At 36.8% G+C, this 288,358-nt stretch overlaps 2 protein-coding genes and 1 long non-coding RNA gene across 5 annotated transcripts in view; 1 reads left to right on the forward strand and 2 right to left on the reverse strand.

Moving 5' to 3' along the window:
• The first annotated feature begins 32,091 nt into the window (after positions 1-32,091).
• tcerg1l (transcription elongation regulator 1 like) lies at positions 32,092-152,524 on the forward strand. Its single transcript, XM_055176072.2, has 14 exons — positions 32,092-32,737; positions 33,333-33,626; positions 38,971-39,117; positions 41,282-41,462; positions 60,628-60,792; positions 129,758-129,883; positions 132,758-132,840; positions 137,023-137,111; positions 139,290-139,441; positions 140,300-140,378; positions 140,898-141,009; positions 145,680-145,769; positions 147,304-147,422; positions 151,803-152,524. The coding sequence occupies exons 2-14, from the start codon at positions 33,387-33,389 to the stop codon at positions 151,957-151,959; spliced, it is 1,740 nt and encodes a 579-aa protein (XP_055032047.2). The 5' UTR covers positions 32,092-32,737; positions 33,333-33,386; the 3' UTR covers positions 151,960-152,524.
• Positions 152,525-196,008: 43,484 nt separating this feature from the next.
• Positions 196,009-278,762, reverse strand: LOC129421139 (uncharacterized). Of its 2 annotated transcripts, none has more exons than XR_012369136.1 (3): positions 278,655-278,762; positions 249,237-249,301; positions 196,009-196,787 (listed from the first exon to the last, which is right to left on the reverse strand). It is a non-coding gene; the product is annotated as an uncharacterized lncRNA (long non-coding RNA). The 2 variants fall into 2 exon arrangements; XR_008636989.2 differs by lacking the exon at positions 196,009-196,787 and adding an exon at positions 248,231-249,152.
• Positions 278,763-284,589: 5,827 nt separating this feature from the next.
• The window catches only part of LOC129420786 (uncharacterized), a 4,696-nt gene continuing 927 nt past the window's right edge, over positions 284,590-288,358 (reverse strand). Inside the window, exons 3-4 of one of the 2 annotated variants that reach the window (XM_073867182.1) lie at positions 285,835-288,358; positions 284,590-285,750 (exon numbers count right to left, since the gene is read on the reverse strand). The exon at positions 285,835-288,358 is cut by the window's right edge and continues 599 nt beyond it. In XM_073867182.1, the coding sequence (XP_073723283.1) occupies positions 284,660-285,750; positions 285,835-288,358 (3,615 nt within the window). In that variant the 3' untranslated portion in view covers positions 284,590-284,659. The other variant, XM_055175853.2, reaches the window with a different exon arrangement.

Here is a 288,358-nt window from a genome sequence, read left to right on the forward strand (position 1 = left end):
GGTTCAAGCAGATGAAGGAAAGGTCTGTTCCCTCTGGAGACACCACACTAGATGTTAACAAGAGTTGGCACGTTTTCATTGAGCCGAGAAAGGCATTGCACAGACTGTACCGTACTGTAAATGTGATTTCAGCACTTTTATGACCCAGAATTATAACATTCTCTTCCAAATTATATCTGAAACTTGTCTGCATGATATTGCTGTATTGATTGTCTCCAAACATTCCAGTTAGCAATTGTTAATTTGTTAATAAGTTATTTTTGGGGCATTTTAAATGGTTAGACAGAATTGTAAGGAGATGACAGAAAAGTAGGGGTGGAGAGAGGGGAATGGGACGGGCAAGCGGCGCTGATTTGGGACTCGAACTCGGGTCACGGAAAATGTGTCAGCACTACGAGTCGGAGCCGCTGGTGTAGTGGGCAATGCTCAGACATGTAGTGCTGACACGCTTTCAGTGACCTGAGTCATGGATCGGCGTCCTTTGTCTATTTCTGCACTCTGTATGAAACTTAAGATGAAATATTGAGAATCTCATACTGACTTGAATGTTAACTAGAAAGTTCATAATCCAATTACTTTAACACAGTTTACTTTAATGCTGACTTAAAAGGGGAAATTTCACAAGACTTTTTTAAGATGTCAAATAAATCGTTGGTGTCCTCAGTGTACGTATGTGAAGTTTTAGCTCAAAATACCCCACAGATAATATATTTTCAGAATGCATGTTAAAATTGCCACTTATAGGTGTGAGCAAAAAAAGGTGTACGTGTCCTTTAAAATGCAAATGAGTTGATCTCTGCACTAAATGGCAGTGCCGCGGTTGGATAGTGCAGATTAAGGGGCAGTATTATCCCCTTCTGACATCACAAGGGGAGCCAAATTTCAATGACCTATTTTCAACATGCTTACGAAGAATGGTTTACCAAAACTAAGTTACAGGGTTGTTGTTTTTCACATTTTCTAGGTTGATAGAAGCACTGGAGGCCCAATTATAGCACTTAAATATGAAAAAAGTCAGATTTGCATGATATATCCCCTTTAAAATATTTTACATACAGCTATATACTTGAGAATGCCAGATGCAGACCAATCCAGTCAAGCTTTAAAATATACTAAATACATGTTGATAACTACAGTACAGTGAATCACAGGTTCGCTAAAACAATATAAATATTATAATTAGTGCTGGGCAAAGATTAATCGCGATTAATCGCATACAAAATAAAAGTGATTATTGGTATGATATATGAGTGTGTGCTGTGTCTAATTATTATGTATAAATATATACACACACATTCATGTATGTATTTAAGAAACATTTACATGTTTATATATATTTATTTATATTTTTATATAATCTATATTAAATATACATAATAATTAGACACAGTACACGCACATATCTTATGCAAAAAATCAGTTTTATTTGTATGCGATTAATTGCGATTAATCTTTGCCCAGCACTAATTATAATATTTGTATAATAAAATGCCTTACATAAAATATGCCCATTTTACTTTTCATTACTTCTAATCAGCAGTTTGTGCTCTTGTCAACTACATCAGATATTAATGTCAATATTTATTATTATCATTAAATCAAAATCAACATGTTGGTCCTGAAGGTTCAAGTTTTTTTTTAATAAGTAATCACTCTTATATTTTCTGTCACATCTATAAAACATCTAATTGTGAAGATTTGAGATGCTACTTTGAAACAAATTTTCTCATTTTGACTAAAGCCTAACACAGAATCGCTTCACCAGACAAAGAAAATTGCCACTATGTTTAATACATGATATGCAAAATATTCCCACTTTGTAATCAGATCAACACTATCTTTCCGTAAAATAGATTAGATGTAGATGGCAATCAGTTTCTAAACTGAAAAGTTGTATTTTGGATGCAAAAATTGTCTAGATATTTACAATAAATATTACAATATTTTGTATCTGGTTTGGTCATTTGTCCAATATCTACAGTGTAAGTTATCTAAGTTTAAGTTATGGGTCAGATAATCCCAATATATCATCAACAATCCAATTTAATGATGGGAAAAAGATAAAAAAAAAATCATTTTAAATTGCTTATACTGTATATAATGTATGCAGATATTGTGACTAATATACTAAAATTAATGATGGGCATTCATTGCATGGCCATAAATTAGTCAGTTAAGGTCAATAAAAATATTATCTACCTATGAACAGATGTATTTTAGTTAACCTGAAGAAATGAAGCTTGTCCATGTTGTACATGTAATGAGAGTGAAGTGACCGTGTACGTGTTGCTCAGGTACATCATTTTCTCCCAGAATCTGCCAGGAAAGTCAAATCGTTTTCAGCTTATGTTATATGATGTTTTTTTTTTCCTCAGAATTGACCATGTGGGTTTGCCGGTGTGAGTCACGTCAAACATCCTTTTGATGTGGGTTTCATCAGAAATGTCAGCTCTCAGAGTTAATTCCAGCATTTGAAGGGGGCATGTACTTTAGAGAGAAGGAAATGAAACAGGAAGTGCAAGGAAAGGCTTTTGTTAGGCAGCAGGTCGATAACATGTCGACTGTTCTGTACTTCAATGGTTGTCAAAAATATGGTGTCAGCATTAGAAAAGCTGTCTGGGAATGGTTGACAGCGCAATTAGGTGGATAAGGTGGCGGTTGCCAGGGTGTTGTAGGTGGTTGCTATGTGTCATCCATGATCATAGTCTTGTAACAAGAAGCTGCTGACCATCACTGCTGACTAAACCCCTTTCACACAGAAATTCCAGAAAATACATTTTGTCTCAGGATCATTTGATTTTAGTTTTGATTTTTTGAAATCTGTGCGTGCGTTCACACAAACCCTGTAAAGATCTCATGAAGACACGTGTAATTGTAATCGTGCACTTTGTGAAATATTTTCCACAGCATCTTTCTCTGATCTGCGATTTCTCTCGAGACACGCTCATGCTTTTTTCTGCTTCGATCAGAAACTTGCGCATCACATTCCGTTCCATCTCAGCTTCAATGCGACTAGTATAAGGATCTCTCTGCTTCATTCCAGAGTTGCACAATAACTATGTCATTGCAACAACAGATGCTTCATCACTATGACACACCCCTCAGGCCATTGTCCCCATCTTTTGTTTACACAGGGCTCGTTCCTGGCAATGTTACCACAGTAGGTCCCCATCCCGGGATCGGTCTTGGGATCAATTCTGAGATGTGCCTGCAGGTGTTTTTGTATGTATGTATGGGATCAACATGCTATATGAAAGGGGTTGAAGGTCTTAAGCGCTTTGGTCTTCAAAATCATTCTGACCAAAGTCCCCTTACCCAGGTCTGGTGAGAAGAGGCTTTTTATTTTGATTTGGCAGGGTTTTTTATATGTTTTGGCATCAGACAACTTTTGGAAAGAGCTGCTATGGGGACGGAGAAATGTAAGTTCCCCTCTTTATACATCCCTGTGGTCTGGTCTCCAATTAATGATATTGCACATGAAGTAGCCACTACATAAAATACCATCAAAGAGCTTACATTCAGTGGCGGCCGGTGACTTCTTTTTTCGAGGGCGCTCGATGCGAAGTTCGTCACACCATGTATGTCGCCCGTCATGTGTGTGGTTCGTAATTTCAAAGTATGTGTTCTGCGCGTCTAATGGGTTTATGATAAAGGAGACGCTCACGTTTGCCAGATACTCGCATAATCTCATGCGTAATCAGAGTTTACTGTTAAGGGAGTGTCTTGTGAGTTTTTTATGAAAGTGAGCGTCTCTTTTATCATAAATGGTTTTCAATCTTAATTCAATTTAATTTTATTTATATAGCGCTTTTCACAATTGGTAATTGTTTTAAAGCAGCTTTACATTAATAGAAGCAGTGAAAAGCACAGAAAATCGACAGATAGCATAACATAATACACGATAGCATAAGCAGCTAAATTTGCTGCGAATATGAATCAACATTATAAGTGAGCATATTACTAATGTAACGTATAGAATAGGGTGCAAAGTTAAGCCAAAGATGGCTGCCTCCCTGGGTTGAAAAACCCCCTAGGAGAAAAAAAACAGACTTTTTTGCCGGGAAAAAAGTCCTAGGAGGGAAAAACCCTTGGGAGATAATATACACACACATGTAAACGGATAAGGAGATTAAGCGGGTTCTGCCGGTGGTCGTTGGTCAGGCATCAGCTGGCCATCACGTTGAAGGACGGCCAGTAGATCAGAGGTGTGCCGACCTTCACATTTACCGGAACTGGGTCTGTTTGTCTCATTGTCCTCGGGGTCAAGGACTAGACAGGGAGAGAGAAACAAAATCCTATTAGCGTAGCGGCCATTCACATGTAATGCAAGTTTCACACGGTGATGTGGTTTTAATCAGCTTGGTTCCAGACAGGCTAACTATTGCGGCATAAGTATGTTATCAACAGATGAGGATTTAGAAAATTGGAGGCCCAATGCAAAGGTATCTATGGGCCCCCATCCGATCTTTAAAAGAAAATGAAACATGCCGACCCGTTTGACTAAGGTTCAGTGGCAAACAGGTCTGCATGGCATACTTTTCACAAAACCACAAGAAAGCGCCAAAATCGCAACCCGACCATATGTCCCAACCCATTTGACTAAGGCCAGAGGCCCCACTGTCGTTGTTAATGCAGGTTCAGTGGCAAACAGTGGCAAACTATTTACCGCAATTCATTTTGGAGTGTTCATGCTGATAAGGTTTTTATTTATTTATTTATTAGGTTAGTCTATGTTAAGACCGAAAGTGCTTTGTTCCATAAAAAATAACTTTGGCGAGATAAGAACTTTTGACGTGTGTGCCACAGGCACTTATTTTGATAAAACACATGATGCACATGCTTCACATGACACAACAAACACATATTTTGAAAACACAGGCAACACACGACACTCCGAACACATATATTGAATTTGTGCCCCTCGGAAGAGCAGTCACGAGCCGCCACTACTTACATTCCCAGCCACCTATTAAAAAGAAATACAATTAAAATGCATCATCGCATACTCTCCCTTATTTTTCTATCACACGTTACTTTTTCTTTCAAGACAAAATGTCAGTTTTGGGTTGGTTTGTGTAGTAAAGAGTTTCTAAATGCTTCTCCTGGGATTTTCCACATTCTGGGTGTATTCGACATCTAATATTTAACAAACCAGTTTCATCTGTCCAAGCGCCGTACCCTGAACTGTGTTTGTCGGAGGAGTTAGACAGCTAAAATGTGAAGTGCTCAGGACTGCTCGGCACAGAATGGAGAAACGCTGTCTTGGAGACTTCATATTTTAAATAGCTGCTTATTCACAAATGTGTCATCTCCTCATCTACTGTATGAAATACAGCATTTCTGTTATTGCTTTTCAAAAGGCTTTGTTTAAAAGGGCTAGTTAAGTTAAGAGCAGTTTTTTTCTAAAGAGGCAGAATGAATTAAATACTTACATTGTGCATTTATTGTGCTTTTAATGTATGGAACAATTATATACTTATATAAAATCTCCTTTTGTGCTACACAGGTACTGGAACAACATGACCGAATTGTCATTTTAGATTGAAATGTAACTCAAATCATATGCAAATGTACTTCATCAAGTGATATCAGCTTCACAAATGTGGTTCTTCTTATAATAATGTATAAAGCTAATATGTTCACCCCCTTTGAAATCTGAGCTCTTGATAAAGACTGATTTAGCATAATGTTACTACACAGCACATTTTCCATTAAGAGTCTATCATATTATGTGCTAAACTGTGACCCAGTATCTGAAAAGTAGGACAGTGTTCCCAGAGTTTTAAGGTTGTTGAATGACTCACACATGCATGCATACACATTGAGTCTGATATTAGTTTGAAAACTAATGAAACTAAATGGAATATTAAAGGAACAGTATGTAAGAAATGTATATCAATTAATCATAAAATGGCCCTGATATGTCACTAAACATTAAGAAATCATTTTCATTTCAAATACTTATATCACTGACAACAATGGTCCGGCCAGGATATTGTCATTTAAAAAGTGGAGTTGCAGCCCTCAAATGATGTTTATGTTGTCATTTTGTGTATTGGCCACCAGTTGTGTGATTGCAGTACCAGTTTTAGCCACAAGTTTTTTTTATTGCAATACCAGTTTTGGCCACAATCCTACATACTGTTCCTTAAATAGCTTATTTCATCATGTACAAATGTTTCAACTTGAATAAATAAAAAATAAAAATAGCTTTCTATTGTCTACAGTGAAGTGGTAAATAAAGTCATGCATTATACTTAACTCTTTCCCCGCAAGCTTTTTATAAAAAATGTTGCCAGCGCCAGCATTTTTTATGATTTTGACAAAAGTTTAATGCATTTCAGAAAATGTTCTTCTTTAAATATATAAACATGCAATATATTAAATGAAAGAATAAACCCTCAGCTTCATCCTATCTTCATTTGTTCTCTTTTTATCACCTCTCAAATATGGGTAGGTTTCTTAAAAAACACCCAATTTTGACTTTTATTAGAGATCAGATTTAGAGTCATGATCAAACCATACATTTGCATAGTATTTGCTTTTGAAACCAAAGACGCTTTAGTGTTTTATAATTTGGGTAAGTGCACAAGTGGATAATAGCAGAAATATGGATTGCGGTAAAAATTCGTCATTGGCAGGGAAGCATTTTCTCTTAATTGACGAGATAACTAATCAAAGGCGGGGAAATATTAAATATTAAAGCTCACATAACACAAGCTGTTTCTGCATTTCTGATGTTAATCTGGAATAACTATAGAGTAGTATTGTCACAAGGTGACGATCTTTTCAGGGGCGGAACCAAAGCTAGGGAAGTTTGGTTCCGCCCGGAAGGTTTCCCACCGGCCTGCATTTGAGGACGGACCTTCTCACTTCCTGGTTTCCAGGACAACGAAATTAGGGCTTTACGAGCCACAGGTGAAAGACATTATGAAGCGGATGGTGATTGGAGGCTGTGGGGAATAAATAGCTCTGTTGTAACACAAAGAGAGGCGCTTGACACGAGAAGGGATGGACACGAGTAGCGATTGACACGGGGAAAGCTCCCTTGCCGAAGGCAGGAAGAAACACGCACCCTTTGAAGAGCCCGAAGGCTCTGTTGATCCGGGCTGCGCGAGGAGCGCGCGGAAAGAAGACGGAGCCACAGGAGGTGAAAGAAGGGCGAGCTGTGGATCTCGTAGAGGAGCACCCCGTGTACTTCTTGGGGAAGTCGATAGTGTGTGCTGAGGAACGGAGCTGTGCTCATTGTTAGACGTGGTGACTGGCTATATTTCTCTCTCTCCCCCCCCCCTCTCTCGTTGCAGTTACGGTGGACCGGCTGGATTTATTGAATAACCCTTCGGGTAGAAAAGGAACTCGGGTCCAACTAGTATTTTGGAAGGAGTAAAGCGAGAAGGAATTTGACCTCGTTGCACAACGTAAACAAAGGCTATCCGCTGTGAGTATGTCCGTTGGTGTAGCATAACTGGCAGAAACTTACATGGTGTGATCGTTGGAGTCCTCCAGGATTAGGAAGGCGGCCCTACCCCTATAATTAGCGTGGTGGGCGAGCCGCTAGAAGCATACGTCCATACAGCCACAGCAACGCGACTTTGGTCTGGTCGGTTTGCCATCGCCTCTACGTTAGCCCCAAGCACAGTGGAGGATATCGGGCATTTCCCTTGTGGTGTTGCACTTACAGTGTGGTGAGTGAGACTTTACAAATCATAAGCTTTTTCACGTTAGAGTGGTGCTGTGTATTTGCTGTGGGTTGTGGTGTGTCTTGTCAGAGAAGCCCCACACCATCCATTCTCTTCCCTGGGCGGAGGACGGAGGGGCCAACGACCTCAGACCTCATTGCCACCATACGCTGTGTGCTGTTTTAAGAGTACGAAGAGACGCAGACCAAGAGCTGTGAAGGACTGTGAGTAAAATACTAGAAGCATTTGTGGTGTAAGCTTACCTGTGTTTGTATTATCGCAGAGTCGGAGGCGAAAGGGTCCGCCGCCCCCGTGGTCTCCACGAAAGGGCGCCCCTATCCGGGATTCGATCGGCCTACGGACAGTGGGGATAGGGCAGCGCTCGACCCGGCGAGGTGGTGTGTGACCTTCGCCCCCCTGCTGACCTACAGAAAGAGCCGACTGTGAACGTGATACTTACCCAGAAAGCTGTAAGCAGCGGAGCCGGTAAGAAGCATTCAAAGTCCAGTAACAGTGTTTCTGTGTCCTAGCGATCACCTGTGGAGAGAGAGAGGAAAACGAGAGTGAATCAGTAAAGAGCCGACTGTGAACGTGATACTTACCCAGAAAGCTGTAAGCAGCGGAGCCGGTGAGAAACCTTCGAAGTTCAGTAACAGTGTCTTGTGTCCTAGCGACCACCTGTGGAGAGAGACAGGAAAACGAGAGTGAACCATTGAAGAACAGAATGTGAACGTGATACCTACCCAGAAAGCTGTAAGCAGCGGAGCCGGTGAGAAACATTCAAAGTTCAGTAACAGTGTTTTTGTGTCCTAGCGACCACCTGTGGAGAGAAAGGAGAATGAGAAGGAACATTAGGAGCATGGACTGTGTGAAGATCCAGTGGGTGCTGAAGGAGGAGAGCCTAGAGTGGCCATTATTTTAAGACCCCCCTTTTCCCCTCCCTATTTATCATTTTTAAGTAATTAAATAAAGTACATTTTAATTTATGCTTACCTTGTGTGTCTGGTCATTGGGGTGGCTTTGGGAATCTCCTCGAGGTGGAGAAAGGGGCGTGACCTTATTTACATCTGGGTCCACCCCGACTTGTGACAGTATTACATCCTATATATCTCAGAAGAGTCTTTAGTTTAATCAGATTCATAAAAGAAAGATTAGCTTTACCGATTCTTTCAGATAACATACGAAAAAAAGGAGGATTTACTACCGCAGGAGGAGCCATGCAACACTATACAACACTGTTTAACTTATGATTCAATACATGTTCGTGTCATTTATATAATATGTACGCACCTATTTCCAACATAAGACAGAAGTCTTACTTACCTCATGACACAGTAGGGACTTTTCAATATAATCCAGCGCATCAAATAAACACACAAATCCCGGAAAATAAACTAAATCCATTGTTTCTATAAGGCTGACTTTCTTCTCCTTACATCCAAAAACACAAACAAAGCTGTAGCTGTCACATGATGTGATCTAGCGTCTCCCGCTGTTTGACAGCTGGACCCGTTATGGAAAAAAAATTCCGAAACTTGTACAAAACCTGGCGAAGTGCATTCGGCACAGAAATACTCTGTAACACGCCCACCTGCTTTTTTGACACTTTGCCTACGTTTAGCATGAGGAAACAACTCTATAACTGTGTTAATAAGTCAGAAAGCATGAAATACCATTAAACCCCCCCTTTAAGAATGCACCGATATATCAGCCTTTAATCTGTACTGGCTGATAAAGAAGCAACTTTTCCCACTATCGGAGATCGAGCGGTTGTTTAAAAACAGCTGATGATTGGGGCAGATTATATCCTGACAATCAAATGTAGCAGAAAAACACATCAGAACCAGAAAAGTTAAAGAAAAAAAATATTGGTACTGTATCTATCAGTGTCGTTAACAGAATATCGGCACAGAAATAGTTTATCGGTGGATCCGTAAATATCTTTAGCCTTAATATCCAAGTACCTTTTTTAAACAAGTCACACTTTTTATCACATCAGGTGATTCAGAGGGTGAACCTGAAAATGCATCAGCTCTTCAACCACTGAGCAGTTTAAGTATAAATGGTTCAGTGGTCAAATCATCACGAGTGTAAATTTTCGCATCCCTTCGGCTCTAACTCATCTACTTCCTTCGTCTTTTTACAGAGTCTTTTAAACATACGGCAGGGATTTAGATCAAAGTCCATGTTATCACAGTCACACAGAACCAGTGCTGTCCATATGGATGTGTGGCCAGACGGGGCACAACTTTGAGTTTCACTTCTTCTGAGGTCAGTCAGATGTGTCACAGCCGGCATGGAAGGGTACTGATTTTAATGCTACAGTATAATCTGTTACGGCAAGTTCTGCTTAGCACAACCTTAAGGGCTATTTAAAGGTTAAAATGCTTTGGTTTCTCTTGGCTGTATGTAAAATGTTAGAGAAAGCTTTTGAATGACTTCACGTTTGTTCTTTATCATACTGTAAATAACGAGTGTGTTAATAATAACCCAGCAGTTGGGTTAAAACAACCCAGCATTGGGTCAATTTTAACCCAGCGGTGTTTTGTCCAATAGCAGTGGTTAAAAATAACCCAGCCATTTTTAAAGTGTGTATATTAATCCCAGGAAATGTTATTTGACGCAACAGTGGGTTAAAATAACCCAGCATTATGGGTTGGAACAACCAAACAGGTTTGGTTGGTCCCTTTTCGACCCAACAATGGGTTGAAAATTATCCTGCATTTTCTAGTGTGCATCTTTTAACTCATTCCCTGCCAGCCTTTTTTTTAAAGTTTACCGCAGCATTTTTTGTGATTTTCACAAAATGCCTTCAAGAAAAAAATTCTTCTAAAAATATATAAACATACAAATATATCAAATGAAAGAACAGAGCCTGTGCTTTCAAACAAACAATAAACAAACAAACAAAATGGGAAAAAAAGTTTCATCCTATCTATATATTTTTTCTATGTATAAACTCTTAAATATTTCTTCAAAAATATTTTTTTAGCAAAAAGCTGAAATAATTGCATTTTTGTGAAGGAATTTTGTTAGAGATCAGATTCAGAATGATTATCAAAAACAAACACGAACTGTAAAAGTAATAATATTTTTTATTACCATTTTTTATTAAATTGGGTAAGTGCGCCATCTGTAGTGGATAATCACGGTACTACACATAAAAATAAAAACCCATCAGCAACACGTTTTTTTTTCATGCAAATGTTTTCTCTTAATTGATGAGATAACTCATCATTGGTGGGAAAAGAGTTAAAGAAGTAAGCATGTGACCTGTTTCTGTAGTACAGCTGAACTGTAAAAGAAATTGCTGTAGTTATGCAACTTTTGCCAGTAACTTACTGTAGATTTAAATTAATGTTATTTACTGGCAAGAGTTTGTTCAAAGTCAAATAAACACTAAACATTAATGCAGAGTTCACACCAGCTGCGGTTGAGCGGGTAAAAACACGCAATTCACGCGTAGTTGGACGCTTGAACATTTGAGTTCACTCGCTTCATTCTCGCGTGAAAGCCATGCGTGAAATTGTAGTCATTTGAGAAATTCACGCGGAAATTCGCGTCATGGGAGGGGTTTTTGCCACTCCGCCACTCCTCTGGCTTCCTGTAATCACGTCACTACTACAGCAAGGTCCTGATTGGTTAACGCGGCGTGGAAATCTTCCGAAGTTCAGATTTCTGAACTCACCCGTTTCCAGCGGCAACACTCAATTCGTGCGGACCTCGCTGCGCCTTCCGCGCGTTCCGCACTATCCGCACCCGCAGGATGCCTAATGGCGTCTTTGCATTGACTTAACATGTAAATCCTCCGCGCTTTCCGCCTCTACCGTGGCTGGTGTAAACGCAGCATAACAAGTCTTTATCTTTACAGAATAAAACTTTAAAATAACAGCCTCATGCAAAGCATTCTGGGGACCAGAAATCCTTATAAATCTTTTTCTGTTTTTTTCCCTTTAGATTTTTGCTTTCCATGAGGCTGTTATTTTATAGTTTTATTCTGTAAAGATAAAGTTAAAGACTTAATGTTCATTTAACTTTTAACAAACTGTTGCCAGTAAATAACAAATTTAAATCATTTTAATTCATTTTTTGTTCACTCAGCTATTCAATGTTTCATGATAAGTTGTGGTTTAAAAGTTTTTTATTACAATGTATGTTCAAGAGTAAGCGCTTTTGACTTGAGCCAGAAAACAGTCTGAAGTAAAAGATCAAGTTTGACATTGTGATAAAGCTATATATTAATTCTGATAAAGTTCCTTTAGTGTTGATGAAGAACATGCAGTGAAGCAGGAAGGAAATTGCTATTCATTTAGCCAATTAAACCAATAAACTGGTGTGACAAAACTAAATTTTCTGTTATTTACCATGTTCACATGAATGCTAAAATATATACAATAGATGAATCATCAATTACCAGTACAGAACATTCAAAGGTAACTATTTCTGTCAGTTGATGTAGACTTCAGGTCATGACTTTGCTGTACATGCATCAGACTCTACCAGCTGAGCTACAGTAAAAAAGATGCTTGAGATTTTTGACTTATATAAGTTTGGGATGTCACATATCAGTGTCTAACAAGACATTTTTCTTACTAGTAATTGGAAGCGCATTGGCACAGTGGAGTGCAAGTACGGGTACTATATGTGACATCTCACACTCATGTTACTTGCGAAGCATCTGAGTTAATTGTCTGCAAGGAGAGGACAAGACACACAAACACAAATAACAAGCTAACACGCTGCCAAAAAGAGATACTGTATTGTTCATAACTCTGTTTAAAACAATGCAACATTGGACATGTTTACATGTACACCAAATATGCTATTATTTCCAATAATATGAGTAAGGACTTAATGGCAGTAAGATGTTAACATGACTGGAGCTATTAAATTATTCACTTCTGTTTACATGCAGTTTTTATTTTCTGATTATTCACACATAGTCAAATGCAGAACACAAATGATGAACTCACATTTGCTGTCCACTGTTTATGTGTTAAATGACAAACCTGTTGTTATAGACGTATTCGCTGAAATATTATGACAGTGCCTGTAATGGTTTTATACACTGCTGTCACATTATTTAAGATGTTTCTGCAGATTGCCCACACTGAATCGTGTTGACAGAGTTCAGGAAAAACGTCCTAATGTCAAGTTTAAAACGAATTTGCGCTTAAGGTGCGTGAGAAAAACACGCACTTCAGTTAGTGTGGTATAGATGTTAAGTGTTTACATGGCCACATACTGCGATTAAATCGTTGTGCACCACCTGTTTAAAATGAATGCGCATTATTTGTAAGTATTGTGTTTAGGTGAGGTAAAGTCTAATCGCAATATTGCCAATATCCCAATATATTCCCATTTTGAGGGTGTATGTAAACGTGGTCATTGTTATTAGGGGTGTACATCGGACATCTCGTCACAATATGATATGATATATGATATGATATATGATATTGAGTCTCTCAGCCAGCGATACAATGTTTGGTGACATCTCTAAAAAATTATGTGATGTGATTTCGATTAATCAATATTTAGTTAGCATCCGACAATGGACACAAAGTTTTCTTTGTGCTGCTATTAACGCATTGTTGTTGCTGGCAGTTTTGTCAGTAAACATAGCTGCACGCTTTGGTGGAAATGCGTAGAAAGACATTACATGTACATGTTGAGAGTGTTAAAATAAAAATACCTCATATCAATATAAAAAAAATAAAAAATAATGAGGTCTGCTGGAGACTTGCCATTGGTTGTTCCATTTGAATAAATAATGAGGTCTTTAAAAGTATTATGTACTGTTTTGGGGATGTTTTATGTCATTTATACATACTATTCTTTGATATTATTATGTTTCATTTTTTATGTTTGGTGTAATAATGCATTTAATTTTTCATTTAATTTTAAAGATGTGTTGTATGAAGTTACATTTGTAAAGATTAGTTATGAATGAATGAATGAATGAATGAATGAATGAATGAATGAATGGATGAATGAATAATTTATTTTAGACTGACTGACAGACAACACAGTTGAGCTAACAACAGCAACAACATATATACTTTAGTCTAAAACAGGTGTAGGCTGAAGCCCTTGCTTATAAGTCTACCCTTTAAAAAAAAAACAACAAAAAAAAAACATCTCATATTTTAACAGCATAAAATAAAAATAAAAAGTTAATGTAGGAGTGTTCCTGTGAGCTAAACACAGCAGAAAAGAACTTGTAACACTTATCAGGTGAATGACCCAATTAACATAATGAAATGATTTTGTCATAAATAATAAGTTCACCCAACGCCCATATGATAAGTGGGGCATGTTGTGTCATCTGGAGGGGGCAATGCCCCCCAATGCCCCCCATTTGCAATGGGGCTGCCATAAAATTAAATATGTAGATTTATTAAATATGTAGACATATCATGAAAATCTGTCCCCAGTGCTTCTATCAACCTAGAAAATGTGAAAAAGATTAACCCAAATACTCTGCAAGCATTTAAAAATAGGTCATTGAAATTTGGCTCCCCTTGTGATGTCAGAAGGGGACAATACGGCCCCTTAATCTGTCCTATCCAACCACAATACTGACATTTAGTGCAGAGATCAGCTCATTTGCATGTTTAAGGACACACCCAAAAACGCAAATTTTTGCTCACATCTACAAAGTGGCAATTTTAACATGTTATAATAAATTATCTATATGGTTTTTAAGCTAAAACTTCACACTCTGGGGATACCAAAGATTTATTTTACATTTAAAAAAAGTCCCATTTAAAGATCTAACTAGAATAATATCTGGCAACATTAGGAAAGTTCTGCTTTGAAAGACTTCAGAAAACTATCAAGAGTGTTGTGGCCATGAAAACAAAATAAGGTGCGCAATTACAGATATGGGCCTTCTTTAAGATGAAATTAATGTTTTGCCAACTTCAACAAAAACAACAGCAGCGACATATTCTTGTTCTGACTTGAGCTTTACTTGATTGAATAAAGTACAAATGAGTGTTGGCTGTTAAAAAATGTACCTGTGCGACGTCTGCCGTTTCTTTCCAACTGCACTCAAGAGGTTCACTGCCACGACTGTGCAGAAGTAAATAAAGATTATTATTTTCCCGCTTGGAGAGTTAAACGGCTACGTAAACTTTTATCTGGAAGTCTTAAACTGAATTCCACCCAAGTTTTACTGGGTAAACATTTGCTATAAATCTCACGCACAGTCCAGTGGGTTTAGAAGTTAGCCTGAACCAAAATACATTTCTGATATTGGATTTTTACCTACAAAACTGCCCACTGTCATTATTAAATGCCAGATTTGTACTTTCAGCAAGACATGACTGTCTTCTAAAGATAGGACAAGATCAATGACCTTATACTGTACTGTACCTATCTACTGTAACAGTACACATAAGCTTTAGAAAGTTAGCAGATTATTTTGCTACCAAAAGGATTACTTTTTGTGTATAGGTTTATAGGTCTCCATGGAGTATCTAGTTGCAATGCAGTATAATTCATCAGCATTGACATGAATTACGTGGACCCTAAAAATATCCCCCTATCTGTTTCCTGTAAACATCTCTATATACTAAAACCAGCATATTATGCTCCCTAGAGTCCTGAATATTTGAAAGCCAATGTACACTGTACACAACAGTAACATAAATGACTTTTTTTCAGTAAGCGCAGTATATTTCAGTATGTGAATGTGGGCCGGGTGACTCCCACTGTGACCCACTATAACCCGTGAATTGGCCATCGTCTCTTTTTCTTGCTGTGACAGATTTTCTTTCAGTATTCTGAAACTGTAAGACCTGCAGCATGAGATGTTTCAGAGTTTTCCACACTTCAGATAATAAGAATAAAATGTTTTGGTTTTTAATTAATGACACCATTTAACTTTACAACATAACAAAGAGTCTATTAAAATATCAATAATGTTTGTACTTTCATCTAATACCGTTTCTCTTAACTATAAATCCATATGTATGTCGTACAATTTATGGCCATATTTTTCTTTCAAAATTTTAATTGGGCATTCCGGGAATTTCTCAGCTGATTCTTCTTCATTTTGTTCAATATGTTGGTCGATATTTACTGTATAATGACATCACATCGTACCAATGCCCTTAAGCTGTACTATATTCACAAGTGTAACACAGCCTCATGTACATTAAACTTAAATATGGTTCATATATCATATTCAGCATATATGCTTTATTAAAGTTACAGTATGCAATATGTCCAATATGATCGCTGTTATACACTGGTGGATGAATAGAAAATTTGAATCATTAGCATGTAAATGATCAATACGCCCTAAAGCTGAAATCCATAACTTTGCTCCTGAAAATAAATCAGTTATTGACCAAGTACATAAACAAACAAAGCTCTTCTTACCTTACCAAGATTCACAACAGTAAGCATGCAATAGTGAATTACAATTTGAGCTGTCTGGTTAGATTAGAAATTTATCAACAAACGTAAAGATATGTAAAGTAACCTGCATTTGTATGTTTTAAACAGAGATGGCGATAAAGAGGCAAATGTTAATTTTTTTTTGCGTTTTAAAAACTATACTTTGAACGAGTATTTTAACTGAGATGTTTTTATGTAGGCTATTCTCATTTGCGAATGTTAGACACTTTCTTAGACATTTTATAAGGTAGCATTTGCATCTGGAAGCTCATGAAGCTTAAACATTACTAGGTAGCCAGCAAACCTGAGTGGGGAAGCAATCAATTCAATTATATTGGCAATTATAGACTATACGCAATAATAAAGACTTTGGCTTTTAACTCTTTTCCCGGCCTGATAAGTTATCTCGTCAATTAAGAGAAAACATTTGCATTAAAAAAAAACACGTTCCTGATGACGTTTTATGTTAATCAGTAATACTGCGATTATCTACTAGATGGCACATTTACCCAATTTATTAAAAAAATTAAGCAAAAAAATTTTTTTTACTAATTTGAAACTCTGTGTATGTTTTGATGATCAATCGGAATCTGCTTTTTATTAAAAAAATATTTTTGAAGAAATATACCCATATTTTAGAGTCTATAAGCAGAGAAAAAATATAGATACGAAGAAATGTATGTTTCCCGTTTTGTTTATTTGTCTATTGTTTGTTTGAAAGCAGAGGGTCTGTTCTTTCATTTGATATACTTGTATGTTTATATGTTTTTGAAAGAAAATTGGTCCACAGAACAATTAATGGACAACATAAGTAGGAGAATACAGCGGCTAAGATTAAACCGTACTAGCGAGCATCAGGAACGGATTGGCAATCTGTGTGTTCTGGAAAAGTCCAGAACGGCCATTCAACGGAGGGCCGTCGCCCGGCCTTCGGCAAAAAAGTCTAATAACGCAATATGAACAGCCAACAGCAGAGGCACTAATACAATCACTTATATGCTGCGACGTGTAAAAAAAAACGAGGAAGAAAAGTCTGCCTATTAGCTGTGATTGGTCCACGGATTCCTGGAATTCGCAAACCTGAATTCGTGAGCCTGAGCATCCACAGCCTGGTCATGATGAGGGACAGACAGAGTTAACTTCACATCAGCAAGAGGTCCTGTAAGTGCCAGTAGTAGCAGTGGTAGCGTGACATTATAATATAATATACACAATATAAAAATAAATTAAACTTGATTAAATTAAATTAAATTAAATTAAATTAAATTAAATTAAATTAAATTAAATTAAATTAAATTAAATTAAATTAAATTAAATTAAATTAAATTAAATTAAATTAAATTAAATTAAATTAAATTAAATTAAACGTGAAAATTGACGTAATGCGCAACTAGTGTCAGAGAGAGATGTGATGTGAGTGTGAGAGAGGGAGAGAGGCGCGGGCGCGATTAAACAGGGAAAGCGTAAAAACAGTACATACTCCGTCATTTTGTTCATATGAAATGGGACATAATTCAAACTGCAAAGTCTTTGCTTATATTTGTGTACAGTCGCAATGAAACAAAACATTGTGCTTTTGTCAAACTGTAACCTAACTGTCATCTAACCAAAATCACACACACAAACACCAAAGCAAAAAATATTTACCCAACCCTAAAAACAGTCTGTGGGTGGACATTCATCGTATTGCATTGGTTTTCATTTCTTTCACTGACTTTATTGTATATGAGAGGTTGTAGTGAGCTCACATTTTCTGCTACAATGAAGACTAAGGTATTAATTTAAACAGGAAAATATCAAGTATGCATTGCTACAACTCTAACTGTGCTAACATACAAAAAAGGGGGTTAAATAATTGACCAAATTTTAGTTTAATCCAAAAAATCCTAGCTTGTACTTTCTGTCGGTCTTCCATCAGAGTCCAGTTTTCCTTGTTTTTGATATTTGTGTTTAGTATTGTGGAGTTGACAAAGATCTGGTGGTTGTTTGTGAAAGTTTTACAGACAAAATTAATAGGGCCTATATCATTATATCACAGCATTATTATATATCAAAGTGTAATATGACATTGACAAAATATTAAATAACCTTGTCTGATAGTCTGACAGTATTCTGGCATAGTATCAGGACATCCTTGTGTCTGTTGCGCACTGCTAGGGGGGAATGGCCGGATGATGGGCCTATTTGGGAGAAAGTCCAGGGCTGCATGTACTGCAAGTGTCATACAGTATTGTGGTTTAATATTTGCTCGGTTCCATACAGGCTTACTATTTTGGAACTACATAAGTATATTACCCAGAGTTATGTGAATGCTTTGTTCCGAACAAGCTAACTATTGCAGGATAGGTATATTTACTAGACAAATTATGTGAATGCTTTGTTAAAGAGAAATGTCTTTAAAGACATAGATCAGGTTCATTTAACTCAAATTGCAACAAATGTCAATGTCTATTTACCATCTATTTACCTGATCTTCTCAAATCATGCACAACAAGCTTCTTCATTTGTGTGTTTACTGGCCAAGCTGCTTCTTCTTTGGCTTGCACTGCTACTGTGGGTTTCATGCGTGGAGACTGCCTACTAGCGGTCTGCATGTGTAATTGCACGTTGACAACAACGCAGAAGTATATATGAAAACCAACCTGTAGCCAACTGCATCAACTATAATAAGCCCAAGTTGACGCGTATCAACATGCATGACTGCCCACTCCCTGTTGACGTTATTTTTGCCATGAACACCAACGCGGATGCCTCGAGTATAAACAAGGCTTTCGGTCTCCTTGTTTATCTTTTTTTTAAATAATTTTATCACCACTTTGCAGTGTAGACATTATGACAATGTTGTGGTTGAGCAATGACAGTGGGTGTTGTCATGGTTACAGGTGATGTGTCAAAATACAGCGTAATATATACAGATAGAATGAATGGTCCTGTCATCGTATGAATGAAAGCTTTAAATGTAATAGATTTGTTTACAGTTGATGACCTTTTGTCATCATTTCATCGCATGCCTTTACGTTGCTGCTCAGACATATAAAGTATGTCACACAAATTGAAAGTAATGTGCATCATTTGTTGGAAAGCCATCCAACGAAGCAAAGCTTCATAATACTGAATACTAATAGAAGATAGAATGACACATTATCGTTTTCCCAAAAGATTAAAGCAGTGTCTCTTTAGAAAGCGGGCCACAGGATCTCCAAGAGAACATTATTGATCTTCACAGCTTATAGCTCCAGATCTTAGCTCCGTCGTCTCGATGCCGATTGCATAGCACACTAGAGGAACAATAAATAGCCCCCATTTTGTATTCAGCATCAGCAGCGTTTGTCTGAAAGAGCAGGCAGTGAAGAGATGATCTGGAATGGGATCGGATTATTTCAGAAGCATTTTTATGGCACATAAATTGAATTTGCCTTGCCCAAGAGCTCATGAGACATGAGACGGAGGCAGTCATCTGCTGAATATATTGCCGATATTATACATTTAGAGCAGATGTGGCTAATGGGATGCTAGTTGCTCCCGCACTGCTAAAGGTAGCCAATTATCTCATTGAATTAGCCTGCGCATTAAAGCGGCGTACATATGCCCATGCACTGATCACCTGTGTGCTTTCTGGGTTTATTTAGAGCTGGGATGCTCTCCAAAAGCTTCTTGTTTGTCTCTGAAAATAAGTACGGTGAGACATGTTGTTCCAGGTGGATTTTTTCATGTATAACAAGCCTTGAATTCAATCAGTTGAATAGACAAAACCCTCGTCTGCTGCATGACAGAGAACAGGTCTGACCTTATGGACATGAGCTGTAGACATTGTGGCACATTTAAGTAAGATTAGAAAACAAGACAGGGAAATGTAAAGGATGTCTGTTGATAATATAATGTTGGAAAAAGGTGTTGACATTCAGATCACATTTAAAATTGTATAAATATATATTTTTTGCTACATGGGAAAAGTTTCCTGAACTGTGTCCATTTATATATTTTTTAAATATATTTCTAAAATCTACAAAAAATGGCCCAAAAATATATTTGCTGAAATATATTTTGGAATATGTTTACAAAAATATTTTTACAGCAATTTTATGTTTATTTAAAATATTTATTTAAAAAATAAATAGATTTAAAGCATTAAAAAATATATTTAGCTCTCCATATATTTCAATCTAAGAAATATATTCATGTTGCATTGTAAGAAAAGCTTTATTTTATATGTATATATAAATATATATTTTTTCAACTTCGAAATATACTTTATAATATTAACTTGAATTTAGCATATATTTAAATATTTTTTTGGGGCAAAGAATACACTTTTTGCCATATGGAATGTAAAATTAGAAATGTATTTGCTTGTCCTTAAAATACATTTTTACATTTATGTTGATGAAGGTCAAAACAATTTTTTTAAAATTTATCATTACTTTTTTTACTTCAGCACAAATTTAACTCATTTCGCCGCCAGCCTTTTTTTGAAAACTTGCACGCCAGCATTTTTTGTAATTTTTACAAAAGTTTTACAAAATGCATTCCAGAAAAAAATTATTCTAAAAATATATAAACATATAAGAACAGACCCTCTGCTTTCAAACAAACAATAAACAAACAAACAAAATGGGAAAAAACTTTTCATCCTATCTATATTTTTTTCTCTGCTTATAAACTCTTATTATGGGTATTTTTCTTAAATATATATATTTTTTTAAATTAACATAAAGCTGAAATAATTGCATTTTTGTGAAGTAATTTTGTTAGGGATCAGATACAGAACGATTATCAAAACATACACAGAGTTTAAAATAATTAGTGAAAAAATTGCTTTAGTTTTTTTTTTTTATTGTGGTGAGTAAAAAACAAGTTTTTTTAATGCAGATATTTTCTCTTAATTGACGAGATAACTCCTGTATGGGTTGTTTCACCACGATGTCAATTCTGTTGTTACTTTAAACCATTTTGAAAAGTCACCAAATGTTGCATGCCGCTTATTTTTTTGGCTTTGGTTTAAGTGTGTAGTTAAGATTATATGGTGGAAGCATGCAATGAAGCATCAAACGACTTTTGATTATGATTTAGAAATCTAGGTCATTTTTGCAATCCCACTGTTGTTATTGAGTCATATATTTAGTTATACCTAACACATGCATTAGTTAAATCTCTTTGGTTCCAGTATTTCAGGTTGAGCAGATGCCCAGATGAAGTGTGACAGAACCTGGACTGAGGCAGAAGATTTGATCTGAGCATTTATGAGACTCATGGGGTCTGAATCCACTCTGCCAATGCCAGAAACAGATATCCCATAGGACCACTATCACAGATGCAGCGGTGTCCACGGGGTATCATGGGTAATTGTGAGTGAAATAGACCACATTGGCTTTATGATAGAGTAGCCTTTGACTGCACTGTGTGAGGCAGAATGAAGAGATGGAGTGCGAAAGGGAGAAGGGAACGGCTCTCTTGCTTAAGTTATCATTATTAACCGGCATGAGGGACGTTGGGCCTTGATGCAAAAATTGGGTGATAATATTGTGGCCTGTCCTGATTGTGTTAGAATAAAGCTTATTTTTATTAAAAAATATAGCAAACTCTCAAAAAATATGCTTTGGCCAAATTCAGACACTTGGGAGATGATTTAAAATAATTAAATCATGCAAAATATTTAGGACATGCCGGTTTATTTCTAATATTCCCATGAAACATGCTGTGTTTGAAACAGTTTGATTACAGAAATGAGAAAATAAAGACTTCAAATAACTCTTTAAATAATAAAGGCATGCACACATTTAATTTCCTACAGTCACAACTCTGTAGAGCTGGAGAACAGGCGGTAATTTGTGATTTGGGAAAATATTGTTTTCTACTCACTGCAAAATAATGACTTTGGTTAGTATTAATGTATTCAATTAAATGACAGTTTATCTTTAATGGAAACCTGGCTGCATTTCATGTTTTGCAAAAAAAAAAAAAAGTCAGAAATGATTTTAGTGATTGGCATCAAAATAGCTGTGCCTTCAAAGGAAGAAAATGTGTTTTGGATTCAGATACTGTTTTTAGGATCCAGGTATTAAGGATACGAGTGTGAATGTTCAGGATCCTTGTGTTTAGTTTGCAGGTATTTAGGTTGCCAGTGTCTAGGATGTTTAGGATGCTGGTGTTTAGGATGTCAGTGTTTAGGATGATATGTTTAGGCTGTTGGTGTTTAGGATCCAAATGCTTTGGATGTCTGTATTTAGGATGCTAGTGTTTAGGCTCTTTAGTATGCTGTTGTTCAGGGCATTAGTATTTAGGATGCCAGTGTTTAGTATGCAGGTGTTCAGTATGCAGGTTTTTACAGTAGTATGTCAGTGTTGATGGCTGCGTCCAAATACCCACACTTGCGGTCTTGGCACTGAAGAGCGTGTGCATGCGACAAGAAGTAAGTGCGCAAGACTGTCCCATGTCTTAAAACTGGCAAAGGGCAGTGCCCTTAACGCACACTAAACCCACACTATCTCGAATACCACTTCAAAGCGGTATTCAAGGCTAAGCGTATCCCGTCATGCATCATGTTCAGGATGTAAATCATGAGATTTCTGCCCAAACCTTGCGAGAAACTTTTAATTGTAAGTTAATAAATGGATTTTACGTATTTTGGTAGTATAACGGAAAGTGTTCCACATTTCATTGGTGCAAACATTGTATCTTGTAAAACATCTATAACAGCTTTTATAACATTAAAACAACATTAATGGTGTCATTTATTTAGGTTACTACTACATAAACAAAATTATTTAATAAAGCTACATGCACAAAATTAAACGTTTTTTATAGGTGCAAAGAATTCTGCTTCTGAAAGTAGCTTAAATAATAAACAAATAGGTTTTGGTGCAAATTGCTGCCACTACTTCGATTGACATTTTAACACTTGCTAAGTGGGTCCCATCGGGTGAATAATTCTTACATGCCTACCCAGTCTCACAAGGTTTCGTGATATCGTCACATATTTTTTTTATTCTTTTTCGTGATATTATCACGAATTTCCGCGTTTTGGTGATCGCATAACAAATTCCTGTTTTCGTGTGATTATCGTATTGGTTACTCACCTGCTTTTTCCTATTTTTAAATCATTGTTGCTTCGGTTTAGGGTTAGATTTGGTGCTTGCATTAGAATGTCACTTTATGTATTGGTTTACACTATTTTTTCTGATTTATTTTTTATATGTCGCGTGGCATTAGGGTTAGAGTTGGGTTTGGGTAGGGATGTCATTTTATGTAAATCTAACCCTAAACCAAAGCGACAATGGTAAGAAAATACGACAAAACAGTTGAGTAACCAATAAGTGATAATCACACGAAAACAGGAATTCGTTATACGATCATGAAAAAACGCAAAAATTTGTGATAATATCACGAAAAAACTTTCATTCCTTTTTCGTGATATTATCACTAAATTTTCGTGTTTTTTCGTGATCATGATTATCACGTATTGGTTACTCAACTGTTTTGTCCTATGTTCGTGACTATATAATGAAATTTTGTGAGACTGGGCTGTACATGCATGCTTGGGATCTTCACACCCACCAGAACACTTACAGGAAATACAGGAAATACGTCATGTAAGTAGTCAAGTGGTCAAGTGCAAAGACCGCAAGTGTGGTTATTTGGACGCACCCTATAATGCTGGCGTTCAGGATGTTAGTATTTAGGATGCAAGTGTTTACTATGTATGTGTTTAGGATGACCATGTCTGGGATGCTGGTGGTTATGTTTAGGATGAGGATATTTGCTTTGCAGCTATGTTGGATGATGGTGTCTATGATGCCAATGTTTAGTATGCAGATGTTTAAGATGCTGGTGATCTGACATATCCAGCATGCTTACTAATTGCTAAGCAAGCCAGATTTTGGTTGAGCAGCTCTACAAAAATGACATCCCTGTTTGTCCCGTCATGTTTTAGTTGTACATGTTTTTAACTAGTCCTTTTGCTAGACTAGCTACCACAAACCAGCATACAAACACAGACTTTCAGTCTGGTCCACGCTAATGCACATATAATCACGTGATTGTCCGTGTGTGTTCTTTTCACCCTTTGATTTTAATAATTTCACTCAATTATAATTTCTCACTTTTCATTATTACGTGGATGAAAATTTGCTTTCCCCTCAAATCTGTTTTCCACATCATTGATAATGGTCTCACCTTCATTTCAGAGTCAAGAAGCACTCAAACACAAACTGGTTATATACAGTCACCTGCCTTTACCAAACAGAGCCGTTCAAGGTGGCAAGGCCAACACACAATTGTTAATTATCAGAAAAACAAACCCTTACTGTTACAGACAGACTTCTGTAAAATTTTATTAGATACATCTGCAAATCTCACACACGTGAAGATTTCAAAGTATGTCAAAGTCAAAGTATACACAACCCACATTAAAATTGTTGTCCTTAAGCTTGGCTTAGGAAAAAGTCGAGATAATCTAAACTATGATTGACATTTGGTGAGACACACACACAGATACACATCACCCTTCATTCTATTTTGGTGAGGTGTTTTAAGGTGTCACATGGGGTGTCATAAGCGTTCCCTAAAGAGAACACTTCCTGTCTGTATGTCATACCACACTGCTGTTCACCCACCTGTACTTCACGCTAAATAAATTTGAAGAAAAGCCAACCTAATTTTCTGCTGCTTACCGTCTGATGCAGTCAAACACAGTATATATTTAACAGGATGTTTTTCCGTATTTTGAATGATTTTCAAAGTAATGCAAAACTCATTTTTAGAGTTAATTCCTCTGAAATAAATGTTTATGGTGTGATTATGGTGTGTGGTTGTTTTTCAGGGTCCCTAAGTTCCAGTAAAAGAAACTTTTAATGCTTTATCATACCAAGACATTTTAGACAATTTTATGTTCCCAACTTTGTTGGAACAGTTTGGGGATGGCCTCTTCCTGTTCCAACATGACTGTGTGTTCACCAGTGCACAAAGCAAGGTCCATAAAGACATGGATGAGCGAGTTTGGTGTTGAGGAACTGCACAGAGTCCTGACCTCAACCCAATTAAACATCTTTGGGATGAATTAGAGCGGAGACTATGAGCAACATCATTGTCTGACCTTACAAATGTGCTTTTAGAAGAATGGTCAAAAATTCCCATGAACACACTCCTAAAGGTACATTCACATTATAAGCGATTTTGTCGCTGTGTGTCGCTCGCCTCTTTCAAAAGAGTCGCCAACAATCATTGTCACTCGTGTCGCCGGAAGTCGCCAAGCTTCTATTGGAATTAATGAGATTGCATTTCTCTGCTAGTCGCTGCTAATGTGAATGTGGCATAAACCTCGTAGAAAGTCTTCCAAAAAGAGTTAAAGCTGTTATAGCTGCAAAGGGCGGGTCAACTCCATATTAAAGGCGGGGTGCGTGATTTTTGAAAAACACTTTGGAAGAGGGAGTCGGGTTACTACCAAAACACACTTTTAGCCAATCAGCAGTAGCATGTCTACAAACCGACATCGTTGCCTGGATTGCGTATGTGTGGGGCGGGTCTATCAAAAGAAGGTCCAGATTCTATTGGGGTAGGGGTGTGTTTGTTTAGGTGATTTCAAATGTCAGCATTGGCTTTCTGAGACCATGCACCCTCCTTTAAAGGATAAGTTCTGTATTTTACACTTAAAACCCTGTTTTCAGATCGTTTATGATGAAATAGAACGGTTTTGACTGAAATTTGGACATATGAAGCTGGCCTGAGAATTTTCGGTTTTATGTTGTATCACCTCCCACCTCTACAATGGCTGCATAGGTGCACTGGAACTATCCTTCCTAAAATGCATTAAACTTTCGTTTACACAGACGTGAAACTCACCGAGTGTTCACTGATATATTCATACAAAAATCGCTGCAAAAGAAGCTTTCCAACAGGTGTTTTAGCATTCGTTGTAAACTTGTGGACCTATTTTTCCAAACGCCTCACACCCGTACATTCTTCCGCTGAGAGCTTAAATAATAGACACTCCAGCCCAGTTGGTGGTGGTAATCCGCCTTTGCCAATTGCAAGAATACGAACAACGTTCCCTGCGGCGGAGTAATACCGTACCTCACAGCACATCTAATACAAGTCAATGGAGTCAATGGAGTTGCCTTGCCTTGCCCTGACCACTCGGTGAGTTTCAACTCTTTGTGGATGTCAAAATGGGATGTCATTCAGGTTCATGTGCATATAAAGGCAAGTATCCAAAAACTTTTGGGAATATAGTGTATCAATGCATAGGTTAATTTGCTTGAAAAAACTTGAGTTCTCAATGATCCAAACCGATGTGATTTTCTTCCTTGAAACAAAAATAAACAATTTAGCAGAATACTCACATTGCTTTTTCATACAGAAAAACTGACCAATTCTCTCCAGTTTCTTAAAGCACACAAAGGCAGTAGTTCTCAAAAGTTCATTTTACTCAATATAAAAGCACACGAGGCTCAGTAAATAATGACGTGCACTTTTCAAAAGAAAAATAAAGGTGCTACACTCTCAGAAAAAAAGGTCAAAATATGTACCCCACCTGTGGTTGGGTCAGCCCCCCTTAAAAAGGTGCTAATATCAATAGGTACAGTTATGTATACACTGTAAAAACAAGTCCGTAAAAAATTCAATGTTATTGCAGCTGGGTTGCCGGTAATTCACCGTAGATCTACATCTATGTTATTTACTGGCAAGAGTTTGTTCAAAGTTAAAAATTTTTTAAATATTAACAAGTCTTTATCTTTACAGAATAAAACTATACAATAACAGCCTCATGCAAAGCATTCTGGGAACCAGAAATCATCATCAACCTTTTTCTGTTTTTTGCTTCAGATTTTGTTTCCCAGAATGTTTTGCTTGATGCTGTTTTTTAGTTTTACTCTGTAAAGACAAAGACTTGTAAATGTTTAATGTTCATTTAACTTTGAACAAAATGTTGTCCGTAAATAACATAAATTTAAATCTACGGTAAATTACCGGCAACTCAGCTGCAATTTCTACGGATTTTTTTACAGTGTACATTTGGTACCAATATGTACCTTTGAGGTACTAAAATGAACTATTAAGTTGCAAAACTTAAGGTACCACCCCAGTGACAGCTAAGGTACATATTTTGACTTTTTTGCTGACAGTGTACAAAAGGTTATTCACAGCGATGCCATAGAAGAACCATTTTTGGTTCCTAAAAGAACCATTCAGTCAAAGGTTCACATGCTGCATTTACACAAGCCGCGGTAGAGGTGGCAAACGTGGGTGATTTACATGTTAAGTCAATGCAAAGACGCATTTAGTCAACCTGCGGAGCGGGAAACACAGTAAGCGCGGTTCGAATGTCGCCAAGGCGCCAGACGGCAGGTACCGTGCAAATTGAGCGTTGGTGCGGGAAACGCGCGAGTTGAAAAATCTGAACTTTGGCGATTTCCGCGCCGTGTTTACCAATCAGGACCTTGCTGTAACGTGATTACAGGAAGCGAGCGGAGTGGCGGAGTCTCAGTGGAGACGTAGAAGCCTCTCCCATGACGCAAATTTCCGCGGCTTTCACGCGCGAATAAAGCGATTGAATTCAAATGTTCAAGCGTCCAACTAAAAGCGTTTTTGCCGCCTCTACCGCGGCTGGCGGGAATGCACCATTATCACTACTTTTGATCACTACAAAGAACCTTTTGTGAAATAGAAAGTTTCAAGGTTCATTATGTAATCATTTAGCCAAAAATGGTTCTTCTGTGGCATCATAAGGCACCTTTATTTTTTAAGTGTGTAATTGTTAATCTTTTGTCAACTGTTGCGTTAACCACAACACAATATTCTCATCCCACCCTTTCTCTGTTTTTATCCTAGAATCAGAGGATCACAGCTACAACATCAACATGGTACTGGTAAAAAGTTTTATAAATTTTCTGCTGCCTGAGGCATGCGTCTATGAACAAGCATTTTTGTGGCATACTGTAACACCAGTTGTGGGAATATTCTGGTCCCAGAATCTGCTCTGACAACAAACAAGCAAAGCAGAGTGAGTGTTTCATGTCACGCTCCCAGTGAGCTTTATCAAATGCTTATTAATGTTGCCAGTTTGACAACGGCAGACAGAGTGTTTGGGAAATCTGATTTATAACACTCATTACTTTATTAGTTTAGATTAATGCTAGTTTTGTATAGTATCCAATTAAAACATAACCATTTTCACAACTCAGTTCTGTTTATAACAGAGTCTTGAATCATACATTTAACTGAGTATTGGTCCATAAAAGAAACATCAGCTTGAGCCTGTAATTAACCTCACCATGTGCTAACTGTAAGAATAATCACACGTCCAGCTGTGAGAACCGTTTAACATTCATGTTGTCTTTGGAACAAATAGCCCAAAGCCTTTTAATGTCAACGTGTTTCAAAGCTATTGTGGGCACTTGTCAGCTCCGATACGCTGTGTGAGACTCGATGTTTCAATAGATCATTTCTCTTTATTAAAGCAACATTTCTAAGAAAAACTGCTCATATTAGCCACTGTAGCAATAGCTAGATATTTTCATTAATTTCTCCCCTTATTTATTTACATGATTTTGCAATTTAACACTTTTATGGGTGGTTTCCCGGACAGGGATTAGCTTAAGTCAGGACTAGGCCTTGGTTTAATTATTAAATATAACAAACATGTCTTACTAAAAATATATTTTTTGTGCCTTTTGAGAGAGCACTGATATATTTTATGTATGTCAGTGAAACTTGTTTTCAGTTTGGACATCTCTACATTTATTTTAGTCTAGGACTAGTCTAATCCCTGTCTGGAAAACCGCTCTATTGTGTATTGGTCTCCTGAACAGGGCTTATCCTAGTTCCAAACTACAATACATGTTTGAGGTGTCTTAATAAAAAAAAAATTGTACTTACATATCGTATATCAGGGCCACTGCTTTGTCTCAAAATGCACACCAGTATTGTTTTTTGTAAGGTTTGTTTGTAAAAACTACTTAAAGGTGCCAAAGAATGCATTGAAGGAATATGTTAAATTGTTTTCTGATATCTATAATGCATGTGGCTTTATTAAAGGATTAGTCCATAAAAAAAAAATCCAGATAATTTACTCAAAAATGTTGATGTCTTTCTTTGTTCAGTCAAGAAGAAATTATGTTTTTTTTTTAGGAAAACATTCCAGGATTTTTGTTCCAGGAAGTGTCATTTTTGACAAGAAAAATAAAAAATATGCACTTTTAAACCCCAATTCTTGTCGCCAGCGCGACCTCACGTAATACATCTTCACGTCAAGAGGTCACGGATGTACAGTGTGTGAAACTACGCCCCAATGTTTACAAGTGTGGAGAAAGAGGACCGTTCCGACATTGTTGTATGTGGAATGATACTAATTGATGTATTTGTGTCAGTTTATTGTTTTAAATGGTCCGCAAATGTGCGTTTCATATGTAACACGTGACCTTTCTACGTGATTACAAAATTATGTGAGGTCACGCTGGTGCATCACAGGACCGGAGATAGATAAGAAGTTGTGGTTTAAAAGTGCATATTTTTTATTTTTCTTGTCAAAAATGACAATCGTTTCGTCAGATAAGACCCTTGTGTCTCGTTTGGGATCGTTAAGAGTCCTTTGAAACTCAGTTGAAACTGCAATTTTAAACTGACTGCATTAAAACTGTTAAGTGTTGGGGTCCATTAAAGTCCATTAAAATGAGAAAAATCCTGGAATGTTTTCCTCAAAAAACATATTTTTTTTCTCTCGAATGAACAAAGAAAGACATCAACATATTGGATGACATGGTGGTGAGTAAATTATCTGGATTTTTTTTAAGAAAATGGACTAATCCTTTAAATGCAAACATTATCCAGAAATGGTTTTACATGTCCTTTTACAACCCTAGGATTTGCCTTTAAAAATGAAATTATTACCTTATTTGAAAGAGTCATGAATAATAATGTTGAACTCTGCTCTGATTGGCTGTTTCTCAGAGTAGATAGATCCTTCAGTAGCTCTGTGTGTGTGTAAACAGACCTTATGTTTGAGTCTGTATCAGATGGAGAAACATAATTTGAGAAATAATAAATTATTTGGAGATTGTTAATAGACATTTCTAAGTGGTAAGTTTGTGTTTTTTTCTCAGTATGGACCTGCAAAACATAACTGTAATGTCAATAGTAAAACTTCAGCCTAAATGTTAGCATATAGCATTAACTAGCATATAGCGCTAACTCAGCAGTCACAACTTTGTTTTTAGCATTGCAATGACATTGTAATTAATTTAATGTTGGGTGGCGTACATCTCGACTGTAACATCACAGTTGGTGTTATGTTGAGGTTGCCAGAGATTGATTTTGCATGCATAAGGTATACATAAAAAGGTGGAAAGAATCATGTTTAAGGCTCTCGATATGTCATTTCCATGTACATAACTCTTATTATTCATCTTTGCCTACACTGTAAAAAATACTTTGCTGCCTTAAATTTTTTTGTTGAATCAACTTAGATTTACAAGTCATGTCAACAGAGATGTCACAACTTATAAAATTATATTTTATAATTTATAACAACTCACCAGTAGTTATAACAACTCATCTTTAGTCAAGATAAATAATAGTCAGTCCAAATTACTTGTAAATCCGAGTTGATTTGTATTTTTTACAGTGTAGGTAAATACAGTTTTACATTCTACGGCAGCTTTAAATGTCATAATATAACTAAGGCCTAGTCCTAAACCCTGTCTGGGAAACCGCCCCCATTAAGTCTTATTTGTTTCAATGTTTTTTTTTGTTCTTCATTGTTAATAAAGAATTCTGAAACATCATTCAGAAAAGTAATTTGGTCCTAAAAGTGCTTTGCTGTTGCTCTAGTAACCAAGATGGCAATCGTTGCAGCTATAGTCTTAATATTGTAGTAATGCTCTAAATATTCTGACATGCTTTTCTGATGCTCACCGAATCTAAAGTGAGACCGGCCTCGGGCATTAGACAGATTGAGTGTCTGATTGAGGTTAAGATTGTAACCACTCAAAAATAGCCATTTCATCTAGATTTTTGCTCTCACGGCAAACCTGAAAACTTGAATATCACCACAGACCCATAAAAAAATCTCTGTTGCCAAAGGACTTGCAAAGCCATACTTTGTCACAAGGACAGCCTAGGGTATTCCATCTTTATCCAGCCGTTCCAGGCCGATGAATGAATAGGGAAATGCTCCCTAATTACGGCAATAGGTCCATTTTTAAAGGACACAAAACAGAACAGAGGAAGAGCCTGGGGTGTGAAACCAAACAGCTTTGAAAATCACGATTTTTGTTGGAAAAAGTCATGTTTTATTCATGTTTTCCGGGTTCTCTCTTTTATAAGGGATGCAGAAAGCTGTGTGGACATATAGTACCCTGATGTAGTTATATATTGATTTAAGCATGCTCAACATTATCATAAATTATAAATAATTGACAAAACCCGTAACGAACCAGTCAGTCGACAGAAGACAGATAGTGTTAAATGATTTATGAAACTAGTGAAATATATAGACTACAAGAAATATAAATTTGATACCCAGGGAATGCATGTAACTCATAAAATGTACAATGGTATATGCATAAATAGTATAAATGAATGATATGATATATGATATGATGTGTGTTGGATTTCTGAGTCAGCACTTTTTTTCTGCACTGTCATTTACCAAGTATACAGAATTGCATTACATACCAATATCCACATCTGAGGTACTAATGCTTTAGCTGCAAATGTGCAAACATACCATCCCAGTGACAGCTATTAGGGACCATTTTTGGTCAGTACAAAATGCTTATTTGAGAAATATATTTGAAACATATTTAGCACATTCCTTATCCGAGAATCATCTGTGGGCCACATGTTGGAAAAGTAAAAGAAATAAAGTCTAAGTTGTTTTTGAAGGATTCCTGAAATCTTAACTAAAAGTACAAAATTGATATTTTGTTTATAGTCTATTCTCATAATGTTAAGAAGCCATTAAGTCCCAACATTTTATACTTCAATTAGAAATAACATTGCTATTAAATGAGATGCTGTCAAAATAATCGCCCATGTACTGTAGGTTTCATAGTCAATTTTCAAAAGGGTAACGTATGTCGCTGTTAATAAATTAAAACAGACAACACACAACGGGGCCATAAAGTAATTATCTCATTAGATCATATGAGTGAGAGTCGTGCGCCTTGCGCGCCCTGACGCACTGGAGTGGGCTGCCCACAGCGCCATCAGATCCACGCAGGATCCGGACTGGCAGGACGCGCAGCTTCAGGCTGCAAAACACAGTCGTTTTTCACGCACAAGTTCTCCAAAACCGCACGAGAACAGAGAGGATTTTAATGTGACAAGTGATGAATCTGACATGTTTGATGAGGGGCGGTGCAACACTACGGGGATACTGGATGATCATCGTCTTGACAGTGAACGTATTTGAACGTGAACGTATTGCGAGACACGTGAAGGATCCACAAGCGTGATCGTGCACATGGGGAGCGCGATTCATCGTGCGGAGATCCGCGTATTCGCGGACACTTTGGACACGTTTTTACTGATTCTCTGCGGGCTATACTTTGACTGTTAATGCATCTGTTTGTTGTATTGCATTATTCAGTTTTTCCAGCACAACAGGACTGACTCGAATGATGTTAAACTAACGGGATTTTTAAAGCACCTTATAGGTGAGTTTGCATACAGTGTTTGGCGTGTCTTTAAAAAAATAAGAATAACTTTTGCTTTTAAGTTATAGAAGAGGACTCTTTATAATTCATGCACCTGTTTAATATCCTGTTGTTATTGCATGTGCTGCAGAATTTGGGAGTGGAGCCTTTTGTCAATATGACCTCATTATATTGAAATATGTCGTTTAAACTACGGTTTTACGCTTTACTTCTTTGTTTTACTTATGTTTTGAATTAATTTCTATACACTCTTAATAATAAAGGATTAAAAGGTTATTCGCAGTGATGCTATAGGAGAATCATTTTTGGTTACCTCTAAAAACCTAAAAAAATAGATTCATATTTCTTTCTTACCTTTCCCCTTCTTACCATTTACCTGTAGAACATTTTTCAATGCAAAACAGAAAGGTTTTGTTGATGTTCAAACCACAAAGTCCGACAAGAACCCTTTGGGAACCTTTATTTTTAAGAGTGCTGTATGTAACTTTCAATGACTTTTGGGGAGCGTATCGGTCCAATGTCCAAACGAAAGCGTATATGATTTGTGATATCTGAAGCTGGTATTCGGATAAATACGCAATATCTGTTTCACCAGTGTCCACTACACGGACATCTCCATATTCTCAGTCCGATAAAGGATGCGGCAGGGATGATCCCGGTCCAGCGCGTCAAAGCTCAGCCTCAGCTGTGGCACATGAGCGCGGATGCTCCTCCGTGGCTCTGGATGATCCCGACCACCTCCGGACTGTGTCGGGTGACCGCGACTCCTCCGGTTCTCCTTTCCTCTCGCCCTCCTCCGGTGATGCACGCGGTCCCGTTTCTGCCGGTGATGCGCGCCGCCGCCGCGGAACCCGCGAGCATCAGTCAGTTCACCTTGCCTGGTGTTCAGGTACGGCGGATCTTTTATAGCTTCTAAGAGTTCTGTTTCTATAAAACCTATAAAAGCTTTGCAAAGCAAATTAGTTTGTGCTATCATAAATAACTAGTTTTCATGTTTTTCAAAATTGACTTATATTCTGCTGTGGAACACAAAAGATTTTTATGCAGGCAGCCATGTATGGATAAAGAGCAGTGACAACATCTTGTGTTTTACAGAAGAAATGTTGAAAGGTTTGAAATGTCATAAAGATAAATTATGGACATAATTTTTCTATTTAGGGTAATAACTATCCCTTTAATTTACATTCAGATCACAAAGTTTGTCTCTGGTAAGAAGTTGCTGTGAAAATATAGCATGCTGTCTGATTAAAGATGAAATGAAAATATATTTTCTATTAAAACTGGAAGTTCATGCTCATCCTAGTTGTAAAACAGCTTTTTGGATTATTTTTGGATAATCAAAATTTAAGCCACTTGCTGAATTTCTTCGGTTTTACTTTACCACAACTAAAGGCGCTGGATGACCCATCAGTAGTCGCATCCTTCTCAAACTCAGCATGACATTTAATCTGTGTGCCGAGCAGCAGGGTCACAACGCGGATGTGGACCTTGTGCTTTTCACATCATTACAGTGATGTATAGAGTAAGCTGCAAGTTCAGTTTTTGGACTGGAAACAATAGTGGTACTGAGAAGAGTGGAATATAATACTCAAACAGAAACTTTAAGTTTCAGACAGCCTTCAGAAAAGCCTTTGATTGACTGCCACTGCAGAGAGGCATTGACGCTGAGACGTGCGAGTTGGAATGGGATATTATACAGATGAAAAAAAACTTTATACTGTATGCAAAAAAAACTTTCTATTCCAGCTTGAAAGTCAACAAGACACTGTGTTCTCAAGTAGTGTATAAATGTTTCAGTGTCCTTCAGGGAAATTAACTTTTTAAAGACATTTTGGTTTGTAATATGCAAAGGCTGACAAATTATGGAGGTTCATCTCACTTGATGGGTTAGGTCGAGCTGTATTATGAGGGTCAGACCTTGTTAGCAACCAATTTTAGTGCATTAATGTGCGGTTATAAAAAAATATCATCAGCATGATAAACCAGGGCTTTGAACCTGATTTTTTCTCCAATTGGTTCTTTCCGAACAGAAAGGGTATTTTAACGTTTCCGGTTTTCAGAAAATTGACGTTCCTGAACCGGTTAGAACAAAAAAATAAAGTTCCCGAACCGGTTCATAACGTTCCATGTCAGCTTTGAGACATACAAATAAGTAGGCTGATCATTAGGACATTAAACTTAAATTATTAGTCTACATAATTTTCCTTAAGTCTCTATCTTGTTAGCAAACATTAAAAAACGCTACATTATGTAAGCGGTATAACTGTAATTCTGACCTGCCTACATTTGTTTCAGCATTATACATGAATTAAGACAAGGACAATTTCTGCCATGTCGTTTATTGGCAAACAACTTAAACAAATGTTTTATTAGAAAAATAATACTGTGGTATGTCAAGATCATTTTGTTTGTCCTGTCAAGAACAGAAAGATTGTTCTCTTGCTTTTTGAAACGCGTCTCTCCGTGTGTGCACTTTTAGTGCACTTAAACACGCGCACACACACAGACGGAGGACGAATTCAAAATGGTGCTTCAGAAAGAAGATGCAGCATAAGCAGTCGCTCGACAGTCGACATAAAGTAAAAATTACGTTGTTTTTTGCTTTATTCGCCAAATGTATTTTAATGTATTACAGTATGAGACACAGTAGTGCAACTCTCTCTGTCAAGTTTATACATCAAATGTTCTGATCTTTGAAGGGCATATGGATAATCACGTTTGATTAGAGTTGGACCAATTCAATTCAATTTTATTTATATAGTGCTTTTCACAATACTTCATTGTTTCAAAGCAGCTTTACATTAATAGAAGCAGTAAAAGCACAGAAAAACGACAGATAGCACAACATAATACAAAATAGCATAAGCAGTCAAATTTGCTGCGGCTATGACTCGACATTATGAGCGAGCGTATTGCTAATGTAACGTCTAGAAGAAGAAGCTAAGTTAAGCCAGGGCAGGCTACCTCCCCGGGTTAAAAAACCCCCTAGGAGAAAAAAAACAAAAACCCCGGGTTGTTTAGCCGAGGAAATAATAAAAAAAGTCCTAGGAGGGAAAAACCCTTGGGAGATATATATGTATATACACATATATAAACGGATAAGGAGATTAAGCGGAGATTTAGTGGGTCCTGCCGGTGATCGTTGGTCAGGCATCAGCTGGGCATCACGTTGAAGGACGACCAGTAGATTAGAGCAGACACATTCAACCGCATGTGTATCTGTGTGTACAGAAAATTGCTCACTTTAGCGCCTTTTTGCGGTCAAATCGTTTAAAATCACTTAAGTGTTAACATTTGCAAGCCTTTGAAACTCACGCAAATGATCAACTTTCACCCTATTTAAATTTGCGTATTAATCCGCGAAACGTGTACGTATTACGGATCAACTGCGATCCGTTACACCACTAATTAGTATAAAAAAAAAAATAAAAAAAAAACAATATGAGATACTTGGTAGCCTACAATATTTACTTCTTTTGATTGAGTATTAGAGATTTGGGCTTGAGTAGGCTACTTGCTAGTGGCAAGCTTCTCATTTCTCAGATGAGTCAACGACGACCGGAAGTGAACTTCACAGAGTCATATTGCACAGAAATCTTGTCAAAGAACGAAAAAAATAACAGTATTAACTAGGGGTGGAACAATACATGTATTCGTTTCGAACCGAATCGGTACGGGGGTCACGGTTCGGTGCATGAATTTAAACGGAGAATACACGGTATGAAAATAAAAAAACTCGCGTGCAAAATAATTAATGTAATGCGGAACTACTGTTAGATAGGCGGGTTCTTTATGGACAGCTAATCTGTTGCCCCGCTTTAGCTCTGAAGCTCTGATTGGCGCCGATGCATCCGAGCTCCTGCGCTCTATCAGAGCCCGTCTACATTCTGGCACTCTGCATTTTTTTGTCACGTCGACGCCGGTCCAGTCAGTTAGTGAGCAGCGATAGCGAGGATGGCAAGTGGTGTTCCACAAGAGTTAAACTCCGCCAGCCTCTTTAAGATCGCAAGTTTGGCAAAACTTCAGTTTTCCAGTCAGTTACAGTAGTACAGGCGAGAGAGTGGTGGAAAAGATGAGGACCTTGCATCGGCGTTGTTCAGCAGTTGTTAGGTATGTGAGTGGAAATACATCTAATCAGGGCTCTCAAGTCTCACGCATTCACCTTGACAAACACGCATTTCAGTCAGTTCAAACGCCACACTTTGTATTTCTCACGCTGAGAAGTAGGAGATAAATTGTCCTGCTATATACAACAGGCATATGCAGGGCAGTTCTGTCGAGTTCAGCTGCTTTCAGTTTTTTAAGCGTGCTAAACTTTACGCAGCGCCATCAGCGTCAGAGTACCGCAAGAAATCTTGCAGAGGAGGCGGATTTCAAATCGCTCTCGCGTTACTCTGACGTCATCCACTTGTCGTTTCTTGCAGCGCCTCGTGAAGTCGTACACCCCTATTAATTCATCCTACAAGCCTATTTTTTGTTCTTTAGTACATTAATATGAAATAAGGTCAAAATGTAATTTTAAAATGTATTTAGGTAACACTTGTAATACATGTGAACCCATATTTGTATGAAAGATGAGTACAAGATTACTTAAAGTGGTATACATTTTTGAAATACGAGATAGTATGTTAAATGCATTTCAGTTCATATTCATGACATCTCAAAATAACACTGATAAGGACACCTATGTTTTTAAGATTAGCTTAAGTACTAAAAAAAAATGCCTTCTTCATTTTTGTTTTGCTTTTCCCTCCATTGTACCGAAAGTGAATCGAACCGTGGCGCCTGAACCGAGGTACGAACCGAACCGGGACTTCTGTGTACCGTTCCACCCCTAGTATTAACCGGTTACCATTATTTTAAATAAACGATTCTGTTCCGGGAAAGTTTCTATTTTTTTAAAGTTTCTGGTTTCGTTTCTGTTCCTTGCAAAACATTAAAAGTTTCTGGGTTTCGTTTTCGTTCTGTTAACTGGTTCAAAACCTTGTGATAAACTGATTTGATCATGAGAGATGGAATCTATATGACAGGTTGGGGTTAAAAAGATAAGAGGGCTTGGTGACATCAGCCGAAAAATAAAAGGTGTTACCTATTCTTTGAAATAATGTTTACTTATGAATCATTTGCAATAAAAAATGGAATGTGAATCAAAAAAGTAAATGAGATCACAAAGGTAGAGGTGTAGCTCATCCAAAACAACAGCTGCATTGCAACAAAAAATCACAATAAAAGATAAGCAATTTAACATCCGCAAAGAAGCGTTTCATGTAGTTATATAGAGGCCAGAACCTAATATGCTGAATGTACCATCAAGACAACTTCTTCGATCTCCCAATAACCATAAAGCAAACTCAAGGACCCTACACAGCAAAAATTGTTCTTCATAACAAGAGGGTTTTTTGCTGAGTGTGCTACTAAGAGCCATTGAAGATCCTTTAGCTTTAATAGTGTGCATATGAGTTTGACTTGGATATAAATCTGTTCGCCAACTGGAAATTGACTATAGGGTTCAGTGTGTATGATTGCCACAGCTTTCATCCCATCACTGAATAATCGATACAATGTTTTAGTTCGTTTCACCAGCTGTTGAAAATAGAGTAACAAAACCAAAGTCAATTTCCAAATCTTCCCACAGCTGACGACTTGCTAACAAGATGTGTTGTTTATTGATTATAAAAACAACAGGGCACAGCAATGGGTCTTACTACGGTCGCAGTGTTGTAATTAATCCTTTACAGGGAAATCTGATGCCGTCCAGGTTGTTAGAAAAGTTTTGTTGATGTATGTGTTAAAGGCTGGGTGCATGATTAAAAAAACACTTTGGAAAAGGGAGTCAGGCCGAGTACCAAAACACAGTTGTATCCAATCAGCAGTAAGGGGCGTGTCTACTTACCAACATCATTGCCTGGGGTGCGTATGTGTGGGGCGGGTGCTATCAAAAGAAGGTCCAGATTTTATTGGGTTAGGGGAATGTTTGTTGAGGTGATATCAAATGTCAACAATGGCTTTCAGAAATCATGCACCCCGCCTTTAAACAAAACCCCAAATGTAGAATTTCACAGCGTTATTTAAATGTTCGTTTTTTTTTACTTTTGAATGAATGTACCTGGTAAAGACATGCAGTGAAACTTAGCCAAAATGAGTATCAGTATATTTTCCACCTAGAACATCTGACAGTAGATCCCACTCGATCTCATGGTCTAATATGAAACTATTCCATTCAACTTTTCCAGTGGGATTTGCCGTCCAGACCTTACATGTTGGGTTTCCAGCCCCCCACGGGTGTGGATCTCCTTCCAGTGTTCCCTCAAGTGTACCGAACAGTCCTGCCTCCACACTATGGCAAGAGATGGGTGGAAAAACGTGTGCCTGACTACAAGGTAAATCACAACTGATCATTAAAGGGGAAATCTGACTTCTTTTTCATGTTTAAGTGCTATAATTGGGTCCTAGTGCTTCTTTCAACATAGAAAAGGTGAAAAACATCAACCCAGTAACTTAGTTTTGGTAAACTATTCACTGCAAGCATGTGAAAAAATAAGTAATCGAAATTTGGCTCCCCTTGTGATGTCAGAAGGGGATAATTTCACCCCTTAATCTCCACTATCCATCCAAGGCACTGACATTTAGTGCAGAGATCAGCTCATTTGCTTTTAAAAAGAAACACCCCAAAATACACACCTACAAAGTGGAAATTTTAACATGCTATAATAAATTATTTATATGGTATTTTGAGCTACAAATTCACATACACTGCAAAAAATGACTTTCTTACTTAGTATTTTTGTGTTTTCAGCACAAATATCTAAAAATTCTTAAATCAAAATGTATTTTTCTTTAGACAAAAACTATACAATTTAAGTGAATTTGTGCTTAAAACAAGCAAAATTATCTACCAATGGGGTGAGAAAAAATGGATTAAATTAAGTGTTAAAGAAAAAAGAAAACTTATTTTTAGATTTTTTTTGTCATGCCATTGCCAGATATTTTTTGCTTGTTTTAAGCACAAATTCACTTAAATTTGATATTTTATGTCTATAAACTAGACTTATTTTTTTAGGTCATTTTTCTCATCAAGAAAAAGCATCTTAATTTAAGAATGTTTAGATATTTCTATTGAAAACATGACAAAATACTAAGTAAGAAAGTCATTTTTTGCAGTTTTTGCAGTGTATGCAAAAAATGATTTTTACGAAAAAAATTTAATTCAAGAAAAAAATCTAGAAAAATTTGCTCACCCCATTGGCAGATTATTATGTAAGGAATAATTGACGACGGGCCATTGAATTATAAGAAAATAATGCACACCAAGGTGGTAATTCGCGGAGTGCCGTTACACCGCAGGTGTGCATTATTTTCAAATAATTCAAAGGACCGGAGTCAATTATTCCGCTTATACCACGGTTACCACAAACATTGCTCTGGTGATTATTTTTAAGACATTTGAAAAGTTAGGTGTGCGGTTTACAGAAAAATAATCAACACCCATAGAACATTTCTCAGCCAATCAGAATGCAGAATTCAACAGACCCGTGGTATAATATTATTATTATTATCTTGCTTGTTTTATGCACAAAATCACTTAAATTTGATATTTTTGGTCTAAAAACTACACTTTTTTTCTTGGGTTGTTTTGCTCATCAATTCAATTCAAATTTATCAAGAAAACGCATCTTAATTTAACATCATTTTTTCGTAGTGCACCAAATCTTAAAAAAGTCTTGTACATTGTCCTCTTTAAAGTATTCACAGTTTTTCTCAAAATGAAGCTTTCGGAGTAAATGCAATGCAGAAAAAGATTTTCAAAATAAAGTTTTCTTAGTATTTTTGTCTTGGGACAGCCAAATATCGTGCAGTGTATCCCAGGCTTTAGGTATTCTTAAGATGTCATGTAATGGGAGACTGGGGCTAGTTGTCACACACAGAAGGTATGTACCCAGAAAGCAATTTTGGGTGTAAAAGACATCTAATAGTCATCCAATCACAGCCCACAGCCTCATAGCCAGACTATATCGGGTTTATAGTTAACCTAAACGGTGAAAGATGGCTATTGCTTGCTGGGTATGTAAGTTTTGGGTTTTGCTGGGTATGTAAGTCAAAAGTCCAGTTAAACATTTTTTAGCTGTGATTTTATGTTTCAGACTGCTAAAAGCTGACATTAAAGCGATTTCTGTTGTCCAAAACATCATTTTCCTTTTAGTTATGTTACCGATTACATTTCTGTTATTTTTGTGTGTACAGTAATCGCTTTGCTGTTCAAACGACATCAGGGTTTGTTATTACAAAAGGTCAAAATGTGTTCAACAAATGTTTGTTTTTTGAGCAATAATGGTGAAATTGTTCAACGGAGCTAATGTTTGTAAAAGCTTTATTGGTACCTATTAACCTCACGTACACCGCAGATGCCGTTCTGCCATGTATTTAATGTGATTCAGAGCATAAAAAAACCCATTCGCTCGTGGGCATTTAATAACCGTTTTATGTTCTGGGGATTTTTTTTCAAGCGTTCTCTGACTCTACAGGAATTTCTTCTTTCACTTGCAGTTTTATCTAAACAACACTTTAGCCCTGGAGACCAACTGGCTTAATCCAGAGGAAATAGGAATTTTCCAACGTCAAGAAAAGCCGGTGCTGCGGACAAATCAAACAGCGTTGAGGATATGTAGGCCAGCCGCTGCCTCCAGGAATATCCACACACTGCTTTTGACACCCAGGCGCATTTCAGGTAGGTGGGACAATTTATGATCCCAACGCCCATTTCCCAAACCTCTGTGATTTCCGTCCTGCTGTTTGGCTACCATCCATCCGGCAAAATGTTTTTGTCTCATTTTCTCCCAAGACTCTTTAGATGTCCTGGTTGCATTTTCACTAACTCTAATCTTATTTAAGCCGATGCAATTTTGTGTACAAAGCGAAGCAACATTGCAGATTTTTTTGTGTGTTTGTGCGTGGGACCGAGAGGCGGTTTGATTTGCGGTGCTTATGAAATGAAGATGAAGTGACTTTAAATTTCAGCTCATTTTCAATCATGACATGCTTTAGTCAGCTCGAGTGAGCAGTGTAGACAGCTTAAGAGAGTATAATGAAGACCCGTAATGAGGATGCTGTACAAACTGATTATGCCATTCTAGCAACCTGACAGTTTGACAAATACCACACACTGTACTGGCCTTTTGAGGGTCATTTGTACGCATTTCGTCAAGTGCACAGACACTTCTGCGTTTTAAATGGTTAATTATAACTTAAGCCTTTTCCATTGAATAAACATCAGGACAGATATAAATATTGCTAGTGCTTAAGGCAATGGTTCTTAAACTTTTCAGCATGCGCTTCCCTTTGTGTGGGATGCATCTCTTTGCGGCCCTTCCAAAGAAAATTCATGACATAAAACAAACTTAGAATTTTGATAAAACATATTAACTCTTTCCTCGCCACGAGAAAACGCCTTCCTACCAATGACGAGTATTTCCGGCTTTCCGCAATACCGCTATTATCCACCAGGTGGCTTATTATCTTCCGCAACTTACAGTATGCAAATCGAAAGTAACGCCTCATGTGTAAGAATAAGAACTCACTGCATGTTTTGAGGATCACACTGAATCTGATCTCAATCCAAAGTCCTTCACGAAAAGGCAATTATCTTAGCTTTTTGCTCAAAATTTTGTGTTTTTGAAGAAACCTACCCATATTTGAGAGGTGATTACAAGAGAACTAATAAAGGTAGGATGAAACTTTTTATAAAACAAAACATATTAACTCTTTCGCCGCCATTAACGAGTTAACTCGCCATTGGCAGGGAGAAGTTAACTCGTCAATTATGAGAAAACGCCTTCGTGCCAATGGCGAGTATTTCCGGCCTTCCACAATACCGCTATTATCCACCAGGTGGCTTATTATCTTCCGCAACTTATGCAACTCAAAAGTAACGCCTCACGTGTAAGAATAAGAAGTTACTGTATGTTTTGAAGATCACTCTGAATCTGATCTCTATCAAAAGTCCATCACCAAAATGCAATTACCTCAGCTTTTTGCTCAAAATTCTGTGTTTCTGAAGAAACCTACCCATATTTGAGAGGTGATTACAAGAGAACTAATAAAGGTAGGATGATACAGGTTTTTTTTTTAAAGCAGAGGGTCTGCTCTTTCATTTGATATATTGTATGTTTATATATTTAAAGAAGAACATTTTCCGGAAGGCGTTACACTTTTGTGAAAATCATGAAAAATGATGGTGCTGGCTGGCAACTTAAAAAAAAATGCTGGCAGCGAAAGAGTTAAATGATACAATGTAGTGCTGTTGGATAGTAGCCTTATTTTCCTGAGATTTAATTACATAGAATTTATGATAAAGTAATGCACTTTAAAAATGTCATAAAACTAGAGCCCCCCAACGGCGGCGCATCCCAGAGTTTGAGAACCACTGGCTTAAAGTATTGCAGGGGGTTAGTGGTAGCCCCTGTTATAACCTAAATATCTCTGTTTAATCTGTTCTGAGTCCATTTCAACCATAAACACAAAGATGTCATACACTTTTAACATTGTTAGAAATTTAGACGTTCAAGGTTGGCTAGTATTATTCCCTATAGTTGTTTAGAGTTGCAGACTGTCCGTGAACTGTCTAAATGCCTTACATTATTTGTATTCTTTCTCTTTATCTCCCTGTTGTTTGTCCTGTTTTTGCACTGTAAATAAATGACCAGAGAAAACTAAAAAAACAAGTTTAGGTTTAAGTCTTTGCCTTTTCTGTTGGGAAGTTTGCAACCTGCTGGTTGATGGCATAACTATATCTGTGCAAGACCCTACTGGATGTGATACAGGGTTTGTATACTTTGAACCAGTATAGATGTGATAGCATTTCAGAGTCAGGTGAATTATATATCTAATTAATTCAAAGTGTTATTTTCAACCCAGTGTTGGGTCAAAAAGAGCCACTGGGTTAAATTACCCTACAAACCCAACATTTTCAGTTAAAACAACCCAGCATAACTTTAACAACCCAGTGGGTTGGGTTCATCCCTGAGAGTTGTAGCCTTCACCTTCACTGTCGATAGGAATCGATCCAATGTTCATGGATGATGTTCATGGATGATGTAATGAGTTTAAAATGTGTTACAATATGATGTAAGCCCTCAGTGTGGCTTGTTAGAAGCAACAACATATTGGCTTGCCAGACGTTTCAAGCACTACTTTTGCATGCAGCATGTTGCAGATTGATTAACGTGACATCAAAGTTCACATGACCGACTCGATTGTACTACACTGCAAAAAATGATTTTCAAGAAAAAAAATTCTTATTCTTGTCTTGTTTTTAGTTAAAATATCTAAAAATTCTTAAATTAAGATGCTTTTTCTTAATGAGCAAAAACGACCCAAGAAAATAAGTCTAGTTTTTAGAACAAAAATATCAAATTTAATTGATTTTGTGCATAAAACAAGCATAAAAATCTGCCAATGGGGTAAGCACATTTCTTGAATTCTTCTCGAATTTAGTGTTTAAAAAATGTTTTTGCTTACCCCATTGGCAGATTTTTTGCTTGTTTTAGGCACAAAACACTTTTTTTGATATTTTTGGTCTAAAAACTAGACTTATTTTCTTGGGTCGTTTTGCTCATCAAGAAAAAGCATCTTAATTTAAGAATTTATAGATATTTTTACTGAAAACAAGACAAAAATACTAAGATTTTTTTCTTGAAAATCATTTTTGCAGTGTACTTTCAAAATGACCTTGCAATAATTTGATGTTATAGGCCGATCGGTCTGCATAGTGCCATGTGAAGTCAAACACACCTATGGCACCAAAAGCAGAAAACAAAGATAATCTGGACATGACACCATTAAACGAATATATAATGTGCTCGTAGTTTTTGCATATTTGAATACAAAAGTCTTACATATTGTGCCTTTAACTTTTTTTTTTATATTAAATGAAGCATGATATTAAATGTTTATAATTTTACTAAGCTTGTCGCAGTGCATTCTGGGATTGCCATTTGTGATCCTACATACTGGAAGGTGTCTTAAAAGGAAGTGTAATCATCTTGAGCAGTCTTTGCAACAGTAGGCAGCTCACTAGGTTTTGAAACCGAGTTATTGAGTGCGTCTGCATGTGTGTTCAGTGCATCCAGCTATGTCCGAAATCCGTTTCAGGCAGTTCTTTTTAATACTGAGTTCAAACCGAGGCAAAATTGTCAGGAACAGAGTTAATGTGTGTGGAGAGAGGGCAAGTTGTGGTTGCTACAGCGGACATACTAGTGGGCTTTGACTGGTAATTGGCTTGAAAAATCTTTTCTCTTCTCTGCTTATGACAGATATTGCAGATATACCACCCTGCAGGTAGTCTGTCTGTGAAGTTCCTACACTACCAAAACAAAGCACTAACCCAGTTTGGGTATCACCCTCCTGAAATATATATGTGTGCCGCTGCTGTATAATGGACATAGGGCTGTTCTATTATTATAATGTGCTGTTCTGCTGTAAAAGACATTCACTCACCATTAGATTTACACTGAAGCTTTAGATTTATTTTTTCAAGCAAAAATATCTGCCAAAGGGGTGAGAAAAAAAATCTTAAAATAGGTTTTCTTTTTTCTCAAACACTTAATTCAAGCAAAATTTTCTCACCCCATTGCCAGAGTTTTTTTTTTTTTTTTTTTTGCTTGTTTTAAGCACAAATTAACTTAAATGTTATGTTTTTTCTATAAACTAGACTTATTCTCTTAAGTCATTTTGCTCACCAAGAAAAAGCATCTTAATTTAAGAATTTTTTTATTTTTGTACTGGAAACAAAACAAAAATACACTGCAAAAAAATTATTTTCAAGAAAAAAAAATCTTAGTATTTTTGTCTTGTTTTGAGTAAAAATATCTAAAAATTCTTAAATTGGCTTTATGCCCAGCTGCACTACTTCCTGAACTTCAGACAGCTCCTTGTTTCCTGTCTGCCATTGTTGGACAAACTGATTAAGTTTAAATTAGTAGTCACAACAACAATAATCAGACACACCTGGATTTAATCAGTTTGTCCAATAATGGCAGACAGGAAACAAGGAGCTGGCTGAAGTTCAGGAAGTAGTGCAGCTGGGCATAAAGCCTATTAAGATGCTTTTTCTTGATGAGCCAACCGATCCAAGAAAATAAGTCTAGTTTTTAGACCAAAAATATCAAATTTAAGTAATTTTGTGCATAAAACAAGCAAAATAATCTGCCAATGGGGTAAACAAAAAAAAACTTGAAAATTTTTTTAAACACTAAATTCAAGAAAAAAATAAAGAAACATTAGCTTACCCCATTGGCAGATTTTTTTGCTTGTTTTATGCTTAAAATTCTTAAATTTGATATTTTTGGTCTAAAAACTAGACTTATTTTCTTGGGTCGTTTTGCTCATCAAGAAAAAGCATCTTAATCTAAGAATTTTTAGATATTTTTACCGAAAACAAGACAAAAATACTAAGAACTTTTTTTGCATTGTACTAAGAAAGTCATTTTTTTGCAGTGCAACGTTTAGGTGCTACCATCATAGAAATTGTCACAAATGTTTTACGGTGGCTATCTTTCATCAGGGACAGCCGAAAATTGTGCGGTGTAAACCCAGATTTAGAATAAGAAAGTTGATCTTTGTCTTTATCTTTAATGAGCTTAGCATGACATCAGTTTCAAGCGGCTCTAACATTTTGTAACAGCTCAGTGTTAAATATCCTCAACACAGCAAAGCGTTCAGGAATGACTGAACTTAAAAAGCAGACTTCAGTGTCCAGGAATCAGCGCTTGAGTGGTATTGAAAGGCTGAAAAGTTATTTAAACAAAGTCATTCTCACGGGTGCGAGCTGTTGATGAGCGTTTGCAGAGGCAGTAATTGGTGCCAGAGGGTGTGCGGTAGACTCAGAATCGAAGACTGTACGGAAGTCCAATTTGCGTCCGCGCCTTCTTCCCGCAGGAAAATTCTTGGCATCTGCAAATGCACCGGCAGCACAGGTCAACAGCAGTTTAAGAGCCTTTCTCCCAAGTAACAGCTTACTTTATTAGAAGCGCTAGACTTTCTTCTGATAAAATTGGTGTGGCGCTCACAGCAATTGCTTGTGAAAAAACAAGATAGAGTGTTGCTGAAGTCACATGAGTTTTTTTCTTGTTCGCAAGGCTGTTGACACGTGTCGTACCTACTGTGGTGTTTCATTCAATTTTGTTTGATATTAAGAAGGACTCACTCTCAGATGAAATGAACCCATCATTGTTCATTTACGGTCTAATGCATGCTCGCACACAAAAATGGCAAACATTATCTGACAATCTGAATTTTTGATTGACGGATAAACATACTTAAATTTTAACATACTAAAATGTTAACGTACAAAACGTTTATGATGTATTTATAAATTTATTTAAAACATCATGTCAGTCTACATAAAGTATGCAAACTAGTAGCAAACCCCGTTTTAATTCAAAAGGGGACATATCATGAAAATCTGACTTTTTCCATGTTTAAGTGCTATAATTGGGTACCCTAACCCTAACACTGCTTCTGTCAACCTAGAATATGTGAAAAAGATCAACCCAGTAACTTAGTTTTGGTAAACCATTCTCTGCAAGCATGTAAAAAATAGATGATTGAAATTTGGCTCCCCCTGTGATGTCATAAGGGGATAATACCGCCCTTTAATCTGCACTATCCAACCACAACAGCTCATTTGCATTTACAAGGACACACCCAAAAAGGCAAATTTTTGCTCACACCTACAAAGTATAAATTTTAATATGCTATAAATAATCTATATGATATTTTGAGCTAAAACTTCACATATGTACTCTGGAGACACCAAAGATTTATTTTACATCTTGAAAAGTCTGAAATGTCCCCTTTTAAGTGTAGGGTTTGTATGTGACCCGTCTAATACTAAAATATTTTAAATTTTATGTTTAAGGGACTTATTAGCAGGTATTAGTAATATATGTTGATATGAACTGTTTCTGTGTTTTTATCTCAGATCGTACGATGTAAGTCATAACTGTGATAATAACTAAGGGCTCCTATTAGCATTTTAAGTGCTAGTTATAATAATTAAGAAAGATTTCACCATTTTATTTTATGTTGCCATGTACATTTTTCTTCCTGGGTCTAGTATGAATCAGCCACTTGAGTTGCTTCTCTTCTGAATTCAAAATTGTGATCAAAGGTGTCAGGTTTATTCGGAAAGATCGGCAAAGCTAATCTGTAGTTTATAAATCTGATAAACCTAGACTCTTTGAATATATGAAGGATGTGATAGGTACTCATGATTAACATCAGATAAGCAGAAACAGCATGTGAGCTTTAATTAAAATGTGTGGCACAGTGGGTAGCATTGTTGCCTCACGGCAAAGAAGGTGGGGGGTTTAAATAATGCACATTTACAATAAACAGCATTTCTTTTTAAAGCATATATTAATTTAATTTATAAATACTTTCAAAATGTGTATCTTAAAATATTTAAAGATAAGGACATAAAGTAACCTGCAGTTTTATGTTCCAAAGAGAGATGGGGATAGAGATGGGCAAATATTATAGACACAATTCGTACATATTTTAAGAGGTGGGATTTATATTTAATTAAAGGTATAGTGGAAGATTTTCTTTTTCCGAGTGGATCACGGTTTTAACATTCATTGAAGCTCGCGTTCTCACCGTGTTTTTTTTTTCAAAATATCTAAGAGTCGCAATAGAAAAAGTGTCTACGAATTGTATGACAAGAAGAGAAAGGCTTCTAAAGAAAGAAACAAGACCAGAGTGTTTTTGGGAGACTATTTCACATGCTGACGTGCACTAGGTAAAGTTTGTCATGCTAATTGGAGAAATCCATTTAAAATCACTGCTTGTAAAAGTTGATGTACGCTATGATTAGCGATGCTAGCCCTGGCACAAGTCACGAACCGCGCAGACACGGTAAACATGCCGACAGCAACTTGTAAACAGAGCGAAGGGAAGAACTAGGCTCCTGCATACTCTCTTTCTCTCTTTTGTGCATGCGTTTAATAGGCATTCCCTCTCTGAAGCAGGTAGAGTGTTGTGCATGTGCATTTTTTTTTTAAAAGTGAAGGGGCGGTGTTTTTCAAAAATTTGGGAAAATCTTCCGCTTTACCTTTAAATTAGATTTTCTTTCAAATTGCTTTTGCCCCTGACGGGAAGAGTTTGGATCTTTTTTTTAACAATCGCACATCGGGAAGGGTTTGGATCTTTTTTTAACAATCGCACATTTTTGTATAATTCACTTTCTACGAATTCATATAATTTAGCCAACTGGTAAAACATGTACACATACCAATGAGATCAGAATGGGATTGCAGCTTTAGCCAAGCTACATCAAAACTACATAAAAGTTCATGTTTTTGTTTTAATTTTTCATTATCCTGTTGCAAACTGATGTTAACATGTAGAAACTTTTTAATATCTTTACTTCCATAAAAACATTGGGTCTCACTCACTAAGCATGCGTACGCAAAAATTTGTGCGTGAGACGTGCGTATGGATGTTTTCAAGAACAAATCGTGATTCAACAAAAACGTTTGTGTCAAAATGTCTTCTAAATGTACGCAAAAATTCAAGAAAATTTAAAACCACTCGTACGCAATAATCACGTACGCTATAATCAAATACTAGGCTATAATTATAATGTGTATGATAATGTTGATATATATGATTATATTTTATATTATAATATTTTCTGTATTATATATTATAATACATGATCTATATTATTATTATATACATTATATTATATATTATTATTGCCTACTTATTTTTTCTACACATATAAAGTAAATGCCCATAATGACAAATCTTCACACTTTCCTTCCTCACTTTTTAAATCTCTATATCTCTAAGTCCAAACGTCAATCACTTGATCTCATGTGTGTTTTATTTTAGATACAGATGCGCGTCTCTGTCATATTAATAAATGTTATATTTGTTAATGCATCCAATACTTATTTGAAGTTACTCCGGTCGGTGGACAGCTCTGGCTACCTCCAGTGACAGCAAAACCTCCCAAATAAAAAATGCAAAGCAAAACCAAAAACTTTACCAATAATAAATATCATCATGGATTTCTTTTCGAGCTCGTTTGGTTCTATGACAAACTGCTCTAAATTTTTCGGTCAACTAGCGCTGCGCAAAACTCTTATATGGAGCTGGTTTGGGCGTGTTTTATGCAAATGACCAACCTTGTGCACGCGGACGCTCATGTAGAACACTCCAAATTCATTAATGTAAGAACAAGTATAAGAACAAACTCATGTGCATATGTGTTGTGAATTATGCAGAAAGTTTTTCGTGAGAAGTTCAAGTTTGTGTATAAATACAAAAAACGTACGCAATTATTAGTGACACATTGTGCCAACAAGCCAGAAAGTACAACATGCATCTGTGATATCATGAAAACAGAGCAAATCGATAACTAAAGCCAACAATTTCCTGAGATTCAGGCATACACAGCACAAAATCTGCTTCTGGCCATAAGTTTTCAGGTCCAACATGAACAGTGTGTTCTCTTCGTCCAAGGAAGGACATAGGAAAAATGTCCAACGGGAAATGGGAGTTGTAATAGTCCAGATGTTTCCACCTTCTGTGCAATTTTGTCCCTCATGATCATTAAACTTCATCTTAACAAGGGACGCATCCTTGTGTGAGCTACTTATCGATCCAAAAGACAACTTTTGCCTTGTCATGTCCAGATAAACCGATATTCTATGCGGTTTTATTTTGTCATGTGTTCGTCTTTTTGATTCACGTCATTGCAGGAATCAATAAGTGTTGGGCCGAGTTCAATCGCGTGCTGTCTCTGCGGGACATTCTAGCCTCTGTGTCGAGAAAAGGTTATAACACACAGAGAAAATTGATAAAACTGTCAAGAAGAAAACAATGGGGCTGTAGTAACTTAGGAACAGAGCTTGAAGTTCAGTATTAGATTTCATGTTATTAAATTTGTAGTCGATAGTAAATGAAAGAGAAATTAACACAGCTTTAAGCAACATGCACATTTAGCTAAAATACCCTAAATAAAAGATCAATTGTAACCATGTGTCAATTAGTTGCTGTGCTTTACCCAACAGGGTAAACAGACTGGTTGAGTTATTTTCCAACACTAGCATTCACAACCATACTGTCGGTCGTGATTTCTTTCTGAGGCCATGTTTACACCCCAAGGTTAGCAGTAAGGATGAAAATAACAAGAAACGTAGTTTGTGATGCTTAATACAAGTCTGTTTTATCCCAGCAAGCAATTTTGGGTTTAAAAGACGCCTAATAGCTTTTAAATTTTATAGATGTCTAGCCATAGCCCAAAAATAAATAAAATAAATAAATAAATGAAACCTTGTAATAACTCCTGACTTTGCATACAAGATGGAATCTCATACATCTCACAACTTATTTTGGCAAACTCACATTTAACCAAATTCAATTCAATGTGTTACCCAGTGCTGTACTATTTTGGGCCTATAGCTAACCTAGATGGTTATTGTTTGCTTGTCCTTCTTTCTCTAGATACTGAAATATACTGTAAGCTTACCAAAAGTGTATTTTAATAATGTTTTGTTTGCACCGCTGGTCAAATGCAAGAACAATTTCGAAACCATTAATAAAACAAAATGTCATGAAAGCAATTATTGTAAGGAGTTAAGGTCTCCTTCACTCTCCATTTAATCTCATTGCCGTCTGAGAACCAATTAAGATATCAAAACGTTCTTATTCATAAGTTGTTTTTCTTATGGGAACGCCAAAAAAATAATAATCGCAAATAAAAACACCGGAACCGATTTTGAATAAGAAACAGTTCTGGATTCCCATCCCTAATCAGCAGTACCTGTACGTCCAAACATCGGATAGAAGTGTTGTGTTGTTTTAGGCTGAACTAGTCCAAGTTTTATTTTAGCCCACTTATCGCTGTTCATTTATCATCTAATAGGTGGAAACACTTTGAGATGCTACCTGAGGGCTTTCTGGAGACCGTCTCATTCTGTTGAGTGCATTTTGAGTTTCTGTAGTGCAGTTTCTAGGCCAAAAGGCAAGCTACCATTCGTCTGCTTCACAGACCTAGCTGCTGCAAAATCAAATTTTTCATCTTCATGAATTTTAGCCCGGTATTATTGACAGGACCTAATGGGACGTGAAAAGTCACTGCGGTTGCCTTGTCAAGATTTACGCAGCTTCTGGAAAATTGAGTTTAAAAGTTGAGCAGGCGATTTAGACGTGAGCACTGAAGTGTTTGCTGGGAACGTGGTCTGCCTTGACTGGATTCCACTAAAGCTCCCGTGAGAACTTTAATGGGACCTTAAACACCTCCACATTGAAGATTTTTATGAATGCTTTGTCTGCCACATCAATTTATAACCAAGACAAAAAATATTAAATTACAATACATTATATAAAATATGAATTCTTATTTTGAGTCATAAATCATAACTGGCACTGGTCTGAGGGGGGCAATGCCCCCCTGACCCCCAAACTCCACCTATGTCTAAACTCTTCATGTATTTTTAAACCAATCCAACCATCCCTTGTAGCACATTTTGTAATAAGAAAGGCAGTAGACTTTTGTTCGAAATATTAATAAAATAAATGAAATTCTGGATTTTCTATATTTATTATACATACATTTTCTATATGTATTATACCATTTATTTGGTATAATACAATGTGTTGCTGTTGTTTATGGTTTAAAAAGCACATTATTTTTGCTCCTTTATGCCCTGCCCCCCTGAAACGCGTTGACTTTGTACAAAGATCATTGTTCGGAAAAGTGCAGTGGCTTCCGGTACCAGTAAGTTGTGATTGGCCTGAATACCTCTGACGTCAGCCTTAAATGTGATGCTCCTCACAATGTTTTCAAGATACACTCACAATGCAATACTGACAGGAGTTGCACTGCTTAAAAATTGCGTTTGAATCATGGTTTAGTCAGTAGTAAATTCTTTAAATATGAAAACACGTACAGGCTGTATGTCAGAAGCGGGAGGAATTATGATAATGACCGCCGTGTCCACTTCAACAGGCCGAGGAAGAAAACTTTTGCACACAATCCTTGTTTATTCTGGGATTTGAATTATTTTGGCAGTTGAATGTAGCGTTGTCATACTTGGTACGGCATCTTTACATGTAACCCTATTATGGCCAGTGTAACGATATAATCCACATTTGACCAAAATTGAGTTTAAATGGACATACGTGCATATTTTACTGTAAAGGTGGTCGATACGCGCTCTTCCGACCATTAATTAGAATGGCCAAGTCGTGTTTCATATTGACAGATGAATACGCTCAGATAACCTACTTCTTAGTTTATTAAATACGCTTAGTTTATTTAATATTAATTATGCATTTATTAAATGTCTCTTGCAAACTATGAAGGGACAATGAATCAATACACAGACATGGTAATGCTAGACAGATAATTTGTTTGCACAGACCTACCATAATTTTGTCACTCCTAGACGTACGTCTGGCGTCAGGTGGGAAACGTTTACCTCCATGAAGGAAAGTAATTCTGTCACCAGGCTATGTTTATTCGCTACCCAGTGCTGAGCTCCATGAAACTTCACGAGACCGGCGAGATGCTTCCACAGGGCAGGAGATACGCGACGTGATTGACAGCTTTGACACCTGATGGATATACGTAAAAATCAGATGACATTATTTCACAACTTTTCATTGGCCATTTAGATATGTGAAGCATACTGTATACGGAAATGAACCTGGAAATTCAATCTGTCGAAAAATCTCAAAATCGTCAAAATGGACATACATGGTTTTCATCGGACAGCGGCGATATCGTTAACATGTACTAATACACACTTACACACCAAAGGAAATGTAAAATGGGTAATCGGATAATATGTGCTCTTTAATACATTTAAAGCTTTTAAATGTGTTTAAACTGCTAACTTGATAAAAATTAACTTTGATTGAGATATCAGAACTTATTCATTGTGAGAACGACAACTATTTCTAATATGTAAGGAATAATTGATGACAGGCTGTTGAATTATTTGAAAATAATGCACACCAAAGGTGATAATGCAGCACACTGTGGGTGTGCATTATTTTCAAATAATTCAAAGGATCGAAGTCAATTATTCCTCTTATACCACGATTACCACAAACATTTTACAGGTCAGGTGTGCGTTTTCAGAAAAATAATCAAAACCCGTGGAATATTTCTCAACCAATCAGAATAAAGCATTCAAAAATATTTGATAAATTTAAATAAATCCATGTGAGACATTTTGTGTTGTAAGTAAATCTATAATGAAGTGATACATAATATCACCGTCTTTTCCCACAGGGCTAGTTTTCAGCTCAATCATTGAATACTTTTTGAAAGCCTCTGTTTAAAGCTGATTCTGTGAAACCACTTTTACAAACAAAGGCATTTAGCATTATAATCCAGCCTTTGTGTTAGAGGAGGAGCCCTGAAGAGAGATACCATAATTTAGCACAACAAGAACTTTCCAAGGAGAAGAAATTAAGTAGGAAGTTTATTAGCCAAATAAGTGCAAGGCGAGGGCAGTGGGCGTACGACAGAGAGAGGACATTGACACAGAGCCTCTTTGTGAATCAAAATGATGGCGGTGTAGTTTGAAGGACACATAAGTGGCCGAAAGTTTCATAAGTGCTCCGCACTTGCCATTTTAGCATCACAGCAGGATGGACAGTTTCTACATTTAGTCTAACCTTACCCTGAATCCTTTCTACACAATTACCCTAAAACACAACCCCCTGAGTGAGGAGGAGACCTACTGATACACACATACACACTTAAAGATCAACACACACATATAAAGAGAAGTGTTTTTTACCCTGATTAAACTCCCATAAAACACACTTTCACACTATTAGTATTTATTTTAGATGAGGTATCATTTATGATACTTTTGTCTCCATGGTCACTATATACACTTCTTTAAAACTATAGATGCGTCTCGTTTCAGTAGGCTGCATACATCATAAGGCTGTGTCATTTCAGAAAGGCAAGTAGGATACTCTGAATGCGACCTTCGAATGCGACCTTCTTTCAAGGGAATTCGGAGAATGCACTAGATGTATCCCAACCCACAATTCCTTGCACCGCCGCAAACAACCTAATTTCTCAACGTCATTCTTCACACAGACAGCTGTTAATAGCTTACTAGCATAAAAAAAACAACAACAAAAAATAGCTTACTTGCGAAGATGTGGTGTTTGATTGTAAAGTAGTTTAACACTGTTAATTATTTCCCTGTTAAATATTAATTCATGTAATGTTTTTTTACAGTGCACTCCCCATAATGTTTTTTTAACAGGAATTTACTGTAAATCACAGAAAAAAACAGGAAACAACCGGCAACAGTTACCATTATTTTCATGTTATTTTAACAGTTAATTCCATTTAAATAAATACATTTAAATAATTTATTTATTCAATTTATTTAAATAAGTACATTTAAATTACCTTACACACATAAATGTTTTTCTATATAAAGCATACAACTATTAAAAACTTTTTAGACCAGGGGTCTCCAACCTTTTTTTTTTTGAGCAAGGGCTACCACAATGGATAAAATCTGGAGGGCTACTTTTTTATATAATCTGCTCAAAACATTTTTTGTTTTACTTATTTTATTTTACTTGTTGATATGTTTTAAATTTTTTAATTTATTGTTTTAAATTTTAGCATAAACATAAGAAGCCAAGCTAATATAAAAAATATGTAATAAATAAATATTACAATTGAGACTTCTAATAGAATGTGCTTTGGCGGGCACCTCACAGACTCTGTGCGGGCAACCTGGTGCCCACGGGCACCATGTTGGAGACCACTGGTTTAGACTATTAATGAAGTAAAGCAAGTTTTAATTATTTACAATTTAACAATTTAAATTATGATACTGTAACATATGTCATTTTTATAGTAGGATCAACTGTAATAATAAAATAATATTGTAGTCTATATAATCTACAGTAGGTATAGTGATATTATGTAGCTAGTTATTGAAATTGAGTTAATTATATAATTATTGTTTCATTACCCTAACTCACATCAAATCTCTGGTAAAAACAGGTTTTCTTCTTAAAAGAATAGTCAATTTTCCTAAAAGAAAAATCCAGATAATTTACTCACCACCATGTCATCCAAAATGTTGATGTCTTTCTTTGTTCAGTCGAGAAGAAATTATGTTTTTTTTCTCTCATTTTAATGGACTTTAATGGACACCAACACTTAACTCAACACGTACCAGTTTTTTTTCAAAGGAGCCTCAAAGGACCATAAACAATCCCAAACGAGGCACAAGGGTCCCATCTAGCGAAACGACTGTCATTTTTGACAAGAAAAAAAAATGCACTTTTAAGCCACAACTTTTCGTCTAGGTCCAGTCCAGCGCGACCTAACGTAAATGCGTAGTGACGTAGGGAGGTCACGTGTTACATATATAAAACCACATTTGCGGACCATTGTAAACAATAAACTGACACAAAGACATTAATTAGTATCATTCCACATACAACAACGTCGGAACGGTCCTCTTTCAAAACACTTGTAAACACTGGGGCGGAGTTTCGCGTTCGTCCTCTGTGACCTCTTGACGTCATGACGTATTGCGTGAGGTCACGCTGACGCTTTCAGGACCGGAGGAATACGAGAAGTCGTAGCTCAAAAGTGCATATTTTTTATTTTTCTTGTCAAAAATGACAATCGTTTCGCTAGATATGACCCTTATGCCTCGTTTGGGATCGTTTGTAGTCCTTTGAAACTCCATTGAAAAAAACTGTTATGTGTTAAGTGTTGGTGTCCATTAAAGTCCATTAAAATTAGAAAAATCCTGCAATGTTTTCTTCAAAAAACATAATTTCTTCTCGACTGAACAAAGAAAGACATCAACATTTTGGATGACATGGTGGTGAGTAAATTATCTGTATTTTTCTTTTAAGAAAATGGACTATTCCTTTAATATCTTCTTAACAACTTTATTCTTCTTAATATCTCTCTCCAACAGATATATTTTGTATGTACGCCACAGCTCCTCAAAAATTGCACATATTAAACAACACATAAACACATATTATTTTTAAATCAGTCCAAATTTAGAAATAACTTTCCTTTATTTTACTAGTGTGACGCTGTAAACAAGTGATATAATGTGATGCTTCCTATTTCCTTTTCTGTCCATATGTCCTACAAAAGACGTCTTGTTTATATCTAGATAAAGGACCCTTCGTATACTCGTCAGCAGATGCAACCTCCACAGGACATGAAGGACGCAGCCTTCTGAAATGAGAAAAAACTTATATTAGAGGATAAAATGTTTGGTTGTAAAAACCATTTTGAAATAGAAGGCGTTGTATGAACGTTTGTATTTATATCACTATTTGTCTAAAAATGCTGTTTGAATTCCCAGTAGCTCAGTTGGTGGATCATTTTGTTAGCAATGCAAAGGTTGTGGATTTGATACCATACTGATAAAAATGAATAGCTTGAATGCTTTGGATAAAAGTCGCTTTGGATAAAAGTGTCTGCTAAATGCAAAAATGCACAAAGTAGATATAAAATATTTTTCAATAGTAGCAATGTGACCTTCATTTTTGAAATCACATTACATTTTTATTGTAAAAACAAACATCAAGTCAACAAAACATACAAGTGCCTGCATTTGAGAAAACCTCCATAGATGTACTATATTTGGGTATATGGCTGAGATGTCTCATTTAAAAACAAACAGTGGCTCAAGTAACTTGTGAAGGCATGAATTGTAAGGCCTTGTTTTGGACAGGTTTGGAGGACACTCTTAGGAGCACAGCAATAATTGCTTCCCTAGAGACTCGAGCAATGGCCTCTTTGTTGCAGACGTTGACTGCTGTTGTATTTATAGTGTTTCTCTCTGTTTGTCAAACCTGTCAACAAGCAACACCCGGCTATGAGAAAAACAAAGGATGTTATTTTTTTACATATCACAACCGTGTTTCTTTTGAGGACTTACCTCTGTTGAAGTCACATGACGCGCTTGCTCTCAGGAGAAGCCCTCGGCGGATGTATAATTCAAGGTTTCTATTTCATGTCATGTCCGCGGAGAGCGTCTCCTGATGAAAGATGCATTGTTTATGCGATCTACGCCCCTGTCACTTCATCTCCGGCGGCTAGGTGTTTAAGTGGATCTGTTAGACCAACATTTATCTTCACTATCAAGCTAAAGGTTGGTAAAGTGTAACCAATAGTCCCCTATACCCTTTGGTTTCCCCGTCAGATGATGAAGCGTGTCCCCCGACCCTCTGTTTTGTATTCGGTGCTGTGACAGTATCGGTAAGACACTGAGCTGGATCGGCTCCATATGATATATACCCAGGTGGCCTGATTTTTAGTGCAGTTTGTGTGCATACTAGCTGCTCTGGTTCTCTCTGATTCGCCCACTCAGTATCATTAGATAAGTATTTGAGCTGCTCAGCGTGTAGGAAACACCCCGTCTGTTCACTCCAAAGATCCCTTTAAGGTTTAGCTAAATAGCATTTCCTTCGCTCAGAGGCAGCGGGCTCTCAAAACAGTGGAGATAATATAAACATATGCGTGTTGGCTCACCCAGATCTCAATAGAGGTTAATAATGAGCGGTTTTGTTGACACAGGAAAGTTTAACGCATTCACATTTAACAGTTGAGTGATTCTCACGAAACCATTGAAACACCACGGCACTAATGATTTTAGCTTTAAAATGTGTAATATAGTAACATTAAAAAGCATCAGAATTAACACAATAATGTGTTCTACCTTGCACAATGTGTGATTTCAACATAAGAATTTATAATTGTAAATTTTATCCCATTTTCTGCTGAAATTCTCATTACCGCAATGTGTCCGGCTGTGTTTGAACATGCGTTATGTTGTAATTTAATCAAATTAACACAAAAATATTAAGAGAAAAAAAAATAAATGGATGTTTTGCTAGACTACTTTAGATGACAGAAAAAATATTTACTGAATATTCATGTATAATAATAATGAAGAAAAATTAGGAAAATGATGTGTACATGCCTGATGTTCTCATCCTCCGCAACACTTTTTGAGAACAGTTTAAGCACACATACAGAATTTTAATAAAGTTTGATTTTGAGTGACCAAGCACATGGACTAGTTACTTCAAGATGGCTACCAGGTAAGATCATTTTTTACAGTTAATTTGAAATATTGTCTTGTCAGAATGCTTACACGACATTTTGATTATCATTACCGCAAAAGATGCTTATTAAATGTTAATTTAATTAATAGAAGCATAATACTTTGATTTTAAATGCATGTGCAGAATCTCCAAATTATGTTCTTTCAGGTTTGTCATGTCATTTTGAAAATATGTCAGTGTTGATGTTTTCTGACTGTTGCGGTAATGAGATTTTTTAGGACTAATTTTTTAAATTATGTTAAATGATAAGTAAAAGTTTTTAAATTAATGTTCCCATTTACTCCAGACTTTGTTTTTCAATGTCTGGTGGGAAAAAAGTAAATTTAAGCAATTTTTACATTTTCATGCTTGACATTTTTAAAACCAAGTTTTCTTGAGAATCACCCAGTTATGCATTTTGATTTTATTCAAAGTAACATGTATGGATAGTGCACCCAAAAATTCTCTCATAATTTACTCATCCTTGTGTTGGTTAAAACTTGGTATCAATTTCTTTCCACACAGTCGACAGCACCCATTGACTTCCTTAGTATTTTTCCTACTATGGCAGTCAATGGGTGCTGTCAACTGCACTGTAAAAATCCCTTTAATGTTTTCTCCCATGTTTCCATTTAAAAACATCCTTAAATAGAGAATACCTTTTCAAGTAGGTCAGTTTGGGAACCACTGCCTTGCGTGTGAAGTGTGAATACAGGTGAGATTGTACTTATGTTAATTACTACATCTAATATATGAAAGAAATGTAGCAGATGTAGTTAAATCCCTACAAAACATTAGTACTCAACATGTTGGCATACATACAGTATAGTAGATATCGTGTGTCTGTTGTGCAGGTTTACAAACTAACAAAACAACATAGGAAAGGCAAAAGCCCATGAAAACATATTTGGCAGCCAATTTAAGCCAATAAGAAAGAATGCCTACGCTTGGAATCCGCTGGGAAGAATGCACATATGTTCAAATCTCTGGATGCATGAGATGGCATCATAAGAATTTGTTTTTAATCGCTTCTTGGGCATATTAGGATGCTAATTGTTTTCCATAAACATGTGATATAATTTTAGCATTTTATATGTCGATTATGTTGCAGTTTTCTTCCATAAACGAGAAGAAAATTGCCAGGAGAAAATGCTTGGTTTTTAAAACATCGGGGTGGTAATTTCATTCCTATCCAAATAATTATCTCTGGAGTTTATGTAGAGGAATAAAGGTTGTTTTGACCGCTGCTAGGTGCAGTAGGGCTGCTATTGAATTGGTTTGCTGGTAATGAGCATTTAGATATTTGGCACAAGGATGGACTGAAATTACAGTAACTATCGCCATGTACGGTACAGGTTTTGTAAATGACAACACCCTGTAATTGCCATCTGAATGCATGTGTTGTACCGCATTGTGTATATTTATGCAAAGTCTCTACATTCACATTTACAGATTTTGCATTGTTTATTATGTTGATATGGAGTATTGTAGCATGCGCTAATGTTTAACAATATCTCAACCACAAGGGTTTCAATTCTTTCCTTGTACTTTAGCAGTAACTTGCTTGCCATGAAGAGAATTCCTCAAAGAAATTATCAGGACCATTTTCTTGCCCACGTTTAAGTACAACCTTCAAAATAGACATTTATGAGCACATTTTGGCAGCAGTTAGAATTATGTTGAAGGTTTGACTCTGAAAGTACTGAGTCTTTGACAGTAATGTTTTCTCCGTCTCTCTAATCCAGGTTGTCCTGTGGCCATCAAACGAGGAAGGTCTAAAGGAATTACACTTGCAGCCATGATGGCGATGGATTCTGACTTGGCTCAGGGACCACGTGCGTCTTCTGCCCATCCCCTCCGCCTGCTCTCAATACCGATCAAACTTCCCTTCCTGACAGCACCTCACGCAGGTAAAATGCTTCATTACTGTCCTTGTGCTCAAAGAAAAACACGGATGGTTCATCAAAAGCCACCTACGTCCCAAAGGATTCAATTCTGCCTGTTTGTCTATCGTCACACTGGTTTTGATGAGAACTTAATTTGAGTACAATATCTCCCGGCCTGGGTTAGAACCAGCCTGTTTTCGTGGGGATTTTTTGTCTGACCCACTTGATGCGATTGTGTTTGGCTTTGTAATGAGGAACTGCTTTCTCTGAAAGCTTCTGATGTTGTAATTGGTGAATTGTAATTGCAGATTTCTTTGGTTATGCAAATGCCACAGTAAACCTGGCAGGGTGTACATTGCTTTCTTTCGCTTTCAATGCAAGCATGTTTTAAAAGAGAGGTTGTACAGGAAATAAACCAGCTAGCACAATTTTGTTTTTAATAGGTGAAACGGTTGATTTGATTTTACTTTACAGCCCAAATATGAAAGAAGTTTGAGACCCACCGTGGTTGACATAATATGCACTGCAGCTATATTTGGTGTTTAATCCTGTTCTGTGCACACAGAGTTGATTAATTTGCAGGGGTGACAACCGGATTCAACTACTGGATTATCTCCTGCAAAATGCAGGACATTTACAGAAATGCAATAGTTTAATAACAATTAGTTTGATGATATATGGATCATGTACTTTACAGGTCTATCTTCTGTATCTGTTGTTGGTACAAGCATTTACTTACTAGTGTTGCCAGATCTTGCATGAATAACCAGCAACCATAAACATGCCCATAATAAACACCTAAAATAAATCTAAGCTTTACTTTAAAATTAACTCTTTCGCCGCCAGCATTTTTAAAAAAGTTGCCAGCCAGCGCCAACGTTTTTCATGATTTTCACAAAAATGTAATGCCTTTCAGAAAATGTTCTTCTTTAAATATATAAACATACCAAATGAAAGAACAGACCCTCTGCTTTCAAAAAAAAAAAATGTTTCATCCTACCTTCAGTAGTTCTTTTGTAATCAGCGTTTGAATATGGGTAGGTTTCTGCAAAAACACCACATTTCGAGCAAAAAGCTGAGATAATTCCATTTTTGTGACGGACTTTTCATAGAGATCCCATTCAGAGCGATCTTTAAAACAGACACGGACATGCAGCTGCTTGCCATAGGGCAGGGGTCGGCAAGTAACTTTGGCCGCGGGCCAATATTTTTTTTAGCCAGTAGATGGCGGGCCAACTGTTGTTGGCACACTTACGTCTTATTTTGAATTAGCCTAGTATAGGCTATCTGATCTTTTGTCAAGAAACATTGTCTTTATTTCCTATTTAAAAGACGAAAGACGGCATTAAAAATTGTTAAAAACATGGTAATGGGTCTGTGTATCATTCGTTCAATCGTTTTTTTTTTCAAATTAAAAACAAAAATGAAAAAATTAACCACCACGGGTTTTCTGATTGTGTGCTCAGATAAAAAAATTAATTACTGGATAAGACATTTTTTTTTATTTAACTCCTTTATAGGCATAATATATCAATGAAATCATTTTAAACAGATCAAGTACTAGTGGTAATATTACAGGCATTTATGCTCTCATGAAATACTCTTACAGTCCGACTTTTGAACTATTCCTTTTTTATTAATATTTAACCGGGACACACACATACACACCTAAGGTTTAAGGAGGTCTCCGCTGGACTGTTTTTTGTCCAGCTCCGACAAGGTTCTATTCATACATTCATACACTTTGTGTTCACCCGCTTTATTTCCCGACCTGACGGGTCCGCAAAACTTAACGTCACGTTTCGTTTCCAGAATCTCACATTCAAATGTCTCTAACGAAAAGAGACAGATAATTTTAAATGTTATACAAAAATTGTGTTCGTGCCAATAAAAATATTATTTTAACATTGTATTCATTGTATTTATAATGAAATATAAATAATAAATTAAATAGGACAAAGCCTCTCACTCAAATTTCTCACCATCATAAACCGAGTTGGTTGCGGAGTTGCTGTTCAAATTGCTGAACATCCTCCTTTGCCAAATGTATTTTTAAAAGGAGGTAAAGATCAAAGAACTATGCGTTAGGAAAATTAATAATGGCTTTATTTTAATAGACATGTAAAACCATATTTTGGCGGATTACTTTCATTTTTTTAACGAATTTACCTGCCCATTTAGTCTTAATAATTAACGGTAAACGAACTTGACTTGCTGTTTTCGAAGGCAGGTCGAACCTTAGGTCGGGCTCGAGCCCCAAGTTCAAGTAGCAGAAAACAACAGTATTCCTTTCAAATCTACTTTAAAAGTGTATTAGTTAAAATATTATTGCAGTAAAAGAGTTTATTGTTATCATATTTTGTAGTGGTTTCTAAAAGCCAGCAATTACTTTTCAGTAATTTGCAATGTCACGGAGTTTAACGTCTTCACGCGTGATGAATTGACATGATTTACGAGGTAAATTTGCAAATGATTCATGAAGTTATACCTCTGCAATTATTTGATCGATTGTGTTTTAGAAGTATGCTCAAACTCTAATGACAGCTATGATCGCGGATGCGCTGGTAGAGAAAGAGAACGAGAAAAAGCGGCCCGTTAAGATAGCTATTATACGCATTTTTTTCAGGACATTCTTGCTATTTGTCAGTGTAGCAATAAATAATAATAATAATAATAATATACGCGAATAAATAATAATGAAAAAAGTTCAAAAGTCGGACTGTAAGCGAATGAGACTTACAGGAAAGCATGGTTGCTATTCAAACCCTTATTAAAACCCTTATTAAAATGTAATCTGTTAGTACCTGATCTGTTTAGATTTATTTCGTTGGTATATGTCTGCTGGGGTGTTCAATTAAAATTTGTCCGAACCCGTTTTCATTCATTTTTTTATTTTTGATCTGAGCGCACATTCAGAAAACGAGTCGTGTGTTTTTATTTAAGGATATAAATAATAGAAAAACAAGTCGTTTTTCTTTATTTTCTTTTTGGTTTTGATTTGAAAAAACGAATGAAGGAATGATACACGGGGACATTTTTGTAAACTTTTATTGTAAAATAAAAAAGTCTGATTAAAAAAAAATTAAAAAACGGACTTCAAATTAATCCTGCGGGCCAGAAAATATTGCTGGCGGGCCACTTTTGGCCCGCGGGCCGCCAGTTGCCGACCCCTGCCATAGGGCAATACTTCCGGGTTTAAAAAGTTGCGGAAGGGCGCCACCTGGTGGATAATAGCGGTATTGCGGAAAGACGGAAATACTCGTCATTGGCAGGGAAGCTTTTTCTCTTGATTGACGAGATATCTCGTCAATGGCGGCGAAAGAGTTAAAAGACCAAAGTACCGTGACGCTCACCTTCCCACTCGAAAAATGTAATGGCTTTCAGTGGTGGCAAAACTTCTTTTTCGTGGGCACACGATGCGAAGCTCGTCACAACATGTATTTAGCCCGTAATGCGTAAGGCTCGTCATGTCCAATGCTCATCCGAGGGGCGCAAATTCAAAATAAGTGTTTGGAGTGTCGTGTGTTACTTCTGTTTTCAAAATATGTGTTTGTTGCGTCATGTGAACCACGTGCATCACGTGTTTTGTCAAAATAAGTGCCTTCTGCACACGCGTCAGAACTGTTTATGATAAAAAAGACGCTTGCGTTTGCCAGATACTCTCATAATCTCATGTGTAATCAGAGTTTACTGTTAAGGAAGTGTCTTGCATGTATTTTGTGAACGTGAGCGTCTTTTTATCATAAACGGTTTTGACGTGTGTGCAGCAGGCACTTATTTTGACAAAACACGTGATGCACATTGTTCACATGATGCAACAAACACATATTTTGAAAACACAAGCAACACACATGACACTCCAAATACATATTTTGAATTTGCGCCCCTCGGATGAGCAGTCACAAGCAGCCACTGAGGGGTACGCAAACCCCTGGTGGTTTGTGGGAGAATTGCAGGGGGTTCGTGAGTTGATAAAATACATGTTTTTGAAGTTAAACATGCAAATGTGCCATTAAATTATTGAAATATTTACTTAAAATCTCAGGGGGTACTTTAAGTAAATAACTTAGGTCAAAGGTGTTCAGCTGACACAACAGTTTGAAAACCCCTGATTTAGAGGATTAACTCTCGAATTTAAATAAGGTGTCAATCCTGAATCTCTGCAGTGTTTATGTGGGCCATTGCTCATTGCAGCATTTACATATTGTGTGGATGAAGAAATATTGCCAATCGTAAATAAATAAATATTACTGACTGGAGAAAAAATATTCTTATGGTGTGTTGAAATGTTTTGTTTGCACATACAAAACATGTTAATTTAATAGGCAAACTGCTTTATAAATATTGCCGTTTCATGTGCATTTGTTTGCCTAGTAAAAATATTGACACTAATACCTAAAGAGTCTTATATAATGTATTTAGTTTGACTGTACAGTTTTAATAAATTAGCTGTGTCTGGTACTTGTGTAACAGTCCAAAAAGAAAGTTACTTTGCACAGCGTACAGTTCTTTAAAGCAGACACATGAGGAAATTCGAGACCGTTATGGTTGATGGTTTGGACTTCCCCAAGCAATTACAAGCAGTGTTGGTGTATTGAGTACCTGTTTGTTTCTGCACTTTCTGTTGCTCTCGGCCTGATGCTCACGTTTCTCTTAATGGTGTAAGAGTTTTACTTTGCTATATCAAGGGTCAGTGCATTATGACTGAGTTTAAAATATGGTCATTCATTTGGGAAAGCGAATAAAACATCCTTTTATTTCCCTTCTTCCTCTGTCTTTTTCTGTCTCATGCATATTGATTAACCATTTCCTTCCTTTGGTGCCCGGTGAACATTTGAAGTCAGGCAGGTTGATCGCCCGAGGTAAAGAACAGGCTATGTGTACGTGTGAGTTTGTGTGCAAATCTATATACTTTATCAGAAAATGTAAGTTTTGACTGCCGGTCGTGTATGTGGTATGTAGGCGTGAGGGATGAATTCCCTCCTGTGAATCAATAGAGATGCTGCTGTGGTTGTCAAACATATAGCTGGCAGGATCCCTGGATTTATTTTCTTTTAGGCAGACTTCAAAAAACAACATTAAAGCCAGCGGGCCGGCAAATCATAAAGGGGTTTTAATTTAGCTGAAACGATGTATGTGCATTTGCCTGATGGAAACTGGATCTCTCATCATCTCGGGAACACAAAGAATCAGCTCGCTGTGTTTGATGCATGTTATTTATTTAGATTGTAATCTTATTGTAGAAGCGGGGAACAACTGTTTTGTGTTGCGGTGTTCTGTAAGGGAAGAGTACAGAAGAGTTTTCAATTATTCAATATTAAAAGGTTTGTGGCTTTTATTTCTATATTATTTATGTACTTTATTGAAAGATAATTTACAGTTTTTATTTGTTTTTCCTGCTCCTGTCCGTTTAAAATAGTGAAAGTACGGCAGATGGAAAGATTAGAAACTACGTTCTTATGGTAATTGTTGGACCTTCAAGTTGCCATAGCAGCTCTGATAAATATACAAGTCTTTCCAGCAGTTGTACGAAATATTCACAGCTAGTATTACTGATCAGAGAAGACGCATTAATTACCTCCATCAAATTGTTGACGCGCCAATTCGTCGGAAGCAAACCAGACGGCTTTGAACGAGACCTGGGAGAACAAGGAATAAGGTTGTACGCAGTTGCGTGGACTTGGTGTTGCTGTGTGTCATCTAGCCATCTGGAGTGCATACTACATCGAAAATCACACACTTTTGCGTCACCATATGCACGCAGATTTTCCCCTCAAAACGCTCGTATAAACGCAGAAAAGTAATAACGCCATGCCCCTTTTGCGTTTTCTTTTCAGATCGTTTCCATGTAAATGTAGCCTTAGTTAACTACATTATAGTTGACATGTTTGTATATATATTGTATTTAGCATTTGTAAAACTTTACAATAAAGTTGCATTGAATGAAATCAGTTAACACATTAGCTACATTAACTAACAATGAGCAATATAGTTTTACAGCATTTACTAATTTTTGTTAATATTTGTTAATACTATTAACAAAAATATACGTATATATATTATTGTTAGAATTAACCCGGGGGGGGGGTCCCGTACCTCCTATAAGGATTAAGGAACCCCCTACTATATAAAGCACAAAAATATAAATAAGGGTGTCCCCTGGTTTTGATTCAAATTAAAATACCACGTGAATAAAAAAAATTATGCTGCGCTGCCACAAAGTGATATATTATTTGTCCAAATTTTGCAATAATCTAATAAAAAATGTATAACTCTCAAGTGCCCCTCATGCTAATTTCTCAAGGAATTGACAGATTTTTCGATTTAGATTCAGGATTAGGAGCTTTTACAAAAATTCCCAAACTATTATTTCACACTAATTTGATGGTTAAAAATGTTTAGGGTTTGAATTTATTAGTCGGATTAGTCGATTTTCTTAAAATAAAAATCCAGATAATTTACTCACCACCATGTCATCCAAAATGTTGATGTCTTTGTTCAGTGGAGAAGAAATTATGTTTTTTGAGGAAAACATTCCAGGATTGTTCTTATTTTAATGGACTTTAATGGACCCCAACACTTAACAGTTTTAATGCAGTTTAAAGTTGCAGTTTCAAAGGACTCTAAACGATTTAAAAAGAGGCATAAGTGTCTTATCTAGCGAAACGAGAAAAATAAGCACTTTTAAACCATAACTTCTCTTCTTCCTCCGGCTGTGTGGCGAGCCAATGCGACCTCACGTAATTGCGTAGTGACGTGGAAAGGTCACGTGTTACATTTATGAAACGCACATTTGCGGACCATTTTAAACAATAAACTGACACAAAGACATTAATTAGTATCATTCCACATACAACAACGTCAGAACGGTCCTCTTTCAACACACTTGTAAACACTGGGGCGTACTTTTGATACGTCATCAGGTCACTTGACGTAATGACATATTACGTGAGGTTGCACTGGCACGTCATAGGACTAAAGGAAGGCGAGATGTTGTGGTTTAAAAGTGCATATTTTTTATTTTTTATGCCAAAAATGACAATTGTTTCGCTAGATAAAACCCTTATGCCTCGTTTGAGATCATTTAGAGTCCTTTGAAACTGCAATTTTAAACTGCATTAAAACTGTGAAGTATTGGGGTCTATTAAAGTTCAATAAAATGAGAAAAATCCTGGAATGTTTTCCTCAAAAAACATAATTTCTTCTCGACTGAACAAAGAAAGACATCAATATTTTGGATGACATAGTGGTGAGTAAATTATCTGGATTTTTTTTTTTATGGACTAATCCTTTAAGGGTTTTGCGGGTTTCTTTCATTAAAACGTTAATGTAGGTCCAGGATCACATTTTACTTCTTTGTGAAATTACGATAACCCTATAATGACTGGGGGGAGGCTTAGCTAGGGGACCCCCATAATCTTTGACAATTCGAACACTGATTATTCGTATACAACAGGTCAGTAATATTTTGACAATAATACAGTATATTTTTTACATTTTGCCTCTTTACTAAAACAGCCTTCAAGCTAAGTGCATGGCTATGAAGCATTCAAATGTTGCCTACATAGGCAGCTCACTAGATTTTTAAAACCGAGCCAATTAAAAGTCAGTCAGGATTGTTTTCATTTTTCAGGAGCAGATGTTTACATTATATTAGTGTCATGGTATCTAAGCTCTCTCTGGCTTTGGGTTTATCATGCTCTCTGTGAGGTGCCAACACTGTGGGAAGCCCCTTTAATGTCAATAGTGGAGGCTCTGAGCTCCCTTCAAACGCCTGAATTATGTGCTACATGTGTGTTGAGAGATTAGCTTTTAAAGGAATGCCCTGAATGTGTTTGGAAGATGACATTGTTGAAAAACTGGTTTCTTCCTGCAAATAAATGATAAAGAAATACTATTGTACTTAGCCACCATATGGTAAATATATCTGACATTCAGCAGCACACTTGGCTGCATTTGTGTGTTTGTGTATGTTTGTGTGTGTAGTGACATTTCAAAACAGCATGTGTTTTGTAATGCTGAAGTTGATAATTTAATTGTAACGAATCACAAAACAACACAAACAGCGTCAAAGAAATCCAAAAGTAGGCTATAATAATGTCCCTAATGTATTTTTGTTTTAATCCGTGAATTATCAAACATTAACATTGTGAAAGAGAGGCATATTTTGATTTCCAATATTTTGCTATTTGAAGAATGTGTGTAAATAGAAATGTACGCTGAATTGTGTCTTTAAAATGAGCAAATGCTGAAATTTTGTGTAGTTATGATATCTTAATCTATACAATAACAACTGCACTGTGAAGAAAAAATGCAGCATGACGTTAAAACAACTTGGTTTTGCGAGTCAATTCAACCTAGTATTTTAAGTTTCGACTTAAAAAAGTTGACATTACTTATAAAAACAATTTGAAATTGTTAAACTTAATTTGTTACGTTAAAGTTACATAAAATATATGTTGATTTGACACAAATGCTGCATTTGTTTACAGTTTGCATTAAGGGTAATGTTTAGCTAGCCTTACAGAATAATGTTGTGTTTAATGAAGGTTTAATTAACTCTTTTCCCGCCAGACTGGTTGCCTGCTACCATTTTTTTGTAATTTTCACAAAATGCCTTAAAATGTTCTTCTACAAATATATAAACAAACAAATATACCAAGTGAAAGAACAAACCCTCTGCTTTCAAACAAACAATAACCAAACAAACAAACAAAATGGGAAAAAAATGTTTCATCCTATCTATATTTTTTCTCTGCTTATAAACTAAAATTTTTTTTTATTTTTCTTCAAAAATATTTATTTGAGGAAAAAGCTGAAATAATTGCATTTTTGTGAAGGAATTTTGTTAGAGATCAGATTCAGAATGATTATCAAAACATACACGGAGTGCAAAATTAATTAACATTAAAGTTTTTTTTATAAATTGGGTAAGTGCCATCTAGTGGATAATCCCGGTATTACAGATAACCATAAAAACTCATCAAGAACACATTTTTTCCCTCTTAATTGACAAGAGATGTTTTCTCTTAATTGACGATATAACTCGTCAATGGCGGGGAGAGAGTTAAAAAAGTGTTACATTTTTGGTACTGCCTATATGTGACTCTGCTTGTAAAAACCCTTTTAAAGTAATTTTGTTAGATATTTTGTTTTCTACGTAAATTATCCTACATAATGTAAAGAACATTTTGTGAAATATTAAAGCAATGCTTATTGGTTAACCTCATCAGTTGCATAAAGCAGAGTCCATAAGATTAAGTGTTCTGCTTTACAATTCCAAACTAAACTTAAAAATCTGGAGGTGATATTTAATGCCAATTTAACATTTGACCATCATGTCCGTAACGCAGTCAGAAACGTTGTTATATTTGGTCCCATGTTGACTTTCTCTGTGGGTGAAAAGTTAATCAAGACTTTAGTTTTTTTCACGTATTGATTACTGTAGTGCTTTGCTGGCTGGAGTCTCTAAAGCTTTCCTAAGTAAATTACAGTTAGTACAAAATTCAGCTGCTAGAATTCTGACTAGGACCAGTACAAGGGAGCACATCACACCTATCCTGGAAAAATTGCACTGGCTTCCTGTTCGTTTTCGTATTGATTATTAAAATTCTCATGCTCACTTATAAGGCCTTGAATAATTTGGCCCCTTAAATAATTTGGTTAACAGCTCACAATATTTGTGTGAATTCTTTGCCTTCTGAGATAAGTAATGCAGAATCCCTTAGTCTATTTAATTCGTACCTTAAAGGGGACATGTCACAAAGCCTTTTTAGGATGAAAAATAAATCTTTGGTGTCCCCAGAGTACATCTGTGAAGTTTTAGCTCAAAATACCATATAGATAATTTATTTTTAAAATTGCCACTTGTGGATGTGAGCAAAAATGTGCCATTTTTGGGTGTGTCTTTTATATGCAAATGAGCTGATCTCTGCACTAAATGGCAGTGCCGTGGTTGGAAAGTGCAGATTAAGGGGCGGTATTATTCCCTTCTGACATCAAAAGTGGAGCCAAATTTCAATTACCTATTTTTTCACATGCTTGCAGAAAATGGTTTACCAAAACTAAGTTACTGTGTTGATCTTTTTCACATTTTCTAGGTTAATGCAAGCACTGGGGACCCAATTATAGCACTTAAACATGGAAAAAGTCAGATTTTCATGATATGTCCCCTTTAATGCTTACTTTTTTAGGGTAGCTTTTATGTGATTCATGTGATTACTTTGTTATTTATTGGCTTTTTATTGTATTGGTCGTTTTTTTTACTGCTTGCAATGTTATGTGCATCTTTAAATTTCATATTTTTATGTAAAGCGCTTTGAGATGCTTAAAGGCGCTATACTAAATAAAGTTTATTATTATTTAACTAGACTTGATATAGTCTAAGTAACACACTTAGCCAAAATAAACATGTAACTTGCAAGATGTATTATATTCCATCATGTAAGCAAAGTTCACAGTGATTACAAAGTGTTTGGTTTCATTTATTTAATTTAAATATGGGCTTTGATTAGACGTCCATTGTTTTAGCCTAGACGTCTAGGCTGTGTTTGGCATCTTCTTTAAAACTTAAAATACTTATATAATTTTTGTCTCAATTCTGGTTTATTTTTTATTGCAAAGCTATTATAAAACAATGCTAAATACTCATTCATAAAGTGATACTTTACATTGTATGATCATACTGTCTCTCTCTGTACTGAACACAGATGACTGACATCATGTAAAAAAGATGATCAGAGTTGCGTTGCACATTAAAGTGTTTATACATGTTTGTGTCAGATAGTGGTGTCTATTTATGTCGAAATGTTGTGCGTGGAGACAAACTAGTGTGATTTCAGTACATGTCGCTGCCAGCTTCTCAAAGCTCATGGTGTCTTAATGTCTCATTGATGTAGGAGGCGAGGTTTTCTGGCTCACACTTAAACGTGTTTCCTTCCATTTGCCACAAAAAAAATGACATGCTTGGTACTCATGTAAGTGTGAATATTATACTCCCCGAGTGTAGGTGACTTGTTTTACAGTGGCCTAAATGTGTGCACTGAATTTACAAAAACAAAATAAATATAGAAAAATTAAACCTGACAGCTGTTAGATTGTGACATTTTACAGCAACATTAAATAAGCATTAAAGGGGACATATCATGAAAATCTCACTTTTTCATGTTTAAGTGCTATAATTGGGTCCCCAGTGCTTGTATCAAACTAGAAAATGTGAAAATAAACAACCCATAACTTAGCATGTGAGAAAATAGGTGAAATTTGGCTCCCCTTGTGATGTCAGAAGGGGATAATACCGCCCCTTAACCTGCACTGTCCAACCACGGCACTGCCATTTAGTGCAGAAATCAGCTCATTTGCATTTAAAAAGACACATCCAAAAAACCCTACAAAGTGGCAATTTTAGCATCCTATTATAAATGATCTATATGAGATAAAACATTCTTGTGAAATATCCCCTTGAAATACTTTTATAATAAATGCTAGAGTCTACGTGCATACAATTGTGAGTCTGTCATTATGGAAATGCCACCCATGTAGTGCGCATGACCTACAAGATCTGACCCACCAGAGGCCAAGTGTCCAAATTTAACCAAGCTGGGCTGCCAAATGAGGAGGAAAGTTATGAAAATGACATCATGTTAGATAAGAGCAGTATTAGTGGGTCCTGATGTGCAGTGCAAACTCTTCCTTGCTTGGAAATAAAGATAACACTTTAGGGATTAACTTGGAATTCGTGAAACGCTGATAAACACCTTCGCTGATAATTCACAAATCCTCGCTATGAAAGACAGATATATAGGAGAGACATTTCTCCTGAGAAATCCTGATAATGTTACTAATCAGAAACTTATAGAAAAGAGTGAAGAAGTTAAATTGTGCCAGGGACAAGGTTTGGCTGGTTGGTATGGTCAGGTTAGGCCCTGCTGATAGATGCCATTAATGCAATTAACCATTTTTACTATTGATGGCAATGTATTTTAATGAAATAACTATTTGCAAAAAGCATAATGTATATAAAGCAGTAAAGTACAGTATGGTGTATTATTTGTTGGTAGCTAAAAGCTTTCCTGACTATTTCTTAATCACATTGTGTTTACAATTTAAGAAATAAATAGCTGAGCATTTAATTCTGATACATTTAATACAGCATGTATTGGTTTGTATTCTAGGGGGCAGGACACACCAAAGCTTTTAAACGCAGCTGAAAACGCCTCGAGGACGGCGAACGCCAGCTGTCTTTTTCAGCTGAGCGCCAGCTTTCTTCAGCTGAGCACATTGGTAGCCGTGATACTTAAGCTGTGAGCCGGTTGGTTGTTGTGATACTTGTCCCGCCCCTCCTTCACTGTGATTGGATGGCCGTCTGAGAACTGACATTGACGAGCGGAGATTTTCACCCAAATTTGAATCTCTTTTTACTCTTGGCGCTCAACGCTGAGCAGCGGGCTTTTATGAAAAACGTTGCGCTTCCATTGGAAACAATTGAAAACATGCGCTGGCCGTGTGCACGCCCCCTAAGCTTTTTGAATCAATGTGGATGTTTTAAAGCTTCAGATTGGACAGTGAATAGGTGCAGATCATGGATAACATGTACTTGAAGGTCCATCTGTGTTATGGAGAGAGAGAGAGAGAGAGAGAGAAAGAAAGAAATGGTGATTGGGAGAGTTCTCCTCACACCTTTCAATAATTTTACAGGTTGGACGAACAGAGATGATCATTTGGGGAGTCATTTACCGTGGGTTCACACCATCCGTATTTGAGGCATCAAAAACGCGTCTACTGCATCTAGTTTGCCGCTTGAACATTTTGAGTTTACTCGCTTCATTCGCGCTTAAAATTCATCAGTCATCGGGACATTCACGTGGAAATTCGCGTCATGGGAGGGCCTTCCATAGGTTTCTGCGATTCTGTAATCTCTGCTTCCTGTAATCATGTTACTACTAGAGCAAGCTTCTGATTGGTTAATGTGGTGCATTTTTACACCAAACTTCAAAATTTTCAACTTGCACGTTTGTCGCGGCAACGCTCAATTTTGCGCAATTTGTGCGAATGAGGCGGAATTGCGTCTACAGCGCCGCGCTAAATGCCTCATTCGCCCCGCGAGACCTCCAGACACGCGTCAACCCGTCTTCACATTGACTTAACGTTGAAATCACTCGCGCTTGATGCCTCCACTGCGGCTGGTGTGAATGCAGCATTAGTACCCATTTTCTGACAGTGTAGTAACCATCTATTTTATTTTATATTTATTAAAACCCTGGCTAATTTTCATTAGGGGTTGACTACATTGCAATAATAGGAATGACCCATTTTTGCTATCGAATCATATAGCTCACCTAACAGTTAAACGCCTAGTGTGTGAATCTTAAGATTGACAGTGATTTGTTTTGATTCATGATTCATTGCTTTTTAATTTGATTCAAAAGCATTTCGTATATTTAAAACAATTAGATTTGACAGTGTTAAAAATATACCCGTATTAACATTTTAAAATGCGTTTCCAGCACTATTTAAAGATGTGTGCTATGATGTATCAAGGGCAAGAAAAGGAGGAACGACAAGTGATGTGAGCATGTGTGACTCGAGACCAAAAGCTATTTGACAGAGAGCAGTTTGTCATTTGCAGAAATGATAGTCAGCAAGATCAGGTACCCTTTGAAAATGTTTCCCACAATTCATTTTTATCGTCAGTGGCAGACACCTGAATATAGGTGAAATGGACATCATGACAGCATTATTTCGCCAGAATACATGGCTGCTATTGCAGTCGATGGAGAAATATGTTTTTGACAGCATAATGGTGTAGTTAGAGAAGGTTTAACAGTCATGTTAATCTGCCAAACCTTAATCCCTTGGTTACCGCAAACGCTCCCTAAATATCAAGTTATACTGCTCATATGGGAGAAAAAAGGGTTATGTCTGTCTTATTTTCCTCTCTCTCTCTTTGTCCAATAATTTCATGTCCCCTTTTTCTTGGCTAACAATAAAACAGGCTTTTATATAAGAGAGCATTTAATACGAGGTTGATTAAAAACCCGAGACATGTATTATTGCCTTTGAAACCACTGAAACAACCATAACCGTATACAAATAAGAATCATAATACTGTAATTGCCAGACGAGTTATTTATTTATTTATTTAGTTTGTTATTGACAGGAGAAATTATTACCAGACTAAAATGAGTTGAGCCGTAAATTGCAAATTTGATTTCTTGCCAATGTCGCACTGCGAGTAACAGATCTGTCGTAATTTTTGTGTCTGGCTTTGCAGATGCATGGCGACATTACCTGTAATTTGTCTTTGAGCAAGCGCGTGTTAAAATCATCGGTGGCCGTACTAACACGACGTCTGACTCATTTCAAAGCCTTTCATATGTAATAAATAATTGAAGGCCGAATAGCATCGCTAATTCCACTGCTAATATGATTGAAATGACAACAGCACAGGAACTGACAGGAAGATTGGTTAGAAAACGCTACACTCATTATGGAAACTATGGTTTGCCGTTTTTCGATATGCTGTTAAAAGCCGATGTATGATGTATTCGTAGACGTCTTTTAGGAGTATAAGCAGAATTATGCCGCTAAGCCTTTGATGTTTGAAATATCTATCATTAGCTTCATTCAATGTGCTGAGCCTTGTATGCAACAAGACTGGTTGATATGTTTAGTAACTCGTGCTGTGACAGTGGGATAGTCTGTTTATGCTTTTACCATTCATACAGCAAAAAAAAGAAAAGAAATTTGTGCAAAATATATTTTGGAATGTATTTAAATAAATATATTTTCTACCAATATATATTTTTATTGATTCTTAAAATATAATCTATAACACTTAAAAATACAATTTGCCTTTCATATATTCAATTCAACAAAATATATTCACGTCACATTTCAAGATAAACTTTATTTCTATAACACCTGGAATCCATATGCGCATCTTGACATTTTAGCTGGGGGCCAGACTGGTCTATTATAGTTCCTATATATAGAAACATATATATATATATATATATATACCGAAACATATATAACATATATATACCGAAACATATGCTATTATTTTAACATCAAAATAGATATTTAAAATTAATGAAAAACATTTAAACTACATTAAAATAACAAATTTTTTTTTTTACATATCCTTTGTAGGTTGTTTTTTGACGCATGTTGTTGCATGTGTGTACCAGAGGATACGTAACAATACGGAAGTTGCTTACTTTCAGATTTCCTCTTTTTTAAGGTAAGTCAACTTATAATTTTTACAATGAATGTGCAGTGAACAGTACATAAGGTCATTAATTGATACAATCTTGAGGTAAAATCACAATCTCCACCAAAAGGTTTTAGGCGGCTGAACAGCATTTTTTTTGTGATTTTCACAAATGTTTCACAAAGTGCCTTCCAAAAAAATTTTCTTCTACAAATATATAAACGTACCGATATATCAAATGAAAAAACAGCAAACAAACTAAATTGGGTGAAAAAAGTTTCATCCTATTTATATTTTTTCTCTGTTTATAAACTTTTTAATATGGGTATTTTTCTTCAAAAATTTATCAAAAAGCGGAAATACTTGAATTTTTCTGAAGGAATTTTGCTAGAGATCAGATTCAGAATGATCATCAAAACATACACGTAGTGTAAAATTAATAAAAAAAAAAATAATTGCTTCATTTTTTCTAAATTGGGTAAGATTGTGTTATCACTGTAATCGCTGTATTACAGATTACTATTCTCTTAATTGACAAGATAACTTCTGAAAAACGCATATTGAAAAACGCATAACTTCTGGTAAACTGAATATTCTGGTATAAGAATAAATAACAAAAAAGTCCTTTTAAAGTAGTTTATTTATATAACAAGCAAAATAAACAACATGTAGATTACCCAGGAAACCAAAACATATGTTATTTTTGACGATATATATGTCCAAGAGTTCAGTTTAGCAACTATTCAGACCTTTAAACAAACAGAACCTGGGAATAAAGTTCCATTCAGACGTGTAATCGCATCACAGCACGTTCGTCCGATGAAACCGCCTATAGCAAGCGACAAGCTAAATTAACGTTTATGCTGTTGTTTAGTAGTAGAAAAAGGTCGTTCTGATTGGTCTGTGTTTGTCCCGCCTCTCCTCCTTACAAAGTAACGTTTTAACATTTATAAGAACCCAAAATAATGTGTGTATTTGTTGTGGAATATATTTTTTTATACAAGTCATTTTAAGCAATAGGGGGCCTGGCCCCCCAGCCCTCCTGCAAGCTCTGTCTATGCTGTAATCCTATAGGTTTGAACAGAATGTGTTATATAAAATGTCCTCAAGAACAGAACATAAAAACTAGGGCCGGGACTCGATTAAAAAAATTAATCTAATTAATTAGAGGCTTTGTAATTAATTAATCTAAATTAATCGCATTGTAATCACACATAAATATTTGACCTGAGAACATTAAGAAGTAATTTTTTTACATGGATTTTTATGAATAATGACTGAATACATAAGCTTAAACAACAAAATATTGTTTATTTTTGTTCAACCATGTCGTTGTACTCTGAGTCGGGCTAATGTCCACGCTAGCTGCTGTATGTTTTGCATTGAGATGATACTTGAGGCTCGATGTGCTGCGGTGATATGTGAATTCCTTGTTGCATAGCTTACACACAACCATGCTCTTATCGACGCTAACCAGTGATGCGCGGGTCAATGTATAAACAACCCGCACCCGAGTCCCGACCGAGGTTTTCATCTAACCCGCCCGCAACTCGGACCGCAAAGAAAAAAATATATATATATTATACCCGACCGCTTCTTGGCCCGCATTTCTTAAAGTAGTCATTTGTTTAATAATTGCAGGGTTCGGGACTTCTCAGGTTTTGACTGTCTGTGTTCCGGTACCTATTTGCGCGGATCCACCACCTCACGTATAAAACAACAAAACATAATATACTATATAGCCTATATTAAAATTAAAATATATAAAAAATATATTATGCAAATTTTTAAGTTGCACATCGTTTATAGTTTTCTTAAGTGGGATTCGGATGTGAAAAGCGCTGCATAATGTACGCTCCTTTAGTCTTTGAAACTTAACTAAATTAAAAAATAAGAGGTGATATATAGCTTTAGCCTACATAAATGCTCATTGCTTTAATGTTGCGAGTTCCTCTTCAGTTTTTCTTGCTGTTATGTTTATAATAGTTCATTGTTCAGAGTTCATATTGATGATCTTATAGTCCATTTAAAATGTTCTTACAAACTGACTCTATTCGGCAGAAAAACACCTTTTCCTTTACCTGCCGTCGCTGTTCTTGTGCGTGTCCTCCGTCAAAGTAGCCTATTAAAATTAATATGAAGTTGATTTTTAAAAGTCGTAAGCACACCGCAAATCAAATGTGCTGCTACATTATGTACTAAATGCGCGTGTAAATTTAATTTCCGGGCACTGCCAGGCTGATTTTAAAAAAAGTAAGTGATATAGGCTACTCACTGCAAGTTTTGGCATTCGGTAGCATATGCATCAATGAGATGCACGGTGTTGCTTTTAATGTTCTTTTTAATTTATATTCACAAAACCTAACAACAAAACATTGTTTATAATTACGAGACAAATTATTTGAAACGAAATTCGTTTTAAAGTAGCAAACAAAACTTAAATTAAACTCGTAATAAGCTAATTAAATTGAAACAAAACAACATTACAACAATATTTAAACCCAACAATACTCAAACATTAACATATAACAGACATTAGGATACATGTTAAAATAGTCTGTAGTTTGTTGGTAGATGTTTATTGGGCAAAACCTCCGTTGCAAACCTCCATTTACCAGAATAAATCATTTTTACTTTGAAATTGATGCGTTGTCACGTTAAAATCAGCTGTTCGTTTAGGTTCCGTCTACTTTTATTTACAGTGCAGCACAACCCCGGAGTTCACGAACTAAAACAGGGTCTGCAGCATTTACGAATGACTCCGTTAATAAGTGCGATTAAAATGCGTTAAAATGTTTAACGCGTTATTTTTTGTGTAATTAATTAATCTTAATTAACGCGTTAAAGTCCCGGCCCTATTAAAAACACAAAATTAAAAAATTACAATAAAAAGCACTATAACATTGTTACATATTTGCTTTTATTAGCATAAATGTATGGCTTTTGTAAGATTAGATAGATATTTGCTTGCCATGAAAATGCATTTATGTTGATATGACGGTTAAAGCGAAATATATTTTCAAGTGCAAAAATGTATTGAATTCAGCTTTGCTTTCTACAAAAAATTTGGACAAAAAATATTATTATTTATTATTCTTTTATTTTATTATTATTTTTTGCCAAATGGACATGCAATGGTTAAACAGCTTACACAATTATAAAAATATTTAGGTGCGAGTCCGGATTCTGTTGTTTAATGTTGATTTTACAATTTTAAGTCTTTCATTTATAACTCAAGTGTTAATGTGCATCTGTTGTTGCACTGATTGTAGATTCATTCATTACCAATAAATAATCGCATTGCGTCTATCAAACAATGGTAGGCTATGCATTACCATATGAATTTCCAAGCATAAATGACTAGCTGTGCTACCATGTCGCAGTAGGAATATTTTATAGCTTATTTAACAATGAAAGCCCCCCTATAGATTTCTGAGACATCGATTCTTACATTATTATACTAAACACTTGCAATCTTTACTGATTTGGTGTCTGCTAACCAGTTTCCCATAGCAGTTAGAATTACTCACCGATCCCCCAAATCAATTAAGCCCATCTAGTTCCCCATATCTCCGAACCGACGAATAAAGCTCTTATTGTTTCTACTGTCTTTCTTATAACGCGAGGTCCTATAATCTAGATAGGTGCTGCCACGATGTCTAAAAGAAGTAGCATCCAATCGTCTGAGTCGTGAAGGAGTTGTGCTTTTAAGACCGATGAAGAGGGTCAGTCTTCAAATATGTACCTCCACTTTAAAATTCCCTTTCAAATTCTTGTTCTAAAAAGGTTTGAGGTAAATCGTCTGAAAACGTCAAGCTGTGCCTCTAGTTGTTTTTCACTTTAGATAAAGGTCTGATCTCGGTGGGCGATGTCCTAATCTTAGTTCTCGAATCCTCAGTAAAAATATATTCCAGTTTGCTTCCGGTGGAGTCTTGACAACATACAGTATAGGATTTCTGTCTTTATTTCTCAGAAGGAATTTAAAAGACGCATCAGACATAGTTGGTACTTGAACAAAACAACCGAGCTATAAGAGCATCTGAGCAAAACTGTATATTTGAAAAATGCATCCTGTCTGTTTGTTCTGCGTGTGTCTTTATTCTAGATTCCAAAGCTAAGAAAACAGGCTGGCAGAGAAAGCGATTGCTTTAATAGCAGGTGTTATATGGAGGAATGGATCTTTATCTTCTCATAATGTGCTTGTCATAGTCTAATGTAGTGAAGCTCATTTCATTCATATATAGCACCATAAAGTAGATGTTGAATAATGCATTAAACGATGCTTTGGGGTAATCTGATATCTGAACTTTCAAAAGGCTTGTGTTTTTGCTGACGGTAAACATGGATTCTCATCCAAGCAGAATGTGCTTTTTAATGCGTCTGTAATAAGATTGTTGTAATTGAAATCGGACTGCTTTTGCCTCACATCATTAGCTTTGACCCTCCAGTTCTCTGCAATTAGGACGAGGAGCTGAAGGCAGACTAATGATATTAATTTTAATTACGTAATATGTTATCATTATTATAATATAATATCTGTTTCGGTTTATTTGATAAGTAGCTCAAGTACACAGACTGATGGACAGGGCAGTTAGTGTGGTGATGAAAGACCACATTACTGTACATCGCCGTACTGATTCAGAAACGCTGTCTGGTTGTCACTCATTAACCTGGTTTCCGTTACAAAACATTTTTTAAACAAAATTCACAACAAAAATTACGGTTATGGATGTTGGTACGTTTATGCATATCACAGTCACATCACTAGCAATATTTTTTTGTTAGAAGGAGATGCAGACGTGTTATCCATGTATTAATGGCAAGGAAAGCTCCTTATACGTTGGAGCAGCAATGATTCTGGGAAGTTATACAGTAGCATGCGATTTTGCATCTTTAAAGGATGATCATGTGACTTTTATGCACATCTGCACTCTAAAAACAAACGGTGCTATATAGCACCAAAAGTGGTTCTTTGCTCGTAATCATAGAAGAACCGTTTTTAGTGCCATATAGCACCGGTGAAGCACCGGTGAAGCACCTGTGTAGAACCATATAGTGCTATGTAGAACCAAATGTGGTGCTATAGTGGTGCTATATGGCACCTATATGGTTCTACACAGGTGCTTCACCGGTGCTTCACCGGTGCTATATGGCACTAAAAACGGTTCTTCTATGGTTACGATTCAAATCAACAGTTTTGGTGCTATATAGCACCGTTTGTTTTTTTAGAGTGTGGTGACATGTAAATGCAAAACAAAATTGCAGTTTCCATTGCAGTTTTGCAATAAAAAACACATGGGCCTCATTTATAAAGCGTGCATATGCACAGATTTGATCTTAAAGGTGCAGTGTGTAATTTTTAGCGGCATCTAGTGGTGAGGTTGCGAACTGCAACCAACGGCTCAGTCCACTGCTCACCTCTTGATTTTGAAAGACATTAGAGAAGCTATGGTAGCCGCCACCAAACAAACATGTCATTGTTGGAGACAACTAAGTAAAAAAGTTTGTCCGTTAAGGGCTTCTGTAGAAACATGGCTGCACAAAATGGGGCTTCCATGTAAGGGGACCCTCTGTGTATGTAGATAAAAACGTCTCATTTTAAGGCAATAAACACATAACGGTTCATTATGAAATGTCTTTATACACCTCTGATAATTTAGTTTTGTATATTATTTTGCATTTCTGTCAAGAGATCCTTCTTAAAATTACACACTGCACCTTTAAAGTGTGCATACACAAAAATCCACGGCAAAGCCCATATTTATAAAAACTGTCATTGACGTAAAAAGCACTTAGCGCCACGTCAAGGTACACACTTTTGCTTGTCTGATTGCTGCAGGGTTTTTTTGGAAATATAAGCCATTCTTGCTTTCAAAAAGTTGTTTTTTTTACACAAAATGACACATAATGATAATGTGTAAGAAGCATAACACAAAAAAATGTGTAAAAAGTTAACACATCCTTTCTTTCATTAAATAGGCATTGTTTAACCTGATAAGGAACACTCTGCCATACACGGCACACCCCCTCTCTTGCACGTGAGGCTGCATTACGTCATTGTAACTTTGAAGCATTAAATCTTCAAAATATACGGTCATGCGGCACATCGTTGTAAAGTTTAGACTTTCGGGATTCCATTAAGCGCACACACAACGCATAATATGATTTTTAGCAGTCATAAAACTGTAATCTTTTAGGATATTTACTTACCTTCAAAATCTTCCCTTTATCCGCTTCGGTGAAATTGTCCAAAACAAATTGTTCATAAATCCCCAAAAGTCCAAGGAAATGGAATATCCAAGCCTTTTAATCCAAAACGATTTGTTCATCTCACAATCTTGACGTTTCTGACCGAATTACGATATAAATACTGTATACAATTAGTTCACTAACGGACATTCGTTCGAATCTCACTTTTCATTCACGATTTATAATGAATATATTCGGATGTCATGTTTATTGTGCAACGTCTGAGGAACAAATGAACCCCCTTGTGGAATTTCAGCCGTTCCATAAGAGGCTACAGGCGGACTGTTTAACTGCGCACAATTTCAATCTAATTTGCCATTTATAGATTTCATGTCTGAAAGTGAGGTGTACACAGATTTTCGATGCCTAAATTATACGATAATTTCTCAAAAGCACGCATGTGTGATGACACATGCGTGCTTTTGAGAAATTATCGTATAATTTAGGACGTTTTCTATGCAGCATTTTATAAATGAGGCACCTCATGCAAGCATACCCAGTAAACAATAGCCATCATTTTACCATCTAGGTTAAGCCTACTCTATATAGTCTGGCGAGTAACCCACTTCTAGCCAAAAGAAACATTTATTGATTTCCTTTTATTTTTGGGCTATGTTTGGGCATCTCTTACATTTTTACTGACAACCCAAATTGTTTTAGCCTTGTTTTAGCCCAGACATCTGGGCTGTGTTTGGAAATGTATTAATCGTCTTTAAAGGGCCTCTAACCTAGGTGTTTGCAGCAATATTAAATAGTCTCTGGTATCCACAGAATGTGTCTGTAAAGTTATAGATCTTTCATAATACGATGTTGAACATGGCCATTTGTGGCAGCAATGAAAAGTGCAGTGTTTTTGTGTGTGTCTCTTTAAAGGACAAGTTTGGTATTTTACACTTAAAGCCCTGTTTTCAGATTGTTTATGATGAAATAGAACGGGTTTGACTGAAATTTGGACATATTGGAGAATTTTCTGGTGTTTGTTCTATCACCTCCCACCTCTACAATGGCTGCAAAGGTGCACAGGATCAATCCTTCCTAAAATGCATTAAACTTTCGTTTACAAAGACGCGAAACCCACCGAGTGGCCAGGGGCGCTCACTGACACGCTCACAGAAAAATCGCTGCAAAAGAATCTTTCCAACAGGTGTTTTAGCATTCGTTGTAAACTTGTGGACCTATTTTTCCAAACGCCTCACACTCGTATATTCTTCCGTTGAGAGCTTGAATAATAGACACTCCAGCAAAGTTGGTGGTGATAATCCATCTTTGCCAATTGCAAGAATACAAACAACGTTCCCGGGGCGGAGTAATACCGTACCTCACAGCACATCTAATACAAGTCAATGGAGTTGGACAAAAACTATGATAAGACCTGTTGGAGGGTATCTTTCGCAGCGATTTTTGTGTGGGCGTGTCGGTGACCGCCCCTGGCCACTCGGTGAGTTTCACGTCTTTGTGGACGAGGGTTTGATGCATTTTGGGAAGGATTGTTCCAGTGCACCTATACAGCCATTGTAGAGGTGGGAGGTGATAGATCAAACAGCCAAAAATTTTGGGGCAGCATCATATGTCCAAATTTAATTCAAAACCGTTCTTTTTCATCATAAACAGGGATTTAAGTGTAAAATACCCAACTTGTCCTTTAAATGGAAAGAAAGTTTCTGTTCCCCTCTCCTTATGCAAAGTAGGGGAACGAGCGCTTACACATGTGCTTTGGACTACATCAAAACATGGCAGAAAGTTGAACTATGTACTCATAAGGCGGAGTCTGTGAGGGGTTATTGTTGGGGCGTAATCAATGTGACATCACATTGATAGGGGATCCCCAACAGCCTATTTTGTGTGACTGTTGTGGTTTAAAGAAGATTACACAAAGAAGAATAGATGGATTTGTATAATAACAGGATGATTATGCTGACAACTCATTTTCTGATAGAAACAGATTTAAAAGTGCATTTTTAGGTTAGGGAGGCTTTAAAACGCGAAATTGTTATTTTTTTTTAAAAAATTGACATGTTTGCCTGTTTTCAATTCGCAATTTGAATTTGCACAATTTGAAGTGTAAAGGAAATGCCGTGGTAAAGATGGATGACCAAGGTAGTTGCCCTGGTTAGGCAGCATGGTGAGCACACCAACATCTGAACTTCGAGTCAAACAGACACTGTGTTTAATTCTCTTTTAACTCTCCTTTTATTACAAAGTCAATATTTCTGCTAGGCCTTTAGTAACTCCCTGAAGAACTTGTGCATACCCTTATAATGGATTAAATTTCAGCTTGTTCCTCACACAAGGCTCTGGTTCAGCTTCAGGAGAGTCGAAATGTAGCCCACCAATCACATTTTAATGGTGCATTCTGGCCTTTATTGGAGGTTGAGATCAGCATTTGAAACCGGCCTGTCACAAAAACCTCTTGAACTTACCAGCATTTTCGAACCGGCACTCGGTTATGCAATGCAATCCATCATTCTTGAGTCTGCTTTGCTATGTTCTTAGGTGACTCCATAAATAGCAACACTCGTTCATACGTCGCTTCATCCCAAGTGTCTGCTTGCCTTTTTATTTAACCTAGAAGCTATTTCATCTCACTTTTCTCAATGGAGAAACCTATGACGATTCACCTGTATCCCACTAATGTTTAATTCACGGGACAGTCGAATATAAAGTGCTGAGATGGGGCTTCTTCCGAAATTTGTTGTAGCTGCCAGATTTATCACAGTGAGTTTGTATCTCTGCCAGGTCTATTGTAGCTCTCTGATGTGCCTGTGAAGACGTACAGCCCTTATGAATGGATATTTACAAGTATGCACATAAATGACTGTATAACATTTCCTTGTATGTTATGTATCAGATTTATCTATCTGATGAAGTCTATCGTAAGCCAGCGCACAGGAACCAAGCGCAGATACTGTAGGTTTTATAATCTTTGACAAACAGCATTGGTTGTGAACCCTGGCTAACCCCAGCACTCGGCTATCACACTGGTTGTCCTGATTTGTATCTTTTCTCTGTGAGTGACTCTTTAGTCAGCCAAATGATTGACAGATTTTCAGGCTTTTGGACTTAGGGCTTGTATTTCCCCAGCTAGAGTAAGAGGGAATAGAAAAAAGACAGAGAAACAGAAGTGGAGACAAAGCAAAACAAAGAGCATTTCTACTGAAAACTCTTGGATGTGCATGAAAAACCGAGTGCATGAAAGAACCATGTCGGGTCACAGCACAAAAATGTTCTCCCAGGTGCATTTGAAAAAGGTCATCTGGAGATCTGTGTCTGTGAAGAGGAAACAACCAGGCTGACCTTTTACTTTGAAAAGAAATGAGGTTAGCATGCCATCTTATAACTGTGCTGGCTTGAATAACTTCACACCTAATGATAGATTTAATTTTGGTCAGTGCACTTTCTGAAGAAGTGAACTAGCATTTGCACACCTGTACACTAAGAAACTATTGACATCTAATTAATGAGTCTATTTTCATTCCAGGTCGAAAATAATATTGCATACTTACCGTGGGTTCACACCAGCCGCGTCAAAATTGCGTCTACCGCGTCTTGTTTGCCGTTTGAATATTTGGAGTTTAGTCACTTCATTCGCGCGTGAAATTCTAGTTATTGAGACATTCACACGGAAATTTGTGTCATGGGAGGGGCTTGTGTGACTCCGCTCGCTTCCTGTAATCACGTCACTACTTTTCCGCCAAAGTTAAAATGTTTCAACTCGCGTGTTTGCTGCGGCTATGCGCTATTCGCACGAACTAGACCCGTGAATGAGGCGGAAACGCTACCGCGTCTTGTTTGCCGCTTGAACATTTGGCATTTACTCGCTTCATTCGCGCGTGAAATTCTAGTTATTGAGACATTCACACGGAAATTTGCATCATGGGAGAGGCTTGTGCGACTCCGCTCGCTTCCTGTAATCACGTCACTACTTTTCCGCCAAAGTTAAAATGTTTCAACTCGTGCGTTTGCTGCGGCTATGCGCTATTCGCACGAACTAGACCCGTGAATGAGGCGGAAATGCTACTGCGTCTTGTTTGCCGCTTGAACATTTGGCATTTGCTCGCTTCATTCGCGCATGAAATTCTAGTTATTGAGACATTCACACGGAAATTTGCGTCATGGGAGGGGCTTGTGTGACTCCGCTCACTTCCTGTAATCAAGTCAATACTTTTCCGACAAAGTTAAAATGTTTCAACTCGCGCGTTTGCTGCGGCTATGCGCTATTCGCACGAACTAGACCCGTGAATGAGGCAGGAACCGTACCGCGTCTTGTTTGCCGCTTGAACATTTGGCGTTTACTCGCTTCATTCGCATGTGAAATTCTAGTTATTGAGACATTCACACGGAAATTCGCGTCATGGGAGGGGTTTGTGCGACTCCGCTCGCTTCCTGTAATCACGTCACTACTTTTCCGCCAAAGTTAAAATGTTTCAACTCGCGCGTTTGCTGCGGCTATGCGCTATTCGCACGAACTAGACCCGTGAATGAGGCGGAAATGCTACTGCGTCTTGTTTGCCGCTTGAACATTTGGCATTTACTCGCTTCATTCGCGCATGAAATTCTAGTTATTGAGACATTCACACGGAAATTTGCGTCATGGGAGGGGCTTGTGTGACTCCGCTCACTTCCTGTAATCAAGTCAATACTTTTCCGACAAAGTAAAAATGTTTCAACTCGCGCGTTTGCTGCGGCTATGCGCTATTCGCACGAACTAGACCCGTGAATGAGGCAGGAACCGTACCGCGTCTTGTTTGCCGCTTGAACATTTGGCGTTTACTCGCTTCATTCGCACGTGAAATTCTAGTTATTGAGACATTCACACGGAAATTCGCGTCATGGGAGGGGTTTGTGCGACTCCGCTCGCTTCCTGTAATCACGTCACTACTTTTCCGCCAAAGTTAAAATGTTTCAACTCGCGCGTTTGCTGCGGCTATGCGCTATTCGCACGAACTAGACCCGTGAATGAGGCGGAAATGCTACTGCGTCTTGTTTGCCGCTTGAACATTTGGCATTTGCTCGCTTCATTCGCGCATGAAATTCTAGTTATTGAGACATTCACACGGAAATTTGCGTCATGGGAGGGGCTTGTGTGACTCCGCTCACTTCCTGTAATCAAGTCAATACTTTTCCGACAAAGTTAAAATGTTTCAACTCGCGCGTTTGCTGCGGCTATGCGCTATTCGCACGAACTAGACCCGTGAATGAGGCAGGAACCGTACCGCGTCTTGTTTGCCGCTTGAACATTTGGCGTTTACTCGCTTCATTCGCACGTGAAATTCTAGTTATTGAGACATTCACACGGAAATTCGCGTCATGGGAGGGGTTTGTGCGACTCCGCTCGCTTCCTGTAATCACGTCACTACTTTTCCGCCAAAGTTAAAATGTTTCAACTCGCGCATTTGCTGAGGCTCTGAGCTATTCGCACGAACTAGACCCGTGAATAAGGCGGAAACGCTACCGCGTCTTGTTTGCCGCTTATACATTTGGCATTTACTCGCTTCATTCGCGCGTGAAATTCTAGTTATTGAGACATTCACACGGAAATTTGCGTCATGGGAGAGGCTTGTGCGACTCCGCTCGCTTCCTGTAATCACGTCACTACTTTTCCGCCAAAGTTAAAATGTTTCAACTCGCGCGTTTGCTGCGGCTATGCGCTATTCGCACGAACTAGACCCGTGAATGAGGCAGAAACGCTACCGCGTCTTGTTTGCCGCTTGAACATTTGGAGTTTACTCGCTTCATTCGCGCGTGAAATTATAGTTATTGAGACATTCACACGGAAATTTGCGTCATGGGAGGGGCTTGTGCGACTCCGCTCGCTTCCTGTAATCACGTCACTACTTTTCCGCCAAAGTTAAAATGTTTCAACTCGTGCGTTTGCTGCGGCTATGCGCTATTCGCACGAACTAGACCCGTGAATGAGGCGGAATTCCCATTGACTTAACATTGAAATCACTCGCGCTTGACGCCTCTACCGCGGCTGGTGTGAAAGCAGCATAAGGGTTGCATACCAAGGCCAAACTATTGCTCCAGTGTCTACAAGTGTGGAGAAAGAGGACCGTTCCTATGTATTTGTATGTGAAATATTACAAATTAATGTTTTTTGTCAATTAATGTTTAAAATGGTGTGCAAGTGTGTGTTTCAAATATGTAACGTGACCTTTTAGCGTGATTACATAATACGTAAGGTCGCGTTGGCGTATCACGCGGCTAGTGCAAAAAGAGAAGTTCTGGTTTAAAAGTACGTATTTATTTTTTTGGTGAAAATGACGATTGTTTTTCTAGATAAGACTCTTATGCCTCGGTTGGGATCGTTTAGAGCCCTTTGAAGCTGTATTCAAACTGCAATTTTAAATTATCATAAACCATCCAAGCTTACTTAAACCATAAAAGTAAAATGATTGTTTTCTTCTATGTCTAACTTATAAGCACACTAGCAAATAAATGCCCTTAAAGTGTTAAACTAAACTTTTAGCATATACACAAGTCTCTGTGGGTGGCTCATTCTGCATGCATGGCAATATGCAAGAAACCAAGGCTTTGTGATGTGACGTGGCTATGACTCCTTTGATATGCACCAACTTGCTGTTTCAATGGAAAACACTTCAGCAGAGGAAAGAAAACTGTGCTTGTCATTCAATTTCAAGGATTCATAGAGAGGCTTAGAAGTTAATATCTCACAGTAAGGTGGCACATTTATGCACTCTTAGAAAAAAATCTCTCACTGGTACACTGTAAAAAAATGCAGCATGTATTTTTATATTACTTTAACTTAAAATTGAAAAGTTTGGTTCCAAAAAAATGATAAATTCCATTTAAAAAAATTAGTTACCGCCAAAATCAGCGTTGTATCTGGTCACCTTTAACCTGATAAGGAACACTGTGCCGTACACGGTACACCCCCTCCCTTGCACATGAGGCTGCATTACGTGATTGTAACTTTGAAGCATTAAATCTTCAAAATATACGGTCATGCGGCACATCGCATTCCATTAAGCGCACACACAGAGCATAATATGATTTTTAGCGGTCATAAAACTGTAATCTAGTTGTTAGTTACCTGAACCGGGCGGCGCCGATATAGGATATTTACTTACCCTCAAAATCTTCCCTTTATCCGCTTCGGTGAAACAGTCCAAAACAAATTGTTCATAAATCCCCAAAAGTCCAAGGAAATGGAATATCCAAGTCTTTTAATCCAAAACGATTTGTTCATCTCACAATCTTGACGTTTCTGACCGAATTACGATATAAATAGTGTCTACAATTAGTTCACTAACGGACATTCGTTCGAATCTCACTTTTCATTCACGATTTATAATGAATATATTTGGATGTCACGTTTATTGTGCAACGTCTGAGGATCAAATACGCCCCCTTGTGGAATTTCAGCCATTCCATAAGAGGCTACAAAGTCAATTCTTCATTTTAAGCAAAATCCGATATACAGCGTGTTATTCTGTCATCTTTTCCCCTTTTTTCAAACCATGACAAACGCCAATCCTCCTTATCTGCAGAATGCAATAAATTTGCTTAACCAATCACAGCGCACAATTCCACACATTATAAACAATAAGGGCGGTGCTTTAAATACACACAGAATCCTAGTTTTCCTCATCTATACTTTGTACTTAATGATCCACAACTAAACAAAAACAAAATTGTAATTTTGATGGCATTGATAAACCTGTTGTGGTTTTCTGTGGCGGGGAAGAAATGTAAGCCATCACAAAATTAAATAATTTACATGAGAGGAAAAAATGCCGGCTGTTGCTTGTTCTCACACGACAGGATCAAGCTTCTGTCATGCTAACACATTGACCCCAGAGGATCTAATGAAAAACTTTCCATTATTTTACACGAAAGCCAACGAAAATCGAGCAAAATTTTACGATGTCCCAAGGATGACAGCAGCAATGACAGTGTTCTTAATATGACAAAGTAAGTGTTTTGAATGATTAATACCATTATTTTTTTTTGTATACCACTAGTCAACTAAATGAATATATCATGGCAAAGATGAATGCACATTTATATATTGATTCAATAGATTTAGATCATTGTCGCCATTTGTCTCCATCCTGTCTGTTCCTGTTTATTTATTCTGCCCGTTGTTTGATTCCCGTGTTTGTTTTCTATGTTATTTATATTAAATGTTATCCTTTTATGTGAACCCTGCATATGTGTCCTGATTCCCGTTTCCCGGCGTGACAAACACATGAATGTTTTGGTGAAGTAACAAAAACAGCTGAAGCTCCGCTAACCACTATACTGTAGAAACAGATCTCCTGTGTCTCACGTCCTTTACGGTAGAGTAGAGTCGTCCAGTCAAATGTGCTGTATGTCAATCACTTGATGAGCCTGCACCTGACAATCGATAACATCATAAATTCAATATTGCAGACACTGTTCTGGGCTAGTCCCGCATGCTGCTGTACAGTATGCTATTGGGCATAATTACAAGTCCGGTCGTAAGATTACGCAGTTAACACCGAAACAATTTTAACAGCCACTATACACAGTGCTAATTCAGACAGGCACATATACTGTATAATAAATACTTGCAAACGCGCTTAATGTTTTTATTGCCATTTGTCAAAATAGTAAAGCCCTTCAGCTGTAGATGATGCAGTTTAAAAATGATTAATGCAGTTTCTTTAATCTGATCATCTGGTTAAAAACAGAGTTTGAAATGCATTTTGTTTAAGGAAAAGCTCCGATGTTTTTTAAGTGACAAAACTTTTGAACATTGCCAGTGCCGAACTGTACCGAAACTGTGGCCATAAAACCCTGATACGAACCGAACTGTGAGCAGTGTGAACGGTTACACCCCCAGTACGCATGCTACAAAGTGAGAAACTTTATAGCTTTGTGGTAATACACATAAACTTTAATTGCAGTTTAGCTTGAACACGGTCTGCATTTTAAATAGTGTTAATTTACTGCAATGCAAAATGTACACATTTTATTACCTCATTTATTACAACCCTATTTAATGAACTAAACCTCACAGTGGTCCCAATCCTCCATGTGGCCTTTTGCCAAACCAGTCTCACAATTTTTTCAAGTTCTTCTAGTAAGATCACATCCTTGGTTATCTGAGGTCAGTCCAAATTTTCAAATCACCTGGGTTTGTTTTGCTCTTGTCTCACGAGAGTCACTGTGCCATGATAGAAATGTGAATAATAAAATGGCTGGTGCAGGTTTAACTGGGCATATAGGCCCCATTGATCCATATAATAATCTATGGCCACTGTAGCATTATATTCTTAAATATTACAAAGTCTTCATTTTGAACCACTGGCAGTCTAGGGTTGGTTTAGCACAGAAGCTATAACTCAGATGAAAACACTCAGGAGTTTAGAGAGAGTTAGTCGTAGCATTCGTTTGTGGAACCGTGCCATGAAGCTTATGGGGCTCATGGAGTGGAGAAGATATGTGCAGAAAGTTCAACGTTACGATGGCGTCTGCATTTATGCATGTTTTAATGTTTGCGAGTACATACATAAATAATACAAAATAAACATAAATGTTTAAAAAGTTTAATGTAGTGATGCACACCGCATCATTTTTTACATAATATTTAAAAAAACACCATATCTGCACAGTACCCAGCATGCAATAGCCATCAGTTTGGTTACATGTAATTTTTGCCAAATTACTTATGATATATCATCATAAGCAAAGTCAACAGTGATTACAAGGTGTTTGGTTTCATTTATTTATTTTTGGGCTATGGTTAGTCGTCTATTAAATTTTTACTGACAGGCCAAATTTTGCCTTGTTTTAGTCTAGACACCTGGGATGTTTTTGGACAGCTATGAGACATCTTATAAAAGCAAAATTGCTTGCTGGGTATGCAGTCAGCAGAACACTTGTACTATACTTTCTTTCAAACATAGCAATGGATAGACTGCGCCACATAAAGAAGACGCCAAGATAGATTTTTAGTCAAGAAAAAAAATGACAAAAAGTGTGCACATCCAGTCGACTCAAAGACATTGTTAATGTTAAAAAGAAAGGTTGGCACACCAGAGCTCCAAAAAAATATAAATAATTTTATTTAAAGGGGCTCCTTATGATGTCATAAGGAGATCTTATTATAATAATACCGCCCCTTAATCTTCACTATCCAATCATGCCACAGCCATTTAGTGCAGAGAGAGAGAGAGAGAGAGAGAAAAAATAATAATAATTAAGTTTCAATTGCAACAAACCAGCATCATTGCGATCAGTGTTTGAATTTCATCAGCTCATTTGCATTTTAAAGGATTCACCCAAAATGGCACATTTTTGCTCACACCTACAAAGTGGCAATTTTAACATGTTATAATAAATTATCTATATGATATTTTGAGCTAAAACTTCACATACTCTGGGGACACCAACGATTTATTTTACATCTTAAAAAAAAAATGTGACATGTTCCCTTTAAAGTTCACAGGTGGCGTTTTAAGCTAAATGGCTTTTCATCAGACAACCAACATAGTGTACACTGCAACTTACACGCATTACAAGGTATACAATTTTATATATCAGCATGTGTGTGTTCCCTGGGTTTGAAACCATGACCTTTTGAGCAACTAATGCACCGAGCTATTCAATATGCCAAAGACGAGCACAATTTTTGTTGTACCTAAATTTGGCCCAAACAATACCTTACAGCATTGCATAATACAATTTTCATGGAGTGCTGCAGAGTTTTTAAGGCAGGGATGTAATCTGCATTATGCAAGATCATTGTATGTAAGTATATATTCATATTTCATACGCCTCGTCCTGTTTATCACAACTGTGTATTATTTACTCTTCCATCAAGCGAGTTGAATATGGCCTAGTTCCCCAAACTTTATTGCACTCTTTTGTAGACCTTTGTTAAATTATTAAACATATTGTATAATGTTTTTTGATGCAGTAAACAGAAGTGCTGGGCTTTAATGGCAAATCCGTCGGCCACATGTGGAAACGAATCTCCCGTGCTCTGCGGCAGCCTCTTGAATCTGATTGGTTATAAAATTTTAATTGCACCGAAGTAAACATCTTCATCACAGCATTGTTTGTTTAGATTGGAAGGTGATTAGCAGCGGAGGTCTGAGTGGGGGGAAATGAGCAGACAACAGAAGCACGGGCACAGATTTCACTCCGTAGATTAAAGATGTGCTGGGAGAATGTTCAGGTTTATCAGTCATTTTTCATGTCATTATTTTCACACAATACAGTGTCAGTTTCTAGACAGAACCTATACTGTGTCATTTCATTCACTGCAAGCTGCAAGTAAATAGCTTCTAAGTACCTCTAGAGATGGAAAAGAGCCAATGAAGGTCAAATGACTTTGTTTTTGGAAGCTTTTGAGATTTGCAGAGGAAATATCAATGTAAATCGATGTCTTTAATATCTCTCTTTATAGAAAATGTATACAGTTTTCAACAGTAGACATATTTTTGAGAAAAAAAAGGATATTGAACGGTAAACTATGGCTGTTATGCATGCAAAAGACATTTTATTGGCAATTACTTGAGATAAATGCATTGTAGCTCACAATACCTCTTTAACATATACAATTCTTTAAAATAAAGGTGCTCCATGATGTCATAGAAGAACCATTTTTGGCTGATTGGTTCCATAAAGAAGAAAAATGGATCATTCATTGTGTCCCACAGTTTATTTCTGGAGACTGAGGTGGGGGGTGAACTAAATGCGGTCAGTCCAGGGTGGTGCACTGTAGTACCGAGTCGCATACCTGTCAACATTGGGATTTGAAAATAAGGGATATTTCCCAAACGCTAACACCACAACCACCCACCCCTGTTTTCATGACTTTCTTACTTAGTATTTTTGTCTTGTTTTCAGTACAAACAGTGCTTTAAGTGGGCCGGTACGTGCGGGTACTCAGTACGGCCACTTCCAAATATAACTCTTGAGCGTACCACCACCTCTCTGTGCGCCCAGAACGTGCTTTTAGCGTACCGATACGCTCATTGCACATCTGTTTAAATCAGAGGTTTAATTTAATCCTTTGGCTGTGCTGCCGCTTTTCAGAGCACCCTTCACAATGCACGCTTCCTAATTCGTCACACCGAGAGCAGAGACTACATTAGCCATACACCCTTGAGTTTACAAGTTAAAAGCGCATGCGTCACTTTTGCTGCTGTCGGTGCCAACAACTCAACGTGGTCTGGAGAGGTGTGTGTTTGTGTGTGAAACGTGCAACCATAGCTGCTTGGTTAAAATGAAAATACAATGAGCGCTTAATATGCCCTTCTGGCTTTAGACTCTGATTAGTAAAAGAACAAGGTCAGAATCAAAGGACTCGCTGGCTGACATCCCACCAAGCCAGAATGATATCGCTGCAGGTCAGACGCAAACTTTTTCCAATACCCTTTTGTAGGTACGAGACAATCTCCACTGTCACGGCTGTTAGTTTGGTTCCCCTCTACGCAACCACAGATTTCCTCAGGCAATGTGCGGAGTAAAAACATTCTTGAAATTGTAATATACATTTAGTTTAATTGCTAAACTACAAGTGAACAAAATTTCAAACATTTGAATGACACGCACGGGAGTTTTACCACCAGCAAAATGGAAAACAATGGGACAAAATAAAGTGATAGTTCAAATGGCCAGTATTTTGTTATTCTTGAAACCATAGACATGATCTTTGTGTCATTTTAACGTTTTTTCAAGCTCTTTCTACCTGAACAACTAGTTTAAGCATTTAACTATGTTGAAAATTTTACTTGCATACCTTTTGCACATTTTATTTATGTTCAATAGCTCTTTCTACAGTAGCTCTTTCTAAGGGTATTTTTTCAAAATCCTTTTGCACATTTTATTTACGTTCAATAGCTCTTTCTACAGTAGCTCTTTCTAAGGGTATTTTTTCAAAATCCTTTTGCACATTTTATTTATGTTCAATAGCTCTTTCTACAGTATCTCTTTCTAAGGGTATTTTTTCAAAATCCTTTTGCACATTTTAATTGTTCAATAGCTCTTTCTACAGTAGCTCTTTCTAAGGGTATTTTTTCAAAATCCTTTTGCACATTTTATTTATGTTCAATAGCTCTTTCTGCAGTAGCTCTTTCTAAGGGTATTTTTTCAAAATCCTTTTGCACATTTTATTTATGTTCAGTAGCTCTTTCTAGCTCAAGCAATTGCACAAATTTATAAAAGGATTTATTGTTTTTTACAAGGTGGTCTGTTGACTGCTGTATATAAAACCCCTTCAATATAGGAGTCATCGAGTCATCGAAATAAATAAATAAATAAATAATGGAGTAACTTAAACCACTGAGTACAAATATCTTACAATTATACCACAGGGGTGTTAAATGCTTTATTCTGATTGGCTGAGAAATGTTCCGTGGGGGTTGATTATGTTTCTGTAAACCGCACACCCAACTTGTCAAATGTCTTAAAATAGGCACCAAAGCAATGTTTTTGGTAACTGTGGTAGAAGCGGAATAATTCTTTACTCTTTACTTTATTCTTTACTTGTTAAATCAGTATGTATTTTCTTGATAAGCAAAATGACCTGAGAAAATAAGTCTACTCTTAAGCCAAATAAATATTACATTTAGGTGAATTTGTGCTTAAAACAAGCATGTAAAAAATCTGCCAATGGGGTAGGAAAAAAGTTTACTTTTTTCTTAAACACTTAATTTAAGAAAAAATGAATGTAACATGTTCTTATCCCGATGACAGATTTGTTTGCTTGTTTAATTCACCTAACTTTGATATTTTTGTCTAAAAACTAGACTTATTTTCTTACTGTAGGTAATTTTTCCCATCAAGAAAATGTATTTTCATATCAGATTTTTAAGAAAATATGGGAAATTGTTTAAACGGGATGATGGTGGGAAAGATTGGTAAAATACAGGAGAATCCCGGGAAAAACTTGAGGGTTGACAGTTATGCCGAGTCGTGATTTTAAGCAGAAGTTGTTGCACTGCGGAGAGACACTGAATAACGTCACGTCTGTGTACACTGTCTATGTGTGGTGGTAATGTTAATATTGTGGGCGCGGCCACCAGAAATAAATCAACGTATGGGAAAAACAGTGTTTTGAAAGAAACAGTCGTTCAACATGCCACTTAGGATGACGTCGATTCAAGTTTTATCTTCCTGGGCGGGTTGCATTTTACCTTGGCGGGTAAGAGCTTATGTAAGGAAAGCACTGTTATATTATAGTCAATGCTTACCAGTGACTTATTATTTATGTCTTTTGGATGGCTCTAACCAGCATGAAATAGATTTGAATGCTTGAAATTAATGTGGAGAAAATATGATTGTGCATCCTATTAATTTCTTTCATTATAAGACAAAACATTTGATTAAAAAAGTTTTTGAAATGGATTGCTTGGACCAAATAATGAAGAAAAAGCAGGCAATTAAAGCCCAAAATAGATTAACTCTTTCAATACTGTTTATTAAGCATCTCAGGGTGAAACCTGAAGAAGCTGCTTAATTAAATGACGAGAACATTTCTGCAATTTCTGTGTAAAGGGTGCCATTTTTGGTTGAATGGTTACATAAAGAACCTTTAACATATGAACAACCTTTAAAAATGGTTCTTTGTAATGGAAAAGTTTTTGTTAGATTATCAAAATGAAATGATTCCTTAAGGAGCTGTTGACTGAAAGGTTATTTGGAACCAATGGTTCTTCTATGGTATCGCTATGATGAACCATTTAGGCACATTTACTTTTAAGAGTATACACTAGGACTGTCTAGGGCTGTCACGTATATAAAATTTGGCTAGTGGTTAATTGTCTATTAAATTGTGACGATTAATTGCCTGTTTTAGGGCCTTGGCGATTATGACGATTAATTGCCTGTTTTATTGGTTTGACATTTAATTCTTATATTTTTCTTTTTCGTTTATGAAATAATTTTCACATATTGTTGTGATTATTTCAATAAAATCTTGTGCAAGGTTTACCTGGCAGTAAATGTAAATACACATAACACATATTTAAAAGTAATCTAATACTGTCTCGTTTATACAGGCGCTGCAGCCCCCCCTTGTGTTTTTTAGTGAGATGTGCAATCATTGCGGTGATCTGAAATCATCGCGAAGAGGTCAAACAATCACAGTGAGACAATTATTTAATCGTTATGACAGCCCTAGCGTACTTATTTCATAGTTTTGATGAGTTTACTGTTATCCTAAAATGTGGGGAAAATATGAATAAAAAGTGGCCTTACACTTTTGTTTTTGCATTTTTGTTCACAAAGAATGCTTTCCGTGTATGATACGGTAATGTTATACGTCCTCTTTTAGAGCGATCTAAGAAAATTTACGACACATTTGTGTTCACACAGAAGCCTTTCTGCCAATTTTACAGACATTTTCTGGGACCAAAGTGCTGTGTGAATGGGGTTGGGGAACGTGATTTCACCAAGTAGGATGTGATCACTGATCAATACCATTGTTGGTCCTGGATCAATATTTTCAGTAACCAATCAAATTGCAGGAATGGGATTATACTGTAATCTCTTGTGGGTCCTGTCAGGTAACAACCCACTCGTTAACCAAAGGTATTTAAAACAGAAGTCGTACATTCGTATCGAGTCTTTCTCTTCATCTCAGATCAGAGTGCTATATAGATTACAGCCCACAGTCACAGGAGTCTGCATGAGAACTGCAGACGTGGGTTTTTTAGACACGTCTTACATTTCTGGAACGGATAAGGATCCTCTGAGTTAAAACTGACTGACAGACTGATGCTCGCTTGAAGCTGATCTTTTCTGCTCAGGACGGTTGCCAGAAACACACGATACTCTTTAAAAAGAGAAACGGGGAGAGATAGAGATGGCAGGAGGCTAAAAGAGGATAGAGTTGAATTTGTTATTGTTAGGGAGATCCAAAAATTTGCTCTCGAGTCATGCAAACGTGACATTGAATCACAAATACTGCCAAGTGCCGAAGCCTTTTCCATTTTTTAAGAGGGAAATTTTAATACGAGTATTAAACAGACCCATACAACAGCTGAGGTGTGTGTTAAAATCTCCTCTATACAGCGGCTCTTTTAACGGGACAAATGAGAGAAGATTAATGAAATGTCGCTGCATAATGTCCTGAATTGATGCAACTGTTTGACACCGGTGTCATGGTTTTATTCAGATCCTCTCAGGGCTTCTTTCAAATGGAAATGCACGGGCTTCTGCGCTGCCTGCTCTCCGTCACCCATAACAATGGACTTCTTTGCACGATAGCAACAGGAATAAGTCTCCTGTTTCAGACATTAATATGACATTTAAACTTACTCAGACAAACAGAGATCTGTGAAACTGTGATGATGATTCTCAAAATACTTATTAGTTTCCATTCCAACAAAACATTTTTGTTTCTAACACCTGAGGAGATTACTTTAGTAATCTACATTTAATCATTTGCAGATGTTTTTTGTCAAAGTGGCTTACAAATGAGAAAGCATTCAATATTTTGTCTTAGGAGCCAACGATAAACATAGAACGTAAAGCTATGTTTAATATCAACAATACAAATGAATGCCATATTCTATTTTAAGATTATATAGAATATATATATTATTTGAAAAATGCTTGTAATGATAAAAAAGTTGGAAATCTGATAAAATTGGAACGATAAAATACCAGTAAATGCATCTTGTTTTAAAATGTATACAGCCTTTCCAAATTTATACAGAAGATGCTACTGAGGCTACGTTTGCACGTGGGCAGCTATTTTCATGAACGGACATTTCAACCTCTCCGGTTTCAAAAATAATATGTCAGTTTTCAGAAAAGTGTTCATTTACACATACCCGTGCATATATGCCGTCAAGAGAAGCTCAAGCCAACGTAAGCCAATCACCGGCGGCGCTGGTGGTGATGCGGACTGGTTTTACATGTTGGAGGGAGGAGTTGGTGTTCGATGACGTTAAAGTACCACGAGAGCGATTTGAAATTAGACCTCTACGTGTGATTTCTCAACTCGCTCTCGCGGTACATTGACATCATCCGCCTGTCGGTTCTTGCAGCGCCGCATGAAGTCGAACATGTGGAAAATTGCTGACCTCCGATCACTCGTCTCTGCTCTTCGACATAATGGATTTTTGGCCGCCTAAACATCCTTTTGTCTCAATTTACATGCAAGCGTGCAAACAAAGGTTTTCAAAATATCCACTTTGGCCGGAGTTTTTAGAAAGAATCGGTTTCAGAGGCGAAATCTACATTTACGTGTAAACGAAGGGCGTAAACGACGGTAAATGTATCAGTTTTTCAAAATAACCATGTACGTGTAATAGTGTTATAGTCAAGACCACCTAAACAGAGACCAAGTCATGACCAAGACAAAGACAGGCTGAGACCGAGACAAGACCAAGACTTTAAAGGGTCGAGACTGAGTCAAGACCAGACAGGCCGAGACCAAGTCAAGACCAAGACTAAGACCAGTGCAAGTCACTGCATTAAAACACTTACGATAAAGTGTGGAATGTACATATGATTAGGCACTTCTTGTCTGTGTGTGTGCGTGTGTGCGTGTGTGTGTGCGTGTGTGTGTGTGTGTGTGTGTGTGTGTGTGTGTGTGTGTGCGTGCGTGCGTGTATGTGCCATCAGAGAAGTTGATAAAATAATCAAAGGCATTGCAGATATATGGGAATTTATCTTTGTCTATAAGCAAATAAAAGTGAACAAACACTAAAGAGCTGAAATCAACTTAACCATTTAATCAACTTAACACAATGCAGGTGTTTTTAGTAATAAAATTAGAAAAACTGTGATTGGGAGAAACTTAAACAATGCTTAAACAATGCCAACATCATATGCCAAACCTGAATAAACTGCATAACATTAATGATAAAAAATAAATTTGTGGTGTGCACTGCAAAAAAATGATTTTCAAGAAAAAAATTTGCTTAGTATTTTTGTCTCGTTTTCAGTAAAAGTATCTAAAAGTTCTTAAATTGAGATGCTTTTTCTTGATGAGCAAATCTACCCAAGAAAATAAGTCTAATTTTTAGATAAAAAATATCAAATTTAAGTGATTTTGTGCATAAAACAAGCAAAAAAATCTGCCAATAGGTTAAGCAAAAAAATCTTGAATCTTTTTCTTAAACAATAAATTCAAGAAAGATTTTGTTGCTTGTTTTATGCACAAAATCACTTTTTGCTCTAAAAACTAGACTTATTTTCTTGGGTCGTTTTGTTCATCAAGACAAAGCATCTTAATTTAAGAATTTTTAGATATTTTTAGTGAAAACAAGACAAAAATACTAAGAATTTTTTTCTTGAAAATCATTTTTTGCAGTGTGCCATCAGTTGTGGTCTTGACCGGTCTTGAAATAAAATTCCGAGTCCTCTTTGTCTGAGAACGAGACAAGAAATGTGGTCGATTCCAAGACGAGACCAAGACCTTTAAAAAGTGGTCTTGAGACCGGCCATGAGACCGAGACCGGTCTCGAGAACTACAACACTAATGTGTAAACATAGCCTGAATGTGATTTGAGTGATTGAATCAAAAAACCTTTTGAAACCCGTCCACACCTTTATTGAGCGCTGTCCACCTGTGATCCGATCACCTGAGATGGATGGTAATACCAGGTGCAAACAAGGCATAAGTGACATCTTGTTCAGGGTCTGTCATTGGTGTAATATGTATTCTGGAGATGAAGCAGGGACATGCTCGGTGATTTTAGACTTTAGCTCATTTTGTTTACTCCTGAAGCTCTGAGCTTTGTTCTTAATCCTAAGGTAGTGATGCAATACTCCGAGAAGCATGCAAAGGACTTGGCGCACACAAATGTTTGGAACAATTATCAATTTTTAATTTGTTTTAAAATCAATTTCGAATAAAATGTTCGCTTTGGATGTTTATCTCACAGAGTGTGATGCAAGGCTTTATGGGATTGCCTTCTCCACAATTTTACCTTAAAATTTTAATTTGGCAAAAGCTTTTATCCAAAGTGACTTCAGGATAGTGCATTACAAGGTATATGTTTTATCGGTATGTACAGTATGTTTCCTGGGGATTGACCTTTGCGATGCTAACGCAAGACTCTTCCGACTGAGGTACAGGAACGCAAAACAAGGATTTTAAATGGCAGTCTTTGCTTATAATTTGAAACAGCCCATGATGCCTTAAAATGCTGTAGGTGGGCAGCACAGCAGGTTTAAGAACAGAGGCGTATTGTGCATTGCTCTCATTCCACCGGTGCCTCTCCTGCAGAATCCAGCCGTGCACCTGCACCTCGGGGAGCAGTAACAGAAAGAGGTTCCTGCTTCATTTTTAATGAACTCTGGCTCATAGTTGAACTCCTGTACTTTCACTCTCTCTCTCTCTCTCTCTCGCTCGTACCTCTTGAGTACTCCCACCTTTATTCCAGTCTCTATTCATGTGTCTGTCTCTCACTATGCTCACACTCACCCTTTCCTTGCCTCATCTGTCCAATATTAGTTTTTATAGATGGCTTTAAAATGTCTTGTGAAACTAAATCGATTATCTACCTTATTTATTTTACAGCTCACAAGACTATGATTTTTTACACTGGTCTGAGATGGACTTCTAAGATCAAGCTTTGAAGTTTCCTCTCGGATTTGTTGTTAGTCCAGTTTAAATGTATGCTCCAGTTTCATTTGATATTTTTCAGGTTAGCATGGATTCAGTGTAAAGTTATTTGTTGCACTGTCGAGTACATGCAGCACAGTACTTCTTTAAAAGAATAAATTCCAGCCTGATCTCACAAGAATTCGTACATATTTTACGAGTTGGGTAATTTGTATGAATTCATACGAAGTTAATCATGCAAAAACGTATGATTCTCATGAAAAAAACAACAATAAAACCTAACCCCACACCTAACCGCAACGTCACAGGGGTCAAGGCAAATGGTACAAAAACTTACGAATGTGATCGTATGAATTAAAAAATTAGCCAACTTGTAATATATGTATGAATTCTCGTGAGATAGCATTGGCTTTTCACAATTTCACAATGTTGCAAAAAAACTTAACCAAAAGTTAAAAAAGCAACAATAAAACAAGCAGTATAGGAATAAGGAAAAACGAGAAGACAAAAACAGAAAAGTTATAAAATACATAAAATGTATGGTATAGATTCACTGTAAAAAGTGAAAAGATGGATCGACTTAAAAAAAATACTTTACCTGGTAACACCTAAAAATATAATATATAATTCAATTTAAGTTATTTCAACCTAAATTTTTCATATAAAGTGTTTTTCATATACAATGTAACTATTTTTTAGGTGAAAGTATTTTTTAAGTTGATCCAACTTTTTTTGTAGTGTTGTAAAAGTCTTTACTCTGTGTTTACTCAAAGTAAATCAATGTGAAACCTTAACCGTCTTCAAGCTGTTTATGAAACCACACATTTTAAAAAGTGAAAAGTTGGATCAACTTAAAAAATACTTTATTTGGTTAACACCTAGAACATTAAGTTCTTTCAACTTGTATACAGTAGCAGCCACCGACTCCTTTTTTGAGTATCCACGATGCGACGCTCGTCACAATGTATGTAGCCGTCATGTGTGGTTCATCATTTCAAAATATGTCTTCACCGTCTCATGTGAACCATGTTCATCATGCGTCTTGTCATAATAAGTGTCTGCTGCACACATGTCTAAAGGGTTTTATGATAAAAGTTTGCCAGATACTTGCTTAACTCTTTCCCCGCCAGCATTGCCAGCCAGCATTTTTCATGATTTTCACAAAAGTTGAATGCCTTCCACAAAATGTTTTTCTTAAAATATATAAACATCCATTATAGCAAATGAAAGAATCATATTAATAATCATTATTTATATATATATATATATATATATCCATCATTTGTTCTCTTGTAATCACCTCTCAAATATGGGTAGGTGTCTTCAAAAACACCAAATTTTAAGCAAAAAGCTGAGATAATTGCATTTTTGTAAAGGACTTTTGATAGAGATCCGATTCAGAGCGATCCTTAAAACATACACAGAGTTTTAACTGTTTCACGTGAGGCGTTACTTGCATAAGTTTGCAACCTGGTGGATAATAGCGGTATTGCGGAAAGCCAGAAATACTCGTCAATGGCAGGGAAGCGTTTTCTCATAATTGACGAGTTAAATCGTCAATGGTTAATCTCGTGTAATCAGAGTTTACTGTTTAGTGAATGTCTTGCAAGTATTTTGTGAACTTAAGCATCTCTTTTATCATAACCATTTTGACGTGTGCAGCAGGCACTTATGGACATGTTGCACATGATGCAACAAACACATATTTTGGAATGACGAACAACACACGACACTTCGAACACATATTTTGAGTTTGCGGTCCTCGAAAGAATAGTCACAAGTCGCCACTGCTCGTATGTTAAAAATACTTTTTTTACCAATTGAAGTATTCTTTTTTAAGTTGATCCAACTTTTCACTTTTTACAGTATTAATAAGGAGTTAGTTTTGCACAGGCATTGTGTATAATGGTTTTAAAATCTGAAAGTCACAATACACCCACACTATTTGAGAGAAAATGGCAATGTGTACAGTTTGCTTGACATTTGCGTAAATTATTTTATATTACAGTTAGTGTCTAAATAGCACCTGTCACCGCACACATTATACACCCACATTTGTTAAATTTTCATAGCAAGCTTTATTTAAAAGCTTCACTGATCCTTAAGCACGTCGCCTTAAGTGTACCCTTACTCACTAAAGAGCTCGCCAGATCTTTTACAAAGTCTGCCATTGCAATATTTTATTTTGTGCATATTGCATTGCGATGTGAGTTGCTTTTACAAAAAGACTTTAATATATCTATATGAGACAAAAAATATTTTTTTATAAAATATCTTTATCTTCATGGTAAATAAAAAAGCTGCATCAACTAGTGCCTTGGATTTCTCATACAGCTCAGGGATGGCAACTTGAGAAAAATAGTTATATTTATTTTTGACATATATGTTTGCACGTTCTGCAATGTAACTTTCGCGTATGCACACATTGTGAAGTCAATGCTAAAGTGATATATTGTGTAGTCCTACATGATGGTGCTTCAGGTTTTGTGTGTAGCATGCATCAGACAGTCAGTGTGCGGACTATAGCCGTGAGACTATTCAGTCCTAATGTTTTGGGTCCATTAACGAGAAGATTTGTTAGATTTCACTAAACTTGGACTCAATGCTCAGTGTATTGTGTTAGTGGTACAAATGATCATAGGATTTCCCAAGCAACAGACATACATGATAAAAAAATATACCTTGTAATGTGCTGTAAGTCAATTTGGAAAAAAGCATCTGCCAAATGCGTACATGTAAATGTTTACTGGTCGATGATGTGCAAACAGACTTTGGTGTCCATAGGTCAAGAAAGCCCTGAAGTATTGAGGGAAGACAGTGAAAGTGGTGGTTAATTTATTGCTCTGTGCTATTGATAAAATATCACTTTCAGTCGGAGTCTTTATGCTAAGTGTCCCGCAAGTGTACTTTAAGTGCCTTTACTTCAAGGGTCTGTTTTGCCCGTAAGCTCCCTCTGAACCATTCTGTTAAATTTCCTTGTTCTCACTGTCTGCGTGAGTTCATGAGTAAGTGCCGAGCATGTTAATGGAAAGCTGCAGGCAAGCTGTACAATAGGGCTGATACTAAGAAATTAGGCTTTCAGAGATGTCAGTTAGACCTTTAGAAAATTCACGATTTCGGTCTTTCACCTGGCCATTGTTTGACAGAAGCTGGATGTAAAGCAGCTTCAAAATGTGTGTGCGTGTACGCGTGTGTAGTAGTCTCATTAAGAGGCATTAATGTTTCTGGCTAAATGGATTTGCCATTACCCCCTTAGACCCTGAAGCAAAAATGTGTAGTTTTCACACATTTAGTTTTTTTTTTTTTTTTGGATTGTCAAACTTTAACACAAGCTAGAATCAAGTGCAAGGTAACTTATTTTAGAAATCAGATTGCTTTCAATTTATTTCAATTGAAGAGTGCAGATGCAAAACCCTCTATTTGCATCTGACATGTTTTCTTGTAAATGAGCATTTTTATCAGGCTCTTATGTTTAGTTTCTACCGAGTGCCTAAGCTGACATTGCAGTAAAAAAAATCTAAAGTTTAGTTTCATGTGCTCACGCGAAATGTGCAGAATTCTTTTTAAATGGACTGTAAGTAGGATTTTAAGTGTTTTTTTAATCAAAATCAATGTCTTTATTCATAAATATGTCCTCGTTGGTGTCAAATGACCTCTGCCGATGATCTGACTTTTCTTTGTAAGCTTAGATTTTCTCCTCGTTACTTACATTGAACGGGTAAGTCCAAGGAGGCATCCATATCGTTCCGCCGTATTGATAAACTCTAAAAGCAGAGAGGGACAAAAAGCACTAGCCTACCAACACGTTTCCACAACGCGTTTTCATTCAGAACATGTGAACCAGCTGCAACGGACAAGGAGATCAGTGATTACATAACGGCTACCGTAGTTGCAACACTCATTTTGAAATGGGAGGCGCTAGAGAGCACTGTTCGTTTGAATGCAAAATACAATTCCACCACTAGATGGGGGTAAATCCTACTTATTGCCCCCTTTAAAGTTTAGTTTCGCATGCTCAAGAAACAATTCACATGGATCTATCACGCGCGCAGATGAAACATTCGCTTTCACATGTGCACGCGATAGTTTCACGTGCGCACACGAAACTAAACTTTATTTAATTTTTGCTCCATGTCCCCTTAGGGGCTCCGTAAGTTTCAGTAATTGAAATGCCTTTTTTCACAAGTGTCACTTTTGTCATTTCATTGTAATTTAACAAATTTGACTGGATTTAGCTGCAAAACCCTCTAAGTGCATGCAAGCTTTTATGGCAAAAGCACTTGTATAAAAATCCACTCCTTTGGACAAGACATAGTAAACAGTTGCAAAATCACAAAAGATGTAACTAGAAACATGGCAAATGATGAAAGTCAAAGTGTAAACTGAACTACACATTAGGTGGCGCTGTAGTCCATGTGACTGCCAAAAATGGTTGTATTCAGGCCCAAGATCTCTCAGGGGACACAAGTTTGTGATTTTAGGTCGTTTTGCACGCCGTAGTTAATCTAATCCATCTTTCATGCACTTAAACCCTATTTGGACGATATTTTTTTCTCGTGGGGACGTAAGGTATTTTTTTCATTATTTACAGGGGTAGTCATGATTTTATTGCCGTCCAAATCCAGAATCCGGTGTTTTTGTAATTATATAAAAAAGTAGCGGATGGGGCGGAGATGCACGTACGTCTTTTGCGCAGTTTCTGGTGTATGCATGGCTTTATATATCTGAAAACATTTGTGCTTACGCAAAATCTGCCTTGCGTACGTACACTTTAAGGATGAAATCTTCGCAAAGCTTTATACACAAGGCCCCAGGTGTTTTGTATTATAAATTCACAAATCCACCACAAATCTTCATCTGAATGCATGAGTTTTATAACGGAGTAGGCATGCAAATGTATTTATAAGAAGTAGCTTTGGATAAAAGTATTTGCTAAATGCCTAAATGTAAACAATTACCTTCCGAATAAGACTTTAGAGGTCAAGTGCACAAAGTCGACGTGATGTTTAGTGCATTCTGACAACAACGTGATCATTTCTGAATCTTATTTTTGACAGAGGTGGTGTTTAGCAGTTTTTGCATCTGAACTCTTCAATTATTAATTACTGTATACGCCCCTCCCGCTCTCCACAAAACAGCAAGCAGTGATTATCTGACGGAAAGCAAGAAATGACCAAAATAAACCATATATTGTTAAAAAGCACAATTTGTCTACTTTGAGAAGCATTTTTTATTTATTTATTGATAGTGCAAATGGTTGAAGAGTCACAGTAAAATGAATGGGCTTGATATTGTGTCAAGCATAGAAATTCAGATCAAACTGTGTTTAAGTTTCATAAGACACTTTTTAGTCAAGCAACCCAATACTTTTGACGGGTAAGAAATTATTAAATGAATCTTTGTATAAAATCCTAGCATTATGACAAGTTTGCCCTTTAAAAATAAGTTTTGTTGTTTTTTAACTACATCACAACAGTCTCCACCACAACATTAAATAATTGTTGTTTGTCTCCTGGGGCTGTTTTGCACCGTAATTGCTAAAATCCTTCAATACTCTTAACATTCCTTCTCCATGGGAGTTCGGTTTAAATTGTTGTTTTCCTTCAAATTAAAGCAAAACTTTTCGAGTTCATGTCAGCATTCCTGCATCCAGCTGCCTACAGGAGGAAATTAATGGACATATTAGAAAAAGCACCGGCGTATTTATGAACGTGACAGTCATGACAGATGGAGGAAAGATAAACGTTCAGGGAGGTTAATGTTGGACGGATTGTGGTTATCCTCCGTGCAAACAGAGAAAGATTTAGGAAAACAGAATCTGGATGGATCAAATATACCGGTATTGTTGTTATGGATCAGTGAGGTTGGTGTGAAACAGACAAATATTTAGAGCTGGGGAATAGAAATATCTGCCAAACATGACATCTTTCAAGTTTTCTTTAATATTTTGTGAATTCTCAATCCAGTCTCATCTACAATGTGATTTTTGCTCTGTTCCTGCACCTAGTGAGCTGCCTATCTAGAAGGCATCACAGGGGCTCCGCTGACGTGTAGGATGTTTTAACGTAGATAACTTTTTGGCCAAAGGCAGAATTTCATTTAGTTTCATGGGCAATTCCAGAATGCACTGCAAAGTCCTGAGTAAAACATTTTGTCTGACGATTTTGTTATTAGCTAACTAACATGCTTTTGGAATCAATTGTGAGCTTATGCAAGTAGTATGTTGTGCATTCTTCAGTAAATTATTCCCTTATTCCCTCATCTCAGGTTAAGATGCTGACTTAAAATGCAGTACCTGTTTAATAAACCCCATTCACACAGCACTTTGGTCCCAGAAAATGTTCGTATAATTGGCAGAGAGGCTTCTGTGTGAACACAAACACATCCCGTAATGTTCTGGGATCGCTCCAGTAAAGAGGACCTAGTAACATTACCGTAACATTTATAGAAACAATGCCGTAAGGCATGGGTCTTCAACCGGGGGTCCGCGACGGAACTGCAGGGGGTCCGCCAAATGATGTTTGACCACAAGCTATTTTTGCTAAAAACGTAAAATTTATGTACAAATAACGTTAAATGTCCCCTTTAAGTTGTGCACGTGCGTGGCTGCGAAGGCGCGCGTTCAGTTTAGCAAGCGGACCAAAATAAAATATCTGAAGATTATAAATGTACACTCAGGAAGCAGCAGTAGCAGCAGAAAAGGCATCATAAAACAGGTAAATCTTATAGGCATGTGTGTCTTTCTTTCAGAAAGTTATTTTAGAATCAGTGCGACATTGTCTCATCTGAGTTATATTTCTGAAATTGGACGGCTGTTTCACGCGGTTCAGATTTAAAGCGCTAACTCAACAGGCAAATGACGCCACACCGCGTCTGCATTATAAACTTTGACAAAAATGTATGAAACGCGCACCGTGATGGTGCTTGGTGCAAGATTCATAGTCAGTTTGAAATCTGCCTCTCAAAAAGTTCCCCCAAAGAGATGCGCGCGGACTCGATGCATGTTTTCTCCTTTCGTCTGATATGAAGCTATGCAAAATAAACCTGCGTTACTCAAACTCGTGACAATGACGATACACGAGAAAGGCAACAAACCTCTGAATTATAAAGTAGCACAACCTCTATCCCCACCAGAATAGAGTCTTTGTGCCATTCACCATGATCAGTCATCTTTATAAACTGAAAGCCCAGGTTCAGGTAAATTCACAGTAAAATGAAAATCTATTACACGGCAAATACCTTAAAATAATATTATATTATTATATTCATATTATTATTATTATTATTATCATTATTATTATATTCATATAAAAACTAAATCTACTTTAACAAAAAAATTATGCATGTACTACAACAACAGCATAATAGTGCCAATGTACTGTCTTAATATAGTATGGCTGTGTGACAATATGGTTTGTTTCTATTTGAAGAGTTTCGTTGCAAAACAAGATAACCACCGGTTTTTTTTACTTGTTCAGAAATCTCGTTTTTTGGTTGTGCATTCCAATTAATATCAATTCAACTGCAGTTGATTTGTTTTGATTTAAACCTTCATAACTTAAAAAATACAGCTAAGTAGCACCATAAAACAAAATAAAAACATGTTAACAATAATAAACATGTTTTGACAAAAAGGTAAAAAATGGATTTATCTCGTTTTGCAACGAAACTCTTCATTTATAAAACAGTTCCAGTCCTTGATTCTGATTGGTCAATAGTTGTACTTTACTCCACTTTGCTTTGTGCCTAATACGAAAAGGCAGCCTCTCGTACCTTACTGTTTACTTAAATATCAGTTTTACACATTTAGTATCAGGGGGTCCCTGCTCCATGCCTCCCTCATCTAAGGGGTCCCCGACCCAAAAAACGTTGAAGACCCCTGCCGTAAGGTGCATGTCATCACAACCAGAAGTGATGGTTCAGGTCTTTGACACAGGGATTCAAATGCAGATGGTTGATTCCCACGAAATCCAGACTTAGAAGGTATCCAACATCAGATTTTTTTTAAAAAGCCCTTGAAGCCATTTTTTTACACATATAAGATTAAGGTCTGAACTTACTATAACCATTATTTTTAGAGGATTTTAAAAATTATTCCTATATAATTATTTAAATTGTTTAGATTATCATTATCAAAAATGTTCTTTACCGCAACATGATATTACATTAAATATATGCATTTACAAACTCATGTTTTGGTAATAAGAACTAAAAAGTTGTCTAGGTACTATGACAAACAAAATTTCAACTTCTGTAGTTGCTAAACTGAACTCTAAACTGAACTGAACTCTTGAACAAATACCTTTGTAACCCAGCATTTGGTCAAAAATGGATGAGCCCAGCCTGCTGGGTTATAATTTTACCCATGCTGGGTTGTTTCAACCCAAAATACTGGGTTGTTTTAACCCATTGTTATGTCAAATATAAACATTTTCTTGGTTAACTCTTTCGCCGCCATTGACGAGATATCTCATCAATCAAGAGAAAACGCTTCCCCGCCAATGACGAGTATTCCCGTCTTTCCGCAATACCACTATTATCCGCAACTTTTTAAACCTGGAACTATTGCCCTAAGGCAGGGGTAGGCAAGTTCGGTCTTAGAGAGCCGCAGTCCTGCATATTTTAGCCTAAGCACTGATAATCTAACCTGATGTCTAAATCCTAAAGACATTGATTAGCTTGTTCAGGTGTGTTTGATTAGGGTTGGAACTAAACTCTGCAGGACTGCGGCTCTGTAGGACCGAACTTGCCTACACCCGCCCTAAGGCAAGCAGCTGCATGTCCGTGTCTGTTTTAAAAATCGCTCTGAATGGGAACTCTATGAAAAGTCCGTCACAAAAATGGAATTATCTCTGCTTTTTGCTCAACATGTGGTGTTTTTGCAGAAACCTACCCATATTCAAAAGCTGATTACAAGTTTTTTTTTTTTGAAAGCAGAGGGTCTGTTCTTTCATCTGATATATTGTATGTTTAAATATTTAAAGAAGAACATTTTCTGGAAGGCATTAAACTTTTGTGAAAATCATAAAAAACACTGGCGCTGGCTGGCAACTTTTATTACAACACTGGCGGTGAAAGAGTTAATTACAATCCAATCTATTTGACCCAATGCTGTGTTGAAAATAACCCACCATTTGTTTATAGTGTAGTGTTACTAATAGGGCCCTATTTTAACAATCTGAAACGCAAGTGCGTAGCGCAAAGCGCAAGTGACTTTGTGGGCGGATCTTGGGCGCTGTTGCTATTTTCCCGGCGGGAGAAATTACTCTTGCACCAGGCGCAAATCAATAAGGGGTTGGTCTGAGGTAGGTTCATTATTCATAGGTGTGGTTTGGGTGTAACGTCAAATAAACCAATCAGAACACTATCCAACATTCCCTTTAAACGCAAGGGCGCAAGTTCCATGGCGGGTTGCTATTATTATGACGGATATACCAGGCGCACGCCAGGAGCGGTTCACAGTTGAGGAGAACCACGTTCTTGTAAGAGCAGTCAAAGACAGAGAAGCTGTTTTGTATGGGGATAGGAGAAACCTGCCCAAACAGTGTAGGTTAAACATGCGTGAGAGGAAATAGCCACAATTGTCTCATCAGCTGGCATCCCCATCGTTGCGCCAAGCGCTACAATGATGTCAGGAGATGGGGGAATCCCAAGCTTGCCAGCATAAATCGGGCACGCCGTGTAACGGGAGGTAGATCTGCCTATACACATGACCTGACGCCAGCAGAGGACATTGCTGCGTCCACCCTCACCGCTGAAAGGGTTTGGGGGCTTTGAAATCGGACCCAAGAAACGCAAGCAAGGTCCAACCCCAAAGTACACTTACAAATCAAGTTCATATACATTAAGGTTTCTTATGAAAACATTTTAATTAGTATTTTCAATAAATAAACGTAATACAGCCACACAACAAACTTATGAAAATATTTTAATCGTTATTTGCATGAGAATTTTTTAACGCAGCCACAAAAAAACTACCACCACAATGTTCACCACAATTATTTCCCTTATCTCATGTGTTAATATTTTTTATTGTAACAACTTATGATTTGCAAAAATAACTGTTGCATCTGTGTAGATTAGATAAGCAAAGTGTGTGCGCATTGTGCACGATACATTATGGTCAAGCATGCGCCCTTAAAATAGCATAATGAACCACGCGCAACGCGCCACTGACTTTAGACTAGTTTTTTATTTGGTCAGTGGCGCAATTGTTTTTTGAAACTGCAAAATAGCATCAGGGATGGTTTGTGCCGGAACACGCCTCCTTTTTTTTGCGCTGAACCGCCCAGGGAGCGCAAGTTCATTCCCTAGTTTGCCGACGTGCGTCTGTGGAGGGAAAAACCCGCTGTGCGCCGGTGCAAAATACGAATGATACATGCGTCACTGACAAAGTCAATTGTGCTGGGTGCAAGATATGACCCAAAGTGTTATTAGTGTTTCTAATTGAAGTAATGTTTTAAAGTTGATCCAACTTTTCACTTTTAACAGTCTAATTCAAATCAATTTGTGCTTTTTTTGTCCATCTCTGGCTTTTTCCTCCTCTGGTAAATAATATTGATGACACTTGCAGGATCTAAATGTTTGTCTATGAATTGCACTTTAGATTGAAAATTTTAGGTAACATCACCTACTTTTGTCAAGCATCATTAGTGGCATATCATAGTTTATGTCTGTGAGGTATAACTAGTCCTGTTATTTCAAAACAAAAGACAAACCTTTAATAAACTCGCATTAAGAATCTTCAAGGTGCTTTAAATTTTTTTGGTATTCTGTTGCTGCAGGTCTCCTTTAGATCTGAGAACATTAGCTGGATTAGATCAAACACAGGTATGCAATGGTATTGCTAGAAGATTGTTTTCCCATCCTGTCAGTCTTTCAAACCGTTTCATCATTAGTGTGCTGATCGCAATGTCTTTGATTTAATTTCCACTCATCTGATAAACAAGTGTCTATCTCAGACATTGTTTCCTCATAATTTCACTTGTGTTTTAAAAGAAGGTCATGGCTTCAGGCATTAACGTCAGCGCTGACTCAGTTACCATCACTAAATTCACAGCCAAGTATTTTTATTTCATTTGAAAGATCTTGAACTAACCTGAAGTATCTCAAGGCGTCAAATGCTGTTGAACGCAGCAAAGACACATTGTGTTCAAAAGTGGCATTTGTGTTGAGTTTTCATGTCACACTGACTTATGTAGTGTTTTCACTTCAGACTTTTTATTCATCTTAAGAGGATCTTTTGAAGATGAAAAACTCTTTCCCTTGAGAATGATAGTTTACATAAAATGCTAATTTTGCTCTTTCCTCCTAGATGTGTTAATAAAAAATAAAAAAACGAGACATATACAATCGATACAGAATGTGATGCATTGTATAGTTTCATATTTGTTGTCTCTCCTGTAAATACCAATAATAATTGACTATAAAGCTGCTTTGCAGCAATGCAAAATTGCAAAAAAGGCACTACAGAAATAAATTTGAATTTGAATGGAGTCTCACTTTCGTATGGAGATTTACCCTACATTTCAAATACTAACTTTGTTCAAAACATCATAAATGAGCTCAAGATGGTCAGTGACTTAATAGGGAGCGTATTTGCATATAGGCACCTTAGGAAACAAAGAAAACCATTCCCATTGTTTTTACCATACTGTACACAAACTTGCTCAAGCTCACGGACCGTAAGCTGAACATCTGATGCATTTGGGACACTTTTCTGTAAACACTTCAGCAGATTTTAAAGTCGTCCTCTGATTGGTTGAATTATACAGGATATTCGGGAGATGTCTGCCCGGAAACAACACAAAGCCGTCTGATTTGAAGAAGAAAGCTGTCATGTTTACATCTATGACAATATGCATCATCAAGATCGAATAAATGCTGCATGTTTAAAGTATGCAAGGTATTTTGACGTGTTGGCTTTTGTTGTTATAAATTTCAGAGACGTTCATGAATGGTGGTTGCATACTGGCCTGTCTGTTATTGTGGTGATATCTCCAAGACCCTAAAAATGACGTGGCACAAAACAAAATGTGATTGGTTGCTTTATGTGTCAGTCATTTGGCCTCTTGGGCGGTCCTTGGCCATTCAAAGCTGCCATGTTTCCCAGACCTTCACTAGGAAGGTCTGGCTACGTGAGACTATGCACAAACTATAAAAAAATCACATCACATCTTTCTGAGAGCTGGCAGAAAAAACAGCAGAAAATGTGCGTGCGGGTCTTTGAGTTCACTTAAAAGTTATGTAGACAGGTGTGTGTGTTGCTGTGCGAACTTGTGTACTTTTGTCCCTCCATGTATTTGTATTACTCAGACTCTGGAGGAACATAGATCTCCAGGAGAAAGATTGAACAGATCTCTCTAAAGATCCTAAGTGACCTTTAAAAACATGAGATGTTCTTCACAGATGGAAAATGGCTGGCATTTAATATAATTGACTCGGTTCACTCTTGTAATCTCTATTAACCCGCTATTTTCAGGGGACCAGAGTACATTCCACGTTCTGTTATCTACATCTCCAATTAAGTCCAAATTCATTAGCAAGACAAACAGAACAATGCACACAAAGCAAACAGCCAGAATAAAAGAAAGGACATTGTACTGTATGCAGCAGGCGTTGTGTGTGGTTTATAACTGGTGATTACATTTGGAATTAAACAAAAGGGAAAATAAAGCGAATTTATGCAAACCCCTCTGAGATTATCGATGTTCAAAATTTTACACACTAGTCAAACTTCTTGGTGAACTGACATGAATTTGTAAAGTTTCTAAAATGCTTGTTTTTTTAACCAAAGATATTTAATATTAAAAAGATGCATCACTGGTATTGATAGATCACAACAGTCAATATGGCCGCTCTAGTCCCGCCTTCTAGTAAAGAGAACCAATCATCAACGGTTATAGAATGACATCATCTGGCAGAAAGACTTTATGCATACACAGTATAATGCTACGTACACACCAAACACAGTGCATCGCGTTACTCGCTCTAGATTACTCGTGGGATTTCGTGTCATGTGAATTTTTTTTCGCGTTTGGGTCGAATAGCACGTGTTTTCGTGGCAAACGCACTGCCCATGAAGCGCCATTCACATCGCCCCACGTGAGGACGCGTCTGATCGCGTCTTTGCATTGACTTTGTATGTAATCTCCTTGCGCAAATCGTTGAACTCGCGTCTGGTGTGGATCCATAGTAAGACAGGTCTTGCTTTACGAAGCATTGCAAACATGGCGGCACAGCGATGCAACATCCTTAACCTCCTAAGACCTGGTGTTTTCACATACGTGGACATCAAATGTTTTGCACTATAATCTTAATTTTGTGTAACTTGAAATTGTTGTACACAAACGTGGACAATTAGACTGCTTCATGTTCAAAGAAAATGTTTATTATATTTATTGGTTCTTTCTAACACCAAATAGCTGGAAGAAATCTAAAATGCAAGCCAAACCAAAGCTCTGGTCTTAGGAGGTTAAAAGACTGTTTCAACCCAGCATTTGATCAAAAAGGGATGAACACAGCTGGTTGGGTTGTAATGTAATCTATTATAGGTTATTTTAACCCAAATCCATGCTGTGATGTTTTATTTGGGTTAAATATAAACATTTTCTGGGTTCATTTAACCCAACAGCTGGGCTGTATAGAGGTACAAACTAAATTACTTTGGGTGAAACTGGCTGCCAAATGTTTCATTTAAAAGCAGACACTTAGAAGTTTATTGAGAAGTCAAAATTAATTAAAAAAATGTTATAAAGAGCTTACATTTTACGTTTTTAATAACTCCACAAAACATAAATGAAATCTTTTTATGAAAAACTAAATGAAACTGGCCTTGGAGTCATCTAGAAATGCACTGCAAATAAAGTCACAGGCCTGACCATGTCCATGTTCTGTTTCCCATCTGAAGATGATAGCGCTAATAGTAAAATTGATACCTCTAAAAATGTATTTTAATTTTTCTAAACATGCCAAGTAAATTTATTTAGAGAAAATAGCTAAATGCTAGCATTAGTTTATTCACAACTCGAACATCCAAGCATCGTTTGAGTAATTTAAGTAAGTTTAATATTAACTAATTAGTCTGCAAGACAATAAACAAATGGTTGGTTATTTTCAACCCAGCTTTGGGTCAAAACGGAACAAAACCAGCAAAACCCAGAAAATACTTACAGTGCCCTCCATGTGTACTGAGCCAGTAAAGACAAAATTGCTCTTTTTGCTGTGGAGACAAGAAATTTGTAAGATGAATATGAGGCAAAAGTAAAGAATATCACATTTTATAAAGATTTGATTGTTTCAACTCATACCGCACATGCAATGGATTAAACTGATACTACACATACTCTGATATGTGCACGATTAATGCACACAGCTCATCACTTAACACTTGTGAGACAATTGTCTTAGTATGCTCACATTACAGAAGTATTCAAATCTGTTGCTCCATTTAGTTGGTCAATTGTTAAAACAGGTGAAAAATAAACTGTGACATTCTGTATATTTGTCTCTTCTTCACCTTTTAATGTTTAAAAATTTCTTGACTCCTTTATCGTCCCAATACTTATGGAGGGCAAGAGTGGCGGCTCGTGACTGCTCATCCGAGGGGCGCAATTTCAAAATATGTGTCGTGTGTTGCTCGTGTTTCAAAATATGTGTTTGTTGGGTCATGTGAATCATGTGCATCACTTGTTTGGTCAAAATAAGTCCCCAAGATAAGATATGCAAAAGGTACAATCCCCATACAATTTCCAACGTAAATCTCTTTTCTTGGACTACAACAAACACACAGATTGTAGGCAACAGTTTACTCCCTGGGCCTGTTGATGTGGACAAGACCGACATTATTATTATTTATCCCGCTTCGGACTCACAGCCTGTAAGTTAACTCCTGTCAGCATTGAATTGTGACCGAATCTTTCAAACATGGTAAGGAGCATCACATTTCCTGCTGACGTCAGAGGTATTCATGCCAATCACAACGTACAGATTAACTGGCCAATCAGGGACACAGCACTTTTCAAATTGATGAGTTTTGTACAAAATCAAAGCATTTAAGGAAAGCCGTACATCTGAAGCTACAAAATTGTACTGTATGTGGAAAATAATGTGTTTTTAACCATAAACCACGTTAACACATCATTTTGTGTTTAGCAATGAAATAGGTGCACTTTAAACAAAGCATTTTCTTTTTTGTGTAGATAGAAAAAGCAGACTTTATGATTATATAGCATTACTCCACCACAAGGTAAAGGTACAAAAGCTGTAACTGGGGCAGTACCATTTTAAAAGATCCTAATATGTACCATCTAGGTACAAATATGTACCTTTGAGGTACTAAAAAGCACTCTTTTGGGTACATATGTGTAATTTTTAAAAGGGTAGCCTACTGTCCCAGTGACTGCTTTTGTATTTAATCATTTCTCTCTTTGTTATTGTCTTATCTGTTCTTACTAAAAACCTTTTTAGGAACCATTATTTTTAAGAGTTTAAGTGATGACCTCCAACTAAGGAATCAGACAGCAGCTATTGATTTGGGTTTTGATGCCCGGTACTCTGCCTTCTTTCCTTCTTTTATTTAAAATGCACAGTCCAAAAAAGTCAATTTGTTCTCTTGTACTTCTTGGGAATTAAGCTTAATTTATCTGACCGTTGAGTTGTTGGAGGTCTGTACTCTTTTGTTTGAAAGAAACCCGGTTAATGTATTTGACTGTTGGGTTGTTGGAGGTTTGTACTCGTTTGTTTGACAGTAACCAAATTGTCAACGGTCTATCTCTAGCAATACATTACTAATCCAGTTGTTAAAACCAAAATGAAAGAGGCCCAACAGCACGAAATGATTTTATTGGTGAATGAAATTAATGGACTGTTAAGTGACCTGTGAGCTTCACTGTAATTAAACCATTTTAGTCTCCAAACGTAAATGTCCAATCTGAGTAAATCCTGTCCCTCACTTTCTTCATCTCTGTGTATGTACGATCCTGCTGCTCCGTGTAATTCCCAAATTAATCTTAGGCTTTCGAGGTCTTTTGTTTACCTGCTCTTTAGATGATCTGTTCGGGGGGATTAGTAAGACCAGGGGTGGTAGCCCTGGCACGGCAAGCCTGATTGGCATCCCACAATGCATCGCTGAGGCGTGACATCTTTTAAGAACCGAGAACGGTAGAGACTTTTCAGAAAGCTGCGTCTGTGTGTTTATGCACTTGCAATTCTCTGTAAGTAAAAGCATTTCAATACATTTTCCCAAACTATAAAATAGGACTGATTAAAGTGCCACTTTTGTAGAAAATTACAGGGAACGATATTGAATGCGGTACAGACCAATGTTTAATTTTATATATTTTTTTACAGTAAGTGGTGCGATGTAGAGGGCAGATGAAATTTCGTTGTCATGTCTATATGACAGGGCAAAATTACAAAGCGAAATCGATCTTCGAATTTTAGGAGAGGACCATCATGGTATGACAGCCTAAAAGGGGGGAAAACTCACTTTGGGTTGCTATTACAAAGCAGATGGCGTCTTTAAAAACCAAAGACAAGATTGGTTGCTTCTTCACAATGCCTTTGGGTCTTGCAAACTTCAGATGCTGAAGTTAAACACGAGCACACATCTAAGAAGCCATTAATGCAAGGAATCTTTCAGAAGCTGCATCTTGATATCGTATATCAATTTCATGGTTATTATAACTGGGATTGGTTTAAGCAACGATAATGGATGCAATAATACTTCACAGTGGGATCCATTATCCAATCAATAGATCACAGACTGATGTTATAAAATATAAAACACGTTTTCCCCTCATTTTGTACGTGGGTCTAAACGCAGATCACTCAAATCTCTTTAAACTCGAACCCACACTGGGTTTTCCTTAATTAATTTTGGGAATAATTATGAAAGAGTTTAAGTACAGCTCTTAACATTCAATTCATCTCTCCCAAAACAGTTTCGCCCTTGGGCCACTTCATTTCGCTCACAAGAGGGAGTTGCACAAAGAAAGCGATGGGGTGAGAGGAAACAAACTGCTTCAAGGGGCCAACGGGAGTCTCTGGAGTTAAAAAGCTTGTGTTTCTTGGCAGATGCGCTGCACGTCTTCGCTCATTGATTCTGATGTGAGTCTGATGTGCCGTGGGACTGAACTAGGTCACTTTTTATTCCTTTATTTCTTTGATACGAGTTTTGGCAGGGTGAGGTTTAAAATGGAAGGCTGAAGCATCATGCGTTCTCACTCGGTGAGTTTGTCAGGAATAAAATGACTCATCATGGATGGATTATCAAGCACATACGTAAAGACGCCGCAGAGAGAGCGTGTGATGTTATTGTGCACTGCTTGTAAATAAAAGCAATCTTATTGTTCCCAAGCGCTTGATTTTAAAAGGCTACAGGCAGGAAGGTGATCCGCACTTTGATGTAAGTACTGTTTATGACTGTGCAACATCAATATTAAAGAGCTCCAATTATCCGATTTACAATTTTACATTTCTTTTGTTGTGTAAGTGTGTATTAGTATGCAAAAGGTACAAATCCCAAAGTAAAGATGACGTGACTCTTTTCTTGGACTGCAACGAACTCAAGGATTGTATGCTACAGTTTACTTGGGCCTGTTGATGTGGACCAAGCGTGCCGCACAAGCCCTGAAAAGTGAAGCCAAAATGTCTCAATCACCCCCCCCCCCAGTGACTGGTCCCAGTATAGGTCACAAACCTCGCCTCCCCATGGTATTCAATGGGACTTGAGACCAACTAAACAATTTAATTACACTTCAATTATCTTTTTTCCGAAGCTGGTTTCTGTCATTTACTGTAGTAATGTTTATCACACTGATGTTAATTCAAATGTTTGTTTTTAAAATAAGTTTGTGTTTAGTTAGTTATTTAATGATATAAAAACGGTGGTGTCACGTCATGATTGACAGCTGTGATATCGTGTGATATGCGCATTCTACGAGAGCGAGGGCGGGGTCTTGATTTCGCGGCTTTACTTCCTGCTCACTAATGCGCAGGACTGGTCCCGAAATCGCTACTGCGCAGACTCAAGACCCGAGATGTCAGCGCCGTATCTGGACACTGGCGGCTTCACTTTTCACCAATGGAAGAGAGTGAGCAGGCTTCGTCTATCTTCTTTTACAGTCTATGACGTGGACACAGCAGTCATTATCATAACTCCTCCCGCTTCTGACTCACAGCCTGTATGTTAAGTTGTTTTCATATTTAAAAAAATTACTACTGACTAAACCATGATTCAAACGCAAGTGCAGTGCAGAGTACCGCTTGTTGTTTGTCATGTCTACAATCACAAATGCAGACATAGTTTTTATGTTTTAGTATCCTTACTAATCTGATACATCCTGCTCAAGCCACGCTGGTAAAGTTGATCGATCAGCTTGGTCATCTGTTTTTTCTGGATCAGATTCGGCTCGTATTGATAAGGTAGTAAAGACGATGTCAACTCCTGTTAATATTGTGTGACGTCAGAGGTATTCAGGCCAATCACAACGTTCTAAAACAACACATAGATTACATAGGAAACTAAAACATTTGTTATTTTCGATGAGGAATTTGTTCAAGAGATCAGTTTAGCAAATAGTCAGACCATAAAAAAAAACGAAACCGAAAGTAAAGTTCTGATCCAGACGTTTATCGCGTCAGCGCACGTGCGTCCGATGAAATCGTCTATAAAATCAGTGCTTTTCAGGGAGGCAGGGCAAAGAGCAACAATAATGGCTGGTGTTTGGAAAATAATGTTTTTAAACCATAAACCATGCAAACACATTGTATTACACCAAATCCCCAAAATAAATCCGATATCCGCTATGTTATTCTGTCATCTTTTCTCCCTTTTTCCCAAAACGCGATAAAAGCCAGTCCTCCTTCTCTGCAGAAACGCAAGCCACTCGGGCACTCGGGAGACGGAAAAATGCCGGCTGTTGCTTGTTCTCATGACAGCATCAAGCTTCTGTCATGCTAACACATTGACCCCAGGGGATCTCATGAAAAACTTTCCATTAATAAAGTCAACGAAAATCGAGCAGGACAAAAACATAATACACCTGATCGCTGTCGAAAAAGTTCAGCGACGACATCTCAAGAATGGCAGCAGCAATGACAGTGTTCTTAATATGACAAAGTAAGTGTTTTGATTAATGCCATTAATGTTTATTCAGTGTATACCACTAGTCAACTAAATGAATATAACATGGCAAAGATGAATGCACATTTATACATTGATTCAATAGATTTATAGCATTTTGTGAAAAAAATATCAGTTTTTATAGTAAATCTTTAAAAATTCAAATCCATAATTTGATTTTCAATCAATTATTATAACCTAAAGATGAGAAGTGAAAGTTTGTAACAGAAAATAGTGGTTTTCATCTCGTCACTTTCTTGGTATAGAAAACACATTTTAACCGAAATTAGTTAAAAGGATTTATTGCGTTTTGGAACCAAACTCTTCATGTGCTCTTTAAAACCCAAATATTGCTGCTGAAGGATCGTACCACTTTTAGTTGGTAGCTTTAGATGTCTGTATTGTACTTTGTTCTGATAAGAGAAGCTGAGATTTAAAGTGTCCCAGCAAGCAATAGCCATCATTGCTGCTGTCTAGGTTAACTATTGACCCAATATAGTCCAGCTACGAGTAACCCACTTTTAGCCAAAATAACCTTGAATTTGGTTCACTGTTGTTTGGCCAAAATAACTTGAGCAAAGTCAACAGTGATGATAAAGGGGTTTAGTCCCAATGGTGGGTCTTTTAAATTTTCACAGACAGTCCAAATGTTGCCTTGTTGTTAGCCTAGACATCTGGGTTGTGTTTGGACAGCTATTAGACGTCTTTAAACGCAAAATTGCTTGCTGAGGTAAAACATCCAAGCCAATGAAGGATTTAGTTTAATTCAGATTGAAAATTAATTTTCTGTTGAGTTCTCATTCATTCAGATTGGATTCTCACCAAGGGGGCTAATTTTCTTCTGTATTAAACCCTTAGCCAATTTTGCTTGGGGTATTTTTGCATAAAACATTCAGTACTAATTCAGATATGCAAAATTGTTTCTTAAATAAAGTTTTTTTTCTTCCAAGAAGGCATTTCTTTGACCGCTAGGTCAAATTTGCTAATCCAAGATTCTTACGTACACTTCATTGTCTTATCAGGGCTGCTAGTCAGAACCTTCATGGTGGTTATCTTTTATAAAGGCCTGGTGATGCGATAAAAGGTCCATGAAAATTGACACGCTATCTGGCTCTCACTGAATATAATCTAAAGCTACCGAAGCATGTCTGATGGAGAAGGCCAGCAGATCGACCCATCCAGCGCACACGATCACGACTGCAGTCATAGCCCACCGTCAACAATACATTCATAATGACAGTTTTGTTTTCCCACATAAATAAACAGTTATTATTTTCTTGGTCACATGGGCATGACAGGGATTGTAAACCGATACAAATTAGTAGGACACACAGTGGATGCGTTGCAAATAATCTCACGCTTTGAGACAAATGCATTAAATAAATGCAAGTAGGGGCTGTTCGCAGCTACAGATTTTTTTTAAGTGCTTTTAAATATAATGTGATGGATATATTCACATGTTGGGAAGCTGTCACTACAAACCCTGCGTGTACAGGTGCTAAGTACAGACAGACTGTGAACGATTGCAGAAATAGCAGCATTTGCGTGAAAAGCATATTTATCATGCGTTTCAGACCAAAGCTACTATTTTGACATTCACAACATGTTTCAGGATAGCGGTACTTGTTCTAGTTTTGAAGAAAACTTAAAGCATAATTCTTATGTTCTTGCACCCGGATAGAGGATATCTTTCATGCAGAAAGAATCTGTCTTGTGAATTTCAGAATCCCGTAGGATGTTTTTTAATCTTTGCCATAGCCAGATTATTAAATTTAACAGATCTGTATAGCCAGGTGTTTTCAAGTGATGAAGAAAAAAAAAGTGGGAAAATACTTTTCAAATACAATTATGAATGGTAGAAAGAATCTAACAGCATTAGAAATAAACTTCATATTGAAAAAATGCAAAACGGATTCTCAAGCTTTCTCAAACAAATCATCCGACTCAGAATAATGGACAGCCAGCAATTGGATGCTCATTTTAGACCTTTCATTTAAACCTGAAACGTTCAATGCACATCATTTTGGCTGTAAAGGTCTCCGTCTGTCATCCTAGGCAGCCATTTGTCATGTGCAGGTCATCCCAAAAGCTTTCACTGTCTCTGTTTGATGCCTTTATAACAACAGATTATAGATAATGTCCTCTTGTCTCCCTCTGGCCCACCAATCCTGACATCAAAACGCATCAAACTCTTAACCTTCCCAAGAGTCATTTCTGTTGTTTGACCCCCGGTTTACCCAGCTTTACAGGATGTGCCTATGACAGCAAGTTTGGGCTTTTTATACTTTTATGCTGGAAACAATGGGTGCACTCTAGGGATGCACCGAATTTTCGGCCAACAAAAATTTTCGCCCCAAAAGAGAATTTTCAGCCGAAAGACTTTTATTACCGAAACAATACGGCCGAAATGTTGTGATGACGCAAACAGAAACCGTGACCTGCACGTGCTTGTCTGAAGCAACATGTCTGCGATGTGGACATATTTAACCACAAAAAGGTGCTTAAGTGAACAGCTTTCTGTACGCACAGACGCACATGCGGTTGAATGTGTCCGGTCCAGCTCCAGTCAGACATGATCATCCTTCAAAAATCAGACCTGTTGAAGTGCAAACTTTAGAGCGAGTTGCGCTAATGTGTCTCATACTCTAGTCCATTTACATGCATTTGGCGAATAAAGCAATGAAAAACAACGTAACGTTTTTATGTAGAGCGACTGTTTATGCTGCGCTGTTTGGAATTCACCCTCAGTCTCAGTAGTGCATACACGGAGAGACGCGTTTCAAAAAGCTAGCGAACATAAAATCTTTCTGTTACTGACAGGGCACATACAAACAAAATGATCTCCACAGTATTTTTTTTTCTAATAAAAACATTTTTTACATCGTAAAGTGTATGTATACATTACAGGCAGAAACCAGTCTGTGCTTATTTGGTCTTAGAGACAGTAACCTCAATTAGCCTACTTAAATCTGTGTGATTAAATGCAAATCAAAAACCCAAGACAAAGAGAAAATCACTTCTGTAGCTCTAAAAATAATAATAATTATATTTAATTTATACAATAAAGGCAGTGTTATAATTCATTTAATTTGATTTCTGTACCCAATGCTAATTTCAGACCTTACTTAATGTGCAACATTGTTCTTTTTTATAAATGTTTGCAATTTCTTTATTTGTTATTCGATTTTTCCCACCCGTTTTTTGCTGATCCAAAAAATAATCAGATCCGTGTCTCAAAAACTGTAATGTGATCGGAATCGTGAGTTTTGTGATCCGTCACACACACCTAGTAAAGTTAGTACACAGTGATAGCCATAAATGCAATGGTACTAATAATTGGCATAATAATTTCTTTCGATGTTTCGGTTTTCGGTCTATAATTTTTATTTTGGTGCATCCCTAGTGCACTCTGTTTTTTGTTTGTTTGTTTTTGTTTCATATTCATGTCCATATGTTTTGCTGCCCAACTTGACCAGGACTTGAATAAATATTGTAACTCAATGGGACATTCCTGGTTAAATAAAACAAACTTTCAAGCGATCCATATTTTATTGATTAGATGTTTTTCTTGTCACATTTTTTTTGCAAAGGATCCTAAAATTGTTGTTTTTGGTGGAACATTTAACATCCACAGAACCTTTCAGACATAAATCAAAATGCGCAGAAAGCATTTTGCAAAACAAAACTTTACTAAATGAACAGAAAACACCCATGATGGGACAAAACATCAAAATCTTTAGGGGGCAAGACTTAACAAGACATCACATCCAATAATTACAAAATGTACCAGCACAGGACAGCAAACACAAAGGCATTAAATAGGGGATAAATAATAAAGGCAACAGGTCAGAGGCAGTAACCAAAAAATTATTAACAAGGGGACGGGGTCATGATACTAGACGGGGGAGAACATGGCACACAGAAACAAACCATGGCCATGTGCTTCCACATGGGACTGCCACAATCCTGTCACAATAAACTAGAACAAGGAAAACAGGATTGTGGATTTATCATCATATTTGGTTGGAAGACGCCTACTTTTAAGAAGGCCTGTAGTCATTAAAAGATCTTTTCATTTTATATGCGACACAAGCATCTAATTCAGAATTGAGAAGAGATACACAAGAGATGCTTTATGAAGGCTGACGAGTGATACACATCTTTGAGTGATACATATGAAAGCTAATTTAATGAAAAACAAGCCAACATCATAAAGTGTGTTATTGATCAATAGCTGCCGTGGTTTATCAATACACCATATTTCTGTGCGTATGTGCAAGCGTGCTTTCAAATCAAATGCAATAGAAGCAGCCATATTGTTTGAGCGAACAGATGCAAATCTTAACTTCATGCACCATTAAGTGTCTTAATGAGCAGATCTTATAATCTCCCCCTTCATTTAACTCCCATAATGCATAATACATCTCAAAAGATATATGCAACTTCCATGATGTCCGTCAACTGTCACACTAATAGACTTTGTCAGCAGAGCTTCTTGTTTATTTTATTTTTTATTTTTTTTGTAGTTTTAAAGAAGAAAATATTGATACAATACATTCTAAAAAATACTAAGTTATTTTAAAACCAGCATTGGGTCAAAAAGAGAGGAACCCAACCACCTGCTTGCTTGTTATTTAACCTATGCTGGGTTGTTTCAACTAGAGGTCTTCTCGGGTCCTTAGAAATGTACCAGACCCAAAATCTCCAGAATCACAGAATCCGACATGGATAAATCATCTTTTTAAAAGAAAGAACCGACCTGAGACAAACTTGACAAAATAAGACCAGAGTCCGCATCGACCCAGTGGCAATTTTTGGAACCCGACTGGACCCAAATGTAAACGGCACCACTGCTCCATTTATTTTCATTTGTTATCTGACTATGACACCAAGGTAACCTTTACAGTGTGTATTCAAATTTGATTGACAGGTTTGCCTCAATAAAAATTAACCTACCAACAGCCACACAATGTAGGTAGCGCTCTTGGCAAACAGAGAGGCGTTTGGTCTTCTCGGGTCAGTTTGGCAAAAACACATTAATTTTAAATTACCCGATTAATACCTTACCCGAGGCACACGTGACACTTTTTGACCCAAACCCGCTTGGGTCTTGGGTCGGACCTTGGGTTTTTAGATCTAAGTGGACCCATAAAGACCTCTAGTTTCAACCCAAAATGCTGGCATTATTGAGTTAAATATAAACATTTTGGGGGTAAATTTAACCTAGTGGCTTGGCTGACCAAGTGCTGGGTTGAAAATAACCCAGAATTTTAATCAATAATTTATGCTTGCCCTCAACATTAGGTCTGTTCATGACAACTAGACAAAGAGACCATAATCATAAATAATATAAATGGAGTTAGACATACACACAAAAATGCTGGATTGTTTTACCCTATTGATGAGTTAAATATGTATATTTGCTGGTATTTTAACATTTTGTGTGTGTTTCTCCAGTCTTATCTCACGAGAATTTGTACATATTTTACTAGTTGGCTAATTCGTATGAATTCATACGAAGTTACTTGCGCAAAAACGTATGATTATCATAAAAAAACTATAACGAAACCCAGCCCCTAACCCCAACGTCACAGGGGTCAAGGCAAATTGTACAAAAAGCTATAAATGTGGTCGTATGAATTAATACGAATTAGCCAACTCGTATAATACGTACAAATTCCCATGAGATAGCGTTGGTTTCTCTATATTTTACCCAACCATGGGTTAAAACAACCAAGCATTTTTACTGTAGCATGAGAATCATTTTTACTTCACAGCTGCTACTGCGTATATCACTAAACACCATAATAGACCAAATATTTACACATTTATATTTAATAATGTGAGTATGAATACGCATTTCCCTTGCTGATATCACTTGCATTAGCTTTTAATAATTATAAAAAATTATAATTTTTATTTTATTACAGTTTGTTTTATATTTATGTTTTAAGATATTCATGAAAATCTGATCACAGAAAGCGAGACCTAAGCGTACTGTAGCATCTGCTTCATGTGCTTGTGGAAATGGCACATACATATTCAACCTGACAATCCGTCAACCCCTCTGGGTTTCAGCAATGCCCAGCCCAGAGCTAAAGCCAAATGTAATTAACCTTTATGAACAAACCGAGTCTGTCGAGCAAAATTCGGACAGACGCTATAAAATTAAAGGTTAAATATGGCCCGTGTTGATGAGAATAAGCTTCCAGCTCCTTTTAACATTTCGATGTTTAACTAGTCAGGAGAACTTTTGATTGAAGCTTTGATAACTTTAATAAGTTAAGCGTGTGAAATGAAACGCTTTGTTGCCTCTGGGTGATAAAAGCAAAGTTTGTGAGATGTCTGTCAGTTCATAAGCTGATATGCATCTGTGTAAGGCTCTCAGGAGTGATAAAGTCGATTGTTTCTGCGGTAGGTTTATTTGTTTATGAGCGCTTTGGGAGTTAAATCCACTGCCTTTTTGGCTCATGGAAAAGGGACAGATTGTGTTGTACCGTTTAATGTTTGTGTATTTTGCAATAGTGTGTCCTTTGCATCATCTCTCTTATAACATTACTTTTCACAGCTGGTCACAGTTGAATGGAGGGAACATGGTTTAATTCAATGACATCTGCTGATAAACTGCTTAAAAACTGTTTGGTTTTTGAACATAGTAATTTCTGGTCTGCTAAGGTGAACGGTATACAGACCCAACCCATTCTTATGAAATGTGTATAAATAGCACAAAGTTGAAAGGTCGTGTCACGGTAGGAAATCCATTGTTTAATTAGATTAGATTAGATTATTTATCCTGAAGGAAATTTGTCTTGGACAAAGGGCTGCCACATAAGACATACAATATATACATATAGTACAATAACAGCAACATCAAAAAAAAAAAAAAAAAAGTGTACAATATAAACACTACTACTACTCCAATTCAAGTTAACCTATATTACCTCCTGAGTTAAAAAGATTAATTGATAAAGGAATGAAAGAAATGAAATCCTCCGTGTCATGTCTTGTGTTTGTACTAATGTCAGTACTACCATGTTTGTTTTTCATTCCATGTTCATCTGTTCCTGTGTTTTGCTTAACTGCTGTTATTTTGATTCATGTGTTTTGTGTCCTGTTTATTTATTAAATGTTATTTATTCAGTCATCAAGCTCTGCACTTGCGTCCTCACTTCTGCAAACCTATCATGACAGAATGATCCAGCCATGAGTGTGACACAAACACGGGTATAAATACACAAAGACTAATGACACACAGGTGGAATGAATGAGGTGATAATTAACAATACATATGCCAAATTCCAATTTTACATGCATATGACACGCCAGCCCTTCCCGTTCATTTATACGGCACATCTTTTTGTTTCATTTTATTTATTGGTTTCTCATTTGTTTTCTGTTTTTTAAACCATTTTCACTTGGGTTTGGGGTTAGATTTGGGATTTGCTTTAGGATGTCATTTAATATATAGGTTTCTTCATGTTTTGACTATTTTTAAACCATGGTCGTTTGGAGTTGGGGCTAGAATTGGGGTTTGGGTTAGGATGCCATTTTATGTAACAAAAACTTGCTCTAACCCCTAGCGACAATCGTTTACTTAATGTAAGCTGGCTAAAAATGTGTAGGATTGAAAAAAAAATCAGTTCTGTTCAATTTCTACATGTTTGTATATTTTTCTGCTTTTTCCCCTTCTGGCTCTACAGTTTTGGTTGAAAATGCACATGCAATTGAAACATATTTAAATTACTAGATATTACAAATATTTGCAATAATGTCAAAATATTTAGATTTTTACAATTTAGCAGGGATATAAAACTTTTAAGAAAAAATGTCTTTCCATTATAAAAGTGACCCAAGTCTCAAATGTGTGACCCTGGACAACAAAACAGGTCATATTAAATTTTTTTTATATATGAATATATATATGAATATATATATATATATATATATATATATATATATATATATATATATATATATATAACTATAACTATTTAAAATCTGGAATCTTAATGTTATCCCAATGAGGTCGGTAACAACTGCATCCACTAACAAAAAAATAAAGTTTTGATATATTTACGGTAGACAATTTTCAAACTATCTTTCCTGAACATGATCCTTACTTACCATATTTTCCGGACTATAAGTCGCACTTTAATCATATTTTGGCTGGTCCTGCGACTTATAGTCAGGTGCGACTTATAAATTAAAATTAATTCATATGAACCAAGAGAAACATTACCGTCTACAGCCGTGAGAGTCCGCTATGCTGCTCCTGTATTTATGTAATTTAATGGATTCAGTGATGTGGAATGACTCCGGGACCTTTTTGAACTTGATTTGGCTTGTCGTGTTGTTTAATCCTATTCAGCCTCCCAGGTATGTTCTGTATGCTATTGTTTTAGCTGAATAAATGTTAATGTTACGTTAACATGTATGGACACCTATTCATCCTGCTGTTCTGTGCTATTGTTTAGTTGAATAACTTGCCTTTCCAGATTAAATGTCTGTTCTTCGGCTTGGATTTTTTAAAAATAATTTTCTAAATAAACGTGAATTATAGTCAAGTGTGACTTGTATGTATGTTTTTTCATCTTCATGATGCATTTTTGACTGATGCGACTTACACTCCAGAGTGACTTATAGTCCGGAAAATACGGTAACATCATAATGTTTTTTTGGGATGGTAGACCCATACAATGAATTGTCTATTGCTACTGTACAAATATACCCATGCGACTTATGACTGGTTTTGTGGTCCAAGGTAATGTTTTTGCACCATGTTACATTGATGGTCATGTGGTAATGTTCTGCACAGTTGTAATGATACAGTTCATGTGTATTAAAACAGATTTTCATGTTTGTTGTTTGTGGCATTCAGGAAGACGAAACACCTGGGAGAGTTTGCTGGGACCTGTACTGCCCTCTCACATTACCGCGGTAACATCACTTACCGCTCCTGGAGTGACCCTGCTCACTGGAAACTGGAAAGAGCAAAGAACTGCAGGTGTGTTAATACATTACACATACTTAAACTGCAATTTCACAACAGCTTTTTTGCATTTAGCCCATATAACAGTGGGAGTTCATAAGAAGTAGTGTGAGATTTCTTATTCAGACATACAGGGTACCATAACCACAGGAGCATCGGATTACTGTAAATGCATCTCCATCTATCAGGGTCATCTTAATATATAAACAAACAATGTTTCAATTTAGATTAGGTTAGAATGAATGTCATGTCATGCCTTTAGCTGTCTTTATCTGAGCCCACTGTTTGTGTTCTTGTTTTTCTGTCATATCTCTAAAATAGAGATCGACTTTTTGTGATTTGTGGATTTTTTTTGACAAGTTTATTGCAAAGTTTCACCCTGCAAGCAATGAAAGATCATTTTCTTTCCATGTTTCTTTCACTTTTGTTGTTTTCTTGGTACACACAGAAAAGGATGATAATTGGTTATTGCTTTTTCAATCATCATGTGATTCGCTACGTTTTATAAAACCATAAATAGCTCTAAAACTAGATTCATATTAGATGTAACCTTTATTAAACATCGATGTTTTTATCATATGGCTTTTGCCGCTGTTTTATTTTACTTTGGGCTTAACAACAACCTAAATCGTGTGACAAAATTACTTTTTTACGAAACTTTAAAGCTATATTTATATATGTCCAATAGGGGTGTGACGAGACACTTAATCCACGAGACGAGACGAGACACAAGATTGAGTTCACAAGGACTAGACGAGACAAGATTTTTACGAAATCCTCAATGAGAAAAATGAATGGAAAACTTTATTTTGAAAATGTTTAAAACTAATCTAGGACTGTGCCTAACAATTACTTTGCTAATTGATAATAAAGTTAATTGATTTTTTGGTAATAAAAATAGAAAAAAGTGAGCAATAACCTTTAAAATTACATAATAATAATAATAATAATGAAATAATAATTGGTTCAAATAAACAAATTACAGTAATATGTAGGTAGCCTTTGTAATAAAAAGTACTCTTCATGTCCATCTGGATCTCATAGGAATTCATGTTTTAATTTTTTTACAAGGTGGCTAATTCATATGAAATTTGTACAAAATGAATTGTATATTGATTATTAGAATAAAAGCAATAATGAGACCCCAACCCAACGTCACAAGGGTGAAAGCAAATCATACAAAAGCATGCAAATTTGGTCGAATTGGCGATTTAGCATTTCTGTACCGCAGATCAAGTTTATACGCCCGTATTCTGTGTATTCTGTTTAAGCAGTCAGTGGCCACATAAACATTCTCCATTATTATCAGTAAATGTAAGACAAAAAGTGGCTGCACGCCATGCAGCAAGTGTCTTATCTGACAGAAGCAGATAAATGGCTCGTGTAGGCGTGGATGAGAGGTTCCCCGTCAGCGCTTGAAGCGTCGAGATGATAACTGATATAAATCAAACAGAATCTTCATTCGGCCTTTATTGCAAAGCAGTTGGTTGTTGTAATACAAAGAGTTGCTATGGGGCCCGAATAGTTTCATGCAAATTTAATCGGAATGTGTCGGCCCTGAATGTTTTATAAAACGACACGTTTCACATTCATGCTGCACCGCTCCTCATTTGTTTCCATGATCACGGAAAACCTGGGAATATGATTTTTTCAATTCATGAAAAATATAGTAAATGTTGATTTTTCAGTTTTGCACTGATCCAAAATATTCACTGTATTTTGACTGTTGAGTTTGTGTATGACAAAACTTGCCTGTACCAAGTGTCTTTTTGGGGAATTTGCATGAATCCAAAGTAACATCTACAGAATCGAAAACTGGAAACATTATTGGAAATTCATTGGTCAAAAGTGTCTGAACCACTTTTGTCCATTATTTGACTAAAATCAGCAAAACATTCATATTTCTCTTAACGCCTTTCTCATCTTTTGTGTTTTATTAAATGTGTTTGCGTGTCTTGAACTGTATTCTTCACATGAAGAATGAAACTTCAGCAGTCACACCTATGAATGGGAGATATTTTTGATTTTGTTGTTGTATTGTAAACAGCTTAATTCAGTATGCGGTTTCTGTTTGAGTTTAATTTCATTCAGGACAAAAGATCAAGCGGTGCATTCTGATTTCAACTCCACCTCATTCTTGCCACATCCCATTGCAAACCTTTTCATACAGATACAGTCAAAACATATTTTATGCCCGACTTTGCTTGAATGTATCCAGACTAACTAAAGTGAATGGGAATGTTGTGTGCGATGCTTTCAACCATCACTGACAGCCACAGTGGGCTTTTCCTATTGATTCGCCTGCCAGACTTTGGTTGTTGCAATCATAATTTATTCTGAGCAATTTCTGTTTGAAAATGTTTAAATCTCTTTTGAAAGTTTTCAGATTTGCTTAAAAAGTGAATGTATATGTTGATGATTTTCTGGAAATCATGTTGTATATATACATACAGTGGCTACAACTTCAAGTTTTGGATAAAACACATTCAGTAATCATCTTAAATCAAACAATATGTTCATTTACACACTTGAATGGTTTTAAGTTGCACATATAATGTTAATATATTCTAGACTATATGTAAATATAGACACCCATCTTTGCTGGATCATTGTTCAGCTTAACAAAGAATGAAATAGCTTTCATTATAAACTCAGAGCTGATGTGCAGCATTTTCATTTCAGGATGCCATTAATGAAACTGGATGGCATAACAATTTCATTAGTAGACGGAGTAAATTTTTCAATGTTTAATTATAATTCCTGACATTAAAGGGCATTGTCTTTTACAATATTTACTATTTATGAGGCACTAATTGTTTAAAAAAGACAATGTGGATTTAAGATGTCATTACCAGAGGCATATTAAGCGTTTGTCCTCCTCTTTCTCAGGTAAGATACTGGAACTGAAGAAGACGCCCTGCAGAGATGCCCTAGTTCTTCATCACGATCCAAACCCAGGGAATAAAGCTGAGGTTTGTCATTCAAAATCTATTAGTCTGGTGTTACTGTGTATTTTTATTTTCTGGGTAAGTTTTTTAAACTTAAAGGCACAGTATGTAATTTTCACCATTAGTGGTCGCTAAACAACAACAAGGGCTGTAGCGTGATGATGCTGTAAAGGTGTGAAACATGGGAGTTGTAGTTTTTACCTTCACTATCGATAAAAATTGATCAGACAGGATTAACAAATCATGTTAATGATGTACATTATAATGTGAGCCCACAGTGTGGCTTGATACAAGCCAAAACAAAGCAAGCGGCATGCTAGAAATGACTCCAGTATCTCCACATTCTGCATATTTACGCATGCGACTGGCGTATAACATCAAACTTGAATAATATTGCAAAAAAATTGCAATAATATGATGTCACTGTATGCCGATCGGTCTGCACAGTGCCACATGAAGTCAATCGTATATGGTTTCTGAAATCCAGAAATCAATGGGCATGACACCATTGACAAGTGACCTTATGAACAGGGGTAGAGCGTTACTTAGAGAAACTTAGATTTGGTAAACCATTCTCTGCAAGTATGTGAAAAATTGAAAATTGAAATTTGGCTCTCTTTGTTACGAAAGCCGAGAGAGGATGTGTACTACTGTATATACACTTATCTAAAGAATTATTAGGAACACCTTACTAATACTGTGTTTGACCCCCTTTTGCCTTCAGAACTGCCTTCATTCTATGTGGCATTGATTCAACAAGGTGCTGAAAGCATTCTTTAGAAATGTTAGCCCAGATTGATATGATAGCATCTTGCAGTTGATGGAGATTTGTGGGCACGAAGCTCCCGTTCCACCACATCCCAAAGATGCTCTATTGGGTTGAGATCTGGTGACTGTGGGGGCCATTTTAGTACAGTGAACTCATTGTCATGTTCAAGAAACCAATTTGAAATGATTCGAGCTTTGTGACATGGTGCATTATCCTGCTGGAAGTAACCATCAGAGGATGGGTACATGGTGGTCATGAAGGGATGGACATGGTCAGAAACAATGCTCAGGTAGGCAGTGGCATTTAAACGATGCCCAATTGGCACAAAGAGGCCTAAAGTGTGCCAAGAAAACATCCCTCACACCATTACACCATTGCATTAGTGAGAAATTGAACAGGTGTTCCTAATAATCCTTTAGGTGAGTGTATATATTTTGCTTGCTTGTTTTCTCATGATCACAACTTAATTTCTCGTTATCTCGAAATAACAGAAGTTGTTTTCTCGTGATCTCTGCTTCATTTTCTTTTGATCTCGAGATAAAAGTTGTTTTCTCGTGATCTCGACATACTTGTGATGTAATGAAAGCTTACGTGTTGTTTTGTTTGTAGACAGCAAAAGTATATTTTGCTAAATTGGCATGGATGAACAAATGAGATTTTACTTGGATCAGGGATTCGCTCAAGCTAAAATAGATCCCTCAGTAATTGACAATTTGATAGTGCTGAATTTAAGGACCATCTCTAAAGTTAATCCATAATACATGTTTCTAATTTTAACAGCATTTAAATGAGATTACTTATCGTCAAAAAACAGTCACAAAACCAACACGTTCATGTGGTTGTCAGCTATAATGCACACATTCAAATAACTGTCAAATAGGGGAGAGCAGGGCGAAAGTACCATTTTTCAGAAAAATTAATTGTAAAAGATAATGGTTTAGTGGTCTATCAATACCAGGTGGGATTTTGAATATATGTAAAATGATTTCAGTTTAATTTAACTTTGAAGATAAATATTGAATTGTTACTTTTGTAACACAACAAAACAAGAAAGATTTTCGTGTTACACGTTTTTATTAAATATGCATGACTATGACCTCGTTAATATGTAACTGCAAACTTATTCTGTCATTTATCTTTGTAAAAAATAATGAAGTTACATTTTTATTTTAAATTTCAGTTTTATCAAATGTTTCAAAAGCAACCAACAGTACAAAGTTAAATTGTTGAGAATAAAAAATTTTCAGTTTGAACACTATGAAAATTAAATTAAATTAAATCAAATTAGAATAATACTTGTATCAATTTTCAACATATACAACAGTATTAGCAGCGGGACAAACGTAACAAGCGTTACTTTTGACCCAACAGGTTCGAACCAGATTTACTTTTATTTCGAAAAACTTATTTCGAAAAACTAAATAACCTGTAGATTGATCAGTATTGTAACACATGGAACCAGAAACACAATGTATTATAAGAAAAAAATGATTACTTTTGTAATTTACTTATCATGGTTGAAAACACCTTTCTGGATCTACACGCGGAAAACGGCGAGTAAATATCGTGATATTTGTCAGCTCTGTAAAGGGTTTGTGTGCTAAAGATGCTGTCATAGTTTGGGATGTTTGAGATTATCAGGGCTCGGAGAAAATCGCTTTATCACGTTCGTCCCACCCCGGTTCTCCCCTAATACTGAAGATAGAAACGTGTACATTAATACTTTAGAGATAGTCCAAAATTAAACGAACATCAACTGTTCAACTTTATTATTTTTTTTTTAAGTCTATCGCAATTAGCTACACGTGTGGTAACAGCAAAGACCCCAAGTCATATGCATCAGCAGTCCACTTCAAAAAACATGAAATATTATAGACAAGAAATTCCTGGACAAGAAATCCTCTCTCTGTGTCCGTACTTTGTGATGTCAGAAGGGGATCTTATTATAATTAAACCGCCCATTAATTTGCATTAACCAACCACGGCACTGCCATTAAGTGCAGAGAGAGAGAGAATAATTGACAGCACAATTGAGTTTTAATTTCAACAATCCACCATTACGGAGATCAGTGTTTGCATTTCATCAGCTCATTTGCATTTAAAAGGACACACCCCAAAAAATGGCACATTTTTGTTTACACCTACAAAGTGGCAATTTTAATATGCTATAATAAATTATGATATTTCTACCCAGTCTCACAAGGTTTCGTGATATAGTCACGTAATTTTTTGATTCTTTTTTCGTGATATTATCACGAATTCCTGTTTTCGTGTTATTATCACGGATTGGTTACTCAACTGCTTTTTCCTATTTTTAAACCATTGTCGCTTCGGTTTAGGGTTAGATTTGGTGCTTGCATTAGAATGTCACTTTATACATTGGTTTATACTATTTTTCTGATTTATTTTTTTTAATGTTGCCTGGCGTTGGGGTTAGAGTTGGGTTTGGGTAGGGATGTAATTTTATGTAAATCTAACCCTAAACCGAAGCGACAATGGTAAGAAAATAGGACAAAACAGTTGAGCAACCAATACGCGATAATCACACGAAAACAGGAATTCGTTATACGATCACGGAAAATACGAAAATTCATGATAATATCACGAAAAAAGAATAAAAAAATAACGTGACAATATAACGAAATTTCGTGAGACTGGGCTGGATATTTTCAGCTAAAACTTTGCATGTGTACTCTGGGGACACCAAAAAATGTATTTTCCATCTTGAAAAGTCTTGTGAAATATCTCCTTTAAACTCAGGTTATAAGCGACATCTACATAAAGGGCATCACTTCTCAGTTCAGGTGTTGCCAGACCTTTTGTCTCAGGTTGTCTTAAGAGAACAGCGAACTGATTTGTGGAAAAGGTCAAACTATGGCGAAATCAGATTTTGAGTCCAATTAACATTGAATTAATAATTGCCTTTGTTGGAGTGCCGTGTACCGCGGTGTCCCCATAGGTGACGGCTTTTAAAATCTTTTCAGTCGAATTAATTGGCAAAATTTCCCCAGAACGATAATTCATTTGACTGTGAAGACTAGAGAAGTAGTAATCAGTTGGTCATGCAGGAACTCTGGGTAATTGGTTGGTGTTGTGAGTGTGCATTTAGTGCTAAACATCTAGATTGTTATCCAGTTGATAATAGACTGTATTTAGCTTGTAAGCAGTGTTTAAGGTTAGATAACTGCAGTTGACTTCACCCGTTTAATCATAGATGAGAAAATAAACAGCATGTTTGATTCAAACCTACCAAGCTGCCTTTTCTTATACAAACGCTCTTTTAAGCTTTTTTTATTCATTTTTTGATATAATGACGTTTAATTTGTCACACTTTTATTATAGTGGTTTATTTGACCACTACTAAATCATCACTTATAACCATCAATATTCTCACTTGTATACTGTATGTGACTGATAAAGTGTGTATTTATGTCCAGGTAGAGGCGTTTAAAGTCAGTATGGATGAGGACAGTTTGCCCAGAGACAAGCGGCCTGTTGCATCTACACCCATACCAGGATCACCATGGTAAATAACTGATCTGTGTGCACAGAAATGATTGCAATGCTCACCCTTAATTTAATACAACTCCATAAATAATGAACACATCTCTGTCTGCATGCAATGTAATTACCAAGAAATTGAACTTTCACAGTTGTCTCAGTAACAACATAAACTTGATAATGCACATGTCTAAGGGCATTTACTTTTGTAACCGGCTATTAGATGTTTGTCGCATCATCTTTCATTTATTTCATAAATGTCATTGACTATAAGGCCATTTAAATGACACACATCATTTTTAAATTGAGTGTTTGATGACACACAAAAGTGAAATGCAGTGATCAAGTGTTAAAAACAAACACAAATCTGCATTGGGACATTGTGTTATGCCAGATATTTCTCTCAGCCAGAGCATTGTGTTGTTCTCTTCCCTGAATACAAACATAAACACACAAACACATTTTTTGCACCTCAGCAGGCATCGCAGCTTAATGCGTTCAGATTTGTTGACTCATAGAGCTGAATTCACTGGTAAATCTTTGAATTGAACTCATATTTGAGACGTTAAGGCCTCAGGGAACTTACAACTGTTGCATTATTATACACTTCAGGTGAAATTCGTATTGGGTGAGTCATTAAACTTCCAAAATTATCTTTATTTGTACATTTTCTGAGAGGTCTATCCTATACAAAGATACGTGTCCATCCACATGCACATCTGACATTTTGGTTTCGGTTCAAAACATGCAGAAATTTGAATATAAAGTGCAGGATTTGCTTAATGTTAAAATAGTTAATAAGAAAGATAAAGTTTGGTACCTGATTGTTGTTAAAAGAGTTATTAAAAGCGACAAGACTCGAAAATGTTCTTCCTTGCTTCCTTGTAATTTAACAATGGGAAAAATGGTTTGTGCGCCTAGCACACAGTCTAAAAGAGTTGTTTCTATTCTCGCAATGAGTAATGGGTGTGTTTTGGGCATAACGTGCAATAAACCAATGAAAGCCATATTTAAAAACATTTGTGTGCTGCTGCGCATCCATGCATGTGATAAGCAAACGCGCATTGCCGTCTTGTTTATAGGTGCATGTTACTAACACGCTCTTTAAATAACAAAAACAATATTGCGCCATTGACTTTATAGCAGGTTTTAGTTGGTCAATGGCGTAGTCTGTTTTAGTTGCCTCAAAATAGCAATGCACCAACAATGCTCACACACCTCGTTTTTAAAACCAGGACGCCCATGGGCGCAAATGTATTTTCTATTTAAACAACATGGCGCTGAACATGAAAATGACAACTGTGCCGTGCTGAAAAAAACTTTGCGCTGCATTGCACCCGAGTGTATGATAGGACCCATAGTCTCTGCATATCAAGCTGGGATAGGAGAAGGTGGTATTTAATGCATTTAAACACTGAAAAAAATCATCTTTGAGTCTCTAAAGCTATAAAAGAGCTCTTCGGGGAGAGTTTCTGGCCTTTAAGGGTATTTTATGTTTATTGTTTTATAAATATGCTGAGGTTGTATAGATGTGATCTACAAATACAGAATCCCTGCAATTACGGGAAGGATAAATAAAGCATGTGACCAGTGCCAGCCATCTGTCTGCACTATGAATAACTGCATATGAGCATGGCGGCGTTTCAGAGATCTTTAATATCATTGGGTCAGTTCTACAGCACTGACGATCTCACTGATGGGACGGCGAAGCAAAATGAAATGTCAGAATTGGTTTGTCATGGTTGGCATGAGGTTGTATCAAATTACCTCACAGACTACTGCAGAATCCATGAATACTTCATCCGACATGCACTGCGTGAGACCTGAAATATTACGAGACCTGAAAAATCATAATTGTGACGCAAAAGGACCTTTTCCAAAAATGTGTCACTTTTTGATTTATGACACAGAAGTATAATGTATAAAAGTAGGTACTTGAGGTTGTAGTCATCGTGAATTTTATCCATTTACAATCTTGTGGAACTGTCATCGTGAAAGATGAGTCCGGAAATGGCCGGTGAGGCAAAAAAAACACATCACGTTCAAAACTAAACAGTCAAAACAGCAGATCCGGCTTCAGTCGCCCCCTGCTTTTTGTCATTCAGACATCCGTTGGGATTTCTCAGCCACCTGGGAGAATATCACGAAACACTGTCAGATTGTTCCCTTGTGTGAAAGCATGCATTACATCTGTTTTGTCCAGGTGTGTGGTGTGGACAGGAGACGACAGGGTCTTTTTCTTCAATCCCACAATGCACCTGTCAGTGTGGGAAAAGCCGATGGATTTGAAAGACCGTGGAGACCTCAACCGCATCATAGAGGATCCACCACATAAACGCAAGAAAGACTCTTTAGGTGAGAGCTGCTCTTGCTGTTAACTATTCATTTAAACTAGTTTCATCTAATTATACTAGTATTGCTGGTAAATCCAAACATGCTGCTTTTGTTATTATAAATAAGCTGGTATAGCTCAGTGGTAGAGCATTGCATTAGCAGTATATAAAAGATCATAGGTTCAAATCCCGAATAAAAATAAATGTATTGTAAAGCACTGGATAAAATGCGTACATGTAATGCCAACCCCTCGATTACTTTTTAAAGAGAACTTGCTTAACTTTTGGCTTGAATTTTGCTATGAAATTCAGGGTCACATTTCGTGGGATGAACTCGACACGAAAGATTAATCCTCACAGTGAGATAATGATGCTCAAGCAAACGTTAATACACCCACAAACTGCAAAACCACGGCTGTACTCGTGGATTACGTGAAAGCACTAATCCAATGAAACAGCTCAACAAATATTGAATTAGTCTGGGTCTTGTCTGGAAGTTATTATACGGTTGGCTTGATTTCCCTGTAGGCTTCTCATCTGTATTGATTTAGTTTTATTGCCGTTATTCACAGATATCACCTATCCATGACCTTTACCTATTTGATGTTTACAATTTAAATAGGAAAAATGTTCATGGATTTATTTTACACATGAACAATGTGATATGAATGATGAGGTTATTGATATGCTGAACTTATATATAGGTAGTGTTGACACAAGAGATGCAACATCAGTGATTATAAATAAAGAATAAACCTAAAAATTGTAGACAGACGGAGGTGATAGGATACAGTTGTCGCATCGCTGCACCAGTATAGATGTTATTATGGGAGAGGTACAGTAAATATTGTGAATTGAAATGAGTTTGTTTCATCAACAGATGACGGCTCATATTCTCCCTTTGCTGATGATGAAGATGACAACGACGAAGACTGTGGATCAAAAACCAAGCGTAACAAGTAAGTGATGGAGTTGTGTGAAAACATGACTACATATTTATAAGACAAGGATGCTTTAACTGACGTGAGAGATTTTGACAGATGTGTGTGTCGCTCACCCTGATAATCGTGGCTCGACAGGACGTCGCTGATTTTGGGATGGCAACATCTGCACTCACAGCTTGGCACTTATTTCTCAAACTGTTCTTCTTGAGGATTTTTTTTATTTAACAGTTGGTTTTTGAAGTCCAACCAAACGTCTGCTTAGAGACAAGTGCCTACATCCACGCAATTTACATTTTAAGAAGAAATGTGAGATTTTGTTTGTCTTAAGCATTGAATAAAATAATCTTCAAATGATAGACGTAAATTTGCATAGATTCTGATTATCTGTGCTATCATCATATAGCATGAGCTGCTTGCATATCACTTCTAGCAATTCAGCATCTCTCCTCCACCCTTGAGTTTGCCAGAATATCTGCAATGCACCCCAAAATTCTTGATATGTATAATTATTCATATTTCTTTATTTTTTTAAAGGCTGGAGCACACCGTTGAGTGTGATGAAGTGAACAGAGGAAAAGGCAATGAGATGGGTTTACCACTGGAGCTTCGCATCACTCACTTCAGAGACATGCTGCTGGAACGAGGGGTAAACATATTTACATTTATCCAATAAGAGTAAATGAAGAGCTCACATGCAAAGGCTGTTAAATGTCACATGTGTCAAAAACGATGAAAAATGAATCAATACACTGACATGGTAATGCTAGACAGATACTTTGTTTGCACAGTCCTACCGTAATTTTGTCACTCCTAGACGTACATCTGGCGTCAGTGGGGAAACGTTTACCTCAATGAAGTAAAGTCAATAGCCTCTTTCACACAGTAATTCTGGTAAATTACCATGAATTTACCAGAATGAATTTACCAGTAAATACAAAAATGTGCTGTTCACACATGCTGTGACGTTCCGTCTTTTTACCAGTAAGACATCATTCACACATCAGTATCAAAATACCGGTGAACTCGGAGAGAAAGCGGAAGTTACCTGTGGCGCGCGGCCGGCGAGCTCCGTCCGTGTCGTATTTGTAAACGGCGGGTTATGACTTAATATCCACGGTCCGTATTTTGTTGTTTTCACATCTGTGGCAAACGGTCGCGCTCGCGACCAAACAACATTGCGTTAGGCGGCGTCAAACGGAACCTGCGCGTTTGCACATTAGGCTTCACAGATGGTGTGCTAAGGACGTCGGCAATTTGGCAATTAGATGGTGAGCTGTTTTAAACAACTTTGGTGAAGAAATGTGGATGTTAACTTCAGGTGTGCTCGACTTTTAAGCAACATGTGTGTGGAAACGTCCGTAAACAGTCTGGGGGAAACCGCGTCACCTGTATAAAAAACTTTCTGATTGGCCGCCCGATCTGTCAGCGCGGTCTGACGTCATCTAAATGCCGGCAATGCTATATTTTTCGTTCACACACAGCGCTTACCGGCAAATTACCGTTAATCTTACAACCTGTCTTACTGGTAAATTGGGAGCACTGATTTACCGGAAAGGTTCTGTTCACACATGACATGTTAACTGCAATTTACCAGTAAATTACCAGTAAAGACTGTATGTGTGAAAGGGACTACTGTCTCACCAGGCTATGTTTATTCGGCTATCCAGTGCTAAGCTTCGATGAAACTTCACGAGACCGGTGAAATGCTTCCACAGAGCAGGAGATACGCGGCGTGATGGATATGCGTGAAAATCAGATGACATGATTTCACAACTTTTCATTGGCCATTTAGATATGTGAAGCATACAGAAATGAACCTGGACATTCAATCCGTCGAAAAATCTCAAAATCGGCAAAATGGACATACGTGGTTTTCATCGGACAGCGACGATATGTTAAACGCCACAACGGTTTTTCTCCAAAGGAAGTTTTATTTAACAAAATATGTTCAGGTAATCAACCAATCAGTGCAAGAGGAAGCCGGTATAGATGGTTTCATCGGACACACTTGCGGTTACGCGATACACGTCTGGTCCGAACTTTACTTCCGATTTCTTTTTTTAATGGTCTGACTAGTTGCTAAACTGAAATACCTCGTCAAAAATAACAAATGTTTTGGTTTCCTAGGTAATCTACGTGTTATTTTGCTTGTTATATAAAAACTCTGTTTAAATTACTTTGTTGTTATTTATTCTTAGGGGAGTTTACCGGAAGTTACGTGTTGACCACGAAAGCCGCTTGTTTATGTTGTTACTGCTGAAAACAAGTTTCATAGCATCCCTGCACCACCCCATCACCTTTCTCTTGGATGGTTCTTTTCCAAGTAAAAGGTGGGAGTTCTCTGGGTTCGGGACAAATTCCCAGCTCGGGGCCCTCTCCGGACAGCAAGCCAAATACGCATAAAATAAATATATGCAAATTACTTTATTTACTCGTAAAAAGGCCTGCAAGTGCACAGAAGATATGGATGAACGATGGCACAAATACATGGTGCAAACCGGATAAAGGAGGTTCACAGAATATATTAGGATATTGACAACATTTTTGGATCCTTTACCTTTTTAAAAAAGAGATTTTTGCATGCACTCAGAGGGTTTAACAGCTAAATAAATTGGTTAAATGCCAGTAAAATGACTAAAATGACATTTATGAAAATTAGGCTTTTTAATTACTGACTAATAACTTTTCATTGGCATTAAAGTGAAATTACTGAACCTAAACATAACCACCTGTTAAAATTTGCAAGAAAACATTTCAAATGCACTTTTTGAGGTTTTGCATCCAAGATCTTCACATATAACTTTAGGCTATGAGTGTTAAAGAAATGCACTTGTTGCTTTATTTAAAGGGGACAGAGACTAAAAAAAGTTTTTACCTTGTCTTAGTTGTATAACTGTAGTCTACCCGCATTTAGAAATGTCCGCCAGAAAATGGCCCAATCTGAACAACGGATATATATTTTGTAAAATGCATCTCAATCCTCCCCACTCTCATTCAATTCCCCTTCAAAATCATTTGCATACATCCGGCCTCTCGCCTCCAACGGGAAGTAAATGCAGCAGTGTTCACAAAGTTCAAGGCGAATGGCGTGTGGCGTTCCGAGGTGTGCTTTTCTATCTGTAAAATTTTGGTCTGTCCGTGTTCTGAAGACAGCAGTTTATTCTTTTGAATGGCAGAAAAGGCAGCCAATCAGCGTCAAGTGCTTGCATTTCATAATGAGGTTGCAGTTAAGCCTGAAGGGACGCCAAATAGGTGCAAAACCACGCGTTTAAAATCCCCCAACCCAATATAGCTTTCTGAGAGTGTCTTTTAGGAAGCTTCTAATGGTGCATTCACACCAGCCGTGGTAGAGGCGGCAAAAACACGTTATTCGCGTGTAGTTGGACGCTTGAACATTTTGAGTTTACTCGCTTGATTCGCGCGTGAAAGCCACAAATTCTAGTCATTCGAAACATTCACGCGGAAATTCGCGTCATGGGAGGGGCTTCTGCATCTCCGCTGAGACTCTGTTCGCTTCCTGTAATCACATCACTACTATAGCAAGGTCCTGATTGGTTAATGGTCGCAGAAATTCACCAAAATTCAGATTTTTCAACTCGTGCGTTTCCCGCGGCAAAGCTCAATCCGCGCATACCGTGCTGCAGAATGCCTATTCGCGTCTTCTATTAGAGATCGACCGATATATCTGTTTTCCGATATTTTTCCCGATATTTGAGCATTTTCCGATGATCGGATATCGGGTTTGTGATATCGGATTGACCGATAAACGAGAGAATTGAGAATTGCGCGCTGGACGCATCTGAGGAGAGGAGCTCACAGCAGCAGCGTGCACAGCAAATATGACGGCGGAGTGACGCGACTTCATTAAAAGGACTTTGAGTATACTTACTTTGCATCTGAGGCATTTATAACACATCTTATTTGTGCATTAATGTATGTTATGTTAAATAAGTTGATATATTAAAAGCAATGTATGCAGTTTGTCCAAGAATAGAGACGAACTCACAAAATCACGTGCTGTTCACTTATCGGGGTTGAAGGCTGAAGCTTTTAACAAGATTTACCATAAGTTATATTAAAATTTACCAGATTTACCAAACATTATTTTGCTAAAATATCTATATAAATGTCTGTGGATATGAATTAATTATTTATTACATCCGCAAGCGGTCACAGTTTGATACAGTTAATGCGTGAGTAAATGCATAGATAACAGCGCTGTCAACAGCCATTTCATAAGCTATAACAACAAAATATTAATTATTCTGACATCAAATAACATTACCAGTTAAGAAATTCAGTGATATATAAGCCGTTTTGTTTATTACTTTCCTGAATGTAGTATTTCAGTCAGTGATATTATTTGTAAAACCTCTTTGCTAACTACTTGTTTTACTGCTGAAGGCTACATGTTGCTGGTCAAAACAACCATATTATTCCAAAAAAAGCACTTAATCCACCTGTTTTACTCTATAAACTATGTATAACAAGCAGCCAACTCCGCTATACTTTTCTCTCTCTCCCGCTGCCAACCGCAGCGCGACCTTTGGATCAGTCCATTTCTGACGAAATGATAGGGGTGTTTGGAATGGTCCATGTTTTGGTAATATAGTTTCTACATTCATTAAATTAATATTATTCTTTACTCTTTCAGACCCCTCTATTTATTACTTTGTATGCAAAGAGGGAGTGATTGTGATGATGATTATTATTATAAGGGTTTGTTCAGTTCAGTAGTGTTGTAGTAATTATTATGTCAAAAACAGAAGTATAACAGTAAATAAAAATCGGTTCAGCATATCGGTTATCGGGCACATAAGCATCCAAATATTTGTTATTGGCATCGGTTTAAAAAAATGAGTATCGGTCGATCTCTATCTTCTATGTCACCTTTAAGCCACCCTCATGGTTAACTAAAGCCTAATAAGACCCAAGAGGAATTTGCTATATTTTAATGCAAACCTTTTGCATACACTGGTGACCATGGCCAACAAATTCCAGAGTGGGTCAACATTTTTGTGAGCAGTATTGCTTTAAGAAACCACCTTAGTTTTTCCAACGATGTGAACTGGTGATTTATAGCACTTTATAGTTTATCTCTATAATCAAGCCCATGATCAATTCCTGAACACTTCTTCACAAAACCCCACAATGAGCGCCTCAGCCTTGAAATCTCACGGAGGGAGCACTTTCTACTCCATCAAAGGCTGTGAATGTGCACACAGTGTGAATGTTAAAACCAAGTAAGGCAGCAGGCAGTAATTGACGCAAGTTTGTTGTGGTTGAGCTGTATTTCATCCCAGTTGTCTTGAACAGGTGTCGGCGTTCTCCACATGGGAGAAGGAATTACACAAAATCGTCTTTGACCCACGATACCTGCTGCTGTGTCCGGAGGAACGTAAACAGGTAGCTCTCGCTTTTGCTCACATCAAACTCGATAAACATCAAATGGAATTACCTCAAGTTTTCCCCATTTTGCTGTGAAGTTACGTTTTTATGGTACAAATCATTTTATGATGGAAATAATTTTACTGGAAATTAAACTCAAATGGCTTCTGAATTAAATAACCTTGCGGCAATGCATATTTTTATTTAATAGGGTGAATCCAATACTTTACAAAATGAACCGCATTACCTCATTTGATTAGTTTCTGATCTTATTTAAAAACGCATGGACGCAAGCCAGAAGATAAATTATTCATAACAAATAAATTAGTTTGGCACCAGTGCAAAAACATCATCAGACTGCATAACATTTGAGTTGAAAACAAAAGACTGAAAACATAAATGCGGCCTGTATATCTGTGTTCACTCATCAACTTTTGATATTAATCCCTACTGCATTGCGAATTTAATATTAACTCTTTCCCAGCCATTGATGAGTAATCGCATCAATTATAGGAGAAAACATTTCCCTGCCAATGACATTTCTTTGTCGAGTTTTTAAGGTAATCTGGATTTCCGCTATTATCCACTAGATGTCGCTCTTACCCAATTCATAAAAATACTAAAGCAAAAAATAATTCAATTTTAAACACCGTGTATGTTTTGATCATCATCCTGAATCTAATATAAAAATTATTTTACAAACATGCAATTATCTCAGCTTTTGTTCAAAATTTGGTATTTTTGAAGAAACCTACTCAATATTAAAGAGCTTATAAAATAGAACAAATGAAAATAGGATGAAACTTTTTTCCTGTTTTGTTTGTTTGAAAGTAGAGGATCTTTTTTCATTTCATATTTTTTTTCATGTTTCTATTTTTATATATTTATAGAAGAACAATTTCCTGGAAGGCATTTTGTGAAACTTTTGTGAAAATCACAACTTTTTAAAAAAGGCTCATATTCGTATTAGTTGTGGATATCTATACTGCCCTACAAAGGCAAAAGACCTTAACTCGCTAGAGTGTAGAACTGAGAAAAAATGACTTTAAAGTTTAGACTTTTCAGTGACTTTAGTTCACTAAAAAAATGATTAATTGAATTTAATAATTTTTTTTAAGGTAAGTGGTTGCAATCAATTTATTTAAGCTACATTTAAACAAAAAAGATTAGTTAAGTAAAATAAAATATAAAACTTTTGTTTAAATGTAGCTTAAATAAATTGATTGCAACCACTTACCTTAAAAAAATGATTAAATTCAATTAATCATTTTTTTCAGTGTTGTCAGTTATTTTCTTGATTTTTATTTTCTCGAAAAAACAACAAAATTGATTCAAGATACTTATCCACATGATAAAGGAGGTCTTGAATGTCCCAAAAATATCAATAACTAATTTTCGACCTAAAACGAAGTTACTGCCTTTTGCCTTTGTAGGGCAGTATAATAATCTATGATAATCTTTTATTACTATACATCTACCAAACAACACTATTTAATAACAAACTTTGTAATCATATGACTAAAATGAAAACATTTGGCGTCTTCATCCACAGATATTCGATCAGTTTGTCAAAGCAAGAATGAATGAGGAGTACAAAGAGAAAAAGTGCAAACTTCAGCAAGCAAGAGAGGAATACAGAAAACTGCTGGAGGAGTCAAAAATCACGTCTAGGTGAGTTTTAATACAGCCCAGGTTTAAACCCGTATTATGCCTTTTGCTGATGCATAAATAAAGTGACTCCAGGACAAGCTTTATTTATTCAGCAGCGCTGTTAATAACTGATGGACTTTGCCATTCTGTTCCAGGTTTCTTTGGGTTTGTGTATTTAATAACCTTGTTTCCTCTCTGAGGTTTCACATGAGACATGAAAGAGTCTCCAGACTTTTCCTGTGCCTTTACTATCTTCCTTTCCTGCTTAATTTATAGTAAACATATTTGAGGAAATGTAAATCAAAGGCCTAATGTTAATACATGTACATGCTCTTGCACAATATATATTTTAAGAAAGAGATCATCTTAAATAAGTCATTGACTTGGGTAGATACATACAGTGAATATAATTTTTTCTCCCATTGAAAAGTCTCACAGGGAAACAGTATGTATGCCACTCTTGACTTTGCTGTGTACTTTTTAAATATAACATACACTACTACAGTAAAATACAGTATGGCGCTTTTCCATTACATAGTACCCCACCGGTCGGGGGGTGGTCTCGGCTCACTTTACTTTGGCTTTTCCATTGAGTTTAGTACCACTTCAGAGTTGGAGGGATTATAGGCGTGTCATTATATTTGCGCTGCCTACTGCTGTGACATTAAACAAAATGTGGGAGCGAGCAACAGAGTGAGCATCGTTGGAATGCAGTGTTTCCCATACATTCATTTATTTGTCACAAAATCAAAATTGACCACCACAAATAGATGTTTGCACATCGCGTTTATCACTACCCCTGTATGGAGGACCACAAGAGTCATGCAAAATGTAATAAAGAACTTCAATATATAATAACTACCTGGACAATAAAAATAGCAATAAATAAATTTGTTTAAAAATATATTAATTAATCTATAAATAAATAGACAAAGTTACAAAAAAAAATATTATGTAACATTTTATTAGGCAATAAAAAGTGAGATTATAAAAATAAGGTAGAAATGTAATAATAATCCATTAATAAATATTTCAAATTAATATAACAATTTACAAAAACAACATAAAACACTCAATAAGTTCATCATTTTAAATTGCATTTATAAATTCTTAATTAAATAATGGAATTTCAAAATTTATTTCAAAAAGCAATTTAAAAAGAGAAATAAATAACTGGATTTATGAATTGAACTACGAATACAGGTTTAAAAGGGCATTTCCGTTTGACATTTCTGTTTTCATTTTCCCGATGGTTTTCCTTATTCTTTTCGCTATTTGATTTGCGTTTCGTTTTAGCCTCTTTATTTAGCTTTTCCGTGACTCTTTGGGTCCTCATCCGAGATGTATAAATTTGCGCATGACGTACAATCAGAGCCAATCAGCAAGCTTGTTACATCCACCTGGCCATAGGTAATTTGCATTTCTCATTTGACCATTTGCAAGGACCCAAGGAGTCATGGAAATGTGTTTGACACAGGGGCGTCGCTAGACCCCTTTTACTGGGGCACGTGCCCCAGTGTAAATCTTTTGTGCCCCTGTGTAAATCTCAAGTTTACATTAGCAGTTAACTATTCCTTTACAAAGACAATCGCGGCAAAACGGATCTTTATGCAATGTAGTTACCCAATTCACGTTTGAGCAGTCGCACTGACGCGTGCACGCCCCAATTCATGTCCGCGTCCACGGATTCATTCATGTCAAATATTGACGCCATGGGATGAGGATGTGTAGTTCATGTCCGTGCGCGACTGCTTTGCCGTGCGCCGCCGCATACAAAGTACACGCGATTGAGTTGGTTTATGAAAACATGACGAGACTAAAGTAAGTTTCTAAATAATAATGGAAATCATATTTTCATTTCTCATGTGATGAACATCAGAAATGTTTTGTGCAAAGCAGTAAAAGGGAAGCAAAAATGAGAGATGATGAGTTAAGGGAGTAAAGACACATAACATCTTACCCTGTCAGGGCTCAAACATTAGAGGATAAATCTCAGGAAAACCTCTGTCAATAGTCTATAAAATTGCATTGTTCACAATACAAAAACTGTGTTATACTGTTCTGTATTTTCAGATATGAAATTAATATTTAGTTCACTAGCTCTAGGTCATTACATAAACAGTTAGCAGTAACTAAGATAGATTTTTTAGTAGCAGTCATAAAATGAAAATATTCTTAAAAATAAAAAAAGAAGTTATTAATCATTGTTATGTAAAATGCAAATGTGCATAAAAATATTTTCTCTCCTGCCATTATTTCCAAACATTTTATGCCTTAAAACATGTTAATAATGTTGTATATATGTATATATGAAGATGATACTTAAATATTTTTAAATAAATGTTTGTCTTTCCCAGTACTTGTTTTGCAATGTTGGAATAGTGGGTTAAGCAAAGGAAATTGTATCTTGCACACCACAGGCTTTCAAGGAAAAAAAAATAATAATGGGGGGCCCGTGCCCCAGTAGAGCTTTATGTCTAGCAACGCCCCTGGTTTGACACATGAAAACATCTCGGGTTACGTATGTAACTGTTGTTCCCTGAGAAGGGAACGAGACGCTGCTTCTCCCTTGCCATACACCCTGCGTCCCTGTAACGCCGTCTTTGGCAATATTTCAGATAGCAATATACTTCCTGGCTCCTGCATCACCCTGTCTTTGTCGTTAAGCCTCACCATTGGTTGAATTTGATATACACATTCAGACGCACTTACCCCTGGAGGTGTCCCCAAAGTGTCACCGCAGTGACTCAGCGCGAGTTCCCTCGAAAGGGAACTGTAACAATGTATCTTAATAGGTAACACGATGTTACCTTGCTCTCACTTGAAATGTGTTCCCAAATTTAGTCCTTGAATTTAAGGGGTATTGCACCTGGAAAGTCCTTGAAAGGTCCTTTAATTTGAAGTTAACTAAGGTGTGGGAACCCTGACTAAAGGTGGATATTGTTTCCAAATCTGCCTATAATAGATAGATAACCACACATTCATCCATCCATAATTCTTCATTTAATCATCTTTGTATTAAGCAGCAATGCATAGAAATAGATTGTTTTAAAGGGCTGCACAATTAAGATGAAAAATCATAATAGTAAGTTATTTCCCCTGATATTGTCTTAAAGGTGCAGTGTGTAATTTTTAGAAGGATCTCTTGACAGAAATATTATACAAAACTACATTATCAGGGGTGTATAAAGACCTTACATAATGAACCGCTATGTGTTTATGAAGGTCCCCTTACATGGAAGTCGCCATTTTGTGCCGCCATTTTTCTACAGAAGCCTTAAACGGACAATTGTTTTTACTAAGTTGTCTCCGACTTTGACATGTCTGTCCGGTGGCGGCTACCGTAGCTTCTCTGTGTTTCAAAAGCGAGGGGTGAGCAGTGGATTAAGCCGTTGGTAGCAATTTTCAACTTCACCACTAGATGCCGCTAAAATTTACACACTGCACCTTTAACAGTTATCATTTTGATGAATTGTTTTCATTTCATTATCATTGTATACCTGAGGGTTTTATTGTATCACTGTGTGACAACTAACCCCACTATGTAAAATGTTTTCAATCCCAGCTATAGGAGTTGCTGATATGTTTCAAAATGCTGTTATATTTTAGGTAACAAGTGTTTAAAATAATATAACTTACACACCCAACTCGAAAAAATCATAAGACAAAGAAATTTACTTGTATGCCTCCTATTGTTCAATATCTTAACCAAACCACATCAAAACTTTTGACAAATTCATTCTGACAAGTGAGAGAAAAAGACTAAAAGCACAGATTGCTCAGCCCTGTATAAATATGTAAAGTAGCTGCATTACAATTAACCCCGCGTTAGTTTGTGCCCGCTCACCCCTATATGCAATGGAAAGGCACAAATACTGTAAGGCTAAAGAAATACACAATAATCACAAAAAAGACAAGAACACAAGATGCAAGATTTTTCATTTATAAAAATGCAACCACTAGACACAGAGATGGAAAATCGAGATTTCACTGAATGCTTTGAAATGAGGTGATGTTTTCATGTGAGACTGGCCTGTGGGAGGTAAACCTAATGTTTCAGCACATTGGGTATCAAGGTTTATGTTTAGCCGCTATAGTGCTGTGAGGCAGTACAAGACAGCAGATAATGTATTACTCCCGAAGCAGGTACATGCATTTTCATCTGATGTTTTCACTTGAACGTTTCGCTCCACCACCTGAAGCAAAACGTACCGCTTCCTAAGGTTTCTTTTATTGAGATTTTACCATCAAGCCAAAAAAACATCCACAATCAAACCCCTATTTTGTTTTTCGTGTTGTTCAGAAAGAAAACAGGATCGAGAGCGATCACGGACAACAATTTCGAGCCATAATAAAACATCATACCACTTGAAGAGCTCATTTCTGTTTTCTCTCTCGTAGGTCAACATTCAAAGAGTTTTCGGAAAAATACGGAAAAGATCCACGATTCAAACAAGTTCTCAAGAGGAAAGACCAGGAACTTTTTTTCACCCAGTTCATCAACACGTTAAAAAAGCGGGATAAAGAAAACCGACTGCGTCTGAGAAAGATGAGATGAGGACCTGTTGGCATTGAACCCTTCAGCTGATTCTCAGTAACTAATTCATCATGATCAGGAACAGTGTACAGTATATGATGATAATATCTGTCCACATGTCTGACCGGATGATGGGAGTGAAACCAACAACAGACGGTGTTATTTGCTTTCCAGTGACTGATTTTCAAACAATGGAAGCGGCTTTAGGGATCAGCTGCTTCTGAATGAACTCTATATAATTTGTTTCATATTGAAGCTCTTAATCTCCAGTCGAGGTGTCTGAATCACAACGCTGAACATGAATACAGAAGTAAACAAACATAGATGAAGCCATTGACTTGTGCATACAGACGGAGAAAGATTTTTTTAATAATTGTAAATAAATGTTGATTTCCCGGCGCTGTACTTTAAGTAACTGTACTGTAGTGAAACTTTTTTTTTAATTCTCCATTGAATCTAAGAAATTGATAAGTGATGTTGTGCATTGATAGATTTTTGTCTAACGGTTTGTTGTAATTAAATTTGTCATGATATTGTAAAATAAAAAAGCTGAAAGTTAAATAAAAGTTTGACATTGCAAAGCTGAGATGGATTCTCTTCACAGTTTTGAAAATATTTATTTGAAAGATAAGGATTTTGAGGTTTTTAAATAATGACAATTAAATCAAATAAGTCTTTATTCCTGTGCTCATTAAGTTCATTCAATGCAAAATCATATTGTTACCATGTAACAACTACAAATGATATGATAGTATGTTGACATTTTCACCTTTTGATCTACCTGGTTAATATATATATATATATATATATATATATATATATATATATATATATATATATATATATATATATATATATATATATATATATATATATATATATATATATATATATATATTATTATTATTATTATCACTGGACTGATGCTAAAAGAAAAATGACCTCCGATGAAATGCCAAGATTTTGACAGGTACAAACGTCCTAGCCGAAGCAAAGTTATCCTTAAAAGGTTTTCTTATTATCTGTGACATGACACAGGGAATGTAGTTGATGTATTCGCTTTCATTTGTCTTCCTGAATGTCTGACAAAATAAGTGACTCAAACTTTTGTGGCAAAGTTATCCAAATAGTACTCCACATGCATTTGTCAGTGTCATCTCATAGATACCACCACTCACAAGCATTTACATTTACTGTACATTTATGCAGTGCCGGCCCGAGCCTCTTAGGGGCCATAAGCAGAATTTGTTTGGGGGACCCCCTCCCACCACCTTTTTTAATAAAAAAATTAAGAAATTACAAACATTCATAAAAAGAACAAAGTTGCACATTAAGTAAGGTCTAAAATTAGCATTAGGTTCAGAAATCAAATCAAATGAATCATAACGCTGTCTTTATTGTATGAATTAAATACAATTATTATTTTTTAGAGCTACAAAAGTGATTTTCTCATTGTCTGGGATTGTTTGATTAACATTAATGACACAGACTTAAGTAGGTTAATTGAGGTTACTGTCTCTTTAAGAGAAGCACAGACCTGGTTTCTGCCTAATCTATACATAAACCTAAGACATAAACAAATGTTTTATTGGAAAAAGAGTACTGTGGAGATCATTTTGTTTGTATGTGCCCTGTCAAGAACAGAATGATTTTATGTTCGCTTGCTTTTTTTTGCTTTGCTGAAACGCGTCTCCACATGTGTCCACTACTGAGTGCACTTAAGCGCGCACGCACACAGACGGAGGACAACTTACAAACGGTGCAGCATAAAAATTTTGTTGTTTTTTAGTCCTCTATTCCTCAAATGTATGTTAATGGACTACAGTATGACACATACATTCATTCATTTATATTACTTGTATAAGTTATTTAATTGTAAAAAAACGATTGGGGGCCCCCTGGTGGCCACGGGGCACCAAGCAGCCGCTTAGTTCGCTTATGCCTCGGGCCGTCCCTGCATTTCTGCATTTGGCAAATACACTTATACCAAAGCAACTTACAGGGCTTTATAAGGTAAACATTTTTATCAGTATGTGTGTTCCAAAACCCATGACCTTTTGAGCTGCCAGCGCAATGCTTTACCAATCAGTTATACAGGATATGAAATGTTACATTTAAAGGTGCCTTAGAATGTAAAACTGTATTTATCTAGGCATAGATGTATAATAAAAGTTCTGTACATGGTAATGACATATCGTGAACCTCAAACACGATTGTTTTCTTCTTCTTATGTAAACATCATGCATGCAAAAGACCGCTGGAAAACAGGCCAATCTCGGCATAATACTAACTTTGACGTTACAGTCCTGACGCCCCAAACATTAAATTACACATTCAATTAATTACAATGTTGTTACAATGCTAAAAACAAAGTTGTGATTACTGAGTTAGGGCTATGTTAAGATGACCAGATTTTTTTTTATGAAAACGGGGACATTTCCTAGCCTGGTCCAACCAGACTCTCATACATTCATTTCATTTGTACAGAGAGTCTGGCCACGCTCCAAAGCGTTACTTCCATTAAGGAGGGTCCTCTGTTGAAGTTTAAAACTATTGGATCTGCCCAGAGTCACTCTGATTCTGCCATAACCAATCACTAACGTTTGGTCGTGACGTATGTCACTCAGTCTGGCGCACAACCTCAACGTCATTGTTCTTAGCCAACCCCCTCTGTTCGCTGATTGGACCTGCAGATTTTTGCAGGAGAAAACGAAACTCTACACAGCAGTCCCAGACGTTGTGCTGAAGCGAAATGAAAATTAAGCGGAAGCACGTAGGAGGGCGGAGCCAGGCTAGACATTTCCTAGTTCAATGGTCAGAATATCATTGAAATCTTATTTGTTATTATCTATGAATTAAAAAATGGGGACGAAATGATTGTTGAGAGTTTTCTTCTTTTTATTGTTGTGGGTTCACTGCAAAAAAATGACTTACTTGGTTTTCTTTTTACTTAATAGTATTTTTGTCTTGTTTTTAGTACAAATATCTAAATATTCTTAAATCAAGATGCATTTTCTTTCTAAGCATAACCTAACAAATAAAAAAAATCTAGCTTTAAGAACAAAAAAATATAAATTGAAGTGAACTTGTGCTTGAAACATGCAAAAAATCTGCCAATGGGGTAGAACATTTTTTCTTGAATTAAGTGTTGGCAGATTTTTTTGCTTGTTTTAAGCAGAAATGTCATATTTTTGGTCTAAAAACTATAATTATTTTCTTAGGTCATTTTGCCCATCAAAAAAATGCATCCTGATTTAAGAATGTGTTTATATTTGTACTGAAAACAAGTAAAAAATACTAATAAGTAATTTTTGCAGTATTTCTAATTCAATTAATTTAACAATTTCTGTAGGCTAAATCAACCCCCCCCCCTTTTTTTACAACGCACATACATCATCAAAAATTATGTAAGGTACTACTTCAGCTGATTTCATAGCATTGTAAACATGAAGAACAGAAGGAATAATGCAAAATGTAAACATATTTAGCCTACACAAAACAAATGCTCAGTACCACACTGCAAAAAAAATATTTTCAAGAAAGCATGTTCTTAGTATTTTTGTCTTGTTTCCAGTAAAAATATCTAAAAATTCTTAAATTAAGATGCTTTTTCTTGATGAGCAAAATGACCCAAGAAAATAAGTCTAGTTTCTAGACCAAAAATATTACATTTAAGTGATTTTGTGCATAAAACAAGAAAAAAATCTGCCAATAGAGTAAGCACATTTTTCTTGAATTTTTCTTGAATTTAGTGTTTAATAAGAAAAATGTTGACGATTTTTTTTTTTGCTTAACTGATAACTTTGACTGTTTTCATATCTTATTATAACTTGATTGATGATAACTTGATGACGCTTTCTCATGTGTCCCTCTAAGTAAAATCTTCTTCGCTAAAGCAGTGACGTGAAAACAAGTAATCAGTGTAGCTCGCGGCCCCCTCTGCTGGTGAAAATAATCATTACATGATTGCTTCGGTCTGGTACTACAAAGGCTACATGTTGATCAGGTTTTTCAGTGTAGTTGCTGGTTGTTTTGGACGTGCTGTAAAACGGGGACATTTCCGGGGACAGTTCCAGTCGGGGACAGAACGTCAAAAAAACGTGACTGTTCCCGAAAAACGGAGACGTCTGGTCACCTTACGCTAAATGCTAGTTAATGCTATATGCTAGTGCTTAGGCAGAAGATCTACTGATAGAGGCTCACACACAAAGCTACTAAAAGGAGCTGCTCTGTGAAACAGCCAATCGGAGCAGAGCTCCTCATTATTATTCATGACCCTTTCAAATAAGGTAATAAAGACCATTTCATACTAAAGGCAAATCCTAGGGTTGTAAATGGACATGTAAAGCTCTCTCTGGATAATTTTTGCACATAATAAACACACATACCTTCTATGTAAATATCAGAGAACAATTATTTGGCACCTTTAAGTTTGTGCATTGTGAAAATCTCCACTGTATGGATGAATGTGAAGGGGTTATAGGTCATCTTCCCAGTGCATCATTGAAGTAAATCTCATTGCATTGCCAACAAATAACAAATAGGAAATGCTATATTTGGCCGGTGTGGAGCAACCTCATTATTTTAACCGTGAAAATAAAACATCTCTCCACTGAATATAAGCTGAATATTTCATGAATGTGACGCTAAGGCCAGTGGAGACTGTTGTTTACTGATAACCCTCCGCTACCTCTCACAAACTCTCTCGCTCTTTATAAAGCATTTGTTCCAATAAACAGTTTTCTTTTGTCACATCTCAAATCTCAAGTTTTAGTGTTTTTTGGTTTAAATCAAGCCTCAAATTCATTTTCAGATACACAAAATAACCCAGCGTTTGGTCAAAAAGGAATAAACCTAATCTGCTGGGTTGTAAATTCAACCTATGCTGGAAAGAGAGAGAGGCAAATGTTTAAACTAAATACTTTTAGGTCGATTATTTATTAAGTTGCTGATTGTGTTTTGAACAGCATGAACACTGTAGCCAGCTCTTAACCACTGGGAAATCTGAAAAATCTGGTTGTGGGTATTGAAACCCGGGGCTGGTTTACCGGAGTGTGTTCGCGCTGTCGGTGGTGCAGCGTTCTTTAGTGTCATGCAGTGTGATCGAAGCGACTCACTCGTGGGGAAAAGTCAACAGCCCTTCTCCATCAGTGTCACCTCGGAGAAACACAGCTATAAATAAACACGGGACCGCAGACAGTGTTCTGGCAAACTGTTTTATGGAGGAGTAAACTCCATTACGGCTCCACGGGACATCCATACTGTCTGGCTTCATTCCAAGCATGCGTCCTATCCATTATTGAAACTGCAGGTGACTCACAATGCAGGAGCACATAGAGAAAGCCAGCGGCGGGCTGATGGTAAGGAGATCACTAACCATACATTGACTTTAAGAGTTGAGACATGAAGAAAACATCTGACAGCATGTCTGTGAGGAATGACTGTGAACATACAGAATAATCATGGATGATGAAAAGGCTTCTTTAAAAAGTGTGTTGTTTCTTCAAACCCCTAAAATCCAAAGTCACGTCCAAAAAAGTCACAGGCATTTCTGATTGGATGCATTGTATTATAACCTACGTACAAAAAGGCAAATTGCTCCCCTGAATGCATTTCCCATGGCTGTCACAGATAGAAGTGTGATTTCTCACAACACTTATTTCACTGATGCCTGGCAGGTGGTAAGAACATTTATGAATACATTAATGCAATGCCTTTAATTACAGTGCACTCCTAAAAAAAGGTCCTAAAAGGGATTAAATCACAGTGATGGCATAAAACAGTGGTTCTCAAACTTTTTCCGCGTGCGGCCCCCCTTGTGTACGGTGCATTCCTTCGCGGCCCCCCCAAAGAAAATGTATGACAAAAACTGTTCTAAAATTTAACATTTTAATTAAACAAAACTAGTGCTGGGCAAAGATTAATCGCGATTAATCGCATACAAAATAAAAGTGATTTTTTTTGCATAATATATGTGCGTGTACTGTGTCTAATTATTATGTATATTTAACCACACACACATTCATATAATCATTTCAGATTTGTTTTATTTATATATCATTATTTACAATTTATATTTAATATAGATTATCTAAAAATATAAATAAATATATATAAACATGTAAATGTTTCTTAAATACATACATGAATGTGTGTGTATATATTTATACATAATAATTAGACACACACTGATATATTATACCAATAATCACTTTTATTTTGTATGCGATTAATCGCGATTAATCTTTGCCCAGCACTAAACAAAACACATTAAGTTATACAAAGTAGTACTGTTGGTTAGTAGCCTTATTTATTTATTTTTTTGGTTTAATTACATAGAATTCATGATAAATTAATGTATTTTATAAAATGTCATAAAACTGGGGCCCCCATCTCGCGGCCCCCTTGGGGGCCCCGTACCCCAGTTTGAGAACCACTGGCATAGAAGAATCATTTTGGGTCCCCAAACAACCTTTTAGTTATAGGCAATATATGTAATTTTCACAGCTAGAGGTCGCTAAACAACAACAACGGCTGCAGCTTGATGCTGCTGTGAAAGAGCGTGGAATGATGGGAGTTGTAGTCTTCACCTTAACTGTCAATAGGAATCGACACTATTTCTTAGTATTTTTGTCTTGTTTTCAGTTAAAATATCTAAAAATTCTTAAATTAAGACCCAAGAAAATAAGTGTAGTCTTTAGACCAAAAAAAAAATCAAATGTAAGTGATTTTGTGCATAAAACTAGCAAAAAAAATATGCCAATGGGGTAAGATAATTTTTCTTGAATTTTTCTTGAATTTAGTGTTTAATAAAAATGTGCAAGATTTTTTGCTTACCCTATTGGCAGATTTTTTTGCTTGTTTTATGCACCAAATTACTTGGATTTGATATTTTTGGTCTAGAAACTGGAATTGTTTTCTTGGGTCGTTTTGCTCATCAAGAAAAAGCATCTTAATTTAAGAATTTTTTATATTTTTACTGAAAATAAGCAAAAAAATCTGCCAATAAGGTAAGCAATTTTTTCTTGAATTTAGTGTTTAAGAAAAATGTTCAAAATTTTTATGCTTACCCCATTGGCAGATTTTTTTTTTTTTTTTTTTGCTTGTTTTATGCACAAAATCACTTAAGTTTGATATTTTTGGTCTAAAAACTAGACTTATTTTCCTGAGTCGTTTTGCTCATCAAGAAAAAGCATCTTAATTTAATAATTTTTAGATATTTTAACTGAAAACAAGACAAAAATGCTAAAAAAAATTTCTTGAAAATCATTAGCGTTGAGATTTTGAGATCGTCCTTTTGTCAGCCTGTGAGATTGCCGATAGACGATAGTATCAGGGGGCGGGGCTGTAGTTTACTCATTTATTTATGTGTTCATTTTTTACTCATTTATGACAAGTCACTTGATTGATGGACAAAAAAGCAGCAAGGGCAACACTGTCATGACTGCAACCTTCTTAAACCTGATGCTATTTATCCGAGCGCGGAAAAGCCCAGGCGCTCTAAAACAGGGTTTATACAGAAATCCTTGAGTTAAATTTACTACTTTTTACTACCTTTTTTACTACCTTCAGAATATTTTTTAAAACCATCACGACACTGAATTGCAAGTGTTAATCAGCGACCTTTCTATTATTTACACAGATTTTGACATATATAACATACAAAAAAGAATTAAAGTGAAAAATATTACTTTACCTAACACTTTATGTAGGCGAGACCAATAGCATTTTAAGGGGAGATTTTTTTGCCATAAATTCCATATTGAAGTCTCATGTGGCATTTAGCTAGCTGTAGTTTGCAGGGCATTCCAGATTAAGGCGAAACAGCTAAATAACTCACTATACTGTATAAAAAGAAAACATGAATATCACCACCTTTAATGAATCTTTTATTAATTATTTATTAATTGTAAATGTATTTATTTTAGCATTTACTAATAATCAAAGTTGAAACTGTTAACATTAGTAAATGCACCATGAACTATCGTCAATTACTGTAATGACATAAACAAGAATTAATTAATGCTTATATACTCTATATTTTTCATTGTTTGTTTATGTTATATAATGCATTTACTAATGTGAACAAATACAACTTTTTCATATCATATTATTCAGTACACATAAACAAATAATCCAGGGTCTGTTCTGTTCACACAACAGCTTACAGTCACAGCTCTAATACAGTAACGTTATGTATGAATATAAACCCTGAACGAGTAACTCGAGTCAAACTCGTGTAGAATTCGCACAGGATGTCTGTAACCATAGTGACAGTTGTTAATTGAATGACTGTACTTTATCAACAAATTATTATGTTACAATAGAGGCAGCGCTGATGTGCTAGTTTATGCGCAATGTTTCTGCTGTTTACTTTCTCTTAAGACCTAAATGGTCGTGTTTATATGAGGATATTTGCAAAGACGGGATTTTTGAGGCATATGTGTTATTTAAGGCCAATTAAGCGGCAAAAATACGTACAACACAAGCTCAATGAGAAACGAATGCGCGGCTAGCGTGCTCCTCTGACACAGAAACAGCGGACGCACTGTTGTTTGTATTTGAATGGCTTAAAATCACTTGTTTTTAAACTGCTGTGCTTAAATATATGTACAAATGTTACGTTTTTGTAACCACACGCAAATGCAACTGCAAGAACCGACAGGTGGATGACATCAAAGTCGCGCGAGAGCATTTCGGAAGCAGTCTCCTCTTATGATTCCTAGTTAATCGCTCTCAAGGGATTTGGATGTCATCTGCCTTTTGGTTGTTGTGGCGCCACATGAAGTTTACCCACGAGTTAAACAAACCCGTTGTACCAGCCACTGGCTATATCAGCATAGCATTAAAAAGCGTGCCGCGGATGATCAGTAACGTGAGAAATCATTTACCCCCAAAATACAGGACCCCTTACGTTAGTCATACTGTGCAAAGACACGCAATTACCTGTTTGGTTTTCTTAGCCCACGAACTGAAAGGCTTGCCAATCTTCATCATTTCGCTAAGCCTTTTACACCTTTATCGATCTTCAAAACAGCGGAGCCTTCCTGCATTATAAGTTTGACCATGCTAGCTGAAATAAACTTTTACCTCAGCATAACGTGATACAGTCTGAAAACCCGGAGTGGACCGGTCCGTAGTGATTACAGAACGCTTACTGCGGAGAGAGGAACGTGATTTGGCTCCACTCCAGGCTTTGATCACATCCCAGAGACGAAATTGATTATTTGCCCAGATATGCGGGTGATTTGAACTAATTTCCAGGCATCATAACATTACAAAAGGCAATCGAAAATTTACTACCTCGTCAGATGACGTTTACTACTTTTTACTACTTTTTACTGGCCTTAATTTGGCATAATTTAATTTACTACCTTTTACTACCTTTTACAACCCCGCGGAAACCCTGTAAAATTCCTGCGTGCCAGGGAGCGGGAACAACACACTCGTTGATTTTAAACCTCTGGCGGTAATAACCTCTCTTGTACAAAGAAATGTCAGTGACGCGCTTATTACAAGCTCATGTTCAAGGAAGAGTCCAGGTGCTTGCAAAATGAAACCCACAAACCCTCTCAATGCGAAGAAAAGCACGCAATGTGCATGTTAATGTGAAACTATGATGATAATGAATAAATAATAACCACCACCAGCGCCAACTATCGTTATGAACGCATGCTATTGGCGATATATCTGACAATCGTCGATATACGATACTATCGTCTATTGGCACAACCCTAATCAACAGGTTTCACAAATCATGTTTATGGATGAGGTAATGAAATAAAGCTACATAGATGTTACTACTTCCGCAAATGTATGCATGTTCTTCTGCTATGACATAAACATTAGACATCAAACCATTGTGAGGATACTGCTTTCAAATCACTGAATAGGCTGATCTGTGTGCACAGTGCCACATGAAGTCAAACACACCTATGGTTTTAATGGAAGTGAAAGCAGAAGCCGCAGATAACCCAAACATGAAAAGTTACTATAGAGAGGGGCGGATCACTTTTAAAAACTGTGGATTCTCCAGATTTAAACATTGTTGAAAACATTTGGGTTAACGCAAGTGCATGGGAATAAAATATATACTACTGTGCTAGTAGTTTTTGATGCAAGTGTAACCGGGGCATAATATGCTCCATTCATACCTACCCGCCACTAGGGGGCACTCGTGTTTACGTGATGCATAGTAGAGTGCACACAGAGGAAGAGTGTACTACATGTGTGTATTGTGCTTGTTCATAGCTGTCTGTAGCCGTTTCTCAATGTCAAGGAAGGATCCTCGGAAGCTAGAATTTCGAGGATGCTACGTCATCGACGTCCGTCGAAGGACTGTTCCAATGTCGAGGATCCTTGAAATTTCAGCCAAGGACTGAGTCCTTCGTTCGAGAAATATCCCATATACAGGAAAGGATGCAAATTTGTATCCTTCGCGCTCTTCACGCGCTGAAATCACCCACAATCCTATGCGCGCAGCACCGAAAGCACACCTTTCAATGACGCAATGACGCAATGACGTGCACTTGCTAGCCTGTTCCATTTAACGTGTTCTCCGAATGCTTAAAAGGAGCCTCGCCTTGCCTCTGAAGGAAGTGACTTGAAAGGACTAGTCCTGCCAAGGAAGTATCCTTGACATTGGGAAACGGCTCCAAGCTGAGCACATGAGCAGTTGTGTGTAAGATTAAAAGCAAACATCAGCCTTTCTTAAGGAAAGGAGAAAAGTCCTGCTTGTGTTTTTCTTACCATCTTGTGCATCACGTATTTGCTGTCTGTCTGCAAGATATTTCCACGTGGATATACACATATCTAATGTGGTGGAGATTGAGCGTGAGTGTTTATTTAAAGAGTTTAATTTAAGTTGCATGTTCTGTTATAATAATTGGAAATTTGTGGAAAATAACAATCCACTTTCTCTTTGACTGAATTATATTAGAGGGGAGAACAGATACACGTGTGTCAGCGCCTCGTTTCATGTTACAGCGTGTCACAGAGTGAGTTCATTTATTTTGTTTCATATTATAAATGTTATTGTGCATTTGAAGAAGAGAGAGAAACATTTTGTAATGTTTATATTATGTCAGCAATAAATATAATTTGTTAATAGGCTAAATATGAACACTTTGATACCATGATTGACATTGTATAAATGATTAATGAGGTGTAAACTGGATTCAGTTCAGATTTATTGAGTTAAGTGGCTAATGTTTATGTACTATGAATGTTTCTGTGTTTTGTCTATATTACAGAATAGCATCCAAAAGCCACTACCGTTGTTTTGTAGGGGTACATTTCATACAGGGCTATTTTTGTTTGTTTTGATTTATTTTCTCTGTTGATTTGGGATCTTTATAATCTTGAGAAGGAATGTGATTTAAGGAGAAATGTGTATTAACCCTTTCTAATCAGCCGAATTTCACCCAAAGGGAGTGTTCAATAGTTGGGCTACTGTTTTATTTGTTTTATTTATTTTTCTTTAAACTAAATAGGCCATTGTAACCAAATATTTACAGTGTATTTGGAGCTTGTGTTAATTTGATCTCTTTTTATATTTCTTGTAAACTTGGTTTATTATAATATACTACACAGGGGGAAATTTCACAGTCATTTAATGCTGTGTTTTCTCTTAACTCAGTCGGAAATAAAGAACCCCTGTTAGATGTATGGCTGTGCTGGAGTCTTTGTCATAGTGTGAAGGTTTACACGGCCACACAAAGGTTTCGAAAATATCCATGTCTTTCTTTCTTTATAGCCTGTAGAATCTTTTCCCACCTTTTTGCAACAGAAAGACTCTGTGGATGTTCAAGGTTCTTTATGAAAGTGTACCTTTCAGGAAACTTTATTTTTAAGAGTGTACAGCCCAAGAGAAATTATATAAGGAGGATCTCACTGCAAGGACTTTCATCATGGCTGTACATTCAGCAACTAACTTAATTTGTAGTGACTTTAAAATGAGACATTGCGCACTTTAAAAGGGCATTTACATAGAAGTCTTAAAGGAACACACCACAGTTTTTTAATATTTTACTATGTTCTTACCTCAACTTGATTTACCTCAGATGAATGAATACATACTTATCTTTTTCAATGCGTGCACTTAATCTTTGTAAAGCTCGTCATGAATGTGTTAGCATTTAGCCTAGCCCCATTCATTCCTTAGGATCCAAATAGGGATCCTGACTGACTGACCGAGTACAGTCATGTCAAAGATTGAAATCAATGTGAAAATCAAACTTTGATGATCCTAATCGTAACATTAGATTATAAGACTTTACCCTAAACTTTCCAGACAGGGTTACATATGAAGAGTTTGGTTCCAAAACATGATAAAAGCAATTAAAAAAAAAAAAACGAGTTACCGCCAAAATCAGTATTGCATTTGGTCAGTATTAAAAAGTTTTTTTTTACATTTTACACATAATCCGATATCCGACATGTTATTCTGACATTTTTCTCCCTTTTTTCCCAAAACGCGAAAAAACACGTATCCTTCTTCTTATCTGCACAATGCAATAAATCCGGTCAACCAATCACCGCGCACCATTTCACGCATTGTAAACAATAATGGCAGCGTGTTGAATACACACATAATCCTAGTTTTCCTCATCTACTTTGTACTTCATGATTAACAAACAAACAAAACACAAAATAATACTTTGTTGGCATTGATAAACCTGTGATAGTTTTCTGTAGCGGGGAAGAAATGTAAGCTATCAAAATTGAATAATTTACGTGAGAGGCACTCGGGCAAGGGGAAAAGCCGGCTGTTGCTTGTTCTCACACGACAGCATCAAACTTCTGTCATGCTAACACATTGACACATTTATGAAAAACTTTCCATTATTTTACTCAAAGCCAACGAAAATTGAGCAGGACCAAACCATTTTATAGCTGATCGCTTAAAAAGTTCAGCGACGACGTCCCAAGTATAACAGCAGCCATGACAGTTTTCTTAATATGACAAAGTAAGTGTTTTGATTAATGCCATTAATGTTTATATTTTTATCAGTGTATACCACTAGTCAACTAAATGAATATAACATGACAAAGATGAATGCACATTTATATATTGAATTAGTCAAAATGGATTTATTACGTTTTGGAACCAAACTCTTCATAGTATGTGCATTATATGACACCATTAAAGATTAATCCTCTTTGCAACAGTGGGATATAGTAAATGGTCGAAGTTTCCGAAAATAAAGGACACTCGAGGCTCTGCGGTGAGATTGTGAAGTCAGAAAGGAGATTATTAGAAGTGGCAGAATGTGTAACAGAGAGATGTGGCGCAGAGGGGTGATCACACCTAAAAAAAACAGAGAATAAACGCTTCAGGATGAAACTGAGCTACAGGAGAAGAGGAGGGCAAAGAAATCAAAGAGAGAAACCTGAGATCATGCAGGCTTCAGAGAGATCAGGTGCACAGCTGTTGGGATAAAGCATCTGAATCGATATTGATCCACATGCAGACGGTACAAGAGGGAGTCTTGAAATGTAAACAACGTTCTTTAATTTGCCACCTTTTCCATTAATGTAACAGTGGAAATGACACTTGCAGAAAATCTATAGCATATGGCGTCAAACACGGTCTCGTTGTGAGGTATGATAGGAAATATTAAACAGGTGTTTTACAAACCTATAAAGAGAATATAAAGAAAATAAGGCAATTCACACAAATGTTTTGTTCACCAGGCTAAAAAGCATAAATCTCATCACTTAGAAACACTCTTTGGTGTGTACACCCCAGAGGCAAATTTATTTATTTGCGTGAGTAGAATAAAAACTCAAGCCCCGTTTAGACCGCCACAGATTTTCTCATTGTGTGTCGTCCATCGATTTCAATAAGGTTGTTTAAAGCACACGTAACACCCCAGATAGCAAAAAATATCCGCATGGTTTCTATATGCCGCCAGCCCCAAGCTGTCGGCTATACTGCCGTCCAAAGCAAAAGCGCAGTAACTACACGCTTGGTCAAAATGGAGTTAAGGCTTGAAACGAGCTTTATGACATCTGTTCTGTCTTATGACAAAGTCTCCTGGTTAAATTTTGTCCCGTTTCAGAGAAATGAGGGTGTCAAAATTGCAGTAACTACAAAATCCATGCTAATACCAAGGCAAACCGCAGTAAGTGATGTAACTGCGTTCTGGCTTTGTTTCCCCGGCTTTGACACCGCAGATACTGCGGTTTTCCCCGATCGTAACACACAACAACAAACCAACCATGGCACAATGCCGCGTCCAAATGATGGTTGAATTCGCGTTAAAACGCAAATAAGCAAATACGGGTAAGGAAGATAGCAAAATAATAACTCATACATAGGCAAATTACAGCTTTATAAGTAGTTAGCCAGCTGCTAGCAAGTTTTGACCTGCCTGTGCTCGTCCATTGAAGGCAATATCCTCCGAAAATAATGATATAATCCGATTCAGTCACATTGGTGTTTGTTGATGCGAACATCTCTCCACTTTTTAGACAGCTAATCCAATTGCATTGACAGGGGTTACTCCTGTGTTTGATAAGAGTCTGGTAAAGTTATATTGTTAGGCAAAGTTAACGGCGCCCAGTCAACCTGACGAGCGCAGCCGGGCCGGCAGAAAGCACGCTGGGTGAAAAAGTACACTTCCATAATAAGTGCTCTTTTTCCACTAACTAATTTTGTAGGCTACTTAATATTAAAACATTTTGTTTAGTACTTCTTAAGCTATAATCTTAAGAATATCTAAGTTTACATATATGTGCTACTTGAGACAACATGAAAATTAACTAAAATGTGCATACTGTTAGTTACATAATGTCTTTAAATGTTCTTTTATTTTTAACTTGTGTTAATTTTTAACTACTGTTTTTAGAACAAACCTCGTATAATGTAAATTAATAAATAAAAATTAATAAAATGCGTAAAATACTCTTTGTGGTAAAAGGAGCATTTTTAGCATTCACAACATGCAAACATCAATAAAACTATTACAGTTATTAAAAACAATCAAAATGTATTAAGAAGCATGAGAAAAAGTTGAGTGAACACATTTAGTTCGTAGATACTGCACTCTGCTATTGCAATAGTGCTTTAGTTGTTAAAGGTCATCCAAAGGCAGAGTGCAGTATCTGCATTTTGAGAGTCAAGGGTCACATCGGTGGTCATGTTTTTTTTTCTATAAAAATTTCTTCCTAACAAGGCATTACATGAATGCATTACCACTAATCTACCCACAACATGTTTGGCTGGCTAGTGTAAAAACTTTAAAGCCATTTTTCTCAGTTTCAGTGTTTGCGTAGATACTGCACTCTGCCTTTGGAGGGCAGTATAGGTGCGTCCCGCTGGCGGGGATGAAACGTTTGCCGCCGAATACGTCACTCTCATTTGTTGCGAGATACCGCCAGCATGCAGCCGGCGGACCGACTGCTTAATTTATGCAAAAGCGGCTGCAGCGGCGGTCCGCCGTCAGACCTGTTTGCGATTACGCCCTTATGGCGCTTACTGCCGCCAGAGCACCGCCGGTGGTCCACCGACTCATTGCTATCTGGGACACAACGTTTCTGCTTATCTTATGTTAATCTTGAGTAGCTGCAGAATATTATTGCATCCTTGTTTCCGAAAAAGCACGAAATCCCGGAGGTGTCCAGCAAGAGGGACGAGTCACAAGCAAGCAACACACACAAATCATTATCACACTACCTCTGGATAACTTATGATTCACTACATGTGTGTGTCGTTTACATTAAATGCACATATACGCCGATTGCCAACAAAACATAGACATTTGATGCAGTTTTACTTACTCATGACCCGGTTGGGACTGTCCCATTTCAATCCAGCTTTAAACAAAACACACATGCACAACTTGACATGGGTTGCCCATAAAAGGAATATGGGGTCACTGATACATAACGGGTACCCATGTTCAAAAAAAACTTTTGAAACTTGTAGGAAAGACGAGGCATGAGTTTGTCCCAGAAATCCACACACGCTCAACTGCTTTGACACTTTGCATTTGTTTAGCGTGAGGATTACAACTCTTTAATTGTGTTAATAAGTCAGAATGCATGAAACAGCATCAACGCCCCCCTCCCCCAAGAGGCATTTATAATTCTGTTTGTAATAATAAGAAACACGATCACGGTCTGTTGCAGCATCCAACGAAAGACAGAAGACGTGATCTCCAGTGCTTCACTTTCATTGTCGCTCCTGAAAGTCACTCAGGATTTGTTGTTGTTGTTGACGGTGTGAATGAAGATATCGTGCAGTGTTTTACAAACAAAAAATTAAATCTAGAGCAAGGTAAATTATGCGAATACTGCCTTTGTTTTTGGTGTGCACACAACATTAAACTTCTCAACTTTGGTGCGTCACTGGAATTAAAATTAATTAATTCAAATTAAAATTATTAAATGTCACACTGCCACCGCTAATCACTGGCGGTCTGAATGGGGCTTCAATGCATATAGTTGTGATTGGCCCGCCTCAGACGAAGTTGAAAAATTTCACCTCAAGTGAAAAATTTGTGTGACGTGTTGTTGTGCAAGTTATTTAGCGAAGAGTACATTCAGTTTTATCAGAAAATGGAGGTAAATATGTCTACGGACTTCCACAACAGGTACAGAGCAGCAATAGTATTTGTCTCCATAATCGAAAAAAAAGAAAAGAAAGAAATGATGTTGATGGTGTGCGTGAAGATATCGTGCAATATTTTATTCATACCCTATCTCACGGCAAGTCGTGTTATAGTCACAATTTTTAAAATTAATTTAATCGTGTTATTGACACAAATATTTTTTCGTGCCACTGGAGCACGAATTTCTTTATCGTGTCATTTTATATTTTTTTCTCTTTCTTTTTTTCCTATTTTTAAAATCATTAATTGACGCTTGGGGTTACGGTTAGATTCAGGGTTTGCGTTAGGATGTAATTTTGTTTGGTCATTAGTTTTTTACATGTTTTTCTTCCGCTTTTAAAACAGTTGGGGTTAAAGTTGGGGTTTGGGTTAGAATGCCACAGAAAGTGATTCTAACCCAAACCCCAAGCGACAATGGTAAAAAAAATAGGGGAAAAAATGAGGAAAAAAATATAAAACGACACGATAAAGAAAGTCAGCAGAAAATCATGTCAATAACACAAAAACATTAATCAAATATTTTGTGACTATACCACAAATATCCGTGAGATTGGGTTGTTTATTCACATGAGTGAGGTAAACACAAACATTATAATTAAATCCAGAGCGAGTAAAGTGATTTTCTTTTGTGATTCGCTTTTGGTGTGTACACGACATTAGAGTTTGTTTTAAACCCCTAACCTACTGTAAAAGTAAGTGTATTGTAAGCAATAAAACATATATCTTCCATAAGCAAGCACAAATAAAAATAAACATCTTAGCATCAAAATATTCTTATTGGGTGAAATTATAATGAGAGAAAAACAACAAACAAAAACTGAAAATAACCCAGATTTATTTTCAATATAAACTCAATAAAACACTCACTGGTGAAAAGCTGTATAGCCAAAAAAAACTGTACATTATGAAAAATGTAATAAAATCAGTGCGAGTTACATGTGGTATTTGAGAAAAAAACTTTAGTCATGTAATATTCATGAGACAGTGAAGGCGAGTTTGAGCTCCGATAAAACCACAGCCCTAATATACAAACACTGCAGTCAGTACAAGAGCGGTTTGTTTCAGCATTCATGAGATAAAAGTTCTGTTATTTGTTATAAAAATCCACACAACATAATGACAAAGTCAACACGCCTCTCTGGTGCTGACTGATGTTACTGATGAGTCTTGTAATTCACATGAAGAGGCAAGTCCAATATCTATTTAATCGCTAATGGCTTTCAATACTATCCCATGTCATCTGCTGTATCATTTCCTGTAAAGTTATTGCACACATTATCTGAAGAAAATATGCTGAGTGCCAAAGCATAAGTTGCTTTCATAAACAGCATTTTATTGAATGGCGCACATACTACAGACACAAAAACCTTTCTAAAATGTTAACGGCAATCTAGTACTAGTACAACAGTAACTTTGTCTTGCGTGCATGATGCTCAATTCAGATGATATATTGTAATCTATCTGGTTTATCTATTATCACCAGGAACATTTTACCCCATACAGCAAAAAAATATATAGTTAAAGGAACAGTATGTAGGATTGTGGCCAAAACGCTTAGGTTACTCACGTAACCCCGGTTCCCTGAAATAACGGGAACGAAGCATTGCATCAGTTAGCTGACGCTATGGGGGAAACTCCTGTTTACTCCGTGACTGAAGCCTATTGGTTAACGTCTGTACAAAGTACAGACCAATGACGTTTGAACCCGCGCGCGGGAAGTACACGTCCTTATATAAGCGCGGTTTAAGCGTCAGGAGCTCATTATTATTCGACTGAAGCGCGCAGCCGAATACACTCGCTGCGTAGACGTTTGTAGCACGGCAAGTGACGCAATGCTTCGTTCCCGTTATTTCAGGGAACCGGGGTTACGTGAGTAACCTAAGCGTTCCCTTTCAATACGGTTCACTTCGCATTGCGTCAGTTAGCTGACGCTATGGGGGAACGTAATCCCATCACGCCGTGCATACACAACGTACAGAAGTGCCTTACCGGAGAGACACTGCGTGTGGCCCTATACCCGGCATATTCACAGCTTTAAGCAATGTGTAAGCACCATATAAAATGTTGACGCGCACACGGTGGGGTTTTAAACGCACCGGGGGCACATAACATAGCACAAGACGCCGAGATACCGAGCGCGGCGCGGGTGTGCGAGATAAGTAAATTCAGAGTCACGTTGGTGAGCTCGCTGAGCGCACCGTGGTGTACACATAAAACGCATGAGCGTGCATGATTGAGCCGAGAGAACCTGCGCTCGTAGGGCAGGGACGTCTAAGCTGTACAATCTGACAACGTAGACGGCGAAGACCAGCCGGCCGTGTAGCAGATATCAAATAGATACCCCTGTAGACCAAGTCCATGAAAAAGCCAAACTCTCACAGAGTGGGCTCTATATAGGACATAGCTCATAGAGGGGCGTGAGCCAGTGCGATGGTTTCAACGATCCATCTAAATAACCACTGTAAGCAACAGACATACATAGTGAGTGATCTGCGAAGCTCACGAACGGCCGATCTGACTATAATATGCGGCAGAACGGTTCGTAGCGTGGGATTATACAGATACCACAATAGTGTGAACCCAGGTGCGCCCTCGAGCGCATCGGGATGCATATAGGTAGTATTATAGTGCACAGATCGGTGAGCTGTCCAAGCGCGCCGTAAATGTGTATTGACTATAAATTGCACGGGCACAGGTGAACACTTGAATACATCGTGAATGCATATAGATGAATCAGAGTGTTATAATGCACAGGCCGGCAAGATTCTCAAGCGCGCCGTCATGTGTTCTGATAATAAGTTGTGCGCACACGGGTGAACCCTTCAGTGCACCGTGAATGCGTATAGATAAATCAATGCACAGAACGCGCCGTGAATGTGTACAGATATGATTGATGAACGTACGGTGGGCACTCAACGCACCGTGAACGTACACAGATGAACAACAATGTATGTATGTGTCACAGCCGTGTATACAGATGAGCTTTTCCGAGCGCATCTTTAGTGTATACCGAAATGTTGTAGCGTGCATATGTGAGCTTCTCTAAGCGCACGGTGGACGCATATAATCAAAACCCATATCGTGCATACAGGTGAGCTTACGCGGCGCACCTTTAATGCAACAAACCTCACTAGTGCGCGAAGCAGGGATGTCGAAGCTGTAAACTGACAACGTGGACGGCGGGGACCAGCCGGCTGTGTCACAAATGTCAAATGAGAAACTTCTAAGACCATGCCCGAGGATCTAATCCATACATGGAGTAGACTTCATTGTCACGGGAGGTGATAACGTCAACGATCCATAAATAACCTGTATTGACAGGTGCGCTAGTGAGTGATCTGTGACGCCGATGAACAGCTGATCGTCTGATGTACCTCAGACGTATCTGTCATACAGGACCTTGGACAGTTCCAGAGCGCTGCGCCTCGGGCACCGTCCGCATCTGAGAAATGACAGACTTATGAATAAAGTGGATGGTCGGTCATAAAAGCGTGGTTCGCTGTTATCACCGCCACATATATATATATATACGCAGGGGGAGAAAGCCGCCGTGGACGAGCCTCTGTAGTGAGAAGAAAGCTGTTCCACCTACAATTCGCGGGGGGAAGACTCTCGCTGTCACTAGACAGAATAGATCAGACTTTGCATAAGGACGCCTCGCGAAAGGGGTCCTAGCAGCTCGTGTCAACGTGTTATAAGGCACGTAATGTAGGTCGTGTCCCACGGATGCAATCTCTGCATGCCCATCGTAACGGGTTAATATGTCTGCATCTTGGTAGTTAAGCACGAGATGCGTATCACTCTGATTGAACATAGCTTATAAAGCGATGCAATGAGTTTATAAAGGAGATGACTCGCCAGCTTGTACAGGGGGCGAGATCTCAGTCTGGTTCAGTAAATAATGAAACCACCGTAGTTTGCCCGACCACATTATCACAATAACATGGTCGAGAGTGCTGCAGTGCTAAAATCATCCCCTTAATGGACCGTATGCACAGTACAAGGTGATTGATATGAGACAAACGGGCGTTCCACGCGCCGAAGGCTGATTGCCGTCGTAAAGCGTGTTCAACCCACAGCAGATGCTGGCGATCTCGTAATGGTAGCACTTCATGCAGCTGTGTGTAACTTAAGCATGAGCTTCCCGGCCGTCAGCTCGGGGCGGGACCTTTGCTTAGTCAAACTGAAGTGGACTTATTAACAGAATGCCACGATATTCAGTTTTCTGAGGCTCGTTAGAGGGGTACGTGAGCCCGTCTTAAACGAGATGCCGCGCGTCTGTCTGTGCGCGCGCTTTGAGTTTTGAAACGTATTGTGGCGGGTAGCAAGCTCACTTCAGGTTGATATTACCCTTAATATCTCCGAGTATTGGAGCAGAGCGGAGGTGTGAGCGTCTTCGGATCCGCTGATATAAATCAGCTGTATGGCCGAAAAACGTCATAAACCGCTTGGCTGTAAGCCTTTGAGTAGCCGTCCGGAGAGGGCGCGATTCAAATGCTTGGAGCCAGGGAGAGGTCTGAGGCTGCGTCTCTCTAGGAAGAGAGAATGACAGCCGTAAGACCGTGCTCGTTTGCGCCGTCAGCATCGTAGCGGAGAAACTGAGGTGGGCTGCGAGCGAATTTGGCAGAAAAGTGTTAGAGACACCGTACAGCCGTGGGGTGTCAATACACAGTATATGGCCAAACCGGGGTTTTTTCGGCAAGCGTCGATAGAATTATGGACAGCGGGCCGTGTGTGCGTATTACTGATTGCTTGTCAGTAAGGCGAGAAAGTGTTTAGAGACACCGTACAACCGTGGGGTGTCAATACACAGTATAGTAAGCACGGAAATTACTCTTTTTAGAGGAATTCAATACCGTTCGCCACTATAGTGAGGTCGCATAACCAACAGTATTACTCAGTATGTTTTGGATAAACAGCACACAGAAAACATTTCAGGGCAGTCCAGCCGAGGCGCGACTTAACCCCTCTTCAGACAGTTCTATGTCGACGCAGCTGTGCTGCGAAGACCAGAGCTCGGCCGTTCAGCTGCACGAGCCTCAGTAGTGACGGTGACCCGAACGGCTCACGGAGCAGAGCAGTATGTCTAGGTGGTTTAATGTCAGACTGAACCCATCGCAGAGAGGAAGTCTGCCGTGAGGCCCGCGGTTTTGCCGTTTATTAAAAAGGGCAGAAAAACCGGGTATATAAGAATGTACCAATATTCAGCGCACTGATATAGGACGGGACTGAATAAAGGGAGGTATTCGGGCCTCAGTATGTTAAACAAATTCGTTCTGCCTCTGATTCCGTCTAAACCAGAGAGAAATGACCGGGCAGACTAGTAGTGAGCTTTCCGAAGTGAGATAGACTCAGGCCGGTTAAGCTCTATAATAAGTGTTTTAGCGCTCAGATAGAGGCGTGTCCGCCTTATCGAGCAGACGAATGAGATCGCGCCGCTCCAGGGGGGAGGGGCATGAAGCTCTGCATCGACGAATAGTGAGCCGGTTAGCTCTTATAATGAGTGTTCTTGATGCTCCAATAGCGGCGAATCCGCCCTATCGAGCAGACGAATGAGATCGCGCCGCTCCAGGAGGGGAGGGGCATGAAGCTCTGTAATCGTTGAACACTAGACAGCTGCATTTAGAGGCAGTGAGCCGTAAGACTGCGTGCTAACTACGGCGTTAAGAGATCTCACCACTGCGGGGAAAGGAGCGAGGGACTCCGCGAGCGTGGAGCACGAGTGGCTGTGCTATGACAGGAAACAGGGGCAGATCCGCCCGTGTTTGCTTGTCGTATGCATCTTTCTAGTTTTACGGTTCCCCCGCTTGTTCATCTCAACAAGAGAGGAACGGCAGAGGGGAGCAGCAACACAGACAGAACAGCCATGCGTCATATAAACGGTATCACCTGATGCACTCGGGGGATTCATATGTGTCAGAGATCTCGCCACTGAATGTGAGAGGAGCGAAGGGACTCTGTAAGCATGAACGGTTGCGATGTGACAGAACACAGGGGGGGTTAGTCCGTGTGTGCAGGTCTATGCATCCATCTAGTCTCATGGCTCGCCGTGTGTTCATCCCGGGGAGAGAGGAACAGCAGGGGGAGCACGAAACATGGATAAGACAACCGAAGCATATAAGCGCGGTCCCGGCGTGGGAGGTGCCAGACCGGTGACGCGCTCGGGGAAATTCATAGCAGGGAGGCTCACTCAAGCCGCTGTGCTGGACGCTATTACAACAGCGCCTGCTCTTTTAGCTTACAGCTTTATATTAAAAATATTGATCTTACCGGGCGGCCGCAGGGGAGACCTCGTCAGGCATGTGTCCGCTGCACAGGGCTCGTACCACGGCAAGCGAAGGCTATCTTCGGTTCTCGGCCGGAAAGCGGCAGGGGAAGACGCTAGACCTGGATTCTGCTGTCTTCGGTTCTCAGCCGGAAAGGGCAGGGAAGACGCTAGGCCTGGACTCCGCTGCAGGGCTTTTGTCGACGGCGAGGTAAGGCTTCTTCTTCTTCGGAGCAGCGAGAGGTTCGCGCTGAAGCAGGGAACTACACTAACCTTTTCCACTGGTGGCACTTGCGCTACCAACTTTTTCAGTTACTAGCGCAAAATATGATTTGGTCGCACATATTTTTTTCAAGTTATATTAAGGCGCTCTGGATAATAATGAACAATAATGAAACTGTATTGCATACAGATATGCTTTTTATTTTACTTGCCATCTTTTAAACCACATGCCGCATTGTTTTCTTAAACGTTGCAGTCAGTGTTTCCCACAGATCTGAAATTTACTTGGTGGTGGTAACCGGTAAAAAGGGCAATCATTACCCACTGACAAATAATAGTCTACTACACATGTGACGAAGAACTAATAATGTGACACAACACAATACTTTGATTTATTGAAAATTAATATTAATTTCACATTATATTTCATTAATCTAACCATTCCAAACTTTCTTTGCCATTAACAAAGCTGACACTGTTTGTCAAAGCACCACGAAAACACTTACTGTTTTTGCACTGATATATGAAGCAATTAGACCCCTTTTATCCAACTCAATATAATACAATACTATGTATAGTATATTAATAGACAGTGCAGGTCTATAGATTATAAATGTGACTGATGTTATGACTGATGTTATAATGGTAATAATTTCTATTAAATAGGCACTTTTACTGCTTCTGCTGTATCTTTCTATTTCTCTCTTGCCGATTTAAAAAGCTTAATCCACTTATTATTTCACTACTTGCTGTCCCGGTGACAGACTTTACATTGCTTTGCTCGTTTAGTGCAATGGGCTTGACATTAGCACTGCTTTTTTGCTACAATGTCTGTGCAAACTTAATATGGATATGGTTTTAGAAAAGATATGGTTTATTAATAATAAGATCATTAAAAACATGTGAGAAAGAAAACGCAGCGCGTGGTCGTAACAAGAACCATCGCCATAGAAACCGAAGGCACGCTAAACTGCACTCGAGCTTTAGCGCGGTAGCGCTCATGGCCGTTTTCCGATTGACTCGGGTTATAAACACAATATTAATCAGACTTGGGACCCAAAGTAATTAAACTAGGACCTAACCGGACCCGACAGACCATTTAAAATATAAACCCGGAACCATACGGGTCCCGCGTCCTCAATGAAGAAAAACCTCTGCTCAAGTTCAGAAACATGGAAGACACTGCGCTTGCGTCGCACCCAATTCATTGAGAAACAGCTGAGCACGCAAACGCACACTGATAGGGAGAGACACGACGTGCTTTCATGCAAAGTGAAGCCAACGTGTTGATGGCTCAGAGCACGTTATACAACGTATTCTTAAAATCCAAATTTCTCTTTATATATGATATATAATAATAAATAAATGCTCATAGTAAATCATAGAATATTTGTCTAAAACATTAGGTAGCACATTTGCGACCCATTAAAAATTAGGGTCGCAACGGCAGTTCAAAAGGTCGCATATGCGACCATTTTGGTCGCAGTGTAGCTCCCTGTGAAGGAGAAATTAATGAGCTCCTGACGCTTAAACCGCGCTTATATAAGGACGTGTACTTCCCGCGCGCGGGTTCAAACGTCATTGGTCTGTACTTTGTACAGACGTTAACCAATAGGCTTCAGTCACGGAGTAAACAGGAGTTTCCCCCATAGCGTCAGCTAACTGACGCAATGCGAAGTGAACCGTATTGAAAGGGAACTGGTATTGCAATCACAAAACTTGTGGCTAAAACTGATATTGCAATCACACAACTGGTGGCCAATGCACAAAATGACAACATAAACATCAGTTGAGGGCTGCAACTCCACTTTTTAAATGACAATATCCTGACCGGACCACTGTTGTCAGTGATATAAGTATTTGAAATGAAAATGATTTCTTAATGTCTAGTGACATATCAGGGCCATTTTATGATTCATTTATATCAATTTCTTACATACTGTTCCTTAAAAAAAGGCCAAAAAAATATTGTCTGGAATTTATTTTGGAATATGTTTTCCAAAAATATTTTTTTTCACAGATATATTTTTGGGCCATTTTTTTGTATATTTTGAGATTTATTTTAAAAGTAAAAAAAATTAAATGTATTTAGTCCTCTATATATTTCAATCCAAGGAAATATATTCACGTGGCATTGGAAGAAAAACTTTGTTTATGTTATGAACCTGTAAACATAACAGTTATATATATATATATATATATATATATATATATATATATATATTCAACTTCTAAATATACTTTATAAAATTATCTTGTATTAAGCATATGTTTAAAATATATTTTTATAAATTTTTGCCAAATTGAGCTGTAAAATTAGACATGTATTTGATTGCCATTGAAATACATTTTGAAATACATGTTGATATTTGAAAGTAAAAACTATATTTCCAAATTCAGAAATATATTAAATTGAGCATTACTTTCAACAAAATGTATTTAGCATATATTTCAAACATATTTTTGGCCAGAGTAAAGTAATTTTTTTGGCCATGTAATTTTTTGCCATATGTGACAGAAACATGCAAACTCAAAATCATTTCTTATCCAGCATGATCTCACGGAAAGTCGTGTTATAGTCATCAAAATTTTGATTAATTTATTTATGTCCATGGAACGAAATTCAGCTTTTTTGGGCACAAATGTCTTTTTCGTGCACGAATTTCTCGCATAAATTTCTATAAATCGTTTTGTGTGTCCGGGGCACGACTTTCATTTTTGTATTATTTTATGTATTGTTTTCTTTCCCCTATTGTTAAATCATTTTCGCTTGGGGTTGTCTCATTGTCTCACTAGTCTAATTTTTAACAGGTCAGATCCTAACATAACAGTATATTTATACTGAAACTGCTGGGCAAAAATATCATTTTGCATTGCAATTTATTATTTTTTCCAACTAGAAGTAAACATTTGTTTTTACTCATAAGTATCTGCCTGACAAATATCAGTACATGGTTTCATGACATACACTTTAAAAAAAAAAAAGGTCAAAATATGGTCCCCATGTGTCATTGGGGCAGTAAAAAGTACACATTTGCACCTAAAGAGTTCATATAAGTACCTATAACAGCCTATAAAAGCATGTAACATCCGGTTGAAGCTTCCACACTCTCACTGGCTAATGCAGTCATACAGGTATCAAAAACAGCCGGGTTAACAGTGGTAAATATTCAAGTTGCTTGATATTTACAATTTGGGATCTGGGAGCAGCAAAATAATCGCAACGACACCACACACACAAAAAAATCAGGGCAAATCAGGCTTAAAATCTTCATGTATCATCACATAATGACCCATTTAAAGAGTACTGCCCCAGTGACCATTTTTTCTTACAGTGTACCCAAATTCAGAGTTCTGGTAAATGATACCACATACACACACTTACATTGATCCCTGTCATCCATGTTATAACATTGAATCTCCAATTCAATCATCAATAATCCATGAAGTCTCCATTGAAACACAGATCTGCTCTCTCCAGCTGCTCTTTTAAGCCACAGAGATGCTTCATGGATGAATTTCTGGACCTCAAACAGTTACACGCTTTTATTATGCACTATTAATATTTGAGCACCCAATCAAACGCTTCACTGTTCAATGTGTTACTCGCCATTCCAATAAATCGTTTTACTATAACAGACTGTGTTATAGACCTCAGTTAGTTCAATGCTAATTAGACGACATTCAGTACTTTAATCAATATTAGAATGAATCATGAAGCTTTTAAATGAACACCAATAACTGCAATGCCAATAGACTTTGATTTTAAATCAAAGTAGGTGACATGTCCCATGCAATAACTTTGACTTTAAATAAACCACAGCAGAAGAAATACAATCTTGAAGTGATATGGAGCACACGTGAATACATCAGATTTAATATTACCAAAGAAAAATATCCAATTTTGAGGGTTAATGTTTGAGTTGACATCACTAAAGGTATGTAATAAGGTTTGTACCCTACATACTACAGTAAACGTGAGCTTTTAATCAGCACCATGACATTTCAACCCTTATTTAATTCTGTAAAAATACAAATTGAAAATGTTATACAAGAAGTCCTTTTTGGCATCATGCAGTACATTTTAACTTTTTGTTGGCTTTGCAGAAAAGCTCTCGTATATAGATGGTCTCAGCAGCGAAATAAATAAATAAAAATGTGTTTTCTTAGACATCCAATGCTTTTATGAATTCATGTCACATATTCACATAAGCAATGGAGAAAGCGAAAATGTATTTCACCCAGTTTTAACTTCCTCTAGTTCAACTGCACTAATCTAAAAGTACATTTTAGATCATTTGCAAATGATTAATATGTTGTTCATATCTCTCTAAATAGTTCCAATTCTGCAGAAAAGGAGCGAAGGCAACGGCCCCTCGTGAGCCTTGTTACACCGAGATAAATTAAAGACCCGCAACTTAATGTCCCTTAAAATGAAAGCACTTCACGTGGTCGACTGCTGCTATAATTCTAGCTGACAATGCATTGGTCATTTAACAGACTGCGCTCTTTGAGTTTCTCGTCTCTGTGCGGCTCTCGTTGATTAATCAGACATTATTTGCATATGCGGAGCAAGCAAAGCAATCTGTCCCAGACAGTTATATAGTTGTAACTTAAATAGTGAAACACAGGCACTAATGAAACACCATTTGGTCTCGTTTTCACAGTTAGAGATGAAGGCGGAGATGAGACTTTACACATAAGAAAGAAAGAAGGTGAAAAAAGTGCTCAAGAGAAATGAAACTAAAATCTTTTTCTGGATGTCACTGGACAAATTTATTGGTTATTTTCTCTCGAGCAGAACTTTTTTTATATGTCATATTTGACAAACAAAATAAAGTGGCAAAAACACAACACTGTACTAAAGTTAATACATATCCTTCAATCGCTGTATCCAAAAGTTTGCCTAGCATTCAAGGGAATATTAAACACAGAATCTAAAGATATCAAACCTAAAGGTTCAAGGATAAGCTGATGAGTCGGTTTTTATGATGCATATTATTTATCATGAGATAACATGCATGCCAAACATCCAAAAAGATGCTGTGTACTCAGATAAACATGCTCATTGTATGCATGCACATATGGTGAGATTTTAACCAGCAAACAACTCTAAGGGCTCAGTCACACCAAAAGCGCTTTAAACGCTTGCAAACGCAAGGCGCGACGCACTGCCTTTTTTAAAAAAGAGCAGTGCAATGCGCCTTTTCATATTGCTAAGCAACCACCGAGTCGGCTGTCTTGTCAGTCACATATTGAAGCGTGAGCGCTCTTTTGCTGTTAACTGTCATATTAGCAGAAACTTTAAAAAGAGGGCGCTTGCTCTGACCTTGTTTGAGGATAAGAGGAGCACAAACACGCAGGAGAGAGTGAGCGAGTGGAGTCCGGTTCTTCAAAGCAACTGTAAACTTCCCTCGCCACAACGTAAGGCCCGCCTCTCCCCTCATTCGATTGGACAATGGAAGACGCGAATGACGTCAGGCCCTCCTCCGCTCTCAGCGCTCCTTCAAAAACGCGTGCGCGGCAGGCGGCAGAAAACCGCAAGGCGCTCGGCGCGCATAAACAGCGCGCAAACGCGCCCTGCCCATAGAATATCATTCAAAAAAGGCGCCTGCAACTGCCATAAACGCTTTTGGTGTGACTGAGCCCTAAGAGCTCTCAAAGTTTAGATTTTGAAGGTGGCCTAATTTCAGATTTCAGAGGTGGCCAAACTAGCCCGGCGGACACTTTTATCCGGCCTGCAAAGCAGTTTACAATTATATTAAACAGTGTAGGATTTTAGTCGAGAATGACTAATCTGATGCAATACCATCAACGTCCAAAAAGATTTTGCTGAAAATTTTTTCTGGAAAATAAGGGCGCCAGAGGGGCAACAAAATAGAAAAATAAACCCTGAATGTTGCGTGTTTAAACAGAACGGACAGCAAAATACTCCCAACATCAGACAGAAGCCAGTATGTGTTATTTGACAAGAACAATTTCCATTGTTAAAGGCGGGGTGCACGATCACTGAAAGCCAATGTTGACATTTGAAATCGGCTAAACAAACACGCCCCTACCCGAATAGAATCTGGGCCTTCTTTTGATAGACCCGCCCCACACATACGCAACCCAGGCAATGATGTTGGTTAGTAGACACGCCCCTTATTGCTGATTAGCTACAAGTGAGTTTTGGTCCTCAGCTCGACTCCATTTTCCAAAGCGTTTTTTTAAAAATCGTGCACCCCGCCTTTAAAGACCAAAAACTGCTTACCTCTGTTTTTAACATTATCTACCAATGCACATTAAATATTTTGCCCTTAAGAAAAAAAGGCATGCTTTAAAGGAGTACTCTACTTTCAAGATGGGGCCCATTGACTTACCATAGTATTTTTTCCAACTCTGAAAAGTCAATGGACCCCATCTTTAAAGTGGACTACTCCTTTAACTACATTAAGCATATTTTTATTTGTTGTAACCACACATTTACTATGGTCTCATCATGGTATTTTGTTTGTTGTAGTATTAATGTGGTAATATGAATGAATCTGCCAAAAACATGGTTACTACACTAATAATACCATGGTTACTCTTCCTTATGGTGGTAACTTTAAAAAAACTCTTACAATCTTACTATGCTTAGTATAATACTCAGACTGTAATACTATGATGTTTTCTTCAGAACTGTATGTTTATGTATCCAGTGATATGCACATGAGTACAGATTTTTTTTTCAAAATATAAAAGTAATGAAAAGTCTTCAAAAAAGTAGGGTGTAGATGAAAGTCTATAGTACAGTAGTAACTGAGTGTTGATTGGGAATACATAAAGCTACATTTGTCATTCATAGTATGTAACTCTTTATATCACAACCTGATGTGGCCCTCGAGTAAAAACTTGTCGATAAACACAAACACTTTTCCAGCGGCATCAACAATCTTGGTTGAAAAGTTTGGCCAGCTCGCTGAGCTCACAAGGTATCCTGGGTACCTTTTGCTCCCTAAAGACGCCCTACCCCTACACATGCACGTGCAAAAGCAAGCATTAGGGCAAAAATATAGGGGGAGGTGTTGGGATGGGCCTTAAACCAGACTGTTTATACCGTACAAACTTTAACATGTTGTATAAGGGTTTTGTGTTTAATAGTAATCCTAAAATGACAATAATGTGAAAAAGAACTGGCCGGATACACGTTAAAAAGCATTATATGGATCTGTTATGTTTCATCTATTAAGTTTTGGACATACATATCTGTATCTTTTGAATTAAAGCATGCAGTGAATTCTGTTCCTATAAAACTCCTGCTGGCACCATTCATTTTATATTCGCTCCTGGCTGTCCTTGCCTGCCAGCATGGTGGCCCAAACAGAATGGGTCACGTGATGTCCGAACATCTATAAAGCCTGGCAACATAACTCTGAAAAACCAGGTGAGTGATTCTCACGAAAACTTGGTTTTAAAAATGTCAAGCATGAAAATGTAAAAATTGCTTAAATTTACTTTTTTTCCCCACGGTCACCAGACATTGAAAAACAAAGTCTGGAGTAAATGGGAACATTAATTTAAAAACTTTTACTTATCATTTAACACTTTTTGTTACATAATTTAAAAAAATTAGTCCTAAAAAATCTCATTAACGCAACAGTCAGAAAACATCAACACTGACATATTTTCAAAATGACATGACAAACCTGAAAGAACATAATTTGGAGATTATGCACATGCATTTAAAATCAAAATATTATGCTTCTATTAATTAAATTAACATTTAATAAGCATCTGTTGCTGTAATGATAATCAAAATGTCGTGTAAGCATTCTGACAAGACAATATTTCAAATTAACTGTAAAAAATGATCTTACCTGGTAGCCATCTTGAAGTAACTGGTCCATGTGTTTGGTCACTCAAAATCAAACTTTATTAAAATTCTGTATGTGTGCTTAAACTGTTCTCAAAAAGTGTTGCGGAGGATGAGAACATCAGGCATGGACACATCATTTTCCTAATTTTTCTTCATTATTATTATACATGAATATTCAGTAAATATTTTTTCTGTCATCTAAAGTAGTCTAGCAAAACATCCATTTATTTTTTTTCTTAATATTTTTGTGTTAATTTGATTAAATTACAACATAACGCATGTTCAAACACAGCCGGACACATTGCGGTAATGAGATTTTCAGCAGAAAATGAGATAAAATTTACAATTATAAATTCTTATGTTGAAATCACACATTGTGCAAGGTAGAACACAGTATTGTGTTAATTCTGATGCTTTTTAATGTTACTATATTACACATTTTAAAGCTAAAATCATTAGTGCCGTGGTGTTTCAATGGTTTCGTGAGAATCACCCAGGTATGCTTGCATACACCACTCTGTGCTGTCGAATCTCATCACTTCTTGTTTTAAGTTTATTTAGATATCTTTCCTATCTTTCATTTAATATTTGCTTAGAAACACACCCAGACCCACCTTTTAAGAAGACTCTTCTCTGGAAGACTTCTCTGGTGCGCACAGAGTTTTGGATGACAGCGTTCGCACTTATTCAAATGAACCACACTAATAAAGCAATCACACCAGAGCTCATTATAATCGAACCAAACCTGTGAAGTGTGAACACACCCTTGGATAAATTTGAACTGACAGCCAAACCAAAAATCGCCTGCAGTTGGTGCACTGATTGCCTCAAAATGAGAGCAAAATCCACAACCATGTTCCAACATCAAAGGGAAAACCGGAAGCTGTTAGCAGCAAATATCAGAGCAACTGTCCCTGCTTTTAAAACTGAATGCATGAATCAAACACAACCTTTGCTGTCTACCAAATGTAATGTTCATCTACAGTCTATAATGATTCAACATTTTCAAGAACATAAATGACACTATGGATGAGAAGATGCAGGAATGGATCAATGGACTATATGTCCTCTCAGCTGACAAATGGATGTTCAAAAAGCTGTTAGACAGCTGCAAAAAACAGGAAATTGAGTAAAGAAGAGTCCTCTGAAACCATGTGTCATTTAATGGTGTTTCATAAGTGTTGTTACAAACTGGACATGATGGCAGAGCAAAACAACACATATGTACAGAAGACTGTGAACACACCAACACTCTGTGGTTATTTTGGGGCTTTTCACACTCGTCTTAAAGGGGTCATAAGATGTGATTTCATGTTTATTTTTCTTTGAAGTTTTTACCGCTGTTTGTGCATATAAAAGTCTGTAAATATTAAACCCAAAGATATATTTTTTCTAAAAGTTAAGTCTCATCCACGCCTTCCTAAAACGCCTCATTCAAGCATGGACCCATATATCTATGTCACTGTGTGGGAAGATTTGCGTAACACCACACAAATGTATATGTAAAGAATAAAGGAGTAACTTTTATTCTCACTATCGTTGGTGAGCAGCAATAATGTATTGCATGTGGACAATAATGTGTGTGTTTTACTTTAAACACTTAAACACATTGCATTGCACCACATACACATAAATATGTACTTTTTAACAACGTCATATGACCTCTTTACCCAGGGTTATATAAATATAAATATAAATAGACACATGCACGCACGCACGCACACACACACTTGTGTTCCTGTGAATTAGTCAAATGTGAAAATAGGCGGGACCCCAGATCCTGCAGCTCCACTTTAAAATCACTACAGACTTGGTCTCCGAATGATGTCACTGGCGCAAGATGTCATTTTTCTACAATGGAAGTCTACAGAGAAGCATCGTCCATCTTTTAACAGTCTATGGCAGTGGCAGAGGTGGAAAAAGTACTAAAATATTGTACTCAAGTAAAAGTAAAGTTACTTTAATAATATTTTACTTAAGTAAAAGTAAAGTTACTGGTCTAAAAATCTACTCAAGTAAAAGTAAAAAGTAAATCATTTTACAGCGGGGAGAGCTGGAGGATTTTAGTATAGTTAAAAAATGACAAGGGAATATAAATCTCAAACTAGTTGTTTTTAATTGTTGGAACATCTTTACAATTAAATTGCAATAACAAAAAGTTAATAAAATAAAAAGCTTTTTTAAACTAAGAAACATTTATGGAATTATTTAATGATTTTACATGTGAGTTATGCACTTTTGAAGGTGGTACAATCACTATAGTAAGGTTGTAATTGATGTATTGCTGGTAACATACATTATTTTATTAAACTATATATCTAGTTTAAATGAGCATATCATGAGATGAGTGCCATGGCTATAAACATTTGACACGTTTATTGTCTTCTAGCTTCCCTGACCTGGGTACCTGATGTCAGACCTTTATTCTCTCTCTCTCTCTCTCTCTGTCTGTCTCTACAATGTCTAATGACCTGCGCATTCTCGAGGACGTTCTGAAGTTGTGTGTGACTTGATGCGAAGCTGCTAGACTGCGGAGGATAATGCGCATTGTATTAAAAACGCGTCGTGCAAATGAGCGGTAAAACCCGGTCTGCAATTTCGTACTCGAGAGCATGAATCCTACCTTTCATAGGAATGAAACACTCGCTTCCCATCAGTGGAAAGTGGTCGCTTAAATATGACCAGGGGTTTCTTTCATAAGATTTGAACTGAGGCGGGTCTGCATTAGCGCGCGCCTGTCTCGTCCGTCTCCATGGTTCTTTTTGCGCGTTCCCCCGCGGGCCCCGCCCATCAATCATCCGTTGCGCGTCTTTATCACCTTGCTATTTTTAAATATTTTTTTACTCAGTAACGGATATGATTTAAAATGTAGCGAAGTACAATACTTTAAACCAAATCATACTTTAGTAAAAGTACAGATTTTAAAAACTACTCAAAAAAGTAAAAGTACACAAAAAATCTACTCAATTACAGTAACGTGAGTAAATGTAATTCGCTACTTTCCACCTCTGGGCAGTGGTTCCCAAACTTTTTCAGCCTGTGGCCCCCCTTGTGTACGGTGCATCCTTCGCATCCCCCCAAAGAAAATTTGTGACAAAAAACTGTTCTAAAACTCAACATTTTAATAAAAAAAAACATTAAATTATACAAAAAATAGTGTTTTTGGTTAGTAGCCTTATTTTTTTTTTATTTAATTACACAGAATTTATAATAAATTAATGTATTTCATAAAACTGGGGCCCCCCTGTCACCATCTTGCGGCCCCCAGTTTGAAAACCACTGGTCTATGGGAGCAACAGGCAACCAATAATAAATTGCTTTATTAACTATTCATGCGGTTCTATCTTACAAACTTAATGCAGGTCAAGTACATTTTAATTCATAAAATAAACATTCTAGATATCATCAAATAATTTAAATTATGCAAATAATGATATTAAACATGAAGGGTTTAAAAATGCACCGTGTAAAAGCATATACTCAATTATCCAGAACAAATCATTAACCCAGAATAAAAAGTTACAGGTAAAAACAGTGTAAAGCATTTAACAAAACATTTATTCATGAATCTGGAAACTGAATATTTCAAGTATAAAAGTCTATTTTAATTTTAAACTAATGGAGAAGTTTCAATTCTTACAAGATTTAAGATTAAATCCATCTACCGTATAAACAGTTTCATTGAAAGCTCATTTTAATTGCCACAAGGAAGGCTGGAGGGATTTTAAGCATTTCTGGCATAAACTTTTAATAAAAGCAACCGGGTGATTCTCACGAAATCCAGACTTAAAAGGTGTCCAGAATCAGATTTTTTAAAAGTCCTTGAAGCCATTTTTTTGCACATATAAAATAATGTTCTGAACTTACTATAACCATTATTTTTAGAGGATTTAAAAATATTTACTATAGAATTATTTACATTTTTTAGATGATCATTAAAAAAAAATATCATTACCCCAACATGATATTAAATTAAATATATGCATTTACAAACTCGTGTTTCGGTAATGAGAACCAAACAGTTGTCTAGGTACTATGACAAACAAAATTTCAACTTTTATCTGGAGAGAAAAAATAAGAACTGCTTACCTGGTAGCCATCTTGAGTGTCACAGTCAATTATGTCCCTTACAACAATTATTTTTTATTTTTTTGAAATGTTAGTTCCTTGAAGGCTTAAACAATGATTGAAAATTGTTACGAAGGATGAGAAAATTTTTCTTGGACACATTTATATTCCTTATTATTTTCTCTACATTTACCAATGATCTCCAAATACCACATGTTTCTTTACTCTAAATGTTTATAGTATAACATGCACTGAAGCGTTTAATTTTTTTGATTTTTTTTTATTATAAATATTTCCATGTCAAAGAACCAAAATTCTGTCATGGACACATTGCGGTAATGAAAATTTTCCCCTTAAATGTGAAAAAAAAAATGGTTTGTATGAAAAATTTGTTCATGACACCTCATAAGTCGCGAATCACCCAACCGCTCTCTTCTGGTAAAAACTAAAAAATACCTAATTAATTTCTTATTAGAAAATCCACATGCTTTTTTTAGAGAAAATTGTGCCGTTTCCCCACAGATCCTCTGCTCACTAAAATGTTTGTTCCTGCAGTCATTTGTTTTAATACGCCTGTGAATCACATATTGAGTTTTGAGGAACGAGTGTTAAATGAAGGTTTCGTACAGATAAGCAGAACACACACAGCCTGATAATCTTACAAACATTGATTTCAATTAAGAAACAAAAATCTGCTTGTTTTTAAACGCCGTTATCTGCATGCTGGTGTGAGGTTACAAGGTCTCGAGCTTTGCTCGATAGCTTAGCTGGGGTCTGTAACCACTAATCTGGCAGGTTGGCAAATGACTTCCAGACTCCTGAAATATTCACCAATTCCCCAATTAGAGCTTCGTGTCACCTCTCTCATTTGTCAGTGCCTCATTTTGTCTGGGTTTCTCACTCTCTATCTCAAGATGTGCCACTTTCTCTGACTAATTAATCAAATCTTGGCTCATTTACAGGTGGAGAGGAAAACTAATCTTCTGTCAATAGGGAATGTGTATAAATGCTTATTCCAGGAGCTGGAATAATCTATCATTTACAGGTGATTCACACACAACCATACGCTGCTTTCTCAAGAGGCTCATTAGGACCAAAACAAAGACCTCACCATTTATTTATTTTTAATATTCACTAGGAATAATTTAAAGGGTATTAACAAGGGTAAACTGAAAGACGTCCTTGAGAGAGAATTATGGAAAACAATTGTCTGTTAAGTCATTCTCTCTTTACAATGATTTATTTGGTCATCTGAATCAAATCTTTGCTTTCATGTGGTGAATTGTTGCATTGTAAAAATCTAAATTTGGCATTTTCTTTTTTTTAAATATGTAAATTTAAATAAAAGCTCCTTATCATAATACTGTAAGGAATCACGTTTTAAAGTGTTTCTCGGTCTCAAGAGTTTTGGACCCCACTGTAGATTCTACCATGTCATTGATACCACATTTGTAATTCAAACCACTCCAAGATTTGTACGTGCAGCTCATCTCTTCAATGCCTGCAGTTATTTTTAGTTTTCCTCAGTTCAGAACTTCACACACAATCTGGATTTACATGGAAGCCTCCCTCTGTGAAGCTCATCTCCTACAATATTCACCTCCAAAACCATGACATGTCCTACATTCACTTGAATTCAACCAAATGTACAGCATACAAAGTGCATAACTTGGTAAAACATGGCTCTTCACCATGCTAAAGCCATAATTTCACAGTCAAATAACCCACTTCTAGACGAAATAAACTTGAATTTGGTTACGTGTCTTATGGACAAACTTGTGAGATGTATGATATTCTATCATATAAGTTAACGGTGAATACAAGGTGTTTGTTTTATTCATTTATTTTTGGGCTTGAGTTTTAGCCTTGACGTGTGGGCTGCTTCGGACCGCTATAAGGAGGTCTTTAAAAAGCAAAACTGCTTGCTTTATTTGAAAAAGTCTGTTGATCGTAGCACAAGATTCTGTGATTGAAAATTCACTGTACTCCAATTATTGCATCCAAATACAGAGACATTCGTAAATTTTAAACTTGGTGCTTATTCTTAAAAGTCACAGGAATCTGACGTCATAGTCTTAAAACAGTGGATGCAATTTTTGACATTAAAATACTCCCATTTGGTAGAAATTTCTACTTTGACTTCCTGACCAGAATAAACACTGACAGCATAATTGTCACTTATTATCTAAATGCTTTCTCTTAACTTGCACCAGTGGCGAAACTAAGGGTGGGCCTGGCCGGGCCTGGGCCCGCCCACTTTGAGTTGTGGCCCATCTAATCAGAAGGCTTTTTTCCAGACAAATGTGTAAATAATTTAATAAAAATAAATAATAGTACTACGAATAGACGTCTTATCACACTATACTTTCATATATGTAATACAATTATAAATATAATTCAAATATAAAATATAAGTGCAAGTTTGCATGTTCAGGCAGTTTTGCAGTTTTCTTTTACCCTATTGGTGCACACGCTTGTCAACATGAAACGATGAATATGATTCGTCAGTCATTGTTAGTTCCGCCTACGCGCGATTGAACTGAATTTAAAAATAGCGAGTCGCAAATCATCAAGTTTAACAGCCTTTCCACGATGACATCTGCTGTTATCTGTTTACTTTTGGAAACAGAGACTATACATCACTCATGGAAATATTGGATTACTGAGGACATCTTTTCAAACGTTAAAAAAACGAAACAAGCACTTATTACTTTGATAATGACCTCATGCTGTGTTGAAAGACTGTTCTTCACCACATATTGTACAAAAACATATAGCGTTACGCTCATCGATGATAACTGCTCGTCTAAGAAATGTATTTCTGCTTTTCTTTGCGCGAAGGGACATATTATAATCAAAGATATTGGACTTTGTTATTATGATCGAGACTTTCTCCATCTTTAACCAGAAGCCCTGTATCAGACTACAGTAGGACATGTAAAGATGAGTTCAGACATTTTCGTAATGTTTATAGTGGTGTCATTACTACAGTTTATAGTCAGAAGTATTACTCCAGTCAACTATTTAGGGGGCAGACTCTGTGTCGTGTATATAGGCTGTATGATTTACTGTTGTTGGAATAAAATTTAAACTTAAATGACAACACATGAAATTTGGATTGCGCCATGTTGTTTGATGGCCATTTTCTTATTAAATAACAATCTCTCAAACAAGTTCTTTAGTAAAATCAAATCACTACCTGTTGAATCTGTCGTAGCCTATGATGCTTTCACGTCATGCATTTTGCTGATGAGGAATGACATATCATTGTTCGGAACTACGTTCACGTAACGTAAATAACGTAAAAACGAATTCCGTTACTTATTCTATGGAGTTGTGTTTTCAAGTGGATTAATAATTTGGTGGGGCACTGCCCATAGACTGTATAAAACAGGCACAGCCCCACCTGCCCATATACTGTAGACAAGCTGGTTGGTTATTTGTAAGTGGTTTTATAATTTTCCCCTTAAAACATTGTTCTGCCTGCATGGCATCAAGGTAACTTTGCTTAGGTAGCGTGCACACCAATGCTTTTAAACGCGGCTGAAGACGCCGAATGCTAGCTGTTTTTTCAGCCCGTAGCTTTGGTTGCTGTGATACTTGAGCTGTGAGCCGGTTGGTTGTTGTGATATTTGTCCCGCCCTTCGTCCACTGTGATTGGACGGCAGGGCCGGCGCCACGAGGGGGCGTAAGGGGGCGTCGCCCCCTCATCGGCACTCTCTCGCCCCCTCAGATCACCATTAATGTTGAATGGGATTTTAATGATAATATTTTATTGAAAAATCACATTTGCCTTGTGTATTGTCTTCCTAAAGTGAATTTTACGGTCTAATTATTTAACAAAACAAAAAAATCAAGTGTGCATGTATTCTACCGTGACATTAATAAACACACGGCCACTCCATGGCTTGTTACACTTCAGGCGGCGCCGCTGGAACTGTGAGGCGATGACGTCAAAGCGCCGCGAGAGCGAGACGAAATTACACTTTGCATGATTTCTCGAATCGTTCTCGCGGTACTTTGACGTCATCCGGCTGTCGGTTCTTGCAGCGCCGCATGGAGTTGAACAAGCCTATTGTGTTGACGGCTTGACGCACGTCGACAATGAGCCCGCGTTCTCAGTCTCAGCTGTAAATCAAGATGTCGAAGTGCGAAAGTATATCAAAAGTTACAGAAAGGAGTGGGAGACCTGCCCTGTAGCAATGGATATATATGTAAAATAGCGCTGCAAATTCTGAAAACCGGACTCCGGATTACCACACATCATTTAATGCCGTGGCGTGGATTATTATCGGAGCATTTCAGGTGCACAGAACCAAATGTTCGGCTGTCATGTCAATTCTGGCACCATGAACTTCAGCCAGACTGTACATAGTTTCGAAAAGTTCAGATGTTTATGTTCTTCGGCATCCTTGCAAGTTAAAGTACAACCTATTATTGTTCTGCATTTAACGTTAAAGGTAAGCATACGATCTCCCTCTCACACACACCTGTTTATCAGAAGTAAAATACTTGTATTATTATTAATATTAATAGATAAAAAACAGACATTGAATTTATAATTAACGAATAGGTATTTGAATTAGCCTATCCTAAAGCATAGCTAAATGTGTAAACGAGTTATTGTCATTTTGCTATTGTGGTTCTCTATCTGCTGGTGTTTAATCGCTAGCTTATGGTGCATTACTTGTGGCAGTTAAAATAACTACGTTAAATGATCAAATTGAACCAAAATTTTGATAAAATGTTGCGTTTGGACCATTTTTGCGCTAGAAACCATTTGCAAACACTGTCCCCCACCATTACGTAAAAATTATTTGCACTACGGACTACGTCTGGGTCTGAACTTCAAATGAGCAGTGTTGTGCTGTTAAGTAACGTTATGTATGCTTTTTTGTTGTTGTATATAGTAAAAGTGTTCAGATCATGTACGTTGCTCACTATAGCTGTAGTTTTTGTGGTTGTATTACAGAGATGTTTGTTTATAACACGTTAAAGCTTAAGGGACGTACCAAAGCTATATGTATTTTCTAGCTTGGGGAATTAAATGCATTTTGCGTGATCGCCCCCTCTGGTATTTAAGACGCCCCCTCATCAGCGCTCAGCTGGCGCCGGCACTGTTGGACGGCCATCTGAGAACTTACATTGACGAGCTGAGCTTTTAACCCAAAGTTAAATATTTTTCGACCACAGCGCGGAAAAAAAACGGCCAGCTGCTGGCTGTTTTGAAAAACGCCACGCTTCCATTGGGAAAAAAACATACGCCGGCCACAGGCATACAAACTTTGTTGTGCATGCCCCCAGTTTATTTAAATTCTATGCTTTGCCCACCCTGTTTTATAAAGGCCCACCCACTTGAACATTTCTGGCTTCGCCACTGACTTGCACAAACAGAGCTTGTATATTAGGGTGGTCCTTATAATGGGTCAAATTGTGTGTTAGGATATCAATACAAACACACTGTGCAAAATTTTGATTGTTCCTGCAACATATTTTTGCAAAAATGGTACCATTTAAAAATGCACAACACACATAAAACTTTCTTCTTGGAGGGTAACTTTGTTCCAGTTATTTTAGTCTCTTCTGATCAGAGTAACCATATACTCTGAAAAAAAGTATTCATTCAATAATCGCAATCAATTTATTTAAAGTTAAAAAGTTACATTAAAAAAATTGAAAAACCAAACAAAAAACCCTGTTTAAATGTAGCTTAAATAAATTGATTCTGACCATTTACCTTAAAAATTGAGTTAACTGAATGAATTTTTTTTTCACTAATATCACAACTAAAACAGGAGTTTTAATTGCATGGACATGGTCAAATAAGTTCATTGCTGCCATAAGTATATGCTATTAAACAATTATACACGCTATAATATGCAAATGTGTTAAACTTCAAACGTCTTGAGCAACCTCTAAATATTAATAAATATTGAAAAAAATCCCCCAATTTATTTATTTAAACATATTGGTGGGATGAGAGTATGAACTTTTAAAAGTTGAAAATAAGGACCACGCTATTGTTTATCTGAGTAACACCCACATCCTACAACCAAATATATATATATATATATATATATATATATATATGTAAGGAATAATTGACGACAGGCCATTGAATTATAAGAAAATAATGCACACCAAGGTGGTAATGCGGCACGACGCGAAGCGGAGTGCCGTTACACCACAGGTGTGCATTATTTTCAAATAATTCAAGGGACCGGAGTCAATTATTCCGCTTATACCACGGTTACCACAAACATTGCTCTGGTGCCTAGTTTTAAGACATTTGACAAATTAGGTCTGCAGTTTACAGAAAAATAATCAACACCCATAGAACATTTCTCAGCCAATCAGAATGCAGCATTCAACAGACCCGTGGTATAAATATATATATATATATATATATATATATATATATATATATATATATATATATATATATATATATATATATATATATATATATATATATATTGCACAACTGAAATGGAAACTATAAATGTTTTTCTGCATTTACAGTTTGGTTGGAGGCCAGAAAGGGGTTGTGTTCGACTTCATGTAGTGTCACAAGCATGACATCAAAATATAAATGACTTATCACGAGAAAACAAAATTATACAAAATTATAAGTATTAGTCGCATAACATTGGCTAATGAAAATGCTGTCATTTCACAATAGTTTTTTGTAAACATTTAAAAAATAACGCTAAAGTTTGGGGCAAATCTTTAATGGAAATGCAGCTGCTGGTTTGACCTTCTATGATTTATAGTTGGAGGATCTAACAAAATCTTTTTCATTTCTGTACTGTAAGATTGCTATGTTTTAGCAATTTAAGTCCGAGTCGTAAAACAAAATTCTTTTCTCAACAGCACACGTAATGTTCAATAGCAATTACTGAAGCAGAAATAAATTGGTACGAAAAGGAATTTTCCACTGTTGAAAAGGAAAGCGCAGTCAATAGGAAAAAAATGAACTTTTGAAAGACCATTTACAAAGCAGTCATCATTTCACACCAGATGAAGAAACATCTTTCATCAAGGCGCAACCTAAAATAAATAAAACCACCCAACAGCGCTAGAAATGATTGAACTGTCTGTAAAGGTTTTTATGCTCTGTAAATGTAGACTGAGACAGCAATAAGTAACTGAATGAGAATTTACGGAGGGCTGAGAAATTATATCAAATAAACTGTCAGATTCATGATGTGGTGTATTTTATATCAGGAGTGTAGCTAAGATGAGAGGACAGCAGGGGTTTAACCCAAAAACATACTACTGAGTCTAAGGATCTTCTACTGAAAGAATTGTAATGTTTATTTTTAATACAAGACCAACTTCAGTCAGTTTTGAAGCTACTCAAGTATTTGTACTCGATTATATTTAATCTCTGGCGTTGTTCAAGGTCGCTTATCAGTGGAGTTAACCTGGGTCACACAAATGAAAGTGGCCGTTGGGGATACAACGCAATAAAGCTGAGAAAAGTTTGTATAAAGTCATTTCAGAAAATTTTTTAAACACATCATAAATGTTAGAAATGTATCATGCATGTTACAAGAATGTGAACTATGGAATACTGAATTGTGGGATTAGATCATTTAACAGTTTTTCCACATTTCTGTGTTCAGGATTATTTGGGTGGGGCTTAAACTGGTGCCTCGATGACACACTGGAGCCACAGAGAATGGCCCCGCCCCTTACACAGTTGCAATTATATATTTAGGTTGTCGATGTATTTGAAAGTTGCATGAAGGAAAGCGGACGATATTTCCCTGCGGTTTGGCCTCTCATTTACAAGAAAAAAATGTTTTTAGCACAGAAAACGATAATTTCTAAAACCTCCGGCCAAAGTGGAGATTTCTGATAACCCTGGTTATATGTTGCCCTGTCAACTGGGAAAAATGGGGTTTAAGGTTCTGAAACGTCACATTATGCGCCAGAAAATGCTTAACGTCATGGGAGCGCCCTATGTTTGCTGTTGTGAAAGCAACAGGAAGTCGTTCGTGTTGTTCGTTGGTGCCGATTCTGAGGATTTTGTATTGGCTTGCATGGCTTTATTCCTCTCCCTACACTGCCACCCATAGGTTTGGCGTATTTATGCAGGTTGATGTAAACGACAAGTTTTTTGAAAACGATGTTGTGTGCACGATGTTATTATTGAAAACGGATGCGTCCCAAGACGGCAGCTTTCCTGGGAGAGGGTGTGGTTTCAGCGCAGAGAGTGGACACGCCCTCGACGTTTAAGAGCAGAGAATGCTGCTTATTATACTAATTTCATCATTCCCATGCTGGTGGGGTGCTGGTTTAGCTGGTGGTCACCAGCATACCAGCACCAAAACACAAGATATGCTGGTCTTGCTGGTTTTTCCAGCAGGGAAACACAGCGAGAAAGTCACTGACGGTCTGAACAGGGCTTTACTGTTTATGGACCTCTAGCGGTGAAAATTACGTATTGTGCCTTTAGCATTCACATTAGGAGTGTCAGCAGGTTTTTAAAAGGGATTTAGGGGCATCACCTGCCTGAAATTTTCGAACATTTAAAGTCTTAATGGACCATTTATACATAATGTGCCATAATTTTATTGACCGTGACGCTAGTAAGCTTCGATTCACAGCATGTGCTAATAAAAAATGTAAAGCAGTGAGTGAACCACTTTTAATAAAAACGTCTGCCAAGTGCATAAATGTAAATTTAATGTAATGTAGCAATTTAAATCGTAACAATGGACTGTAAAAGCAACACCTGCTACAGTAAATGAATCAATGGAGTGTCGATTAACCGCATGGCTTGTTATCATTAACATAGCAGAGAAGTTTAGTAGTGATTTTATCTGAAGTAGTATTAAACTTATACTTTATGATGTGTCAATAGATTTAAAAAAAACAAAACAGATGCTGCCTTAATAAAGCTTTAAAGCTTTAAAGAAAAATAAAACAATAAACAAACCTATTGATTTTAGTATGCTCCTGTATACAGTAGCTCAGTAGTAGCGCAAAAGGTCATGGGTTTGAAACCAGGAAACACACATTGATTAAAAAATGTATGCCATGTAATGCACTTTAAGTCGCTTTGGACAAAAGCATTTCCCAAATGCATAAATGAGAAATTTTACCTCTGAAAAATGATTTACCTACACCTACTGTATGTGTCAACATAACCATAAACTATAAAGCAAATATTGCCACCAAGCATGAACCAGAATGTCTTTCACGTTCAGCGGACACATTTCTAATCAGCTTCAAATTGATACAAGTCTGTTTATGAACACAGATGAAGCAGGCCTTACGACAAAGCAGAAGCCGGTTGAAAATATGACTGCTGGCTGCGAGGCTTTGGACAGAATGGAGCAGAAAATAATTAAGTCTTTTTCAGCTAGACTGCTTCAGAGAATGCTTGGCAGATTTCAATATGGGCCCTTCAGGAGAAATATGGAAATGAATCCAAAGAGGAATTGTGTTGGAGGAAGCTGGGAATTTAAATAAGGCTGCAATGATCCAGGATACATACATCACTGCGGCGTGAAAACATGCTAGCACCGAGACATGACCACAGTACCTCTTTCACGGCGTGTTTATAGATGATAATGTATTACATTAATACTTTCATGACCTCCTCACCTTCTCTTCTTCTGCCCTTGAAGTTTCTTGCAGCTCGTGTTGTGTTTCTCCTCCTCTGGTTGGGAAATGTACAACATCAAAGGGGCTTGACACATGACAGATCTCCTCATTTCATTCTCCAATGAGTTTGTGTCGTTTCTTCACGCTGAGGCTCTTCTGACAGACAGACAGTCTTTCCAGGTTTCAGACTCACAGACAGCTGCGTCGACACTAAAGAGAGCTGACCAAAGAGAATCATGGGATTGATAAATATTTAAACACAACTTTTTGTCTCAATGCTACGGCTAATGAGAAATACAGCAATTTTATCAGAAACTACACTGAAAAAAATGATTCATTGAATTTAATAATTTTTTTTAAGGTAAGTGGTTGCAATCAATTTATTTAAGCTACATTTAAACAAAAGTTTTATATTTTATTTTACGTTACTAATCTTTTTTGTTTAAATGTAGCTTAAATAAATTGATTGCAACCACTTACTTAAAAAAATGTATTAAATTCAATGAATCATTTTTTTCAGTGCATTAACTCATTCCCCACCAGCCATTTTTTGTGATTATCTTCTAAAAAAATATAAACATACAAATTTATCAAATGAAAAAACAGACCCTCTTCTTTAAAAAAATAACAATAAACAAACAAAATGGGAAAAAAAATTTCATCCCATCTATATTTTTTCTCTGCTTGTGCTTATAAAATCTTAAATATGCGTATTTTTCTTAAAAATTAAAAAAAAATTAGCAAAACGCTGAAATAATTACATTTTTTGTGAAGAAATTTAGTTAGAGATCAGATTCAGAGAGATTATCAAAGCATACACAGAGTTTAAAAATTGTAAATATTTTTTTTTGCTTTAGTTTTTTATAAAGTAATTGCGGTATTACAGATTTCAGACATTTTTATGCAAATGTTTTCCCTTAATTGACGAGATAACTCATCAGTGGCGGGGGAAAATTAAAAGGTTATATTTTCCTATTTTATACTTAAAGTGATACACTGCAAAAATTATTTTACATTTTTTAATATCTTAAAATTCTTAGATTAAGATGCTTTTTCTTGATGAGCCAAATGACCCAAGAAAATAATATCAAATTTAAGTGATTTTGTGCATAAAACAAGCAAAAAATCTGCCAATGGGGTGAGCTAATTTTTCTTGATTTTTTTCTTGAATTTAGTGTTTAAGAAAAATGTTCAAGATTTTTTTTTTTTGCTTACCCCATTGGCAGATTTTTTTTTTTTTTTTTGCTTGTTTTATGCACAAAACCACTTAAATTTTATATTTTTGGTCTAAAAACTAGACTTATTTTCTTGGGTATTTTTGCTCATCAAGAAAAAGCATCTTAATTTAAGAATTTTTTGATATTTTACCTAAAACAAGAAAAAATACTAATAATTTTTTTTCTTGAAAATCTTTTTTTTTTTTTTGCAGTGTACTCCAGCCAAATATCAAAATTGATGATTTACTCAGCCTCAATCCGTCTGAGATACTTTAGTAAATGTCCTTGCATTTCCAAGCTTTTTATGAAAGAAAACCGGGATCAGGGAACAACTTCTGACTTTAAAGCCCAAAAACTGCATCCATTCTTCACAGAAGTAATCCACAAGGGGTTAATAAAGGTCTTTTGTGGGTAATCGATGCAATATTATAAGAAAAATATCCATATTTTAAACTTTATAAAGTATAATAACTAGCTTCCGTAACAACTCCATCATTAACTTATTTGTTTCATGAAAGTCACTGTGCCACGAACCCATGTCAACCAGCGCTCATACGCTAAAACTTCAAGATGGTGTCTTTACTTGAAACTAGTTATTATAGTTTATACATTTAAAAATATGGATATTTTTCTTAAACAATCCCATCAATTACCTGCCAAAGGATGAATGCACTTTTTGGGGGGTTTAAAGTCAAAAGTTGTTCCCTGATCCCTATTGTCTACCATTATAAAGCTTGGATGAACAAGGACATTTACTGAAATAACTCCAAATGTGTTTGCCTGAAAAATAATAGGCATATGTATGCCAGATTCCCTGAGGGTGAGTTAATCATGGGGTAATTTTCAATTTGGCTGGAGTATCCCTTAAAGCATTTTATTTTAGACTATACTGAAAACATATGCATAAGGTTTTTCATCAAATGGCCGTGCAAAGATGACCAATAGCTTAAAAACACAGCATGTTTCAACTGCATATTCATGGCCAACCTCTGCACGAAGGGAATACAATTTGCACAAATGATGTCTCCTTATTGTTCTCCTGTTTCATATCTTGTGTATGTTCATAGCTCAAAATACCTCATAACCTTTTATACTCTAGATCATTATGCTGTGATATCTTTCAAAGGACAGACTAGATGACAAGTGATTTTTACAATTGGAAAGTATTGGCAACAAAAAGGGATTTCATCATTAGTATAGATTCATAAAATATTTGTAGTGCAGTGGCTAGACAGTCTGGAAGATAAAATGTCTCTTTGTTCAGCTATATAAGGCACCGGAAGGTCATGCATGCAGGAATAAAAATGTAGTTTGCCCAGGGGCAAAATTAGACAAAAAGAAAAAGACAATAATCATCTGAGCTCTTTATATATATATATAAAGTATATATATGAGATGCTGATGTCTCGCCAGCTACTTTTTCTTTTAATCACAGTATAAGGGTATACTCTTAGAAATATGTCAGGTGCCACTTGACCATAATGTGCTTCTGTAATATTAAAGTGCACAATATCGCATTAAATCTGAATTTCAGTTCTCTCCTCTTGAGGAAAAAGGGCGAAACTTGACAGAAGCACTTATTTCACTCGAAGAAGATTGAGATATCAGCGTGATGCCTGGAGGGCGATCTGTCCTCTGTGCTTAATATTCTGTCACTTCACAAAAACTACCAGATCAAGAAACTCTCTTTAAAAGCTTTTTAAAGGGAAACGCTCACACAAAATTCTAAATTCTGACATTATTTACTCGCTTTCATGTAATACAAAACCTGTATGCCAAAAAAGAACAAAAATCGATATAGTACCATAAAAAACTATTTAAATTCAGAGTCTGACTAGGCAATAAATGATACACTGTAAAAAATGATGGGTTATTTTCAACCCAACGTTGGGTCAAAAAGGAACAAACCCAGCAGCCATCTCTGCATTTGCACTTTAATGTTGTATAGTGTGTGTAATGTTGGTGGGTCTACACGCACTAGTGAGGTCCAAACCCGGATGTTTAATTAAACCAAAAAATGCTTGTATTTGACCCAATATTGGGTTTAAAGGTACGGTAACACATTTTGAAAAATGCTAACGGTAGCCGCCTAGCAATGAAATCCCGATCCCACCCTCAAGTCAAACCGCCATCCAAAGTCACGCCTCTTCCAAAACACATGAACACGCACAGATCAGACGGTCACATCTCATGTCTCATTCAGCAGTGAGAAAACTTTGCAGTACAAAGTCGAATAACACTGCCAAAATAACCAAACAACTGGTTTACATCAGAATTAGTTTAAGCACACGTTCGGTTGTGTAGACGTAGTAACTATATCGTTACGCTAATCCGTAAACAAACACAAATTTCATAAGCAACACAATGTTTCATCAAAGTAGAATATCTGAATCCATCTCAATAAACATATCGCGTACCTACCTTACCAAAATAAACAGTGCAACGACTCTTTCAGACCCTTTGCGTCCTGCAGCTGTTTGCATCTCGTGGTAAAGCAGTGAAGAAGTTACCGATGTTCATTTGGGGTTTTGCTCTTGCTGATCCAGGCAGTTTTTGCTGTTGTTGTTATAAAAGATGCCTTTAGTTTTGTGCCTCCTGTGTAGATTGTCAATTTAGCAGAAAAGTTTGCTGTTCTCACTGTTTACAGGCAGGAGGTGAGCGCACGTGAACGCGCCGATGACGTATGGTGTCTGCGTGGACTCGCTGCGCGGTGGGCATTCAAATTATGCTTACGTATGAGGGACAAAAATGGAAACGTCCGTTCGGACCGAAATCTATGATTTGTTGAACATTTTTTGGTCCTACGCCTTTCACAGATGACATAAATTTCTACAAATACATTTAAACAACTTAACACAGTGATTGCTATCAGGATGTAAGGAGACTTTTAACCAGCATAACAAAAAATGTTTCAGGATCAAATCTGTTACCCTACCTTTAAACAACCCAGCATTTTGGGTTAAAGCAACCAAGCATACAATAGGTTAAACTACAACCCATGCATTAAAAACATTAACTCATGCTGTGTCTATTTTCTATGAAGATTTTGAAGATTGCATTCTCAGGTCAAGTAAGTAAACACCTCATTCTAGATAACAAAGTGAATATTTCATGACTACACTGAACAATAGAATAGACATATCTAAATCTTTTCTTGAAATATCACACATCAGGATTGTGGGATATCACACTGTCAGAAACAAAATAGCCAAAATATGGTCCCAAGCTTTCACTGATGCAGAATCCTTTACAAAGTTCATAAAATCTGCCATTTAGGTACAGATATGTTTATTCTTGGACAAAAATATATTTTAAAAATGCTAAATACTGTACAAGTAATTTTATAAAGTATATTTTGAAGTTGAAAATATATTTAATGTTAACTTATTCAAACATAAAGTTTTTCTTCCAATGTGACATGAATCTCCTTTGTTTGAAATATATTGAGGGCTAAATATATTTTTAATGCTTTATATATATATATATATATATATATATATATATATATATATATATATATATATATATATATATATATATATATATATATATATATATATATTTGGCCATTTGTGTGTATTTTGAATTTATAAATATATTTAGTACACACTCACCTAAAGGATTATTAGGAACACCATACTAATACTGTGTTTGCCACCCTTTCGCCTTCATCACTTCCTAACGTGGCATTGATCCAAGTTGCTGAAAGCATTCTTTAGAAATGTTGGCCCATATTGATAGGATAGCATCTTGCAGTTGATGGAGATTTGTGGGATGCACATCCAGGGCACTAAGCTCCCGTTCCACCAAATCCCAAAAATGCTCTATTGGGTTGAGATTTGGTGACTGTGGGGGCCATTTTAGTACAGTGAACTTATTGTCATGTACAATAAAACCAATTTGCAATGATTCGAGCTATGTGACATGGTGCATTATCCTGCTGGAAGTAGCCATCAGAGGATGGATACAGTACATGGTGGTCATAAAGAGATGGACATGGTCAGAAACAATGCTCATGTAGGCCGTGGCATTTAAACGATGCCCAATTGGCACTAAAGTGTGCCAAGAAAACATCCCCCACACCATTACACCACCACCACCAGCCTGTACAGTGGTAACAAGGCATGATGGATCCATGTTCTCATTCTGTTTAAGCCAAATTCTGACTCTACCATCTGAATGTCTCAACAGAAATCGAGACTCGTGCAAATTGAAGCCTCTTTATCCTATTTGTAGTGGAGATGAGTGGTACCCGGTGGGGTCTTCTGCTGTTGTAGCCCAACTGCCTCAAGGTTGTGCGTGTTGTGGCTTCACAAATGCTTTGCTGCATACCATAATATTTTCACCAATATATTTTATATTTTTGGCCATTTGTATGTATATATATATATATATATACATACAAATGGCCAAAAATATAAAATATATTGGTGAAAATGTGTAAATATATTCAAAAATACATTTAAGCAAATATAGTTTTAGACATTTTTATCTTTTGAAATATATTTAATAAATATATATTAATTGGCGTATGGGCAGTGACAGCTAGGGTCCCTTTTTAGCCATTTTGTTTCTGTCAGCGTATGCATGAAAGACTATATCCATTCAACCTTTAAAAACAATCAAATGCATCTTGGACCAGATATAACAACAACATTAAATTAGGATGTGCACTGGTGCCTTCATGTCTCTAGATGCTTCCTACATAGACAGCATTTTTCAGGATCTGGACGCAGCCCAAATCGTAAAATAACTCCTTTGAGGTTAACGACAGATAATAAACTCTGACAGTTTATTACGTTTCCACAGCGTCACGACCTTACTGATCTCTGAGCTTCTGGGTTCACTGGGCTCTTTCATTTGTAACAGAGTCTAGTCTAGCAGATCATGGATGGAGGCATTGGGGGAAATGTTCCAGCACTTGATCTCTGTTCGAGAGTAAAAGGTCATAATGAGAACACGGCAGGTCCTTTGGGGACTTGTGGTTATTATGACAAAGCTGAAAAGTTTGAAAGACAGTAAAGTGTATTTGAAAATAACAAAATATAGACGCTGTTTACTGAGTATACAACTAAAAGTTCACAGTGTAAAGTTAACAAAGATCATTTCTCATCTTCGGTCATCAGTCATGTCCCCAACACGATGCCTGAATCTTCAGTCTATGTGATTAATGTCACTGTGTTCCCTCATCTTTAACTCTGATGTAAGACCGGGTTTGGACTAATGGCGGTCGTCCCAGCTAGACTGATTACCAGGAGAAGAGAACTAAATAGTATCTGGTAATTACCTGCTGGAAAATGGCAGATCGCTGGCACAGGTGCTGAAGCGGCTCACCTGCATTGCTCTCTTCATTTTAAACAGGAAGAAATGACAAATTACAAAGAGGGTGTCACTTGTACAGACAAACTTATTCAATATGTTTAAGGGATGTTGAATTCCGGATTCATTTGCTTTAATATCACTTTAAAATCGAGCCATTAAAAACAAAATAAAAAACATGTATGTTGCGTGCAATTCCCTATAGCCAATATAAAATATTTTGGAATATATATTTTCATATTTATTAGGATCTTTGATAAGTTTACAATACGTAGGCCTACGTAGCAGTGTAACTTGCGTTGTGATGTCCCCAAACCTTTGGCCTCATCACGAAAGTGTCAAGCAGCCCCCGCTGCAGGCCACAACTACAGAACAAACAGAGAATAAAAGTAAAGGCGAAAAATTAAGGTTGGGAATTACATCATTAAAAAAGAATGATAGAAGTATTTCAACGCTATCTCACGAGAATTCTTACATATTTTTCAAGTTGGCTAATTCGTATTAATTCATACAACCACATTAATAAGTTTTGGTATGCTTTGCCTTGACCCCTGTGACGTTGGGGTTAGGGGTTCGGTATTGTTGTTGCTTTTTTCATGAGAATCGTATGATTTTTGCATGATTAACTTTGTATGAATTGATATAAATTAGCCAACTCATAAAATATGTATGATTTCTCGTGAGATCAGGCTGTGTACTTATAGTTCATTTGTACAGATAAATACAAATGCTGCTTTTAAAGGGTTGAAAAGGCTTCTTTTTATCCTATCTTCTCATTAAAGGCTCTCTAAGCGAATAATGTGCGACGTCACTTCCTGTTGATGTTTGAATTGTTTTCAAACAAACGGAGCGTAGCTAACGCCTCCCCCTCCCTCTCCCGTCCGTGCTTTCATGAACGCGCCCAACCCCCACCCCCAAATCCTTCTTGTCGTTTATTGGCTGGAACACTTTGTTATGTTTTGTTGTGCTAGGTTTGGCCACTATGTTGATATTGCCATTTGTGGAGCCTGAGCTGTCTACAGAGATCGCGTTTTTTTACAGTTTGATCAGCGGACAGGCAGCAAGCAGATAGTGAGGAGATGTTTGCTGTATGTAACAAAAAATGTTTTATGGTCTAAAACGCGTCAATTCGCTTAGAGCGCCTTTAATAAGACCAAGTTGAGTTCTATGGTTCATAAGCGTACCGTATGTTGCTAGTTTACATGGTGCTGTAATTTAATGGTTATTCAAAGCAATTTTAGGCTGAAATATTTACAATGCCTAGTATTGTAAATATTTCAATGCCTAGTACTTTACAATGCCTAGTATGTCTATTTAATACCGAGCCCCTAAGGTGACATTGGAGTAAAAAAAATCTAAAGTCTAGTTTCATGTGCTCACATGAAACTTTCATGTGCTCACGTGAAACCTTTTTAAAGTTCAGTTTTGCGTGCTCATGTGAAAGTTTCACGTGCGCACACAATAGTTTCATGTGCGGTACGCGATAGCTTCACATGAGCGCGAAAGTTTCACGTGAACACGTGATAGGTTCACATGCGCACGCTAAACTAAACTTCTTTTAATTTTTGCTCTATGTCCCCTTAGGGGCTCCCAAATTTCATGGTCGCAGGTGCAGGTTGTAAAAATGTACGTTGGTGTGGGCCAAATAATTTCATAAAAGCGAGACCCGCTGTTTGGAAAAATCCCCGACTCGATCTGTTGTTTTCTGCTTTGTTTCTGCTGTATGTGCTCCTGTATAGCGTAGTGGTTAAGCATTACCCAGGGAACATGCATACTGAAAGAAATGTATATAGTACCTTGCAATGGACTGTAAGTCGCTTTAGATAAAGCTTCTGCCAAATATACATTCACATTATACGAATTTATACGAAATTGCCAATTTATGAAATAGTAACATTTTTCTACACTTTCACTAGGGTGGTACCCTTTTAATAGGTCCTAATAGACCCTTTGCGTGTTTGCAAACAGAGATTACATTTTTTGTGGGCGGAGCCCAACTGGTGCCAGAAAGTGACAGCTCTGCAGTAGCGGTGTGAAGTGTTTTAGCCTTAAACTGTGATTTACATGAGTATAAAGCTAATAGTCCGAGAAATTAAGTGTGGTTGTCCAGAAACAGGGGTGGGCATGGTCCTGGAGGGCCACTGTCCTGCAAAGTTTAGCTTCATTCCTATTAAGCATACCTGAATGGATAAGGATAGTGGCCTTCCAGGACCAGGAATGCCCACACTTCATTTCTCTGACTATTAGCTTTATACTCATGTTGATTAGTGCTTTTAAAATATAATGTTTGAATATTTGAGTGCTTTATTTTGTGTTAAGCAACAAACATTATTGACTCCTGAAACCGAGGACAAACCGCTTGCAAACAAGCACGTCTATGACATGAAAAACCACAGCTGCCAAATCTGTAATATCTGCAGAAAACTGCCCAGCGAAACATAATTACAGTTAAACACACAAACACAAGCCAATATGATTATAACACACACAGATTTCTTCCTGTGAATGAGCAGGCAGCGTTGCAGGCTTTTCTTTTCCATCTCAGTCTTAGCTTGAGATCTGGACGTGTTATTATAACTCTTTGCTTTAATTACACATTGATTGTAGCACAAACCTTCAACACCAACATAATAGACAGTTTACTATGGTTTTACTACATTTAAAACAAACAAAAACATAGATACTATAGTTAAATTATGATAGTTTTGCTACAAAAACCAAGATTAAAAATGTAATTACACCAAAAAACATGCACCCTCATAACGCGATTATAATGTAATTTTGGCAATATTGTGATTATACTTTCAATAAAAATAATGTGATTTAGCTCACAATTGCAGTAAATATAATCGTGTTAAAACAGGTGCCGTACGCCGTTTTTAATTGCAGTATGCTGCCATGAAAACACTTAAATATCATCTATTAAGCACTAACTGAAGTGCCCGTGTGTTTTGTCATGCACCTCATTTTAAACTTGACATTAGGAAGTTTTCCTTGAACTCTGTCAACATGACTCGATGTCATCAGTCTAAGTGAGTGAATGAGTGACAATATTTTTCATAATTATATCCATTTTTTTATTAAATTCATAATATGTATATATATATATATATATATATATATATATATATATATATATATATATATATATATATATAATATAATATTTTACTTTAAAAACGAACAGAATGAAGAACTAAAATCAAAATGGACACACATCATGTTTAAAGAGTCTGAATGTAGACATTCAGCTGCAGTGATGCTTTGAGTAACATCAGGTGGCGGTGGGTTGGAAATGTGTGCACAGATTACAAACCTTCAGCACATAAACACAACATGTGCACAAACCTCAGGTGTCCACTTTTAAAAGGTCAAGCCAAACTGCTTTGCAATAGCACAGTGGTCTGTGTTCCATGTAAAAAAAATATACTGTTTAGTGAAACAAGAAATTTTACAGAAACAACATTCAGATTCAGGATAACAGCATGTTTAGTCATTTTGTATATCTTATTCTTAATTAATTATTTTAGGGTTTATGTTTTAAGTTTCATAGGCTGCATCCGAAAGCTCTAAAATGCTGCATTCAGGGGCAAATTCAATGTTAGGTGTACTTCCTGACTCCTGAGATACCTTCACCGTCTTGTCCCACAATTCTATGCATGGGCGTGCATGGGGAATGTGATTGGTCGAGCCTGGTAGAGCCTGGTCGAATTTGAAAAAAAAATGGCTGCCAAAAAAAGAGGCTGGAGCACAAATTTAGTGTAAATAAAGTTATAGTTTCACTTTTTACACCTTTTAATTTCATTTCCAGGGAGAAATTACACTGCAATTATTTTCAAAAAAGCATTTTCTTTGTATTTTTGTCTTGTTTTCAGTAAAAATATCTAAAAATTCTTAAATTAAGATGCTTTTCATGATGAGCAAAATGACCCAAGAAAATAAGTAGTTTTTAGACCAAAAAAATCTAAAATTTAAGTGATTTTGTGCATAAAACAAGCAAAAAAATCTGCCAATGGGGTAAGCAAAAAATCTTGAACATTTTTCTTAAAGGAATAGTCTACTCATTTTCAATATTAAAATATGTTATTACCTTAACTAAGAATTGTTAATACATCCCTCTATCATCTGTGTGCGTGCACGTAAGCGCTGGAGCGCCCTGCGACGCTTCGATAGCATTTAGCTTAGCCCCATTCATTCAATGGTACCATTTAGAGATAAAGTTAGAAGTGACCAAACACATCAACGTTTTTCCTATTTAAGACGAGTAGTTATACGAGCAAGTTTGGTGGTACAAAATAAAACGTAGCGCTTTTCTAAGCGGATTTAAAAGAGGAACTATATTTTATGGCGTAATAGCACTTTTGGGAGTACTTGGACTCGCCTGAAAAGTCCGCTCCCCTTCTCACTCTCATAATGGGAGAGGGAGGGTGTTACTGCGCGAGTCGAAGTACTCCCAAAAGTGCTATTACGCCATACAATATAGGTCTTCTTTTAAATCCGCTTAGAAAAGCGCTACGTTTTAATTTGTACCACCAAACTTGCTCATATAACTACTCGTCTTAAATAGGAAAAACGTTGATGTGTTTGGTCACTTCTAACTTTATCTCTAAATGATACCATTGAATGAATGGGGCTAAGCTAAATGCTATATAAGCACACAGATGATAGAGGGATGTATCAACAATTCTTAGTTAAGGTAATAACATATTATAAAACGACCAGTTCTGGTTCTTCATTCTGATTGGTTGAAACGCGTTCTCAGCTGTGATAAAACTCACCGGTAAACCCACGGCTCAAACCGTATTACATAGCTTGTATCACTGCGCCACTGTTGTTGTGTACTGTAGAAAATAACTGTCAAAATGTCGGATTTTGTTGTCAATTTTGATTTATTGGGTGGGCTAATTATATTATATTGTATTAATTATAATCCTCAACAATTGAACAATTAATGGCGATATCCAGATAAGTGTCAATAAATATTGTTGAGTTTTCTTGTTAATGCTTCCGTGAGGAGTAGTTGTACCGTATATTATCCACTGGGTGGCGATCACTGATCAGTGGTGGCGATCTTACACAACATAAACACTGATGCTTTCACTCAACACTTTAAAACTCAAGTGTATTTTTTGATCAGCAATCTGAATCGGATCTCTAACAAAAGTCATTCACAGAAATGGAATTATCACAACATTTGGCTCAAAATTTGAGAGGATAAAAGAACAATTGAAGGTAGGGTGAAACGTTTTTATTTTGTTGTTTGAAAGCAGAGGGTCTGTTCTTTCATTTGATATATTGTATGTTTATATATCTAAAGAAGAACATTTTTCTGGAAGGCATTAATGTTTAACTAAAGCTGGGTGGCAACTCTTTTAAAAACGCTGGCAGGGAAAGTGTTAAGCATGCTTCCAAGCATATTTGATCCACACGTCAACAGTTGCACGGTATAAATGTTAATGTATAAATTAGATGAATGTTGATTTATGAAAATAAACACCACAGTCTTAATGAATCATATTTTCATTGTGTCTTTGCTCCGTCTGTTTTGCTTGGGAACCGCTCTGTTGCAGACACACTTGAGTCTGAGGAACTACTTTGTTTGGCGGAAGACTAATATCTCTACTAATATAATTACAACTTATTTGCTGTGTTTTATTATATGAAATCCTGCTATACATAATTTGAAGCAACCGTTTTATAAACGCAATAAGCCCCGCGAAGCAGTGGGTTACCAGTGCATTTTATAACGGCTAAGGGGGTTTTAGGCACTCCGCTTCGCGTCGTGCCTAACAACGCCCCTTAGCCGTTATAAAATGCACTGGTAACCCACTGCTTCTTGGGGCTTATTGCTTTATTTTAATATTGAAAATGAGTAGGCTTTTCCTTTAAACACTAAATTCAGTAAAAAACAGATCAAGATTTTTTTTTTGCTTGTTTTATGCACAAAATCCCTTAAATTTGATATTTTTGGTAAAAACTAGACTTATTTTCTTTGGTCATTTTGCTCATCAAGAAAAGGCATCTTAAAGGTATAGCGGAAGATTTTCCTGAATTACAAAATAATCAGCACCTAAAAATTCAATATAAAGGGTTTTTGGTTGCATTTTTTTTTTTTGACAAATTCACCATCTTATTCACTTCATTGAAGATAAAAAAAAGGAAACACAGTGCACACGTCACTACGGCAAACAGCAGGTGTCCAACTTGACGGCTCCATCTTCAACTCTTCCCTCAACATCAAGCGACAAACCTCGCTAAACGGTATGTGCAGTGCCACATGAACTTGAACACACCTTTTGGCTCAACTCATTTATTATGCATACTGATTAATTACTGCACGAGGACTGATTGTTTCAAAGCATCATGATGTTTATATTTGTTCATATAGATTAGAGGAAAATCTGATCCAGCTGGGAGTTTCGGATAGAGCTCTTATCCATCTGTGCACTGACCTGTCTATATTCAGCTCAGTATTCATGAAAAATTTCTTCTACTGTCCTTGAGACAGATGTTTTATTTATCATTCCACACTGTGTTCATCATCACATCGATTTCTATGGCTTTGGTAAGATCTTAGCAATAAAGTAGATCCCAAGAGATTTAAAATTATAGTGATACATAGTGAAACTACAGCCCAGTCTCAAGAAATTACGTACCTATAGTTACTTATTTTTTATTCTTTTTTATTATTGAATTTCTGTTTATGTGTCATTGTCACGTATTGGTTACTCAACTGTTTTGTCCTATTACCTTTGTCGCTTCGGTTTAGGCTTAGATTTACATAAAATGACATCCTAACCCAAACCCAACTCTAACCCTAACGCCAGGCTACATGTTTTAAAATTTTGAAAATATAAAAAAATAAATCAGAAAAAATAGTATAAACCAATACTTAAAGTGACATCCTAACGCAAACACCAAATCTAACCCTAAACCGAAGCGACAATGGTTTGAAAGTGGGAAAAGGCAGTTGAGTAACCAATACATGACAATGACACATAAACAGAAATTCATGATACGATCACGAAAAAAGCGGAAATTTGTGACAGTATCACGAAAAAGAATCAAATAATTACGTGACTATAGATCTTTTGCGAGTCGACGTCACAGTTACGTCACGCGCGCATGTGGTTGCAGAAAAACAGTGGAAATGAATGAGACACGAGTGAAACGAACAATATAACTCACTAGAAAATGTTTTGTTGTGCTGTTGAGTGTCAGAATAGGAATGACAAAATAGATGACCTTCATTTTTATAGTATACTGTCGTCGAAGACACCATTTGAAGATAAACGTAGGTGTTTATGGTTGCAATAAAAGCCCTCAACCGGACAGACTGGAGTGATGAAATCATCTGAAAATCTTTTAATAATTTGAATAGAAAATAATTAGAGAAGATATCCGGTGTTTCTTATTGCGTTTTCATCACGTTACGTTTATAATTTATTCAGAAAAATTAAAGATTTGAATGAGTTCATAATATCAATAATATTACCATTTATTAAAGTTTTCGTATTTTTTTCGTTTTCTATTACTTCTTTTTACCTTCTATCTTAGCCTATGTCTTCTTCCTGTTTGTTCTAAATTATGATGTTTACTAATAAATATATAAACATAGCACCCACACACACACACACACACACACACGATGTAAAGTGTTAATAATATATAAACAGGCCTATACACATTAATTTGTATGTAAACATAATAGTTTTAGAACAAAGATGTAGGCTAAAAATATAAGGAAGAAATTGAGAACAGGAAATGATGAAATGATTTAATAAATCATATTATACAGAATACATGATAGTATTGCTCTTATAAGTACTTCAGCGATTCATACTGTAAAAATAATTGATTTACCAATAAAGAACAATGCATATACATTACATACATGCACATAATTAGTAGCCAAGCCATTTAAACTTTTAATTTATTTAAAAAATAAACGTAACTTGGTGAAAACGTTATAAGACACATTACACTTAAGAGAAATATAGAGGAAACAGACTTCTACAGAACACCGGATCCTTAAAAATCACAGTTTAATGCCAAAACACTTTACACAGCTATTGAGAAGCATTCACTTTCTGCCACCAGTTGGGCTCCGCCCACAAAAAAGTCATTTCTGTTTGCAAACACGTAAAAGGTCTATAGGTACATAATTTTGTGAGACTGGGTAGGAAACTGCTATATAAAATTATATAACTTTTATAGATTAAGGGCAGTCTTTTTCTTGTTTTTTTTTCAGTCAAACATTACGTCGGCTATCTGCGATTGCTTTGAATCCAAACTTTAATTGAAATATCAGTTTAGATTGCTCTTCATTGCTTTAGTTGAATAACTAGTGAGACCTCAAAGCCTGATATGCCCTTGAAGTCAAGTTAAATTGTTATTCCGTCTCTGGTTTGCCTTCGACAGACAATTTGCTCTCGCAAGTGTATTAGCATATTTGCACTGTAATGCCGCCTGCGGCCAATGTTATTTAAACTAATCTGATTTGTGCAGATGCCCAGATAAATAAACCAAAAGACATCGTACCTTCCAGCAACACATCTCCATTCGGTTTGTAATAAACTCTGTGTAATATATCCCATAGCGAAGATGTCTGTATGACATTGAATGCTAGATGAAATAGTATAAGGACTTCCGAAAGCATCGGGAATGCATACATATAGCGGGTTTTAGGTTTATATGATCTAGTAGCATGAGATATAACAACTAGCTACAACATGATCTGATGGTGCAAAACAAACTGTTGTGTTGGTGGTATGAAGAGCGTTAACATGATTTCTACACAACATTCACAAAGGGACACAGATCATATTTCACATGCTGGCGAAATCCCCCACGGGCTCAACTTTTGTCTGACTGTAACAGATTTTTACTCAGTGCTGTTTTATCCTCCTCTGTTGGTGCTCAGATCGCATTCACCACAAACTGTTTACATGCAATTTTCCAAAATGTCACCCAGTGTGTTTTCTGAAGCATTCGGGCGCGCTGCCTGCCTACTGGGGTGACAGCAACCCAAGCGCTCCCTGCAGTTTCATCTCTCGTCTGTTGTCACTGACGCGGCTCTGCTTCTCTGATTACTTGGCTCATTGTTTGCACAAGATGTAATTATTGATCTGCAGACCATCTGTTAGGCCTTAAGAATTCTTCTCTGCTTGTCTCCGACCAGCTGTTGCTCTCTTCCTATGTGGTTAACAAGTGGACTTCAGGTGAAAACACATCAGCGTTGTTGTTTTAGACTGCTAATCACTTTTAGCATTGATCTATGCTTGGTCAGCCATACGGGGGACCTTGACTGATCGGTGGGGTGGATCGTATTCGGTTTAGCAGTCGAGGGTAAACATATATGATGATCTAGAGAGGGACGATGATGAGTAAGGTTACATCGGACGCACATGGGGTGACGCGAATATGCGTCTGGTCGGAACTTTACTATCGGTTTCTGTTTGTTTAATGGTTTGACTAGTTGCTAAACTGAACTATTGACCAAATACCTTGTCGAAAAAAACAAATGTTTTGGTTTCCTAGGTAATCTACATGTTGTTTATTTTGCTTGTTATATAAATAAACTACTTTAAAAGGACTTTGTTGTTATTTATTCTTAGCTGAGTTTACCGGGAGTTACGTGTGTTCCACAAAAACTGCTTGTTTCTGTTATTACTGCTTAAACCGCGTCTAAAGTCTTTATTGATTATATAGTTATTTAGTTATATAGTTATTATAGTTTAAATGTATTTGTAGAAATTTATGTCATCTGTGAAAGGCATAGGACCAAAAAGTTTCAACCAATCATAGATCTCGGTCTGAACGGACGTTGCCTTTTTTGTCCCTCATCCGTAAGCGTAATTTGAATGCCACCGCGCAGCTTGTTCACACAGACACCTTACGTCATTGGCGCGTTCACGTCTAAAAAAGGGTTGTTGCACTGTTTATTGGTAAGCAATGTGTTTGTATTAAGATGGATTCAGATATTCTACTTTGATGAAACATTGTGTTGCTTATGAAATTTGTGTTCGTTTACGGATTAGCGTAAACGATATATACATATATGTACTGCAGAGTTTTCTCACTGGTAAATGAGACATGAGATGTGATCGTCTGATCTGTGCGTTTATGTGTTTTGAAAGAGGCGTGACTTTGGGTGGCAATTTGAATGGAGGGTGGGATCGTGATTTCATTGCTAGTCGGCAACCGTTAGCATTTTTCAAAATTAGATACCCTACCTTTAAATGTTTAAGTTGCTCCAACTTAAAAACAAATCTGAATTAGCTCAAAGGAAAACACCACCTATCTTTCTTCAATGTGTGCACGTAGTCTTTGTACAGCGCGTTGTGAATGTGTTAGCATTTAGCCTAGCCCCATTCATTCCTATGGCTCCAAACAGGGATGAATTTAGAAGCCACCAAACACGAGTAAGTATGGTGGCACAAAATAAAACGTGGTGATTTTTAAGCAAATAAAAAAGAGAACTATATTGTATGGCGGAAGAGCACTTAATTTTCAGCACTTCGACCTCGGGCGCAGTAATATTGATGGAAGATTGAGCGAGAGGGGGAGTAGTAAGGAGTGATGATGTTTTATTTATTTTGTGCCACCATACTTACTTGTGTAATTACTTATGTAACATTCTTTAAATAGGGAAACATGGAGTGTTTGGTGGCTTCTAAATTCATCCCTTTTTAGATCCTAAGGAATGAATGGGGCTAGGCTAAATGCTAACACATTCACAACGTGCTGTGCAAAGATGAAGTGCACGCATTGAAAAAAGTTAAGTATGTATTAATTCATCTAAGTTGAGGTAAGAACAGTAAAATATTGAAAAACATTGGTGTTTTCCTTTAACTTATTTCAACTTAATATTATAAGTTAAAGCAACTCAGTTAAAGATCTAAGTTAACTTTGTCGAAGTCAATGCTTTCAGGAGATTTATTTCCCATGATGCTTTGCAAGTATATTGAGCCATTTTGTGTCCCCTGTCAATAAATCCACGGACAGCCTTTCAGAAAACACTATTATTACCTTGAGGTGAAGAGACTGTTATTAGCTCTAAGTGTTTTCTTGTTGAAGATAGAAATGGAGATATATGAGAAAAGAAAATTCTGATCATTTTTACTTTCAGAGGAAGGTCCAGTATAAACACTGCCATCAGAACAGATGTGCTACTTTCAGAAAATATTTAATGGGACCAAAACAGCAGGGTGCTTCTGAACGGGAGGATAATGAGATTCATAAAACCATTTAGTCAGGCAGAATAATCCGAAACCCGTACCTGGACAGAAACACTATAGAGTACACAAACAGCTAAAAAATTGGTTAATACGTAATCTCTTTGTAGAGTATTTGTACATTAAAAAAATCCATTCGAAAATAATGCACATCCGCTTCGCATCTTCTTGCCACATTACCACCTTGGGGCGTGCAGTATTTTCTTATAGTTTAATAGCCCGCCGTCAATTATTCCTAACAAATATTAGAACCGATTTGAAAAATACTGTAAAAGTACACATAAATGTAGCGGCAAAATGAAAACACCTATAAAAGAGCTGTGGAAGTAAGTTTTTTGATGCGTCAATCATCCTTAATACTAAAAACGTACAATTTTTTGTCATCCACTCAAATCTGCACACATTGTTGCAGGGTTTGACAATTTTTTGCTTAAGGTTGAGAATAGTTTGGATGAAATATCCCCTTTATACCTTCCAGTGTGCAATTTTTTTTTTGGAAAATGCTTTATCCAGATGATTTTAACTCTCCTCCAATAGTCTAAAATCAAGATTGGTACCAACCCTTATTCTACATTGATTTTTTTTTTCATGTCCACTACATTGGACCACATAACACCAGGAAATTTATCAAAATGGCTGTGTGAAAGTGGATAATGACAACCACTCTACTTTGGCAACCACATAGGAACTGCATGGCAACCACTATATATACCTTAGCAACCACATGGCAGTGTATTTGCAACCATCGGTCTGCACTTTCTTTTCTAATTTAGAAAAAATATGGTTGTTTATTACAACTGTGTGATTTTTTTATTAAAATAATGGTTTAATTTAAAAAAGATAACATTTGAGACAAAAGCAGCAGTGCAGTAGATAATACAGAGAGCAAGAGAAATCTGCTGGTGTTCGCAGCGCTTCAGATATTTTGTTTCAGAGTCTGATTGAGTCTCACCGGGATGCTGTGTGTTCTCTCTCTCTCTCTCTCTCTCTCTCTCTCTCTCTCTCTCTCTCTCTCTCTCTCTCTCTCTCTCTCTCCACATCTCTATGATGGATGGCCTGATGATTTGAGCTTCCTGATTAATATATTGTTCAGTCTCTCCAGTCGCTTTGAGTTATGTCATAAACTCTGTGTATGGTCAGTAGAGGACAAAAGATCACGTGATATGTCACATAAAGAGATCTCTGCTGAACAAGAAGCAGAAATCTGGTATGAAGTCTTTTCAATTTAACAGGTTTAGCCACAAATCTTAAAGACAGAAACAACTGTTTTGTTTGTACTGATTGTAAAATAATACAACACAATCCAAAATATATTCAATATAGTTGAATATAGTTAATTATTACTATTCTAGAAATATATTTATATAGACACAACAACACCTAAAGCCCATTATAATTTATAATATGTTTTATTACTCATAAGCAATACATTTGCTTTTTCAATGTGCATGCTCATAATCTATTATACGTAAGCAATAAGGTACGAGAGGCTGTGCTGTATCGTGAATAAGTAACGGCTGAAGGGCATTGTTAGGCACAACGCGAAGCCGTTACTTATTCACGATACAGCACAGCCTCTCGTACCTTATTGCTTTTATAAAACGGTTACCACAATATTAAAGTAAAAAAAATATTAGTGCAACTTTCATGAAGTTAAATCAATAAAAGCATTCCTTCAGCTAGAAAAATAGTCCCTGACTGCGAACAACAACATGAAAGCTCAAATAAAAACAACAAACTGTTCTCAGACTTTGTCTCATTATATGTTTATGTGTTGCTAAGGGTGTTGCTAAGGGCGCAGTGATATTAAATAGAACCGTTGGGTGAAGCGGTCATAGCAGTGTTTTATCATGAATAAAGCACACCTATTGACCAATCAGAATCAAGGATTGGAACTAACCGTTTTATAAACTAATTTATAAGCATTAATTACTAAGTCATATACTTCTATGAGTTTATTTTTAAAGACGCAGCCTGCATTGTTATAATGTCATTATATTATGACTTATTAGTACTGCAGATTTAGTTCTTTGTCAAATAACTGAATTGCTTTATATTGTTGTTAATAGCTATGTTGTGAGTTACTTCTTATGAGTCATAATACAGTTATTAACCTCTATAAATGTATTATTGATGGCTTTAAGTTAAGTGAAAGTCTAGGATACAAATGTTAAGATCATGAGGATGTTATTCATTATCCATTTTAGGTTTATTTGCAAATTTAACAACAGAACAATAATGGCTATAATAAAGTAATGAAAATGAAAACAGAAATTATATTCATACAAAGAGTAGCAATTTACTAGTAAAGCACAGCAACATAATTTTTAAATGAGTAACATCTTCATGATTTCCTAACATTTGAATTAGTAAAAACTATATGCTTTCACTTAACTTACAGCCACCAATTATGCATGTATAAAGGTTAATAACTGTATAATGACTCACAATAAGTAAGTTTATCTGACAAAGTACTAAATTTACATTACTAATAAGCAGAGATGCACCGATACCGATACTGGTATCGGGTATCGGCCTCGACACCACATTTTCTAAAGTACTTGTACTCGTTAAAAGTCCCCTGATAATGGGGATCGATACCACGGTCTGAGAAATGTCTATGTTTGAGTGGCGTGTAAGGGGTTAATGCCTCATGTTGTCCAAAGAGGCAGAGTTTAAAACAAACTAAAAAAAATACTTGAGTTGCACTGTCACTGTTTAATATTTTTATAATTATTTATTTATTCTGTTATAAGTTGCATACAACATGCTTTTCATTTTAAATAAATGTTCTTAATTCCAATACAGTATAAGCATGGGCTTCATAGAAAGTGCTACCACAATTTTAAATAATGGCTCTTCGCTTGTTGTAAGTGTTGTTAAAATGCGATCTTTGGTGAAAAAAATGTAAATATTGTGCCTGGGCATTTGCATTTACATGCATTAACATTCAAATGATGAAAAACGACATAATATCTGTTTAGGTTTAAAAAGGTTACACATAACCTAGTTCAAAAACAAAGGTTTACAAATGTATTTCTTTGTTCTACTATTGCATTCATCATACAGAATGTAGTCAAATAACAGGAGAACATGGAGAATCATATAGTAACCTGTCTTATGCTGCGTACACACCAAATGTAAAGCATCACGTTCCTCGCACTACTCGTGGAATTCAACTTCGTGCCATGCACATTTTTCACTTGATTTGAATACTTTCAACTTGTGCAAAGACGCATTTGAGGCGAATAACGCGTGTTTTCGCGGAAATCTAGTCCCACCAATTTGCGATATTCACATCGCTCCGTGCATGGTCACGTCTATTCGTTTCTTTGCATTGCCCTTTTATGTGCTCTACTCATGCAAATCATTAAATTCGCATTTGGTTTGAACGCCCCATTACTTTGGTTATTGTGTACTGATTGATTACACATAATTTATGTTTTTGGACCAATTGAAACTTCCAATAGGACTCAACAGGTCTTTGCGTCCTAAGAGCTCAGATTTTATAATTCGAGTTCTCATAAAATAATGACAAGTTGCTTTGCACATTCATTTTGTGCATTCTTGCTATATTTTAATCTGTGCTAAAATATGACTTGATGATAAAAAGAAGCTTCGCAGCACAAGTAAATGAAAGAGTGGCCACTCGGAGCAGCTGTCCAACTGACAGGATAATTGCATCTCAGCCTGACACATTTAAACAGTCCTGAGACGACACGGCCTCCGTAATTGACCATTAAGATCAACAGAAGATTAGGAATCATTTCTGATTGTACGCATGCACTCAAAGAATCCCAAATATGCTGAAGGATCACAGTTACCGAGGAGATGAAATTAGACAAATATTTTGCAGGTAATTCATGCGCATTACGTTTTCAATAACAGCACGCAAGGTTATTGGTAATGACGTGTAAAAGCCACAATATAACAAAAACTCATCCAGATGGAACGTTAAATGAAATGGAATCTCTTGATATCATTCACCTTCATTTGCATTCAAGGTTGTAAACTGAATTATTCATAAAACTAAGGGATATGGGGGCCTCATCGAAATGCTTCAAATTCAAAACATTTTACGTGTTTATGCATTAAAGCGTCATTTGGGAATATTGGACAAATTAATCCATTATGGACCATAAGTTCATAAGTAGGCTACACTTTTGAAAGCAAGCAGTCTGTATTAAATTTATTCATGTCATTTCTGTGTTTTAACAGCAACATAATTATAATAGCTTTTAATTCCCATTGGAAAATAATGCTGTATGGCCCTATGACCATAAGATTTTTAATGCTTTTTTAATAATTGAAGTCATTTTTAAGTATTATCTAAAACGTACAAAATTGCACTTAACAAAGGTTGTCAAGGTAACCATGAATATGTTAGCAGAAATTCCACATCAAAACTCTTTCATTAAAAACCCATTAAATTGCATTATTTCTGTCCTTTGATAGAGGATAGTTGCTTCTTTCAGTTCCAAAAGCAATTGTGCCTGATTCATTTATTTTTTTATTTGTGGCTTGCATCGTTCCTATATTATACAAACATCACAGAAGACAACAAATACACGTATTGCTTCCAGAGTTATCTGATGAAAGTTTTGACCTGTGCCTCTCCGTGCCTGACTTGCATTGTTTATAAAAATGAGTACTTCAAGTCCTTCATTCTGATTGGTCAGTAGTTTTGGGTGCAATGATCATAGCTGTGTTTTATCATAAATAAAACACGGCTATGACCATTGCACCCAACAACTATTACTGCACAACACCTGTAGCAACGTAAACATGTGAAACATTCATTAAAGGAATAGTCTACTCATTTTCAATATTAAAATATGTTATTACCTTAACTAAGAATTGTTGAAACATCCCTCTATCATCTGTGTGCGTGTACATAAGCGCTGGAGCGCGCTGCGACGCTTCAATAGCATTTAGCTTAGCCCCATTCATTCAATGGTACCATTTAGAGATAAAGTTAGAAATACATCAATGTTTTTCCTATTTAAGACGAGTAGTTATACGAGCAAGTTTGGTGGTACAAAATAAAACGTATCGCTTTTCTAAACGGATTTAAAAGAGGACCTATATTGTATGGCGTAATAGCACTTATGGGAGTACTTCGACTCGGGGCAGTAACACCCTCCCTCTCCCATTATGAGAGTGAGAAGGGGAGCGGACTTTTCAGGCGAGTCGAAGTACTCCCAAAAGTGCTATTACGCCATAAAATATAGTTCCTCTTTTAAATCCGCTTAGAAAAGCGCAACGTTTTATTTTACGTTTTATGCATTGCATTGATACATATTTTTGGCTGTCCTGTAATATTGTATTGTGTAAAAAACATTTTCTAAAAGCAGAAAGATACCTGAGGCTAGTGCTGTATTGAATTAATAAATGAAAGCTAGGGGGTTTAGCATTGTGCCTAACAACGCCCTTTAGCCGTGGCCTATTCACGATACTAGTCTGGTCCAACCAGACTCTCGTACATTAATTTAATTTGTACAGAGAGTCTGGCCACGCTCCATTGCAAAGCGTTACTTCCGTTAAGGAGGGTCCTCTGTTGAAGTTTAAAACTATTGGATCTGCCCAGACTCACTCTGAATCTGCCATAACCAATCGCTAACATTTGGTCGTGACGTATGTCACTCAGTCTGGCGCACGACCTCAACATCTGCGTTTTTAGCCACTCCCCGCTGTTCGCTGATTGGACCTGCAGATTTTTGCCGGAGAAAACGAAACTCTACACAGCAGTCCCAGACGTTGTTCTGAAGCGAAATTAAAATTAAGCGGAAGAACGTAGGAGGGCGGAGCCAGGCTATCACGATACAGGACAGCATGCTGTACCTTATTGCTTACGATGTTTACGATGCATAAATAACGCCAGGACATCAAGCGATATCCACAGCAGGAGAGTAGAAGAGGGAACAACAGTGTTTTTGTATGCACATGCATGAAGAGAAGCAGCATTGGTCAAAACTTTTATCGAATAACAGATTACATTTAGTTACTTTTCACAAAACACGTTTAAATGCCTTCAGGACCAGTGGCCGCGGGTGAGTTTTCTTTTAACGGGCGCAAATTCAAAATATGTGTTCATTGCTTCATGTGAACCAGGTGCATTATGCTTCTTGTCAAAATAAGTGCCTGCTGCACACGCGTCGAAAGGGTTTATAATAAAAAAGATGCTTGTGTTCACAAAATACTTACAAGACACTCCCTTAACACTAAACTATCATTTGAGATTAAGTGGTAGGGCTGTGCAAAAAATCTGTGCGATTCTCATGCGTGTTTCATCAGTAAAGCCAGTTTGGTGATTAGAAGTAAATCGCCATCACCTGCTTTCAGATTGAGCGGCATTTATTACACAGAGCCGTATTTCAGAGGAGCTAGGCAAAATCGCATAGATTATTGGAGTCGATTTTCCTAGATTATGAACGTGATTTTTCCGAGCTTCTCTGTGAAATACGGTTTCTGTGGATTCTCGCTAAATTACACTTATTAGGTGTTATGAAACATTTTGATAAAAAGTAAATGCAAAATAGAGTATCAAAATAAGAACACTGAAAAAAATGATTCATTCAATTTACTCAATTATTTTAAGTTAAGTGGTTGCAAGCAATTTATTTAAGGTACATTTGAAGAAAAGTTTGTCTTTGTTTTGTTTTTATTTATTTTTTTGTTTTTGATTAAATGTAGCTTAAATAAATTGATTGCGACCAATTACCTTTAAAAAATTGAGTAAATTTAATGAATATTTTTTCAGTGAAGCATACAGTTACAAACATCTCTTCATGTACTATTCTGCACATGATTTCAAATGACATCATACAAACCAATTTTGTTGTTTTTCCACATTTAAGGGGAACATTGTCATTACCGCAACGTGTCCATGACTGGATTTGGGTTCTTTGACATGAAAATATTTATAATTAAAAAATCGAAAAAATAAAAAGCTTCAGTGCTATACTATAAACATTTACAGTAAAGAAACATGTGGTATTTGGTGATTATTGGTAAATTTAGAGACAAAAATAAGGAATATAAATATGTCCAAAAAAATTTTTCTCATCCTCCGCAACAATTTTCAATCATTATTTAAGCCCTCAAGGAACTAACATTAAAAAAATTTTGTAAGGGACATAATTGACTGTCACACTTAAGATGTCTACCAGGTAATCAGTTCTTATTTTTTCTCTTCAGATAAAAGTTAAAATTTTGTTTGTCATAGTACCTAGACAACTTTTTAGTTCTCATTACTGAAACATGAGTTTGTAAATGCATATTTAATGTAATATCGTGTTGCGGTAATGATAATTCTTGATAGTGATGATCTAAAAAATGTAAATAATTCTATAAGAAATATTTTGTAAATCCTCTAAAAATAATGGTTATCATAAGTTCAGACCTTAATCTTATATGTGCAAAAAAATTGGCTTCAAGGGCTTTTTAAAAAATCTGCTGGACACCTTCTAAGTCTGGATTTCGAGAATCACACATCCTTATTGTTCATTACATTTATGCATTTGGCAGACGCTGTCATCCAAAGTGACTTTGCAATACAAGATGTACATTATACTAGTATGGTAGACCTCTTAACACCCATTGTGTAATCCATGTTGTTCCAAATCCACATGCTGCAAACGTCGATCCTGTCCATGCAACGGTAGTTTATAATGACCACAGCTGTCAAGCTCCCGAAAAACGCAAAGAAGTTAAGCGTGCAGACATGTCAAACCGGGTGTCAGGCATGACATGATACGGAGTAAATCATGACACAACATTCATTTTGGTCCATGCTATTCCTTTAACACATGTCGGAGCAGGAATACTCTGAATTACATGGCAAAACCATCTACTGACGGTGACATTAATCTACCCTGTCAAAGCTTTTATACTCCAGCTAAAAGGAATCTTCTCACGGAGAGGTTCAGTTTCTCATTCATGTTGATCTTGTAAGTGCATCTCAACCGATCAATGTTTTAATATAGGCTTCATTACTGAATGATAAAATGGAAGAATTGCATGTAAAAATAGGGGCTAACTCATACTGTTTCTTAATGCAGAATTGTACTGTAGTATGCAGGATCGTTGTCACACGCTCCTGCCACGTTCCCCTAGCAATGAAATGAGATTTTCAGATCAATGCACATCATCCGACACAAACAACACATTTTGTCAGCTACGTTTAACAACGTTTGAAAATCTTTCACCTGCAGTTTTACCTCCGCTTCATGATGTGCGATACGTGTCAGATTCATCAGATAACAAAAACAAACTAAAATAATAATACTCAAGTGCATCAAGCTCACAAAGTTAAAAAAAAAACTGGTTGTCAATATTTTCACCCACCATGCCGATTTTGAATGAGACGCAGCTCATCTATTCAACAAACATTCACCCAAATCCTTACTTTGCTGTTTTGTCCTTAAAGCCCTACAGTATATCTCTCCTCGCACAAACATTTCTGAAATCATTTGTATTCATGCTGATGTTAGGCCTTGCTAAGATAGCCAGAGAACTGTTGGATTTGTGTAATGTATCCCGACAGTTCGCTCTTAGCATCCTCGTATGCCACATTAAGAATCCCATTGGCTCTACCGTCAGTCATTGTTGTTTCAACACGGTGGCGGGCGGCAACATTGTACGTGTGGCCTGCCAACATTCTTGCCATGGACGTTTTCCAGTCACAGTGTTCTGCCAAAACCTCCCTCGACTCGACCCTGAGGAGTTTCCTGCAATGTTAAACCGTAAACACAACACTACCGGCATGTGACACTTTTATTACTAAGAGATAGATGGGTTAAATAATGTTCGTGTCACCTCGACATCTCACAAAACAACAGACTAGAGGCATTCTACTTTCTCTTCTAAAGCTAATGATTGAGAGATGTGCTAGTAGATAGATTTGTAAAGCAGATATACTGGCTATGTCGATATATCAAGATAGTTTTTAAAGTTACAGATGTTGCTAAATGTCAGAAATTGGAATATTTGATTGAATTATTGAAAGTTTTACACCATTAATGGTCCTGGAGAAGTTTCATTTCACTGCACTGTACTGTACGGCAGGAACATTTCAGAACAAAAATTTAAATAATATATGTTTTCCATTTAAGTCTTCAGGAAAACAATTTCTTAATGAAGCTAGTTGAAGTCAGGGTGCAGGTATCCCAAAACACACGCCTGCAGCCTGCATGCAAAACACAACATGTGCAGCTAACCTGAATTGCTAGACAACATTAATCTGATGTGAATGACTCAACAAAGACAAAAACTGTCAGCACAGCAGAGATGACGTACATGACAGATGTTCATATCACCACCGGCAGATCCCTGCAGCTCACATTGTCATAAACACAGCAAACAACCCAGCTACACATTAGGGGCCTCGTTTATAAAGTGTGTGTACCAGTGGCAAGGCTACGTAAGGGCCAGGGTGGCACTAGCACAATCAGATTGATAGCTGGCCCACCCAGTCAGAAGAGACACAAAATATGTTTGTGGAAAAGCAAAATAAATCATGCAAAATTATAATAATCTCTTTATTAATAAAAATTGGTAAATCTCTGAGCTTGACAGGACACATGCATGCAAAATTATCTCAAAATACCACACACTCTAAAATGGCTGGGTTATTTTTGACACATAATGGGTAAATATTGGACAGAACACACTGCTGAGTCAAAATTGACCCAATGCTGGGTTGTTTTAACTCACCTGCTGGGTTATTATATCCCACGGTTGCATAAAACAACCCAGCATTGAGTCATTTTTAACCTAGCATGTATTCTGTCCAATATTTACTCATTATGGGTCAAAAATAACCCAGCCATTTATAGAGTTCAGTCTTGGCATGTAATCTCATAAAATAGTCAGTTATGTTGTAACTCATTCCTGCCTTTTTTTTTTTAAAGTTGTCCGCCAGCATTTTTTTGTGATTTTCAAAATGCCTTCCAGTAAAATATTCTTCTATAAATATATAAACATACAAATATATCAAAAGAAAGAACAGACCCTCTGCTTTCAAACAAACAAACAAAATGGGGAAAAAACTTTCATCCTATATTTATTTGTTCTCTTTTTATCACCTCTTAAATTGTAGTTTTCTTCAAAACTACAAAATTATAAGCAAAAATCTGAAATAATTGCATTTTTGTAAAGGAATTTTGTTAGAGATCAGATTCAGAACGATGATCAAAACATAAACAGAGTTTAAAATGTTGTTAAATATTTTTTTGTAATTTGGGTATCAGTGGATAATAGCGGATTACCGTAATTATAGATTACCATAGAAACTCATCAGGAAAGCGTCATTGGCAGGGAAATGTTTTCTATTAATTGATGAGATAATTCGAGATAACTCGTCAATGGTGGGGAAATAGTTAAATAGTTAAAGTGAATGCAAACAGTTCAGAATCAGATGTGTCAGTATATGGATCTGTGCTTATTTGGTCTTAAAGTGGCAGTATACCTCAAGAAATCTGTTTATGTTTGTGTCATTATGTTAATCAAACCACAGAAGACAAATGAAAAATAACATCTTCAGCTTTAAAAAATTAATTATATTTAATTTGATTCACTTTCTGTAAATACTGTACTTTGTTATTTTCTTTTTTATATGCTTATAATTTTTTTGATTTGTTCTTATTTTATTTCTTTATTTCCCTTTTTTGCTGATCTGAAATTTTTTCAATTCATTACTCAAAAAACGTAATCAGTTTAACCACTATATTGTAAAATGATCCACCCTATTTCACCGAGGTCACACACAGATTTGATCTTAAAGTGTGCGTGCGCAAAAATCCACAGCAAAGTCCATATTTATAAAAACTGTCTTTGATGTGAAAAAGTACTTAGCGCCACGTCAGGGTCTGAGCTGACGTACGCACTTTTGCTTGTCCGATTGCTGTTTCCAAGTTTTTGGAAATATAAGCCATTCTTGATGCTTGAAAAGGATGTAAACATTGCGCATGCACTCTTTTTTTGTCAATAACATTAATTAGGCATCATTTAAAGGACGAAATCTGCAACTGTTCAGCTGCACACAATTTCAAGCTTGTTTGCAATTTACAGATTTCACATCTGAAAGTGAGGTTTATGCGCGTTTTCTAATCATTTGTTTTATGAATCACATGTGCGTGCTTTTGAGAAATGATCATAAGATCAAATTTAGGATATTATCTACACAACATTTTATAAATGAGGGCCCATATTTATACAGGTATTACAAATATTCTAAGATCTGACATTTTTACTTTCTCTTTTACATAATTACAAATTGTAGGCAACTTAAAATTCAAAAGCCAATGAGATAAGTTTGTACCTAGGTAAAAATAAAGTATACTTTAATGTACAAAAATTTACTAATCGCATACAAAATAAAAGTTTGTGTATGCATAATATGTGTGTGTGTACTGTGTGTAATTATCATGTATATATAAATACACAAACATATATATTTAAGAAACATTTACATGTGTTTATATATCAAACACAAACTTTTATTTTGTATGTGATTAATTGTTACATTTGTAGTACTTCTTGTGCTTAATAAAAGTTATACACTACAAATATTAGGGGTGGCACGGTTCATGAAAAAAATCTGATCCGTTCGGTTCGCTTGTCTTGGTTCGGAGCGCGTGTGCGTCGCACGGTTCAACGGTTCATGAAATGCGCAATGTAGCCTCATGCCCTCTATGTGACCTCAGATAGCGTGTTTCCCTTTCACGCGAAAGAAGAGGTGACTGGTTTGGAGTGTAAGTACTGCAGGTTATGTTACGTGTAGAAATGGCAAGTGGGAGAGAAGAGGAAGTCTGCCCAGAGTTGCAGGATTCGCCAGCGTCGTGTAAGTTTGGTGTGTGGAAACATTTTTTATTTCGTGTTACCTATGATGACAACGGAAATTAAACGATAGATAGAACTGCAGTCTATGGGTTGAATGTGTTCGAACAGCCACAGGAGAGGACTTCTCTCCACCCATTTATCTAATCTCAGGTACTGAACACAATGTTTTACGTCTTTTCGTATTCAGCGCTATTTTTAGCCTTTCATTGATAAAACTAAAGCGGCTGATATCCGCGTAGTTTCATTTTGCTAGCGTGTGAAAGTTGCGCGATCTTATTTCATTAATTGCCCCTCAAAGTAATCAGGACAGAAGGAGACGGATGTAAATATTACAGGTTTAAACGTTATGTTTCTCTCTCGTCCACATATACTCTCTGCAGTATTTAAGCAGCCTCTCAGTGATAAATCTTTGAGCTACACTGAAGTTGGTATTTTGATAAATGCAATTTATCTTTGTGTGCTAAAAATGCACATAAAGTTCATGTAGATGGCAATACACATTCTCTTTTTTGCCAAATAAATGAAAAGCATGTTGAAATCATCAATGTCTTCCCTCTTGCTGTATCAAAATCTCATCTGGCTTTCCTCAGGGATGGTCCCAATAATGTGCTTAAAGTCAAATTCAGATTGTGCATGATTACATGATATAACTTTTTTAATACTGTATCCTAAATTATGGATAATTAATACATTAATAAGATAATACATTTCTGAAATGTTAAAAATTAAATAAAGTGTATTTTGGTGCACTTTTTTCACATGAGTGGACAAATAAATTTACTGCAATTGCCATGTACAAAACATGGATGTTTTTTCATTCCCATTTAGAGGTCAAAACAGCTAATAAAACGAAATGTAATGCAAAACAAACAGGATCATAGTTTGTTCCTGAATGCATCCACTCTACCAAAACAGCATTAAATCTTGATTGACACCAGCATATCTTCAGTCATTCCACCTCCCTATTCCCGACATCCATCTCTTTCCTTTAATTATTGCATCCATTTACCATGTGACAGAGGTTACATCACCTCAAGGCTCAAACCCAGAGAACAAATTTTTCCACAATTAAGGCAATCATATGCATGTCTTTTAAATAATGCGGGTCACCGAGTCGCTCACGCCCCTGTTGTAGATTGAGCAGCAGGTAATTCCTGCTCAAGATGAGCAGCTGAGGAAATAGCAGGTCAAGATCCAACCTCATGTTTTATTCCCAATAGCCTCGGCGGGAGATTGATCGCACCTCTCGCCTCTTCTCTCTCTCTCTCTCTCTGTGTCGGTAAATAACGAATGCAGTGCTGGTGTATTTGTGCATCGGTGTGTGAAGATGATTAGCTAATTATACTGTCAAGACCTTTCCTGATTCTGACTTCAGATGGACCCCTCATTACTGCCCATTAAAGTCTGCGGACAAGGCCTGTGGTTTAGATAAGTGACCCGACTGAGTTTATATTAGTAACACTGCCGCATGCATGTCCTCATGTTAGTTGTTGCGTAAGACACTAATGCGTATGAAATATGAAGCATGATACGACTCCAGTAGCTTAATTTTTTAGGTCCGAACTATAAATTTTAAATGTATAGCGATTTGTAGGCCTGCACTGACGTAATTTCTGGAACAGATTGAAAATGGACAGTGTCAAGACATTACTTCAGTCTTGTCCAAAAAGTAGTATGAAATGTGAAATTTGCACTGTGATAAGCCCCGCCCCTTGGTTAATGTAACCAGCTTTACAGAGCACTTATCAGGAAAGTTTGCAGTTTGGTAACATGTAGTTTTATGTTTTAAACAGAGATGGCGATAGAAAGGCAAAAGTTATGAATGGCAGCTTTAATATGATTACATTGTTGGTTGCTTTTCTTACATAAGAAACTATGAGTGCAGCCATGTGTGCTCAGCGTGTGTTAAAACTCTACCTGCACTCATTGAACAGACTGCAGATCACACACGTCAGTGACCAGGGCTTATCCACCTGTCAGCTTCCTGTTACCCTGACAGAACACCTGTCACCAGTAGGATTACCATCCAGCTACGCCTGTTTAAGATGGAGGTCACAACGGAGAAGCGTGCTGGCATGAAGCCCAGCTTTACCTCCACAGTCCTCTTCCGGGAGCTGATTTTATCTCCATCGGTCTGGAGTTCCTACATTGATTTAAGCTTTACTAATTGTTACAGATTTTAGGCCCAACTCTTGGGGCCAGTAATAATGGGTATGTAAAGGTCGTCAAATAATGTCTCTCTGTAATCAAGTTTTCTTCTTTAATCCTAGTTTTTAGCCTTAACATAAAGGTATAGCGGAGGATGTTCTCGAATTTTGGAGGACCAATAGTCTTGATGATCCACCCGGAAAAAGAAAATCCTCCGCAATACCTTTAATAATAAAACTTGGAGTATCAGATGGCACTCTAATGTCTGATACATAAGGCACAAAACTTAAACTAGTTTCACATGTCAGTTAGATGGCATCTCCTGCGCCATCTTTTACTATAAAACTATTACTAAAACTTTTACTATTTTACTATTACTATAAAACGGTTACTATAAAACATGATCTGTCTTTCTTTCTGCCTACTGTATTCGTCTGTCTGTCTGCTATATCTGTCTGTCTCTTTACTGTATCTGTCTGTCTGTCTGTCTGTCTGTCTACCTATCTGTCTCTATATGTCTGTCTGCCGATCTGTTTGTATATTTGCTGTACCTGTATCTATGTATTTGTCTGTCTATCTATTTGTCTGTCTCTCTCTCTCTACAGTATCTATATTTCTGTCTATCTGCCTTCCAATCCGTCTCTCTGTATCTCTGTATCTTTGTTTGTCTGTTTATGTATTGTTGTCCGTTTCTTTTTTTATACTGTATATTTGTCTGTTTTTTGTCTGTCTGTCTGTCTGTCTGTCTGTCTGTCTATCTGCCTATCTGTCTCTCTACCATGTCTATATATTGCTTTCTGTTTCTTTACTGTATCTACTGTGTCTATATATTGTTGTCTGTTTCTCTTTCTACCGTATCTGTCTGCCTGTCTGTCTGTCTGAATATGTCTGTCTGTCTGAATATGTCTGTCTGTCTGTCTGAATATGTCTGTCTACCATGTCTATATATTGCTGTTTGTTTTTCTACTGTATCTGTTTGTCTGTCTGTCTGTCTGTGTGACTGACTGTCTGTCTGTCTGTCTGTCTGTCTGTCTGTCTGTCTGTCTGTCTGTCTGTGTCTATATATTGTTGTCTGTTTATCTCTCTACTGTATCTATCTGTCTGCCTGTCTGTCTATCTACCATGACTATATATTGCTGTCTTTTTCTCTACTGTATCTGTCTGTATATGTCTGTCTGTCTGTCTGTCTGTCTGTCTGTCTGTCTGTCTGTCTGTCTGTCTACTGTGTCTATATATTGTTGTCTGTTTAACTTTCTACTGTATCTGTCTGTCTGTCTGTCTACTGTGTCATATATATTGTTGTCTGTTTCTCTTTCTACTGTATGTGTCTGTCTGCCTATCTGTCTGTCCAGCATGTCTATATATTGCTGTCTCTTTCTCTACTGTATGTATCTATCTGTCTGTCTGTATATGTCTGTCTGTCTGTCTGTATATGTCTGTCTGTCTGTCTGTCTGTCTGTCTGTCTGTCTGTCTGTCTGTCTGTCTGTCTGTCTGTCTGTCTGTCTGTCTGTCTGTCTGTCTACTGTTCTATATATTGCTGTCTGTTTCTTTACTGTATCTGTCTGTCTGTCTGTCTGTCTGTCTGTCTGTCTGTATATGTCTGTCTGTCTGTCTGTCTGTATATGTTTGTTTGTCTGTCTGTCTGTCTGTCTGTCTGTCTGTCTACTGTTCTATATATTTCTGTCTGTTTCTTTACTGTATCTGTCTGTCTGTCTGTCTGTCTGTCTGTCTGTCTGTCTGTCTGTCTGTCTGTCTGTATATGTCTGTCTGTCTGTCTGTCTGTATATGTTTGTTTGTCTGTCTGTCTGTATGTCTGTCTGTCTGTCTGTCTGTCTGTCTGTCTACTGTTCTATATATTGCTGTCTGTTTCTTTGTATATGTATACTGTATCTGTCTGTCTGTCTGTCTGTCTGTCTGTCTGTCTGTCTGTCTGTCTGTCTGTTCTATATATTGCTGTCTGTTTCTTTACTGTATCTGTCTGTCTGTCTGTCTGTCTGTCTGTCTGTCTGTCTGTCTGTCTGTCTGTCTGTCTGTCTGTCTGTCTGTCTGTCTGTCTAATGTGTCTATATATTGTTGTCTGTTCCTCTTTCTACTGTATGTGTCTGTCTGCCTGTCTGTCTGTCTGTCTGTCTACCATGACTATATATTGCTGTCTTTTTCTCGACTGTATCTGTCTGTATATGTCTGTCTGTCTGTCTGTCTGTCTGTCTGTCTACTGTGTCTATATATTGTTGTCTGTTTAACTCTCTACTGTATCTGTCTGTCTGTCTGTCTACTGTGTCATATATATTGTTGTCTGTTTCTCTTTCTACTGTATGTGTCTGTCTGCCTGTCTGTCTGTCCAGCATGTCTATATATTGCTGTCTCTTTCTCTACTGTATCTATCTGTCTGTCTGTATATGTCTGTCTGTATATGTCTGTCTGTCTGTCTGTATATGTTTGTTTGTCTGTCTGTCTGTCTGTCTGTCTGTCTGTCTGTCTGTCTGTCTGTCTGTCTGTCTGTCTGTATGTATACTGTTCTATATATTGCTGTCTGTTTCTTTACTGTATCTGTCTGTCTGTCTGTCTGTCTGTCTGTCTGTCTGTCTGTCTGTCTGTCTGTATATGTCTGTCTGTCTGTCTGTCTGTCTGTCTGTCTGTCTGTCTGTCTGTCTGTATATGTTTGTCTGTCTGTCTGTCTGTCTGTCTGTCTGTCTGTCTGTCTGTCTGTCTACTGTTCTATATATTGCTGTCTGTTTCTTTACTGTATCTGTCTGTCTGTCTGTCTGTCTGTCTGTCTCTATATGTCTGTCTGTCTGTCTGTCTGTCTGTCTGTCTGTCTGTCTGTCTGTCTGTCTGTCTGTCTACTGTTCTATATATTGCTGTCTGTTTCTTTACTGTATCTGTCTGTCTGTCTGTCTGTCTGTCTGTCTGTCTCTATATGTCTGTCTGTCTGTCTGTCTGTCTGTCTGTCTGTCTGTCTACTGTTCTATATATTGCTGTCTGTTTCTTTACTGTATCTGTCTGTCTGTCTGTCTGTCTGTCTGTCTGTCTGTCTCTATATGTCTGTCTGTCTGTCTGTCTGTCTGTCTGTCTGTCTGTCTGTCTGTCTGTCTGTCTGTCTACTGTTCCATATATATTGCTGTCTGTTTCTTAACTGTATCTGTCTGTCTGTCTGTCTGTCTGTCTGTCTGTGTCTGTCTGTATCTGTCTGTCTGTCTGTCTGTCTGTCTGTCTGTCTGTCTGTCTGTCTACTGTGTCTATATATATTGTTGTCTGTTTCTCTTTCTACTGTATGTGTCTGTCTGCCTGTCTGTCTGTCTACCATGACTATATATTGCTGTCTTTTTCTCTACTGTATCTGTCTGTATGTGTCTGTATATGTCTGTCTGTCTGTCTACTGTGTCTATATATATTGTTGTCTGTTTAACTCTCTACTGTATCTGTCTGTCTGTCTGTCTGTCTGTCTGTCTACTGTGTCTATATATATTGTTGTCTGTTTCTCTTTCTACTGTATGTGTCTGTCTGTCTGCCTATTTGTCTGTCCAGCATGTCTATATATTGCTGTCTGTTTCTCTACTGTATCTATCTGTCTGTCTGTCTGTATATGTCTGTCTGTCTGTCTGTCTACTGTGTCTATATATTGTTGTCTGTTTATCTCTCTACTGTATCTGTGTATCTGTCTGTCTGTCTGTTTACTGTAAATGTCAGTCTGCCTATCTGTCTGTCTACCATGTCTATATTTTGCTGTCTGTTTCTCTACTGTATCTGTCTGTCTGTCTGTCTGTCTGTATCTGTCTGTATGTCTGTCTGTATGTCTGTCTGTATGTATGTCTGTGTGTCTACTGTGTCTATATATTGTTGTCTGGCTGAGAGGGGCGCCAGTAGCTTGCCACAACAGTTTATCTCTCTACTGTATCTATCTGTCTGTCTGTCTGTCTGTCTGTCTGTCTGTCTGTCTATATTTTGCTGTCTGTTTCTCTACTGTATATGTCTGTCTGTCTGTCTACTGTGTCTATATTTTGTTGTCTGTTTATCTCTCTACTGTATTTGCCTGTCTGCCTATCTACTGTGTCCATATATCGTTGTTTGTTTCTCTCTGTGGTATCTATCTTTCTGTCTGTCTGTTTGCCAATCCATCCCTCTGTATCTCTGTCTGTCTCTCCATGTCTTTTTCTCTATCTATTGTATATGTCTATTGGTCCGTATGTCGTATACATCTGTCTGTATGTCTGTTGTATCTATCTGTCTCCCGATCTGTCTATATTTCTGTCTGTCTAGTGTATCTATATTATAATGTCTGTTTATCTGCTATATCTATGTATATATGTCTTTATAATTGTCTGTCTGTCTGTCTGTCTGTTTGGCGTTACCTTTCTTTCTGTCTCTATCTATCTATCTATCTATCTCTCTCTTTGTCCCCCTGCCTATCTGTCTGTAAGAATTGCAAGCAAGGATCAAATTTGCCGCACCAATTTAGCTACCTGCATTTATTTCCAGTAAATATAATCTGAGAATATGGTCATGTAGTGATGTTTATTTTAGTCAAAGTCATCTGCATTATATTATAACATTACATAAATTTTCTAAGGTGATTATAACCGTGTCAGAATTAGTGGACCAGGCATTGAGTCTGATGTAAATCTGGATGTACTCATTTAATTTCACATATATCAGCGTGAGACAATCTTCTCCTCTGGTGTAGGGGACATAAATCTTGCTATGACTAGAACAAAATAGGACATTGTCTTTTGAGCACTTATATTAAAATGAAACTCAATCTTTGAAGAGCTTGTGTATCAATTGAAAACGACAACAAGTTTCTGTGTTTTTCGGCATATCCATTTTGAATAGCACAGAGAAATGTTTCAGCATCTGACAGTGAACAGACATTAAGGTGAGATTAATCAAAAAGAAGCAACAATCACAAACACATCATCTGCCACATCTGCTTGTGTCTACTGATAACACAAACTACTGGAGAAGTTTGTCTTTATATGATCTTAAAGGCACATATAAGAAGATGCTTGATTTCTACATGAAATGTGACATTTTGGGAATCACTCAGAGATATATTTCCTGTCTTCCTCTCTCATCTCATCATATCTCTTTTTGTCCATCCTTGTAACTGGAGGTGTGAAGCGACCGGGTTTATGATGGCTTTAGCTTTCTTTTCATGCGACAATAGCTCAGCTTTCAGAGAAGAACATGTTCTGCACTGATCTCCAGAACAGACGTGTGCTGTTGTTTGGGAAATGGGTTTCCTGTCATGCCTTTAGATATTTTAAACCAAAGTTTTGTGCACCATGACTACAGATTTGAGAGAGCTTATTTTAATTTTCCATCATTAAAATTAATGACATTCTTAATCTTAATTGTCTGAAATTAATTTGACGCTATGGAATCATAAAGTTGACGAGTTAAAATGGGATATTTTATTGCAATATTGTTATTAAAGTCATGAAGTCAAAAAGTCCTTTCTTAAAACCAACCTTTCTATAAAGGCAGAGTCTGAAAAAGAAATTGAATTATGTTGCCTTTTAATAAACTTTCTTTGGCTACTTTCTAAAGCAACATCTCATGTAAACTTTGCAGGGAGGGCAATCCCAAAATCATGATAAGCTCAACAGAAAAAAATCATGCAAGATGGCAGATGGCAAGAAAAATGATATTTGTAAATATAATTCATGTCATATATACCATGTAAAATATACCAGATCAGTCACGTATAATATTTTAGTTTAGGAATATTGCTGTTTTATGACATATCTAGAGAGAAAAGTCGCTCACATGGTTTTGGAGGAGAGCCAATGAGAAAACTAGCAAATCCAAGAGAGGATCCCTTAGGTTGATCCAGACACTCTTTACAGTTAAACAATGATCTGTGAAATGGGCCAGATGTAGTTTTTCTTCATCTGAACTATCTGATATGTTTTTGTGTAATCCACAAGACACAAAAAGGAATCAAACATGACTAAGACCTGACATTCTCAAACGAATGTTTAAAAAACGATTCATGTATGGTAGATATGACCAATGTATTCAAGATAAGATAAACATTTTAAAACTTTACAAATTTGTGATTTTATTTTCATACAATGAAGATTTTATAGTCTTGATGTTTATGTAAAATATAACTATGCATTTTTGTACATTATATTATTTTTATATGTTGTGTTATGCACTGCAAGAATTTACTGCACTCTAAAAAAAATTGGGATATTTTCAAGCCAGCATTGGGTCGAAAAGGGACAAACCCAAAAGTTGGGTTAAATTAACCTAGAAAGGGTTTAATTCCTGGTTAAAACAACACAGCATAAATTAAATTACAAACCTTTGGGTTGGGTTACTTCCTTTTTGACCAAACAATGGGTTAAAAATAAATTTAAGGCGAGTGTGGTTGCCTTCAATTTTTAATAATAATAAAATAAAATTAAAATTTATTGAAAATTTTTATAAAAAATTAAATTCTGAATTTTTAAAGGGGACATATCACAAGACTTTTTTAAGATGTAAAATAAATATCTGGTGTACTCAGAGTACATAATGTAAAGTTTGCCACTTTGAAGGTGTGAGCAAAAATGTGCCGTTTTTGGGTGTGTCCTCTAAAGTGAAATGAGCAGGGCTGCGTTCCCCGAAACCTTCTTAGCTCTACGTCGTTCTTAAGTTGTACCTTAAGCTGTACCTTATCGTTAATACGTGTTTCCCGAAACGTTCTTAGTTACGTATCTCTTCTGTAAGTCGTTCGTTCGGAAGGTTGGTCTGGAGCAATCTTAGCTATACCTTATCCCACTTGACTCCGCTCGGTGCCATGACTGTGATAAAAGCTTGTGTAGATTGCAGTCTATATAACTAAATATCTGTTTAAAAAAAAGTTGAAGTACACTCCGTGTTAAATTAGGCATTTTTTATTTATTTAAAAAATAAAACATTCACATAATTAGACATTATTACACTGATGGTTGTTAGATTTTTTTATATTTTTTTCCAAAGGAACATCAGCTGTGAACTATTATTACAGGCTAAAGAAACTATTAAAAAAAGATTTTGGGTGGAGGAGTTGGTGAAACTATGACAGGCAGCTATACAGCGAATCTTACTATTTTATTTGTGCATTTCATATCCGTTAAATCTTTAGTTTACCGGCTATTTTAGCTGCAAATAAAACAAATCAAGTTAAAAAATTGCATGCCACACGGGAGCACATTCATCACGAAATCATAATTGTTGATTTTCCTAAATATTATTATTGATGTTAATTCGACTTTGCATCGAAGTTTTTTTAATGTTTTATAACTTTGAGGCAACTGCATGCCATATTCTTTATAAACATTAAAAAGAAAATGCTCCACTTGATAATTGCTTGTATAAGGTCAACAAATTTTCCACATTAAAACTAATCAAAGCTTAAACCTAAAACAGTCATACTATATATTTATATATCATATAATATATATTTTATGTTATATTTAAGGTGAACTAATGAACAACAATTTGTTTTTCTATATTTTAAGTGTAATGCCATATAAATTATCATATAAATTATCCTTTAAAGTGAAGGAATAATGGATGCATTGGAGCAGTTTATGCATTATACTTTTGGACATGAAGTTGCGAGTTTTGCATGGGTTTGATATAAAATAAAATATACAATGTTTATATTTAGTTGTTTGCAATTTGAAATATTTTTACCAGATATTCCTAATAAATGTAACTTGAACTATTTCTGAAATGTTTCTTTAATAAATAACACCGCTCTCTCATAACGCAGCGAAGTACCTATTACATAAAGTGAACAATTGATTGTCGAGCAATCAATATCCACCTATTCAGCACCATCGCCATGGACAGCACCTGGTAAAGTCGTACGTAAGAAAGTATACCTTAAGAAACCCGCTAAGGTACAGTTCGGGAAACACGCCTAGAAAAGGTAAACCTGTAGTTAAGGTTTAACTTAAGAGTCTTCGTAGCGCGCTAAGAGAGAACGTTGTCGGGAAACGCAGCCCTGATCTCTGCATTAAATAGCAGTACCGTGGTTGGATAGGGCAGATAAAGGGGCGGAATTATCCCTTTCTGACATCACAAGGGGAGACAATTTTCAATTAACTATTTTTCCACATGCTTGCAGAGAATGGTTTACCAAAACTAAGTTACTTGGTTGATCTTTTTCACATTTTCTAGGTTAATAGAAGCACTGGGGAGCCAATTATAGCACTTAAACATGGAAAAAGTCAGATTTTCATGATATGTCCCCTTTAAGTTGTTATTTTGGCTAGTGATAAGTTTCTTAAACTTATAAAGTTAAAATTTATTAACTTATTTTAACTTTATTTTATCATTTACACATGCAAAGCAACCAATATTTTACAGTGTGTAAAATAACATAAAGTAAGTTTTTCAGAGCAGTACTAAATAAAACACAAAACTAAATTTGGTAACACTTTTGTTTGCAGTGTCTTTGCTACACGTTACATGCATTTATAGTAACAACAGTACATTTTGCATTATTACACGCAACTAGCCCTAAACCAATCTCAACCATAACCACACATTAAGTACATGTTGTTAAATAATTTGACTCAGTACTTAAATGTATAATTACACTTTGACAAGGATGCCTTAAAATAAAGTGCAACCCTGATTTTTTAAAAATCCCACTTATTTTCTTTAAATTATTAACAGTTTACAGATTCTGCAAGGGTGTGTAAAGCCCAACTGTACATGTACTGTATATAAACATACTCACCAAAGGCACTTCCTTTAAAAAATAATAATATTGCGAAATAAACCCACTTTGCTGTCTTGTTTTTTATTTCTATAACCTTTTATTTATTAGAGCTGTTGCTTGTTTGAACTTTATTTTTAATTTACTGTGAAAATGTCTTAGCATTGACCCAGATATGAGTAATATTACAGCCTGTTTATTTATCAGCAAGATTCTCTAAAACAGAACTAAAATTTGATTATGGCAAGTAGCCGTGTACAGCATCCATGTGTGATGGTGTATGTTTTGAAATCCATCAACATATGGGGATTTGTGAGAGAAAGTAATTAAATTTAATCTAATCCCTCACCCTCCTCCGCAAGATGCCAATATAGCAGCAATGGATTCAGGGGTACTGAACATGTGCCGCAGCAGGAGACTGGAAGCGTTCGATTCTGGTTCCACGGCGTGGCATGAAGAGGTTGAATGACGGATGAAGGATTATGATTTGGCCTTGAGGCAACCGTGTGTCAACCCTATTGATTCTAGAGCCGGCTTGAGTCAATGACCATGTGATTATCATCAAGCATGTCGGCACTTCTCTTTCTCACACACACATACACACATACACACACACACACACATTAGGCTCTGATGCCTTTCCAGGGGCTTCCACTTCCTATTGACTCATTTCACATTGAGATGTCAGAATGCCTACAGTCTCCATCTGCTGCATTGTACAACCTGGAGAGGTTTTTATTTTGGCCAGAAATATCCCGTGTGCATAAATATACACACAGATCGTTGTTTGGCCATATACCTCAATGTATATTCATTTAGCTTGTACTGAAAATGATCTACAGTATGTTCTGTATTCATTACCGTGATACAGGTGCAACACCTCTTAAAATTAACAAACAAGCAAAGAATTTGTTGAATATCTGAAATATTTTCTATTATTGATATTTACCCAAAACTTAATACCCAAACTAATATCAAAAATTGTCAAAAAGTGCCTCGGTGTTAAAAAATATGGACTTGGACGTGGACAAAAAGCATACAGTATATGGCATATGGCATGCAATGACATGGCAAGGTTTATGAGAACAAGTTGCTAAATTGATCGTACAGTTGCCTGACATTTCGCTAAATCAAAGATAAAACACTCACACGCTACACGTTTGTCCATCAAACTCTTTGACATTTTGTGTGTTGTCAATGCAACATGGCACACGTGAGGAACTCTGCTCACTGATAGACCATGAAGAGCTGTCATACCAGGAGACAGATGAGAAGAAAGAGATACAGAGAGAGAATGATAGAAAAACAGAGAAGATTGGGACTGTAAGACAAGCTGTCAGTAATCTGATTTAACATTGAACTCATTCCCCGTCAGCCATTTTTTTGAAAAGTTGCCCGCCAGCATACACTGAAAAAAATGATTCATTGAATTTAATCAATTTTTTTAAGGTAAGTGGTTGCAATCAATTTATTTAAGCTACATTTAAACAAAAAAGATTAGTAAAGTAAAATAAAATATAAAACTTTTGTTTAAATGTAGCTTAAATAAATTGATTGCAACCACTTACCTTGAAGGAGTTGATTGAATTCAATGAATCATTTTTTTCAGTGTATTTTGTGATTTTCACAAAATGCCTTCCAGGAAAATTTTCTTCTAAAAATATATAAAAATAGGAAAAAGCTGAAATAATTGCATTTTTGGGTAGAAATTTTTTTAGAGATCAGGGCTGCGTTCCCCGAAACCTTCTTTGCTCTACGTCTTTCTTAAGTTGTACCTTAAGCTGTACCTTACCGTTAATATGTGTTTCCCGAAACGTTCTTAGTTACGTATACCTTCTGTAAGTCGTACTTTCGAAAGGTTGGTCTGGAGCACTCTTAGCTATTCCTTATCCCACTTGACTCCGCTAGGGGCCATGACTGTGATAAAAGCTTATATTGCAGTCTATATAACTAAATATTTGTAAAAAAAAAGTTGCACACTCTGTGTTCAATTAGGCAAATATTTTGTTTTTATATTTAAAGAATAAAACATTCACATAATTAGACATCAATACACTGATGGTTGTTAGATTTTTCATTATGTTTCCCAAAGAAACATCAGCTTCGATCTATTAAATGCTACAGGCTTAAGAAACTACACTGAAAAAATGAACTTTTTAGTGTAGTAATATTTATTAGATTAACTCTCATAATTTCTACATAATAATATTAACATTAATTGAGAACTAGATTTTCCTAAGTAAAATTATGATAAATACACAATTAATTAATATAAAAAAATGAACTGTGTGGGAATAGTAAGTCTTATTAGATATTTTCTTGTATTATTTAACTTTTGTATAGTCACTGCACATAGTCCTAAAATAATTAAGTAAATTTTAATCAAAAACTTTAGCAGATGTATACATTACATAAAAAATAGGCAATATGTAAAATGAACAGGTATAAATATATGCAAAAACCTACAGACAGGATGAATACCTAGCTTATATGTGAGACGAAGCTTTAGATATTATAAATGACAGGTGCTATGATGTGATGATCATGAAGTCTGTTTTAAGGTCTTGACGCCCTTTACTTATTATTAGACATTAACATTTTTGTCTCTTTCTCGTCTTTCCGATCAAATATGTTTGTATAAGCAAATGGCGCGTCAAACTACATCGCTCCAGCAGCGCACGTGTCACTGATATAAACGCGAGTTTTGTCTTAGCTTGCTTAAAGTTAAAACATTACAACTATTAGCATTATGTTTGAGAAGAACCTTTTATTAGGCGTCGCAGCTCCTTGCGTGTGCCTAGAGACCTCTGCACTCGAGAGACCGGCCGGCTGCTGCACGAGCACAGACAGAGAGAGGGAGAGAGAGCAAGAGTGAGAGAGAGAGAGAGAGAGAGAGAGAGAGAGAGAGAGAGAGAGAGAGAGAGAGAGAGAGAGCGAGCGAGAGTCTCGCTGCAAAAAATTACAGAAATAACTCGTTTATTTTTTATGAGTGAATTATTTTACTTGTTTCTCCGTCACACTAGTCTAACAAGCGTGAGGGCAGCGTTAGCCACGCCCACTTATTTGCATTCCGCGGAATAGACTGAATAGAAAAATCTGTTACGTCTGACATTTTATTCCCCGGTAACGGAATATACCGTCATACCACCCAGCCCTAGTTTAATCTCTTATATATTGATGTTGTTTTGTTGTAAATAATAATTTTGTGAAGTCACCGTTTCTGTGATCAGTGTTTTTTTTACATGAAGCCTGTTCAGAACGTTGTATTGTAATTCCCTCCACAGTGCTGATTAAGCATGTCAGAAACACAGTTTGTGTGCGTTTCTGTTCAGAATCAAGTTTATTCAATGACTGACTTGTTGTTAGTCATGAATTTTGTGTGTTATAAATGGCATTATAACACTAAAAGTAACTAGGTCCATAGGAATATGTTAAAGAAAATAACGAACAGAAAATACGATTTATTTAATATTATTAGGACAGCAATGCTTCAATTTTCAAAAAAACCTAATAGGCTTTACCTAAACGATTAAAATAAATCTAACTTCTAAATAAAATCATTAGGCAACATTTAATTAATTATTTAACATATGTTTTATCATGCAATTTTAAGTAAATTTTATTTGATTTTAGTAGGTAAGTTTTACTTATAAAAAAGCAGTACATTTTACTTAAAAAAAGTTCGTGCAAATTGTTACGAGGATTTTTTTAAGTAAATTTTACAAGTTTTTTTTTTTCAGTGTATTTAAAAAATATATTTTGAGTGGATGAGTTGGTGAAACTATGGCAGCTATACCGCGATTCTTACTATTTCATTTGTGCATTTCATATCCGTTAAATCTTTAGTCTACCGGCTTGTATTTTAGCTGCAAATAAATAAATCAGGTAAAAATAGCATGCCACGGGAGCAGATTCATCACAAAATCATAATTGTTGATTTTCTTTATTATGATTATTAATATTAATTCGACTTTGCATCAAAGTGTTTTAATGGTTTATAACTTTGAGGCAACTGCATGCCATATTCTTTATAAACATCTAAAGCAATATACATTTATGTATTGTATAATATATATTTTATATGTTATATTTGAGGTAGACAGACAGTCTCCAGAAATGCGTCCATTAAGCTATTTCCGCATTATAACCGCACGGTATGCGCATCCAGTGTCCAAGCACAATAAACGCGTGAACTAATAAACAATAATAGTTTGTTTTTATATATTTTAAGTGTAATGCACAGCCAAGCCAGGTGACGACCCACCTTATACGCACTAATTGGGAACCCCTAATATAAATGATCCTTTCAAGTGAAGGCATAGCGGATGCATTGGAGCAGTTTATGCATGATACGTTTGGAAATGAAGTGTCAGGTTTTGCACGGGTTTGATATAACATAAAATATACAAGGTTGAATTTAGTTGTTTGCAATTTGAAATATTTTTACAAGATATTTCTAATAAATTTAACTTGAATTAATTCTGAAATGTTTCTTTAATAAAGAACTGCGCTATCTCATAACGCAGCGAAACCTATTACATAAAGTGAATAATTGATTGTCAAGCTATCGATATCAACTTATTCAGCACCATCGCCATGGACAGCACCTGGTAACATCGTTCATAAGAAAATATACCTTAAGAAACCCGCTAAGGTACAGTTTGGGAAACACGCCTAGAAAAGGTATACCTGTAGTTAAGGTTTAACTTAAGAGTCTTCGTAGCGTGCTAAGAGACAACGTTATCGGGAAACGCAGCCCAGATTCAGAACAATTATCAAAACATACATAAAGTTTAAAATTTGTAAATAACGTTTTGGCTTCGTTTTTTTTATATAAATCTAGTGGATAATCACGGTATTGCAGATTAACATAAAATTCTTCAGAAACACGTTTTTTTTATGCAGATGTTTTCTCTTAAAAGAGTTAACCATAGCTATGATTACATGGACACATTTTGCCTCAATTGGAAGGAAATCATTCTGATAAATTGTATAACAGCGTTTACATTGCACAAATGAGTTTCGCGCTGTTTCAATATATGCATACAAGCAGAGCCGGATTAACCCAAAGGCAAACTAGGCACGTGCCTAGGGCCCGATTGACGGGATGGGGCCCAGACAGAGGGGGGATTTTTTTTTTTACAAATGTCCCATCTACAATTTCGCCGCTGTCGGGCGGGGTATCACCGTATCTCCAAAACCATTATTTTTCAGGAAATAAAAAAAACGCCGTATTTTTTAAGATATTAAACATTATTTCAATTAAAGACGAGCTATATGACTCGGGAGCAGAGAGATACGAACTTATGCTCTCATTGATAAAATGGTACGGACACAGACGTCGCCGCTGCCAGCAGTGTTCAACAAATACTGCGGTCACATTGAGCCTTAAAGACGATGCTTCAATAGTTAACCAAAGCTGACTGTAGTATACATCTAAACTCGATTTTAAAGGTTTACGATCTTTAAGTGATGCAATACAAAACACGATGAGCGGACTGCTGTCTAATAAGTGGAAATGAATCTGCTCGCAAACTTACCTTCGTGGCTCACGGGCTTCCTTCTGCACAGAAGCATTACAGCTATCGAGTTTTAATAAATGTACTTAAACCTAACTATTTTCACTTGTTAGTGCCTAACAAACAGAAGTATTATATTAATTAAACTGCCATTTTATCTCCAATAAATAAAACATTTACTTGTGTTTAACATTCACAAAATAATTTAATGGTGGTATGCAAAACATTCAATTTAATTCAAAATTGAATTCAAGAAAAACATTGCTGCTTGTGTTTTACATGCACAAAATAATTTAATGGTGGTATCCAAAACATTCAATTTAATTACAGTATTATATTAGATACATTTTAAAACTTCAATGCATGTATGATAAGCCTAGTAATACGTAAATATTTAAAATACATCAATAACTGATATCATAGGTTAACACAGATAAAATCATAGTTAAGTCTTTCTTTATTAAGCCCATTACTGAGTGTATTTGTGTTTGTGAGTGTATGACTGTTGTTGTCTGAGGTGGTGACTTGGATGGGGACGCCAGTCATCAGAATGGTTGATTTTCAAGTTCATAGTTCTAATCTGTACCTGACAGAGTTCCTTTAAGGACACAGACATGGTTGCTGCAAAAAATAAATAAATAAAAAATCAGTTAGATACCAAACATGATAACAAAACCAATGGATAGTGGCTAACTAAGTCAAATGCAAGCAATATGTGCTTTAAATTCACTTCACAAACGTGAATAGCGTAAAGAAAAATCTAGCAGCCTCAGAAACGATACATTAGAGTTTAGCACTACCGTTACTTTGAGATAAAACTGTTATACATAATATAAAAACTGTTATTATATAATTCATATAACTGAAACATAAATAACCAGTGTTTTGAGGACATTTACCTCAGTGGACGTGTTGCTCGACGAGGATTTCGTTGCAATTCTCAATCTTGAAGAGAAATATGCAGCGAAGCTCTCCCGCGGATTACTGACACCTATTGGTTATTTACTGGTACTACTGCCTTAACAATGACACTCCCAATGGATAAGGTCAGGATAATTTAATAGCATTTAATAGAGCCGTGTAATGACGTATAAATAATACATTTAGCAAAAAATTGTCTGATAGACTGGTTAATATACAACACATGACTTAATTTGGTATACAAACAACCAATTTGTAAGCAAAGACTAGGCTATGTAAAATGTGAATTCACTTTTATTAGTAACTTTGGTAAGTTTCAGATTTCAATTCATAAATAACCTCGATGGGGGGGCCCAAAAAATGCAGCCTGCCTAGTGTAGTCCATTTATTTAATCCGGCTCTGCAAGCCATCCTCCTAAAATTGCTGTGCGTCTATTTCAGGTCATAATTAATAATGACGAGCACACAGAGCTTTATGTCGTTCTGATTATATTTATCAAACAGCAAAAACACCTATTTACGTTAGCTAAAAAAAAGCGTGATTTAACATTTAAACTGATTACACTTGACCATGTAAACCCAGCTATTGTTTGCCTCATGGAGTACCACCCATCCAAATCTAAATAATGTATATATATATATATATATATATATATATATATATATATATATATATATATATATATATATATATATATATACAGTGTTGAGGGTAACACATTATGAGCAGTGTGCATTACATAATAATATTACTTTTCTGAAGTAACGAGTAAAGTAATGCATTACTTTTTGAATGTACACATTAATATTTGAGTTACTTTTTTAGTTAATTTATTTGATTAAAAAAATTATGTACTGAATTAAACTGAACGTACAGTAGTCACATTATGCACTATATATGTACACGCCTGTGTGGGAACAGTTTAAGTCAGAAACTGAGGCCAAAACTCGACATTTTTGTGATGGAAATATGCAACTTCTGAATGCAGAACTTTTCAGTCATAAAAACACCTGCAAGGCCTGAAAGCGATCAAGCCTCAGCCAAGAAAAAGTAACGCAAAAGTAACTATATAACTATATACATATATATATATATATATATATATATAATTTGTTGTTTAAAAGAAGCATTGGCAACTTACAAAAGGGACAGTAATGAATGGTTAAAACACATCTGTATGTTTTAGTCAGCTTTGCTAATTAAAATTAAACCGCAAGGACAGTGTAAGTCGCTTTAGCATTCAGCACGTCTTTGTGTATACGTCCGTAAACAAGTAAACGGCACAAATCTACTCAACAAAGAGTAGGTTTTAATTTGTGTCTGTGTCTGCTTTATAACTTTTAATAAACCTGCATCAAAACAGACAAAAAACAAGTTTAAATGTCTGTATCTTTAAATGCAAATGAGCTACAGCTTCTCACTTCCTTACAAACAGACAGTAAGTGCTTTCAGTTAAAATAGATCTGATTAATACAGTCTGAGATATAGTATAGTGGACAGAGTACAACTCACTGAAGGTGGAAACTATGGTCATGCAGGACTGTAAGTAGGCGGGGCTTTATCAGTGTGACCTCACATTGATAATAAAATCAAAAGGCATGTCTACTTTGGTTTAATGGGGATTAAAAAACAAGGAGCGGGGGGATTTTTTCATCGCAGGGTGGTTATGTTCACACACTGCCAACACTCATTATGTAATATTTCCTTAAAAGGTGCACTTTAAACAACAAATTTTGCAGAATTGTAGGCAGATGTGCATATGGTAAACTCACTTTTAAAGCAAGCATTGTCCTTTCAATACCGTTTATCGTGGTGCTGAAAAAGCAAGGCAATACATGATTTATATGATATGATATATTTGATTTGTGTTATTATTATTATTGGGCAGGTTTGTGCTCCCAGGAAACTGGCAGCATGTCTTAAGTCTTAAGGAAACTGCAGACGAAGACTATCAGCATGTATCTGGCATACAAAAGGTTCCCCATGAGCGAGAGAGAGTGAGAGAGAGAAAGAGAGAGAGGGATTTTTACAATGTCATACATTCCATTAATTCTTTTGCTCCCATCTCACTGCCGTTTCATAATTTCATATGCATACCCGATACCGGCTTACATTCCAGCATTGCTAATTGCAATTCAAACAATCAATTGAAGGCTATGTCGAGGTTACGCGCCTCATCTGTCCTCATCTGTCTCTTTAAATATTGCTGAAGGGCAGTATGGACTGACAAAGTGAATCCATAGCCAACACAATGATCCACACAAATATACTGTACTACAGTAACTGCAGTCGTGCAGAGCTTCACAATTCATGTACACCTACTAATACATCTACAACACCAGTCAATCATTTCTGAAATAAAGGATAGAAGTATAACGACATCTAAAAAAAAACAGATTTCTGTAAAGCACAGTCAGGTAACACACAAACTGTAAGACTTCCCATGCAGCCCTTGTGGAAACAGTATAATTTTGTACTTTACTTTCACTTTCCTGTTTATAAGAGCAGATATCCATCATTATGACAGCCTGCTGTATTTGACCACTTATTATAGCTGGCGGTTCATTTGGCCTGGTCAGAAGTTTGACTATTAAATGATTCATGTCCGGCATTATAAAAGTCAACATGGCTCGATCTCTCTCATTACTCATTTTGAAAAGAAAACAGTTTATTTCCTGTTCGATTAAGCTCAGTAATGACTTTATAATGCACACCCGCTAGATCAAAACTGACTTTGCCTGAACCACCTGCAATAAAACAATGTTTATGAACTGAATGATTTCTATAGAATAAGAACATTTGAACCGAACTTGTTGTTTGGAGATGCATATCGGCACTTTCTGTATCCAGACATCAACATATTGACAAACATAATGACAGAATATAATATTTACATAATGGCCGCTTGCATATAAATGTTTTGTATGTGAAACTCTATGTTTTAAAGTGTATGTTTATGTATGTTTCTATAGACAGACTTTTTTCATGTAAAATGAAACCAGGCATTTTTATGTAATGATGCCTGTTATTTATGATAATAGACATGTTTGATAGTCAGTGAAACATATACCATTTAATTAGCATATTATCTATTTATAAAGACAATACAATTCAAATTTTTTAACATATGTCAACTACCGGCAACATTTCTGCCAAAATCTTAATAAAAATAATTTTTTGTAGTAGTGTAAAAATGTAGTGTTTTCCGTTCTTCAATACGAGTTCAAATACATTTTAAAAAAATTCGTTTTAAAGTTTTTAATAGAAAATGTCTAAATATAACTAACTAATTTTTAAAAATTTGCCAGCACGGGTCACAAATAATCTGAAAAGAAAATTCATATACAAAACAATGGCTGACGGGTATGTCGAAAATATAAATAGACTAGTGTAAACATACATTTGCATAAAGTAGTGATGCACGGATGTATCGGCCACCGATATTTATCGGCCGATTTTTGATGAATTTGAAACCATCGGCATATCGGCAATAGCACAAAAAAGGCCGATACCGATTGTTTATTAATTAACTGCATAAAGAAATCCATTATATGTAAAAAATGAGTTGATGTTGTTAATAAAATAAATGCTGAATAGCAAAAACCACCTTTGAAGGTTGTCATGCTGTCTTATTATATTTGTTTTAGCTTAATTTGTCCCTCTCTTATTATGTTGGTCAGTTGAATGTTAATTAGATCCAATCCATGTTCAGTAAAAATAATTTGATGCAGAAATAAACTAGCCAACTGTAAAGTATTGTATACAAGTGTTTAATATCGGTATCAGCATCGGTATCGGCCAGAAGTTGTCTGTTTAAATCGGAATCGGTATCGGCCCAAAAAAATCCTATCGGTGCATCCCTAGCATAAAGCATATATATTTGTCCACATCCATGTTGATTAGAGTATTAACTCTTTCCCCGCCATTATGTAAATCTGTAATACCACGATTATCCACTTACCAATTTAAAAAAAAACTGAATCAAATGTTTTTTTACTAATTTTAAACTCTGTGTATGTTTTGATAATCATTCTGAATCTGATCTCTAACAAATTCCTTTTTGCTAAAAAAATATTTTTTTAAGAAAATACCCATATTCAAGAGTTTATAAGCAGAGAAATAAATATAGATAGGATGAAACAGTTTTTTGCCATTTTGTTTGTTTGTTTGAAAGCAGAGGGCCTGTTCTTTCATTTGATATATTTGTATGTTTATATATTTTTAGAAGAAAATTTCCTGGAAGGCATTTTGTGAAACTTTTTTGAAAATCTTTTCAAATCTTTTTAAATCTGGCAACTTGACTGGAATGAGTGAAAAACTTGAAAAGTGTTAAATTTTGAACAGATAAAAATGTGTGATTTATTTGCGATTAATCGCAAGTTAATTCATGACAATCATGCAATTAATCTAAATTAAATATTTTAATCGATTCTTTATTTTATTCATCTTAACAGCTTTGCAAACTTTCTCAATTTATTTTAGAGAGTTATTTACGGTTATATTGACGTTTTAAAAAATTAAGTCAATATCTTGTTGATCGATTAATGAAACACTTACACTCTTAAAAATTAAATTTGTGGGTTGTTTTAACCTATGATTGGGTCAAATATATACATTATCTAGGTTAACTTAAACCAACTACTGGTTTTGTCCACGACTGAGTCAAGGTCCAGGAAGTGCACACATCTCAATGGCAACCATGGTTTGAAAAAACAGCATTGTTCTCACTTTTAAACTTTATGTAGTACAGTTATCTGATCGCATGGCACATTATGTCACTCTTAACTTTAATGTTAACTTTTTGCCATCTTCGTTTCTTGTGTGAAAGCTGAGTCTGATGTATTACTTGTTTAAGTTACACTGCAATATATTTCCAAACGCCAAACCGTTATATACAGTGTGCTATGTGATGTTTCCACCTAATGCCTCCCTCAATTTATCTCTCTGACAGTCAATCTATACAGATAAATCACCTCCAAACCTTTCTCCCTCTCTCCCTTCCTTACTTTTAACACTTAAAGCAGCACTGTAACAAACCATTAAACATAAGTTTCCTCAAAGAAAAAATGACTGCAGTAAACTTTTGCCCACAGGAACAAGAAAGTCACAATGGCATTCGCCTCTCATTTCATGTGAAACTGAAAAGTGTTGGTGCCTTTTCCAAATAGAAACCAGGTAACCAACCATAACCCAACACAAAAAAGATCAATTGAGAAGGGTTTGGAGAAAATGATTACCCATCGTTTTCTGATTTGGAAAGTCTGTCGTTTCGGCTCGCTTTTATTCGTCTGTCATTGCTGGTGCAGAATAACGGTTTGTTCATTCATCTGTGTAGGTCAGATTTATTTTCTGCTCTGTCTGAAAAGGTTGTGCAGGCAATAAAGCAAACAGGAGTGTCGTACTCGAGCTCACGCGGACCAAAAGGTCAAGGCTAAGAATGACACATCTTACACAAAGCCTGCAGATTCTTAGAGATCTTTGTGCTGTCAGGATTTTGAGATGGAATGAGATGAATAAGTGATGTTGTTGTGAGCGTCTGCTGTATTTTGAATCATAGATCGCATCGATTGAATCGAGGACTGGGAAGTGCACACCTCTCAACCGCAAACATTGCGGCTTTATCGTCACTTTCTGTTATTCTGACATTGTCATACACCAAGAAACCAGGTGCATGAATCTCTAAGACAGGATGAATTTTTAACCAGCTTCTTTGTGAAAAAAGTGCTCAGATGAATAAAACAAAGGCTATAGAAGCTCTCACCTGCAGTATGAGCTATCCGTCTCCGAATAAACACTCGATCGCCTAGAACTCCAGAACAGTTTGATCTGCAGGAGGGAGAAAATACAAATGAGAGAGATGCATGGTTCAAAAATGCACCTAATGGGACATTTATTAGTAGATCACCATGATTTTATAATACTGCTGTAGACAGCGACCATCCAGTATGTCAGATCAATACATCAAACAGCATCATTTCCGAGTCCCTCTCTTACTGGATTTCAGAAACCCTGTTGGTTCTCTAGTGGGCCATCCGTAAAGCTGACACCATACTTAGAAATGACATTTCTGACACTGACAGTCCATAAATAATTTTAATTCAAGATATCCATTTTTACCTTCCACAAAAAATCCCATGAATTCATATCCGGCTGCAAAACCAATGTTGCATTGCTTCCCCTCAAAACATGATAACACTGACCCTATGGGTCTGCAACTGGGTGTTCGGGGCCCATTGTGGATCCCTGGTGGTATTACCAGGTGTCCTCCAAATATTGCTTGAATTCAAAAACTTTGGGGGGGTGACATTATGCAACAAAATGCATTAATAGGTTAATAATAAAAATGTATTAAATTATAAAAAACTTAACTAAAATGGATTTTAATTCATTTTCATTGCTAAAAAAACGTTATTTTGTTTATTTGGTATAATACAATGTGTTCGGGTAGTTCATGGTAAAAAAAACATTATTTTCCACATACCGTACATTTTTGTAGCTCCAGATTTGAAACGCACAAATTTGAAACGCTCTGTGTCCCTTATTTGCACGCTAATCTGTACGTTGTGATTGGCCTGAATACCTCTGATGTCAGCCGAAAACGTGACGCTCCTTACCATGTTTGAAAGATTCGGTTGCTAACAGGAGTTAACTTAGTGAGTCCGAAGCAGGAGGATGATAATGTCAGTCTTGTCTACATCACTAATCCCAGGAAGTAAACTGTTGCCTACAATCCGTGTGTTTGCTGTAGTCCAAGTAAGGAATAATTGACGTTGGCCCATTGAATGATAAGAAAATAATGCACACCCAAGGTGGTAATGCCGCACGTCGTGAAGCGGAGTGCCGTTACACCGCGGGTGTGTATTATTTTTAAATAATTCAAACTCAATTATTCCGCTTATACCACAGTTACCACAAACATTGCTCTGGTGCCTATTTTTAAGACTTTTAACAAGTTAGGTGTGCGGTTATCGAAAAATAATGCACACCCGTGGAACCTTTCACAACCAATCAGAATACAGTTTACGTTGGAGATGATGACTGGTGTCATAGTTTACTTTGGGGGTTGGTTCCTTTTTCATATTGTTAACATGTTCTAATACACATTTACACACCAAAGGAAATGTAAAATCGTGAATCGGACAATAGGTGCTCTTTAAAAGCTATTCAGTAAATTATGTGTTACTGTAGGTAGTATGTTAACAGTATGTGACTTTAAATCTAAAACAATTATTTGAATATTTTTGTAATGTAAGCATAATAACAAAGTATCTATATGAATACATCTACTGGGGTCCCTGGTCCTCCTCTCTATCCATTAAGGGGTCCTTGGCCTGCAAAAGGTTAAAGACCTCTGCTCTAGACCCATACAACGGACCTTGTGTTCACGTTCACCTGAGCAGAAAATTGTGACATGGGTCAATTTTGTTACCTAAATCAGAGGGAGAGAGGAATAGTGTGAGGGAGAGAAAGAGAGAGAGAGAGAGGCTAGGTTTACACGACAAAGTAGTAGAAAACTGAAAAGTACTTCCTTTGTGTTTCTGAAAAATTTAACGTGCACACAACAATATTGTTGAAAAGATCCACATTTACACGAATCCACAAAATCGACTACAAACCCTTTATTAAGTGTGACAGGCCAGTAGTTTGCGATGTTGCTTGTGTAGAAACACTAGACATCTGCACACACTGTATACAAATGCTCCACTGAGCAATAAACTCAAACAATCAAGACAGCGAAAGCATAAAGCAGTTTTGTTTAGATGGATGATGTTGTAGATTTATTACTACAAGTGACCCTGGACTATAAAGCAGTAATATTTTATAAACTTTGTTGGGGAAATGTTTATAAACTCAGAATCTTAAACAGCACAAACACGGTCCCATAGGCCACCATGTGACTATGGTTATACTGCTGCATGACTATTGACGGAATTAACACATGCGCATGACGTTTACATGGAGACGACAGGGCGTCGTTTTCAAAAACTTGCACTTTGAAACCTATCTTCAAATATTTACGGTTTTGGGACCTCAAAACACCATTTTTGTGTAAACGAACAGCGAAACCCATAAATACGTTTAAGTATACAAGTTGAGTCATAATAAATAAAGTGAAATGACACAGGGAATAAGTATTAAACACACTTAATGTGTTGGTGATTACAGCTTCTAGACGCCTCTTGTATGGAGAGACCAGTCGTCTGCTTTGCTCAGGAGTGATTCTGGCCCATTCTTCCACATAAATGGTCTTTAAATCTTGAAGGTTCCTTGGGCCTCTTTTATGAATTTTGATCTTCAATTCTCTCCATAGATTTTCTATGAGATTTAGGTCAGGTGATTGACTGGGCCATTTAAGCAACTTGATTTTCTTTCTTTGAAACCACTTCATTGTTTCCTTGGCCTTGTGTTTGGGATCATTGGCTTGCGGAAATGTCCACCCTCTTTTCAGCTTTCTGGTTGATGGCAGCAGATTTTTATCCAGAATGTCCCGGTACTTATTCCCTGTGTCATTTCATTTTATTTATTATGACTCAACTTGTATACTTAAATGTTCTGATTTCTTGAATTATATATTAACCAATATTTGGCTTGATGGTTACATCTGGTGGAAATTTTTGGTAAATTGCTAACTTAGAAATCCCCTTACTGATAAAAATGCTGATGTGTCAAATACTTATTTTGCCCGATGTATTTTTAAAGCTAATTCATATAAACTTGTACGCAGTTAATCGTACAAAAACATACCATTATCAACAAAAAATAATAACGAAACCCCACCCCAAAAAAAAAAAAAAAACGCCACTGGGGCAAAAACAAACTGGTTGTACAAATGTGGTCTTACGAACTAATATGGCACCTCTTGAAATATTTACAAATTGCCATGTGATAGCGTTGGTGTGTCAAGGAGGAAGGAATTTCTTTCTTTGATCCAAATTTCCCAGGTGACCAGGACACAAAGAGGATTTGATCTATGAGACTCAAACAGACATGCAAATAAATGATAGATTCGGTTTGCTACATTTAACCAAGGAACTGTGATGAGCTATTATCATAGTTGACCAGAAAATGTATATAATGTAAAAAAAGAAGCTGAGAAATGTCATAAAAATGTTGCTGTCAGTCCAAGGTCGCCTGAGCTCCTACAGAAATGGCAGAGTGCTGTTGACAGTATATGTTATTAGCTATAAAGGCCAGTCCTGATAAAAATATATATATAGTTTGTAATGGATTTTCAAAAGGAGGTGTTAGTCAGAAGCTCTACTGTCTGCTAACCCAAATGCATTTTCCAGAAAGAGCATAAAAAAGAAAGAAACACAAAGTTATCTTCTTCAACCCTCTCTTAACTTTAAAATTCATGTTTTCCATCTTAAGGTTTTGGATTTAGGTTATCCCTCATCAGTTTTAAATGGAATGCCACCAAACAGAAAAAGCCCCGGGAGGAATCTTTTCATACACTCTTAAAAATGCTGGGTTGTTTTAATCCATGATATGGATGTTTTCTAGGTTACTAAACCCTACGGTTGGATTTGTCCATATAACCATGGGTTGAATCAAGAGTGTATAACAATAAAAACAGAAAATATAACATGAATTCTGAAACCTCCCCATTTATCTTCTTTAGGAACACTCCTGCTTTTAGATTTAACAAGAAATGCAGTTCACTTCTGTAATGTGACAAACTCTATTGTAAAACTGGATTGTCAACAAAAGAAATGTAGGACAGGATTTGAATTCATCAATGTACCATAAAGCAGTCAAGCTAACCAAGTTTTTACAAAAAGTCAACACATTTTGAGTTAATTGTTTTGCTGGAAGTGGGAGATATTCAGTATTGTAGAAGCATGACAACTTGCACCAGTCTCCCCTTTAAATTATTTTAAAATAATTCAAAAGACTGGAGGCAATTATTTTGCTTATACTGTACCAAGGTTATCACAGACATTGCTCCATTGGTTATTTTAAGACATTTGACAGTATAAAGGTGTGCGGTTATAAAAAAAAAAAAAAAAAACATTTCTCAACCAATCAGAATAAAGCATTTAAAAGCCCTGTAGAAAACATGAAACAACAACTGGCTGCATATAGATAATCACTTACATAAAAACTGGCTGCCTGTACATTATCCCGCTTATTACACAGCTATTTACCTCATTATAAGGTAAGGAGCATTAAATCTTAATTTCAAATATTTTATTTGCTTATTCATCATGAATACAAAAATGTGAAGACAAGAAGTTCAAATATCACGAACACATAATTTGGTTTCATCATTTGTAAATATAATGTCATAGGCTATATGTTATTAACTTTTTCCCCACCATTGACGAGTTAAATCGTCAATTAAGAGAAAATGCTTCCCTGCCAATGACGAGTTTTTCTGGCAATCCATATTTCCGCTACTGTCCACCAGGTGGTGATCTTACTCAACTTATAAAACACAGAAGCAACTCTTTAGGTCAAACAGTAAGAACTCCATATACGTTTTGATAATCGTTCTGAATCTGATCTCTATCAAAACTCCTTTACAAAAATGCAATTATCTGAGCATTTTGCTCAAAATTAGGTATTTTTGAAGAAACCTTCCCCTATTTGAGAGGTGATAAAAAGACAACAAATGAAGGTAGGATGAAAGTTTTTTTTTCTGGAAGGCATAAAACTTTTGTGAAAATCACAAAAAATGCTGGCGCTGGCTGGCAACTTTTATTAAAACGCTGGCGGAAAAAGAGTTAAAAGACATAATTATATTTATTTTTGTGTAATGTTAAACTGTAATGGACAACCAAGGTGGTGTGCATTATTTGCAAAAAATTCAAAGGACCAGAATCAATTACATTTGACAGGTTAAGTGTGCGTTTTACAGAAAAAATAATCAACACCTGTGGAATATTTCTGAACCAATCAGAACAAAGCATTCAATAGCCCCGTGGTATATCGGTGTAACAAACTTGCAAATGTTGCAACTGGCCAATCAGAATAAAGCATTTTAGAGTGCCGTGTAATAAAGTTTTATAATTTCATGTTACCCTTTTAGTGAGTTAAGTTTGTTTTACAGTAAAACAGATGTAATTCAGTCTTACATGAGCATTTACCTCCCTCTCTCTTAGAAATAAACCAGATTTCTCCGCTCACACAAAACTGTGGGCTTTTCTAAAGCTTTACATTTATTCATTTAGAAGATCCTTTTATCAAAGCCACTTGCAAATGAGAGGACAATCTGTCAGACAAGCTTTGTGGTATCATATTGCTATCTTCAACCTAATAAAAAGTTTTATTACCACATATCTTGCATGTTTACAATAACGATAATGCAGTTTTAAATGAACTACTTTTAAACACTGTCCAGACCGTGCAGTATGCATACTCTGGATATGCTTTCTACCATGTTATGATTGTAGCAAGTAATGATAATGCTAGTATGTTTGTTCACCTATAACATAACACCTAACAACAACTGTGGGAATAATTTACTCAATTGGTGTTAAACAAATACAATTAAAGCATGAACAATACATTTCTAGTATGTGTATACTGTACATTATTTAAACATGAAAAGAGGCACCCAGATAACAGCTTTGGTATTTTGTTTCTGAATTTGGTCATTTCTTTGCTCTTGTAGCTTCATGGCCTAGAAAAGTGTCCATTTAATGAGTAGTAAGACCATCAGGGCGTTTCTATCATTCTGTTGTTTTGCATACTAAGGAATCACACATACTAATAATTTTGCATACTAATTTCTGCCTACTAAGCAGTATAGAAGTGTGTGATTAGATGCAGAGCAGATTTGGTTTTTTAAATCTTTGTCTCTCACCCTCTTACATGCACACACAAGTGTGACAACAAATTATACAATTTAAGACAAAGAACACTCTAAAAAAATAATTCTGTATTTTACTTTTTTAAGATGTCAAATAAATCTTTGGTGTCCCCAGAGTAGGAAACTTCTAGCTTAAAATACTAATTTATTTTTATTGTTTATTTTAATACATTTTTATAACATGCTAAAATTGCCACTTTGTAAGTGTGAACAAAAATGTGCCGTTTTGGGTGTGTCCTTTAAAATGCAAATCAGCTGATCTCTGCACTAAATGGCAGTGCTGTGGTTGGATAGTGCAGATTAAGGGGCTGTATTATCCCCTTCTGACATCACAAGGGGAGCAAAATTTCAATGACTTATTTTTTTCACATGCTTGCAGAGAATGGTTTACCAAAACTAATTTACTGGGTTGATCTTATTCACATTTTCTAGGTTGATAGAAGCACTGGGGACACAATTATAGCACTTAAACATGGAAAAATCAGATTTTCATAATGTGTCTTCTTGAAAACATTATTACTCAATGCATTTAGCTTGATAACTTAATTTTTTTCAAGTTCAAGTTTCAGGTTCCCAGTATGCTTTTGATAGTGAGAGTAAATGTAGAAATATGGTGTTATTTTATGAATTTTTAATCAAGATGAAAACCCAACAAGACTTTTGAATGTTTAATGTTCTGTACTTTTGGTATTTTAAGATGTTAACATTGTGCTAAAGAATGGAGCATTTGCTCAAGTTGAGAATTAGTGCATTATCTTTGTTTCAATCTTCAATCAGAGTGCATTTTGCTAAAAAATTATAAGACTGGTTGTCTTCCGTCACCTGACAAGGTGTTATAAAAAAAAATATCAATATTTTTAGTAGTTTTGTATAAATCAGTGTCCACAATGAAATCAAATTTAAAAAAATGTGGAAAAAACTAGTTAGAACAATTACATTTTATATGAGTATTCAACTTGTTTAAACACAATTTTCCAACTCAATCCAACTCAATATAGTTTGTTGGTTGAACTTAGGCAGGGTGCATGATCTCTGAAAGCTAATGTTGACATTTGAAATCATCTAAACAAACACATCCCTACCCCAATAGAATCTGGACCTTATTTTGATAGGCCCGCCCCACCAGTAAAGGTAATAACGAGGTTACAAATAAACGGTGTTAGTAACAGCGTTATTTTTGTCAGTAACGAGTAATCAAATAAATGACTGTTTTTTAAAAATCATGCACCCCACCTTTAATGTCAGAAGTAGTTGTCTTAACTTGTCTTAACTTAAAAAAATATGCAAACTGTTGCGTTCATTTTTGTTGTTGAGTTCAAGCAATATTTTTAGAGTGACAGTAAAATAACATCTGTCTCTGTGCTGTTGCCAAAGATTTGAACAGGGTCAGCTAATCCAGATTCCTGCCTTCATTATCAAAAAAGTCATCACCATTCAGTCACACCTCCATCTGGACTGACAATCACAAAAAGCCACTCAAGTTAATATCACACAAAATGTTTAATTTCTCACGTTTATGATCTTCTCCAATGAGACATCTGCTATACTCTACAGAACACATGGAAACGACACACAGAGGTGATATGTTCCTCATACCGGTGAACAACATCTCTTTGCTGACATCACAGCCTTGGGCCTCAGGGACTATAAGGACCTCAGAAACAGAAATATCAAATATGAGATTAAATACCATGTAAACACCAGCAAGCTTCAGAAAAGGAAACGTCTCTCCTGCCCCCCCCCCCCAAATGTTTGTTAAAAGTTATAAATCAGATCTCAACTCAACTAACCCTCTTGGTTAAAATCACTTTCATCGTTCAAATGCAGATTATTTATTAAAATAAAATGAATTAAATATTCAAGGACATAAATAAATGAAGCAAATGACCAAGACTATAGAAAAGTGTCAAGGAAGGAATCTTTGCAATGTAAAAGGAAAATTGTGCAACAACAAGTAAAACACTTAAACTCACACATAACTTTACAAACCTTTTTTTCTAACCCTAACCCTACACCAAACCCTCACATGCAGGAAACGATCTGCAATAATAGATTTCCAAATAAACATGGGAACCACAAAATGTCCCCATAAGGTCATAAATTACTGGTTTATTATAGTTTTGGGGATATTTTAGAGTTTATACGGTACACACACATACTCCCCAATTCATGAAACACATCATCACTGAGATGCCATTTATTGTATATATTTTAATAATCTGAAGAACCTTTTTTCACCTTAAAGAACCTTTTGTGAAGCAGAAAGGTTCTTCAGATGTTAAAGGTGCTTTAAAGAACCATTTAGACAGAAAACTTTATTTTTAAGAGTGTATCTCATTCATACAGCAAATCAAACCCAGGAGAGATTTTACTAAAGTTCACTGTCCAGTTCTTTACATGACTGCATTTGACAATGTATTCACAAAAAAAGATATGTACAACTACAAGTATAACCCAAGTTTACAGAGTACACATGAAGCGTTTACTGCATGTGTTTTACTTTAAGGCCAATCAAACAAAATTACTGAATTGAAAATGGATTTAAATCTCCGTTTCTGTCGTACTCTTCAAGACTAAGAGCACAATTCTCATTACCTGAAGAAATGAAATAAATGTTTTCATTGATTTCTTCCTGCTCTGTGTGCATGAGGTTTACAAAATGTTCTTGTGATTCCCGGAGAGATTTAATGGAACGGTGGAATTAATAAATAACTTGTTATTTTTTCCTTTTTTTTTTCGTTGTTCTCTCGATAGGAAAATCGAATATATTAAATCATGTGTTACATAACTCAAGGAAAAACCTGTGCTATGGCTTGATCTTTAATCAGAAAACTTTTGATTAATCCCTTTTAAAAAGTTTGAAAACGTTTTTGAGTACGCTCTAAATATATTTTTTTTAATTTAAAAAAGCAATTCGGATGAAAGATTACAAAACTGTTGACGTTTAGCTTTCTTGAAGGTTCGGCATTATTGTTGATTTACTTCTAGAAATGAACAAATATGTTTACGATCATGAAGAAACACTTAGTTCTTGTTTGTTTAGCATTCAGTTTTCAGAGAAAGAAACTTTGTTGTGTATATAGGTAAACTGAAAAGTTAGTACAGTACTTTTTATGTGAAAAATTTTACAAATCCATGACAGCACTGTCAAAAAGACCTGCATGTACACGGATCCATAAAGACGACTATTTTGTTGTATTATGTGTGCCAGGCCAGTAGACCATACTTTGTAAATAAACACTACATGCCTGCACACATTTGAAGAGTTTCGTTGCAAAACGAGATAACCACCGTTTTTTTAATTGTTCAGAAATCTCGTTTTTTTGGTTGTGCATTCCAATTAATTTCAATGCAACTGCAGTTGGTTTGTTTTCATTAAAACCTTCATTTAAACTTAAAAAATACAGCTAAGAAGCACCATAAAACAAAATAATAACATTATAACGTAATAATAAACATGTTTTGAGAAAACTCTTCATTTTTCTTCAGAGCGAGTAACACAAACACAGTATGCCACAATTATCATTTGGGTTATATTAACATTTACGCAGTTTACATGGAGCAACATGAACTCACGGCAAGTCGTGTTATAGTCACACAAAATTTTATCAATTAATTTATGTCCAAGGCATGAAATTCAGCTTTTTTCGTGACAATCGCACAATTTTTTTCTATAAATAGTTTCTTGTGTCCATGGCACAACTTTCTTTTTCGTGTCTTTTTTCCCCTATTTTTAAATCATTGTCGCTTTGGGTTTGGGTTAGAGTTCGGGTTAGGATTAAAAAAAGGAAGTCGTGCAACGCACACAAAAAACTATTCATAAAAATTTGTGTCACAAAAAATACATTTGTGCTTAAGGCACGAAAAAGCTGAATTTCATGCCTTGGAGACAGATTAATTGATCAAATTTTGCGGAGACAACAAGACACCATTTTCAAAAACCTGCTCTTTACCCATCTACAAAAGTTGACCGCTATCATGTAAACGAGCAGACAAACCGCATTAAAATGTTACCAAAATCATGCTGAATTAAATGAAGGGAGCGCAGTATACATTCTGGATCTACTGCATCCACCAGTTTTATTGTCATGTGACCAATGACCTACTGTATGTCTCACTAACAACAACTGTGAAAATAATTGACTTAGGTGTTAGTATAACTTAAACAAGTGAGCAAGCAGTCTTTTAAAGAACCGAACTAGCTAGATTGGCTTTGTTTGATGTTATTTATATGAGCACATCAATCATTGCTGGAAGAGGTTCAGAAGAGCGTGTATGGTTTCTGGGTTAATTGCGAGCCAGCACCCTAAATCACGGATGTTCATCTCTTGCCTGCTTTTCCAAACAGCAGGTTTGTTTTGTTTCACGTCAGTGATGCCCTGTGTTGGATCAATGACAGTGATTTTCCTCTCTCTTTATCAGTCTCTTCGCTTGTTTGACTCCCAGCCTTTGGTCTGATTTTGTGTGCTGCATACTGAGTTCCTTCTATAATGAGAGGCTAATGGATGCCAAACAGGGTCCAAAACTTTTCCCAGTAGGTGAATAGATAAAAGAACAAGTCTTATTCAGCGTTATTATTATTCTACTGCTATCGCACAAAATGTCGAAACATGGTAACATCTGACATTTTTCATTACTTCATTAAAAAAAAATCATGGTCCATTGCATATATAATAATATAGCATTGCAGTTGTTTTCTTATACATTTTTGACAGATAACACATGACATTGTGTCCCACACACCCGTATATACAGTATGAGATGAGTCAAACCACAGAAAAGTATCTTTTCTTTCTCGCATCCTTATTTTGGCAGCTTCATGCGAGCAATGTTCCACATGCATGTTGTTATATGGGTGATTCTCACAAAAAATTTTAAAATTTTTTAAAAAATTTTAAAAAAGATTTTAAAAATGTCAAGCATGAAAATGTAAAAATTGCTTAAATTTACTTTTTTTCCCACCAGACATTGAAAAACAAAGTCTGGAGTAAATGGGAACATTAATTTAAAAACTTTTACTTATCATTTAACACTTTTTGTAACATAATTTAAAAAATTAGTCCTAAAAAATCTCATTACCGCAACAGTTAGAAAACATCAACACTGACATATTTTCAAAATGACATGACAAACCTGAAAGGACATAATTTGGAGATTCTGCACATGCATTTAAAATCAAAGTATTATGCTTCTATTAATTAAATTAACATTTAATAAGCATCTGTTGCGGTAATGATAATCAAAATGTCGTGTAAGCATTCTGACAAGACAATATTTTAAATTAACTGTAAAAAATGATTTTACCTGGTAGCCATCTTGAAGTAACTGGTCCATGTGCTTGGTCACTCAAAATCAAACTTTATTAAAATTCTGTATGTGTGCTTAAACTGTTCTCAAAAAGTGTTGCGGAGGATGAGAACATCAGGCATGGACACATCATTTTCCTAATTTTTCTTCATTATTATTATACATGAATATTCAGTAAATATTTTTTCTGTCATCTAAAGTAGTCTAGCAAAACATCCATTTATTTTTTTCTTAATTTTTTTTGTTAATTTGATTAAATTACAACATAACGCATGTTCAAACACAGCCAGACACATTGTGGTAATGAGAATTTCAGCAGAAAATGAGATAAAATTTCAAATTATAAATTCTTATGTTGAAATCACACATTGTGCAAGGTAGAACACAGTATTGTGTTAATTCTGATGCTTTTTAATGTTACTATATTACACATTTTAAAGCTAAAATCATTAGTGTCGTGGTGTTTCAATGGTTTCGTGAGAATCACCCATATAGTAGTCTGGAGAAATATAACATAAAACTGAATTTAAATGCTGAATTTTTCACTAATCTAAACCAGTTTCCCCCAATCCTGGTCCTCGAGCACCCCCATCCCAGAAAGTTTTAGATGTCTCCTTATTTAACACACCTGATTTAACTCATCAGTTTGTTAGGGAGACATGGACTGTGTCCAAAACCGCTCCCTATCTCCCAAGTAGTGCACTATATTTGTGAACAGTAAAGAAAACTTTATTCCCTACATTCGCTCACTACTTTTTACCCACAATGCACATTGACTTATAGGGTACATTCGGCACTATATTTGTGAACAGTAAAGAAAACTTTATTCCCTACATTCGCTTACTACTTTTTACCCACAATGCACATTGACTTTTCGATAAAGGCCCTGTCCCAAATGGCACCCTACGGACTTGTGGACTTACTCAGAGTCCACGCTTTGATGGAATCATCTAGTGCAGATCTTAGGGACCCTTGATGCGAGTCCACGAGTGCACACCGGAGTCGTATTTTGGCGCACTTTATGTGGACTTTCGATTTCGCGGCCTAAAATTGCGCATGCTCGCTTAGTCTCATCAGTGCCCCCTTTGCACTGCAGCAGGCTTCACGCACTTTATCAACCCATAAGTCCTTGCAAAAAAGCAACCAGACCAATCAGACAATGGAAGGAAGGAGTTCACACTGATGGGCAACTTCTCGTACTATTTTTGGTGTGACGCTCTAGACTGTCCCAAAATACGACTACGGTGCATCCTCGTGGAATCGCGTCAAGGGTTCCTAAGGTCTGCACTACATGATGTCATCAAAGTCTGGAGTGTGCCATTTGGGACAGGGCCAGACTCGAGCATCACGCCGGAAATAGGAAAAAAGTGTTGTGAACTCCTCCCATCCATCATTTGGTTGCTCTTTCACAAAGCTTCGCTGAAGACTGCATCAAGGGTGCAAAGGGGGCGCTGATGAGCACACTTTGGAGTGTAAAAATGACAGATGGGACACCCTAGGAACTCGTAGACTAAGCGAGCCCGTGCAATATAAGGCCACGAGACTGAAAGTCCACATTGCGTCATTTGGAACAGAACCCTACACTCGCTCACTCACTATTTCCCATGATACAATGGGAGACGAACATGTAATCAGCTGAAGGATACTGACAGTAAACACCACAAATTTACGTTTATACACTTTTGTTAGTTTTTGTTCAACATGATCTCATAGAAAGTCACACAAAATTGTATTACCTTATTCGCGTCCGTGGCACGAAATTCAGCTTTTTTGTGCCTTGAGCATGTCTTTTTCATGACACTATAAATAGTTTTTCGTGCCCATGGCACAACTTTCTTTTTCGTGTCATTTTATGTATTGTTTTTAACCAATTTTTAAATCATTGTCACTAGGGGTTGGGTTTAGATTTGGGGTTTGAGTTAGGATGTAATTTTATGTCTTGGTTTCTACATGTTTTTCTTCCGCTTTTAAAACTATTCTCGCCTGGAGTTGGGGTTTGGGTTAGGATGTCTAAAAATGTATTTTTTTTTCTAACCCCCCCTCCCCCCAAAAATAATTTCTGACCCCAAGCGACAATGGTAAGAATATAGGGGAAAAAAACAATGAGAAAACAATACATAAAATTAAATGAAAAAGACAAACACAAGAACTTATTTATAGAAATTTGTGCAAGTGTCACGAAAAAGACATTTGTGTTTTTGTGCCATGGACACAAATAAATTAATAAAATTTTGCGTGACTATAGAAAACGACTTTCCATGAGATGAGTCTGTTTGTTGTCAGTTATTATCTACTTAAAAAAGAAACAAATTAAAAATAAATGTCAAATATAATACATTATGTATTATATTTTTTATAAAAATAACATAATAGTAAATAAATATGACAAGCAGTTGTTTTGTTCTCTTATTATTAACTAATACAATAAACATGACACGTGACAAACAGTAAGAGACTAAACTCTCTGACGCATCGTTTACTTCTCCACCAAATAGTGGACTCAAATGTCATTCTCTATATAGAGAATAATTAATGGTTTCAGACACAGCAATGTTAACCATTCTGGAAGGAGGCTGATGAATTGAATCAGGTATTTTAAATAAGCAGACATCTAAAACGTTCTGGGAGGGGGTACTCGAGGACCAGGATTGGGAAACACTGATCTAAACAATGTGCCATTTGATCAATAATCATTTTTGGTTTTAGATCATCTGGTGCACAACATGTGGACATACAGGCCTAAAAATCTATTTATGTTACCACAATAAATACAACATATCAAAGCAAGTGCAAACAAATAATGCCTTTTAAACAACAATAAATAAAATATTTTTAACCAGCTGGCCTAAATGTCAAATTATTTGCTTGAAAAATGTTTTTTAATTCATCATTTATTCTACTTGGTTTTATATGTTGTTAGCGCAATGACATTCACACATTTTTAAGTGTGGTTTAAGTGTGAAAACACTTAGAGTTGCTGTGTATATATTTACAGAAATACCATTCATGTCATTAAGAATCTGGAAGGTTTAAGATCAGATCATTACTAATCATTTAACTAATCATCAAGTTTTTTACTTGACAACATAACATCATGATAAGATTAAATTCTAATGAACAGCACCATCTGGATGTATAGATATTACAAACCCGATTTTCCAGTTTATTAAATTTTCCATTGGTAACCATGTAAACTGAAACCCTATTAGTGTGATAACAAGCTTAAATAAGTGTAAAAATGTAATAAGCATGTCTACTACATCAGAGTGGTCTGTCTTAAAAAAAAAAACTATTAGATTCAAACTGTTATTCATCATATTGTAACCAGTAGATGCAGTCCATATTGAAACAGTCAGCATTGCTGACACAATCTGCATGACCTCTGATATTCAACGACAAGGTGCAAAAATACCTCCAGCTGCTTAGACACGGTGCAGCCCATAAGCCGAACACCTCACAGCCAAGCGGTCGAAAAATCATTGCGCTCCTGTGTTCTCATGTCAAAGACAAAATCTATAAATGACGTCTTATCCCTACAGCAGCATCGTCCTCATCTTTCATAATCAAAACCAGATTTAAAGAATTATTGTAAGAAAGCTTTGTGTCAGATATTAAACCATTAAACCACAGTGATGTGCCACATTGCAACATGCTAAGTATTTTACAAGGTGACTAATTCGTATAACTACATTTGTACATTTTGGTACGATTTGCCTTGACCCCTGTGACATTGGGGTTAGGGGTGGGATTTCATTATTGTTTTTATGATAATCGTACATTTTTGCATGATTAACTTGTATACTGTATCAACCCATAAAATATGTACACATTCTAATGAGATCAGGCTGGCTAATATCAATGGACTTATGTCATGTGCTGTCCCATTCACTTTAATGGATACATAAGAACAAGGAGATACATACACTCACCTAAAGGATTATTAGGAACACCTGTTCAATTTCTCATTAATGCAGTGCTTCTCAATTATTTTCTGGCACGCCCCCCTAGGAAGAGGTAAACATTTCGCGCCCCCCCCAACTCTCCGCCTATACTTTAAATAATATAATTTGTCTATAAAATTAAAAATATTATAAACATTGTATCCTTATTAACATTGAGAAAACACAAATAGAAAACACAAAATAATTAACATCGATCAACTTACAACAAAGAATAACTTTATTAACATTGTTTTTTAGTCTGTAACAGAAAAGACTTCAAATGCATCAATTTGCCTGAAATAAAAAAATCAATCCTTATTTAAAGTATAATATTTTTTGACCATTTGATACTGAAAAATTAAATATAATCAATAAATAATAATAAAAAACACAAGCGGCTTATCAGCGTGATTGGGGTGTAATGTCTTTAAAAATCACTTCCTGAAAAAGTATTTTCCCTGGGGTCTCGCGCGCCCCTCCTGGTGTCAGTTCGAGCCCCCCCTGGGGGTCCCGCCCCACTATTTGAAAAGCACTGCATTAATGCAATTATCTAATCAACAAATCACATGGCAGGTGCTTCAATGCATTTAGGGGTGTTGTCCTGGTCAAGACAATCTCCTGAACTCCAAACTAAATGGCAAAATGGGAAAGAAAGGTGATTTAAGCCATTTTGAGCGTGGCATGGTTGTTGGTGCCAGAACGTCCGGTCTGAGTATTTCACAATCTGCTCAGTTACTGGGACTTTCACGCACAACCATTTCTAAGGTTCACAATGAATGGTGTTAAAAGGGAAAATCATCCAGTATGCGGCAGTCCTGTGGGCGAAATGTCTTGTTGATGCTAGAGGTCAGAGCAGAATGGGCCGACTGATTTAAGCTGATAGAAAAGCAACTTTGACGGAAATAACCACTCGTTACAACCGAGGTATGCAGCAAGGCATTTGTGAAGCCACAACACGCACAACCTTGAGGCAGATGGGCTACAGCACCAGAACCCCACACCGGGTATCACTCATCTCCACTACAAATAAAAAAAGTGGCTACAATTTGCACAAGCTCACCAAAATTGGACAGTTGAAGACTGGAAAAATGTTGCCTGGTCTGATGAGTCTTGATTTCTGTTGAGACATTCAGATGGTAGAGTCAGAATTTGGCGTAAACAGAATGAGAACATGGATCAATCATGCCTTGTTCCCACTGTGCAGGCTGGTGGTGGTGTAATGGTGTGGGGGATGTTTTCTTGGCACATTTTAGGCCCCTTAGTGCCAATTGGGCATCATTTAAATGCCCAACCTACCTGAGCATTGTTTCTGACCATGTCCATCCTTTTATGACCACCATGTACTCATCCTCTGATGGCTAATTCCAGCAGAATAATGCACCATGTCACAAAGCTCGAATCATTTCAAATTGGTTTCTTGAACATGACAATGAGTTCACTGTACTAAAGTGGCCCCCACAGTCACCAAATCTCAACCCAATAGAGCATCTTTGGGATGTGGTGGAACGGGAGCTTCATGCCCTGGATGTGCATCCCACAAATCTGCATGATGCTATCCTATCAATATGGGCCAACATTTCTAAAGAATGCTTTAAGCACCTTGTTGCATCAATGCCACGTAGAATTAAGGCAGTTCTGAAAGTGAAAGGGGATCAAACACAGTATTAGTATGGTGTTCCTAATAATCCTTTAGGTGAGAGTATAATGTAACTCTCATAGTACAGTAAATCTGTTCCAAAACGTAGTAAGCTGCCCACCTAGACAGTATTTTAATACACTTAAAGTTTTGACAGTTGAAAGGTAAATGTACAGTGTTATGGATAATTAACATTAGTCACATGCTTACGTCAAATCCTATACCAGGAGCAGCTGTGAGTCTCCTTTGCACTTTACACCTTATTCACATCCAAATTAGTCACTTCTGGGGTTTCAGATCTGCTAGGCTGCTGCCAATGTAGGCGTCAGACATCAGAGCAGCTCAATATATTTTGGAAGCGAGTTAGCGAGCAACTAATTATGATTTTGAAATCTCTGGTTCTCAAATAATGGAAGTGATAACAAGCCCCTGAAATCATGCAAGCAGCAGAAACAGCAGGGGTACCAGCGGGGACGCTCAAAGATGCCACAAAAAACACTTGCTTCCTTTAATATACAAGCTGTGATTAAATTATGATTTATGAATAAAAATGTAAAATGGCCGAGGGCTGCAGCACAATAAATCTAAAAATAATAAGAAAAAAACATTATAAACCAAAACACAGTGCGTAATTAGATTTCATTGTGTTTGAAAATGATTATTATTTTTAAAACATGCCTATGACAATCGTCTTTTGAAAGCCAAATTGAATTTCATTCTTTAAAAACAATCTGTACTAATGACTTGCAATCAATGGTTTTCCATTTCTTCCAAATATATGATTCATTCAGATTCTTATTGGATGGAGCACTGATAAGGAATATTTCATTCAAAAATTAAAAACTCTCACAGCACAAATAATTTATATTACAACGCCATCATGACGCATAACGCCAACATGACAAAGCTTCTATAGCACATACTGTATATCATTAAAGGTCACATTCTTTCTGATCCCATTTTTTAAACGCTAGTTAGTGTGTAATGTTGCTATACATAAATAATAAATAATAATAATAATGTATGCATAAATAATAGCATAAATAATACCTGTAAAATGATAAAGCTCAAAGTTCACTGCCAAAAAAAAAAACGTTTCATCCTACCTTCATTAGTTCTCTTTTTATCACCTCTCAAATATGGGTAGGTTTTTTTAAAAAAATATATTTTTGAACAAAAAGCTGAGATAATTCCATTTTTGTGAAGGACTTTTGATAGAGATCAGATGCAGAGCGATCTTTAAAACATACACGGAGTGGATAATAGCGGTATTGCGGAAATTCTCGTCATTGGCTGGGAAACATTTTCTCTTGGCGGAGAAAGAGTTAAAAATTTGTTACCACCAAAATCAGTATTGTATCAGGTCAGCATTAAAAAGAAAATTCTTAATTTTACGCAAAATCCAATACTCGCCGTGTTATTCTGTCATCTTTTCTCCTGAATGCTAGTTTTCCTCATCTGCTTTGTGATCAACAAACAAAAACAAAATAATAATTTTAATGACATTCTGTGGTGGGGAATAAACGTAAGCCATTCGGGCACTCGGGCGACGGAAAAATGTCGTCTGTTGCTTGTTCTCACACGACAGCATCAAGGTTCTGTCATGCTAACACATTGACCCCAAAGGATCTTATGAAAAACTTTCCATTGTTTTACTCGAAATCAACGAAAATCAAGCAGGACCAAAACATTTTACAGCTGATCGTTGTCAAAAAAGTTCAGCGACGACGTCCCAAATATAACAGCAGCAATGACAGTGTTCTTAACAAAGTAAGTGGTTTGATTAATGCTATTAAAGGAATATTCCATTTTCTTAAAAGAAAAATCCAGATAATTTACTCACCACAATGACATCCAAAATGTTGATGTCTTTCTTTGTTCAGTCGAGAAGAAATTATGTTTTTTTTTTTGAGGAAAACATGTCAGGATTTTTCTCATTTTAATGGACTTTAATAGACACCAACAATTAACACTTAACTCAACACTTAACAGTTTTTTTCAACGGAGTTGAAATCCCAAACGAGGCATAAGGGTCTTATCTAGCAAAACGATTGTCATTTTTGACAAGAAAAATAACAAATTTACACTTTTAAAGCAATAGGTCATCACGTCAAGAGGTCACAGAAGACGAACGCGAAACTCCACCCCAGTGTTTACAAGTGTGTTGACAACTGATACTAATTAATGTCTTTGTGTCAGTTTATTGTTTAAAATGGTCCGCAAATGTGCGTTTTATATATGCAACACGTGACCTCCCTAAGTCACTACGCATTTACGTTAGGTCACGCTGGAATGGATCTAGACGAGAAGTTGTGCTTTAAAAGTGTATATTTGTTATTTTTCTTGAGAAAAATCCTGCAATGTTTTCCTCAAAAAACATAATTTCTTCTCGACTGAACAAAGAAAGACATCAACATTTTGGATGACATGGTGGTGAGTAAATTATCTGGATTTTTCTTTTAAGAAAATGGACTAATCCTTTAATGTTTATTTTTTTCTAATCAGTGTATAACACTAGTCAACTAAATGAATATAACATGGCAAAGATAAATGCACATTTATATATTGATTCAATTATAGCATTTTGAAAAAAAAACTTCTAATGGATTTATTGCATTTGGCAAAAAAATATATATATAATTATAACAAATCTCTGAAAATCAAATTATGGATTATGGTTTTCATCTTGTCACTTTCTTAGTATAGAAAACAAGTTTTAACTGAAATTAGTCAAAATGGATTTATTGCGTGATCGAACCAAACTCTTAAAATAAGGCAGTGCCATTGATTTTTCTCAAGATGCACACCAGTAATGTCTTTTTCTAAGGCATGTTTATAATGCATAAGTGTTTTTACTGTTAATTTAAAACAATGTTTTAGTAAATCTTCTCCAGAGTTTGGGTTCAAATAGCTGATATTGCTGCTCTTTATAAGTAGGGCTGTCAAAATCGCTGCCAATAACCTCTATCCCTCAATACCTGACACCTTCAGGGTCTCTTCTCAATCACGTCTCTTTCTCTTCTCCTCCTCAGAGTGAATATTGAACCCTGTCTGTTAAGGAAGGCTCAGTCAAACACATAGGCGCTCCTGTCTGCGGTCTCACGTGCCTGAAATCTCGACTTTGAATTCTGAACAACGGCATCCTTCTTTAAAGCCCCTCTCTACATCTCTATGGTCCATTGCACCTGATGCCCAGGCAGATAAATGAATTGATTTGCACGGAGGATAATAGTGTGATGACATCACTGTCCTGTCAATCAAAGCACGGCCTGCACCAAACCTCATCATGTGAGGCCGGACGGGAAACCGTAGGACAGAGGGGGATTTGGGACTCTCAGCGAAGGTTTGCATTCTCAGTTGGGGTCTACACACTGAAGCACAGATGTGTGATGAAATCCTACTGGGAAGGAAAGAGTGCAAGCCACAGTTATTTTCTATTCATTGACATGCCGCTGTTGAACCAGCATGCAACCCTGAGAGCGTGCCGTGCCCTGGAACGACAATGTGGAATAAATCTCTCCGGAAATGCTCTGAAAATTCAACCCATACAGATGTGAAACAGCACATATTGGCTGTAAAATAAATTAGCGGATAAAACTGTTTGAAATGCAGTGGGAAATTGATCACCCGCAAATTAAAATCTCGCTCTCTGTCTACAGCAGCCGCCAAACCATGCAATTAAATTTCTTCTGTGAAACACAAAGAATACTTAAAATCCAAAAAAGAGACAAATAAGTCATATTTCGACAGTCCATATGACTACTGCGTCTTTATATAAGTCATGTTTTCAAGTGGTTGTGTGCTGAAAATCTTTCCCATGAGATTTGAGAACTGCAGATTTTGCATTCCAGACAACATGAGTACATTTTGACAACCTTTATTTTTGGGTCAACCAACACTTAAACTATTACACTGTCAGCTACTTATTCAGTATTACTATCAAGCTACTAAAAATACTGAATAAACAATTTGAAATGTTCAGATGGAGAAATGAAAAATGATTGCTGTCTGGAGTGAAAGGCCTAAAGCATGAAGTTCATTCTCACACACTTTCACTTCAAATGAACGAGCAAAAAACTTTTTTTATTCAGAAAGTTAACTTTCTTGCGATTTTAAAGGGTCTTTATGGAACCATTCAGCCAAAAAATAGTTCTTCTATGGTATTGTGAAGCAGCCTTACTTTCAAAAGTCTAGTCTCACAAGTGGACGATGTGTTAATGGGGTCTAAAACGTTTTGAGCTCATCCATTTTTGACCACAGTCACGGTACATTCACACCGGGCACCAGCGTTAACGCTTCTCATTTACTTTGAATGCTTGACATCATGCATTGCCGAACTGAATTTTGGATCTGTCGGCATCACGTCACTGCTGTTGCTCGTGGCAAAAGTTGAACATTTCTCCACTTTTCAAACGCCAACGCATGCGTCAGCCAATCAGATCACCTTATGCCAATATCCTAGTGCAGAGCCAGCCAATTAGGTTTATGCAAAAACCGGAGAACAGAGGAGCATGTGTTGTGGCCACTGTGATTGGCTGTTGGCCATGCTTCAAACATGTTGTGTGTCAAGCGTTAACGCTGGTTCATGTTCGGCACGGTCTTTAGGCTATCACTGATAAAACTACCACCTCTTTCATTTCCGTTTTATTTTGCGAGTGTGTAAAAGTTGCACAGGCTTATTTCAACAGATTGCTCTGAAATATCAGAGAAAGAACTTACATATACACATAAAAACTTTGTCCAGAGTGTTTACTACAACACAAGCAGTGGACTCTGACTCTGACATTATTTCTTGCAAATTAGCATTTTTAATCAGACTCTTATGTTCAGGGTCACTTTAATGGCAACAAAAAGGTTATTAGTTAGTAATTAAAATTCCTTTTTTTCACAAATGCCTCTTTAGTAATTTCATTGGTATTTAACAAATCTTTGCAGCAAAAAATTTCCACTTTAAAAAAGTCTCCAGTTACTCTTTATGGTCCTCTTTGAATAAATGTAAAAGGTTAAAAATGTGCTTAATATCCTATTATAAGACGGGCAGTTCTGGTTCTTCATTCTGATTGGTTGAAACGTGTTCTAAGCCGTGATAAAATACCCCTGTAAACCCACGGTTCAGACCGCATCACATAAGTATCACTGCGCCACTGATGTAAGAAAATAAACACAACAGTCTTTAATCATATTTTTTTATTTGTCTACAACTGCACAATTATGGCGATATCCGGATAAATGTTAATAAATATTGTTGAGTCATCTAATCAATAAAGAGAAAACGCTCCCTGCGGAGTTTCTACCACAAATTCATATTTCCGCTATCCACTGGGTGGCGATCTTACCCAACTTAAACACTGACGCATTCACTCAACACTAAAAACATTGGCCCTCATTTATCATTCTTGCGTAGAAACGAGCGTATATGTTGGCGTAAGATTATGCTTACACTTCTCTCACCGCCTGATTTATGAAACTGTGCGTACCGTTGATATTCAGGTGTACGCAATACCTGCCCTTCATAAATGCCGCGGCTGAAAACGATCTACATTAGAATAACAAGCCCATATAAATTCATGTCTCCACCTCCCCCACGCCCTCATTTTACGCCATTGACACACGAAAGACGGCAAAGAACAGAAACCGGGGAAGTGAAAAGAAACAAAATTGTTTTATTTGGGAGTTTAAAGAGTGGGATTAAAGGCACATTAATAATTGGATGACAATTTGTAATATTCTTATTATTATTTTTATTATTAATATTGATATTTAGAAGAATAATTATTTATTATTATTATTATTATTTACTGTTGCCTCTAAATTCTATGTCTGCTTAATGGTTCAGTTAATTTTTTTAAAATAATATTTTAAAATGATGTAGTAACTTTTGTAGTGTGTTGTTCTGTATTTACATACAGTTGTTTGTTAGCTGTATCTTAGATCCAGTTTGATACGGAGCTCCGGATATAATTCAAATTAACAATTTGTTTCCACGACATCCACATGTTTTATAGGCTAATTCATAATTTGAAGTAATAATAATTGTAATAGTAATTACGAAATATTATAATAATTAATTCCAAGGAACAAACTGTTGAATATTGGGAACAAATTCTAAATTTATGGCCATACTTTAGACTAAATAAGAAAAAGAAGTGTCCATAATGTAGCATAAAAAATAATTCGTGGCCATAATTTTGTCCGCATGTCATCCGGATTTACGGCTCCTTTCAACACAAGCATTTTACTTTACCTCATCTGTATTTATTTATCATCGAATGGTATGTAACTAGCTTACCTTTTAACGCATTACAATGTTTTCGTAGCACATCCTTGTGCTTTCTTGCAATGTGCCGCTTCAGATTCCAGGAAGAATATTTGCTAACTTTTACAGTCTCTCCGCACTCCCTTTCAATTTTTTCTACCTGCTCAATCTTAACTTTGATTTTTACTTTACATTTATGTACAAGGCTTGAATTCCATAACTTATTGATAGACGTTTTTACAGATTCTCGAACTAGCAAATTATCAAAGGGCGTTCTGGGTTCAACGAGCGGTGCTGAGGGAGCGGAATTTTCGGAAAGGCGCTTTGATGGTAATATTACCGCAACGCTCCGCTTCCACTAAGCTCCGTTCACATGCTCGCTCTGAAACATCAGGTAAAGCGCACAGGCTCTCAAAGGAATACATATGCATACAAATCAAATGCTTTGGTAAAGTCTCACAAATTAAACATTGAACATTGTTGCATAAAAATAAACACTGAAGTTTATAATTACTATGTTTTATTTTTTACAGTGGGTCATAATATATCATATATTTTAGTTTGTCAGTGCGTTTTATGGTGTTAGGAAGTGTTTGCGCATTTCTGCACTAATTCAAAATGTGCGTACACCACCTCCTGAGCTGGCATAGGATTTGAGCGTGCCGTACGCCAACGTCCATATTGATAAATCTCAAAGTCACCGTGGTTTTGGGTGTACGCAAGGTGTACGCTGGAATTTTGGTGTACGCACTTTTGATGAATGGGGGCTATTGTGTTTTGACCAGGCTCTGAATCTGATCTCTTACAAAAGTTATTCACAAAAATTGGAATTATCTCCGCTTTTACCTGAAAATTTGAGAGGTGATAAGAAAACAAATGAAGGTAAGATAAAACGGTTTTTGAAAGCGGATGGTCTGTTCTTTCATTTGATATATTTTATGTTTATTTAAAGAAAATCATTTTTCTGTAAGGCATTAAACTAAAACTGAGTGGCAACTTAAAAAAAAAAAAAAAAAAAAAAAAACGCTGACGGGAAAGAGTTATGCATGCTTCCAGGCATATCACTTCAACAGTTGCACGATATAAACGTTAATGTACAAATTAGATGAATGTTGATTTATAAAATAAACACCACAGTCTTAAATCATATTTTTCATTGTGTCTTTGCTGCATCTGTGTTGGTTGGGAACAGCGCTCTGTTGCAGCCACACTTGATTCTGAAGAACTACTTTGTTTGGCGGAAGAGTAATATTTGTACTTATATAATTATATAACTTATTTGTGTTTTATTTCATGAAATCCTGCTAATGGGGATTTATAAAAACAATAAGCCCCGCAAAGCAGTGGGGTTACAGTGCATTTTATAACAGCTAAGGGTGTTTTAGCCACTGTGCTTCGCTTCGTGCCTAACAACGCTCCTTAGCTGTTATAAAATGCACTGGTAACCCCACTGCTTCTTGTGGCTTATTACTTTGATATATTCTGTAAACCGGGTTAAAAAAATCTTGCATCTCTTGTACACGTGGTCCACCAATGATAAGTAAGATGTACCTGTATTCTAAAAAAAACTTTCAGAAACTTGTACAAACCCTGGCGAAGTGCATTCGGCATTTAAATAACCTGCATCCAATTGCTTTTTTGACACTCTGCCATAATTAATTCTTCCATTTAATGGATCTGCCAACAAATCAACTTAAATCCGTTATTTCTCCCACTCATGTTTTAACAACTCATCTATAGGCTTTCCTGTCAACCCTCCCGTTTTTCCCGGGATTCTCCCGTATTCTACCATTCTTTCCCACCATCATCACGTTTAAATAATTACCCGCATTTCTCCCGTATTTTTTTGCTTTCTATAAAAACCCCACAATTGGTGTATTTGATGTTTGCTACATTCACCTCCGGTAAAGCAGGCGGCAGTGTAACATATCACTCAAACGACACCCACCAATGAAACAAGAAGAAAAAAGCTTCCAGAGAACATAGGCCCTGTCCCAAATGGCACACTCCGGACTTGTGGTCCTCCTCAGAGTCCACACTTTGATGCAACCCAGTCTCACCCCATGGCGTCAACACTTGACGACACCCGACCATGCGCCAACACGTTGACGCGGAGGGCACACCCCCCGCGCCACCCCCCGACGAACTGGGGACCTCAACACCACTAAGTCCGTTGCATTATTTTTCCTATTTTCTTACCATTTTCTACCATTTTCGCGTCGGTTTAGGGTTAGATTTACATAATGACATCCCTACCCAAACCTCTCCCTAACCCCAATGCCAGGCGACAACTGTTTAATTTCGCGTACCTAATAGTATTGAAGTCCCCAGTTCGTCAAAAAATGACGCGAAAGGTATACCCTCCGCGTCAACATATTGACGCATGGTCAAGTGTCGTCAAATATTGACGCCATGGGTGTGAGACCGTGTTATTTGATGACATCACGTAGTCCAGACTTTAGGGACCCTTGATGCGAGTGTACGTGGGTGCACCGGAGTTGTATTTTGGGACAGACTCGAGCATCACACCGGAAATAGGTAGAGAAGTTGCCCGTCAGTGTGAACTCCTCCCTTCCGTCGCCTGATTGGTCTGATTGCCCTTTCGCAAGGACTTCTGGGTTGGCAAAGTGCGCAAAGCCTGCTGCAGTGCGGGCTTCGCTGAAGACCGCATTAAGGGGGCAAAGGAGGCGCTGATGAGCACACTTCAAAGCGTAAAAATGACAGATGGGACACCCTAAGGACTCGTAGACTAAGCGAGAACGCGCAATTTAAGGCCACAAGACCGAAAGTCCACATGAAGTGCGCCATTTGGGACAGGGCCATAGGTGTAGGATGACGAGCAGTGCGGAAAAGTACCGCCCACCTGGTTAAACAAACTCGCACATTTGGCTGTGCGGGCTGATGCGTGTGGCGGGTGTTAATTTTTTTTGTAACTTTACATGTAGTGAAACACTGCTGTTTGTGCTTTACTACTTAACTCAGAAGGTGTTAAGAAATGCAACGTCTGCAACCTATGTTGTGAATAATAAGTCGCTTGCTTATGCAAGAGAGCCATACAAACAATGATGCAAGGTATACACTGCAAAAATGACTTTCTTACTTAGTATTTTTGTCTTGTTTACAGTACAAATATCTAAAAATAGTAATAATAATTGAATAAAGATGCATTTTTTTGATGAGCAAACTGACTAAGAAAATAAGTTTAATGTTAAGACAAAAAATATCAAATTAAGTGAAGTGATTAAAACAAGCAAAACAATCTCATCTCCCAATTGGGTATGAAAATGTTACAAAATTTTTTCTTGAATTAAGTGTTTAAAATTAAACTTTTTTCAAGATTTTTTCTTACCCCATTGACAGTTTTTTTGTACTTGTTTAAGTTATTTTCTCAGGTAATTTTGCTCCTCAGAAAATACATTGATTTAAGAATTGTTAGATACTTACCAATGGGGTGAGAAAAAAATAATAATAAAAAACAAGTTTAAGTTTTTCTTAAACGCTTAATTCAAGAAAAAATGTCTAACCCCATTAGCAGATATTTTTGCTTGTGTTAGGCACAAATTCACTTAAATTTGATTTTTTTTTGTCTAAAAACTAAACTTATTTTCTTAGGTAATTTTGCTAATCAAGAAAATACATCTTGATTTTTTAGATATTTGTACTGAAAACAAGACAAAAAATCATTTTTTGCAGTGCAAGTACCTTGTTATACACAACATAGGTCGCAGGCGTTGCATTCCTTAACACCTTCTGAGTTAAGCAGTAAAGCACAAACAGCAGTGTTTCCCTACATGCAAAGTTATATATAAAAAAACGCACATCCCGCCACACATATCAGCACGCACATCCAAATGTGTGAGTTTGTGTACGCTGGCAGGCGGACTTGCGCGCGACCGTTGTAGCTTTCCGCTTGGCTCGTAATGCTCCACCCATCCCCAAGCGAAGTGCATTTGGCACAGAAATACTCTTTAACACGTCCAACTGCTTTTTTGACACTTTGCCTATAGCATGAGGAATCCAACTCTTAAACTGTGTTAATAAATCAGAATGCATGAAATACTGATAACCCCCCCTTTCATATCAGGTGTAAACAGTATAAACAGGGCCTAAAAAAATATATGCTGATTGGTCAATTCATCTTAAAAACAAAATATAGCAATGGGAACCACCAGGGCACAAAGCTATTGTGTATAATAAATGAAATGCACTTATATATTCAGTTCCTGCCCCAAAACAGCTTTACAAAGAATAACCTATACAAATCCCCATTGTGCCTATAACAATGCCCTCATTTTTTCTTTTTGGGGCTTATAAAAACCTCTTTGCCATCGAGATTTAAATTCAATAGGTTTATTTAGATTTTCTATAAAAAATAATGTGCCATAAAATCTTTTTATGCCAGAGTACACTAAGGTAGCACACAGCGCACTTAACACTTCTAATCCATTATGAAGAGAGGTCATTCTCTTAAAAGCAAGGTACATTCATTTGCTTTTAACTGAATGATGTTCGCAGATTTATGCAAGGAAAGATCAAGAAAATGACTTTATTTGAATCAGAACAACAGACTCATCCCATCATATAGAGAACTTAAAAAGATAACATCTGATTAGATATGACAAAGGCTCTTGTTCGGGAATCAGAAATTATGGTGGATAGGAAACAGATGGGCCAAAATTATCATAACAAAAAAGAAAAAGGAGAAGAGAAGAGAAAGGAATAAATGAATTGTTGGCTTTTATTGGCTTTTTTGCAGCTTGTCTAATTACCTAAATGAAACAAGTTAATACAACACAATTTTAATTTTTTTTGTCTCAACCTATTTTTATAATGTTCAATCTGCTTAAATTTTAAAAAAATAAATGAACTTAAAGGTGGAGTCCATGATGTTTGAAAGCCAATGTTGATATTTGAAATCACCTAAACAAACACGCCCCTACCCCAATAGAATCTGGACCTTCTGTTGATAGACCCGCCCCACACATACGCAACCCAGCATTTGATTTGATTTGATTGGCTATAAGTGTGTTTTGGTAGTCGGCCCGTCTTCTTTTCCAAAGCGTTTTTCAAACATCGTGGACTCCGCCTTTAATCATTTTATATTGGGACCACATTAATGATTTTTGTTGCTATTACTTACTGGGCCGTGAATCTGTATTTCCCAGCATGCTCTGCATGCAACTGCCTTTGGAGAGTAATTTTTTAATTAAGTGTTATTTTATGCATTTTTAGGTAAAGAGAAATACTTAATAGTGTTGAATGTTGGTTTATCTTATTTATTTAGAAGAGTTTGTGTTATATTTTTACGAATTGTTTGGTTACCATCGTGCAGAAGAGTGGCGCTTGTGGTTAAGTTGTGGATGTGACGTATGTTCTTCTTTAACTGTGTTAATGTCTGTTTGAAGATCAATCTCTTCTCACATGTTCATCCAATGTATCATTAGCATGCTTACGTGTGCTTATGCCAATTATTATTATATAGAAACTGACAATTGGTTTAACTAGACTTTTTTGCTTGAATGAACTTGTTTTGTCTTTGTTGAACAGACCAGAATTAATTGCGTGGAAAAGTTTTCCTTAACTGAATTAAGTTTATTGAACAAGACATTTTTATGACCAATGAAAATATATTTATTAAGTTGGTGCAACAAAAGATTATTTGTTTAAATTAACTTAATGTATTCTTGTTGTACAAGCCTAAACTAATTTCGTGGAAAAGTTTTCCTTCATTCAATTATGTTGAATGAACAAACAATTTTTTTGAGTGTATATCTGGAACCAATATAACATCTTATAGCAAACTTATAGATCACTACTGGAATAAGTCCCAAAACACACTATATGAAGACATTTACCATGATTTTAATGGTAAACAGCCAAAAAGGGACTGGATAAAAAAGAGTCAAAAGGGATTGTTCTCTCCTATACATATATTAAAATGTTAAATATCCCTCTGTAAACTTATCAGCGACTTTAAAACACATATACATTAGATCAGGGGTGGGCATTTTTGGTCCTGGAGGGCCACTGTCCTGCAAAGTTTAGTTCCAACCTCAATCAAACACACTTGAAAAATCTTATCAAAGGCTGCAGAATGACTTGGAAATGACTTTCAGGTGTGTTTGATTAGGGTTGAAGTTCAACTTTGCAGGACAGTGGCCCTCCAGGACCAGGAATGCCCACCCCTGCATTAGCCCCTATGCAGTTCCAAAATTAGCACTTACTGTGTCTCTACTGCACCCTTCAGGTCAGCTGCAGTACTGCAGATGGTTTTCAGTAAAGTCTCTGGCGCCATACAGTGGACTCACACGGGAACAGATTATTTGATTTCTATAAGAAAACAGAAATCAACAGAGCTTTAGTTTTATTTGCTCTTTTTCTCCAGTGGGTTTCTGTATTACCAATTTAATATCTGCTAAACGGTTGCTTTAAAAATCCATCTCTATCCCGCTGAAAAGCAATTCCAGCGTCCTCCAAAGACAAAATATAAAAGCAGAGAAATGATTGAAATGTAAACAGCAGAGCCTCCACTGAGACGCTGATCACATGAATTACGAAAGATTTGAAGCTGAAAGACAGAGAGCATTAAAAACCTTGATTATCAGCTGGAAACCAACACATTTGACTGTGCATATTAAGAAATTATTTACAGACATTATTGCAAAATAAACATATGAGCACATGCGAAGCAGCGGGGTGCTGGATCACTTAGCTACTTAAAAAATAGAGAAGCAGATACTGATTTGAAATCAAAATATTTAATTTAAAGAGATTACAGAGTGACTAAAACACTTAGAAATAAAGGTACAAAAGCTGTTGGGACAGAAAAAGTCCTAATATGTACAGTGTAAAAGCAAGCTGTTTGCCAGAAACTTACTGTAAAATTAATTTTATGTTATTTCCTTGCAACAGTTTGTTCAAAGTTAAATGAACATTAAACATTAACAAGTATGTATAGCTACAGACAGAATAAAACTGAAATAATAGCCTTATGCAAAGCATTATGGAAACCAAAAGAAATCTGAAGAAAAAAACAGAAAAAAGTTGATGAGAATTTGCTTTGCATGAGGCTGTTATTTTATAATTTTATTTTGTAAAATCAAAGACAGATCTAGGTAAAGATTGTATCATTGAGGTACCCATGTGAACTTTTGATGTACTAATTTGAAATGGTACCACCCAAATGAAAGCTTATTTCTGAGAGTGCAGGAATTGGTCACCACGAGTCAATTACAAACATTTTATCAATTATTATACAAAACAAAAGTGTGTAGCGATTCATTAGCAACCCAGGTAAGATACTTCTACTAAAATATACTTAAAAACTATTATTTGTACACTGTAAAAAGTGAAAGCTGCTCTACTTTAAAAACGTACTGCAATTGGTAACAATTAAGTGAAAAATGTAAAGGTTCATTATGTAAATTTTAGAAAGATCTCTTGACAGAAATGCAATATAATATACATAACTATATTTTCAGTGGTGTAAAAAGACCTTATATATAATGAACTGTATTGTTTTATCCACATACACCACGTGTCTCCTTACATGTAAGTCGCCATCATGTTTCTACAGTAGCCCTAAACGGACACACTGCTCTACAGAACGCGTTTCATCCGAGGGGCAATCTTCCGATCTCTCTAATGAAGCAATACGGAAGTGACTTAAACTGCAATTCATCAACTGTCCGCTTGAGGCTGGCTCCAAAAGGGAGTCAATTCCCATAGACTCCCATGTTAAAAATGGCCAACTTTATAGTAATTATGTTTACAGCCTGGTACAAAAAGTGTTTTTGGCCTATATAGCTAATTTTGCCCTTCATGACAACTGTGAGGTGGGTGAATTTTTTTGTAACTCATCCGTTTTTATATTAAGTCTTATACTTCTGCATAATTAAGGGCGTGGCCACTTGAGTGATGGTTATAACAGCCACTGCTGTCACTAGACTCGCGCTAGGCGGGCGTGGTTTCACATCAGCTTCACCCATGTCCCGCCTCTTTAACCATTTTTGGTTTTCCGCGGGTGATTCGCGGGGACGCGCGGCCATGATGGCGACGGCAGGCAACGCCTACTTTAAGCTTCAGAAATGATCTTCACAAACCAATGGGTGACGTCACGGACACTACGTCCATATTTTTTTACGGTCTATGGTTTCATCCCTACGTTGGCTGCGTCCAAAAACTCAAGGCAAGTGACTCGTTGCCTCGCTGCCTCATGAGGCAATGACTTCAGAGGCATGAAGGCAGCTCAGAGAAAGGCTTTCGGACACATTTCAAAGGCAGCGTGTTTGAAATATAAACAGAGAGCACCTTTGTGATAATTAATCACATATTTGAAAACTACAATACTAATTTCTCGCTAGAAAAGCAATTAAAAGGTATAAAAAGTGAAAATCTACCTTTATTTACACTAAATTTGTGATCCAGTCGCTTCCTTGGCCGCTATTTTATTTTTTCGATCTCAACCAGGCTCGACCAATCACATTCGTATTGTACGCCCACGCATAGGTATCTCAGGAGACAGGAAGTTAACCTAACATTGAATTCGGACATGCCTTGATGCCTTCTTGCCTTGGAAAGCTGCCTCAGGAGGAAGCAATTTAGAGGTTTCGGACGCAGCCGTTGTCTCAGGCCCTGTCCCAAATGGCACCCTTCGGACTTATGGACTTCCTCAGAGTCCACACTTTGATGACATCATTTAGTGCAGAACTTAGGGACCCTTGACGCAAGTCCAAGAGGGTGCACTGGAGCATATTTTGGGACTGACTTGAGCGTCATGTCGGAAATAGGAAGAGAAGTTGCCCATCAGTGTAAACTCCTCCCTTCTGTCATCTTGCTCTTTCGGAAGGGCATCTGGGTTGGTAAAGTTTGTAAAGACAAACATGCAAAACAAAGAGCACTGATGCATTTTAAGATATGTCACTGCAAGCTGTTTTCAGTTTGGACAGCTCTTACATTTATTTTAGTCTAGGACTAGTCTAATCCCTGTCTGGGAAGCCGCCCCTTAAAGTGTGGTACATTGTTTTTTTTTGTGTGTTTAATGTATTAAAATAATCTAATAATTAGATGTAATTAAGTTTATATCAATATCCACAGACTAATGTTTTGTACCTTAAGTACAAAATTAGTGTGTGAAGTACATTCACTAAGTGTATTTTAGTACATCCCATTTATTTTCTCCACAGTGCAAGTTTTAGCACTAACAAATAAACACAAACCTATCATTAGCTCTGAGGTGGTTATGCAATAAAATGAACAAAAAGGTAAACCTTCAAATCTAAACCGACCATATTGCTATAGAAAGATCCCTAACATGTATGTTTGTATAGCTCTGAGTATTTTGCAATATATGGGAAAAAACACACATATTGTCTTAGAGCTTGATCAGGTAAATGGCTGGAACTTTTCATGGAATAAACAAGGCAAATTTTTCTGGATAACGAGTCCAACGATACGGTACAGTCAGAAAAAAAAAAAATAATGATCCCTGGGTGTCACCGCGGCAGTACCCTTTAAAAAGTACTTTGGCACCTAATAAGTTTATATTACCCTGCTGAAAAAAAAACAATAAAACCATTACAGAAAATTCTAATGGTTTCCATTAAAATACCATCAGGAACCATTAGCTTTTACCATTAAAACCAATACATATTCCATTAGAACCAATACGTACCATTAGAGACCAACAAAAACCAATACACTGTAGTGTGTTTTGGGCCATATTCCATTAGAACCAATACATAGAACCAATAGAACCAATACATACCATTAGAGACCAACAAAAACCAATACACTGTGTGTAATACGAAGGTTCTCAACTCATCTGCCTGCAATGTTTTGGTATTCCTGAAGACCTTGATTACCTTGCTCAGGTGTGTTTGATCAGGGCTGGAGCTAAACTCTGCAGGAAAGTGGATCTTGAGGGCCAGAGTGTAGAACCTCTTATATAAAACATAATAGTCAACTAAACAGTCTCTCCACCAATGAGAAGAAAATCCCATGTATTATACTTTCCCTTGGCCAGTGACATTAATCCAGCCCATTATTTTCAGAACACATTAGCTTCATTTTAAAATATGATATTGGGTCCTGTTGCCATTTTCCTTGCCACTTCACACACACTTGGACACACTTGGAGGCGATCTCTCTCTCTCTTGTAGCCGTATCCACTTGCCTCACTGCTAAGTTTAACACATGAAAAAATCTTTGAGTAGTCAGGTACGATTACAATCATAAGGCTGTGTGCAAGGCCACCCAAATAACTTCCTTTAAAGATCAAAGCCGGTGAGCTGCTGATAGGTTTGTGGAACTCATTACATCTCACTACACCGATAGATATCTGTAAGTCAGCTGACCTCATTCTGGGGCTCAGTTCTGCCCTGTCAAACCCATCGAATGTCAATCATTGAGCTAAACTCATGTAACATTGTCCCCTGGTTTCATAGACAAGGTTTAAGGCTGGTCCTAGACAACTATAGAATAACCTAGACAGATCTCAAAATATCCCAGTGCCATTGATTTATCTCAAGATACACCCCAATAACGATTTTTTTCTAAGGCATGTTTATAAAACATCTTAAACATCTTAATTTAACTAAGGCCTAGTCCTGGCTTCAGCTAACCCTTGTCTGTAAAACAAGACCTGTGTGTCTTAAAGGTATTTCAGTTAAAACAAGGGATACACCTTGAGTGAAATTAGCTGCTGTTATTTAAGATAATGAAATGAGACAGAGCATCTTTGACAAACAGATAATTAATTTTAGCACCATCGTTACCAAGAAGAAAATGGAAGTATTGATCTGTTCTGGCCCTGTGATTACTGCGTTGAGTCTTTGAACTGTGATATTTATGCAAGTGATCCCAAAGTCCTACTAGTTGCACAAGACTGGAGAAAGAGGAAGATGCTGATGTACTGGTAACACTTCAGTCTTAAATATTCACTATCAAAATGCCTCATCTAATTCTGACCATGAACAGCCCATGTAAACAAAAAAGCAACCACTGCAAAATATATCATTACTATTTTCAAGGTATCTTGCTTATGAATGGCTTTTATTTGTAACATACACTTAAAATGTTTATACCCAACTCAACAAGGGGTTAAAACAATCCAGCAAAGGTTAAATTACAAACCAAGGTGACGCGCATGTCCGTTTTGACAACACTGGTTATAAACGGCATTTAGTAGACTGTAGCATGCACCTTAAGTGTATATAGTGCGTTTGAAAAATGTTTGTTAACTCTACTAAAAGATCTTAGGAACACTTTACCTTACTTGGCCACTACAAATTTTAGAGTTGGAAGAGTTTATCATTTTTCTTAAACCAATACAAGGCCACATTTAAGTTAACATTGAGCAATAAAGGAAGAGTTACGAAAAAGGGGTTGGTGAACATTTGCAGAGTAACTGCACTCTTCTAGCCTTTCTGAAGAATATTACACCACATCTTCTCTCAGCTTTAATGAAGCTCACTAAAGATGCTCAGAGCAAAGAGAGGCCAAGGTCACAGCCATCTTGCATGCCTATTCTGCAGCAAATCTCCAACTGTCTCTTCCTCTCACCCCAAAGAGCCCCTTCTCTTATAGATTTGCCTTTTAGACCCATTGAACATAAAAACCAAACGAAAGTGTACACTGGGCTCAGCACTACACATTTAAAATGCTTGAATAAACACTGTGCAACACCAGATAGAATTCATGTTAAGTGGAGAAAAGCTGACTTCAACAGGCAGAAAGACAAACCTTCTTGAGAGATTTCAACACTATTGTCAGGAAACGTCAGCTTAGGTGGATTGACAGAACTAAGGGAATACACTAGGTTTTTAGTGTCCAGGAAGACGTGACCATTAAAACTACAGTAAGGTTTCATTACCAAACATGACCTTACAAAGAGTAACATCATTAATTTTCTTAACTACGCAGTCACATTGTTCACTTTGCATTAATGTGGTTAGACAAAAGCCATTTTAACTCAGTATGTACTATTCAGCTAAGAGAATACTGCCCACACCAAGGCTGAAACCAATTTACCCAGTTTGTTTCAGAAAAGAGCAAACAGAACAGTATGTGCTTTTTACCTCAGGAAAACCATTTTGAAGAGCTGTTACTCGTGTCAATTACCCATTGTAGTTACAACAAACAAAAGGGAACCAAGAAAAATATTCTCAAAACATTTATTCAATACTCTAAAAAACAAGTTTGAGTGTTGCAACATGCACAAAACAGGCTTTCAGCCCTTGACTGCATTGTATTGGCTAAAGGAACCCTGTGATGGCTTAGAAAGTGGATAATTCTGGCCATAGGAGGAACCATAGCTACTTGAGACTGATGTTAAGCCACTGGACACTGAGCCACTAGACATTCCTTGACCTCCAACACTTGAACCGTAAGTGTCACCGAGAGCTTGGGGTGGAGCAGAAGACATCCCTCCTGAAGCTGTTTGGACAGTTGATCCTCGAGTTATGGAACCTGTGGGCAGTTTGAGAGAAGCAAATAGACTAGGTGACACTTGGCTACCTGCAGATCCAGAAACTGGACCACTTTGGCTAGAGGAACCATAGCGACTGTAGAGCACTGATGATAAGCCACTGGACATTCCTTGACCTCCAACAGTAGCATCATATTTAACAGGGTCAGTGAGGGGTTGAGCTTGGGATGAAACAGACACACCTGGGGCAGTTGAGCCTGGAGTCATGGAACCTGTGGGCAGTTTAAGTGAGGCAGAGAGACCAGGAGACATTTGGTTACTCACTGAGCCAGAAGATGCTATAGACAGGAGTCTTGAAGGCCTTGAACCAAACCCAAGGAGACTAGAGGTCTGCCGAGAAACAGGAGTTTGACCACTTTGGGCCACAGAATCCACAGGAGCACTTGAGGCTGGCGGGAAGGAAACACTACCAGATGTTTGAGCACTTTGAGAAGACCCACTCTGTAATGTTGCTGAACCAGAGGCCTGAACAACTTGATGCCACCCACTGGCTGAAGGCTGCCAACTTTGAAGTGGTTTGCTTTGAGACAGGGAAACACCACTTGAAACAGCTTTAGTCTGACTAAACATTGGCAAACGTGTATCCATTGAGGGTACAGGGGTGTATTTACCAAAAGTGCCTTGGGTCAAGAGAGAGGAGCCATTAGAAGAGCCACTTCCTTGTACAGAGAGATAACCACTTGATGTTAGAAGACTGCCAGTCCTGCTTGGGGAGAGTGATGTGTGCTGGCTGGGAGAGCTCTGACTACTGGCAGATTGACTAGAAACACTAAGGGGAGAGGAACCAAACATGCCAGAAGCAGGGGACACAGGGGTGTACTGCTGAACAGCGCCTGGATAGAGAGACAAACCACTGTCAGTACCACTTCCCTGTGGTGAAGCAGGGTAGCTAGCACCTCCAGCTAAGGAAAACCTACTGGGAGCTGGAACACGTTGGGAAGATGAGCTGCTCTGCAACACAGCTGCACCAGATGTTGAAACACTGCCATCCATAGCCTTAGAGGCAGGCTGCCAAAATGGAGATGGCTGGCTCTGATACATGGTCCCAGCAGGGGGGGCTTGGCTGTAAACTGGTACTTTAGCATCCAGGGAAGGTGCAGGGCCATATTGGCTTGAGGCAACTGGAGACTGAAGAGATGAACTGAAGGTAGATGTACCCACTTTCTGTGGAGCTACATAACGACCTGAAACTGTCTGTGCAGTACCAGCACTACCCTGAAGGCTTGATGTAGCAAAGCCAGGAGAGCTCTGAGCACTGGTAAAAAGGCTAGGTGCCCCTAATGAGGAAACGAGTTTGGAATATGCAGAGGACCCAGCAATATATGGACTACCACTGTAACTGCCTACCCTCTGTGTGGAAACTAGTGGACTAGGACCTCCAGCTGGGGAAGGGGAGAAGCTACTGGGAGTCTTAACAGTGTCAAATAGAGAGCTGCCATGCGATAGCACTGTGCTAGAGGTCTGAATACTTGGGGATGACATAGAAACAGAAGGCTGTAATCTTTGAAATGGCTGAGGCTGGGACATGGAGTTAACGCTTTCAGCAGCTTTATACTGGCACAAAACATTTGGAGGTGAAGCCATAGATGCACTTGAGAGCAAACCAGGGGCAACTTGACTAGGAAGTCCTACAGAGGATAAAGGCTTACTAGGAGCTGGGGCACTTTGAGGGGAATAGCTGCTTTGTGACACAACTGTACCAGAGGTCTGACTACCAGGGGAGAAACTAGAAGGAAGCCATTTTTGAGGGACCTGAGGTGCTGCCAGAGATGCACTTGGATACAGCAAACCAGGGGCAACTTGACTAGGGCGTCCTACAGAGGATAAAGGCTTACTAGGAGCTGGGGCACTTTGAGGGAAATAGCTGCTTTGTGACACAACTGTACCAGAGGTCTGACTACCAGGGGAGAAACTAGAAGGAAGCCATTTTTGAGGGACCTGAGGTGCTGCCAGAGATGCACTTGGATACAGCAAACCAGGGGCAACTTGACTAGGGCGTCCTACAGATGATAAAGGCTTACTAGGAGCTGGGGCACTTTGAGGGAAATAGCTGCTTTGTGGCACAACTGTACCAGAGGTCTGACTACCAGGGGAGAAACTAGAAGGAAGCCATTTTTGAGGGACCTGAGGTGCTGCCAGAGATGCACTTGGATACAGCAAACCAGGGGCAACTTGACTAGGGCGTCCTACAGATGATAAAGGCTTACTAGGAGCTGGGGCACTTTGAGGGAAATAGCTGCTTTGTGACACAACTGTACCAGAGGTCTGACTACCAGGGGAGAAACTAGAAGGAAGCCATTTTTGAGGGACCTGAGGTGCTGCCAGAGATGCACTTGGATACAGCAAACCAGGGGCAACTTGACTAGGGCGTCCTACAGATGATAAAGGCTTACTAGGAGCTGGGGCACTTTGAGGGGAATAGCTGCTTTGTGACACAACTGTACCAGAGGTCTGACTACCAGGGGAGAAACTAGAAGCAGAAGGCAGCCAGTTTTGAGGGACCTGAGGTGCTGCCAGAGATGCACTTGGATACAGCAAACCAGGGGCAACTTGACTAGGGCGTCCTACAGATGATAAAGGCTTACTAGGAGCTGGGGCACTTTGAGGGGAATAGCTGCTTTGTGACACAACTGTACCAGAGGTCTGACTACCAGGGGAGAAACTAGAAGCAGAAGGCAGCCAGTTTTGAGGGACCTGAGGTGCTGCCAGAGATGCACTTGGATACAGCAAACCAGGGGCAACTTGACCAGGGCGTCCTACAGAGGATAAAGGCTTACTAGGAGCTGGGGCACTTTGAGGGGAATAGCTGCTTTGTGACACAACTGTACCAGAGGTCTGACTACCAGGGGAGAAACTAGAAGGAAGCCATTTTTGAGGGACCTGAGGTGCTGCCAGAGATGCACTTGGATACAGCAAACCAGGGGCAACTTGACTAGGGCGTCCTACAGATGATAAAGGCTTACTAGGAGCTGGGGCACTTTGAGGGGAATAGCTGCTTTGTGACACAACTGTACCAGAGGTCTGACTACCAGGGGAGAAACTAGAAGCAGAAGGCAGCCAGTTTTGAGGGACCTGAGGTGCTGCCAGAGATGCACTTCCATACTGGGGAGAACCAATAGCTAATTGACCTAGTCTGCCCTGAGACTGCACATATGAGACAACAGGTTGACTACTAGATCCTTGTGCTAGGCCAGACGGACGGGAAGGTGCCAACTGATAACTAGAGCTACCTTGGGAACCTGAACTAAACAAGCTCTGGGAACTTGTGGGGTATCTAGAGCCAGCTAGGGGTAAAGAACCAGGATGAGAATATGTAGGGGAAGACTGACTTTTACTTGGAGACTGTTGGAACAAACCACTGAAACTGGTACTGCCTCCCTGTGTAACTTGTGGTCTAGAACTACCCTGAGAAGTCAAAGTAAACAACCGGCTTGACAACCC

This window comes from Misgurnus anguillicaudatus, chromosome 4 (assembly GCF_027580225.2).
Source record: "Misgurnus anguillicaudatus chromosome 4, ASM2758022v2, whole genome shotgun sequence".
NCBI classification, from domain to species: Eukaryota; Metazoa; Chordata; class Actinopteri; order Cypriniformes; family Cobitidae; genus Misgurnus; species Misgurnus anguillicaudatus.

Excerpts from the sequence above, each read along its gene's own strand:
- tcerg1l (XM_055176072.2), top strand. The coding sequence starts at position 33,387 with ATGATCCCGGTCCAGCGCGTCAAAGCTCAGCCTCAGCTGTGGCACATG. Across the intron at positions 140,379-140,897 it reads TCAAAAACCAAGCGTAACAA|GCTGGAGCACACCGTTGAGT; the intron begins GTAAGTGATGGA and ends ATTTTTTTAAAG. Across the intron at positions 141,010-145,679 it reads ACATGCTGCTGGAACGAGGG|GTGTCGGCGTTCTCCACATG; the intron begins GTAAACATATTT and ends TGTCTTGAACAG.